The 288,358-nt window shown below is 41.3% G+C and overlaps 1 protein-coding gene, 1 long non-coding RNA gene and 1 pseudogene across 2 annotated transcripts; 1 reads left to right on the top strand and 2 right to left on the bottom strand.

Annotated features, from left to right (window-relative positions):
• Positions 1-59,392: 59,392 nt before the first annotated feature.
• Positions 59,393-246,589, top strand: LOC124776809. Its single transcript, XM_047251958.1, has 5 exons — positions 59,393-59,533; positions 205,848-206,024; positions 209,390-209,463; positions 227,438-227,576; positions 246,433-246,589. Exons 1-5 carry the CDS (start codon positions 59,470-59,472, stop codon positions 246,462-246,464), a joined length of 486 nt encoding a protein of 161 aa, XP_047107914.1. The 5' UTR covers positions 59,393-59,469; the 3' UTR covers positions 246,465-246,589.
• Positions 166,462-166,580, bottom strand: LOC124778318 (annotated as a pseudogene).
• LOC124776810 lies at positions 211,579-227,175 on the bottom strand. Its single transcript, XR_007015654.1, has 2 exons — positions 227,082-227,175; positions 211,579-213,339 (listed from the first exon to the last, which is right to left on the bottom strand). It is a non-coding gene; the product is annotated as an uncharacterized LOC124776810 (long non-coding RNA).
• Positions 246,590-288,358: the final 41,769 nt, after the last annotated feature.

Here is a 288,358-nt window from a genome sequence, read left to right as displayed (position 1 = left end):
AGCAGTCACATCATTATTCTCTGTTTTCTTGGTGGGACTCTAAATAGCCACAAGTATCCACAGTTCCTAACAGATATACTACCACGTTTATTGAAAGACATCTCCATCTCACTAGACATATGGCAAGTGATGTGATACCAACATGACTGACGTCCCACTCAATCCACAAGTGTAATTGCAGATATTATTAAAGGAATGTCTGGAGACCGCTGGACTGGTCGTTCTGGGAACACTTAACACATTTGAGCATTTATCACTAGCGAAAATTCAAACAAGAGGCCTGCAAGGAAACACAGATGACAAGAATTTGAATTCTGTACCCGTGTTAATTATTTATTTGATGTCACATTGAGCCAGAGGCATCCACAAAGGGGAGAGGGTGTGGTAAACAGGCGGCAGCTACCCTCTAGAATCTGGGGTTATCAAATTTTTTATTGTTTACAGAATTCTCACTCGTTTCTCGATATGCTTGTCTTTGACTGTACTACAATGTAGATGTAGTGTTGCTGAGTGTGGCGGGAAATATTTTGTCTTTAGCAATGACTATACAACTTGTGTTTCTTCGATTGTTAGCCGGCCGATGGTGGCCGAGCGGTTCTAGGCGCTTCAGTCTGGAACCGCGCGACCGCTACGGTCGCAGGTTCGAATCCTGCCTTGGGCATGGATGTGTGTGATGCCCTTAGGTTAGTTAGGTTTAAGTAGTTCTAAGTTCTAGGGGACTGATGACCACAGATGTTAAGTCCCATAGTGCTCAGAGCCTTTTCCCACATTATTCGATTGTAAGACTTGTCAAGGGAAATACGGCTTTTCCTTTGCACGACGCCGGTTTCAGCGCAGTCCTGGAATCCCGGCTAATGTGAAAATTTACAGAATATTGCCAAAATTGTCCCAAACAAATTCTCTACCACATCCTTATAAGCCCTTATCCAGCTGAAGAAAGGGACCGTTCCAACATACTTCCTGCTCCTCTTTTCAGCACAAAATAAACATGGGTGCGGGATGCCTAGACCAGTAGAGCCTGTCTGCCCAACATTCATCCCGAATTTCCCCAAGGATACCCCTTCCCGCTGCTGCACAACTCGGTCGCAACAGTGGTTCACCGTTCGTCTGGGGTCAAAGAAGACCTATAGATATGAGTGGTGTCTGTTCGCTCGGACAAGTCCGACAAAACAGGAAGCACTCTTGTCCATAATTCTGCAGCACGACAGCTGATTGGTAAAAAAGTTTCAGTACGGTTGCACAGCTAATGTCCGAACTCCTATGGAAATCAAAAATCTGCATGTAGGGGGTTAATGGGCAGAGGTGGTTGCGGTGCGGCGAGCGGGCAGTCGGTAATTTAGGGCTGATAGGCAGTGTGTTCGGATGACCGAGGTGGACAGTCTGCTATCGCCAGGTAAGCAGTGAGGACGTCTTGTCTACGTCCCGTCCGCAGAGTAGCGAGCGCGAGTAGTTTGTTTACTTCCACGCCGCAGCCAGTACTCGCGTCCGTTCACATTGAGTCGCTATGGCTCACTCCTACAGAAAAGCTACCATCAAGATCAGCTTCCAGCCCAACCATGCGAGACCAAAAGCCTTTGAAATCGATCGATTCATTCGTGACGAAGTTCAAATATCGCCACAGCAATATTCACATATCTCATACTAGAACAATGTTATTGGTACTATAGGAGGTACCCTCTGCCATGCCCTTCACAGTGGTTTGCAGTTAGTTACATGTTTCATAGATCATTTGAATGATTCTTATAACAAAATTATGTGAAAAGACTCAGTTCATAGGATGTGTATACATGATTTTTGTTAATGTTAGTTTATGGATGTAAATATCGATGTACATTCTTCTGCATTAAATAAAGATCTCTCTTCCTGAAAAATATTCTTTGATTCCAAATGTAAGTTACTTTCTATTATATTCTACTGTGATTGTCCCTCATCCATTATAAAGAAAAACTTGGTCCACAGTGTTGTAAAGATATTTTCAGGAAATAAATTTGTTTTCTACTGCGTATCCTTGCTAAACTTTTTTCTGATTGCTCATTGAGTAAATTCTATCTGCAAATAGTGTCACTGAGTCAGCATTTATGATTGTGTAAAACTATTATTTTCCCTTCGTAGGTAAAAATGATTGGACAATATGACTGGATAAACTGTTTGTTATGTAGTGTCTATTTATTTCACAAATGGCAGTTAGATTTAGAAATAACTTATCAATTGTTGGTGAAATACTCTTGTTTGGAAAGTTACTTTGTAGAACAAAGCAAAGCTGAACATTAGTAAACTCAGTCAGAACTATCTGAGATGAAATCAGCAGTGACATCTCCACTTACAATCATTTCCCAGTTATTTCTACCAATGAGTCAGTCCTAGTATCCTTCAAATTGCTTAATGAAGTTAAAAATCTTCGGCAGGATGGCAGCCACAAGACAAGCATGATTACAGTGAAACTTCCTGGCAGATTAAAACTGTGTGCCGGACCGAGACTCGAACTCAGGACCTTGACTTTGCCTGCGAAAGGCAAAGGTCCCGAGTTCGAGTCTCAGTTCGGCACACAGTTTTAATCTGCCAGGAAGTTTCATATCAGCACACACTCTGCTGTAGAGTGAAAATTTCATTCATGATTACAGTACTTGTCAAGACATAGGTTTTCATTAAACAATGGAAACTCCAGGTAGGAATATCAACAATGTAGGAAAAGATGGACTGCTACTTATCATAAAGGAGACACATTAATTTGCAGACAGGCACAATTAAAAGACACTTACATAAAGCTTTCGGCCACAGTCTTTATCAGCAAAAGAGAAACTCACATCATTCACACACACAAGCAAGCACACATCATTAACACATGACCACCAACTCCAGCATCACAGGCTGGAATGCATGTGTCATGTAGGGTGCAAGCAACAATCTGAGGGGACAGGGAACGGGAGGGCATAGCAGTGTAAGGGTGACAAGAGAGATGAACACTGTCTGACAGAGTGTGCAGGGACTAGAATGCCAACAGGCGCATTGTCAGGAGGTTATGAGGCAGGGAAAGGGGGGGGGGGGGGGGAAGGAGCAAAAAAAGAAGAAAGTGGGGAAAAGATAGGTGGGTGTGCTGGCAGAGGGCAGCAAACAAAGAAGGTGGAGACAAGAATGGGGAGGGGATGATAGGACAGAGGGGGTAGAAACTGCTGGGTGGATGGTGTGGAAACAGTATGTTACTGTAGGTTGAGGCTGGGATAATTACGGGAGTTGTGAACGTGTTGTAAGGAGAACTTCCATCCCTGCATTTCAGAAAATCTGGTGGTGGAAGGGAGGATCCATATGGGTTGGGTAGTGAAGCAGCCATTGAAATCAAGCATGTTACATTCAGCTGCATGTTGTGCCACAGGGTGGTCTACTTTGCTCTTGGCCACAGTTTGACAGCAGCCATCCATCCTGGTGGACTGCTGGTTGGTAGTCATACCAATGATAAAAGCTATGTAGTGATTGCAGCAGTGCTGTTAAATGACATGGCTGCCTTCACAGGTTGCCTGGCACCTGATGGATTACAATAAATCAGTGACAGGATTTGAATAGGAAGTGCTGGGTGGGTGGATTGGGCAGGTTTTGCACCTGGGTCTTCCAGAGCAATACGATCCTTGTGGTAAGGGGTTGGGATTGGGAGTGCATAGGGATAGTTTAGGATGTTGTGGAGATTGGGTGGATGACAGAACAACACTTTAGGAGAAGTGGGAAGTATTTTGGGTATGATGTCCCTCATTTCAGGGCATGATGATAGGTAATCAAAGACCTGACAAAGGATGTGGTTCAATTGCTCCAGTCCAGGGTGATACTGGGTGATGAAGGGGACACTCCTTTCTGGCTGGTTCTTGGGAATGGTTTTGGGGGTGTGAGGGGAAATGGTAACGGAGATCTGTTTGTGGACTAGGTCTAACGGATAATGCCTGTCTGTGAATGCCTTTATGAAATCCTCAGCATATTGAACAAGGGAGTTCTTGTCACTGCAGATACACTGTCCCGGGTGGCCAGGCTGTATGGTAGGGTTTTTTGGTGTGAAAGTGATGACAGCTGTCGAAATAAAGGTACTGTCAGTGGTTGGTGGGTTTAATGTGGACAGAGGTGCATATGGAACCATCAGAGAGGAAGAGGTTAACATCTATGAAGGTGGCTTGCTATGTTGAGGAGGATCATGTGAAGTAGATAAGAGAAGAGGTGTTAAGGTTGTGAAGGAATGAAGATAGGGTCTTTTGGCCCTGATTCCAGATCATGAAAATATCATCACTGAACCTGGACCAGACTAGTGGTGTGACATTTTGGGAGGCTAAGAAATTTGATAGTATTTTTATTGTATTTTTGTTCTTTTATGTCTGTTCTCACATTTTCCATACCTTTTGCAGTATATTTTGTGTATCATATTGTGCGCCTGCCTGTGTAATGAATTTCCAATAGTCATTTTATAGGACTGACTTTTATTTACATACCAAACTCAGTGCTTGTAATGAACTGCATGCATTCATGTGTATATTTATAAATGCCTCTTGCTGTGAATAGTTGCACTAGTGTCTTTTTTTCCTGTAACACAAGGGAAGTTTTGGCATCTCTGTGTTGGGTTTCAGAAATCTCAAGTTGGTTTATAGTGCTATTAGGTTTGACTTCTGAGAAATGCTTTTTTTTTTACATTTGCCTGATCTTTTAGAATAGCCTTGCATCTTACATTACTGAACTTACAGTAGTCATGAACTTAACACATTAGCGGAGGTTGGATTCTTTTTATAGTGAAATAAACATAATGCTATTCATAATATTCCTTTAGTGTTTCATATTAAACTTTGTCTTTTGTTGCTATAGATATTATTTGACCATGAGTGGAAACTATGGGAACTGTCATAGGAGAGCTGGTAGTAGGATGCATTATGGGACCTCTGGTAAATGGTTTCACTGGGGTAACGTACTGGGGAGGACTCTAGGGAGATTTCTGAGACTGTCTCCTGGAACTGCAGAATATGCAACAGGAAAAGATTAGTACAGGACTAGGAAGGGAAGATCTGTGCCCTTCAGGCATGGTTGGATCAAGCTAGGATAAAGCTGGTGAGGATTAGGGAAGGTAGTGGTGAGGGGGAGGATGATTGGGAACTGGCTGTTGGTAGGAGGGCTAGCAGGAAGAGGATGCAGTCTGACAGTTTTGTTGAGGCTACCAGCAACAGGTTTCAGCTGCCAGAGATGAAGGAAGAGAGGCCTCAATATGGTGCAGGAGTAGGATATGTGCAGCAGACTCTGCTTGTGACTATGAAGGTTAGGAGTAACACTAAAGCTAGGAAGAAGCTGTCAAGGCAGAGAGGTAGGCCCTTAGTTAGGGGAAGAGCGTCAGGTTACCAGCATTTTCATTTTAAGTAACGGGATGGATCATGTGATTGAGTGTTTAGGGACATCATGTAACAATTTCACAAAAGATGATCAGGAAGTGATAGTGGAGGGGGAGGGGGGGGGGGGGGTAGTAAATAGTTTGAATAGGGACAGAGCATACAACATAGGTTGCTCAAGTGTGTGGGATCCGTACCAAATAGGAGTAACAGGAGATATTGAATAAATACAGAGAAGGGCAGCAAGAATGGTCACAGGTTTGTTCGATCCATGGGAGCGTATCACACAGATATTGAAGAAAATGAACTGGAAGATGCAGTTGCCACTGTAGGTAATAGCATCCTGCAGCTAGAGAGAGGAACTTAAAGGCACATTTCACAGTAAACCCATGCTTTCCCACTAGCTGTGCACTAGGTCAAGAATGGGTAGACTGAAAATTTTTATTGACTTGACGCTCGTCATGGATCATAAGGATGAAACGATTGAGAGAGTTGTAAAATGATGTGGACACCTCTTGTACTAGCTGTGTGCCTAATTCAATATCTGGTTGAAGACTGTAAGATTCAGCATGATGATGTGACAATTCAATGATATCTCACAAATGGAAAGCTGTTGCCTGGACATAAACTATCCCAGGAAAGGCTATTAACAAGGTTTCAAAAACCAGCTTTAAACGATAATGACTCTAGGAATATACTACAACCCCCTACTTATTGCTCACATATGGATTGTGAAGATAAGATTAGAATAATTACTGGATGCACAGAGGCATTCAATCATTCTTCCCGCAGCCCATAGAAGAATGGAACAGGAAAAAACCCTAATAACTCATACAATGGGAGGTACCCTCTGCCATGCACTTTATGGTGGTTTGCAGGATATAGATGCAGATGTAATGATGATGAATTGCAGCATACAGTGCTATCATATGAATGTGTAAGTTGCTACTGTAGGTCTATCTTAAAGGATGGGTGATCTAGTATCTATATCAGGCGTGTGACACTTTTCAAGGCCAGAAAAGGTTTAACCACAATTAGTGTATATAAACATTTTGAATTGTTAGCTGTCGAAGTAACAAAGCTAGATGCCTAAAAGGAGTGAATCATTCTGTGTGTTTATCACTCACCTAGTAGTCATGTGGACACTTTCTTCAACAATTTAAATGAATCCCTGGAAAGAGTCTCATTACCCAAAACTAATATGTACAGACATGAATATTAACATATGTGATGAGGGTGAAATTAGTAATAACTTCCAAAACACTTTGAGCACTACTGGTGTGGTACAAATGATAAACAATGCTGCAATGGTTTCAGAAAGTTCTGCTTCAATTTTATACCATATACTTGGTTATTGACAGGGAAAATTGTAAAGTATTTGTAAGATAGCTTGGCATTTTGGATCATTACTGTCAGATAATAAAGCTAAAGACAGGCTCAGTGAAACTTGCAAAATTGCAAGCACCCAAAATGATTTTCTCAGATCATAAGACGCCTAATTTTTATATAGGGCATTGGAAAATTAAAACTGGGGTGAAGTGTATATGGAAATCAATGTTAATGCTAAGTTCCCTAAATTTAGTACATTGTTTAAATTAGTTTTTGAGGTGACATTTCCAAAAGTAAGCCATTTCTACTGCAACAGCTAATGATAGTAGATGAATAACTGCTGCTATTAAAAAGTCCTCATAGAAACCTAAATTTCTCAGTTCATTGCAAAAGCACTGCATTTATCCTCTAGTTGCTTGAGTACTATCACAGGTAAAGAAAGAAAAAAAAACAGGAAGGTACTGCTTGTGACAAAAAGAAATTGATAACATACAAATCAAAGATAGGGACAGAATAATTAATTGAAAGTCTTCAGGAACTAGCAAATTCTGTAAATGATCATTTCTCTTGCATTCCAAAGAACCTGCAGCAAAGTCTTTCTAAAACACATGCAGCACCCACACATGTGAGTTACACAGCAAGCACAATAACGTTGTTTCTGCAACAGAGCTTGAAGTCAGGAAGACAGTGCAACAATTAAAAAGTAAGAAGTCAGCAGGCATAGATGAGGTTCCTGTCTCTGTTCTGAAGGAATGCACAGGTACCAGTAGCATACAAGCCCCATTAACAAACATAACAAATGGATCCTTTAGTTCAGATGTAGTCCCATAGTACCTAAAGCCTGCACAGTGGTGCCATTACTAAAGACAGATAAAGTCGAGATCATGGAAAACTGCAGGCTAATTTTACTGCTGTCTTCATTTTCAAGAACAATTGGAGCAATCATGAAAGAGATAAGCTACATCAGTAAATACCACCTCTTTAATGAAAAACTAGAAGAAGTACAATATCGGTCATTGCAGAATTCACAAAAGTGGTACTTGAAGTGCATGATAGGGGTGATTATGTTACAGGTATTTTTGTTGACTTGTCCAAGGCTACTGACACAGCTGATCATAAAATACTATTGAGAGAAGGGCTATGTATAAGAGGAACAGTGAATGAGTGGCTTCAGTCTTACTTGCAAAACAGGGTGCAAAAGGTGGAGACTGTTCACACATTTTCTGAAGATAAAATTTTAAGTAAAGCATTTGTCAGACAAGAAATGTGTAAACAAAGATGTTCTTCATAGTATTGTATTTGGACCCAATTCTGTTCTTACTATATATGAATGACTTTCCAGACAGTGTAAGACTTGAAGAAAAAGTACTATTTGCTGATGACAGCAGCATCATAGTTATTGAGAAAACATCAGAACTTCTATTACAGAAAGCAAAAGAAACCATCAAGGGTGTTTACAACTGGGCAGTATGTAATAAATTAAAGCCGCACATAAATAAAATTATCCGTATACGCTTCAGTGTAAAGTGGGGAAGCAACTCTGACACTTTAAGCATAAATATCCATAGAATGTGAAGCAAACATGAAGTTTTTTGGAACGAACATTGATTGTCAACTTAAGATACTGGCAAGAACAAAGTCATTAACATTCTATGCTTTCAGGTTTTTAGCAAAAGTTTGTAACAGCCAGTGTCTTGTGGTGGCATACTATACCTACAAACACTCAATTCTTACTTATGGGATTCTTTTCTGACGACTGAATGCACAAAACATTGACATGATTTTTAAACTGCAGAAGAGAGGCATAAGAATAACAATTGGAAGTAGTAATTGGGGTCATTGTAAAGAGCCATTTAAAAAAAAATTGAGCATCCTTTCTGTACCAAGTGGTCCACTAACAATTTTATACATAATCATGGGACAAGAGCCAGTTTGAAGCTACGTTTTTGCAGAAACTCAAACAACATTTTATATCAGGGGATAAAATTGTTAATAGATTGCCAAAGGAAATGAAAAAGATTACTAAAATACATTTGTTTAAAAATGCAGCAGAAAAATTCTTCACAAGTAGTGCATATTGCACAATAAAAGATCACTTATAAGACTCAGAGTAGTGGATATTAATGAAAGTGGATAACTACAGTCCCTTGTCATATTTAAATACTTGATTATGGTTTACTACTTTCACAATGATCATGTATGAAGATGTATAATGCATCCTAGTAATGTTTGTTGGCTTAACTTTCCATGGGGAGAGTGGCACATAGTTGAAAATGGAGTCTGGAACTGAGGCAGCTTCTCAGTCCAGGAGTCATTGGTGGGTGTCCTAGTGTGTGTGTGTGGCAGTGTGGAGTGGAACTACATTTTACATTGCAAGTAAATGTAAACAGTCCAGGGGTCATCATCACGTGTCCTCAGTGTGTGTGCAGCAATGAAGTATGAAATTACATTGTGTGTGTGTCTGTGTGTGGTTTGGGGATCTTATGGGCACCCAATGGTGAGGTTATCAGTGCCCTAACAATGATTAAAATAAACAAATGTGGATAAGAACGAAAACTGTCATACACGCATACACACGAAATGACCACACAATTACTCTATCACACAGGCACTCCCAGATGCACTAAAACCAATGAGGAGGCAAGAAAGCTAATCAAGAAATTAAAACAGAGGGAAAACAAAACACAGAAGAGCTAAAAGAACAGCACAGGGAAATGTGACTGGCTGACCACTTACAAAAAACTTGGGTGAGTCAGCCACCCTGCTGACACTGAAAACATCTCCCCAAAATCTTGTTAAAAACATGGGACAATTCACAAAACCACATTCATTTGAGCATTGCATAAAATAGACTGCAGATCTGCCGGCAAATCAGCTGCAGTCCGCTGTTCAGCAAATAAAATGCAGTCCAATAAAATGTGGTGCACTGTGATCTGCACGCCATGAGCACCACACATTGGAGGGTCATCTCGCTGGAGTAAAAATCCATGTGTCATACGGAAGTGGCTGATTCGAAGACGAGTAAGGAGTACCTCGTCCTGTTGATGTGGCTGGAAAGAAGTACGCCACAGACAAGTTGTGGGCATCATGGCACGGAGCTTGTTGTCAGTCATTAATAGCCACACATGTTCCCAGTGACACAGGACTTTATACAGCAAGAGTGAGGTGAGGGCATAAGACCTGATGGTCACAACACACCTCCTTGGCTGCTCGATCAGCCCTTTCATTCCCCAGAATTCTCATGTGCCCTGGTACCCAGTAGAAAGACACCTCCTTCCCCAGTCACTGTAGCTGGAAGCAGATGTCCTGGATAGTCTGGGTTACTTTATCTGCTGGGTAAAACCGCTGTAGAGAGTAAAGGGTGCTCAAAGAATCTGAACACACGAGAAATCCTACCACTGGTAGAATGTCTCATCTGCTCCAGTGCCCACAAGAATGCACGTAATTCTGCATCAAAGGTGGTAAATTCGGGAGGCAGTCTGACCTTGAGAACACAATCCGGGAAGACGACAGTGCAACCAACGGAGTCACCCTGCTTAGACCCATCCATAAAAACAGCTTCAGATAAAATGACATAAAAGACCACATTAAAAACAGAAACAGGAGTGCTATCTCTCCTGTACTGCACCAAATCTAAAACCACTCTGGGCCACTCCAGTAACCAGGGTGGCAGACTGTTAAAACCCTGGACTTGGGGTCATACTACCACCACACCGAGTGACTCCAGCACATGCTGCACACAGATCCAAAATGGCATCGTGGCTTGTGGACGGTTGGAAGAAAGGCGCTCCAGATGTGAACAAACAACAGTATGGTGTGCAGGTGAAGTTGGAGCTGCGAGGAACTTACATGCTTGGCTCAGGCGCCAGATGGTAAGTGGTGGCTCCTCCACCTCAGAACAGAGGCTGGGTATGGGACTGGTCTGATAAGCGCTCATGGCCAGCCGAATTCCCTCATGGTGGGCATTATCAATGATCCGCAACGAAGAGGGCCTCACTGACCCATACACCGTGCACCTGTAGTCCAGCTGCGAGTGCACAAAAGCCTGATAAAACTGGAGGAGACGCGTCCTGTCTGCTCCCCAAGATCTGTAGCTAAGGCACTTGGGGATGTTCAGCACCTTCAGGGTTCGGGCTTTTAAGTCTTGCAGATGTGGGAACCACGACAATCTGGAGTCAAAAATGGGGCCCCAAAAGTACACTGTGTCTCTAAAATGTAGAATTGTGTCCCCCATCTTCAAGGCAGGCAAATTAAAAAGATGGAAAGAATGATTAAAATGAAGACACACATACTTATCAACAGAAAACCAAAAACTCATCTTTGCAGCCCACTCCTCTATCTGCTGCACTGTAAGTTGCAACTAACAACTCGCCATTGCAACACTGGAGAAGGAGCTGAAAACAGCAAAATCATCCACAAATAAGGAGCACTGTACAGGACTCCTTACTGTAGATGTAATACTGTTGATGGCCATGCCAAAGAGGGTAACGCTTAAAACACTGCTCTGAGGGACATCATTCTCCTGCTCAAATTGATCTGTGTGTGTGGCACCAACTCGGGTCCAAAAAAAACGCTGAAACAAGAAAGACTGAATGCAAATGGGGAGGTGCCCACAAAAGTCCCACTCATGCAATTGCACGAGTGTACAGTGTCTCCAGGTAGTATTGTATGCCTTACTTATATCAGAGAAAATGCCAATACAGTGATGCTTATGGAGGAAAGCCTGCTGAATAGCCGCCTCTAGGAGGGTCAGGTTGTCAATTGTGGACCAATATCAGCAGAATCCACACTGAGAGTGGCTAAGAAGTTGCCTGGTCTCCAAAAGCTAGACCAAATGACAGTTAACCATTTGCTCCATGGTCTTTCCTATACAGCTCATTAGAGTGATGCTCCGATAACTACCTGTACATGTGTGGTCCTTTCCTTGTCTGAGCAGAGGGATCGGAATTGCCTCCCTCCACAAGTTGGGGAAGTTGCCTGTCTGCCATATTAGATTAAAACAGTTGAGGAGGATTTCCTGGGACACCTCGGGCAAATTTTGAAGCATGCAATACCGGATGTGGTCGTGACTGGGTGAAGTGTCAGCAGTCTCAGCCAGTGCCGATTCGAGCTCCCACATAGAGAAAGGGGATTTGTATGCTTCAGAACCGTTGGACTTGAAGTCCAACTTTTCCCTCTCTACATTTGCATGGTAGTGACGAAACGCACGATCCTGGCTTGCATTGGCAGTAGTTTGCACAAAATTCTCAGCCTGCATCTGAGCAATGTCTCTGGGCATCATTTGGAGGCACCCCTGTTTCAGCACTGCTACTGCTGCTATCAGTAAATTGCTGCATGTACCGGAAATCCTCCAGATGGCTTCACATACTTTTGTGGAACAAGTGGAATGGCTGATGGAATCCAGGAACTCCTGCCATTACTGTTTTTTGCTCTCTTTAATGACACAGTGTGCCCTGGCTCTCGCAATTTGAAAAAAGGTGGTAAGATTGTCCGCTGTTGGGCAGCAATTAAATCGTTGAAAAGCTGCACGCCTGTCCCAGATGGCTGAAATTATGTTAAACTGCAAGTTAGCTGAAACAAACTGTATGTAAATCAAGGAATATCATACACCAGGAAATTACTGGATGAAGCCATGCAGCTTTTAAGAAACTGACCTGATATTCAGGAGGCTGTAGCTGCTCTGTCCAGCTATCCTGATATAGATTTTCCATGGTTTTCTTCAGTCACTAAGGCCAATGCTGGGATGGTGCCATAATTGAGGCCATGACTGACAACTTGTCCTATCCTTGTGGGCTACCTGCTCTATCCTCATAAAACGTTATGTATGCTGTGTGTTGCACATTTTTGCCTCTTGATTTGCACTGTATTACTTTGACAAATCCTATATCATTGAAGATGGTCCTTGGGTGAATAGAGAGGAATAAATCAATTTCTCATATGTGGACTCATCAGTACACTGTCAGAACTTCTGTGCCCATTAATGAAGTATAGGACTTATGAAGCTGTTCATTGCATTTAATTAGTTCTATGGCCTGGGACTTTATTCAGCTTTTCTCAACTTTCCCTATATTTTATGACAGTGATACTCTTCAAACTACTCTGAAGTGAAGTTTCCCAATGTACCAAGTATTAGTGTTTCTCCCTGTTCTATTTGTGTACGGAGCAAGGAAGAATAAGTTCTTTTACACCGCTTGAAATGCATCTACTGCTGTCCAGGACTACTAAATATATATTCAAACTTCATTTATAATGCAACATACAGCTATACTGCAATATTTTAAAAGATATTTTAGTAGAGGAAGCATAACACATTTTTACTTATTTTTTGGATTGTTAACCTCAATGAATATTCATTGAAGACATGACATTTTTGTCTTAGATACATTTCAATTTTTGTATGTTGGAAGAGTAACTAATGATTCTGGTATTCTTGGAAGTCAATTTCTTCAGACTTTTCATTATTGACATTAGTTTATTTAATATGAGTTACAAAAGTATTGCAACTGAATACAGTATTGAACTTTTCAATTACATTCTTACAATTCCATACAAGATCTTGCACACAACAAAAACTCTCAACTCAGTTTGCTTATAAGACATAACTAACACTCAGCAGCAGTAAATAACAGAGATATATGTGAATCAATGCAAAACACTGATTTTTATGGTTTATTATATTTGTCCACGCAAATCTTTTTTTTTCCCCTTATGTCCTATGTGTATCATGTACAAGATACTGGACTTTACCTGTTGTTTTACAACTTGCAAATATATTCCGTTTAAATTTTTATAACAAATTGGATCTATATAATGAATAGCTACATATTTGTGAATATTATGTTCATTTACAACTTATTTCTATAATTAAAAATATGAATTACTTGTTTGGCAGTCTCCCTCAGTCACCAGAGATAGTGTGTGTGTGTGTGTGTGTGTGTGTGTGTGTGTGTGTGTGTGTTGGGGGGGGAGGGGGGGGGGTGTTGTCCACTTCAGAAGGCCTTTCTGCCCAAAGCTTGCTTCATTGGCAGTCTCTTTGTTTTGCCTATCTGCAACTCAACATCTCCACTACATGGTGAGTAGCAATCTTTTCACAATATTGTCAATTACTTGTTTTCAAGCATGTGTACAGTATGGGTAGTGAGTTGGGAATATGTTAGGGAATTGGTTAAAATTTTATTTGAAGGTTATCAGCTTTATCTTCCAAACACTTTAACATCATGTGCTCTTATTGTGGCACATATGCTTGGTGGAACCTGTAATCATCAGGATCACATCACTTTTCTTGTTGTCACTGAGCGAGCTAACATAACTCCCCTTCTGCTGACAAAAGTAGCTACACACATAGGAGAAGTTATAGCGTGGTTACTGGCTTGGAAGGCTGAGTGCAGCATAGATGATCTCTTGCAGTTCAACTTTCAGCCAGATCAGATGGCTCCCACTGTCTGTTGCTAGCCCTGTTCACCAGACCAGCCACCAGCCATGCAAACATGAACCACATCCTCCCACAGTCACTCTTCCTTTATGTTATTCAGCCAAGTAGACTAGCAGTTGACCTTTACCTCCACAGCAGGTGAGCCCATCTGTATCCTGATTACCTAGAATATATTGCAGTTCAGTGATTTCATATTTTTATTTTGAAAGCCTCCCTTTCAACATCCCTTCCCCCCCCCCCCCCCCCCCCCCAGTTCCTTCCTTTCCCATTCTGACCAGGCTCCTCTTCTTGTATACCTCCAAACTTGAGGTACTGACAGGTTGAATGAAAGTAGTTTTTATAGTAGGTGGGATGTCACAGTTTTTTAATGTATTTATTTCAGATAGAGATCTTGTATATCTTGGTGTTATGTTTTATAGTTTTGTTCCTGCAAGATCTAAGCCTTGTTGGTACAATAAGGTCACTATTTGACCTGGTGCTGTAGTCATCAACAATTTTGTTTTGAATAAAACAGTTTTCTTTCTTCATTACACTTTTCGTGACATGCATAACTACTTCAAATATATAAATGCAGGGAATGCATAAGTTTCTTAGATCTTTCAAAAAAGTTTTCCATGGTTTTCTGCTGCCTGCTTGCTTCATTATTCTTATAACTGCCCTTTGTTTCCTGAAACTGCTTTGGTCTGGTGTACATTTTCCCAGAACATAATACTATAATGAACATGGCCCTAACTGTTTCAATACTACTGTTATTGGAATTTATTCTTACTACATAGTTAATTTTTACTAGTTATGAATTTAGTGATGTGATATAAGAACTCTATATAAGATTTTCTTGAATGTGAATTCCAAGAAATATAGTTTAAGTAAAAGTCTTAATATTTTGGTTATTGACTTATTACCTTGTTTTGCACAGTTCTTGACATGTATCTTCAACATCTGCCAGTTCACATTTTTCAATATGCCCTGTTAGTTCTATTATTCTATTATGCATAGCACATCTGTTGAAATACTTCACAATTTTCAGTATCTTGTTATGATATCTCAAGCTCATCTCAGCCTGTAAAACAAACATTTAACTCCCAAGTGCACCTAATTATTAATTCAAATGAATTAATATTAGCTAGATGGTCTATGTAGCCAAAATCCTGTTCGTGACCAAATAAATATAATGTTTCCTGAATGAGATTTTCACTCAGCAGCAGAGTGTGCGCTGATATGAAATTCCTGGCAGATTAAAACTGTGCGCCGGACTGAGACTCAAACTCAGGACCTTTGCATTTCACGGGCAAGTTCTCTATCATCTGAGCTACCCAAGCATGACTCACGAACCATCCTCACAGCTTCAATTCAGCCAGTACCTCGTCTCCTACCTTCCAAACTTCACAGAAGCTCTTCTGTGAACCTTGCAGAACTAGCATTCCTGGAAGAAAGGATATCACAGAGACAGGCTTAGCTATAGTCTGGGGGGATATTTCCAGAATGAGATTTTCACTTCCTTGCCAGGAAGTCTCATATCAGTGCACACTCCATGTCTCTGCAATATCCTTTCTTCCAGGAGTGTCAGTTCTGCAAGATTCACAGAAGAGGTTCTGTGAAGTATGGAAGGTAGGAGATGATGCACTGGCAGAACTGAAGCTATGAGGACAGGTCGTGAGTTGTGCTTGGGTAGCTCAGATGGTAGAGCACTTGCCCATGAAAGGCAAAGGTACCGAGTTCGAGTCTCAGTCCGGCACAAAGTTTTAATTTGCCAGGAAGTTTTAAATATAATGTTGCTCAACATTAGGAAGTGTTTCCTGCTTAGTATTATTATCATGTTCTGTCAACTGCTGATGGAACATTCAGTTAATGTTACAAATGAATTACTTTAAAATCAACAATGATATTATTCTGCTACAATTGACAGTTTACCATTGAATTCTTCATTTTTAGCATCCCAGCTAACAAACTCATGGACGAGCCTTTTTCAGACTGATACATCATAGTGTTGTATATAGACCCTACATGTCATATTAGATGTGACAGATGGACATTGGATCGAAATATACGAGTTATATGAGCAATTAATTACAAGGCAGTAAAACGATAAAAGCATGAACAGAAATTTCTTGATATAATTGTAGACAACGCAGTTACCACCAGTGCTCTGATATCTACAGGAAAAAGGACACTACAGAAAGTAGACCTCCCAGTAATGCACAAGAAACACTGCTCTATCCTGTGCAAGCCTCTTCATCTCTGATTATCTACTGCAGCCTACATCCTTTTGAAGCTGCTTACTGTTTTCATCTCTTTGTCTCCCTCTACAATTTTTACCCCCCACACTTCCCTCCAATACTAAATTTGTGATTCCCAGTTCTATTCAATACATCCTTATGGGTTACATGATCTATCATCTAATCTTCAGCATTTTTCTGTAGCAGCACATTTCAAATGCTTCTATTCCATTTTTGTGTCAACTGTTTATCATCCACATTTCACTTCCATACAAGGCTATACTCCAGACAAATACCTTCAGAAAAGTCTTCCTAACACTTAAATCTATATAGTTGATGTTAACACATTTTCTACTCATAGCTCTCTCTCTCTCTCTCTCTCTCTCTCTCTCTCTCTCTCTCTCTCTCTCTCTCTCTCTCCCTCCCTCTCCCTCTCTCCCTACTTTTTTTCCAATCTACATTTTGAATCCTCTCTGCTTTGGCCATCGTTAGTTGCTTTCCTTCCCAAATAGCATTACTCATTTACTAATTTTAATTTCTCGTTTCCTAACCTAATACCCACAGCACCACCTACCTGACTTCAGTTGACTACATTACTCTACCTTGTTTTGTTTTTGTTGATGTCCATCTTATATCCTCCTTTCAAGATGCTATCCTCTCCATTCAATTGGTCTTTCAAGCCCTTTGTTGCCTCTGACAGAATTACAATATCATTGGAAAAGTTTTTATTTCTTATCCCTAAACTTTAGTTCCTTCTCCAAATTTTTCTTTTGTTTCCTTCACTGTTTTTTCAGTGTACAAACTGAATAGCATCAGGTATGAGCTACAACCCTGCCTCACTCCCTTCCCAACCATTGTTTCCCTTTCATTCCCCCCAACTCTCGTAACTGACGTCTGGTTTCTGTGCAAGTTGTATATAGCCTTTTGCCACCTGCTTTTTACACCTGCTACCTTCAGAATTTCAAAGCGTGTATTCCAGTTGACATTGTCAAAAGCTATAAACATAGGTTTGCCTTTCCTTAACCTATCTTCTAAGAGGAGTTAAAAGGTCAGTATTGCCTTGCATGTTCCTATGTTTTCTGAACTCCAAACTGACCTTCCCTGAGGTCAGCTTCTGCCAGTTTTTCCATTCTTCTGTAAATAATTTGTGTTAGTATTTTGAAATTCTCCCTTAACTATCTGAATAATTTCTTTTACATCAATCAATGTTGAAGACGAGCACAGTTAACATTGTCTGTATTGGGTTCCATGAAGCTTGTTACCTTTGAAAACAGTCATCTGCTATTTACAAGAACAGTATATATGTTTATTCCCTGTACAGATGATAAACCTGTCTTACTGGCTACAGTGTTTTCATGGATGTACAAAACTGGTTCAATTGTAAGAAAGTACGTATAGTTTCAAGGTCATTCACAAAAATCGCAAGAACAACTTTAAATTGCAATAATCAGCAAATATACCAAGTAAATTAACAGAAATTAAAGGGTGCACTCAGTGACAACAGACTAAACTAGTTCTGCAATATTCTGTACCTGTTGAATAGGCTTACCTCAGGAGCCTTTCTGTTTCTGCCTTATGCAAACTTCACCTTCTGCAGGTAAAAATGCTAAGAAAACTGCATACCTCAGATACTATTATTCATTTTTGTACACGAATTTCTTCCAAATAACTGTAGAGGCATACAATGATGTCACAGTACATCTCCTACTGCATGTGCTTTGTTGGTGAGAACTGCTCCCTCTGCAAAACAAACAGTGACTATTATGACCAAAATACAGTATCAACAAATGATCTGCACAACAATTTTAAAAAATTCAGTTTTCCTAAGAAATATGTTTAATGCACTCCCATAGACATCATAAACCTCCAAACTAAAGAAACTTCAAATTAATACCTGACTGAAGGAATATCTTATGAAGAAATCTTTCTACTGACTTGAAGATTTTCATCTCTAACCAAAACATTCTCCTCCCCCTACACCTTTCTCCCCCAAGATAAACAAAAGTGCAATGAGAATGGATAGTTAAAAGCATAGAGGATGTCTCAAAGCCTTATTGTCAAAAGCAGACAGATGGTTGAAGGCTGTCTTCATACTTATATATAACTTTTAGGGCTTCTTCCCACTTCATTCTCACCTGTAGCATGGTAAGAATGATTTCTTGAATGGAAATAACTGCTTAAAAGCCTCAGTGTGCACAGTAATCTCTATATAAAAGAAGAAACCTCCTGACTAACTAACTCACCATTGCCCATCTCAAACCGCTAAGGAAAGTAACTTGAAATTTGGAGAACGTCATCTACATCATCTACATGGTTACTCTGCAATTCACACTTAAGTGCCTGGCAGAGGGTTCATCGAATGTGTGGATCTTATACTGCAGGTATTTTTCGCAATTCCAAGTCTAAGGGGGTGAAATGGGGGACAAGGCAAATCCTGTATGGACTTTATTATTGACCACAATGGGATGGTAGTAAAAGATCAATTTGAAATTGCTAATATATTCAATGAATATTTTTTCTTTAGTAGGGAAAGCTATCAATGACAAACATAACAACCTGCAGTATCTTCCAGTTCCACAGGGCATGATTGTCTCAGTATTAATATATTATAAGGGTGCAGAAAAAATGTATCTGTGCCTGCAGCAGTAAGTAATATAACAGAATCAGGCACCTTCCCAGACACTAATAATAGCTCAGGTAACACCAATTTTCAAAAAAAGGTGACAAACTCAAAATCCAAAACCACAGCCCAACCTCAATACTTCCTTTCTTTTCCAAAATAGTTGAAAAAGTCACACACAACAGAATTATAAACTTCCTCCAGATGCACAACCTAATGTTTGAAAATCAAAATGGATTCTTAAAATGTAAATCAACTAGCACAGCAGTTGCTCTGTTAATTGAGGAGACAGTAAGTGGCATTAAGAACAAGCAACATGTTGCAGGTATATACCTTGACCTTAAGACAACTTTTGACTGTGTGAACGCCACTATCCTGTTAGGTAAGCTATGGAACGTTGGCATCAGGGGCACTGCTTTTGACCTACTAAAATTTTACATCAGTAACCAAAATCAGTTTAAATGCTTAAAACTGAAATTGGTGTTCACAAACGCAAAATCACTAATATAAAATATGGAGTGCCCCAGAGCTCAGCACCGGTTCTGCTCTGTTTTTGATTTATGTAAATGATATAAGACATTGCACTCAAATTTCCACAATAGTTCTGTATGCAGATGATACATCCATCTTGCGTAAAAAGGAATCATTTAACGAACTAGAGACCCATTGTAACAATGTGACAAATGAAATCATTCAGTACAAAAATGAAAGCCACTTAAATGTAAGCAATAGTAAAACATGTCTCATGGAGTTTAACAACAGTAGTTTTAATTATGAAATTAAACTATATATAGGTAATGAATTAGTAAAAAACGAGTTTAGTGTAAAATTCCTCAGTTTAACAATTCAAATCAACCTAAAATGGGACATACATTTTGACACTCTAGTATGTAAGTTGTCTAAGAACATATTTGCAATTAATATGATTAGCGAGACAGTATACCATGCTCTAGTTTCCTCTCACCTGAATTATTATTGTTTCTGTCCAGTCCAGAGACTGGTTTGATGCGGCTCTCCATGCTACTCTATCCTGTGCAAGCTTCTTCATCTCCAAGTAACTACTGCAACCTACATCCTTCTCAGTCTGCTTAGTGTATTCATCTCTTGGTCTCCCTCTATGATTTTTACCCTCCATGTTGCCCTCCAATACTACTCCTACCAACCGATCCCTTCTTCTAGTCAAATTGTGCCACAAATTCCTCTTCTCCACAATTCTGATCAGTGCCTCCTCATTAGTTATGTGATCTACCCATCTAATCTTCAGCATTCTTCTGTAGCACCACATTTCGAAAGCTTCTATTCTCTTCTTGTCTAAACTATTTATCGTCTATGTTTCACTTCCATACATGGCTACACTCCATACAAACACTTTCAGAAAAGACTTACTGACACTTAAATCTATACTCAGTGTTAGCAAATTTCTCTTCTTCAAAAACACTTTTCTTGCCATTGAAAATCTACATTTTATATCCTCTCTACTTTGACCATCACCAGTTATTTTGCTTCCCAAATAGCAAAACTCATTTACTACTTTAAGTATCTCATTTCCTAATCTAATTCCCTCTGCATTGCCTGATTTAATTTTACTACATTCCATAATCCTCATTTTACTTTTCTTGATGTTCATCTTATATCCTCCTTTCAAGACATGGTCCATTCCATTCAACTGTTCTTCCAGGTACTTTGCTGTCTCCAACAGAATTACAAAGTCATTGGCAAACCTCAAAGTTTTTATTTCTTATCCATGGATTTTAATTCCTGCTCCAAATTTTTCTTTTGTTTCCGTTACTGCTTGCTCAATATAAAGACTGAATAACATCAGGGATAGGCTACATCTCTGTCTCACTCTCTTCCCAACCACTGCTTTCCTTTCATGCCCCTTGACTTTTAGAACAGCCACCTGGTTTCTGTAAAAATTATAAATACCCTTTCATTCCCTGTATTTTACCCCTGCCACCTTCAGAATTTGAAAGAAAGTATTCCAGTCAATATTGTCAAAAGCTTTCTCTAAGTCTACAAATGCTAGAAATGTAGGTTTGCCTTTCCTTAATGAAACTTTGGAGATAATTCATAGGGTCAACATTGCCTCCTCACACATTCCAACATTCCTGTGGAATCAAAAATGATCTTCCCCAAGGTTGATTTCTACCAGTGTTGCAGCCGTGACTCATTAAACTGATAGTTTGGTAATTTTCACTTCTGTCAACACCTGATGACTTTGGGATTGGAATTATGATATTCTTCTTGAAGTCTGAGGGTATTGCACCTGCCTCGTACATCTTGCTCACCAGATGGTAGAGTTTGCTCAGGGCTGGCTCTCCCAAGGCTATCACTAGTTCTTGTTTCGACTTAGGTCTTTCAGTGCTCTGTCAAATTCTTCACGCAGTATCATATCTCCCATTTCATCTTCATCTACATGCTCTTCCATTTCCGTAATATTGCCCTCAAATACATCACCCATGTATAGACCCTGTATATACTTTATCAACGTTTCTGCTTTCCCTTCTTTGCTTAGAACTGGTTTTCCATCTGAGCTCTCAATGTTCAAATAAGTGGTTCTCTTTTCTCAAAAGGTCTCTGATTTTCCTGTAGGCAGTATCTATCTTACACCTAGTGATATATGCATCTACTTCCTTACATTTGTCCTCTAGCCATCCCTGCTTAGCCATTTTGCACTTCATGTTTATTTCATTTTGTAACAACTGTAGTTCCTTTTGCCTGCTTTATTTACTGCATTTTTATGTTTCTCCTTTCATCAATTAAATTCAATATATCTTGTGTTACCCAAGCATTTCTACTAGCCCTCCTCTTTTTACATACTTGATCCTCTGCTGCCTTCACTATTTCATCTCTCAAAGCTACCCATTCTTTCCCCCATTTTTATCAGTTGTTCCCTAATACTCTCTCTGAAACTCTCTGCAGCCTCTAGTTCTTTCAGTTTATCCAGGTCCCATCTGCTTAAATTCCAACATTTTTGCAGTTTCTTCAGTTTTAATCTACAGTTCATGACAAACAGATTGCGGTCAGAGTCCACATCTGTCCCTGGAAATGTCTTACAGTTTTAAAAACTGGCTCCTAAATCTCTCTTACCATTATATAATCTATTTTAAACCTTCTAGTGTCTATAGGCCTCTTTCATGTATACAGCCTACTTTCATGATTCTGAAACCAAGTGTTACCTATGATTAAGTTATTCTCTGTGCAAAATTCTACTGGATGGCTTCCTCTTTCATTCTTTACCCCCATTCCACATTCACCTACTACTTTTCCTTCTCTTCCTTTTCCTACTATCAAATTCCAGTCCCGAAGACTATTACTTTTTCGTCTCCCTTCACTATCTGAATACTTTCTTTTATCACATCATACATTTCTTGAATCTCTTTGTCATCTTCGGAATTAGTTGGCATATAAACTTGTACTGCTGTGATAGGCATGGACTTTGTGTCTATCTTGGCTACAATAATGCATTCACTATGCTGTTCGTAGTAGCTTACATGCACTCCCATTTTTTTATTCATTATTAAACCTTCTCCTGCATTACTCTTATTTCATTTTGTGTTTATAACCCTGTATTCACCTGACCAGAAGTCTTGTTCCTCCTGCCACTAAACTTCACTAATTCCCACTATATCTAACTCTCTGCACGCCATATAGCCTACACAAGGGAAGCAGCAGGTGCTAAGCTAGTTAGTTTAATACTGTCCTCATGGTCCCTATGGGAGTGATATGTAGAGGATGATAGAGTATTCCCACGTTTCTCACTTAATGCTGGTTCTTAAAACTCATAAGGTGGCTCCCTTAGTATATTTGTGGCTATCTTCAAGTATCTGAAAGTTCAGGTTTTTCAGCATATCTGCGATACTCTCCCATGAATCAAAAAACCTACGACTATATATGCTGTTCTCCTTTGTACGTGTTCAATATCTCCAGTTGCTCCTATCTGGTATGAGTCCCACACACTTGAGCAATATTCTCAGATAGGTAGCATGAGTGTTGTGTAACCACTCTCATTTGTAGACTGATAGCATTTCCCTAGTACTCTACCAATAAATGAAAGTCTGCCACCTGATTTACCTACGACTGAGGCGAAGTGACAATTGCATTCCATATCTTACACGTTGTTACATACTGGTAGTTGTATCAGCTGACTGATTCTAATTGTGACTCATTAATATCATAGTCATAGAATACTATGCTTTTCTGTTTTGTTAAGTGCACAATTTTGCATTTTTTAATATTTAAAGTAAGCTGACCAATGGAAACACCAGACTGGAATATCAACGATGCAGCTTGGACCAGAAGCTATCTAGATCTAGATTCTGGGCCAAGCTGCAGGAGTTGGCAGTCATGTGTGCATGAGGTTGCTTCCGTGTGTGAATGAATGGTGTGAGTTTCTCTTTCTTTCTTTCTTTTTTTTCCATTAAGACTGTGGCCCAAAGCTTATATGTAAGTGTCTTTTAATTGTGACTATCTGCAACTTAAGTGTCATCTTTATGGAAGGTAGAAATCTAGCTCTTCCTAGATTGTTGTTGTTTAAAGTAATCTTATTGAGATCTGACTGGATGTCTGTGCAGCTTTTTTCATGTAGTACTTCACTACGGATAACTGAATCATCTAAAAAAGTCTGAGCTGATATTAATTCTGTCTCGCAGGGCATTAATACACAAAATGAATAGTAAGGATCACTGCACTCTTCCCAGGAGTACACCTGAAGTTACTTCTATGTCTGTCGGTGTTATTCCAAGATGACATGCTGCATCCTGCCTACCACGAAATTCTCAATTAGGTCACTGATTTTGTTTGATAATCCAGCCAGTGGCCAAACTGCCACAACAGACCAGATCATGCCAGTTCATTTTAGAAGAGAAAAAAAAAAAGTGTTTTACTCCATCATTATTTATAAATTCCCTTATATGTCAAAAGCTTTGGAAACAATCTAGAACCCCTGCAGCTACATCATGTTTCCATGTAATACGTGGACTCAGTGTGCCACAATGATGCTGCTTGCTGCACGTTAGTTATCTCACAATGAGAATTGAAAACGTAAATTAATTGTGAACAATAAGTAAACTATAAACAACAATAAAATAAAATGAACATGTGTGCAATATACAGTTTACTGAGTAGGTGAGAAGAACTGAGGATGCAGGTATATAGCAATCAGTTTGTCTGTGAATAACATGGTTGGCAGAGCCATTCGTTGCAAGTTTAACAAAATGTGACTACTGCTTCACTCATTTTAGAGCTTCATACCTTCCATGAGGTCCAGACATCTTCAATTACCACTCCTGGCATCTATTTCACACTTTTCTATTTCTGTTACCTTCTTTTCTTGTGTAAGTCCAAGAAGCCACAACTGTGACCAAGGCTAACCTGGTAATTTGTAACCAAATCAAGGTCTCATTTACAGGCCATGTCCATCCAAATTATAAGTTACATCAACAAACTGCATTTTGCCCTCAGTGTATTAAAAACATACCATCCAAAAACATACAGTATTAAACAAAAGGAAGCAAGTGGGCACCAAAGAGCACACGGCATAAGACCTGAAGCTCTGCTGTGTCCACCAGCAGCTATGTGGCCATCAGTATGTTAACATGTATTGGTGTTGTACAAAGTTAAATGCTTTTTGGAAATTAAGAAATGATGCCTCAACCTGACTGGCTTCAACTATGACTTTTACAGTGCCATGTGAGAAAGGTATGAATTCGGTTTTGCACGGCTGACGTTTCTGGAATCTGTGCTGACTGGCTTGGAGGAAGTCACTATGTTCAATATACTTCATCACATTTGAGCTCACAATATGTTCTAAGATTCTGCAGCAGACGGATGTAGTTTTGTGGATTGCTTCTGCCGCCCTTCTTGTCAACAAATGTGTCCTGTGCTTTTTTTCTAACTACAGAGCACAATATTTGTTCAAAGATTTAAGGTATATTATGGTTAAAAAAAGGGTGTAATTCAGATGCAGTTTCTGTATAGAATGTGACAGAGATTGCAATTTTGGCCCTGAAAGTTTGGAATACCATATCTCATAGTCATAGTTTTGGATTCAAGGACACTACTCATTGGAAAGCAGAAGTGTTAAGTTGTCGATTGGCATACACAAAAGAAAGAAAACTTTCTAGTTTCCAAAACTATCCTTTCACAAGATATAGTAAAATACACTCCTGGAAATGGAAAAAAGAACACATTGACACCGGTGTGTCAGACCCACCATACTTGCTCCGGACACTGCGAGAGGGCTGTACAAGCAATGATCACACGCACGCCACAGCGGACACACCAGGTACCGCGGTGTTGGCCGTCGAATGGCGCTAGCTGCGCAGCATTTGTGCACCGCCGCCGTCAGTGTCAGCCAGTTTGCCGTGGCATACGGAGCTCCATCGCAGTCTTTAACACTGGTAGCATGCCGCGACAGCGTGGACGTGAACCGTATGTGCAGTTGACGGACTTTGAGCGAGGGCGTATAGTGGGCATGCGGGAGGCCGGGTGGACGTACCGCCGAATTGCTCAACACGTGGGGCGTGAGGTCTCCACAGTACATCGATGTTGTCGCCAGTGGTCGGCGGAAGGTGCACGTGCCCGTCGACCTGGGACCGGACCGCAGCGATGCACGGATGCACGCCAAGACCGTAGGATCCTACGCAGTGCCGTAGGGGACCGCACCGCCACTTCCCTGCAAATTAGGGACACTGTTGCTCTTGGGGTATCGGCGAGGACCATTCGCAACCGTCTCCATGAAGCTGGGCTACGGTCCCGCACACCGTTAGGCCGTCTTCCGCTCACGCCCCAACATCGTGCAGCCCGCCTCCAGTGGTGTCGCGACAGGCGTGAATGGAGGGACGAATGGAGACGTGTCGTCTTCAGCGATGAGAGTCGCTTCTGCCTTGGTACCAATGATGGTCGTATGCGTGTTTGGCGCCGTGCAGGTGAGCGCCACAATCAGGACTGCATACGACCGAGGCACACAGGGCCAACACCCGGCATCATGGTGTGGGGAGCGATCTCCTACACTGGCCGTACACCACTGGTGATCATCGAGGGGACACTGAATAGTGCACGGTACATCCAAACCGTCATCGAACCCATCGTTCTACCATTCCTAGACCGGCAAGGGAACTTGCTGTTCCAACAGGACAATGCACGTCCGCATGTATCCCGTGCCACCCAACGTGCTCTAGAAGGTGTAAGTCAACTACCCTGGCCAGCAAGATCTCCGGATCTGTCCCCCATTGAGCATGTTTGGGACTGGATGAAGCGTCGTCTCACGCGGTCTGCACGTTCAGCACGAACGCTGGTCCAACTGAGGCGCCAGGTGGAAATGGCATGGCAAGCCGTTCCACAGGACTACATCCAGCATCTCTACGATCGTCTCCATGGGAGAATAGCAGCCTGCATTGCTGCGAAAGGTGGATATACACTGTACTAGTGCCGACATTGTGCATGCTCTGTTGCTTGTGTCTATGTGCCTGTGGTTCTGTCAGTGTGATCATGTGATGTATCTGATCCCAGGAATGTGTCAATAAAGTGTCCCCTTCCTGGGACAATGAATTCACGGTGTTCTTATTTCAATTTCCAGGAGTGTATATATATGCACAGAGGCATGCATGCTTATGCCCCATTATGATGTCAGCTGGACTAACATTGCCAGTGCTGATTTTTACAGTGCCCTGGTTTTGTTGGGGGTTGTGTCATATGGGGAGGATAAGGAAGAGGAAGGTGGGAGTTAGGGGGAAGGAATGGGGGTGGGTGGCTAGTGGCTCTGTGAGAAGCAATTGGTTTGCTGGCTAGGAATGTGGAAGGGAGGGGTGCCAGGTATATGGGCTGGACATGTAATACATAATTGGAGGGGCTAGTGGAGAGTGGCAGCTGCTGAAAGTGATAGTGGGATGTGAATTGGGAGGGGATGACAGGCCAGAGGAAGGGGAAACTGCTGTGGAACGGTTTGGAGACAGAAGGTTAACTGAGATAAAGATCTACATCTACACTCTGCAAACCACCATGTGGTGCATGGCAGAGGATACATCCCATTGTACCAGTTATTAGGGTTTCTTCCTGTTCCATTCACCTATGGGCTGTGGGAAGCATGATTGTTTGAATGCCTCTGTGCGCGCAGTAATTATTCTAATCTTATCTTCACAATCCCTATGTGAGCAATACATAGGGGGTTGTAGTATATTCCTACAGTCATCACCATTTAAAGCCAGTCCTTGAAACTTTGTTATTAGAGTTTCTCGGGGTAGTTTACATCTATCTTCAAGAGTCCCCTAGTTCAGTTCCTTCACTCTCTCTGTGACTACTGGTATGTGTCTACAAAAAACATTCTGAAATCAGGAAGCCATTAGAACAGGAGAGGTCTCTTTCTCTAAATGCAATTAAATGATGTATTCCTATCGTCCTACAGGAATCATCGCCAAAGTCGAAAAACCATGCCATGTGTATTATCCGCTGTTCTGCCATATTTCCCCGTATGAGCATACAAAGGCAAATATCATGAGCCATCTCAGATCTGCGGCCTTCAATTAAAGAATAATAGAAAAAGTGCCAGGGATGTCCACCTACCTCTTGTCTGCTCTTTAACGCGGGAAGACTGCTGTTTGCTTTTCTTAGGAAGCACACATCTTTTACAACTGTTTCTCGACAAAAATGGTAGGCTACTTCAAATAAATGCTAGGCAACGTGCAGTCCATTGTTGAACATTACGTCACAGTGAAAGTTGTTAGTTGCGTGACATGTGGCGTCTACATGCATTACAGCGCACATAGCGATCACGCCACAGCCTTAAGTCTAGTCGACCACGCATGGGCAACCTTTGGTGATCCACTTGCCTGGTTCACATATTTTCTTAAGATCGCAGGCCGCCAAGTCACATGTGACAGCAACTCTCTTAGCGCATAAAAGTCGAAACTATAGCGTCTGTGACGTTCATGTTTTGGGGTATTAAGCACTGATATGATTGGACGCCCTTTCCCGACACGTCACGTACACAAATAATGCTTCAAACAAGCGTTCTTGTGACTACAATTATTTTATGTTCATCCGATCTTCAAATGTTTGTAGTTTTTTACATGTCGTGAACGTTGTACCCTACGTTTACTCACGGCGTTCTACAAAGGCTGTCTTAAAACTTCTGTTGCAAAATTCTGCAACCCCATTAATATAGAAACAATGTTCGCGGCATGTAACTGAAGTAAACATCTGAAGAAAGGTTGCCAGGTATCTTTAAATGTCACGGAAAATAAACACCCGTAAAAGCAACTCATTATAAAGTTTCAGTGCTCTAAGACGTGAAGTACGTAGCCAAGGAGGGGTGGTGGAATCTCGGGAGTCCAGACCCCCTCCCCCCCCCCCCCCCTAAATCACGTAGATCGAAAAGTTTCAGTTTGAGAGCGATGCTGCGCTGTATGCGCAACGTAGTGCGACTCCGATGTGAGTTGTACCGTGTCCTCCTTCTTATATGGCGCAGTGGTAGAACGGTGGTGAAATTTTATGTATGAAGTTGCTTTCTTGCTTAAGATGACGAATTAGCTATCGTAAATGTGGGCACTCTGGTCTCCGCGTAGTTGGTGGAGAACCGCGACACAAATAGTTACAGCCTACTTATCGCCACTTTTTGGTTTGGGTGTAGCGAAAAAAAAAAAAAATTTGCTTCAAAATGCGAGCGAATCGTACAAAAACTCGGATGCATGGCACTGCACAAAAAGTTGTATCAACAGTTATCCAAGCCTACGCTAAAATGGAGCACTTTATTTACCTCCAGTCGGATTAATAAGATTCTGAACTGAATTACCTCCCTTGCATATCTAGTAAGGTAAATTCAAGATCGTATTAAATGTAAAGTTGTTTGTCCAAGCTACCTACCCTGATTTGTGGAAAAACCAGAGATACCAACTATTATTCCCTTCGAAAATCACTCAAACAGTTGACTACTGAATAGCATAATGTTCGCTATGTTCAAATTTCAGAAAGGAAATATCAAGTATTATCACTTTAATGCTGCACACTGCCCATATTCTTCATCTACCTAGCTGCAAAAATAAGAATTTCTAGTTCTTTAACTGATTTATCACACTTGGGAAGAAAATGGTGGTCTTTGGAAACAATGTCGACCATACGTCGATTCACTTTTTGGAATAAATCGGGTAAAATAAAACTTTAGTAATACTGATGTATTGTTTCAACTTCCAATTCACATTTACGCATCATATCGAAGCGACTAGTGCTAATGGACAAGCTTCTTGCACAACGAATCTGAACACACCAAGAGCATACCTAAAATGAAAGTTTCGGGCTTCTGTAACATAAAATTAGCTACGGCGTTCAGCTTTAAATTCTTGTAGTACCTTTATTCGTAGTTACTGTCCTCCTCCCTTTAAATACCTTTTATTGAAGTATTATTCAAATATACTTTTTACTGAAACATTATGCAAATACCTTTCCGAAACGTTTTGTTAAAAGGAGAAATGAATTCAAAGTATCTGTTAATTACTCACCGAAATGGGGGAGTGGTTACAGAATACATAAGCTACGGCTGCTACGACATGTGGGTATGGGATTAGTGTGGCATTCCTGTTATTAATGACTTGCGTATGTAAATGTGGAAAAACAAACAACGGCGATGTTATTAATGTTATTACTTTATGCGTCCAAACGAGACCATCGGAGAACGAAGAATGCGTATGGGGCAGTCTATCAAAAACCACCGTTGTGGAATGGTGCGACGGGAGCGCTGCTGCTTCAAGATAACGCACGTCCCCGTGTCGCAAATGTCGTAACGCAATAGGTACACCAACTCAAGTGGCACACACTCGAACACCCGCACTATAGTCCTCATCTCTGCCCATGCGATTATTAAGCCTTCGGACCTAGAAAGGTCGACGACTACTATCGTTGATGATGTGCAGCAGGTAGTTATGGACTTCTTCACACACCACGACAAGGTGCTTTATCAAACGGAAATCTTTAACGTGGTGCGTCGGTGGGATGATTGCCTCAAAGCCCACGACGATTTTGCCTGAGTGGCGTAACAGTTCTGGAGTGTACGCTCTTCAAGCGGAAACTTTTTAATCGCCCATTGTATTTTGATGTTCAGTCATACGACGTGAAAGTGATATGCACTATCGTAAGTCAGCGTGACCATCGATAGGTTTTGATCTGTCGATATATCGATATCACTATCAGTTATCGCCTATCTCTACTTTATTAAAGACAAACTATTACACATTGTTGGTCTTACTTAAGTTCAGCTGTTTTGTTAATCAGTTCAGTTCTTACTTGTAGTTGATGTAAGTGCTGCGTTTATTGTTTTTGGTCTGTGTGATGATCAGTTTCTAATTATGGATAAGTTTGTAACAAGAAAGAAGAGGAAAACCGATTTTGATTCGTCCACTAGCATTATGATGCGCTGAAAACATGTAGGCACTACTACAACACCCTAAATACCTATCTACGGCAGTTTAATGTTAACACTGAAGCCGTTATTTTCAGACGGGTAGGACTTTGGGGTTGCAATATTTCAGTTTTTCAAACGGCAGCGGAGCGTTAAACATCATTATAAATAACATTAAATTAAAATCAATGCGTAAAAATACACTTGTATTTGCGTGTGTCGTCCAGAACTCGCGTTGATGAGCAAAAATATCGCCCAAACAGCAGTGGTTGTATTTCTTCAAAAAAATTGGCTCAAAATTCTATCAGTATTAGCCCAAATGGCAAAATATCGCACAGTCTGGTCAACCGGGCGGTATTCACTTACGAAAACAATGAGGAGAGGTTTGTGAAGTACGGAAGGGGTATGTTATGACAGCACATACTATAGTTCGTTCGTTTCTATAAGATTCTTTTTCAGCGGGCTGTTAGCCCTTTCGACCAAAATCTATTTACGCTCTTGCAGTACTATAATAACTGAAGCCACGAATTCCCTGCACAAATAAATCTTAAAATATTTATGCATTCATGCACTATTAAATAACGAAACATGTATAATTAAAGGAAAAACGTGCAGTATAAGAATCCCATCTTTTTTGTGATTCATTTCATTTTATTTGAAGACAATGTACAACAACCACTTTTTCCAAATTCTCCATCGAGCGGAATAGCTCTGCGCCTTGAGGCGCTCTGGATTCAGGAATCGAGGTGGTCTGAAACTATCCGACGGCAACCTTGAAAATGGTTTTCTGTGGTTTCCTATTTTCAGTTTATGCAAATGCAGGGGCTGGTCTACTACTGTAGGCCACAGCCAATTTCTTTTATTTACTGACAGATCCGAGTTCACTCTCTGCTTAAATGAAAAGAGCCGCATGAAGGCGAGCCGAACATCTCTTTGGAGACTCTCGGCACTAAAAGCAATACTTACATCGGATCGTCATTTTGAACTATGTATCTGTGCATCACTTGCAGAACGGCGGTGTGTCATGTCTTCAAGTTTTATACAAGATCGATGTTCTACTGTGAAATGTCTTAGACGTAATACCCTTGGAACAGTAAGTCCAACCGCCACAACTCTTAACGTCATACAAACGCAACATATGCTCATTAGTCCTCTGACTGGATTGATACGTCCTCAGTTGTTTGCTGGATAGATTCCAATGTCTGTCTCCCTTACAGTTTTTACCTTCTTCAGCTCCATTTCGTACCATGGAAGTTATTCCCCAAAGTATTAACAGATGTCCTACTATCCTGCCCCTTCTTGTTGTCAGTATTTACCATATATTCCTTTCCTCGCTGAATCAGCGGAGGACCTCCTCATTCCTTATCTCATCAGTCCATCTACTTTTCAACATTCTTCTGTAGCACTACATCTCAAACGCTTCGATTGTCCTCTGCTCCGGTTTTTCCATAGTCAGTGTCACAGCCATAGAATGCTGTGCGCCAAATGTACATTCTCAGGAGTTTCTTCTTCAAATTAAAGCCTATGTTTGATATTAGTATACTTCTCTTGGTCAGGAATGACCTCTTTGACAGGGCTAACCCGCTTTCGACGTTCTTGCTCCATCCATCATTGGCTATTTTGCTGCCTAGGTAGCAGAATTCCTACATTGTGAACACAAATTCTAATGTTAGGTTCCTCGCTGTTCTCATTTCTCCTGGTTCTCATGATTTTCGTTTTTTTCGATTTACTCTCAGTCCATATTCTTTATACATTAGACTGTTCATTCCGTTCAAAACATCCTGTAATTCTTCCTCACTTTCACTGAGGATAACTATGTCAGCAGCGAATCTTATCATCGCTATCCTTTCACCTTGAATTTTAATCCCACTCTTGAACACTTCGTTTATTTCCGTCATTGCTTCTTCGATGTATAGACTGAACAGAAGGGGGGCAAAAGACTGCATCCCTGTCTTATACTTTTTAATCCGAGCACTTCGTTTTGGTCTGCCGCTCTCATTGTTGCCTCTTGATTCTTGTGCATATTGTGCCTGGCGAGTCTTGCTCTGTAGCTAACTCATGTTTTTTTCTCAGAATTTCGAACACCTTGCAACAATATTCATTGTCGAAAGGTTTTTCCAGCTCGACAAATCCTACGAACGAGTCTTCATTTTTCTTTAATCTTGCTTCCATCACCAGCGCAACGTCAGAACTACCTCTCTGTTGCCTTTAGCTTTCTTAAAGCCAAGCTGATTGTCATCCAACAGATCCTCAATTATCTGTTCTATTCTTCGGTCGATCAACTGGAGTATTTCTTTTGTTACATATGGTTTCTTCGCAGCTACCTTCCGTGTACGTATGCTTTTCTTTCCAGCTGCTGTGATACCATTTTTAGATTTGTCCATTCCTTTTAAAATGAACTGCTGACTGCGTTATACATTGTGGCAGAATCTATAGCGTCAGAGAACTTCAAGCGTCTCTCTTCATTCTTTAGTACTTCTGTATCCCACTTCTTTGCCCATTAATTCTTCCTTATTAGTCTCATTAACTTCAGCCTATTCTTTATCACTATTAAATTAGGATCTGGATCTATATCTGCTCCTGGGTACCCCATGCAATCCAATATCTAATTTCGGTATCTGTGCCTAACTGTGGTGTAATCTAACTCGAATCTTTCCGTATCTCCCTCCAAGAATGCCTCCTCCTCCTGTGATTCTTGAACAGAGTATTCGCTATTACCAGCTGAAATCTATGTCAGAACACAGTTAGTCTTCCTCCTCTCTTATTCCTACTACCAAGCATATATCCTTCCGTAGCCGCCAGTCGCTGTGAACGAGCGGTTCTAGGCGCTTCAGTCCGGAACCGCGCTGCTGCTACGGTCGCAGGTTCGAATCCTGCCTCGGGCATGGATGTGTGTGATGTCCTCAGGTTAGTTAGGTTTACTTAGTTCTAAGCCTATGGGACTGATGACCTCAGATATAAAGTCCTATAGTACTTAGAGCCATTTGAACCTTCCGTAGCCCTTTCTTCTACTCCTTCCCCCGCAACAGCATTCCAACCTCCCATGACTATCAAATTTTCATCTCCCTTCGTACTGAAGTACCCGTTCGATATCCTCATATACTTTCTCTATCTCTTCATCTTCTGACTGCGGAGTTGGTATGTACACTTGAACTATTGTTGTCGACTCTAATGAGAATAATCCTGTCACTGTACTATTCACAGTAACTCACTTACCTTCCTATTCATAACGAATTCTACTCCCATTAAACCATTTTCTGCTTACGTTGATATTATCCTATACTCTTCCGATCAGAAAGCCTTACCTTCTTTCGATTTCACGTCACTGATCCCCAATATATCTAGATTGAGCCTTAGCATTTCCCTTTTCAGTTTTTCGACCTTCCCTACCAAGTTCGCACTTCGGACATTCCACAGCCTGACTTGTAGAACCTTATCCTTTCGTTGGTTATGAATATCTCGTGGTCACTTTCGCAGTGATCCGAATTGGGACTAGTCTCGAATCTTTTGCCAATGGAGAGATCATCATGACACTTTTCCAATAACAGGCTATATGTCCTGTGGAGACACATTAATGTGTCATTAATGCAGTGGTTTTCGTTGCCTACTGCATGCTCATGCCATTCATCATTGCTGATTATTCTGCCCTTTAGGTGCAATTTCCTACTCCAGAGGCAATAGAATACCCTCTGTCCGTTCCTCTGACCTCTTTGACAGAATGAGGGTGACTTCTTACGCCAGAAGTTTTCGTCCGCCATTGCTGATGTTTTTAATTCAAAACTGAAGCAGTGGCGAGGTTCCCAACCAGGACCCACCACGTTTTGATTGGGAGCCAAAGACGTTTCCCCCTTTTTTATCTTATTTTTTTCTTAGTTTGATGTGGCAACTACTTTTTTTGTTTCCATTTAAATTAAGTTTGTTCTTTACTGATACGAAAAGTTTTTCATTAAAAAGAAAAGTAATAATGCAGTAAAGTGCCTTTTGATGGTTGTATGTTTCTTCATCCCTAAACTGTACAGCAATTTTTTCTTCTTCTGAAATCCTTCAGGTCTCTTTTCCTTCTAAAAATGAAATGTATGCTTCTTTATAATTGCAAAGAAATTTTATATTTTACCTAAATCCAGTCGCTTGTCATCTATAGAAACTGAGGTCTTTGTTTCTTTACCAGGAAAATTAGAGACATAAATAAAACAAATTTCTTTTGGTTACCGTTATCCTATTTCGAGATCGCGAGGTGCATTTAAAATACAAGTAACATAATGAATAAAAGTATTAATCTTAATTACAAATTACAAGGAGGATATTCAGCAATCTGTACACTGGTCTTAATAGCTGAATTGCAGGGATACCATGATCTTAAATATTCTGTAAAATTGTTTTGATAATTTCGTTTATTCTGCAGTTCATGGTGTAATGTTATCAATTTGAAAGTAAATTCCGTTAAACTCGGTGTTTCTGACGTTATTACATAGTTTACTAACTGAACTTAGCCAGATAACTATATCGCTTTTCTGGTCATGGTATCGCTTTTGGTCTGGTGTGACTGCTTCTTGTGTCTTGATATATTGCTGTGCTACCCGTAGTAGTGATGCAAGTTTTCTTTGAGCCCATTCCCAGATTTCGCGTGCATGGTGACATGTCAACTGGTGTATAAGTGTATCCTCTTCGTGAATCGTCAAGATGGATATATTACAATTTTGAGTGCAATGGAATCGTTCCGTTGACGACTTTGTACCTTTCTGTCCAAACATCTAACATAAGCTGTTTTTTGTGTACGTTCTTCCACACCCCAGGTCTACTGACATGAGGCTATTTAGTTTCGATTCTGTTAGGAACTGAACTTTTCTTCATATGATGGTAACATTTCCTTCCATTGCACGTTTTGTCTTCGTGGGTTACGTAGCTGTTCTCGACTGTGGTGGTTCCGAGCAAGCTGAGCTTTGAATGTATTTTGCATGCATTGACGGATGCTACTAGCGTTTTTGCTTGATTTGCTTTCAAATGTATACTTTTAAGGCCGGTAGGGCTCAATTTTGATTTTTAAGGACAGTGTGTACATGTAATCCTTTGCATTTTGCGTCAGTATGCATTATTCGTTCCATTCGTCTTCCCCCCCCCCCCCTTTTCCTCAGAGGACTCACAACTCTTTTGTGATTACGTGCTTTGTTACCACAGGGCCCCAGACTTTGCAACATTACTTCCTTTCTGTGCTGCATGCTTATACTTCCACTATCCCTTTCCCCCTCTGACTCTCCATCGGATGGTTTTATTCGTGCCGATCCTGCTTGAATCTGATTTATGACAGTGCATTGAGTTTCCACTTCCAGCCTATTCCACAATTTTTCATTAAATAAACACTTGGTCCCTGTAGATGGGTTTTACCTGCCACTAATTTTCAAAAGTCCCCAGAAGTGCAGATCGTACAGGGAAGGTCGCCAAGTGCTGTATTGTGCTCCACATTTGTGCCTTTCCATCTGTGCATCCTTCCCTTTAATACGGTAATACAGCCAAAACCCGGTACAGTTGCCTTCCCCGCACTGTTGGTGCATGACCTGGGAACTCCCCATGTATGCCAAGAGTGTGTGCCCATCGTGACTCAGGCACAGGGACTCCAAGCAATGCATTACTGGCCAGGTAGCCATTGCTGAGGCTGGGTGGCGCCCAAATGAGGGCCTCTGATGGGAGTGGGTGGCACCATGGCGGATCAGTGGCAAATGAAGTGTTTGAAGTTATCTCCCACTGGTGGCCAAACGATTCCAGTAGTCTCTATGAAAAGGCAATCCTCTTTCAGTGCAAAGAAGTATGGCCCTAAAATGTTCCCTTCGCTAGTTACACCACAGGAGGAACGTCTAAGTGGCAAGCAGAGCAATACCCCACCACAATACTTTGTTTGTACAAGAACTGTTGGTGACTCCTTCTTGGCCACAAAGCCATTGTTCTTTGAAGATAACTTGGGAGACAAGATTGGGGAAGTGGCTTCCATCCCTAACATGAAAAATGGGACAATTTTGATCAAAACAGCATCCCCTGCCCTGTCATGGGCACTGCTCACTTGTAATAAGCTGGGTGACATACCGCTGTCATCCCCCATAACAGTCTAAATTAAATTCAGGACATCATTTTCCACAGAGACTTGCTCCTACAATCTAATGATGAGCTACACGCCAACTTGGAGTGAAGGGGTGCACACTCTGTCTGCCATGTATACTGGGGGACAAAGGAGTATCGGGTTGCTACCATTGCCTTCATCTTGGCCTTTGAGGGCGATTCATTGCCTGAAAATGTCAAGGTAATGGTATACTGATGCAACATGAAACCATTTGTTCCTTCCCCTCCCCCCCCCCCCCTCCCATGTGGTGCTTCAAGTGCTTGAAATTTGGGCACACATCTTCTCATTGCAACACTAGCCCCATCTGTAGACATTGTGGATGAGCACTGCATGCAAATGCTCCCCCATGCACCTCCCCCCATCTTTGTTAACTGTGGGAAACACCATTCCCCCTGCTCATCAGACTGCACTGTTTTCCAGGGAGAAAAGAATATACAAGAATACAAGATTCTGGACAAACTCAGTCACCAAGAGGCCAAGAAGAAATATGAGCATTTGCACCCAGAATGTCAAACAGTGTCATATGCTATAGCTACAATAACATTGCCCTCTTTGGCAATGGTACTACAATCCTTACACCTCCTACAGTGGGCCCTCAGAGCCACTCAGCCATGCCTACCCCTGATGGTTGGGTCTCCCCTCTCCCCACACATACTTTGGGATCAATGGCTTCCCACCCACCAAGGACATTGGTCCCCACCTCCCAACTGGAGACAAATCATCTTCCACTGGCTTCTTTCCCCTGAAAGGGGTCCTTCAGGACACTTTCTTCCAAAGTTTCTGCCGGTCTAAAACCAGATACTAGCCAGTGCCTGAAGGAGAAACGTCCTGCATGTGGAAGGGCACTCAGAACCCGCCATTACTCGTCAGCCAGTGGCAGCAGGTGACCCTAAGGCATAACCAGCCCCCTTGGTCCCTTCATGGCCTCACTGTACATCGACAAAATTATTCTCCAGGGTAACTGCAGCGATTTTTCTCACCATCTGGCTGAGCTACAACACCGTTTAAGCACTTCACCTGTCTTCTGCATTGCTCTTCAGGAGACTTGGTTTCCAGCAGCACAGACCCCAAATCTTTGTGGACACTGAGATATTATAAGAATCATGCTGCCTATGAAAGCTGTCAGGTGAAGTTTGCACATTTGTTCTAGACACTCTGTATAGCAAATTCGTGCCTCTTAATACACCCTTGAAGGCTGTGGGTGCTCCAGTAAAGGCATTTCAGGATATTACCATCTGCAATGTTTACCTCCCTCCCAATGGTGAAATGTCTCAGAACATGCTGTTTGCATTGGTTTCTCAGCTCCCCCACCTTTCCTAATCTTCGTTGATTCAACACCCATAACCCTTTGTGGAGTGGAACCATGGTCACTGGTCATGGTAAAGACCTAGAAAATACTGTCACAACTTGACCTTTGCTTCTTGAATACTGTTACTCCCACACACTTCAGTGTGGTGCACAGAACATTCTCAATCATTGAACCTTTCCAATTGCAACCCTTGTCATCTCCCATCCATCCACAGGAGAGTACACGATAACCTGTGTGATAGTGACCACTTTACAGACTTCCTGTCCCTCCCTCAGTGTCACTCCCCTGGATCCATGGCCAGATGGGCTCCCAGCATTGCTGACTGTGATGCTTTCGCCTCTGCTTTCGACCTTGACTCCCCACCACATGGAGATATCGATGAGGCAGTCCAGAATACAACTATAGTCATGGTTTCAGCAGCTGATTTAGTGATCCCCTGTTCCTGACCCAATGGAAGACAGTAGCTTGGTGGTCCTTGGAAACCACAGAGGGCATTCAAGATCGTTGGCAGGCTCTCCAATACCCCAAGCGGAACCAATTGATATAGCACCTCATCGCTTTGCTTCATTCTTGGGTCTGCCACCTAATAAAATGCCGGAAACGAGTAAGTTGGGAATGGTACATTTCAACCACCAGAATTCATAGCTTTTTGCTAAGATCAGACAACTCTATGGATACCAGACACCTGCAGGTATATTGAATGGCACTCCCTACATTGATCCAGACGACATCATCGAACATTTTGTTCTGCACTATTCTCAAACCTCAGTGTCTGAGAATTACCAATCTGCCCTTCATGTCCTAAAGCTGTGATTGGTACGAAATCTTTTACTACACGCCACCTGGAGTCATATGATGCTCCATTCAGTGAATGGGAATTCGTCAGTGTCCTAGATCACTACCCTGATACAGCCCCAAGGCGAAACCATATCCACAACCAAATGATCAAGCAAGCATCTACTGGTGGACTGTCAGCGTCATATCCTTGCCATCTTTAGCCGCCTCTGGAGTGAGGGCGAGTTTCCATCGCCATGGCGAGAAAGCATTATTGCCCCAGTACTGAAACTGGGTAAGTATTTTCAAGAGATGAACAGTTATTGCCCAATAAGTCTCACTAGTGTTCTTTGTAAGTTGCTTGAAGGCACAGTGAGCTGTTGGCTGTGATGGCTCCTTGATTCTCTGGGTCTTCTGGCTCTGTCTCAGGGTGGTTTTTGGCAAGGCCATTCCAGTATTGATAATCTGGTTTACCTGGAGTCTGCCATCCAAACAGCTTTTGCCCAACATCAACACCTTATAGCTATCTTCTTTGTCCTGCAAAAGGCTTATAACACCACATGACGACACTATATCCTTGCTACCTTACACGAGTGGGATCTCCAGGATCTGCTCCAAATTTTCATCCAGGACTTCCTGTAGCATCGTAAGTTCTGGGTTGGTGCTTCCAATAGTACCCCCCATATCCAAGAGAATAGTTTCCCAGGTGGCTCTGGTTTCAGTGTCCCTCTCTTTGTATGAGTAGTAACCATCAATGCTCTAGCAGTCTCTGTAGGGTCCTCAGTGTCACCCTCCTTGTGTGATGACCATATTTGCCTCTGCTATTGTTCCTCTAGTGTGAGTGTCGCTGAACGTGGACTGCAAGGAACCATACAAAAGGCACAGGTGTTAGCCCTACCAGTTGCTTTCGATTTTCCGCCACCAAGACTCACGTCATGTATTTTTGTCGACATCGACCCACAACCAGAACTTTACCTTGACGTCTAGCTACTCAGTGTGGTGGAGACATCATTTTAGGACTATTCTTCAATTCTCGATGTACATGAATTCCCTATCTTCGCTAGCTGAAGCGAAAATGCTGGCTGCAACTTAATACGTTTCACTACCTGAGTAACACCAGCTGGGGTGCACTACCCTTCTGCAGCTTTGCAAAGCCTTGATACAATCCGGCCTCTATTATGGACGTCTGGCAAACGGTTTGGCATCGTCCCCGTCATTGCAGATACTGGATCATGTACACCACTGCGGCCAAGCAGCCTACTGAGACATCACCCTGGTTTTTGATACCAGCCTTGGCATTTAAGTCCCCAATTACCAGTTTAAAGTGGCGGTCTCGTCCTTTGTTACGTGCATTTTTCACTTCTTCATAAAATGCTTCTGCTTCATCATCCGATAGCTTGCTGCCGGAGCGTATACTTGGACTATTTGTAGTTTGTATCTTTTTGATATTTTAATAACAATCCTTGCTACTCTACTTGATGTTCCTTCTATTATTGATACTTTTACATCTTTATTTATCAGGAAACCCACACCCTTTGTTCTACCATCTTCTTCTCCGAAGTGATACAGAACATTTCCTGACTTCAGAGTTACACACTGTTCCCCTTTACGACGTACTTCACTCAGACCAACTACAGTCCATTTTATTTTCTTCAACTCTTCTTCAATTTCGCTTAGTCTGTATTCACCCACAAGTGACCTGCAGTTATAAGTGCAGATGTACAGAAATCTGCTGTTTTCCTCTTTTATGGTTTTATGTATGAATGACGCTAAAGCAGACCCCTCCCGGATATGCGATAGTTGGAGGACTAATCCGGAATCTTTTGCACCAGCGGTACTCATCATAATAATAAGTCTTAAAGATTTGAAGCATAATCGCCACGCCTGCTTCAGAATGAATTGACGATAATATTTTGAGGCCGCCCCTAACCTGGGGTACAGACGCTCTTGGCTGGCCGCCCCTCTGCACTACAGATAATACTAAAACAATCGTGTTGCATAAAAGTTCCATAACTACTCTAAATGGAATTTTCATTAATTTCAGATGCCGAAAAAGCACTATGATTACAAGAACACTTGAAGGCTGCAATGACTTCAGTAAACGAAGGAATGAGTGTGAAAAGAGCTTCAGAAGTACATAGAATTCCTAGGAGGACTCAACGCAATCATATCCAGACTCGATCAAGTTCCAGGAAAGTTGGCCATTATCCTTACCTTAGTAAGGAAATGGAACAAGAACTACGTTCTTATATTTTTCGATTGAGTGAGAGGGGTATGCCAATACCTACGAAAGTTTTGGTGTCTCTGAGTTCAACATCTGCCTACTTAACAGTTTACCACACCCTTTTGATTTGTCAAAATGGTCTGCTGAAAGGAAGTGGTTTAGAGTGTTTCTACAACGGTACCTGGAGGTAGCTGCAAGTAAAACACAAGTAATGAACCCATGTCGTGCAATGAAATTAAATAAATGTATCGTGAAATATCATTTTTCAAAGTTGTGAAGTATTTTGATCGAAAAAGACCTAATGATGAAGCTGGAGTGGATATTTAATATCGACGAGAAAGGGTGCTGGTTCACTGCACATCATCTCCAAACGGTTTTGGCAAAGAGAGGTGCCAAAAGAGTGCATATAGTTGCACCAGGGCATGCTGAAAACGTTATAGTTGTTGCATGCGCCAGTGCTCTTGGTACATTAATACCACGGACGGTAATTATCAAAGGCCAACGTTTGAAACCTGGGTGGAAAAAAGACATGTCTCCTGGAACAGTGACTGTCGTGAGTGGAAAGGGTTCAATGACAACTGTTTCATTCATCAGGTGGTTGGACCACTTTGCCCTGTATAAGGCACCTGGAGAAGTGGTGCTGATATCTGTTGAAGTGTAATGCCATTTGGATGCAAACATCGTAGCCGCTGCAGATTAACATGACGTCATACTCTATTGCTTTACTAGAAATACAATACACGAACTGCCGCCAATGCATAAAGCAGTTTTAAAACCTCTCGAGACCTTCTGGGACGAAGAAGTTATGTTATTCCTCGACAGGAATAAGTCCAGTGACTTCAATGACTTCAGCAAAAGTGACATCAGATCAATTTTCAACACAGCATGGACAAGAACTTGACACCGAGCACCATAATGAGTGGCTTTAGGGTCATTGGGATTCATCCGTCCAATCCTAACGTCATTCCTGACAGGCATTTGCTCTGTCAGTTGCATCTGAAGCAGCAGAACCAGCAACTGGGAATCAAACTACGACTACAACAGAAGGTTCACATCTCAGCAGTACTCAAGACGCCCTACCAAGAGTGTCTCCCTCACAGGAAATAGATTCACAAATTTCTAGAAAACTATAAAACCCTAAATTTAGTCGTTCCATCGACAATGGTAACGAAAAAGTGGTAGAAACATCAAGGAAAACTACACTTTCAATTCAATTATTAACTATTCTCTTCGCACCAAAACGAAAACGCCCTGACAGGGTCACAAGTAAATCGTTCAACTACAATGGAACTGTAATTAAGGTCTAACTGTTTAATGATGTGAAAAAGAATAGTAAGAAGACCAGCTCTAAACAAGGTCCTGCCACATGTGATCCCCAACGCTGCACAAGCTCAGGCACAGGCTGGATGTGTTTCCCATGTCATAAAGATAGTGTGGAGAACATGTCACTATGTAAATTTTATGTCAGGTATTTGCATGACAAATGTGGGTGCATTAGAAAAAACACAAAATTTGTAACGTGCAAGTGCCCAGAATGTGCAGAGTGATGACTTTGATATGTGAATATTCATACGCTATAAAAGCTCAAAATAGGTTGAGAATGTGACATTTCAGTTAATTAACAATAATTACAAGTTAAAATAACTACTCATTTTGTGTCTAAATTATGTGGCATTAATTGGACCATGTGTTTGTAATAATGCCAGCATCTAACATTTTTCTAATTCGGAGTTTCTGAACGTCCGGAAATAAGAATCAACGATATCTTTATGTTTTTACGTTCAAAAGAGTTAAAGAATCATTTTCATAAATTTTGTTGCTCAGTATGACTTACTTACGAAACTACAACATATCAACATATTGTGTACTAAGGCGGCATTATTTGGTCCCCATAGCATATATAAACCTCCTGAAAGAAAATAATGTACATAAAATTAGTAAATAAACATACATATTTTCAGCATAAAATGAAAATCAAATCAGACCCTCCTCCCCCCTTTGATAAAATCCTGGCTACATGCTTGGTACGAACAGGAATGATTATGTTAATATACGAAAGAATGGAAAACCAAAATACAACAGTGCGGCAGACACTCTCTGTCTGTCGATAATTCGGAGTAACTGTCCGAATTTCTACCGTGGACCGGATTGAAATCAATTGCGACCATATCCGGCCCGTGGGCCGCCCGTTGCCCACCCGTGGCCTAGACTATAGAGAAAGTTTACGAGGGTAATAGTTGATAGCATTTTTAAGGAATTCTGCTACTGATCGCTAGTAGTTGGTCAGGAAGGTGATTAGTATCTCGATGGATTTTAAATTTAATGTTATACAGACTAATGTATCTCCCAGCTACAAAAAAATCTGAAATTCGTCCTTAGTATTTACGAACGGCAGAAACGCAAAGGCAACGCCTGCAGTGAAACGTTTTTCACAGAAACTGTATCATACCTGATGTATCAAACAGTTCACCAGAAAACGAAACATTCATTAAGTGGCGATTTTGTTGCGCAAATTAAGCAAAACTCAAGAACCAAAACAAAAGCCGGCCGAAGTGGCCGTGCGGTTAAAGGCGCTGCAGTCTGGAACCGCAAGACAGCTACGGTCGCAGGTTCGAATCCTGCCTCGGGCATGGTTGTTTGTGATGTCCTTAGGTTAGTTAAGTTTAACTAGTTCTAAGTTCTAGGGGACTAATGACCTCAGCAGTTGAGTGCCATAGTGCTCAGAGCCATTTGAGCCAAAACAAAAACCAGAAGAGTTGATGTATTATAACGACTTAGTTATCATTTAAAATATAAACGGAATGGTGCCACACACCTACCGTTAGTAAAGTTTTAAATTAATTTATAATTTTCATTACTTTCCATTGCAGATTGCCGTCACTCTGAAAGAAGTTTTCTACCCATTTACGATTACGGCAACTGAAAAAATTCGTTTTGTGTATATTTTATGGGCGGTGACATAAACACGGGAAATGTCCTTAAAGATCGGCCATTAACGGCAACGTCCGCTTTGGACGGGCATTAACGTGTATTCAAGAAAGTTAACATTTCGGTGGTTGTGGCGAGGCATGAGCGTAAGAGCATAACTCAAGATGCTGCGAGTGATTTAAGCTTTGCTCTTAGGATCATGCCTCACAGAAATCTCGGAAATTCACGTTATTGCCTTTAACGAGCTTTCATATATTTATTTCATTGTCGTTAAGTTAAACAAACTACACATTCTGCCGATTACGTTCGATAAAAGTTATTTCTGTTGTAAAACGTTTTGTTGTTAGCGCCTATATTGGAATGTTCCAGTGAATTCAAAGGCAAAAACTGAATTACAATGTAATTCTTTTATTACACGTGTCAGCATCTACACGTACATCTGCATCTATGCACTGCAAACGACTGTGAAGTGCACGACAGAGAGTGCTACCCCTTGTGCCACTTAGCAGGTCTTCTTTTCGTTCTATTCGCAAATGGAGCGCGGAAAGAACTGACGCTTAAATTCCTCTGTCTGCGTTACAGGGTTAGTCCGATCATGTGTGGGCTGTACTATATTCACAAGTTGCTCAGTTAATATTGGTTCTTGAAAGTTGGTAAGTAGGCATTCTCTTGACAGTTGCACTTATTTCAAGCGTCTGCCATATTAAGTTTTTCAGCATCTCCGTGACTTTACATAGGGAGTTAAAAGCAATGGGGTACAATGTTCTAGCAATTCCTCATAAACCACACAATTCTGTAGTCACTGCTAAGCGGCGTTTTGTGTGGTAGAAAGTGCAACACCGATGGACAGTGGATAAATGGATACTAGTGATTTGGAGCTATTACTTACGCTATACTCTGTGGTAATCTGATGGATAGGTATGGGTTTGGCTAATGCCTGGAGAACGTTGCCTGCCATCAAGCGTAGTGCCTACGGCGGAGAAAGGAGTAGGTAGTGTTACGAAATTGGGATGTCTGTTGTTGTTGGGGTGTTATCTCCTTATTGCGATTAAGAAAACGCTAAATGCAGACGGACTTGAACACATTTTATAGCTTTGCGTTGTGCGTACAGTACAGGAACAGTTCGTAGATCATTGTTTGTGTCAGCACGACAGTGCAAAATGGTTCAAATGGGTCTGAGCACTATGGGACTTAACGTCTGAGGTCATCAGTTCCCTAGAACTTCGAACTACTTAAACTTAACTAACCTAAGAACGTCACACACATCCATGCCCGAGGCAGGATTCGAACCTGCGACCGTAGCAGTTGCGTGGTTCCGGACTGAAGCGCCCAGAACCGCTTGGCCACAGCGGCCGGCTCACGAAAGTGCACTCTGTGATAAAGCAGCATCTTTGAGGCAATGGTTTCCTGACAATAACATTCCTTAAACGGTCCTGAACAGAACCTTATAGAATGCATTTTAGGATGAGTCAGAAAGCCTACTTTGCTCCAGATGCCATTTTCCAGCATAACTTTCTCTGGTTTTGGTTCTTGGCGAAGAATACCGTTTCTCCAAGGACATTCGGACACCTCACTAAAAGCGTCCCCAGCAGAGTTCAAGTCATCACAAAGGCGAAGGCTAGACACACCCCACATTAATGTCCACTAATAGGCGTGCGAGTACTTTTGATCAGATAATGTGCTCAATGTGGTCGCATTGCACTGCATTGTGCTAATTTTCCTTCCGAGAAATCTTCCCATTAAGGACGATATACTAAATTCATCTTTCTATAATGTCTCTAATACAGCTGTTGATCTCATCAGATATTCCGTATCCGCCTATTTTATTTACGAGACGGTGGTTTGGAAATGTGCCAAATGCTTTCTGGCAATCAAGGAGCGAGTAATCGACCTTCACTCCGCTATCTGGAATCTTCTGAATGTCGTGAATGCACAGGAAAGTTAGGTTTCACACGACAGATGTTAGCAGGATTACTCACTACGGAACAGTTGTTTGGTCTCCAAATCAGTCATCACGCGACCGCAAGAAATGTTTCATAATTCTGGGACATATTGAAGTCAGTTTGCATTTCTGAGTATCTGACCTGTTAATTTTCTTGTTGACCAGAATGGTCTGTGGCTTTTTTTCGGTCACGAGACAGGCTTCATTATAGCAGCGAACTACGGTATCCTATTATTAGTAGATTTTTTTTTTTTTTTTTTGTTTTTCGTCGATTAGGTGAAGAATCTAACGGACACTCAATCACATCCAGTGCTTTTCCTGCATTGACCGATTTGAGCTGATTTCTTTTATGATGCAATTCTGGATTTCAAGAATTTAGTGTTTCAGTAATCATTCTATCACCTTTCGTCTTGGTACCATCAGGAGAACAAGTACTGTGTTTGCGCTGTTGACTTTTATCCACTGAGCGATTTAAATGGCCGCAGTGGAGGGGATCTTGTATGACAATTTTTAAAAGTCTGATAATCTTTATGAGGTACCCTCCGGTTTGGTTCCATTCAACGTAGTATTTGATGTGTTGGCAGAAGAGCCAACACCGTGTTGCTAGAGGAGGCCGAAATGCATGCGTTTAAGCTCACGCAGACTGGCGTGAGGTCTGGAACAGTTAAAGGAGTTGAGTCTAATAAAGAAAGTATGAAGCTCTTGGAATACTTAACTTTAATCCACAATTGGAGAACATCGCTCTTGTTGATACATGAATTATAATCTCAATATAAACTGGTAATGGCGCCTTGCTAGGTCGTAGCAAATGACGTAGCTGAAGGCTATGCTAACTATCGTCTCGGCAAATGACAGCGTAATTTGTCATTGTAGCATCGCTAGCAAAGTCTGCTGTACAACTGGGGCGAGTGCTAGGACGTCTCTCTAGACCTGCCGTGTGGCGGCGCTCGGTCTGCAATCACTGACAGTGGCGACACGCGGGTCCGGTGTATACTAACGGACCGCGGCCGATTTAAAAGCTACCACCTAGCAAGTGTGGTGTCTGGCGGTGACACCACAGTATTTAACTATACGATATTTTGGCGCATTAGAATACGGATGTCCCTGAACCTTCAAAATAGGGAAAACAGGAAAAAAACATTACGTTCGCAAAACAGCCGTTTGACTTGATCCATCCATCCAGTCGTGTGACTAGGGCCTCCCATCGGGTAGACCGCTTGCTTGGTACAGGTCTTTCGATTTGACGCCACTTCGGCGACTTGCGCGTCGATGGGGATGAAATGATGATGATTAGGACAACACAACACCCAGTCCCTGAGCGGAGAAAATCTCCGACCTAGCCGGGAATCGAACCCGGGCCCTTAGGATTGACATTCTGTCACGCTGACCACTCAGCTACCGGGGGGCAGACCTTTTACTTGATAAACGCACCCATTAATAATGTAGGTTAGTTGTTAAATTCATTTTCCTTAAGTGTATAGTTACCGGTACAATTTTGTGTCAGGTGACACCAAGACAGTTATAGAGACGGAAGAGCGAATCGTGGTTTTCTTCTTATGACTCAACGTTGTCAGCTCTACGTATCTTCACTTTTGAAGAAAGCTAGCAATTACAGGGTGCACAATGTATTCGTCTACAGTTAGTTAACAGGAGACAATATATTTGGTCGGGCATCGCTCCTTTCGCAGTTCAAATGGCTCTGAGCACTATGGGACTTAACATCTGAGGTCATCAGTCCCCTAGAACTTAGAACTACTTAAACCTAACGAACCTAAGGACACCACATACATCCATGCCCGAGGCAAGATTCGAAACTGCGACCGTAGCAGTCGCGCAATTCCGGAGTGAAGCGCGTAGAACAGCTCGGCCACCACTGCCGGCCCTTTCGCAGTTCACGAGTGTGAAAATGAACTGTGCAGTGATGTGCCAAACTAACAGTGCCAGTCGTGATTTATTAGGAAAAAGCACAAATCCCTAGAGAGAAGGTGATGACTCTTGAATACCGTAATTATTAGACTGGAGCATACGTTCGTAGCGATTTTGTTCTGCATGTCGATATTCCACTTGTTATGGGTTTATTTATAGATAGTCATTTTTTATATGCAGTTCATAGTTCACTGTTGCTCTTTGAGCTTACATATTGTCATTTTGTCACTTGGAGATAATGAGTGGAACTGTGGACGCTAAAAAATGGAGTGCCAAATGGAGAATTCTGAACATTTTCGATATACTCTTCTGTTTGAGTTGAGTAGAGAGGTGTCAGCAGCGGAGGCACCTGGGAACATTTGTGCCGTTTATAGGGATAAAGCTACTGGGCAGAGAACGGCGAGAAAATAGTTTTCTTGTTTTAAGCAGGATCGTTTTGACATTAATGACTCCCCACATTCAGGAAGAACTTCAGGATTTGATGAAGATCGTTCAAATTAATCCACAATGATCCGCGTCAGTGTAGTCGGAAACTGGCAGATGTGATGAACTGTGATCATTCCACCATTCTGTGTATTCGGGTGTATGGGTACCGTATGCTCTAAGACGAAATCCCAAAACTCAGTGATTGCCATATGTGTATTTCTGCTTGCGCGTCATCGACTGATTCCTGAAAACCACCGACCATTGCCGCCCTGTGCAATTACTTGTGACGAAATATGGTGTCTTCATGGTAAGATAAGAAAAAGAAAGAAATGGTGGAGCCCAAACAAAGCAGTAACTCTCGGTATAAAGGCCTGCGCACATCCGCAAAAGATAATGTTATGCATCTTGTGGAACAGCGACTATGTGGTGAACTACGAGTTGCTTCCACGACCTATAACCGTCACTGCTGACATATTTGTCGACAACTGAGACGTCTTGCAGACGCAGTAGGAGAACAACAACCAGATGAAGTGACGCTATTCCACGAAAACGTCCGCCTGCATTCTGCTAGACTGACAACAAACACTGTACAGGAGTTGGTTTGGGAAATAATTCCACATCCGCCTTGTTCATCTGATCTTGAGTCCTCAGATTCACCTTTTCCGCTCTGTATCGAACATCCTTCAAGCAAGTTGCTTTCCCGCTCTAAACATGATCTCAGTACAGCCCTGTGCCAGGCAAATAAAAACTGAACGAAATCAAAATTAGAACCCTAAGAAAATTTGGAAATTTGCGGTAAGTTCCTATGGGACCAAACTGCTGAGGTCATCGGTCCCTAGGCTTATACACTACTTAATCTAACTTAAACTAACTTACACTAAGTACAACACACACACCCATGCCCGAAGAAGGACTCTAACCTCCGACGGGAGGGGCCGCGCAATCCGTGTCATGGCGCCATAAACCCCGCGGCCACTCCACGTGGCATTTCAGTTGTTTATTACATACAAACTATAAGAGATATAAACACATTATGCATGTCATTGGATAGAGAACGGTTCAAATTTTTGTCAGAGCTTCGCTGTTGTTTGCTTGTAGCAACATGGTGACTACACCACAAGAGAAATAACTTTGTGTGTTGGAATTTGCATTGTTATTGTTGTTGTCTTCAGTCCAGAGACTTGTTTGATGCAGCCCTCCATGCTACTCTATCCTGTTCAAGCGTCTTCATCTCCCAGTACTTACTGCAACCTGCATCCTTCTGAATCTGCTTAGTGTATTCATGTCTTGGTCTCCCTCTACGATTTTTACCCTCCACGCTACCCTCCAATGCTAAATTTGTGATCCCTCGATGCCTCAGAACATGTTCTACCAACCGGTCCCTTCTTCTTGTCAAGTTGTGCCACAAACTCCTCTTCTCCCCTAATCTATTCAATACCTCCTCATTAGTTACGTAATTTACCCATCTAATCTTCAGCATTCTTCTGTAGTACCACATTTCGAAAGCTTCTATTCTCTTCCTGTCCAAACCATTTATCGTCCATGTTTCACTTCCATACATGGCTACACTCCACACAAATACTTTCAGAAACGACTTCCTGACACTTAAATCTATACTCGATGTTAACAAATTTCTCTTCTTCAGAAACGCTTGCCTTGCCATTGCCAGTCTACATTTTATATCCTCTCTACTTCGGCCATCATCAGTTATTTTGCTCCCCAAATAGCAAAACTCCTTTACCACTTTAAGTGTCTCATTTCCTTATCTAATTCCCTCAGCATCACCCGACTTAATTCGACTACATTCCATTATCCTTATTTTGCTTTTGTTGATGTTCATCTTATACCCTTCTTTCAAGACACTGTCCATTCCGATCAACTGCTCTTCCAAGTCCTTTGCTGTCTCTGACGGAATTACAATGTCATCGGCGAACCTCAACGTTTTTATTTCTTCTCCATGGATTTTAATACCTACTCCGAATTTTTCTTTTGTTTCCTTTACTGCTTGCTCAATATACAGATTGAATAACATCGGGGAGAGGCTACAGCCCTGTCTCACTCCCTTCCCAACCACTGCTTCCCTTTCATGCCCCTCGACTCTTATAACAGCCATCTCGTTTCTGTACAAATTGTAAATAGCCTTTCGCTCCGTGTATTTTACCCCTGCCACCTTTAGAATTTGAAAGAGAGTATTCCAGTCAACATTGTCGAAAGCTTTCTCTAAGTCTACAAATGCTAGAAACGTAGGTTTGCCTTTCCTTAATCTTTCTTCTAAGATAAGTCGTAGGTTCAGTATTGCCTCACGTGTTCCATTTCTGCGAAATCCGAACTGAACTTCGCCGAGGTCGGCTTCTACCAGTTTTTCCATTCGTCTGTAAAGAATTCGCTTTAGTATTTTGCAGCTGTGACTTATTAAGCTGATAGTTCGGTAATATTCACATCTGTCAACACCTGCTCTCTTTGGGATTGGAATTATTATATTCTTCTTGAAGTCTGAGGGTATTTCGCCTGTCTCATACATCTTGCTCGCCAGATGGTAGAGTTTTGTCAAGACTGACTCTCCCAAGGCCGTCAGGAGTTCTAATAGAATGTTGTCTACTCCCGGGGCCTTGTTTCGACTCAGGTCTTTCAGTGCTCTGTCAAACTCTTCACGCAGTATCGTATCTCCCATTTCATCTTCATCTAGAATTTGCATTAAGTCAATCCATTGTTCAAGTGCAACTTGCAAGAAGCGGCCTCTGCATAAGCAGCTTTAAGGTTGACGTACAAAATTCTTGGAAGTTGATTGCGATATGCAAAAGGAAGAGCAGTGGTCGACCACGCACGCCCGACGAAAATGTCGAGCGTGTCCGAGATGTGTTCAACGGAGCCCTCAGAAATCCGCAAGACTGGCTACTGTTATCTATATTTCTCGAGCAATGTATGGTGCTCGTGTTGAATGTATGGTATAATGTCTGTGCGAGCATAAGACGTCGAATCCTCCTCTACCCTGTGGCCTGCGTAATGTGTTTCTACCTTTCATAGTTTGCTTGTAATAAAAACAAAAAAAAAAGAAATCTGTTCTTTCTTTTTGAATCGCGCTGTATAGGAATAAGTTAAAAATGGTTCTGAGCACTATGCGACTTAACTTCTGAGGTCATCAGTCGCCTAGAACTTAGAACTAATTAAACCTAACTAACCTAAGAACATCACACACATCCATGCCCGAGGCAGGATTCGAACCTGCGACCGTAGCGGTCACGCGGTTCCACACTGAAGCGCCTTTAACCGCACGGCCACACCGGCCGGCTAGGAATAAGTGACCGAGGGACTGAAAGTCAACTAAATTCTATAAACAGAGGAAAGAAGAATGGGCCAAGTGGGATATCTTATGAGTTTGCCTGCTCGAGCTTGTACGTAACTTACGCTGGATCCCGTGATGCAGGGACTACTACGAACTTAAGCACTTACTAAAAGTCTATGCCCATTAGGGAAATGCCACTTAGAAGTTAATTAGAATTTAATGAGCAATTAATAGTGGCTGTAACGCTAAACTATGGCTACAGGATCATACAGATGTCAATAATTTCGATGATATATAGCTGAATATTAAATGAAAGATGTGGTACAGTCATTTAATTTTTTTAACCATACAGATTAAAAAATGGATGTATGTGTACAGGATGTCCCGTAAATGTTGCGACAAACTTTGAAGGGTTGTGGAGATTATCTTGAAGAACAAATGGAACAGATCGAGAATAGGAACCCGTGCCCGCGTCGAAATTATAGGAGCCGACGCCTATCACTGGGCCACCCCTTTCAGAAGCAGCCGTGACTTCTTTCGCTGACGGATCATAGGCGGAACGTCTCGCAACGTTGTTTATTATTCATTGATCGCGTTTGATTGCCACGATTGCTAGCGGAGAAAATGGGGCTATCCGCTGTGAATATGATGCTCTGTCGCCTTCATGGATGATGCTTTCAGACACAGGTTTCCATAGGCAGTTTATTTTTCGCCTGTACACAAAAGAACAGTGGAGATTTTAGAGGGTTTCAGGAGAAAAATAAACTGCAGAGGGGAATCCGTGTCCGAAACTGCCGTCTCCCAAGGCAACAGAGCATCGCACTCATAGGAGACAAGACCTTTCTTCGCAGCACCTATCTCCATTTTTTCCAGTGGTGATCGTGGCAATCGATCACGATCACTGAATATCAAACAACATTGCGGGACGTTCCACCTACGATCCGTCAGCGTAAGAAGTCACGTTTGCTGCCATAGGGGTGGCCTAGTGGCAGGCGCCTCCACATCTACCTCCAGTGCCTTCAATGCCCTACAGCGTAGATTTCCAAACACGGATTCCTAGCCCCGATATGTTCCTCACGAGGCCCTCTACACCCTCTCGAAATTTGTTGCAACGTTTCTTGGCCCCCCTGTATATTGCTTCATTTTTAGTACAGCTCACAAAAAGACCATGTACAGTTTGTTCATAGTGTCCTGAAGGGCTCCCTAGCTCTAAATACAATACTGCCAGTAGAATCCGTTCACCTCTGGGCTACGATTGTTTTGTTTGCGTCACTGCCAACATTCGCGATTTAACAATACAGTAACTGTCTAAGGTGCTACAGTCACGGACTGTGCGGCTGGTCCCGGCGGAGGTTCGAGACCTCCCTCAGGCATGGGTGTGTGTATTTGTCCTTGGGATTATTTAGGTTAAGTAGTATGTAAGCTTAGCAGTTAAGTCCCATAAGATTTCACACACATTTGGACAACACATTAACTGTGTGTACCGTGGCCGTTACAAAGAGGTGATAGTGCCGTGCCAAACCAATAAGCATATATGTAGCGCCAGCGCTGCATGAGGAAAATGCAGCTTATTCTTTCCCCCTCTGCAACTCCACGCCCCCCACCATTATTTTATTGTCCGGCTGCTTAGCTGAGTGGTAACGTCTTTGCCTACCATGCAATGGGCCCGGATTGGAGATTTTCTCCGCTTGTGGACTGTGTGTTGTGTTGTCCTCACCATCCTTTCATCATCACCGACAGCAAGTGGCCCAATGTGGCGTCACCTGAAATAAGACTTGCACCTGGCGGCCAAACTTCCCCAGATGGGGCCTCCTGGCCAACAATGCCGCACGATCATTTCATTTTTTTTATTTTATGTTGGGCTCAGGTGTGAGGAGCTTGCTTCCTCCGTTCGCCATACCGCCTCGCAAACTCGGTCAGGACATCGTGAACAAACTATATGTGAATTTAGAGAAATTCGAGTTCGCACAGAGGTTTAAAAACTATTGTTATTTCCGCGTGTCATTCGTGACTGAAACAGGAAAGGGAGGAGAGACACTGGTATTCAAATTACTATGCTCCACACATCATAAGGTACCGTGTGGCGTATACGGTCTAACCAGGAAACAATATTATGAAGTAATCAGTGCCAGGACTGATGCTCATCCTGATACACTGGTCGAGCAGAGAACACGTTTTTAGAAGAAAACTGGTAAATGATCATCCTTTTTTCCACTTGGATCATCATCATCTTCAGTCAATTTGATCACTTGGTGATGTGGCCACGATGAGTCGACGAGCAACATAGGATCCTGCAGATTCTTCCATTTCTGCTGATCTTGAGATACCTGTTGCCGGCTCAGTCCACCTGTCTTTTTTAAGGCTCTGTCCCATATGTACTGTGGTCTTCCTCTTGGTCTTTTTTGTAAAATTGGGCTCCAATCTAGGACTTGTTTTGACCACCTGCCATTTTTTCTTCGAGCAACGTGACCAGCCAACTGGCATTTCAAGGTATTCACTCTTTCCATTATGTCTTTGACCTTTGTTGTCAGTCTGATATCAACTACTTTCTTTATGTCATTATTTGGGTAGCCCAACATTTATCTTTGCGTTCCTCTTTGTACTATTATTAGTTTTCTGACAATGAATTCATTTAATGTCCTAGTCTCACAGCTGTAAGTTATTACTGGCAGTATACATGGGTCAAAAACGTTTTCCTTCAGCTCAGCCGTCATCACGGACTTCAAAACCGAGGGGTTTGCCATCCTAATTAAATACGTCGAGATATTTCTGTTTTTAGTTCTCCTTACCTATTTAGCAGTTGACCCAGACAGATATATTCTGTGACCCTCTGAAGTTGCGTACTCCCAACAGATATTTTCCCTCCAGTGTCCATTTATTCATCATGATGTTAGTCTTATCATAGTTCATTTCCAGGCCGACTTTAGAGAAAACTGACGAAAGTTAACTATCCAATATTCGAACTTGTTCTATACTATTAGTAAATAGTACAATATCATCAGCGAGCCTCAGGCTACTTAGTCTCTTTCCCATAATTTCGATTCCCTCTGTTTTCCAATGTAATTTAGACATCGCTTTTTCGAGAACTGCTGAAAATAGTTTTGGAGATATAGAGTCACCTTATTTTACGCCCTTTTCCGTGGGAAATTTATTGTTTTCTTCAACTTCATTCACAAATGCTGTGGAGCTTTAGTATATGTCGTATAAAACTTTAATGTAGGCCTGTTCTATTCCTTGCTCTGTTAGAGTCTCAAACACAAATGGATGACTGATCGAGTCGAATGCCTTTTCAAAATTTATGAAGCCAAGGCAAAGAGGCAGATGGTACTCATTTGTACTACTAATTGTTTCACTTAGAGTGAGGATATGATCGATTGTACTAAACCCTGCACGGAACTCAGATTGCTAGATGGGGTGCGCCAGTTCAAGAGTAGTGTTCAATCTGGTAGTAAAAATTCTAGTAAAAACAGTAGGACAGGAGGCCTATAGGACCACTCTTCTTATTTCTTTAGTACCACCTTTCTTATGTATTAGGATTATTTTGGTTTTATTCCAATCTCCTGGTAATTTTCCGCTGTACGAACAATTTGAAAATATTTTACCAGATGCTTTACAGATTTGTCATCTATGAGCCCTAAAATATCGACTGAGAGATCATCAGTACCTGGAGTGGTTCCTTTTTTCATTTTCTCTACAGCTTGTTTGACTTCTGAGTGGAGTATTTCTGGGATTAGGGGAACAGAGACATCCAAGTCGTCCAGGATTAAGACTTTATTGTGCAGGTCACTATAAAAATTCTCAGTGTATTCGAGTATTTCTTTCTTATCCGTAATTCGGCCTTGGTCTGTGCCTAATGCTATTAGCTGATTCTTTCCAATACGTTTTCACCTGTCTATCCACAGATTTATTTTCAAGACTGGCATTTAGCTTATCTCCTTCATGCTTATTGATGCCAATCTTTCATACTGTTTCTCAGACCCTTGAACAGTTCTGTATATTCTATCTTATCTTTTTCTGTTTCTGCTTTCATTTTTCCTCTCCTGTCCAACAAACTTATCGTTTCATTTGTCAGCGTATTTCGTTCATTTTTGAAATTTACACAAGCCATCCGTTCTTTGGCTGCTGTAATCAGTGTCTTTGTTACTGTTTCTGCTTCACATTCTTTTAATTTTCTCTTAATTCTTTCTTGACGTTCCTCTTTCCGTTCTTCGAGATATTTGAAATTAAAAATTTTTCTTTTTCATTTAATTTGTTTCAGTTTTTCATCTTTTGTATTCAGTTCAAGTCTTGCTCTTATTAATCGATGATCACCGTTTGCATTGAACCTGTTCAGCACAGAGACATCTTTAACATTTTGACGCCTATTGGTAAGAATGAAGTCTATCTAATTTTTAATTTTAAAGTTATAACCCCTCCAAGTGCATTCGTGACTAGGATGCTTCTTGAAGAACGTATTCATAATAGGTGTTTCCATGCATTCAGAAAATTAAACCAGTCTCTCACTTTTGTCATTTCTTGAATCTATTCCATGTTTGCTGATAGCTGAATAACCTTCCTTGCACGTTCCAAATTTGACACTAAAGTCGCCAATCCTACAGTCGAGTGACTAGAAATAAATGCATGTGCCTGAACTATTTGAATTTTATACCCTTCTGATATTATGAAGTCCAATGTACACTTCTGTTTAAAGTTCCTTCTAATACTGCTGTCTTGTCTACTATGGCTTTTTTTAAAATAAAAACCGACTCCTTTTAGTTTTCCATCTGGTTCACCACAGTAATAGGAGAAATTTTCCGAATTCAGAAGAAGTCAGTTTTCACCTTTACGACGTACTTCACTAATTTAATAATGCTACAGTTATTTTTTTCTAATTCTTCCTCTGTTCCTATCAATATATCGTCTCCTACTAGTGAACGATAATTATATGTGCATATGTGAAAGCATTGCTTCTCTGTCTTTGCTGACTTGGGATTTTGTGACACTCTAAAGCAGCTCCCACCCGGAAGTCCGAATGCGGGTTTAATTTAACTCCGGAACATTTTACATTACTGTCACATATCATGATTCAATTCACTCAAAGGTGAGATGCATAATCGCCCACGCTTACTTCAGAACGGATTAGCGATCTGATTTTCAAGGCCACCCCTAACGTGGATAAAAGACGCATCTGGTTGACCGCTCCTTGGAGAACAGACGCCACTTGGATACGGATCCTCAAACAGAGTTTTTCAGCTTTCACAGTACCACTGTCTTGCGCAAGTCTAGTTTCACAGAAAATTCCAGAAAATTCGGCATGACATCAGTCCCTGAAATCGTTTTTCCAAATTGTTTATATTAGAAATAATAGATAAATATTGTTAATTACTACATCAAAATTAAAGATTCACTGTCGATCTTATAATTAAAAATGAAGTGAATGTCTTTTGAAACGAATAGTTAACTCTTTGTAACATAAAAACAGTTTCCATTTATTGTACAACATTTCTCAATACTTGAACATATGTAAGTGTATGATTTTATTTGTAAGTTTAATCATGTTTAAGAACTAACAGTGCGTGAAAAACATGTACAACATAAATAAGCCAGGAGCCTCGCTTGTCATGGCTCGCTCTAACATTTTAGTCTGACTGTAAGCCATGCGAGTCAATTTCATTTACGTACCAATCTCAGTCGAACCGTAATTAGAGTGTAAATAGCGTCAAGTGAGTTGTTCTTGGAAGAGTATAAATGTGCTGTACTCATCTTTTTTCATGAGAGAGAAGCAATAAACAGAAGAACATGGACGGAAAAAGTTGTCGGGTTAAAATCTGCAAAAACAGAGGCAAACGTTTAGTTACACGAAAGCTAAATACACTTTCATAATCTCTGTTACCATTCGATTACATTCTGTGTAAAATGTTCACTGAGAACTAGGACAGGAAGTAATGTGAAAAAAAATTGAACATATAATAAAATATTTTAACTATCCTGGAAAATTAATAGAACTTTAGAGCATAAAACACATAAATAAACACGACTGAAATTTTATACAACAGTCGCATTACCGATCCTCTTACATGGGAGTGCACGGTGATTATTGAATAACAGACAAAAAAGACAAATACCAGGAGTAGAAATGAGATTTCTTAGAGCAGTGACCGGATGGAACAGAATACATAATATACGAAATGCGGATATTCGAAAGGAGTAGAAAATAATATGTGTGAAAGAAGATATGAAGGAAAACAAAAAGAAATGGAATGAGTATGTACAAAGAATGGATCCAGAGAGACTACCACATCATCAGATGAACAACTTTAAACCAAAAGGGAAAAGAGATCCTCCAGACCGAGAAAAAGAAGGGGACAGCAACAGACCATAATTGGCCTAATACGGAAAGAACAGAAAAGGAAGAAAAAAATGAAAATTTATGTTCGTAATTATGCGGTTTTTCCCCGAACGGTAGTGTGACAATACGCACATGGTCCGGACACATTAATTGACCACCACCTATAATCGACGTCAGTGCGCAATAGCCACTCAAAAAAAATGGTTCAAATGACTGTGAGCACTAATGGACTTAACTGCTGAGGTCATCAGTCCCCTAGAACTTAGAACTACTTCAACCTAACTAACCTAAGGACATCACACACATCCACGCTCGAGGCAGGATTCGAACCTGCGACCGTAGCGGTCGCGCGGTTCTAGACTGTAGCGCCTAGAACCGCTCGCCACTCCGGCCGGCAATAGCCACTTACAGACAGCAAGTGGTAGCACTAGCAGTGAAGGGGATATAAGGTGCGTTGGGGGGGGGGGGAGGGGGGGAGAGGGGCGGAGTCACCAAAAACAGTGCAGTCGTTGTCGCAATACTGAAATGAGCTATTTTTTTTGACGTCCAGAAGGGCTTAATCATTGGCTTTCGGGTCAAGAGTGGAATCATTTCTAAAACGACTGAGCTTTTAAACTATTCCAGTCCCGTGATGGTTAAAGTACACCAAGCATGGCAAATTGGCCATATCCAAAACATCACCGAGCAACTGTGTTGCACAACGAGACATAGCTGTCTCTGGAGATGTGTACTAGAGAACAGACGTGCAACTGCCGACAGCCTATATGAACCAAGAGACTGCTTACAGTGTCTCCCGAACTACCGTTCAGCACACGTTGGTGGGCCGCTGCACCAGGTGCCTGGTTCATGCACCACGCTGACTTCTGTTCATTGGGAACAAACGTTGGAATTTGTGGGCTAATACTGCGACTGAATGTTGACTGAGAGGCAACATGTAGGCTTTTCAGTTGAATCACGTTATATGCTCCATTGGACAGATGACCGTTTGCATGTATGGCGTCAAACTCCTTGAAGTGAACACCCTGTAATAATCGTAGGAGGGGTCCAGGTCAGAGGATGAAGCGTTATGGTCTGAGGAATGTTTTCGTGACATTCACTGTGCCATTTCATCATTCTGGAAGGCAAATCCTTCGGGATCATAAGCACCCCTACATGAAGTTTGTTTCTCCTCAGCACGATGCCATCTATCAGCAGGACAATGCAACGTGTCACACAGCTCGCAGTGTACGTGCGTGGTTTGGAGAGCACCAGGGTGAGTTTACTACATTCACCTGGCTGCCAAACTCTCTGGATTTAAACTCAATCGAGAATCTGTGAGACCACCTCGGTCGGGCTGTTTGCACCACCGATCCTCAACCGAGGAACCTGGCACAACTGGTCACAGTAAGTCGGCATGGCTCGACATCCCCTTCCAGAACCTCGTTGACTCTAACCCTGTGTCCTGATTATTCAGGCTTTTGAATAGTGGTCACATTAAGGTGACTGAACAGTAGATGTACTAGGGTTGGCCTGATGGTACCCGTTGGTATATGTAACCCCACACCATGTAGCGCCATTGGATGACTTTTCCGAACATGGCTTCCCTTCTCCACTTTGTTCCTCAAGACGTCCTCTACAAATCCTCGAAATTTGTCGTCGTCGATTTGTTACGCACCCTGTAGCTACAGAAGAACAGCGATGCTTACTGCCGACGACCTCCGCACTTGTCTGCAGGTTGGCACTCGTTTACTTCCAGGAGCTGCAACCTCGCCCAATGTGCAGGCGGCGGGGTCCGAGAGAGCGGAACCTGTTCTGGCTCCCCGTCCCACGCAACAGGTTGGCAGCTGCGCGGCCGTGGCCGGTCGCGGTCAGTGCAGCGCGGTCCGCCGAGCAGAGAGCTTCCACACGCATCAATGTTGGCGCCGACGCTGCTGCTGCTGCTGCTCCTCGCGCTGCTCACCGCAGCTGCCTCCGGAGGTCAGTTGCTGGCTCGTGAGAGCTACTGTACCGGTAGTTCTATTGAAACGTATTAATGCGAATTCCTCCTAGTAATGTAGATTCCAAAACCCAGAATTCCCTCGGCTATACTTACCTTATGGTCGTTTATTGCTCACATTTTAAGGCCCATAGCTTCATAGTAGACTGGGGTGTTTATTTAATAACTCTATAAATATCTAAAAAAAAGCGCAGTCTTTAGGCAAAGGTCCCGAGTTCGAGTCTCGGTCCGGCACTCAGTTTTAATCTGCCAGGAAGTTTCATATCAGCGCACACTCCGCTGCAGAGTGAAAATCTCATTCTGGAAACATCCCCCAGGCTGTGGCTAAGCCATGTCTCCGCAATATCCTTTCTTTCAGGAGTGCTAGTTCTGCAAGGTTCGCAGGAGAGCTTCTGTGAAGTTTGGAAAGTAGGAGACGAGGTACTGGCAGAAGTAAAGCTGTGAGGAGGGGACGTGAGTCGCGCTTGGGTGCCTCAGTTGGTGGAGCACTTGCCCGCGTAAGGCAAAGGTCCCGAGTTCGAGTCTCGGTCCGGCACACAGTTTTAATCTGCCAGGAAGTTTCAAGCGCAGTCTTTGTTTATGTGGCTTCTGAAGAAAGAACTACGTTTGCGAGATGCACTCCATTTCTCACTGCTTTGGTGTTTCCACCTTCACGCTAGGCAGAAACAATACAGCGACAGCATGATAAGATACGCACATCTATAGCTATCAAAACGTCTGCTTGCAACAGCCGTCGGTAGCGTGCCAAGACTGTCACCACAACCACCTTCAGCTGAGGCCACTTCTTGTATTCTATTGGCTTGTGACGTCATTGTAATGGCGTCAAACAAGTCCTACGTCACAATTACGAGGAATCTTACGATTCAAATCAAGTTTCACGTAATTTTAAGCTATGCTGACGGACAGTGATACCGATAATTCAGAGCATTCAAATGGCATTAGAGTCCCTCACAAATTTCCGGTTTCGTTCGCGTGCAAACCGTGTTTATAATAAACTGACTGAATCAAGGGTGGAGTGGTAAGGCTGAAACAATACACACACAAAAATCACTAGAAAAATTCCAAAATAAAAGTCCAACAGAACATATATGAAATATATTCGCAGTTGCTAATGTGGTCAGACATCAGCTGTGTAATGGAACGACGAAAATGAAAATTTGTTCCAGACCGGGACTCGAACCCGGACTTCCCGCTTATTGCGAGGGGTCACCTTATCATTTTTTAAAAATTGTAATCTCATTTTGTTCGTTATAGTTCGTTGAAATTGTTCATGGCGGACTTCCACTGATGCCCGTTGAAGTTCATTATTGATCCATTCACTCGGTTTTTTTTTTTTTTTTTTTTTTTTTTTTTTTTTTTTTTTTTTTTTTTTTTTTTACAGAGGGCAGCTAACCCTCTGACCGAACACGCTGAGCAACCGTGCCGGCTCCCGTTAGGCCATCCGAGCACGCTTTACGGCTAGACTCAAACTTCCACACGTACCCAACCTGCACTCGTACATTCATAATGTGTATTCTCGAACAGGGGAGACATTTTAATTGAAAGTCCCGTTGGGGCACAAAATTTTCAGTGTCGTCATTACATTATGCAGCTTATGATCGTCCATATTCGCAAATGCGAATACATCTCATGTACTACATAGCGGCTGTAGTCCCCACAGTGCTTGTCCGAAGAACAATAGTACTTCTGTACAACACCGGCGCTGCAACAGAATATTATTGTGATGTATACTGAAAGAATTACGAAACTTAACTAGATTATGTCTAGAGAAAGTATTACAAGGGTGAAATTACTCATAATTAGAGATGGAAAGCAGCGACCTGTATTTGCTGTGAAGTAACTTTTAATGGCCAAGAGAGCATTAAATACTATTTATGTGTGATGATCTATTTCTGATATTCAAAAAATTTTTTGTTGTTTACGTTCTGTTCCATCATGACTGTATAAAACCTAGCATGTCGACATTATATGGATAGTATTTAGCACATTCCACACGGGTTTGTCAGAAATAGAAACAGGTTTGTCAGGAACAAAAACAAACAGTTAAAGAGCACATCGTCTAACTAGGTATGTCCACACACATAGCATTCCACTGATGCTTGTTAGATGTTTAATTACGCGACAGTGCACATTCGTACATCTTTAAATTTACATAACGAGTTAAACGCGTCACGGATGCACCCTCTTTGAAGTACATAGTTCAGCTGTTGAATTGAACTGTATTGAGTTGAACTGTATACTTCAAAGAATGTGGACCCATGATGTATTTCAAACCCGTCATATAAATGTAAATAAAATATTTGCATAAATGTGCACTGTTATGTAATTTAACATCTAGCAAGCGTAAATGGAATGTTATGTGTGTGACCATCCCTAGTTACACGGTGTGCTTTTTAACTGTATTGCCTTTATTTGTGACAAACATGTTTTTATTTCCAGCAAACCTCTGTGGAATGTGCTACATACTAGCCACTATAGTGTCGACACGACAAGTGAGATACAGTCATAATGGAACAGGACATATAACAACAGATTTGTTTGAAGATCAGGAAACGACAGTCTTAACTGGTCAAACCAGCCGTCAGGAATAACCAGTACTGAATACGATATCAGCCATGAAAACTTTATTACAAGATTTATCGATGTAGCTTTATCGATGTTTCAGTTCATTAATGGTCATTAAAACTTATTTTAACCAAATAACAAGTAATTCTTAAGTAATTAAAACTTTTTTTCACAAAACGAGTTATCAGAGTCGAGATACTCTGATCTGTCGCTTCGACTGAAATATCTTGATTGCTCTTCTAATCAAATGTGACAATCTAGATCAGCCTTTGCAGGATCAGTTTGTGGAAGCTAAACCTCACAATACCTATCTCGTCACTTTTATGAAGAGGTTGTTCTGACTTCCAATACATGTTAGTAAAGCTGGGAATAATTTCTAAATGAGAAACCAAATATGAAAACTTGAATTACACGAAGACAGCTGATAAATAAATACAAGTAAAGGAATCTATACGGAAAGGGTCGGATAATTTCAAGCAGTTTTACGTAATGGTCGAAAGCGTCCGTTATATCACATCAGGACCAACGTGTATGGTGTAGAATTTCAGGATATAAGCAGTTTTCATCCGAAGCAATCGATCTGGAATAGATAGAGTGGTCACAACCAATCTTTGATTTGTGGAAAGAGCGGAGAGTTTAATAGAATTATGTCACATCCACCGCTCCACACCTTGGCATCATCTTTATCTCCACAGTGCTATGCCATTTACGATTTCTGGATATGCAGTAGTCTTCAAAAGCGTTTTGTAGAAAGTATTAGTTACATAAGAATGTGTGTAATAGAAGAAATTGCCAATGGATAGTTGAAAAGTATGTAATTATAATTACATCTAGTTTAAACAAAGATATGTCACATTCAAACAAAAATAACAATTCCTCGGGCTCAAAACTAATTTAAGGATAAGCATGTAAGATTAAAACAGAAATATTTTGGAATCTGAAGAACAAACCAGTAATTCGTTACATACTCACTGGCTTTAATTACAGCTGCACATCAATTTGGCATTGAATCCACAAACTTCTGTAATATGTCAAGTAGGAGTTTTGACTAATCATCCAAAAGGGCTTCAGCAAATTCGTCCTTGTCTGAGTAATTTCTACCATGAACACGTCGGTCTAATACATCCCAGAGATGTTCGAGTGGGTTTAAATCCGGGCTCTGGCTTGATCAGTCCAAAAGTTTCGTTTTCTTCTCTGAACAGGAAAAGCCGGAGGTGTGTTTTGAATCACTACAATGCTGCAATATCGAATTACGCGGCATATTCTTTCTCCTATGTGGAACCATATTCTTTTCTAAAATATCATTGTACAGGAAAAGATCCATTGTGCCTTCTGTTTGGGCTAGAGAACTAGGCTCACGTCGAGAAAAACGTCCTCACATTATGACGCAGCCATAACCGTGCTTTATGGACGGTACCTGACACTCTTTGTTGTCCTTTCGTCGGCGTATAAATTCCACACCGTCAGAAGAAAACTCATTAAATTTATCTTCAACACTCCATAAAACCTTGGACTAATCTGTAGCATTCCAAGTTTGTTGTTTGTTTGAAAACTCTAACCTGGCCTTCTCGTTCTTTTTGTTTTTTTTTTTTTAATTTATGAGTGGTTTACGTGATTGTAGTCTAGCAATTCAACCAGCTACTAGTAGGCGACGTTTTACGTTGGAGACATGCGGGTTCAGTCCATGACGCTGCTCCAGATCATCCCTCATTTGTCGAGCCCATTTCCTTGCATCGGCAGCTGACTGCTTTCAAATCATTCTGTCCTTTCTCCCTGTTGTTTTTCGCGTAGGATCTGACCTTGTCTAATTGGCCACTATTCCTTCCTGTTTTTGCCGACGACTCTGTCATAGTCTCTAGCAACGCTAGACCGTGACTTTCCCTTCTTCAAAGCGCTCAAAGCAGCTTGTCTCACACCAGTAGCACGTTCTTTGTGTAACGGTATGCTTCTAGTTGTCTCTAGAAATAAACAAACACATTCTGAATGCCTAAGTAACAATAGTTACTGCAGGGTCCTGCCCACTCGTGTCTTACAGGATGCAGCTCTCTCGGATAGCTAAACAACAATTCAAACAAATCACTTTAGTGGTTTTTATTACAATAAAGTAGAGTGACAATAGATAACTTTCGTTTACAAGAACATGTCGCAAGCGAATGGCGACATGCAAACAGTCAGTGCCCTTCACTATATACAATGTCCATGCAAGTAACGGACATGGATCACAAATAACAGTTCTTCTGGTGCTCTCTTCTAGTCTGGGTCTACTTGTGTCCGTCTTCTACCGTCCGGTCGAGGCTGGCAGGAGGGGCGCTTATATACTCTTCGGCTAGAAGTCGCTCGTGTCGTGGTGCGGTCCTAGTCAGAGAACTATTGGCTGTAGTCGTCTCACAGCCTTCTCTGCTCTTGCGTTCTTCATCTTCGTGCCGGCGCTTGTGGCTACGCCAGCACAAATACCGTATCACCAAAGCAAATAAAAAAGTACTTTTGAACTAAGGGAATATACACTCCTGGAAATTGAAATAAGAACACCGTGAATTCATTGTCCCAGGAAGGGGAAACTTTATTGACACATTCCTGGGGTCAGATACATCACATGATCACACTGACAGAACCACAGGCACATAGACACAGGCAACAGAGCATGCACAATGTCGGCACTAGTACAGTGTATATCCACCTTTCGCAGCAATGCAGGCTGCTATTCTCCCATGGAGACGATCGTAGAGATGCTGGATGTAGTCCTGTGGAACGGCTTGCCATGCCATTTCCACCTGACGCCTCAGTTGACCAGCGTTCGTGCTGGACGTGCAGACCGCGTGAGACGACGCTTCATCCAGTCCCAAACATGCTCAATGGGGGACAGATCCGGAGATCTTGCTGGCCAGGGTAGTTGACTTACACCTTCTAGAGCACGTTGGGTGGCACGGGATACATGCGGACGTGCATTGTCCTGTTGGAACAGCAAGTTCCCTTGCCGGTCTAGGAATGGTAGAACGATGGGTTCGATGACGGTTTGGATGTACCGTGCACTATTCAGTGTCCCCTCGACGATCACCAGTGGTGTACGGCCAGTGTAGGAGATCGCTCCCCACACCATGATGCCGGGTGTTGGCCCTGTGTGCCTCGGTCGTATGCAGTCCTGATTGTGGCGCTCACCTGCACGGCGCCAAACACGCATACGACCATCATTGGCACCAAGGCAGAAGCGACTCTCATCGCTGAAGACGACACGTCTCCATTCGTCCCTCCATTCACGCCTGTCGCGACACCACTGGAGGCGGGCTGCACGATGTTGGGGCGTGAGCGGAAGACGGCCTAACGGTGTGCGGGACCGTAGCCCAGCTTCATGGAGACGGTTGCGAATGGTCCTCGCCGATACCCCAGGAGCAACAGTGTCCCTAATTTGCTGGGAAGTGGCGGTGCGGTCCCCTACGGCACTGCGTAGGATCCTACGGTCTTGGCGTGCATCCGTGCGTCGCTGCGGTCCGGTCCCAGGTCGACGGGCACGTGCACCTTCCGCCGACCACTGGCGACAACATCGATGTACTGTGGAGACCTCACGCCCCACGTGTTGAGCAATTCGGCGGTACGTCCACCCGGCCTCCCGCATGCCCACTATACGCCCTCGCTCAAAGTCCGTCAACTGCACATACGGTTCACGTCCACGCTGTCGCGGCATGCTACCAGTGTTAAAGACTGCGATGGAGCTCCGTATGCCACGGCAAACTGGCTGACACTGACGGCGGCGGTGCACAAATGCTGCGCAGCTAGCGCCATTCGACGGCCAACACCGTGGTTCCTGGTGTGTCCACTGTGCCGTGCGTGTGATCATTGCTTGTACAGCCCTCTCGCAGTGTCCGGAGCAAGTATGGTGGGTCTGACACACCGGTGTCAATGTGTTCTTTTTTCCATTTCCAGGAGTGTATATTTACATTGTTACTGTATGATCTTCCTTGTGTACTAGTTATATAACCACAGCGCCGTGAAGCTCCTGATGGAGTGACACAGTTATGTGCTGTACTATTGTGGCACTATGCAAATAGGCATACTGACAACATAACATCGTATAGTCCGTCAACAAAGGAGGTGGCTTACAAAACACTCGTTCGACCTATACTTGAGTATTGCTCACCAGTGTGGGATCCGTACCAGGTAGGGTTGACAGAGGAGGTAGAGAAGATCCAAAGAAGAGCGGCGCGTTTCGTCACAGCGTTATTTGGTAAGCGTGATAGCGTTACCGAGATGTTTAGCAAACTCAAGTGGCAGATTCTGCAAGAGAGGCGCGTTGCATCGCGGTGTAGCTTGCTATCCAGGTTTCGAGAGGGTGCATTTCTGGATGAGGTATCGAATATAATGCTTCCCCCCACTTATACCTCCCGAGGAGTTCACGAATGTAAAATTAGAGAGCTTCGAACGCGCACGGAGGCTTTCTGGCAGTCGTTCTTCCCGCGAACCATAGCGACTGAAACAGGAAAGGGAGGTAATGACAGTGGCACATAGAGTGCCCTCCGCCACACACCGTTGGGTGGCTTGCGAAGTATAAATGTAGATGTAGATGACCTACAATGTATCGTACTTTTGACCGCTAATGTGCGAGGACGTGCTGAAAAGTAATATCTCCGAATGTTTTTGTGAAAACTCTTAGAGCTTTCTAAATAAAACAATTGTTATTAACATTTTACATCTTTAGTCTTCATATCTACATATTTATATCTTAACACAGCCGCCCTGGAGACGAACACCTTTCTCCCAACGAGAGACCAGTTTGTAGATACCGTCACTGTACAATGTTTCATGTTGTTGACGGACGCCCAACCTCACCTCTGATAGCACTGCTTCATCACATCGAAAGTGTTCTTCGGGTGCTGGAAACTGATGAAAATCAGATGGCACCATGTCGGGACCGTCTCAAGGATGATCGATGACAGTAAACTCAAGAAGTCAGACTATTGCAGGTTACGCAGCGCTCGTGTTAGTCTGGCATCGTCATGCTGAAGAGAGAGTGCTCTATGTGTGGATGAACTCCTCAAATTCGAAACTCTATTACAGAACGCTGTTTCTCACGCATCAATATGCACTGAAGAGCCAAAGAAACTGGTACACCTGCCTAATATCGTGTAGGGCCCCCGCGATCACGTAGAAGTGTCGCAACACGACGTGGCATGGACTCGACTAATGTCTGAAGTAGTGCTGGGAGGAACTGCCACCATGAATCTTACAGGGTTGTCCACAAATCTGTAAGAGACCGAAGGGTGGAGATCTCTTCTGAACAGCATCCCAGATATGCTTAGTAATCATCAGTAAACACTTCCGGGCTAAGTTGCCGTGGTCGATCTGTAGAACTTCTTCTCCCTGACGTTTCGTTCTCAACTACGGAGAACATCTTCCGAGGTGAGTCGACGACTGGCTGCTAGGAGCTGGGGCCGCCGCTTATATGAAGATCGTACAGGGTGCCACCGCACTTTTTGGATGTATCAGTTATCAAACGGGTGGATGGGACCTTAGGCCATAAGGTCTACAGGAAAGGTACACATACTGATCGCTACCTCCATAAGAACTCAAACCACCACCCTAGGCAAAAGAGGGGGGTCATAAAAACACTAGTGGATAGGGCCAATAATATTTGTGAACCAGGCTACTTACAAGAAGAACTAAATCATTTACGAATGGCTTTTGCGAAAAATGGTTATACGAAAAACGAGATTAACCGAGCACTTCACCCAAGTAGAAAAATGCCTAAAAATAGGAGACAGCAACAACCATCACCTGGAAAAGTAATTCTTCCGTTCATCCATAACATCACGGATCGCATTGGGAAATTATTAGCCAAGTTTCAGGAAGAGACCATTTTTAGACCTACTAAGAAAATTAGTGAATGCCTAAGATCAATAAAAGATGCTCGTCACCCCCTAGCCACCCCAGGGGTATATAAAATTCCGTGTAGTTGTGGCAGGCTTTACATAGGAACTACAAAAAGAAGCATCAATACACGGTTGACGGAGCACAAAAGAAACTGTCGCTTGGAACATATCGACAAATCGGCAGTAGCGGAACATGTTTTTAAGGATGGAGATCACGAAATACAATTTCGTGAGACAAGCGTGCTAGCGAGGACGTCGCATTATTATACACGTATGTATAGAGAGGCAATTGAAATCCACAAACATCAATACAATTTTAATCGTAAAGAAGAAGGATTAAAATTGGACAAGATATGGCGGTCGACGTTGCATCAATCACGTGACAATCGATTGCCTGCAATCGAGAGAACAGACGATAGCCAGAGATACACATCGACGCCACGTGACGTACGGTGGCGCCCTCTACGATCTTCATACAAGCGGCGGCCCCAGCTCCTAGCAGCCAGTCGTCGACTCACCTCGGAAGATGTTCTCCGTAGTTGAGAACGAAACGTCAGGGAGAAGAAGTTCTACAGATCGACCACGGCAACTTATCCCGGAAGTGTTTACTGATGAAGACGCCGGCCGTAAAAGCCTACATGGGATGATGCTTAGTAATGTTCATGTCTGGGGAGTTTAGTGGCCAGCGGAACTATTTAAACTCAGAAGAGTGTTTCTAGAGCCACTATGTAGCAAGTCTGGACGTATGGGGTGTCACGTTGCCCTGCTGTAATTGCACAAGTCAGTCAGAAAGCAAATGAATGGATGTAGGTGATCAGACAGGATGCTTACGAACGTGTCACCTATCAGAGTCGTATGTAGACGTATCAAGGGTCCCCTACCACTCCAACTGCAGGCGCTCCACACCATTACAGAGCCTCCGCCAGCTTGAACAGTCCCCTGCTGAAATGCAGGGTCCATGGATCCGTGAGGTTATCTCCATACCCGTACACGTCCATCCGCTCGATAGAATTTCCAACCAGGCAACATGTTTCCAGTCATCAACAGTCCAATGTCGGTGTTGACGGGCCTGTTGTTGTTGTTGTGGTCTTCAGTCCTGAGACTGGTTTGATGCAGCTCTCCATGCTACTCTATCCTGTGCAAGCTTCTTCATCTCCCAGTACCTACTGCAATCTACATCCTTCTGAATCTGCTTAGTGTATTCATCTCTTGGTCTCCCTCTACGAGTTTTACCCTCCACGCTGCCCTCCAATACTAAATTGGTGATCCCTTGATGCCTCAGAACACGTCCTACCAACCGATCCCGTCTTCTGGTCAGGTTGTGCCACAAACTTCTCTTCTCCCCAATCCTGTTCAATACTTCCCCATTAGTTATGTGATCTACCCATCTAATCTTCAGCATTCTTCTGTAGCACCACATTTCGAATGCTTCTATTCTCTTCTTGTCCAAACTATTTATCGTCCATGTTTCACTTCCATACATGGCCACACTCCATACAAATACTTTCAGAAATGATTTCCTGACACTTAAATCTATACTCGATGTTAACAAATTTCTCTTCTTCAGAAAAGCTTTCCTTGCCATTGCCAGTCTACATTTTATATCCTCTCTACTTCGACCATCATCAGTTATTTTGCTCCCCAAATAGCAAAACTCCTTTACTACTTTAAGTGTCTCGTTTCCTAATCTAATTCCCTCAGCATCACCCGACTTAATTTGACTACATTCCATTGTCCTCGTTTTGCTTCAACTGCTCTTCCAAATCCTTTGCTGTCTCTGACAGAATTACAATGTCATCGGAGAACCTCAAAGTTTTTATTTCTTCTCCATTGATTTTAATACCTACTCCGAATTTTTCTTTTGTTTCCTTTACTGCTTGCTCAATATACAGATTGAACAACATCGGGGAGAGGCTACAACCCTGTCTTACTCCCTTCCCAACCACTGCTTCCCTTTCATGTCCCTCAACTCTTATAACTGCCATCTGGTTTCTGTACAAATTGTAAATAGCCTTTCGCTCCCTGTGTTTTACCCCTGCCACCTTTAGAATTTGAAAGAGAGTATTCCAGTCAACATTGTCAAAAGCTTTCTCTAAGTCTACAAATGCTAGAAACGTAGGTTTGCCTTTCCTTAATCTTTCTTCTAAGATAAGACGTAAGGTCAGTATTGCCTCACGTGTTCCAGTGTTTCTACGGAATCCAAACTGATCTTTCCCGAGGTTGGCTTCTACTAGTTTTTCCATTCGTCTGTAAAGAATTCGTGTTAGTATTATGCAGCTGTGACTTATCAAACTGATAGTTCGGTAATTTTCACATCTGTGAACACCTGCTTTCTTTGGGATTGGAATTATTATATTCTTCTTGAAGTCTGAGGGTATTTCGCCTGTTTCATACATCTTGCTCACCAGATGGTAGAGTTTTGTCAGGACTGGCTATCCCAAGGCCGTCAGTAGTTCCAATGGAATGTTGTCTACTCCGGGGGCCTTGTTTCGACTCAGGTCTTTCAGTGCTCTGTCAAACTCTTCACGCAGTATCGTATCTCCCATTTCATCTTCATCTACATCCTCTTCCATTTCCATAATATTGTCCTCAAGCACATCGCCCTTGTATAGACCCTCTATATACTCCATCCACCTTTCTGCTTTCCCTTCTTTGCTTAGAACTGGGTTTCCATCTGAGCTCTTGATATTCATACAAGTCGTTCTCTTATCTCCAAAGGTCTCTTTAATTTTCCTGTAGGCAGTATCTATCTTACCCCTAGTGAGATAAGCCTCTACATCCTTACATTTGTCCTCTAGCCATCCCTGCTTAGCCATTTTGCACTTCCTGTCGATCTCATTTTTGAGGCGTTTGTATTCCTTTTTGCCTGCTTCATTTACTCCATTTTTATATTTTCTCCTTTCATCAATTAAATTCAATATTTCTTCTGTTACCCAAGGATTTCTACCAGCCCTCGTCTTTTTACCTACTTGATCCTATGCTGCCTTCACTACTTCATCCTTCAAAGCTACCCATTCTTCTTCCACCGTATTTCTTTCCCCCATTCCTGTCAATTGCTCCCTTATGCTCTCCCTGAAACTCTGTACAACCTCTGGTTCTTTCAGTTTATCCAGGTCCCATCTCCTTAAATTCCCACCTTTTTGAAGTTTCTTCAGTTTTAATATACAGGTCATAACCAATAGATTGTGGTCAGAGTCCACATCTGCCCCTGGAAATGTCTTACAATTTAAAACCTGGTTCCTAAATCTCTGTCTTACCATTATATAATCTATCTGATACCTTTTAGTATCTCCAGGGTTCTTCCATGTATACAACCTTCTTTCATGATTCTTAAACCAAGTGTTAGCTATGATTATGTTGTGCTCTGTGCAAAATTCTACCAGGCGGCTTCCTCTTTTCATTTCTTAGCCCCGATCCATATTCACCGACTATGTTTCCTTCTCTCCCTTTTCCTACACTCGAATTCCAGTCACCCATGACTATTAAATTTTCGTCTCCCTTCACAATCTGAATAATTTCTTTTATTTCATCATACATTTCTTCAATTTCTTCGTCATCTGCAGAGCTAGTTGGCATATAAACTTGTACTACTGTAGTAGGTGTGGGCTTCGTATCTATCTTGGCCACAATAATGCGTTCACTATGCTGTTTGTAGTAGCTTACCCGCATTCCAATTTTCCTATTCATTATTAAACCTACTCCTGCATTACCCCTATTTGATTTTGTGTTTATAACCCTGTAGTCACCTGACCAGAAGTCTTGTTCCTCCTGCCACCGAACTTCACTAATTCCCACTATATCTAACTTCAACCTATCTATTTCCCTTTTTAAATTTTCTAACCTATCTACCCGATTAAGGGATCTGACATTCCACGCTCCGATCCGTAGAACGCCAATTTTCTTTCTCCTGATAACGACATCCTCCTGACTAGTCCCCGCCTGGAGATCCGAATGGGGGACTATTTTACCTCCGGAATATTTTACCCAAGAGGACGCTATCATCATTTAATCATACAGTAAAGCTGCATGCCCTCGGGAAAAATTACGGCTGTAGTTTCCCCTTGCTTTCAGCTGTTCGCAGTACCAGCACAGGAAGGCCGTTTTGGTTATTGTTACAAGGCCAGATCAGTCAATCATCCAGACTGTTGCCCTTGCAACTACTGAAAAGGCTGCTGCCCCTCTTCAGGAACCACACGTTTGTCTGGCCTCTCAACAGATACCCCTCCGTTGTGGTTGCACCTACGATACGGCTATCTGTATCGCTGAGGCACACAAGCCTCCCCACCAACGGCAAGGTCCATGGTTCATGGGGGGGTTGACGGGCCTAAGCGAGGCATAAACCTTTGTGTCGTGCAGTCATCAAGGGTACACGAGTGAGCCTTCAGCTCCGGAAGCCAGTATCGATGATGTTTCGTTGAATGGTTCACATGCTGATACTTGTTGATGGCCCAGCACTGAAATCTGCAGCAATTTGCGAAAGCCTCGCACTTCTGTCACGTTGGACGATTCTCTTCAGTCGTCGTTGGTCCCGTTCTTGCGGGATCTTTTCCAGGCCGTAGCGATGTCGGAGATTTGATTTTTTACCGGATTCCTCATATTCACGGTATACTCGCAAAATGGTCATACGGAAAAATCCCCACTTCATCGCTACCTCGGAGATGCTGTGTCCCATCGCTCGCGCGCCGCCTATTAATACCACGTTCAAACTCACTTAAATCTTGATAAACTGCCATTGTAGCACCAGTAAGCGATCTAAAAACTGTGCCAGACACTTATTGTCTTAGATAGTCATTGCTGACCGCAACGCCGCATTATACCTGTTTACATGTCTCTGTATTTGAATACGCACGCCTATACCAGTTTCTTCGGGGCTTCACTGTAGATAAGTTATACATCGGCATGTTACACGCTACATTTCGGAGCCCTCTAGCAGCAGAGGGCTGTAAATATGTAGACACGAAGAACAAAGATGGAGAATGTTAACAACATTTCTTTTATTCAGTAACTTTTAAGACTTTTCACAAGAAAAATTTCGCAGGCATTAGTTTTCGGCACGTCCTCGTACTTCTCGCAATGAAGTTTACGAAGCAGTAGTTTTCTCGTCTATAAATCAATTATCGGTTCGACGTGTGCGCCATTTCTTTGTATCCTACGACATTTTGATTGTGTCTCATTACGTACTACACCCATTGTCGTAAAAAATCCTTACGAAAGACGACTCCCAAGCGATATCGTCTTCTGCTATTTAAAACCATCCGTTTTCAGAGAACGACCTCAGCGTGTTTCTCATCAAACCTGTTTCTCTTTCCGGTAACTTCTTGTGTCTCTTACTCTGTCGAACATCTCTTCACTTTGTTCCTCAAATGTATGATACATTAAATTTTTAAAGATACTTCTGTATCATTTCAAATGCCTGAAGGTTCTGTCCCCGCGTTTCACTTCCATCTGTGACCAAACCAACAATGTCAGAAATATTATTATCATATCCTTGTAGTAAGTTGTCTGAGTTGTTCCTAACGGCGAACAAATCTTCTTTCGCTAACATCAGTTTAATCTTCCTGTCTTCTTGCTTCACCAGTGTTAAGTAATTTGAAGAATTCTTTTGCTCTACGTTACGCAGTCCTCGGCTGTCCTACCTGCTACATACACTGTCCAGACACATAAATGTGACCACCTGTCAAAAGCCTGATAGACACATTTTGCAGCGTCAGACGTGCAGTCTGTGAGGTTCTGGAAGGTACGGACTGGGATACGGAGTCAAGCCGACTGTCACTGCCGTGGGCCAGCTGCGCTATGTTTTTCGGTTGAGGATCCACGACGCGAACAGCCCATTCTAGGTGGGCCAGAGATTCTCGATTGTGTGTAAATCTAGGGATTTTGGTGGCCAGGGGAGTACGGTAAACTCTGGCACTCTTCGACCCACGCACGTACACTGCTAGCCTTGTGACACGTTGCATCGTCCTGCTGGTAGGTGCCGTCGTGCCGAGACAAAACAAACTGCATGTAGGGCCGGGTATGGTCCCCAAAGATAGATGCATATTTTTATTGATCCACAGTGCCTTCCACGATAACCAGATCACCCCGGGCAATGCCACGGAAACATTCCCCAACCCATTACTGTTGTACTGTTGCAGGGTGTTTGCTTTTGATTTCACGCCATAAACGCCAACAGCCACTTGTCCGAGGGAGCACAAAGCGTTGTTTATCTGAAACGGCCACTGTCGCAACTCAATGGACGTATAGTTGAGATACTGGTGTGTAAATCCAGCCTTCGTCGCCCATAAACAGGAGTTAGCATGGGTGCATGAACCAGGCGCCTGCTACGGAGGCCCATACGCAGCAATATTCGCCGAACGGTCGTTGAGAAGACACTGTTGGTAGCTCTTTGGTTCAACTACTCAAGAGTTGCAGGTCTATTTTCCCATACACATCTCCGTAACCATCGTTCACACCTGTCATCTATGGCCAGTGGTGCACCGCAGTTGCTATGCACAGTTTACTTTAACCACGCCGGCAAGCGAGCAGCTTACGAACTTCGACGTTTCGGAAAAGCTTCCATTCTTGGCCTGAATGCCAAGAATCATGTTTCGTTTCGGCATTACGACAACGACTGCACTGTTTTCCGCGTCCCCCCGACACGTTTTATATGCCCTCCACTGACCTGCCATCTGTTCGTGGTTATTGGACGTACATAAGCGGTGGTCACATTAACGTGACTGGACCGTGTATATACTCCACAGTCCACTGTATAGTGAACGTAGGAGGGTACTTTGCATCAGTTATCAGTACTATTCCATTGGCTTTCTGTTGTTGTTGTTGTGGTCTTCAGTCCAGAGACTGGTTTCATGCAGCTCTCCATGATACTGTATCCTGTGCCAGTAGCCGGCCGGTGTGGCCGTCCGGTTCTAGGCGCGTCAGTCTGGAACCGCATGACCGCTACGGTCGCAGGTTCGAATCCTGCCTCAGGCATGGATGTGTGTGATGTCCTTAGGTTAGTTAGGTTTAAGTAGTTCTAAATTCTAGGGGACTGATGACCTCAGATGTTAAGTCACATAGTGCTCAGAGCCATTTGAACCATTTTTTTTGCCAGTATTTTATTGGTCTTTTGGTCTCCCTCTACGATTTTTACCCTCCTTGCTGCCCTCCAATACTAAATTGGTGATTCCTTGATGCCTCAGAACACGTCCTACCAACCAATCCCTTCTTCTAGTCAAGCTGTGCCACAAATTTTTCTTCTCTCCAATTCTATTCAATACCTCCTCATTAGTTATCTAATCTACCCATGCAATCTTCAGCATTTTTCTGTAGCATCACATTTCGAAAGCTTCTATTCTCTTCTTGTCTAAACTGTTTATCGTCCACGCTTCACTTCCATACATGGCTACTCTCCATACAAATACTTTCAGAAACGACTGCCTGACACTTTAATCTATACTCGATGTTAACAAATTTCTCTTCTTCAGAAACGCTTTCCTTGCCATTGCCAGTCTACATTTTATATCCTCTCTATTTCGAGCATCATCAGTTATTTTGCTCCCCAAATAGCAAAAGTCCTCTACTACTTTAAGTGTCTCATTTCCTAATCTAAATCACTCAGCCTCACCCGCCTTAATTCGACTACATGCCATTATCCTCGTTTTGCTTTTGTTGATGTTCATCTTATATCCTCCTTTCAAGACACTGTCCATTCCATTCAACTGCTCTTCCAAGTCCTTTGCTGTCTCTGACAGAATTACAATGTCATCAGCAAACCTCAAAGTTTTTATTTCTTCGCCATGGATTTTAATACCTACTCCGAATTTTTCTTTTCTTTCCTTTACTGCTTGCTCAATATACAGATTGAATAACATCGGGGATAGGCTACAACCCTGTCTCACTCCCTTCCCAACCACTACTTGCCTGTCATGCCCCTCTATTCTTATAACTGCCATCTGGTTTCTGTACAAATTGTAAATAGCCTTTCGCTCCCTGTATTTGACCCCTGCACCTTTAGAATTTTAAATAGAGTATACCAGTCAACATTGTCCAAATCTTTCTCTAAATCTACAATTGCTAGAAACGTAGGTTTGCCTTTCCGTAATCTATCTTCTAAGACAAGTCAGAGGGTCAGTATTGTCTCACGTGTTCCAATAGTTCTACAGAATCCAAACTGATCTTCCGCAACGTCGCCTTCTACTAGTTTTTCCATTCGTCTGTAAAGAATTCGCATTAGTATTTTGCAGTCGTCACTTATTAAACTAATAGTTCGGTAATTTTCACATCGGTCAGCAGCTGCTGTCTTTGGGATTGGAGTTATATTCTTCTTTAAGTCTTTGCGTACTGTATGAAGGAAAAATGGCTGCTTACATATTTTGGTGCACGAACTGACCTTTGCGTCTTATTCTGACGATCCATACTTGGAATATGGTTACAACATGGCGTCCACGAAATAGCGCTAGAACGCGATAGAAAATACTTTCTGATTCTGTGCTCCACGAGGCCATTACGTCTGAAGCTCCAGATTTCTCCATAATATAAAAATGAACGTTTTCAAATACAGTCTGTGACGCTAGTCTGTGTCCAGGCTATTGGCCTGTCTGCAGACAGAGTACAGCCTTTTTTCGATACGGCACTAGGAGGGGGATGGTACTTTTTCAATACCCGGGGCAAAAAACGGGGTGATTTATGCTTTTTGATTTAAAAACTCTTGTGTGACACAGACATTGTAAGACTGATTAGACAATTGCTCTGCTTTAATTCACTCAAGCTCTCCTCATATACTCTTTTGTCGCGCCAAAAGATGCAACAGAAATAGTTAAATGTGTTAGCATATTAGCCAACTCTTGAACTATGTGTAATTCCTAAAATCACGTGTGGTAAGCAGTGTAGACTCCTCTTGAACAAAGTTTACATCGTTTGTTCACACATGCTGCTGCGAATGAACTAAACAAATTCTACTTCCCAATATGAACTGAAATATATTTTTACTTACTTTGCGTGTGAAGGGACGCATTGCCTACAATCATTTATATTGCTACCCAGTGTCGTAGAGATACTTATTGCAAAAATGCAATGGATTTCTCTAAATAGGTCGTCAACAATCGAGTTTTCTGGAAGATTACGTGTACCTTGAGGTACAACGTGTCGTCTGTTTTGACAATAGAAAGGTGCACCTACAATGTGACAGATAATGTACGGTACCTCGGGAATAGCTTGCAATACTCGTCAATTTCCTGCAAGGTATATACAGTAAAAATACAGTGCTCTTACTCTCTCAGGCTTCGTTCGCAGCGGTACCGTCAACAGTCACCACACACCGTCGCCTCAGGTCGACCGGTGAATCGGTCGACAGCTTGGTCACAGTGCGTCCGATCTCCTTCGTCACTTTCTGGCGAGATTAATAAGACCGCGTTGTGTTAGGCTAGATCTGTTCTGTCAAGAAGGTTACCCGGCCGCAGTGGCCGAGCGGTTCTAGGCGCTACAGTCTGGAGCCGCGCGACCGTTACGGTCGCAGGTTCGAATCCTGCCTCGGGCATCGATGTGTTGTGATGTCCTTAGGTTAGTTAGGTTTAAGTAGTTCTAGGTTCTAGGGGATTGATGACCTCAGCAGTTAAGTCCCATAGTGTTCAGAGCCATTTGAACCATTTTTTTGTCAAGGAGGTTAGACGTTAACCTCCGTGGAAGGGGCCGATGCCTCTGCGCTTGGAGGCTATTTAAAAGGCGCCCAATACATGTGAATGAGCTACATCTGTCTCAAAAAGAACGCTGCTAGTACTGTGCCCTCTTTCCTCAGTTACTGTATTAACAAGACAAATTTTACGGATACGTGAATGAAGAGAGAAACTTTATGTTACATACTCGAAATGATTCGCAGTGACATTGATAAGTAAGATTAGCAGTGGTAGTTGTAGTAATGGTAGTGATATTTATCTGTAGATCTCTTTTACAAGGATATTGAACATGTTATGTATTACAATTTAAGAACAACAAAAATAAAGGAATTAACATATACAGACGTTTACAGACTTACAGGTATACTATGAGAAGGATGGGACATGCAGTCGGCCGTGGCCTTATAGTAGGAATCATCCGTCATTTACCTGAAATAATTTAGGGAAAGCACGGAAAACCTAACTCAGAATGAATGTATGAAGACAGGAGCCTATTTAAAACAGTACTACCTCATTCGGTTTAACTCTAGTGTGCAATACCTTTTACACGTAAATTATTTAGCAGTGAAAAAGTCTAAAGCTGCACTGTTCATTCGTTCCTCACTCCGAGTCACTGCAAACACTACACACGCTGTTTTATAACACTAAACACACTACACATATTATCAGCTCATGTCAGGAACCATTTTGTGCACCACAACTCCCCATTTTCCAGCTTGAAAAACTGAGTCAGCATCCCTCTATAAGGAGTGACATGTTGAACTCAGAAAGAGGATAAGATACTGGAATTACAAATTGCTTAGCTTTGGGTGTAAGTTTTTCCAAAAAAGAAAGAAAAAATATAGTGTGAAAGTGTTATGTGTAATGACAAATGTTTTATTATCGTTGTTATTATTTGTGTTACATTCTTTTTGCCAAACCCCGACTTTCTTGTACCTAAGAAATCTTTCAATGTGTAGAATGAATTGGTTAACAGGTACTTCTTAGCTGTCTTTTTAAATAAGTTTGTTTCAGCAATTTCTATAATCTCCTTTGGTAATTTATTGCACAGTTTTATTCCTTGGTAGAAAATACTGTTTTGAGCCTTATGTTTAGTCTTTCTTGATAATTGTGGCTTGTAATTTGAGTCTATATCTTGTTCCATTGTCATGGATACTTGATTGTGCAGAAATTATCGATGTTATTTTTGACGTGTATTCGTATGGTGCAATCAAAATAGTCAGTGTTCGAACAGACTCTTAGAATGAGCTCGATTACTGTTTTTGGTTATTATTCTTACGGCCCTTTTCTGAAGTTTGAAAATTTGAGAGGCACCCACGTGCCTTGCACATACTGTGGCATCAAGCAGTCAGGCCTGCAAGATGAGTGGTCTGCCAAGCGAGTGGATTCATTCTTATTTATATAGCAACATGAACTCTAGTACTCACACTTAAGTTACAAGTTATCCTCCTATATGATTAATACGCAACGGAAACACGCATCTGACTATCAATAATTTACAGAACTCTGATTGTACACTACGCACTGGCAATACCACATTTTCTTTTTGTCTTTTATTTAACGGCTTTTGTCAACACGTGGCCACCGCACTGAATATGAATGGCGCACACATTATAAATTCGGGACACTGTGACAACACACAATTCGAAGGAATAGTCTACCAATCTTTTTCTTTTCACTATCTTATTTATTCCAATAAATTCTCTAACCTAAACACACAAATTCTACAACCTACAACAATAACACATAAGAAATTCCGCCCAGTGGGCATGGGTTTACAATGGTGAATCTCTATATTATGGTCTCGTAATTATTTTTAACGCTACAGTGCACTTTCTGGATAGGATGATGGATCTTTTATTATACCTCACACTTCGACTCTCACAATCATCATCACTAAACTTTCCTCCAGACCGAGCAGTACCGAAGGAACAAGCATAACCCACTAATCTTTTGAAACTACCTCGCTACTCTCCCATGCAAACCACACATACCCAAATTACATGACATACACCACACTACAACATGAAATACTACACAGAGAATAGTCACAATATTATCACTTTCAGCTTTCCCACTTCAATTAATATTTATCCCAGTTTCACATGACACTGCCCCACTTTGTAATTCTACTTTCCTACTATGAACTCTGGAGATAGTTGCACGTCTTCCTGTGCAATGCAAGCCAAGTGGCGTTGCTGGATAGACGGCCGACTCACCTTGCTTCTCTCTCAGAGTTTGAATCAAGCGTCACACGGAATCATATCACGCAAAGCAATATTAAGAACATCACACACGCGGGTCCTCAACTGATACCATGGACGAGTACTTCTCTTTATCCTTTGTCTCATACACAGATTGAGACTCACACAGTACTCACCACGTGGAAGTACTCGTCTCTAATTTCAAGTCCTGCACACGCTATTTCTTAAATATTTCAACTTATTGTACACACGCTAGTAATTCAGCTTAACTTAAGCACACAGAAGTATTTCAACTTAATGCTACACGTGGTTTCATTGTGACCGTTGGTCACTTCAGAAGATTCCTACAATCCCATTAATATTACCTGCCTGACATTTAATTCTCCCCACAAAAGTTCCTGAAATAGAGAAATTAATATTTCAAACTACTCTTAAATATTCCACATGCATACCATGTCTCCACTCTTTCGTCATTACGGAGCACAACTAAAACAGGTCTTAACAGCACAGGGTCCAGCGGCAGAGTGCTGAAACATGGCCGTTCTCGAGGTCCTCTCCCATCTCTGTCGAGGTGGGGGAAGCACCTTGCTATCGTATTGGTCAGCCACATTTCAGGCGCTCAAAGCTCTGGTAAATTTCATCTCTTTGGTCCCACCAAAGGTGGCCAAAGGATCGACTCAAAGATGATCATATATTCACATTCACTATCTGCGGTTAGCAGACGACCATACATTCATTCATTTCACAGATCTCACCAAACTGGATGTAGGGATTTACTTTGTGGGAGTGCACATGTGATCAATTAAATAAATAAATTGTCATTCTTTCCCACACTGGTATCCGGCTTCGCTGTATTAATTGAAATTGAGTTATTTTACAAAAAAAATGTGTTGTTCTGACAAAAATAATGAAGTATGCTGTACCTATTTTCAATGTCGGGCAGTACTGTACCCTTTCAAATTGTGCTCTTATTTTGTGCGTTATTCCACAGAAAATAATGCCATATCTAAGAACTGAGTGTCCATATGTATAATATGAGACTAAAAGACACTGGCTGTTACCCATTGATGACAAGGATCTAAGGGCATAATATGGTGATGACATTCTGTTTGCAAATATCTTTAGGTGTTCAAACCACTGCAACTGAGAATCAATATTCATTCCTAGAAATTTTGCGTTTGTTACACAGTCTATAGCGGTGCCATCTACATTTAATTTAATAGCTTCATTTTCCCTCTTCGGACTGGTATTCATCTAGAAGGCTTCATTTACTTTCTCGGTATTAGTCCTCTGGTTTTCTCAGTGACTGTAATACTACCGTTACCAGCAAAAAGAATTTTTCCCCCACGACTAACACTACTGGAAAAGTCATTGATGTATATCAGGAATATTAACGTATTTTAATATTGCAATCACTCTGCACAACTTCAAATAAATTCAGCATATGTCAACTAAACTTCAGTGAGTGTCATTCAGTATACATGTGAAAGACAAACATAAATTTTAGAACAAGATACTCTGAACTCCTACATTGCTGAAAAGTGGAAAAACATGCACCAGATTTGCAAACCACCCGATATTACAGAATCAACAACCTACTGGCACAAAGACGCCGGTAAGCAGTAGTAATAATTTGTATACGGCTAATGTCCACCTACAACAACCAAAAAAGATCCACTACAGTAACTTTAAGGATAATATATGCTACCCCTCTGACTTGCAAAAATTATTTTTGAGGTTATAAATTACGCCTAAAATTTAGGATTAAAATTTTGTCTACTTATGGTTTCCAATTAAGTTGCAGTTTCAGTCCACAGATACCTGGAAATTTCCCGATTCTGATATTTTACATCCTCAGGATGCCACGAACACCTTCCTTGGACTAAAATTATCTGTTACTTTATTTACAGTCCATATTTCGCTTGTAAAAACATCGACCGATTCAATCGAAGAAAGCAAACTGATTTGAATTTCACCGAATCTCGTCCGAAGTCTTTATGTTCGGGCGATGAAATCGGCCGCATTGTGACCGCGCACGTAATGGTGTAATGATTTGACAAGATCCGCCGTCTGTCCAATGTCGATCGTCAGCGGAATCCACCGATGTCGGTGCTAACGTGACCGCTACCTTACTCTCTTGGCCTCACAAACCGCAGTCAGTTTTTTGACGTCGTCAAATAGCCTTCTTCACTACGTTCTGCCATTTGCATCTTGTTCTCTCGCTTTAAGTATCTAAAAATCCTTGGCCAGCTGGCCTTTCCGTCTTATTTTCGGTCTGTCAAAAGTCTTTGACCTTCGGGTTTTCTCTCTGACATTTCTCTCAGTCTTGATCCCTCCTTTCTTCTATAGACTTGGCTGGCACATCAGTCCCCCCTTATATTGGCTTCCGCAATATCTGAGCTATTATATATATATATATCCGTGAGCTCTTCGTTCCTCCTTCTCCACCATTCTCCTTCTTTACAAAAACTGGTACAAATAACTTCCGCAGCGTTTTATTTTCAGCAGTCCATATCTTTATCCCTATGTGCTTATCTCTTCTTTATATTTTTGCCCCATATAGTAACACCGTTCTGATTATAATTTTATGCACTGAAGAGCCAAACAAACTGGTATACCTGCCTAATACCATGCAGGGACCCAGCGAGAACGCAGAAGTGCCGTAATACGACGTGGCATAGACTAAACTAATGTCTGAAAAAATGGCTCAAATGGCTCTGAACACTATGGGACTTAACATCTGCGGTCATCAGTCCCCAAGAACTTAGAACTATTTAAACCTAACTAACCTAAGGACATTACACACATCCATGCCCGAGCAGGATTCGAACTTGCGACCGTAGCGGTCGCGCGGTTCCAGATTGAAGCGCCTAGAACCGCTCGGCCACAACTAATGTCTGAACTAGTGCTGGTAGGAACTGACACCATGAATCTTACAGGGCTGTCCACAAATCCGTAGGACACCGAGGGGTGGAGATCTTTTCTGAACATCACGTAGCAACACATCCCAAATAAGCTTAGTAATGTTCATGTCTGGGGACTTTGGTAGCCAGCGGAAGTGTTTAAACTCAGGAGAGTGTTTCTGGAGCCACTCTGTAGCAAGTCTGGACGTGTGGGGTATCGCATTGTCCTGCTGGAATTGCCCAAGTCCGTCGGAAAGCACAATGGACATGAATGCATGCAGGTGATCAGAGAGGATGCTTACGTACGTGTCATCTGTCAGGATCGTATCTAGATGTATCAGGGGGTCCCATACCACTCCAACTGCACACGCTCCACATCATTACAGAGCGTCCACCATCTTGAACAGTCCCCTGCTTAAATGCAGGATCCATGGATTCGTGAGGTTATCTCCATACCCGTACATGTCCATCCGCTCGATACAATTTGAAACGAGACCCGTCCGACCAGGCCACATGTTTCCAGTCATCAACAGCCCAACTTCGGTGCTGACGGGCCCAGGCGAGGCGGAAAGCTTTGTGTCGTGCAGTCATCAAGGGAACACGAGTAAGCCATCGGCTCCGAAAGCTCGTATCGATGATGTTTCGTTGAATTGTTGACACGCTGACACTTGTTGATGGCCCAGCATTCAAATCTGCAGCAATTTGCGGAAGACTTGCACTTCTGTCACACTGGACGATTCTCTTCAGTCGTCGTTGGTCCCGTTCTTGCGGGATCTTTTCCAGGCTGTAGCGATGTCGGAAATATGATTTTTTTATTGGATTCCAGGTATTCACGGTACACTCGCGAAATAGTCATACGGAAAAATCCCCACTTCATCGCTACCTCGGAGATGCTGTATCCCATCGGTCGGGCGCCGCCTATTAATACCACGGCAAACTCACTTAAATCCTGATAAACTGCCATTGTAGCACCAGTAAGCGATCTAACAACTGTGCCAGACACTTATTGTCTTACATAGCCGTTGCTGACCGCAACGCCGTATTCTGGCTGTTTACACACCTCTGTATTTGAATACGCATGCCTATACCAGTTTCTTTGGCGCTTCTGTGTATATATCCTTATTTTGCTCCCTCTTGAAAAAATAATTTGTTGAGTGTATATTACACTCTGCATACCGTTTTGATCCTTGCTTCTGTTTTCTTTTCTCGCAATTTCTGCTTTTTACTGCCACCAGATATTTAAACTCCACTGCTACTCCAAAAATGTGGATATCGATCTATAAGGTTTCCCACCTTCTTGTCTTGTAGTCTTGTGATTTCCTTCTGCCTCTATGAATTTTGTTTTCTCGTCTTTTGCCTCTAATGCAACTTTTTTTGCTTTTCTAAGTAGCTTTCTTACCAGTATTTTCAGATATATAGTTTCAGCGATTAATACTACGTCATCTGCAAAGGCCAGTATCTATATTCATTTTTATTCCAATGCTTATTCCCTCTTTTGCTTCGCCTAAAGATTCCAGTGCTTTCTGTATTATTATATTGAACTAGCGTGGTGATATTTCATCTCCTTAACCCAACGTCTGCTTTTATGTTAAAATCCCTGGAACGTTCTCCATCAGTTTCATTTTGCCTTCGAGTGTAGCTTTTACAAGATTTTTAGTCTTCTTTGATGCTAGGAACTTCCGCATTTTTCCGATGACTTTTCTCTGTTTGTGTTATCGTCGGCTGAAATCAACAAACAGGACGACCACTGTTTCGTTCGACTCCCAGTATTCTGATATGGTTTCTTTCAGGACAAATACCTGCCCAGAGTTTGAACGATTCTTCAGAAATCCTGCTTGTTCCTCAACTATTTCCTCTTTAATATGGTTCAAATATTGCCTGTAAAATCTTGGAGAACACTTTGTTGGCCGTGCTAACTAGTGAGATGCCTCTATAATTTTTGCATTCTTGTTAATCTCCCTCTTTATGGACTGCTGATCGCTTCTTTACATTCAGCTAACAATATACAATGCACACGAAATGTCATGGAGCATTAAATATTCTGAATATTCTGTTACCATCTGCAGAAAAAGAACCGCAAGGCAGTTTGTATAATTCATAGCTTACGTGAAGGAAGGAATTATTCTGGTTATGTGGGCGCCTTTAATGCAGTATTGCAGTCTTGTGCTGATCTGATAAGGCCCTGCTCCAGACGCAGTGACAGACAATGGCTTAACTTTTATAACCAGAAATAAGAAAATAATCCTTAATCAGGTACCGTAGAAGAGACAGAAACTTTTAGCCCAGGCACAACACGGTGGACGTTACAGTTCTACTGTGTGCTCAGTGAGTGGAGCTGTGAATCGAGGTGGTGCAGAGTCCGCTGGTTGGCGCCTGTTCAATCTCTGTCGCGTGAAACACAGAGCAACATGCTCTCAAAGACTTACGAAGTATGCAACGCAGTTGGTGTAGTCACGCGTTAGACCATCTTGGTTCATTGCCAGCCTGTTGAGAATTAGTTCTACCGGATTAAAGATAAATTTTTCAGATCTCAGCTGCATAGGGGCTTTGTGTTAAATGCAACGGCGGAATGTGAAAGTTTGTACCGGACCAGGACTCGAACCCGGGTGTTCCGCTTATCTAGAATGGTTGCCTTAACCCCCTCGGCCATACGAGCAAGCCTGGGCAGCCCAAATTCCCAGATGTAATGTCCTCCGTGCACTATCCCCTGTTTGCTCGCAACGGTTCAGCTGAGTCCCGCAAGGCTTCGGAAGAGTGAGTGCATCTGTGACTATATGTACATATTTATTTGCGTGGTGTCCGAAAGAACAGAAACCTCACATATAAATAATTCCACCGGCCAACAAGAGCGAGATTTTAGGAATTTTTTCTCATTCATCTAATCGAATTCTGAGCCTCAGCACACTACACAAAAAAAAACCCAAAACACTTAGCCTGCAAAACATTTGTCCAGTTTTTATTATGAAGAAAGGAAGGTTAGGATTTAACGTCCCGACGACAACGAGATCGTTAGAGACAGAATACATGCTCGGATTGATTCAATGACTGAGTAGAAAATAGAACGTGCCCTTTCGAAGGAAGCATCCCGGCATTTTCCTGAGGCGATTTATGGAAATCACAGAAAATCTTAAATCTGAATGGTCGGACGCGAATTTGATCATCCTCCCTTATGCGAATCCAGTGTGCTCATCACTAGGCCACGTAGCTCGGTAACTTTTATTGCGCCAGTAAATATTAACTGAAATGGAACACAATATCATGCAATATAATGTGATAAGATGGGGTGTGATGTAATGTCATCATAGTTGAATCATCAGTTTGTAAAGTTTCTTTCCTGCATTTCCGTTTTTAGGAGCATTTCTCAGTGCGACCATCACCTTTCAGTGCGTGCAGAACACTGCCGACACGCGGTTTTGTCGCGCGCAAGCGCCACAACACGTAACACCGCGAGATAATGCAATCGGTCGCGGTTTTTCCTCCCCCACGACCAACTAATGACAAGCGAGCGCTGTCCAGTGAACTACACTGTTTCGGGACGGCAAAATAACGCGCAGCGGAACACCGCAGTGCGTGCAGTATCTCTCTGAAAAGTTTACATAGCTGTTAGTGTCGCTTGATATAGTTTTTGTTTTCCTTAAATCTGGTTCTTGGGCTGACTGACAGGATCTGCCGTGACGTTAGTGACCACAACACTACGTCACGGCCTGTCCCAGCCTTCTACCAGAGTTAGCTACCGGCATACAGCGTGTTGCAGAAAAGGTTACTGCATCAGATGGTGGACGACGATGTCTTTAGCGATGGAAGTCGGGGCTGAACTATTACAGCCGTTACTGCCTCTGGAAGAAGGTTAGCCGCGAATAGAGCTATGACTGGAGGTAGATTTTCCGGCTGATCGATCTTAAACACGCGTTGGATTTTGCTATTCAAAATCAAAAGGCGCTGTTGATCGTCACGTCGAGGTATTTACAATAGGGCGTAATCTCTGTTGCACTAAATTCGGAAGGTGATCGACCACAGATGCGAAAGAAGAACCGTCACTTTCAATGATTCGGAAAAAAACACGGAAAACGATCAGGAATGAGAAAATCTGTCCCAAGTGAAAATGGATGAATAATGCCAGTCACATCATTTTGTTGAAAAAACAATCTACTTCCTTGCTATAGTAAGGTAGATCGAATGATCAAGGAAGAATTAATATCGCCTTGCTGCAACATTCGACAACCAATCGTCTCAAATGGTGCAGTTTCGAAGTTTGACACCGAAACAACGCCTTGTTTCGCGAAAATAATGGTCATTTCTTGTTGGCTGATGAACCTGACGTAAAATAACGATTCCTTGACTATAAAATAAAAGCAATATTTATTGTGATTCGAACCAACATATTCCTTAGTCCAATCGTTTTGGCTACTGAGGTGTGATACTATGAATGGAAGAAAACACACTGACCTATCAGCACAGATGTCACTTCCATCAAGACAACTGCAAACATATAGCGCTCTTCCCACTGTTGCAAAGTCCTCTGAAAGTTTGTGGTGCTCTACAGAAACTTTTGATGTGCTGACACCCAGAGACATTTCGGCGAGGGTTGGGAGACTGTGGAGGATGACGATCGCAATCGTTAGTCGGACCGACGAGAACATCGCGGTATAGATAGACTGCTTAAAGAGGATCTAAAGTGTCGTTTCGGATGGCGGAAAAAACCATAAATATCCCTGAAACAATAGTTTTGTGGGTCTTGCTCGAAGATTTCAACAGTTTGAAGCTGTACGTAAGGTGCATTGCATATATTCTGATACGAGAGCAAATGAACGATCCATTTGAGCCTTGCCAAAATTTATTATGCAGCATTGATCTTGACGAGGACGCTTCCGCAGTTCTCCAGCAAGTCTCAATGCACCGCGCTATCAAATAAATAAAACGCATATGCCTTTGATTTTGGTTTCTTATTACCGTATTCCGAATCGCACGATGTAGATGAATGGAATGGCTCTACCTTCACATCTTGGAGGAATTCTAAACATCCATGTACAGCCCATTCTGTACTCTTTACAAACGACGTGTGCATATTAAGAGTAACACAAGAAAAAACCCTATACAGGGATTCCATAATCTTTGGGGTCAAATCCCTGAGACAGATGGAAATAAATGTTTAACTTTTTGTCGACATAAAATACCTAAACACTAAACCAACAGCTGAAGCTAACAAATGTTCAAAGTGGTAACCAACAATCTGAAATTACAGATTACAACAACGCTTGAAATTTTGCCACACTACCTCAACTGCCCCTGCTGTCTGTCTTTCAACGAGACGGGCAGTTAGGATCCTATCGGCCAGTACCACCTCAGACTCTGCTGGGGTTTCTTACAAAACGACATAATGAAAGGTACCAATACCGAACCGAAAATTGGGTAGTGCAATGGTCCCAACCTTCATGCGACCACTACTCCAGCAGAGCGCAATCAGATATTAACTAGTAAGTCCCCACCCACTCGTCAACATTATCGCTTTGTTACACTTCAGCGTGAGAAAGAATGTTCTTTGAACACTTCTAAAATGAAGAAAGGTAAATGATATTTAGTTTTTGTAGGTGTTTTGCTATTTGGGGAGCAAAATAACTGATGATGGTCGAAGTAGAGAGGATATAAAATGTAGACTGGCAATGGCAAGGAAAGCGTTTCTGAAGAAGAGAAATTTGTTAATATCGAGTATAGATCTAAGTGTCAGGAAGTCGTTTCTGAAAGTATTTGTATGGAGTGTAGCCATGTATGGAAGTGAAACATGGGCGATAAATAGTTTGGACAAGAAGAGAATAGAAGCTTTCGAAATGTGGTGCTACAGAAGGATGCTGAATATTAGATGGGTAGATCACATGACTAATGAGGAGGTACTGAATAGGATTGGGGAGAAGAGGAGTTTGTGGCACAACTTGACTAGAAGAAGGGACCGGTTGGTAGGACATGTTCTGAGGCATCAAGGGATCACCAATTTAGTATTGGAGGGCAGCGTGGAGGGTAAAAATCGTAGAGGGAGACCAAGATATGAATACACTAAACACATTCAGAAGGATGTACGTTGCAGTAGGTACTGGGAGATGAAGAAGCTTGCACAGGATAGAGTAGCATGGAGAGCTGCATCAAACCAGTCTCAGGACTGAAGACCACAACAACAACAGGTGTTTTATTAAGGTAAGAACTAGTGACTCGATGAGACAGTTACTACTGCTTATTTTAACTGTCTTTTTATAGAAAGATGAAGCAACTTTCAGTGCACCGCGAGTACTACCTGCAACTGCCTCTCAGAAAAGAAACTTAATACACATTGAGGGTAGACACTTGTAAAACTCGCTTCCTCTGTATCACTCCTTCCTCTAGTAATAGTTACTTCGTCCACACCCTGTGGCCCCATTTAAAATCAATGAAATTAAAATGTGTTCCACTACAAAAGTTTGTAATCATTTGACTGCTGGACTCCTTACTTCTGAACTGGCAGAATTAAAGGACTTCTGACTACCAATGCTCTCTGTTTGGTAATTGACACTAATATTAATAATTATTATTATAATTATACAGCGTAGGAAAATAACACGGACAAAAATTAAGTTAGAACATTGCCTGCAAACATAGTACTACACTGCCTCAGACTCTATAAATTGTGCCTTATAGGTTCAGAATGTGCAGGACAAATGCGTCTTTCATTTTTGGCATACGCTGCGTAATAATCTGAAAAACCAGAAGCTTGTGTGGTGGAACAAATACATTTTGGTGACACCGTCTATTCCACCGTGTGTCTCGAAGTACAGCATTTACGTTGCCTTATCTGAAGTGTTGTTAATTTCTCACGGAAGATGACTGCGCGTACATGCTCCATTACTACTACATTAATTCCACAGAAAATGAATGGAGCAAGTTTTCATGAAACAAGTCTTACGTACTCATACATAGAGATGCAGGACACATGGTGGAATTCATGAATAAAGAAAGAGGTGTAACATAATAAATTTGAGAAGACCAAACGTATGAGAAATGCAACATAATGTTTGCAAAGAAAACATACATAAGGTTACTCGCCACGAGTAAATACTAATGTCAGACTAAACCGTTTGTCTCCACCAGACATCACACAGCAAAGAAATTCAAAAAAGGTTGCAGGCTTCTAAAGCATGGTCTTGTGAGTCAGAGAAACTGTTTGCAGGTCACTTGAATTTACGGATGGTTAACTTAGAAACGTGTTCCGAAGACCACGTGTTCCCATGAGATCATAAGAGATAACAAAGACATAACATTTCCCACACCAAGCTTAGGTGCAAAGTTCCACGCGAAAAGGAAGCTGTTCTATACAGTCTTAAGGCGATCATCCTATCGGAAATTTGCGCCGCCAGCGCTCAGATTGCCTAACACCGGCCAAAGCCTTTGCATGCCCGTAAGAGATACCTGCCTATTCCTGTTGCAAGGACACACCGCTTCTACAGACAGCATCAGCTAGCGTCGGATCGTCTTTGAGTGACACGTGACTTACGCATGATGCACATGTACACGATTTCAAATACATTCACGCTCTCGGTCGTTATTCAACACACAAAAATAAAATCTTAGCAGACGGAACTCGTATCCTTCCTGACAGACAGCCAAAAGTATCATTCTGAAGGAAACCATGAAATGTGATTGATGTTGACTAGCAGCTAGTCACTCAGAATCATTTGTCAATAAGTCTCAAAGCTATTTCGCCGTTCCCCTGCATCATTCAGGATCACATCGTTTCCTGTCTGTTGCGGCTGTGCCCTCTTGCAATGTTTTGTGGTTTCTGGCTGGATCAGGAGAAAGTGATATGGTGTGGTAGATGGGTGGCTGATTTCCTCTCACTACAATACAAAATGCACATGTGGTAAAAATACACTTTATTACAGGAACCAATTTAGTGTTTAATTTAAATTGTGTCCAGTCTGAAGTTATGTGGATAACTGCAATCAAATAACATGTATTAGTTCTCGAATCCTGTCCGTGTCCATATCACAACTATATACAACGACAATCCCTCACAGCTAGCTAAGGTGCGAGGCGACGACTATCGCTGTGGAAGTCTATAGCAAAGTGCGACGTGTTGAGGTGCAATGCGAACTGAGTCCCGATACGACATACTGAGGTACTGAGATTGGGAGATTGAGCCAGCTCGTTCGGCGACCGTGGCCTGTATGCACGCTGCCCGGGTGGCGTTATCGGCACGTAGCCTGGACGCGTGTCTTGGTCTTCCCTTGTCGTAGAAGCGCTTAATTCAGCGCCTGCTATACAAAGTTTCCTGGTGCCGACTGATTTGCTAGCAAAGGCGTACGCCTGTACATTCCTCCCCCACGAAATGCCGCACCGTTGTATACTGCAGATGTAAACGACAACGTGGTGGTGTGTGTGTGTACGGGGGGGGGGGGGGGGGGGAGGGGGGTGAGTTAGGAAGCTGGACGTAGAGATGAGATTGGAGCCGTAGCTGTGGCGTATTCTCAGCATACCCCGCCGTCTGGCTTGAGAGAGCAGAGAAACGTCCTCCCGAAAACACTGCTCAGGATACACGTCCAGTCCTGAGGGCGTCTCCTGATGCGATGACGGCGAAGGCGGATCCAGGTCCATCGGGTCGGAGAATGGCGACGGCGGAGGCGAGGGCGTGACGTCCATTGGCTCGTCCCGGGGTGCCGTGGTGGCACCAGCGGGCGGCTGCGAAGGCCGCGTGGTTCTACATCTACATCTACATTTATACTCCACAAGCCACCCAACGGTGTGTGGCGGAGGGCACTTTACGTGCCACGGTCATTACCTCCCTTTTCTGTTCCAGTCGCGTATGGTTCGCGGGAAGAACGACTGTCTGAAAGCCTCCGTGCGCGCTCGAATCTCTCTAATTTTACATTCGTGATCTCCTCGGGAGGTATAAGTAGGGGGAAGCAATATATTCGATACCTCATCCAGAAACGCACCCTCTCGAAACCTGGCGAGCAAACTACACCACCATGCACAGCGCCTCTCTTGCAGAGTCCGCCACTTGAGTTTGCTAAACATCTCCGTAACGCTATCACGGTTACCAAATAACCCTGTGACGAAACGCGCCGCTCTTCTTTGGATCTTCTCTATCTCCTCCGTCAACCCGATCTGGTACAGATCCCACACTGATGAGCAATACTCAAGCATAGGTCGAACGAGTGTTTTGTAAGCCACCAATGAATCTCAACCTGGTACCCGCCTTACCAACAATTATCTTTATATGGTCATTCCACTTCAAATCCTTCCGCACGCACACTCCCAGATATTTTACAGAAGTAACTGCTACCAGTGTTTGTTCCGCTATCATATAATCATACAATAAAGGATCATTCTTTCTATGTATTCGCAATACATTACATTTGTCTATGTTAAGGGTCAGTTGCCACTCCCTGCATCAAGTGCCTATCCGCTGCAGCTCTTCCTGCATTTCACTACAATTTTCTAATGCTGCAACTTCTCTGTATACTACAGCATCATCCGCGAAAAGCCGCATGGAACTTCCGTCACTATTTACTAGGTCATTTATATATATTGTGAAAAGCAATGGTCCCATAACGCTCCCCTGTGGCACGCCAGAGGTTACTTTAACGTCTGTAGACGTCTCCCCATTGCTAACAGCATGCTGTGTTCTGTTTGCTAAAAACTCTTCAATCCAGCCACACAGCTGGTCTGATATTCCATAAGCTCTTACTTTGTTTATCAGGCGACAGTGCGGAACTGTATCGAACGTCTTCCGGAAGTCAAGGAAAATAGCATCTACCTGTGAACCTGTATCTAATATTTTCTGGGTCTCATGAACAAATAAAGCGAGTTGGGTCCCACACGATCGCTGTTTCCGGAATCCATGTTGATTCCTACAGAGTAGATTCTGGGTTTCCAAAAACGACATGATACTCGAGCAAAAAACATGTTCTAAAATTCTACAACAGATCGACGTCAGAGATATAGGTCTATAGTTTTGCGCATCTGCTCGACGATCCTTCTTGAAGACTGAGACTATCTGTGCTCTTTTCCAATCATTTGGAACCTTCCGTTCCTCTAGAGACTTGCGGTACACGGCTGTTAGAAGGGGGGCAAGTTCTCTCGCGTACTCTGTGTAGAATCGAATTGGTATCCCGTCAGGTCCAGTGGACTTTCCTCTGTTGAGTGATTCCAGTTGCTTTTCTATTCCTTGGACACTTATTTCGATGTCAGCCATCTTTTCGTTTGTGCGAAGATTTAGAGAAGGAACTGCAGTGCGGTCTTCCTCTGTGAAACAGCTTTGGAAAAATGTGTTTAGTATTTCAGCTTTACGCGTGTCATCCTCTGTTTCAATGCCATCATCATTCCGGAGTGTCTGGATATGCTGTTTCGAGCCACTTTCTGATTTAACGTAAGACCAGAACTTCCTAGGATTTTCTGTCAAGTCGTTACATAGAATTTTACTTTCGAATTCACTGAACGCTTCACGCATAGCCCTCCTTACGCTAACTTTGACATCGTTTAGCTTCTGTTTGTCTGAGAGGTTTTGGCTGCGTTTAAGCTTTGAGTGAAGCTCTCTTTGCTTTCGCAGTAGTTTCCTAACTTTGTTGTTGAACCACGGTGGGTTTTTCCCGTCCCTCACACTTTTACGGCACGTACCTGTCTAAAACTCATTTTACGATTGCCTTGAACTTTTTCCATAAACACTCAACATTGTTAGTGTCGGAACAGAAATTTTCGTTTTGATCTGTTAGGTAGTCTGAAATCTGCCTTCTATTACTCTTGCTAAACAGATAAACCTTCCTCCCTTTTTTTTATATTCCTATTAACTTCCATATTCAGGTATGCTGCAACGGCCTTGTGATCACTGATTCCCTGTTCTGCACTTACAGAGTCGAGAAGTTCGGGTCTGTTTGTTATCAGTAGGTCCAAGATGTTATCTCCAAGAGTTCCGTGAGGCCGTGAATCTGTGGAAAGAAAAGCAGCAGAATTACGGGGCAAACGACAAATCCGAATTTGATTCTGGTGACGGCGCTGAAAACCATTGGGACCTGCAATTAGATACATACATGTGCCAGTACGTTTCTGGATCCTGCCTCGCTCCCAGCGCTGACATCGGCCAAAAAAGCCTGTAAAGGACAAGATCACGCGGTGCAAAGCGATACTTGTGGACCATCGGCGGCGCCGGATGCTGCTGTGGGTGGGGCGAGTGTGGCAGTATCCGATGGCGGGGGCCACGCAGAAGTTCTGCCGGTGATGGTCCGTCTCGTGGGAGGGAACAGTAGGAGGAAAGAAAGAGTTACTGCGCCTGCTCCCGTGTGTGGGAGGTGCAAAGCTTGGCCATCTATTTAAAAGTGCGTATGACGCTTTCTGCTTCTCCGTTGGACTGGGGGAGGGGGGGGGGGATGAAATGGAGCACCTGTGAGCATCTGTTAGATGACGAATGCCATTTATTTCACAAAACTGTTCACAATCATGTGACGTGAACTGAGGTCCGTTATCCGTAACAATGACTTCATGCAATCCTTCAGTGCAAAAAATTGAGGACAACGCTTGAATGGTGCTACGTGACGTGATAGAGTTCATAGGCACCGCAAATGCAAACTTGCTAAAAGAGTCGACCACAATAAGCCTACGAGTGTCCCAGAACGGTCCTCCTGCAAAGTCAATGTGCACTCGTTGCCTTGATGATTAATTCTTGGGCCAAGCTGCGAATGTCTGTGGCGGAGCTGATTGGTTTCCAACGCATGCGCGACACCGTGACGTCATCTGTTGAGTGTGGGCCCACAGGCCCTGTCAAGTACAGTGCCGGCGCGCTAACCATTTAGTGCGATCAATTTTACCCAATGTCCTTGGCGAAGCAGTTTTCAAAATGGCTCTTGGCACTATGGGACCTAACATCTGACGTCATCAGTCCCCTAGAACTTAGAACTACTTAAACCTAACTAACCTAAGGACATCACACACATCCATGCCCGAGGCAGGATTCGAACTTGCGACCGTAGCAGTCGCGCGGTTCCGGACTGAAGCGCCTAGAAACGCTCGGCCACCGCGGCCAGCGGTGAGACAATGGATAAGTGTTTATTTTCTGTGGACTGACTGTAGTTTTAAGTCAACACAAATGCGAATGCGACCAGAAGGCTCTGGCACCACAATCAGTGGACTTGCTCACTGACTAGCTTGTAATGGAGCAATCGCACCATTGTCTTTTAATTCTTTTAATTAAATCGCTACTTTGTCTCGTAAAGCAATGGGAAGTGGCCGAGCATGGCAAAACTTAGGCTGTGCATTGTCTTTCAGGGTAATGTGCGCTACAAAACTATTAGCTTTTCAAAGTCGATCAGAAAAGAGATCAGGAAATTCCTTAAGCATATTAGCTACAATGTCTTTTGGATTAAAAGTAGACACTGAAAGCACATTGTCTTGGATGGTAAGGCCAAACAAGTCCAACGAACTGAAGCCAAAAATATTTTCACTGTCTCTTGATTGCAGTACAATGAATTTCACTGTCCTACTGAGAGATTTGCAAGTAGCAGGCACACTATACTGTTCAAGTAATGGGATTTCCTGTCTGTCGTATGCAGTGAGGTGCGTGCTAGGTTTTGACAGGCGTAGTGAGCCTAATTATTCGTACGTGGCACGATTAAGCAAAGTTACAGAAGCACCTGTCTCCAATTGAAAGTCAACACGAAGGCCAGCAGTTTGTAGTGTTGCAAATAGTTCGTTGGAATGGCGTCGCACTGCACTGGAGGCGAGATGAGGGCACAATCTTACTTGAATTACTGCTAGAACCTGTAGTCGGCTTTGAAAACACTGGTCACTGAATGTGCATGAGACGTTGTTGCGAGAGCGGGCAGAATTGGCGTTCTTCTGCTGTTGCAAGCAAACTGCCTGGACATGGTCTTTCTTTCCACATGAGTAACATGTCGCGTTGCGCGACGAGCAATCTTGCCGCTTTTGGCGAGCAAAACAGCGAAAGCAAGACTTCACTAGATTTACAGACCTGGCTACTTGCTTACTAGGCTGTCTGCGCGTCTGTGTGCAGGCTCGTTGTGGCGGCTGAGTCGGACGGTCGCGGGCAAGAGATGACTCGACCCGACAAATCGGGACCTGATCAAATTTATCGGTGGCTATGGCGCCGGAATCGAATTGTTCTAATATTTGCAACACTTGATGGAGAGAAGGATCTGAGTACTTGAGAATCTGTTCTCTAATTCTACTATCAGGGACACTGTATGTGATCGCTTCAGGGATCATCATGTCGCTATAAAAGTTGCCACAACTACACTTGAATTCACACTTCCTAGTGAGACGCTGTAAGAGCCGCCAGGGTAGCCGAGAGCGCTAACGCGCTGCTTCCTGTACTCGGGTAGGTGCGCCGGCACCGGATCGAATCCGCCCGTCGGATTAACGACGAGGGCCAGTGTGCCGGCCATCCTGGATGTGGTTTTCAGGCGGTTTTCCACATCCCGCTTGGTGAATACCGGGCTGGTCTCCACGTTCTGCCTCAGTTACACGCGTCACAGGCATCCGCACTATTTCACGATTTACACTAGACGCAGACAGTTGGGGTACACTGATTCCGTCCTGGGGGGTACGGGGTGGCGGCAGGAAGGGCATCCGGCTATCCCTAAAGCTAACATTACCAAATCCGTTGTAACCACGCCGACCCTGCGATCGCTGCGGGACTATGGCGTAAGCGAAAGAAAGAAAGTGAGACCCTGTAAATCAGTCTACCACTGACGGTATGTCTGTTAATCCTTTTTCTTAAGGCAAAAGAAATGAACTCTGGCTGCCGCGACCTGAAACTGCTGCTCGTAATACTGATTTGATGCACCTGCTACATCATAGGGGAGTGCGTCGGGAGACGACATAGGGAAGAGTTTTTGAACTAAGCGTAACACAGGGGTTCCGCGACAGACAGGAAAAAGGAGATTTCAAAGTACCTTGAATTCGATGGACTTGACAGTGGGCTTGGAACTTGCTGCGATATTCGAGCCATTCCGCTACTTTTTCATCGAAGCGCTGAAATGCTGGAAGCACTTGTTGGATCGGTTGGTTAGTCGGCTGGGCAACCGACGCACTTTGTCCGGCAAATAATTGCTGTACAGTAGACATCAGTGTAACGATTTTCTGGGTCGGAAACCAAAAAATCTGATTTAGTTCAAAGGCAGGAGCAGCCTGTGACTGAGGCGCAGGGGTAGGACGTGGAGGGGATGGGGTAGCCATTCTAACGCTAACAAATTACAGCAACATATGAAAAGACAAATAGAAAAGCAATGTGAAAAGCCTCTGAAAACAGAAATAGATTACTTCTCCAGTTCCCCACGTGTAATACAGACCGCAGCTCGTGGTCTCGCGGTCGCGTTCTCGCATCCCGAGCACAGGGTACCGGGTTCGATTCCCGGCGGATGACTGGGTGTTTGTGTTGTCATCATTTCATCATCATTCATGAAAGCGGCGAGATTGGACTGAGAAAAGGTTGCGAATTTGTACGGACGCTGATAACCGCGCAGTTGTGAGCCCCACAAACCAATCATCATCATCCTTTCCGCCCCTGGTAGCTGCGTGGTCAGCGCGACGGAATGTCATACCTAACGACCCGAGTTCGATGCTCGGCTGGGTCGGAGATTTTCTCCGCTCAGGGACTGGGTGTTGTGTTCTCCTTATCATCCTCATTTCATCCCCATCGTCACGCAAGTTGCCGAAGTGGCGTCAACTCGAAAGACTTACACCAGATGAACGGTCTACCCGACAGGAGGCCCTAGCCACATGGCATCATCATCATCGTGTAATATATGCAACAACAAGAACAAATGAGCAAATACAACCACTGTAACGATAGCTCCCTTGCAGCAACCTAGAACACATGAGAAGCAAGCAAACCTTGTTGACCAGACTCCTCGCCACTTGTTGTGGCGGTACTCTCTTGTAATATTTTGTGATTCCTGGCTGGATGAGGAGAGGGTGGTATGATAGGTGGGTGGCTGGTTTTCTCTCACTACAAAACAAAATGCACACTTGGTTAAAATACAATTTATTATAGGAACCACTTGATTACTTAACTTCAATTTGTCCAATCTGAATTCAGTGGTTAACAGCAATCAGTTAACTTGTACTAATTCTCGAATCTTGTCTGTGTTCACATCACAACTATGTACAATGACTAACGTTCCCTCACAGTTACCTAAGGTGTGAGGCGACGACTATCACTGTGGAAGACTAGAGCACAGTGCTACGTATTGAGGTGCAACGCGAAATGAGTCCCGATGCGACGTACTGAGATTGGGAGATTAAGCCGCACAGGATTAGCCGAGCGGTCGGGGGCACTGCAGTCATGGAGTGTGCGGCTGGTCCCGGCGGAGGTTCGAGTACTCCCTCGGGCATGTCTGTGTGTGTTTGTCCTTAGGGTAATTTAGGTTAAGTAGTGTGTAAGCTTAGGGACTGATGACCTTAGCAGTTAAGTCCCGTAAGATTTCACACACATTTGAACTTTTTTTTATTTTTTTTTTATTTTTTTTTTTTTTAGTGTCTTGGTCTTCTCTTGTCATAGGCGCGCATAGTTCAGCGACTGCTATACGATGTTTCCTAGTGCCAACCGGTGTGCTGGCGAAGGCGTAAGCCAGCACACTGCCCATCTGACTGTTCAAAATCCTTTTTCTCGAGAACAGGGGGACGTACTCAGCTGAAACTTATGTCACACATTAAGGTTCAAATGGCTCTAAGCACTATGAGACTTAACATCTGAGGTCATCAGTCCCCTAGACTTAGAACTACTTAAACCTAACTAGCCTAAGGACATCACACACATCTATGCCCGAGGCAGGGTTCGAGTTTGCGATCGTAGCAGCAGCGCAGTTCCGGACTAAAGCGCCTATAATCACTCGGCCATAGCGGCCGGCACACATTAAGGTCTACTGTCCCTTGGCGAAGCAAAAAAGTCAAACTTCTAAGTCAATGCAATCAAAAGATACAGCCATTTACGTCACGTATTTTGATACTCGCAAACTCACTCATTAAAACGTTCCTCTTGCCCTGAAATTTACCAAAAAACGGAATTTCACATTACAACTAAAGGAAAAAAATCCAAAAATTTTTAATTTATAATTATATCACACGACAAAATGATTTTTTTTCATTTGTTCTTTGACCATCTGTCTGTCCGTCCACATGTTAAGACCCCTCATTCTCAGTAACAAGAAGACATATCAAATTGAAATTCAGGTTACATACGATGGTCTATGGTTCCTTGAACTTTAGCTTCTAGATCAATGCAGTGAAACGATAAGGCCGTTTATGTCGCATATTTCGAGAATCGCAAACTCATGTATCAAAATATGCACGGTACTTTCCATTGACCAAGAATCATTAAATTTGGCGATAAGTAAGGTTTTACTGTACAAGTAAAGAAAAAAATTCAAAAATTGTGAACTTGTAATTATGTCACACGAAAAAGTTGTTTTATCATTTGTCTGTCCGCCTATTAAGTCCACTTTTCATCAGGAACGGGTACAGTTATCAAGCTGAAATTTATGACACATACTAAGATCTGTAGTCACAGGAGGGGTGCGATAAATGTAAACTATTGAGTCAATGCAACCGAAACATACGGCTATTGGTATCACACATTTTGATACTAGCAAACTCTTTCATCAAAACCTGTGTGGTACTTCCGGTTGGCCTGGTATCATAAAATTTAGCAAGAAGTAAGGTTTCAATGTACTAACAAAGGAAAAAAATCCGAAAATTGTGTATTTGTAATTATAAAAGGCAATTTTTTTTTCATTTTGTACAGTGGGTGCCATTACTGAATGGGTTTACTAGTATAAAAATTTGATTTTTATTTTTTGAACTTGACGTTCGTCAATGCCTTCTGCCTGGCGGTAAGTTGCAGCGTGTTGCCCAAAACCGGACAGAACCACCCTGAAACTCACGTGTTGCACCATCAGCATCTAAGCTCACGTATTGCTGACGAGGTAACGCTACCGAACTGCGCGTCTTACGATCTGACCGACCGATAGGGAGGCTTCGAGGTAGTCAAGTGGAGGTGGAACCGCGGCCGGCTGCCGGGAGCGTACACGCCGTTCGCGCTCTTCTACTGGCAGCTTCCAAACCGACCAGACGCTCTCTTGTCCTGCTCTCTTGGGCGGTAGCCCATTCAGTCCCGGGGGCTTCTCCAGCCCTGCCTGGTTATGGCATTAAACTTTCATGCATATAAAAATATGTTTTCTTTACGGGTGCCTACAGCTTTCCCCTCCTGGCCAATCCTGACGCATTAACAATTTATCGTACTGTCTATCTCTCCGTCCGCCTGTTAAGATCCATTTCTCTCAGTAATAAGTAGACGTATCAAGCTGAAATTTATGTCACATACTAAGGTTTACAGCGCTTTGGTTGGGTAAAAATCTTAAGCTCCAAAGTCGTTGTTGCTGTTGTGGTCTTCAGTCCTGAGACTGGTTTGATGCAGCTCTCCATTCTACTCTATCCTGTGCAAGCTTCTTCATCTCCCAGTACCTACTGCAGCCTACATCCTTCTGAATCTGCTTAGTGTATTCATCTCTTGGTCTCACTCTACGATTTTTACCCTTCACGCTGCCTTCCAATACTAAATTGGTGATCCCTCGATGTCTCAGAGCATGTCCTACCAACCGATCCCTTCTTCTAGTCAAGTTGTGCTACAAGCTCCTCTTCTCCCCAATTCTATTAAGTACCTCCTCATTAGTTATGTCATCTACCCATCTAATCTCCAGCATTCCTCTGTAGCACCACATTCCGAAAGCTTCTATTCTCTTCTTGTCTAAACTATTTATCGTCCCCGTTTCACTTCCATACAAATACTTTCAGAAACGACTTCCTGACATTTAAATCTATACTCGATGTTAACAAATTTTTCTTCTTCAGAAACGCTTTCCTTGCCATTGCCATTCTACATTTTATACCCTCTCTACTTCGACCACCATCAGTTACTTTGCTCCCCAAATAGCAAAACTCCTTTACTACTTTAAGTGTCTCATTTCCTAATCTAATTCCCTGAGCATCACCCGACTTAATTCGACTACATTCCATTATCCTCGTTTTGCTTTTGTTGATGTTCATCGTATACCCTCCTTTCAAGACACTGTCCATTCCGTTCAGCTGCTCTTCCAAGTCCTTTGCTGTCTCTGACAGAATTACTTTTCTTTTGTTTCCTTTATTGCTTGCTCAATATACAGATTGAATAACATCGGGGATAGGCTACAACAATGTCTCATTCCCTTCCCAACCACTGCTTCCCTTTCATGTCCCTCGACTCTTATAACTGCCATTTGGTTTCTGGACAAATTGTAAATAGCCTTTCGCTCCTTGTATTTTACCCCTGCCACCTTCAGAATTTGAAAGAGAGTATTCCAATCAACATTGTCAAAAGCTTTCTCTAAGTCTACAAATGCTAGGAACGTAGGTTTGCCTTTCCTTAATCTTTCTTCTAAGATAAGTCGTACGGTCAGTATTGCTTCACGTGTTCCAACATTTCTACTGAATCCAAACTGATATTCTATCGGTTTTTCCATTCGTCTGTAAGGAATTCGCGTTAGTATTTTGCAGCTGTGACTTATTAAACTGATAGTTCGGTAATTTTCACATCTGTCAACACCTGCTTTCTTTGGGATTGGAATTATTATATTCTTCTTGAAGTCTGAGGGTATTTCGCATGTCTCATACATCTTGCTCACCAGATGGTAGAGTTTTGTCACGACTGGCTCTCCCAAGGCTGTCAGTAGTTCTAATCGAATGTTGTCTACTCCGGGGGCCTTGTTTCGACTCAGGTCTTTCAGTCCTCTGTCAAACTCTTCACGCAGTATCATATCTCCCATTTCATCCTCATCTACATCCTCTTCCATTTCCATAATATGCAATGCAATCGAAAGGTACGGCCTATTGTATCACCTATTTTGATACTCGCAAACAGACTCATTAAAACTTATAGCGTACTTCTACGTGACCAGAATCATGAGATTTGGCAAGAAGAAAGGTTCCATAGTACAAGTAAAGGAAAAACTTAGAGAATTGTTGATCTATAATTACATCACACGAAAAAAATATTTATTTTGTCGCCCGAAACAAATATTTCTTCTGTCATTTGTTGTCCGACTTCAGTCTTAAAATTAAGACATTCTCGAAGGTCTTGGAGTCCCTGGAACCGATGTCTTGCCAGCATCAATGTCGATAACAAACAAAAATTATCAAGACCCTCGGATCTTCGATTCGCGGAGTGGTTGAATTGTCTGTATACATACAGGTAATTTTGTACGGAACCCTCGGTGCGCGAATTCTACTCGCACTTGTCCAGTTTTTTTCTTTAAACGACAGTGCAAAACTGTATTAAATGCCTTCCGGAAATCAAGGAACACAGCATCAACGTCGGCGCCGATGTCGACGGCCCTAAGGTGCTGATGGACTAACAGAGCGAGCTGAGTTCCTCAAGATCTCTGTTTGCGGAATCCATGATAATTTTTGCAGAGGAGATTTCCACTCACCAAAAACGTCTTAATAACGAACTAGCTGATGACTGTGAATGCGGTTCCCCGCCACCGATAGAGAAGGGACTGGAACTTCTTGCCTGTTCAGATTTTCCGGTTTATGTTCGCAGCAGTTTGCGCTCGCGGCGCCCGCGGTATTAAGCCGGAGGCACGGCTCCTGTGACGTCATTACCTTCCGCGCCCCTCCAGGAGATACTGCAGCGAAAGAAAAAACGCGCAACTTGTTCCACCGTCTGCCAAGAGTGAGGTTTAGCCTCCATTCTATGACTACTCCCGCCTCTCACTTGCGTAAGTGACAGGGTTGCCAGTCCTCTAAAAACAGATAAAATAAATTACGCGTTCGTCTGAAGATTGCTTCAATCCTGCAATAAGAAATGATATTACTGCTGAAAACATCCTTAGATTAGATACGGAGTTCCAAATACAGTCTTGTGGTTATAAAGACATGACTTACACAACTACGAAATAAGATGCAAACTGGGATGAGTAGCCAGCATAAAAAGGATACCTTGAGATTAAGGTAGTAGCGGATAAAGGGCTCTGGACAGAAATAGGAATAAAAGAAATTGTCTCCTACCCTTTAGTAAAGAGACAGCTCCTGTTGTGGAGTAAAGATCAGCATATTGGCCGAAAATTGATACCTTAGGACCAGTTTGAAAATTAGTTAAATGGTTTCAGTTCGTAAGATGAATGCTTCATTGTCTCTGTGTGATGGTTAATCCTACCCTGTCCTTTGCCACATCTCGCGTAACTATTCCGAATTTTTCCATCGTAGACTTAAGTGGTCTGTCTGAATCACTTTTAGGCTCTTAGATTGCCGTTATTCGTTTTCTGTCGACTCCCACTGCCGGTGGTGGACAGTCCGCCACCAACAATGGAGGGTGAAACTTTGACAATACCAGCCCCTCGTGTTGGCGAAACGTCAGAAAAATCATCAGACGAAAGTTGGCCGAAGAACCGGAGACAGAAGCCAACAGGCAGTTTGTGTGATTTAAGCTGTTCGTAATTGCAATACGTAGGTATTTAGTTGAACCAACACCATTAAATTTAAGCGATTTATCGTTTAACAGAAATTTAAGGATTTTTTTAGCACTCGTGTGGATGACCTAACACTTTTTATGGTTTAGGGTCAAATGCCGCTTTTCATATCAAGCAGATAGCTTGTTTAAACCAGTTTGCAAGAAGTTTTGAACTTCTTACGACTTAACTACACGGTAAACGTCAGCATCATCTGCAAACAGTTTAATAGGTCTACTCAGATTGTCTCCTAAATCTTTTCTGCACATTAAGATCAGAAGAGCTACCGTAACACATCATTGGTGAGAACCAGATATCAGATCTGTTTTACTAGATAACTTTCCGTGATTATTGTGACCTTTTACTTTGAATTTTTTATGCTGTAGATCTGTCCTTCATATGTGGACCAAATGCAATAGTCGAAAAGCGAAACAGCAAAAGAGAGGAACAGTGTGAAACTACAAGGTCAAAAATGATGTCCACTTTTCGAAAACTACGGAACTATACAGCAAAGCATGCACTCATATTGTTACTAATTCTGCAGCACAGTTGGCACTGATGCGCAACAACTTGTCAATCTGTAGCAACAATAACAGTCTTGGTTCAGTCCTTATACTCTGTTGATCTATTGCCCAACGTCAGAGGCGTTCTGGAAGCTTTACCACATTCATCGCTTTACTCAAACAACCGGAAATATTGCCTTCATTATACATTTAGCTCGCGTTTAAGTATACCAGTCATCATTAAAAAACTGAAGTCATTAACATAACCAAATAAACAAATAGAATAATTTTGATGGTATTAAAGTTATACAAGAGATTTTTAAACCTTATATCTTGTTTTCTCACTTTGAAGAGTATAAATGAATGGAATTTCTTGGTGGTAATTTTTCTTGACGTCCAGCTAGATTTCTCCTATCGTTCTGAACCCTTTATTTTTAACTTCAATTTTTAGTGTCAACATGACATCGCTGGTACCCGCATTGATAACTTCTTGTGAATATTTTCTATGCTTTTTGCCATCTCCTTGGATACACATAATTTAACTATTGTAGGATGTAACTTCAGTTCATCAATACAACAAGGTGGCATTTATAACATAAAAAGAAGTACGTCGTAGGTACTAATTAAAAATGCTTACTAATTAAATATGCTTATATTTTAGATATGAAAGTAATTTACCTTCAAAAATACTTTAAGTGGACATCTATAAATCTTTTAAGATCAATGAGTACTAAGTTTAGTGTACTTTTTGTCAATTTTAGTGCTTGGTAAACGATACGTCTACATATTCACCGAATCAGCTGTATCAAAATCTTGCCCATATTTGATAAATTTTTGCTGACACCCATGCTTAACTCGTTTTTCAATATGGGCTTTCGGAATTTCATTAGTAAGATGACCCACGTTTTTCGTGCAGCGTCTCCCACCGCCGTTTTTTCACTCTGTCTCTCAGAGACAGTGTGTCTCTTAGAGACACGAAAGCAAATGAATGCGTTAGATTGGGGGAGTAGTTAGTAGTTATGACTGAAGTGGAGGCAGCTTGGACGTCTAGCCAGGCGAATGGATGTAAGACAGAGCAGTTTTGTACTTTGACGGATTGCTTGAGGCAAGCAAAGACGAAGACGACGGCCGTAACAGGATGTTGTCAGGGCCTTAGAACACATGGAAGAGCAAACTGGATGTGCACAGTTGGAGACCTTAAGGCATGGAGAAGTGTGCAGAAAGCCTTTATCCAGCAGTGGGTGGTAAATGGCTTATGATGACGATGGTGATTGTGACTGTGTCGACGATGACGATGACAACGACGATGAGGAGGACGATAGTAATGGTGATGATATCAACTACAGTATGTAATTTATGCCACTAGCAGATGTCACGGAGTACTCTGATCCGTCCGAACTTTAGCCACCAAATATTTTAGTGTCACTTACGAAAAAGGATAAATGTGTAACGTTTGAGCACTTCTCTGCAGTTTTCTGACTTCGCAGCCAGAAAGACAGTACTTGTAGCCATATTACACCTATATTTATGCTATTCTTTTCAAGCACTTTCACTAGCCTAACAAAATTTCCTGGAAATTCCTGTAAAAACGTCAGTTTTATTTAGATGCTTTACTATAAATATTACCCGCCTCATCTTCCTGCCGTTTACAAACCCACAGTACCACAAAAGCTCTTTACTCGTAACGTACCAGTTTTCTCCGTCGAGGTCATCACAGCTACGTAGCGTGGTGCCGGCGTTCACAAAAACGGCAGGTAATATACCTCGCTCGCCGGTTTTTATTTATTTTCAGAACGCAGGCATCCGGCAAGCTTTTCGCTAGAAGACGAAGCAATTAGTACAGCACACGGAGAGGTGAATACGGAAGACTGTTGCAAGATGAAAGAGCCCGTGTCATTAGTCTCATAGAAAATCCAGGCTGCCTTACAGAACCCTGAATCATCTATTTGAAAAGAATACGTGTAGAAATTACCGGACTGTTTGATTTTAAATTGGACAGATACTGTTAAACGTTAAAATGTGTAAATCGTCAACATCTTCTGTTTTGGAAATTTATGGGCTATATATGGCACAGATAACAACCTCAATTAATTTTTGCTTGTCGATTCTACTTGTTCCAACGGCCTTCCCGCAGTCGTAACACTGTTTCTAGTCAGATAATGGATTAAGCGCTGTCGGGCGGGGTAACCGTCCGGTTCTTCCGAGCCCTGTTGGCAACTGGGTTGAGCTCAGCCCTTGTAAGGCCAATTAAGCAGTTATTTGACTGACAAGTAGCGGCTCCGGTCATGAAAACTGAAAACGGCCGAGAGAGCGGTGTGCTAACGACATGCCCTTCCATATACGCGTCCAGTGAGGCCTGTAGGCCGAGGTGGACACGGTGGTCTCGGTGCCGTTGGGACTTCCAAGGCATGTTCAGACGGAATGTCCTACGAGCCCAGGTTCGATTCCCGGCTGGGTCGGGGATTTTCTATGCTCAGGGACTGGGTGTTGTGCTGTCTTCATCATTTCATCCCCATCCGGCGCGCAGGTCGCCCAATGTGGCGTCGAATCTAATAAGATCTGCATCAAAGCGGCCGGACCTGCCCCGCAAGGGGCCTGCCGGCCAATGACGCCAAACGCTCGTTTCATTTTTTTTCAGACTGAATTATTATAGCTTAAATAGAAATGAGATCATGATTGCAAATTATGAAATAATATAGTTTGGCTAATCACGACAATTTGATGATTGGCATCACATTTCCATCGATGCATGCTGATAGAAAAACCTTCAGTATAAGCATACAAGACCCTTCTGAGTATTAAAAACACCCGTAACGTTAAAAGCAGTTAAAAATTCAGCCTAAATGTTCTCCATCTTAAATGCTCTTTACTAAACATTAAATTCATGGTAGCTTTAGGCCATTACGGTTTCAGATTGTAGTATTTAGACACGTGGAATAAATAGTCTACGTCTTATTCCGACGTTTAACGTTGCAAGTCGTTTTAACAATGCGAAAGCTCTCAGCAAGATCCCCCCTGGGCGTCTCCCTAAGTTCGATCCGCTAGCGAGGTTTCTTCGTCCCACTAGTGGCATTATTTGTTAACAACTTCCGTTGCCCTGGAGTTGCGCCCTTTTTTCCTGAGAAGTGGCCAACACATTTGCCAAAAATGCTCACTCTAAAAGGTTTCCAGCGTAATATTATTCACCAAGTGTCCCTTCCATAATCTGTCAAACTTCCTTAGGATCGTAAATTTTCTGTCCTTAGGCAGAGCTGTAGCTTGTCCATGGTGTACAGTTGTTGACTCTGCAGACCAAACCAGAGAGAGACCAGACCCACAACTAAAATGGCGCACGGAGAGGCGATTGAGGCGTCAACCTCGTGTGAGATGCTTTTTTTTCCTGTCTTTGGACCTGCCTACGTGTAGATCCTCTGAGGTCAACGTAAGAGTATGCTTTGTACCAACTACAGCTTTCAAAATAGACAGATTATAAAACCTGATGTGGCTGAAAATTGATTCGCTGAGAAAGTAACTTGCAGTCTACGCTTAGCGTTTTTATTCGCCATTTCATATAGTGCATTTATGCGTCGTTGTGATATATTGGTCTGAACGATTTACTTGCCCATTCAGTCCTGATATTATGCCTCATGTAGAAGATACGCTGATAAGCCAAAACATTCTAACCACTGCTGACCGCGAAATTAAATGCCTCCTGGTGGCTATACAGGATACGTTACGCAGTACGGAAGGTATACGAGGTGTGGCTATAAAATAATGGGACTGTTGCTGTCATACAGTTAAGTACGCATGCACCAAAGATGAGTGACCAATAGCTATGAAGCCTTCTTCGTTGAATACGGCATCTCAGGTGTCTGTAGGCAAACAATGTGGCCGTGGCCTTCGTTTATGTAAGAGCTGTTATTTCGTTTTGTTAGAATAAAGCAACAAATTATCGCGAAGTTTCACCTGAAACTTGGAAAGATGGCTATTTAAATCTGTCTTTTACTGAAAGAAATGTATAAATATGACGAAGACGTTTTATCACGTACGAGAGTTTCTGAGTGGTTCAAGCATTCCTAAGGTGGCCGAGAAGATGTTGAAGATGACCCACACCCGCGACGCCCTTCCACATAAAAAATGGACAAAAATCTCGAAAAAGTAAGGGATCTGATTCGATCCGATCGTCGATTGATTATTCGACCGATTTCTGAAACTGTAGGAATTGACAAAGAAAGCGTAAGGCAAATTTTACATAACCAGTTTAACATGAGTTAAGTGTGTGCGAAACTCATGCCGAAAATTCTTACGATCGAACAAAAAGAAGCTCTTCAAAATATTTGTAATGACATTTTGAATACAATTGAAAATTATCCTAATTTCAGGGAAAGAGCGAGAACGTGTGACGAATCCTGGTTTATCACATATGATCGAGAAACTAAGAGCCGATCCATGCACTGGCAGGGTCCAACTTCACCGACAACGAAAAAAGCTGGCATGAGCATATCAAGCTTTAAAGCGGCTACACGGGTAGCGGGGGCTGTGTGGAAGGGACTGAGCGGTTTTTTAGGTTAAAGGGTCACAGGAAAACACAGGAAGGGCGTCCGTCTAAAAGGGGCCAGGTAAAACACAGTAAGGTAGTTGTAGAAACGATCGGTATTGTAGTTGTAAATTGTCGTAGCTGTGTTGGGGAAGAACCAGAGCTCCAAGCCCTAATAGAAAGCACTGAATCTCAAATAGTTATAGGTACAGAAAGCTGGCTAAAGCCGGAAATAAGTTCAGCTGAAATTTTCTCACACAATCTAATAGTGGTCAGAAAGGATAGATTAAATACACTTGGAGGTGGAGTATTTATTGCTGTCAGAAGTAGTTTACCTTGTAGTGAAATCGAAGTAGATAGTCCCTGCGAAGTTATATAGTCGGTGCTGACTTCAATCTACAATCGATATCCTGGAAAGATTATACGTTTAAAGCAGACAGCAGGCATAAAATGTCATTCGAAATTGTACTGAATGCTTTCTAAGAAAATTATTTTGAACAGTTAGTTCATGAGCCCACTCAAAGCGTAAATGGTTGCGAAAGCATAGTTGACCTCTTAGCAACAAATAATCCTAGACAAATAGGGAGTATAGTAACGAATACAGGGATTAGCGACCACAAGGCAGTTACTGCTAGGCTCAATACCATAATACCTACAACCATAAAAAAAAACGCAAAGTATATCTATTTAAAAAATCTGATAAAAATGCTCTTAACTCCTTTTTAAGAGACAGTCTTCAATCCTTCCCATCTGATCACGTAAGCGTAGAAAACATGTGGAATGATTTCGAAGTGATAGTATCGACGGCAATTGAGAGATATATACCACATAAATTAATAAGTGACGGTGCTGATCCACCATGGTACACAAAACGGGTCGGATCGCTGTTGCAGATTTAAAAGATTTAAAACAACGCAAAATCCCCAAGATTGGCAAAGTTTTGCAGAAGTTCAAAATATAGCGCGTACTTCAATGCGAGATGCTTTTAATAATTTCCACAACGAGATTCTGTCTCGGAATCTGGCAGAATACCCAGAGATTCCGGTCGTACTTAAAGCACACCAGTGGCAAGACACAATCAATACCTTCACTGCGCGATAACAACGGTGAAGTCACTGATGACAGTGCTACTGAAGCAGAGTTATTAAACACGGTTTTCCGAAACTACTTCACCAAAGAAGACAAAGTAAATATTCCTGAATTCCAATCAAGAACAACTTCCAAGATGAGAAATATAGAAGTAGATATCCTCGGTGTCGCAAAGCAGCTTAAATCACTTAATAAAGGCAAGGCTTCTGGTCCAGACTGTATACCAGTCACGTTCCTCTCAGTGTATGCTGATACAATAGCTCCATATTTAGCGATTATATACAACCGCTCGCTCATAGAAAGATCCGTACCTACAGACTGGAAAATTGCTCAAGTCACACCAATACCCCAAAAGGTAATCCGTTGAATTACAGGCCAATATCACTAACGTCGATTTGAAGTAGGGTTTTGGAACAAATACTGTATTCGAACATTATGAAGTACCTCGAAGAAAATTATTTATTGACGTACAGTCAGCACGGTTTCAGAAAATGTCGTTCTTGCGAAACACTCTTTATACTCATGAGATAATGAGTGCTATCGTCAGGGGATGTCAAATTGAATGCATATATTTAGATTTCCAGAAGGTTGTGGACACCGTTCCTTACAATCAACTGTGTGCCTGTGGAATATCGCCTCATTTGTGCGACTGGATTCGTGATTTCCTGTCAGAAAGGTCACAGTTCGTAGTAACAGACGGGAAGTCATCGAGTAAAACAGAAGTAATATCCGGCGTTCCCCAAGGAAGCATTATAGGGCCTATATTGTTCCTGATCTATATTAACAATATAGGAGATAATCTGAGTAGCCGTCTTAGATTGTTTGCAGATGATGCTGTCATTTACCGTCTTGTAAAGTCATCACATGACCAAAACGAATTGCAAAATGATTTAGATAAGATATCTGTATGGCACGAAAAGCGGCAATTGACCTTGAATAAAGAAAAGTGTGAAGTTATTCACATGAGTACTAAAAGAAATCCGCTAAATTTCGATTACGCGATAAGTCTCACAAATCTGAAGGCTGTAAATTCAACTAAATACTTAGGGATTAGAGTTACAAATAACCTAAATTGGAATGATCACATAGAAAATGTTGTGGTTAGAGCAAACCGAAGACTGCGATTCATTGGCAGAACACTGAGAAGGTGCAACAGGTCTACTAAAGAGACTGCTTACACTACGCTTGCCCGCCCTATTCTGGAGTAATGTTGTGCGGTGTGGGATCCGCATCAGGTGGGAGTTCGACGGATGACATCAAAAAAGTGCTAAGAAGGGAGGCTCCTTTTTTGTATCATGAAATAGGGGAGATAGTGCCACAGACATGATACGTGAATTGGAGTGGCAATCATTAAAATAAAGGCGTTTTTCGTTGCGACGCGATCTTCTCATGAAATTTCAATCACCAGTTTTCTCTTCCGATTGCGAAAACAATATGTTGCCACGCACCTACACAGGGAGAAATGATCGTCAAGATAAAATAAAAGAAATCAGGGTTCGCACAGAAAAATTTAAGTGCTCGTTTTTCCCGCGCGCTGTTCGAGAGTGGAACGGTAGAGAGGCAGCTTGTAGGTGGTTCATTGAACCCTCTGTCAGGCACTTAATTGTGAATAGCAGAGTAATCACGTAGATGTAGATGAAAGCAACGATGACTGTTTTTTCCGATATTAATAGAATTTTGTATCTTCACTGGCTTCCTGAAGGTCAGACTATTAGTCTTGCGCAACTCCGTAAGAAAATAAGAAAAAAAAACTACCCGAAATGTGAAATTACAAGTCGTGGGTTCTGCATCAAAACAACGCACTGGCTCATACCGCATTGTCTGTTGACAGGTTTCTAGAGAAGTACAGCATCCCAGCGTTAGTCCACCGACCTTATTCGCCTCACCTATCACTGTGTGACTTTTATCTGAGCCTCAAGGTCAAATCTGAGTGAAAAAAGTGATGGGATAGCGATAATATCGTGTACACAAGGTATAAAAGGGCAGTGTATTTGGGGTGCTGTCATTTGTACTCAGGTGGTTCATGTGAAATTATATCCGACTACATCATGGCCGCATGACGGGAATTAACAGACTTTGCACGCGGAATGGTACTTGGAGCTAGACCCATGGGACATTCCATTTCGGAAATAGAGACCGAATTCAATATTCCGAGATCCGGTGGTAGCTGCTTTTGCATGCAATAGACTGAGTCCTCCGGACCAACAGAAGCGATCTTTGACTGGAAATGATTACGTTCGGCTACTTACCCTCAGACTTCAAGAAGAATATAATAATTGCAATCCCCAAGAAAGCAGGTGTTGATAGGTGTGAAAATTAGAGAACTGTCAGTTTAATAAGTCACGGCTGCAAAATACTAACACAAATTCTTTACAGACGAATGGAAAAACTGGTAGAAGCCGACCTCGGGGAAGATCAGTTTGGATTCCGTAGAAATGTTGGAACACGTGAGGCAATACTGACCCTACGACTTATCTTAGAAGCTGGATTAAGGAAAGGCAAACCTACCATTCTGGCATTTGTAGACTTAGAGAAAGCTTTTCACAATGTTGACTGGAATACTCTCTTTCAAATTCTGAAGATGGCAGGAGTCAAGTACAGGGAACGAAAGGCTATTTACAATTTGTACAGAAACCAGATGGCGGTTATAAGAGTCGAGGAGCATGAAAGGGAAGCAGTGGTTGGGAAGGGAGTGAGACAGGGTTGTTGCCTATCCCAAATGTTATTCAATATACACTCCTGGAAATGGAAAAAAGAACACATTGACACCGGTGTGTCAGACCCACCATACTTGCTCCGGACACTGCGAGAGGGCTGTACAAGCAATGATCACACGCGCGGCACAGCGGACACACCAGGAACCGCGGTATTGGCCGTCGAATGGCGCTAGCTGCGCAGCATTTGTGCACCGCCGCCGTCAGTGTCAGCCAGTTTGCCGTGGCATACGGAGCTCCATCGCAGTCTTTAACACTGGTAGCATGCCGCGACAGCGTGGACGTGAACCGTATGTGCAGTTGACGGACTTTGAGCGAGGGCGTATAGTGGGCATGCGGGACGCCGGGTGGACGTACCGCCGAATTGCTCAACACGTGGGGCGTGAGGTCTCCACAGTACATCGCTGTTGTCGCCAGTGGTCGGCGGAAGGTGCACGTGCCCGTCGACCTGGCACCGGACCGCAGCGACGCACGGATGCACGCCAAGACCGTAGGATCCTACGCAGTGCCGTAGGGGACCGCACCGCCACTTCCCAGCAAATTAGGGACACTGTTGCTCCTGGGGTATCGGCGAGGACCATTCGCAACCGTCTCCATGAAGCAGGGCTACGGTCCCGCACACCGTTAGGCCGTCTTCCGCTCACGCCCCAACATCGTGCAGCCCGCCTCCAGTGGTGTCGCGACAGGCGTGAATGGAGGGACGAATGGAGGCGTGTCGTCTTCAGCGATGAGAGTCGCTTCTGCCTTGGTGCCAATGATGGTCGTATGCGTGTTTGGCGCCGTGCAGGTGAGCGCCACAATCAGGACTGCATACGACCGAGGCACACAGGGCCAACACACGGCATCATGGTGTGGGGAGCGATCTCCTACACTGGCCGTACACCACTGGTGATCGTCGAGGGGACACTGAATAGTGCACGGTACATCCAAACCGTCATCGAACCCATCGTTCTCCCATTCCTAGACCGGCAAGGTAACTTGCTGTTCCAACAGGACAATGCACGTCCGCATGTATCCCGTGCCACCCAACGTGCTCTAGAAGGTGTAAGTCAACTACCCTGGCCAGCAAGATCTCCGGATCTGTCCCCCATTGAGCACGTTTGGGATTGGATGAAGCGTCGTCTCACGCGGTCTGCACGTCCAGCACGAACGCTGGTCCAACTGAGGCGCCAGGTGGAAATGGCATGGCAAGCCGTTCCACAGGACTACATCCAGCATCTCTACGATCGTCTCCATGGGAGAATAGCAGCCTGCATTGCTGCGAAAGGTGGATATACACTGTACTAGTGCCGACATTGTGCATGCTCTGTTGCCTGTGTCTATGTGCCTGTGGTTCTCTCAGTGTGATCATGTGATGTATCTGACCCCAGAAATGTGTCAATAAAGTTTCCCCTTCCTGGGACAATGAATTCACGGTGTTCTTATTTCAATTTCCAGGAGTGTACTTATTGGGCAAGCAGTAACGGAAAAAAAGAAACATTTGGAGTATGAATTAAAATCGATGGAGAAGAAATAAAAACTTTGAAGTTTGCCTATGACGTTGTAATCCTGTCAGAGACAGCAGAGGACCTGGAAGAGCAGCTGAACGGAATTGACAGTGTCTTGAAAGGAGAATATAAGATGAAAATCAACAAAAGCAAAACGAGGATAATTAATGTAGTCGAATTAAGTCGGGTGATGTTGAGGGAATTAGGTTAGGAAATGAGACACTTAAAGTAGTAAATGAGTTTTGTTATTTGGGGAGCAAAAGAACTCATGATGGTCGAAGTAGAGAGGATATAAAATGTAAACTGACAATGGCAAGGAAAGCGTTTCTGAAGAAGAGAAATTTGTTAACATCGAGTATAGATTTAAGTGTCAGGAAATCTTTCTGAAAGTATTTGTAGGGACTGTAGCCATGTATGGAAGTGAGACATGGACGATAAATAGAAAATAGAAATTTTCGAAATGTGGTGCTACAGAAGAATGCTGGGGGTTAGATGGGTAAATCAGGTAACTAATGAGGAGGTACTGAATAGAATTGGGGAGAAGAGGAATTTATGGCACAACTTAATAGAAAAAGGGATCGGTTGGTAGGACACATTCTGAGGCGTCAAGGGATCACCAATTTAGTACTGGAGGGCAGCGTGGAGGGTAAAAATCGTAGAGGAAGAGCAAGAGATAAATATTCCAAGCAGATTCAGAAAGATGTAGGTTGCAGCAGGTACTGTGAGATGAAGGAACTTGCACAGGATAGAGTAGCATGGAAGCATGGAGAGCTGCATCAAACCAGTCTCTGGACTGAAGACCACAACAACACTTGGAGACGATATGCAGCCATTCATGAACTCCATGTTCCGAAACAACGATGTTATGTCACCAGGCCACAATTGCTCGCGATTGGTTTTGAAAATGTTCTGGACAGTTTGCGCGGATGATTTGGCCGCCCAGATCGCCCTACATGAATCCCATCGAACATGTATGGAAGATAATCGAGTGGTTATTTCCTGCAGAACATCTTGCACTGGCAACACTTTCGCAATTATGAATGGCTATAGAGGCAGCATGTCTCACTGTTTCTGAGGGGGACTTCCAACGACTTGTTGAGTCCATGCCACGTCGAGCTGCTGCACTACACCGGACAAAAGAATGTCCCACGCGATATTAGGATGCATCCCATGACTTTTGTCACCTCAGTGTAAAAGGAACAATTTTTCAGTCCCTTGGAGCAGTGAAAGAAAAATGGGTACACGTAATCAAGGAGCTCATGTTGTTGGGATAGAGGAGGGGAGTATATTGAGGGCGGCAATAACTAAATATGTATGTTTTTGAAATAAAATGTTTTACAGCAATAGTGCCGTTATTTTATAGCCACACCTAGTATAAGCGAAGCAGATACGAACGAGGAATCATTCTAGCAGCTACACGGGTCTCAAATATCGAAATTCTCTGACAATGGGAACCTGGGAACGAGCGTCTCGAAATCGACAAATTTGGTCGACCACGTGCTGCTGTCATGAGCATCTGTGGAAAGTGGTTGAGGACGGGGAAACTACGACTAGGCGACAAAGTGTTGGACGTCCACGCCTCGTCACAGAACGAAGGTTAGAGGCATCCTCACTTTGCGAAATAGGACACAGGTTGGTGGGGGCGGTACTATGCTGCGGGGGACATTCAGTGCTTCTTACATGGGACTTGTAGTAATCGAAGGCAACATGACCGCTGTGTACTATGTGAACATTATGGCGGACCACCTGCATTCTTCATGCTTGGTGTCTTTTCCAGTGCTGATGGCATCTTTCAGCTGGATAAGTATCAGTGTTATAAGGCCAGTATCGTGCTACAGTGATCTGAATAGCCTGTCACTGAACTCTTTCTGATTTACTGGCTACCAATTTCTCCTGATGTGATACACATGTGAGGTGATATCGGGTGCAGATGGTATCGGACGGCAGCTCCGTGCCAACAAACCACCGGTCTGTAATTTACGGGAAACTGTGTGACCTCTCGAGAAATCTATAAAGGATTTGCCGAATCCCTGAATCGTTGCTGTATTACACTTCAATTCCGACCAACAAGCTATTAAGCTGGTTGTCACAATGTTTTGGCTCACAAGCTTAGAGCATTGCGGTACACTAATGTGAATTTACAGCGTGATTCAGGTATCCCTACCGAATCGTTTTATGCAACCCGCACTGAGTGTGTAGCAGGAACGGTATCCAGACAGACGATAGCCACGTAATGGGTATAAATTCCCTTTGAGAACTGTGGTAGACTGTTAGCAAACGGAATCATACTGTAAAAAATGCAAAGGAGGACTGGATATGAGTTATACAGTATTTTTGGACCAAGGCGTACCTTACTTCTGCCATACTCATCCAAGTGACTCCGATCATTCGTTGTGTAGTTAGCGTCATAGTCATACAGGTTTTGGATATCTCCGTAAGTTTTTTTTTTCGTTTGTGGTCCTTAATATTTGGTAAATAGTACAGAAAAGTTGCCTTATAAACTGAGTTTGACCATCGAAAACAACGGAATTGACAGGCGATATCAAAATAGGAAGTGTGGATGTAACAACCTTCCGGTATATAACCTCTAACCCATTTACAAAAGATTAAAAACTATAAACGGAATATAAACTCACCGAGACATCCAAAACCTGTATGACTACACTGATAGTTACACAAAGGAAGATTGGAGACACTTGGATTAGAATGCCAGAAGTAAGGTATATCTTGGTCCAAAAATACTGTATAACTCATGTCCAATTCTCAATTGCATTTTTACAGTATGATTCCCTTTGCTAACAGTAGCCTAATCTCTGAGAGGGAACGTATACCGATTACGTGGCTATCGCCTGTTCGGATACTTTTCCTGATACAGAAGTAGTGCAGGTAGCATAAAACGAATCGGTAGAGGCAACGGAATCACCTTGCATATATTTTGATAGGCAGGCGACAATAGAGGCACGGTAAGTGATTGTAGAACATACTGGCAAATACTGAATGTACACATTTATTATTGTTACTCTAAGTTATGTGAGTGCATAAAACTCACAAGAATGCAACAGAAGAAAAAAGAACGCCTGAAAATATACGATGAAAATATCCGTGTCACAGTATTAAAATACCTGAGCACGGTATCACATACAAATTTTTCAGGGAAAGATAGGGACAGAGGTTAACCCAGCCCATAAATATGGAGGTCAAGTTACTTGTTCTGTCAGTCTACAGAAATGAAGTGCCAATAAAAAATTTAAACTTTACAGAAGCGTCGTGAGGCCGCTATGTTGCTATGACCATGAATCATTTCATTTCAGCAGAAGAGACAGCTTTCTGCCTGATACTAGCGACTCCGTAGCAGTCAGCTTTTGTGCATGGTGTGAGATGGGTACACAGCAAGACCTCAGACATTAATTGTCCAAGCGCTCTTTCCATTTAGAGCTTACAGCGTAAATGAACGGCACAGATAACGTAACGTTCGTCTCAAAGAACTTAGTGCACCTGCGTTACAACAATCAAGCTGCCACTAACTCAGAGAAGAAGAAACTCATTGTGCCTCACTTTATGCATGATCGTGGGGGGGGGGGGGGGGGGGGAGGCGTGTTAGAAAGAAGGAAAGTTAAAATAAACTCTATTCAACTGTCCATACATTCGATGACTACAGCCTTATACACTGAAGCGCCAAAGAAACTGGTATAGGCATGTGTATTCAAATACAGAGACACGTAAAAAGGCAGAACACAGCCCTGCGGTCGACAACGCCACTATATGACAAGTGGCTGGCGCAGTTGTTGGAGCGGTTGCGGCTGCTACAATGGCAGGTTACCAATATTTAAGTTAGTCTGAACGTGGTACTATAGTCGGCGCACGATCAATGGGACACAGCATCTTCGAGGTAGCGATGAAGTGGGGATTTTCCCGTACGACCATTTCACGAGTGTACCGCGAATATCAGGAATCCAGTAAAACATCAAATCTCCAATATCGCAGCACCCTTAAATAGATCCTACAAGAACGGGACCAACAACGACTGAAGAGAATCATTCAACGCGACTGAAGTGCAACTCTTCCACAAATTGCTGCAGATTTCAATGCTGGTATTGGGCGTTACGTACTTTGGTGATGTAAGGGTTAACGTAATAAGCATTGAATATTTGTAAGTTACAGACTACCATATGCACTGGTTTATTAAGTTTATTCATTCGTTGGTAAAATTTATCGACGCCAGGGGCAAACAACTCCAAGTGATTAGCAAAGCAAAGTTAGCTGAGATATGTCGCATGAACACATGCTCCTTCTTCGAACAGTGATCAATTGTCAGAACCGACAGCAATGAAACTCTCCATCTATTTATTCCGCGATTTTTTTTTTTTTGTGGCCCTTGAACTTCTGAAATTACTCTTGCATGATGTGGACCGTTCTTGGCGTTGGCGTGACGAATGCAGAAGACCTTGGCCGCCGGTGTTGCGTGTGGACCAGTGGTCAGCGGCTACCAGCGGTGCAGGCAGCAACTGTGCGGAGCCGCCAGGGACCTGGATGTACCGCCACGCCTGGGTGCACACACGCCCCCACCCTCCCTCCCTCCCGCCTACACTACCCGCTGTTTACTGCTTTATGTAACGTGCAGGCTGCGCTGGAATTAGCAGCTGCGCGGCTACAAACAGCCGCTCATTTCCTGCTTCATCACTACTTCTGTGCCAACACCAGCTAAAAACACCTGCTGTGAGGCCAATTTTTAGAGTGCACCTTTTCTCTTCAAATGAAAGATTTTCTCTTCGTTTAAGAAATAAGTTTGTTTTTCTATGGTACTTAAAAATTAAGGGCTATAAAGTAGAACACGTACGTTTCGATTCTATTTTTTTTTTTTTTTTTCAAGAAAATCATTTAGTGTTCCACAGTCACAAGGGATAGCCACGACGTTCGGATCATGGATTTGGTTCAAACGTCGCACACTTTTAATAGTCCATTAGGACAACATAATGCGAAAGCAGTAAGGCTTACAATTTGGATTAGCCGAGCGGTCTAATGCGCTGCAGTCATGGCCTGTGCAGCTGATCCCGGCGGAGGTTCGAGTCCTCCCTCGGGCATGAGTGTGTGTGTTTGTTCTTAGGACAATTTAGGTTAAGTAGTGTGTAAGCTTAGGGACTGATGACCTTAGCAGTTAAATCCCATAAGATTTCACACACATTTGAACATTTTTTCCTTACAATGTAGGCAGTTTCGAGAAAATCGCAAGAGAAGATTCATGTTCAGTGACGTACTGGTGCGTTGCGACCATGAGCACGAATGCGGCTGATCATGTGGTTAGCGTTCAGCATCCGAAATCGCTGCATCAAGTCTCGCTTATTCTTTTTAATTTATATTTTTTAATCTACATCAGTCATAGTATTTCATGCACCGAAGAGCCAAAGGAACTGGTACACCTACCTCATATTGTGTAGGGCACCCGCGAGCACGCAAAAGTGCCGCAGCACGGCGTGGCATGGACTCGACGAATATCTGAAGTAGTGCTGGAGGGAAGTGACTCCATGGCTCCTGCATGGTTGTCCATAAGTCCGTAAGGTACGATGTGGTGGAGATCTCTTCTGAACAGCACGTTGCAAGGCATCCAGATATGCTCAATAATGTTCATGTCTTGGGAGTTTTGTGGCCAGCAGGAGTGTTTAAACTCAGAGGGTGTTCCTATAGCCCCTCTGTAGCAATTTTGGACGTGTGGGGTGTCGCATAGTCCTACTGGAATTGCCCAAGTCCGTCGGAATGCACAATGGACATGAATGGATGCAGGTGATCGGACAGGGTGCTTACGTACGTGTCACCTGTGAGAGTCGTATGTAGAAGTATCAGGGGTCCCGTATCATTCCAACTATAAACGCCCCACACCATTACAGAGTCTCATTCCAACTATAAACGCCCCACACCATTACAGAGTCTCCACCACCTTGAACAGTTCCCTGCTGACATCTAAGGTCCATGAATTCATGAACTTGTCTCCATACCCGTACACGTCCATCCGGTCGATACAATTCGAAACGAGACTCGTCTGACCAGGCAACATGTTTCCAGTCATCAACAGCCCAATGTCGACGTTGACGGGCCAGGCGAGGCATAAAGCTTTGCGTCGTGCAGTCATCAAGGTACACAAACGGACCTTCGCATTCGAAAGCGTGTATCGATGACGTTTCGTTGAATGGTTCGCACGCTGACACGCCGCTGCGGCGTCGACATGCGGATCTTGTCAGTCGTACCTAGCCACCAGCGAGGTTCAACCACCTGATGATGTCGGGCAGTTGCTCCGAGGAAATATTGTGGGATTTGCACAACGTCATCCGGCGGCACACCCGTGAAGACTACTTACAACTATATTTATGATTGTTTTCTTCTTAGCGTCAGTACGTGAACCAATTGCAGCGCCATAATATTAAGTCAACAGCAACAGGTTTTTTCCGGTTTTTTTTTCCGGGAGATATAAGAAATAATTGTGATCGGGATATTTCCAGTATTAGAATCACTGAAAGTAAATTTGGTGGAATATAATTCTTTTTTTCTGAGATGTCTTTCAGTTCTTGAAGTAAATGCTTCCTATTAGCTTGTAATGTTCCCACAAGAGATAGCTTGTGATTCCTCCACAAATGTTCGACCAAATCAACCTAAGTGTAATATCTGTCTGTGGTGACATTGCGCCCTGAATTATGTATAGGAATTATGTATATTACGTACAGTTGCAGCTGAATTTGATTGTTGTGACCATAATTTTTCTTCCCTCATATGGCATCCTGTTGAGAACATATCTAGTTTTAGAGTCTGTGAGCATTCGAATAAATATACCGTACCTTCATGTTTTTCCTTCTTGAAGATCTTGATGGTGTTCCTGCCACGGAACAATGACAACACTTCATCACATCATCCCACCAGAATAATATTTTGTTCGTAATTCATTCACTTTATCAAATAATTCTCGTATTGCAGCAAACTTGTCATGTTCCCTGAGCTCATTTTGCGTCTCTCTCTCATCAGATCTTACTATTTTAGTAAGCTGATGGAATTTATTTCTACTCACAGTAGCGCTACAAACAAACCTTCCTGATGTGTTGGACCATAAATCGGGAATATATGAGTTACTATCGCCCTCCTTGCCAATAGTAATATTAACCCTATATATGCCATGAATTCTGTCTCAATGCTTCTTTACTGGTATGCTTTGTTACGGTGTTATATGTTTGGTGCTACTCGCTCTGTGATATGAGGAGGTCTGAACGTAAAAACTTTTCCAGAGGTCGTAAAATACTTGTTATTGACCTCACCAGTTGCGTCATTATCTGCTACAGGTGCCCACAGTTCATCTTCAGAGTCTATTTGTACACCATCACTGTCCACATCCTCGCACACAACACATTCCTCTCCAGTTTCACTCGCCATTTCATTGCTGTAATCAATTCAGTTTCAGAGTCTGCACATTCTTCTAAAATGTCTAATACCTCTCTCTCAGTAAGAGAGCGACGGTACATTTTCAATCACACTTGTTTCTAATACTGGATAGAACGGCTCTCAATAAGAAGGAACAAGAAACAATCAGAAACCAAAGGGAAAGGAATCATTGTTGCTAACCACACAGAGAAATTCAATGCCCAGAGGATCCACACTGCCGAATTGTTATAATTTATGGAATAAGACATTCGTTGGCATGTCACTACTACTACCAACGAGATAGACTTTGTAACGATGTCGTTAGACATAAATCAACAGATTAAGTTTAGCTGAAAAAATTTATATATTTATAAAATCAGGTAGAGGAAATAATAAAAAAACAACAAATATTTTTATCAGAATTTTAAAATTTGAGATACCAATCTAAATGACAATGTTTACAAAAGGTAAGCACAAAGTACCCCTCCCCTGCTTGCTACTGTAAGGGTTAATGTGCAGGGTGAACCAAAATTCGTCCACTCTGAGGCCTCAGCATGATTCCTTGCATACTAAAAGCACAAAAGTGTCTGTAGCAGAATTTCATCCCGTGCGTGTTTTCGACAGAAAAACGGACGTCGAAGCAAGGCAAGCTGGCAACACATTTCCGATAAATCTCTTCATTTAATACTGCGTAGCAGCACTACCCAATTATTGCAGCGGGTAGAGGTTTTCGTTAGAATACTCTAGTTCGACAGCTCAATCCCGGCTCTATGTGCAACTTCCTTTTTATTTTCTAATTTTGCAGTGTCTGATAAGTTATTGGGCTTCTTATTCGTCATATACTACAACTACAGCAGGTCTTGTACAAAATACATGCAGTTATTTAATTCTACCACAGAACTACGAGTACAATGTAAGACTTGCTGTCACCGACAGTATTTTTAAAATATTATAACAGGTCTCTCCTTCTAAATGTGATTTGCGCAAGGCGTAGCTATAAAATACCAGGAATCATGCTGTCACAGGGTAAGCACACATGCGCCAAAGATGAATGACCAATGGCTGTGATATGTGAAACCATAGACCGTATGTAATACACACCGCGCACGCGCCAATCTCTGCCGTGTTGACGTTTGAAACTAACATCTAAATCACATGACTCGGGACACCACGCTAAACTCGTTGCATCAAGTTGGAACTCTGTCATCGCGAACTGGGGCTGACATTTTTTCTCATTTATACTTGAAATGAAGCATACATTTTGACCATAAAATGACTGGTCGTATTGCTACTATACGCCATGTACTGGTACAGTTAATTTATTTTTTATTTTTCAGAATTCCTAATATTAATGCGTTGGTTATTGTTATTGCAAGTGACCATTTGAAAAGTACTGACAGTTCTTTTCACAAGCGACAGAATTACAGGAATTGGGTGAATGCCTGTTTTCGTTACACTGTCAGTCTTAATTCACTGCTTCCGCATGATTAGAAGACGAACTATTCGTTTGGTAGGTAGCTTTAATTTTCTGACGATTCCTCAACAATACATATGAAAGTTTTTATTACGGTTCTATAAGAAATCAAATCCGCTTATGTCTATAACGTCCGTGTTTTCCCATAACAAGCGTTTGTGACTTCTGCTTAATGCAGTACACATACTAAAACAATGGACATAATATATTAGAAAATATTGTGGAGAACTCCTGTAGTGAATTAGATATTAACGTTCTGTCATTTTAAAACATTAGTCTTTCATCGAGTTTTACATCTAAGGATCAACATACATTCTAACTTTCAATTCATGGAAATACCTCTGCAAGTATTTTAAACTAGTTCAGTTTCACAACTGAGATTTTCGTCAGTTTACCAAATCAGCAGGATACAAAACAAGACTTATCTGAACATATGTGAAGGTCATTGCTTCTGCGTAACATTTGATCTGTAACAAAAAGGTCATAAACAGTGAACTATAAATGCGTAATGACAAACTCGGCTTCGTGCCCCAAGTCACGTGAATTAAATGTTGCGCGGACTGGCCGCGTGGTTTGAGGCGCCATGCCACGGATTGCGTGGCCCCTCCCGTCGGAGGTTCCAGTCCTCCTTCGGACATGGGTGTGTGTGTTGTTCTTAGCATAAGTTAGTTAAGGTTAGTTTAAGTAGTGTGTAAGTCTAGGGATCGATGACTTCCGCAGTTTCGTCCCTTAGGAATTCACACACATTTGAAAATTTTTGTGTTATATACGTGAAGCCTTCTCAGTCGAACGCAGTATCTCTGGTGTCTATAAATAAATTAAAGTGACCGTAGGCTCCGTTTGTGTAAGACCTGTTACCTTGTCTGCAGGAAAAAATGAAAAGTGTAATTACAGAGCAATGAATTGTCGTGAAGTTTCACATAAACTTCGAAAAACTGCAACTGGAACCTATCGTTTACTAAAAGAAGAGTGTGGAGAAGAGTTATTAACACAAAAGCGAGTTTTTGAGTAATTCAAGCGTTTTTAAGATGGCCGAGAAGACGAAGATAATTCATGCACCACACGCCCTTCAACATCAAAAACTGATGAAAACATCGAAAAAATAGGTAATCTGATTTGATCTGACTTTCGGTTGAGTATTCGATCGATTGCCTAAACTGTAAGAATTGACAAAGAATGCGTAAGGCAAATTTTACATGACCAATTTTACACAAGAAAAGTGTTTGCGACACTGATGCCGAAAATTCTCCGGTCGAACAAAAAGAAGCTTGTCAAAATGACTGACATTTTGAAAACCTTTGAAAATGATCCTAACGTTTTGGAAAAAGTGATAAATGTGACAAATGTGTGCACTGAAAGGACCCAACTTCACTGAGAGCGAAAAAAGCTCGAGTAAGCAAATCAAAATTCAAAGTGGTGATGATTTTTTTTTCGATATTTCGAGTTGTGTATCTTCATTGAGTTCTTCAAGGTCAAACTATTAATCGACATTACTACCTTGAGTTTCTTGCTCAACTCCATGAGAAAATGAGAGAAAAACGACCCGAATTGTGAAAGAACAAGTCACTGGTCCTGCATCAAGATAACGCACGACTTATACCGCATTGTCTTTTAAAAGGTTTCTAATGACGTAGAGCTTCACAGTGTTAGAACACCCACTGTATTCGCCTGACCTAGCACCATATGACTTTTATCTATTCCCCAAGATCAAATCCGCATTAAAAAGAACAAAATTTCAGTCCACTGAGGCAGTGAAAGAAAAAGCGTCTCACGTTATCAAGGAGTTCACGGAGGAAGATTTCCATCTCTGTCTCCATCAATTGAAAATTCGCTTGGATCACTGTAGGGATAGAGGAGGGAAGTGTATTGAGTGTAACAATAAAAAATTTATATGTTTTTAAAATAAAATGTTTTACACCATTAGTTCCGTCATTTTATAGCCTCTCCTCGTATGTTAATCATCTCCCGATTGATAAGTTTCGTAATTGTTTCTGTCCTATGACAGGTAATTTATTTTTAAGCGATTATTACTCTTCACAAATATTTTCGACCTGCCTGACCAATAACTGTTATTTTCAACGCTTTAAAAACTGTTGTTCTAGGACACGATCATTTAACAAACAAGATGCACTAATGTGACTGCTATCTTTTCACAGTCGTATTCTTACTTGTCTTATATGTAATGTTGTTTTATCACGAATCGAAGACATTTGCTGATAACATTCACATAATTGTTCAACCCGGCCGGCCTGCGGAGCGCATTAACACGCCCCCCCCCCCCCTCCCCCCTCACCCGGTTGAAGGTTCGAGTCCACCCTCGGGCATGGGCGTGTGTGTTATCCTTAACGTAAGTTAGTTTAAGTTAGATTAAGTAGTGTGTAGGTCTAGGGACCGATGATCTCAGCAGTTTGGTCCCATAGCAACTTACCACAAAATAATTAATACGCCGCTTGCGGATCTTGGGGAAGCGTGCCGATGAATTAGCTACAAGGCCGATGTGCTCGCCAGCCTGGATGAAGGTTTCCCACATCCCACTAAATGAATAACAGGCTGCTGCCCGCTTCCCGCCTCAGATAAACGATTCGCAAACAATCAGAAAATGTTCTCACTCTTTCACATGGCCGGCCGGGGTGGCCGAGGGTTCTAGGCGCTACAGTCTGGAACCGCGCGACCGCTACGGTCGCAGGTTCGAATCCTGCCTCGGGCATGGATGTGTGTGATGTCCTTAGGTTAGTTAGGTTTAAGTCGTTCTAATTCTAGGAGACTGATGACCTTAGAAGTTAAGTCCCATAGTGCTCAGAGCCATTTTCTTTCACATGGTATAACACTAGATGCAGACCGAAAGGGTACACAGAGTCCGTCCTGGGGAGGGGAAAGGGGCGCAGAAGAGGTTGGTGAGAAGGGGGGGGTACTGCGACAGGAAGAAGAGTAATGCAATTCTTCAGTTGTATGGCTGTGGTAATCAGAGTATGATTTTTTTCAAACAATTGGCAACGGCGACGTGTTTTACACCTATAAATTATCAATCGCTTATTAAAATCATACGTTACATAATGACGCTTCTAATTTGTTTTATTTTCGTTACTGCAATACTTACAGCAAACAAATGTACTTGAGACTTTCTACCATCGATGCCAAGTGATAAGTCTTGTGTGCTTCCGCACGTTGTAAATACAAAGCATAACCATTTAAAAGTGAACCATGTCAGTAATGCTTCAGTAAATTTCGTGTGTGTGCGAACAGTGGTTCGTTTTCCAGCTATAAAGGCACTTACGAGCTTATCACGGTCTCATAAGTATAAAATAAAAATTAATTGTGCTCCTGAATTAGATGGCTAAGTCCCCAGCCTACATGCATATTTCTAAGCGCTTCGCATATATTGCTGGCTAGTCTTACGAGCCCCGGCATTGCTTCGCTTGCAACTACTAACAACGCTGTTTATTGTAGGTAATGAAATGAGAAAGTAAGGAAGATATTTTCAATGTCCTATCGTTCTTCGTTGGCAGTGGTCAGAGATTCTTTTTTTTCATTATCATTTCTCACCATATTGACGGGAATCGCTACACTGCCTCTGTTTCCAGTTGTCGTGAGCAGAGCGAAAGCCAGTAATTTGCAAGTTGTATTCTTTTCTATTACATTAGTGTTCGTCCTTGGAGACAATTGTCTTCTACCTCTAAGGCCATTCTTTTCTTCACTGTCGTCTTTTCTACCCTTAGTACGTTCACACATAGGTCACAGACCATCACAGAGGCATTCCTCAACTTCTGATGACAGAAACGTCGCTACATTGCCCACACATTCTTCATTAGTAACCGATCGCTACGTGTAAGATCAGTTACTCAGGAAGTATCTGTCTTACAATGAGGTGCCTTGTCGATTCCTGTTTTCCCGGCCACCGTTTGGCTCCCAAGAAGTCAGCAGGTTGCACACAAGTGTGCAAAACTTAAGAACGAAAGTAACATTCGCATTGTGTGTCACTGCCAAGTAACATACGTCGATGAAACTTGGACCGTACACAGAAAAAACTACGCTATTGGCCATCAAAATTGCTACACCAAGAAGAAATGCAGATGATAAACGGGTATTCATTGCACAAATATATATTACTAGAACTGACATGTGATTACATTTTCACGAAATTTGGGTGCATAGATCCTGAGAAATGAGTACCCAGAAGAACCACCTCTGGCCGTAACAACGGCCTTGATACTCCCGGGCATTGAGCAAACAGAGCTTGGATAGCGTGTAGAGGTACAGCTGCCCATGCAGCTTCAACACGATACCACAGTTCATCAAGGGTAGTGACTGGCGTATTGTGATGAGCCAGTTGCTCGGCCACCATTGACCAGACGTTTTCAATTGGGGACAGATCTGGAGAATGTGCTGGCCAGGGCAGCAGTCGAACATTTTCTGTATCCAGAAAGGCCCATACTGGACCTGCAACATGCGGTCGTGCATTATCCTGCTGAAATGTAGGGTTTCGCAGGGATCGAATGAAGGGTAGCGCCACGGGTATTAACACATCTGAAATGTAACGTCCACTGTCCAAAGCGCCGTCAATGCGAACAAGAGATGACGGAGACGTGTAACCGATGGCACCCCATACCATCACGTCGGGTGATACGCCAGTATGGCGATGACGAATACACGCTTCCATTGTGCGTTCACCGCGATGACGCCAAACACGGACGCGACCATCACGATGCTGTAAACAGAACCTAGATTCATCCGAAAAAATGACGTTTTGCTATTCGTGCACCCAGGTCCGTCGTTGAGTACACCATCGCAGGCGCTCCTGTCTGTGATGCAGTGTCACGGGTAACTGCAGCCATGATCTCCGAGCTGATAGTCCATGCTGCTGCAAACGTCGTCGAACTGTTGGTGCAGATGGTTGTTGTCTTGCAAAAGTCCCCAGCTGTTGACTCAGGGATCGAGACGTGGCTGCACGAGCCGTTACAGCCATGCGGATAAGATGCCTGTCATCTCGACTGCTAGTGATACGATGCCGTTGCGATCCAGCACGGCGTTCCGTATTACCCTCCTGAACCCATCGATTCCGTATTCTGCTAACAGTCATTGGATCTCGACCAACGCGAGCAGCAATGTCGCGATACGATAAACCGTAATCGCGATAGGCTACAATCCGACCTTTATCAAAGTCGGAAACTTGATGTCAACTTCTGTTTGTGTATGAGAAATCGGTTGGAAACTTTCTTCATGTCAGCACGTTGTAGGTGTCGCCAGCGGCGCCAACCTTGTGTGAAAGCTCTGAAAAGCTAATCATTTGCATGTCACAGCCTCTTCTTCCTGTCGGTTAAATTTCGCGTCTGTAGCACGTCATCTTCGTGGTGTAGCAATTTTAATGGCCAGTAGTGTACTATAGCGTAATACAGAAGGTAACTAAAAGAAATACGCAACAAGACGAACTGAGATGACTCTTTCGTTCAAAGACAATAATTACACTAAAGCCAGCGCTATTTGTAATAGTCTCTTGAACATTATAAAAGGCGGTACATGGTTCTTAATAGTGTGTGATCCCCACGAATGGCAGTGCATGCTCTGTGATGCGCTCCCATGGTGGCCACAAGGTTGGTAAGGAGTTGTGGTGGTAGGGCGTTCCATTCCCCCAGCGCGGTTGACAACTGTTCCTTGGTGCATGTGGACCTGCTTCAGCACGTCTCTCCAAGGCAGCCAACAAGAGCTTGACGAGATTTAAGTCGGAGGAACGGGCAGGCCAGTCCATTCTTAGAAAATCCTCTCGTTCCAAGAGCTCCTCCACCTGCACTGTTCAGTGCGGTCGCGCGTTTTCGTCCATAAAAATGAAGTCAGGGCCGAATGAATCCCTAAAAAGGCACGCATGGGGAAGAAATACTGTGTCAGAATAACGTTGATCGGTGAGTGTAAAGTGTTCAAAGGTTTGGAGGTCAGTTCGCCCATGCAACATTATGCCTCCGCACACCATAACAACTGGACCACCAAAACGATGATGTTCGACAAAGTACGTGGATGCATTAGTGCGCTCAAATGGCTCTGAGCACTATGGGACTTAACATCTGAGGTCATCAGTCCCCTAGAACTTAGAAATACTTAAACCTAACTAAGGACATCACACACATCCATGCCAGAGGCAGGATTCGAACCTGCGACCGTAGCGGTCGCGCGGTCCCAGACTGAAGCGCCTAGACCCGCTCGCCATTGCGGCCGGTTACGTATACTCACCTCCCACCTTATGAGGGAGGTAACGGACCCAAGAAAGAAATCGAACATGATCGTTTTCTGGTCCCAATGTTATGGTGTGCGAAAGCGTAATGTTGCTTAGCCATATTGAAAAGTCTTTCAACACTATACACTCACCGGTCACTTTTATTGTAACACTGTATGCCTTCCTCATGTGCATGTTTTTAAGGAGTTCGTTGTGCCCTGATTTCAGTCTTATGCTTCCACATCTCAACTGGTAAGAATTGAAGCCTTTTATGACCACTTTGCTGTCCGTCTACCTGCCTGCCTGTCTGTCTGTCAGACTGTTAAGATCCGTTTTTCTCAAGAATAGGTTGAGGTATCAAGTTGAAATTTATGTCACACACTAACATATACGGTCCCTTACCGATGTAAAGAATTTCAGGTTCTAACTCAATGTTATCAAAAGATGTGTCCATTTTTTATACCCGCAAACTCACTCATCAAAACCTATACCGCACTTCCTGTTGACCTAGAATCATGAAATTTTGCAAAAAGGGAGGTTTCACGGGACAAATAAAGAAAAGAATACTAAAATTGTTACTTTGTAACATATATTTTTCTGTCATTAAGAACTTAAACTGCATTCGTAAACCGTCAAAAAATTTCAGGAAACTTATATAGGGATTTCGATCTGGTTTTCATTAATATGCAGAATGCTGTGAAAACGATGCCTTTGCAGTCTAGCGGTGGTAGGCGGTTCTAGGTGCTTCAGTACGGAACCGCGCTGCTGCCACGGTCGCAGGTTCGAATCCTGCCTCGGGCATGGATGAGTGTGATGTCCTCGGTTAGTTAGGTTTAAGTACTTCTAAGTTCTAGGGGACTGATGACCTCAGATGTTAAGTCCCATAGCGCTCAGAGCCATTTGAACCATTTGGTGGTAGGCGTAAGGCCATCCGGCGACTGCCCCATACTGGTGCCAGCATCGTAGGTCCTTTGCGAACTGCCCGTTCTAGACTCAAACATTCCCACACAGTCTATACCTACGACACGTACAGAATCTGTAATGTTTCAGAGTGATACTGGTAAATGATTCAGGATTGCTCTTCCATTGTTGGAGATGAGGTACCGATATCCCATTATAAAGATGAGGGATAAAAATGTGTAAGTAATATTTTCTTCCACAGATCACCTTCAAATTTCATTGAATGGTTTTGAACGGTCGCTACTGGCTCCAATCTGTACACCAGAGGAAGAATTGCGGTCGATCGCGCTGCCGTCCAAAGGTCAGATCGCGTTTAATGGGGATGCCTATCGCAATGCGAATTATCGTTTTCGATCGTGAAATGTTTGGGAATCAACGTCCTAGGGAAAGGGGTGATTTCATTGGCGTATTGTATGCCACCCTCTGAGGCCTTTTCGTGCCAAGTCTGAGCGTTGATGTGTCTGGAATTATTTCCTCGATCACTCACACGAAAAACGCGTCGTTTCAACGCTGGGCATCGCGGTTCTAACATCCATCGCAGAAGCGTCAAAAGAAAGGGCTAAATACTGATAAGACGGGCTGTGACGACCTTTCCATCCTGTAATACGTCCACGATGGCGCTGGGCAGAATCGTGGTGAGGTTTGGCGCCAGTGTAACATCATTAACCTACCTTACACTTCACGTGAACTTCTGAGCTGTGGTATTTTCTTTCGCGTGTGTCGACATCTTGTCGTTTGAAGCGTTGTCGAGCCCGAGGGTGACGTCCCAGGGCGCTACGCTTTTGCACTACTAGAGAGGAAGGTTGTATGCACCTTTGAGCCAGATGTTAGACATGAATCGCAGTTGGTGGAAATTACGGGGTTTCGAAAAAGTCATCCTTTAATTCGGCTGCGGAGTGCAGTTTTAAAACTATAAAACTCTGTAACTGAAGAATTAACAATACCCTCCAATATATTACACTGCAATTAAATTTATATAACTCGTAATAGTTACAAACGAAGCCAAAAACACGACCTCATGTCTCACAACAAAAACAATAGACAATGCCGTATACTGATTATGGCTGTTTCTAGTGCGCTTTCCTTCTTGTGATTATAAAATCAGTCGCTAGTTTGAAACACCGCCCAGGAAACATCAAGTATTCCTAGGTACAGTTTTCTCCAGATATAACACTCCCTTACCGAATGTAGCGACCAGACCACACAGGAAATTCACACGGCATGCATCCTCTATCCCTGGACTGGTGGAGGTTAAATAGAGGTGTTGTCCCTCCTGTGGCCGAGCGGTTCTAGGCGCTTCAGTCCGGAACCACGCTGCTGCTACGGTCGCAGGCTCGAATCCCGCCTCGGACATGGATCTGTGTGATATTCTTAGGTTAGTTAGGTTTAATTACACTCCTGGCCATTAAAATTGCTACACCAAGAAGAAATTAAGATGATAAGTGGGTATTCATTGTACAAATGTATTATACTAGAACTGTCATGTGATTAGATTTTCACACAATTTGGGTGCATAGATCCTGAAAAATCGGTACCCAGAACAACTACCTCTGGCTCTAATAACGGCCTTGATACGCCTGGGCATTGAGTCAAACAGAGCTTGGATGGTGTGTACAGGTACAGCTGCCCATGCAGCTTCAACACGATACCACAATTCATCAAGAGTAGTGAGTGGCGTATTGTGACGAGCCAGTTGCTCGGCCACCATTGACCAGACGTTTTCAATTGGTGAGAGATCTGGAGAATGTGCTGGCCAGGGCAGCAGTCGAACATTTTCTGTATCCAGAAATGCCCGTACAGGACCTGCAACATGCGGTCGTGCATTATCCTGCTGAAATGTAGGGTTTTGCAGGGATCGAATGAAGAGTAGAGCCATGGGTCGTAACGCATCTGAAATGTAACGTCCACTACTCAAAGTGCCGTTAATGCGAACAAGAGGTGATGGAGACGTGTAACCAATGGCACCCCATACCATCACGCCGGGTGATACGTCAGTATGGCGATGACGAATACACGCATCCAATGTGCGTTCACCGCGATGACGCCAAACACGGACGCGACCATCACGATGCTGTAAACAGAACCTGGATTCATCCGAAAAAATGACGTTTTGCTATTCGTGCACCCAGGTTCGTCGTTGAGTACACCATCGTAGGTGCTCCTGTCTGTGATGCAGCGTCAAGGGTAACCGCAGCCACGGTCTCCGTGCTGATAGTCCATGTTGCTGCAAACGTCGTCGAACTGTTGGTGCAGATGGTTGTTCTCTTGCAAACGTCCCCATCTGTTGACTCAGGGATCGAGACGTGACTGCACGATCCGTTCCAGCCATGCGGATAAGATGCCTGTCATCTCGACTGTTAGTGAGACGAGGCCGTTGGGATCCAGCACGGCGTTCCGTATTACCCTCCTGAACCCACCGATTCCATATGCTGCTAACAGTCATTGGATCTCGACCAACGCGAGCAGCAATGTCGCGATACGATAAACCGTAATCGCGATAGGGTACAATCCGACCTTTATCAAAGTTGGAAACGTGATGGTACGCATTTCTCCTCCTTACACGAAGCATTACAAGAACGTTTCACCGGGCAACGCCGGTCAACTGCTGTTTGTGTATGAGAAATCGGTTGGAAACTTTCCACATGTCAGCACGTTGTAGGTGTCGCCACCGAAACCAACATTGTGTGAATGCTCTGAAAAGCTAAGCATTTGCATATCACAGTATCTTCTTCCTGTCGGTTAAATTTTGCGTCTGCGGTACGTCATCTGCTTGGTGTAGCAATTCTAATGGCCAGTAGTGTAGTTCTAAGTCTAGGGGACTGATGACCTCAGACGTTAAGTCCCATAGTACTTAGAGCCATTTGAACCATTTAATCCTCCAAAATTCTGAAACATATGCCGAACGTCTTGGTTTTTGGTGGGTGTGTCTTCATAACGGCGGAAGCGAGTCGCGGCCAGTCAATAGGCAAGATGGGGGGAGAAGTTAAAACACTATTTAAGAATTATGTGCCTGCGTGGTGTTTGTTCTTTTGGACATGTTCGAAAGAACAGACACCACGCATTCATATAATTAATTCACCTCGATGGACTACGAACCCACCATCTTCACTGGAGATGCACAATTCCGTTCGACCTCCTGCGGGAATCTCAAAGTATCGATCATGGAGGACATAGACGGGGGCTGCAGATGGGTGGTGCTCAGTGGGAGTGTGAAATAGCTGGGGGACGTACCGAGATGGTGCGCATAATTACGATAAACACTGTGTATGGATGGCGCAGTGGTTAACATAACTCCCTAGTAAGCGAGAGCTCTCGGGTTTGGGTCCCAGTCAAGCATATATTTTCACTAGTCGTCGCTGATTCAGCATGAAGTCCCGATGCAGCTGATGTCAATAATTCCTTCCCTTTCCTGTCATCCCCCCTCCCCCTCCCCCCTCCCCCAACCTTCAATTTACATACTAATTAAGAAGCTGAGTGTTTTCGAAACGTATAATTCGGGCTTGCGATGAGGTGTCCCTTTCGTTCCTCGTCTGATGCCGACCTCTTCGCTTACCGTATCCAAACTTTGATTACCTTCAGCAGTGAGCTCAGAAAGTCGTTTCGGAGCTTTCAAGTACTCGATCATTTCTGAAGTGAATACATACTTTTATTTGGAATTGCTAGCAGAGCCCAAAAGTCGGGACATTTGGCGTCACTCGTAAGCCTTACGCGGGATTGGTCATGACACAAAACTCAGGACAATCCTCGAAAATGGGGACATCCTATAACACAAGGCGAGAGGGTGAGCGGAGATGTCGCCGTTGATAGCACATCCTCGCCTGTTAACAATCGCACATCGGCTGAGCCTGAATGGAAGAATATAGCGCCTTATAGAGACTGAGCCTGCTACGTACCCTCTGTCCACATTTTCTCTTATTTTTCGCAATTCCAGTGTCTGACCCGCCGGCCTAATTACCAGTCAAATAATGTCTCAGTAATGGCGAATACCGAAGAGTCAACGCAAGTCAGATGCTTAAATCGCATGGGACAGAAACCCTGATTTCAAGCGTTCCCAAATGACCTTGCGGACTCTAAGACCTCCACGTCGTGATTCAGCAAGCGTGCATCTCACTTTTCACACAGCAATCAAGTTCCTCGTCGACCTCTTCTAGTTAGCATAACGGTAATTCTACGTTTATCGCATTGGGAAGGACGACGGTTCAGTCCCGCGTCCGGCTATCCTGATTTAAGTTTTCCGTGAGTTCCCTAAATCGCTTCGTGAAAATGCCGCGATGGTTCCTTTGACAGGGCACGGCCGACTTCCTTCCCCTTCCTTCCCTAATCCGATGAGACCGATGACCTCGGTGTCTGGTCTGTTACCCCAAATCAACCCAACCCCAATTTTTCCTACATGGATAAGACGATTGTACAGCAAAAATACTAATACAATATTTACATCGTCGAGTGTGTTATTTGTGGATTTCGTAAACACAAACAGCAAAATCAGACACTGCAGTGGTGAGTATCGTTGGGGTAAAAAGGCGCAAGTCTGAAAAGCCATTCGCGTGTGAGGCACGTCCAGCCACTCATAGCTAAAACAATTTTCTTGCTCTGTTAGTTTAGTCAATACGGAGTCCACGCGTTACAGCATGCACTATTTATGACACTTCAACGATTTTTTTCGCATGAGTCAGTAATTTCGGCATTATTGATCATTTGATTATGACTACCTCAGAATCTCTTAGAAATTACGTGATGTGTCAAGTCCCAACCGTAGGTAATAAACTTACCTCGGATAATTCCAGCTGTTGTTCAGAAAAATAGGAACTATTGGTCGGATGAATAGTATCCTGGAAAACTCCCAAATTATTCTCCAAGCTATAAGTTAATTCTAGAAAATTCCTAAAAACTATTAAAATGTAAGTAGCCATGCGTAAAAAATTACTTTGGGTTATCAATAGCAAGTAATGGAACACAGACAATTATATACAGTATCAAATTTGGGAACTTGGGTTCGAAACAAAAGTGAACAGTTAAAATTCAATCATATCCGTTGAAAATCAGATTAGTTATTATTACAAAGACAACAAAAATTATATAGATTCAGCTTTATTCTGGAAATAATGTGAGGAAATTGTTTACTAAACATTACTAAAAACCTTACGATCTTTTTGGGATCATACCGCTTTTAAGTACAAACATAGCATCTGTTTCTCATTCAACATTGTGTCCAAGTCTTAATAGTTAGTACCAACTTTCAGTCAAATTACGATTTAAAAAACTACAGGAGAATCTACAGAAAAGTATTGTTAGCTGGTGCAAAAATTACAAACTGTCAGATAATGTTGCACGCAGAAAACAAAAGCAAAGCAGCCTGGAATGTTATCAAACGGTAGACAGAAAACTTTGACCAGAATCATTTGAATTCACAAATTAGAAACGAAGACTGTCAAATAAGCCACCCGAAAGAAGCGTTAAAATTTGTGATTGTTTACTTCAACAACATTCTAAGAAATTATAACACAAATTTCCAGACATTTATGCCTTACCCACTCAGAACCAGTCACCAAACAGAGAGAGGGGTGGCGCAACTCCAATAAAAAAATAAAAAATCCTAGCTTGTGTTCTTAAAGATTGTGCAGGTACCACAAGAGCTACATTAACAAAAACGATCAATAAATCATTCAAATCTCGCTTTTTTCCGAGTACCTAAAGCAAACAAACGTAATATTCTTACTTAAAAACGATGGTGCGGAAAACGTAGAAAGCTGCAGACCAACCTCTTCAATGTCCATCATTTCCAATATTATTGAAAAACTAATGAAAAATAGATTAATGAATGAATTAAATTAATTTAAACTTTTTTGCAATAAACAACATGGTTTCAGTCTTAGAAGAGGTACGGAATCAGTTATTGCACAGTTCAAAAAAATCATTTTTGAGGCACTGGAAAAAGGTGTTCACATGAATGGAATTTTCCTGGACTTGTCAGAGGCGTTCGACGCTGCTGACCATGGAATTTTATTAGATAAATTAGAGCTACTAGGAATGAGAAGTGTGGCTAAACAGTGGTTTCAGCCGTACTTAGAAAACCCAGTGCAACGAACTTAGGCTTCAAAAATATTTCTAGTAAAATACCTATCATATCTAAAATATATCAATATACGTGTCCCACAGGGGAGTGTATTAGGCCTAATCTTTTTTCTCATTTCTGTTAATGATTTTTCCCACAAAGTGTCGGATGTGGAGTAAAAATACTGTTCTCTGATGACAGCAATATAGTGATCACAGCTAAAAGTAGAACACAGTTGACAGAAAAGGCTAATGCAAATAAAGTAACTCTAAACGTAAAGAAAACTAACTCTATGTACTTGGTTTGAATAAAAGACACAATGATACTAGATTAAAAATAAATGATGACCTATTAGAAAGTGTAAAGGACACCAAATTCTTGGGTGGAATGCAGACTGTCAGTCTGGAATATGTAAAAGCTTTGGCAAAGTGACTATTCACAGCATGTTATGCTTTGCGAATACTTGCACCATTCTGCAGTATTTCATGCCTCAGAGTGAGTTATTTTGGATATATACATTTAATCCTAAGTTATGGAATCATGTTTTAGGGAACAGAACTATCTTCAAATCACTGGAAAGGGCTGGGCATATAATAGCAAGTAGTAGCAATATGGCCCATTGTACGGGTTTATTCAAGAAGCTACAAATTCCAACTGTCCCGTGTGAATTCATATTCCAGACTATAATGTACATAAGAAAGAACATTCATCTGTATCATAGAAACAGCTCAATTCATAAACATGAAACTAGATCTAGTGACTACTTACACCTAAACAGGAAAGAAAGTCAAAAACGAAGAACAGTACAATATATAATGGCCTAAAAGTGTATCACAGGCTGCTACAGGAAATTAAAAGTGTAAATGAACTTCATACCTTTAGTCAAAAGCTAAAAATATATTTATTATGCAAAAGCTGTTACGCTGTAGATGAATATTTAAAATAATTTATAGATCGGTACTTAATAGTCATGTTTACTCCATACAGTAAGCAACACTATGTCGCATAATTATAAATGTTGTAAGTGAATTATAAGAACCGTAAAAATTGTAAGAATCCATGTACGTTTTATTCAATAAGAAACATTGCACCAACAGTCGACGACACCCATACAATTTGCGTTATTCTACAGATGAATAAATATGTCTGTCTGTCTACTTATCTTTAAGATGAATGCATCGTCAGATTATACATTTTGACATTTAGAAATGGAATGCCTCATTAGGCTTTTAAATAGGAGCCATGCTGCAAACTTCACTGTCCATGTTCTTTGCAAAAGGCGGGAATCAATCATAAATTAGCAAAGATGCCAGATCTTCCCTCATACATCAGTGATTCATTTTTAATCTAAATTCAGAGGAGTTAGTTACAGTAGGACAAAAAAAATAAACAACTTTAGTTTTCAGCTGCCATCCACTGCCGTTTACTGAAATCGTTCTTGTAGCCATGTTCGAATTCTTCCCGAACGATGTCCATCTCAGATCACCTTACATCGTGGAAAAATGTCCCAGCGTGTTTACATGGAAGATATTCATTGAGCAAATGCAAAGAAATATGCTAACAAGCTTAAAATTAGAGAATCACGATAGAAAAGTTTGCAGATGTACTTGCTAACAAAGGGAAGACAAGTTTTTGATACTCTCTCACAACTGTATTTCATCCCAGACACCTTCAGAATTTCTGAGTGCGTAATCCCGTCAACATTATCAAAACCTTCTTCTAAATCAACAAATGCTATAAATGTGACTTTTCCTTTCTTCACCTTATCTTCTAAGATAAGTCATACAGTTAGTACCGCTTCAAGCGTTCCCATATTTCTACGGCACTTGTTACGTTACAGTTTTATTTCGTTCCCTAGTTTTTCAACCACGTTGCACGTAATATGTTCTTCTTTAAAATGAAATGAATTTACATAAATTTAATGCAGTTAGAAGACCAATGAAAAATAAACATTCCATATAACTCAGTATTACAAAATAATTGTGAACTGCCCGTTCTTCTGGAATTCTTGCCGCGAACTGGATTCACACTTAAGGTTCAGAAAGTGAGTAATGTAAAATAAGCGACAGATACGCCTACATACTTCTCATTGACGATTTATTACACACATTAACCTAGGTGGTGCATCACAAGAACTCTGACGAACAACGCCATCCACAAGCCGGCTACCGTTCTTTTATAATATCCCAAAAAACGTTTTCATTATTGCTGTCACAGATTTTCGACGTTACAATTAAAAATAATTACATCAAACTGAATTCACTCGCGTTCATTACAGTTCCAAATTCAATAGTTTCAGACATGCAGTTCATCTAGATTATAATGCTATCACACATGTAAATCAAACAATTAGTTCCCTAGTTTTCTTAATTACATTAAGAGGAAAATACACTCAATGTATCTAAATATGTACAGCTTATATTCATAAGACTCTCTTATTAATATGTGCAGCAGTTCTGTTATTTTCCACAGAAGTTCCGTTTATCAATTTCTTTACATCTTTCAGGCTACATTGTTATGGGAATGACTTAATTACATTGAGAGTTAAAGATTTACATTCTGTGCATTTGTTTTACGCACTGACAGTAGCAAAACACATGTTATTTCAGGGGTTTACATCAACGGACGAAAATTAAGAAACACTGCGTTATACGAGTTTATTATTCAATAATCAGACCAGAATATCTTAATTTCAGGCTTTCCAACCAGTTGGCATGTTCCAAAGATTTGGTGCATTGCTGTTTCAAGATTATATACATCTTATATCATTCACAGGGTATAGATTGATGGTACAAATATTGTATTTACATTATAATTATACTGTTAAACGGAATCTGGGTGACTGCATGCCCCAAATGAATTAAAAGTTGTAGTATCGATCGGTGCAGTAAACCTCCTAAAATGGTCTGTTATGTATCAAACTCAAACTGACAAAACTCCTCCACTAGGAATACTGAGTGGCATCTCCTTTAAATGTGGATGAATGTAATCTTATGCCTTTAACAAAGAGAGGGAACCAGATAATATCCGATTACATTATCGCTGGTGAAATTCTGGATCCGATCACATCGTTAAAATTTACAGTAAATAATTAGATGTGATACACAAATTGACGAATTTATAAAATGAGTGGTATAGAAGGCGAATGAAAAATTGATGTCTTGCAAGGCTTCTACAACAGTTCGGTTCATCTGAAAGGGAAACTGCATATCTGTGACTCTAGAATGTTGTTCTAGCGTCTGGAGCGCATATCGAATGAATTCAGAGACGCGCTGCTATGAGCGTAACAGCCCATACGAATGTTGGACAGAAATGCGCGGGGAACATACTCGTAAATTGCAGTCTCTGGAAAAAGACGATACAGTCCTCCTAAAAGCCAGTTTGGAAAATTTAGAGAAATGGAATGAAAGAACATATTATTCTTCCTCTTTCACACAACTTGCGTTCACGATGAGAGAATAGAGAGATGAGGGTGAGTACTGAGACTTATACATGTTCTTCCACCGCTCCATACGCCAAGTGATATACTATATAAAATACGTAATCAAATGAAACACCTACATCCGTCGTTTTGGTGTTTTTTGTTATATTGCAATGTAATAAAATAACATCAGAACGACAGCTATGGGTGCTTCATTTTACGAAGGTAATCCCAAAAGTAAGGTCTCCTGTTTTTTTTATAAGTATAGAACTCTGTATGTGGGGTAGTTGGTCACACTGTTATTAAGAGTGCTTCACGCGCTGTGGGTAAACATGCGCACGCCACGCTGAGGCGCTCAATCTTGGCTTGGCAGCCATTGAGAATGGAGCTCCTGTTGGATGTTACCGCCAAGTGCGAAGTTAGTCGGTTTTTGAACGCAAAGGGCACTGCGCCGATTGAAATCCATCGCCAATTGACGGAACTGTATGGTGAGTCGCGCATGGATGTCAAAAATGTTCGAAGTGTTGTAGAGAGTTTGCAAGTGGTCGGACCGAAATTCACGACGAACAAAGGAGCGGGAGACCTTCAATTTCTGGGGAGACAGTGTTGAAGGTTGAGCAAAGCATGCATGAAGATCGGCGGATCACCCTGGATGATCTCTGCATGTTGGTTCCTGAGGTTTCCCGAACCACCGCCCACAGAATTTTAACGGAAACATTGAACTACCGGAAGGTCTGCGCAAGATGGGTGTCACGCATGCTGACTGAGGACCACATGTAGCAACGAGTTGATGCTTCCCGCGGATTTCTTCACCGCATTGCAGCCGAACAGGAAAACTTTCTGGACTCAGTTGTCACGGATGACGAAACCCGGGCATACTGCTTTACACCTGAGACCAAGCAACAATTACGCCAATTCATAACTTTCTAAACAGCATGGCGGCGAGCCGGTATGACATGGCCATACAAAAACTGCCACAGCGTCTAAAAAATGCATCGACAGAAATGGTGATTATGTCGAAAAACAGCTAAATGTTCAAGCTGTAAACTTATGTAAACCATTGTGGAAACAAACAGGTCTATGTACTTATAAAAAAAATGGGAGACCTTACTTTTGGGATTACCCTCATATTACGTAAGTGAACGAAGTCCCCCAGACTATCAATCACAAGTATGTATATACAAAAACGATCCAAAACGGCTAATATTAGTACAAAATACTCTCTGCTATGTATCGAAGAGTAGCTGCTGGACTGTGTGTGCAAATGTAGATGTGATCAGTTTCTATAAAATTCTAATTTTTATAATCCTAGATTACGCAGTGAAGATGCTATGGGTCAAGGGCATACAGGTACTGTTACAGACAAAACAGGAGCCGAACCGTCAAATCTTGCAGACCGGGACAGAACCGCGCCTAGAGAGACGTTTCGGGAGGGCAAATGAGACACCATAAGTGTCAGTAGGCATTTAGATAGGATCGGAATTAGAGCCGACAGAGAAGGGAGACCTCCAACGCGAGGAACTAGAAAAGAAAGAAAGGGACAAGACACTGCGTCTGAAGAAAAGAAGGAACAAAGGTGAGCAAGAGGAGCAAAAGAAATAATATGTCCACGAGCAGAAAAGGCGTAAGGATTAAAGTGCAGGTACAGATCTGGCTGAACGAGTAGTGGAGAATCAGCTGCAGGAAACGGCCGTGTACTGTATATCTCTGCAGCCCTGGTGACGGTGCGGAGAGACACTTGCGTCACTAGTATTCTGAATATCACAGAAGAAGAAGGCATACTGGAATGTCCCAATTCAAGGATAGAAGCAATACCTGACATAGGAGAAGGCGAGGAACGCCACATACATAGATAATGAAATTAAGCTCCGCCAACAGAGCTTCACTTCAAACGGGCATAATTACACCAAAACAGAACATTTTGAAGAGTTTAAAAAAACATAGCTTTCTGACGCAATGAAAGCAACGAAATCTCGTTGGATCAAAAGTACAGTCGTCGAATAAGATTCTCGAGAAACAAAACATTTTAAGGCAAACTCGTTAATGATTTCCTCACAAGACGTATTAATTTTTAAGTATTTATTTCACTCATCTAGTTCCGTAGGACCAAATTGAGGAGCAAATCTCCAAGGACATGGAACGTGACACAACATGAAATGGCAATATAAAAGTAATAACAGATAAAATAAAATGTTTATCAACCCAAGAAAAGACAAGCCATAAGTTTATGTAAACGTTATAAACAACATAACACAGGAATCAGCTTAATTTTACAACGAACTCCTCGACAGAATAGAAAGAATAACCCATGAGAAAATCTTCAGTTTCGATTTGAAAGCGCTTGGATTATTGCTAAGAATTTTGAAGTGTTGTAGTAGCTTATTAAAAATGGATATAGCAGTATACTGCAGACCTTTCTGCACAAGAGTCAAGCAAGTGCGATCCAAATGCTGATTGGATTTCTGCCTAGTATTAACGGAGTGAAAGCTGCTAATTCTTGGGAATAAGCTGATATTGTTAACAAGAAACGACAGCAAGGAATATATAAAACTTCCTGGCAGATTAAAACTGTGTGCCGGACCGAGACTCGAACTCGGGACCTATGCCTTTCGCGGGCAAGTGCTCTACCGCCTGAGCTACCCAAGCACGACTCAGCCCGCGTCCTCACAGCTTTAATTCCGCCAGTATCTCGTCTGCTACCTTCCAAAGCTATCCTGCGGTCCGGCACACAGTTTTAATCTGCCAGGAAGTTCATATCAGCGCACACTCCGCTGTAGAGTGAAAATTTCATTCAAGGAATATATATATTGAGAGGCCAATGTCAGAATACCCAGACTAATGACCAGGAGTCCACAAGAGGTTCGCGATCCTACACCACTTATAACCCAAACTTCCCGTTTCTGAGCCAAAAATATCCTTTGACAATGGGAAGGGTTGCCCGAAAATAAAACACCATATGTCATAAGCGAATGAAAATAAGCAAAGTAGACTACTCTTCCTGTCAAATTATCACTTACTTCAGATACCGTTCGAATAGTAAAAATGGCAGCATTAAATCTCTGAACAAGATGTTGAACAAATAAGTTTTCCACGACAGTTCACTATATATCTGAACACCTAGAAATTTGAATTGTTCTGTTTCACTAATCATATTCCCATTCTGTGAAATAGAACGCTGGATTTTTTTGAATTGTGAGTTACAGACTGTAAGAACTGAGTCCTACTGTGATCATCGTTATTTTGTTTTCTACAAGCTATGAACTTGTGTCATGAACTGCACTATTTGAAACAGTGCCAGTGTTGCACACAACATTATTTACTACCAAGCTAGTGTCATCAAACAGAAATATTTTAGAATCACCGGCAATACTAGACGGCGTATCATGTATATAAATAAGGAACAGGAAAGGCCCCAACACTGATCCGTGGGGAATCCCCCATTTGATCGAGCCTCACTCAGACCCCACGTCATAGCTATTCTCAACACTGTGGATAATGTCCTTTTGCTGTCTGTTGTGAAAGTAAGAGGTGAACCAATTGTGAGTTACTCCCCGTATTCCGTAATGGTCAAACTTTTGGAGCAATATTTTGTGATCAACACAATCAAACGCCTTAGTTAAAACAAAAAAGATGCCTCGTGTTCGAAACCTTTTGTTTAATCCATCCAGTACGTCACGGAGAAAAGAGAATATAGCATTTTCAGTTGTTAAACCACTTCTAAAACTGAACTTTGCATTTGATAGCAAATCATATGAAATTATCAATTAGCCTTACATACATGGTCTTTTCAGTAACTTTAGCAAACACTGTTGGCATATAAATAGGTCTAAATTGTCTACATTATCCCCTTCTCCCTTTTTATAAAAAGTTTTTCCTACTGAGCACTTTCATCGTTCAGGAACTTGACCGTTCTTAAAGAAAAAATTACAAATATGCCTAAGTACAGGGCTAACATGTGCAGCACAGTACGTTAATATTCTGCTAAGCACTCCATCATACCCATGAGAATCCTTAGTCATCAGTGATGTAATTATTGATTCAATCTCCGCCTTGTAGTATCACACAGGAGTGTTTCAGACATCAGTCTCGGAAAGGCTTTTTCCGAGAGAAGTTATATGATTCCCTATAGAATTATTTAATTCGCCATCAATGTTCAGAAAGTGATTGTTAAATACTATACATTTCTATGACTTACCAACAACAGAAATATTTTTACTACGAACTGACTTTATATCGTCGACCTTGTGCTACTGGCCAGACACTTCCTTCAAGGCAGACCATATGCTATTAATTTTATCCTGTGAATTCTATTTGCGTACCACATACTGTTTGCTTTCCTAGTAACATTTTAAGCACCTTACAATACTTTTTGTAATTGGCTACTGTAGCTTGATTGTGACTACTTCTAACATTTTGATATAATTCCCTCTTTGTTTCCATGATATTCTTATCCCATTAGTCAGCTACCAAGACTGTCTTTTACTGCTAGTACCCTCTTCAGAACGTTCTAATGAAAAGCAGCTTTGAAAGACCATGAGAAATGTGTCATATTTGCAATCTATAATATCGGAACTATGAATATCCTGCCACTCTTTTTCCTTAAAAGACTCTCTATTGCCGTTTGATTAGCTTTTCTACATAGTTTGTAATTATATGTGACATTTGTTCGAGTATAGAAACCTTTTAGTGTTTCAATTTGTGCATCATAGTCTGAATGCCCACCTAGTAACGAAGAATGAATAAAAATTTTGTCTATGACTGTGCTACTGTTCCCCTGCACTCTGACTGAAGAAAATAGTCTGCATCAGACCATATGTATTTAGGGGATCTTCCAACATCCTTTTTCTTGGCCGCCCAGTGTGGCGGAGCGGAGTGGGCACCCGGTGTGGCCAGAACAGAAAGACTTCGATGTCAGTCTTAAGGAGTTAGATATGGTGAAGACAGTGAAATGAGACTCTGGATAGGCTTACTGGTCTACTTTTTATTGCTTCCTCTCTTGTTAGCAATGAACATGCAGAAAAGCTCAGACAATGGTTTATAAAAACACAAATCAGCTTACTAGATTCTGCAACCAGTTTCGAGAACACGTGGCCACCACGGCCTATAACTTTGTTACGATTCGGGTATACACTGTAATGTATGATACTACAGACCATGAACCATGAAAGTGCCAGTTTCTATTGATTTAACCCTTTCAGACGTGAATTTTTCCTGGAGTAGTGAAAATTTTTCTTTGTGTGGTAATGCCCTAAATTGATGTTTTAATGTTTTTAGACGCAAGATTTATACAAAAATATGTACCCGTTTTCGAAACATACTTTTTACATTTAGCTTCATTTTATGGAATAAGATAACTAATTATGAAGTATTCTCTATTGTAGTAAATAGTAAAATGATCATTCAATAATTACGACGCAAAATAACAATATTCAGATATACAGTGGAATATAGTGAACCAACCACATTGGTGTATTCTGGTAGTCACGAGCTGCTACGCTCGGTTACATTGACCTACTGATAGTTTCATAGTGATGCCCCAACAGCTGACAGCACTTGAGCATGATGAAAAGAATGAATATTCACAAATGTGTACCTCAGGTTACCATTGGGAAAAATACTTCTATTGCAGCTAAGACACAGTAAAAGTTAATGTACACAACTGTAGCCAGAGAGTCTGAAAGGGTTATCGAACTTTTAGGTGCAAGTACTCTCATAGTGTTAGTGACATGCAGACATAGGTACATGTTGACAAATGTACGATGGAAACCAATATCCCTAGCCCAGAGGTACGTACAGGAAACCTACAGTTTTTTTCCATTGATACAATTAAAACATTACTGTAAGACAAATATGTACTAAAAGTAATCACAGGCTGAAAGCCAAATAAATTTTAAAAAAGTAATCATATCTTCTTCCATCTTCTCCAGTCGTCTTCTTGTGTATCCGGCGACGGAGCACTAGAGTTAGGAATAATTTCATTAAGGGGGTGCCCTTCTTGTAAGATCTTTCTAGTCCCTTGCACTGACACCCTTTGTTTCCTGTTAGCGAGGTATGACTCGAACCATTTTGCAGCACTACCCGTGACACCATAGAATTCTAATTTATTTAAAAGGATGTTGTGGTTCACACAATCGAATGCCTTTGACAAATCACAGAAAATACCTGCTGCTTATAACTTGTTATTTAATGAATTAAGTACATATTGACTGTAGGTGTAAATAGCATTCTCGATAGCAGAACCCTTCGGAAATCCAAACTGTGTTCTTGATAATATGTTATTTGTTGTCAGATGGTTGAGAAGCTGCCTGTACATTACTTTTTCTAAAATTTTTGAGAATGCTGGCAAAAGTTAAATCGGTCTGTAGTTTGATGGTATCTCTTTATCTCCTTTCTTGAATAGAGGCTTAACATCTGCATATTTTAGCCAGTCAGGAAATGTCCCAGTTATAATTGACTGGTTACACAAGTAACTTAGAACTGTACTAAACTCACAAGAACATGCCTTAATTAACTTTGCTGATATTTCATCATAACCACTAGAATTCTTTGTTTTTAAAGATTTTATTATGGAAGTTATTTCTTTTGGTGAAGTGAGTGACATATTCATGTAACTGAAGCTATTTGTAAGGCTAGTTTCAGATATTCAAGGGCATTATTTACTGATCCTGACAATCCCATTCTATCAATAACGGATGTAAAGTACTTGTTAAATAGATTTGCCACACTATGCCCATCGGTTACTAATGTGTCATCTACCCTTAGTGCTATTTGCTCCTGTTCCTTTCTGGTTCTACCTGTCTCCTCTTTCACTATATCCCATATTGTTTTTATTTTGTTCCCTGACATTGCTATCTTCTTCTCGTAGTGCATTTGTTTAGATGTCTGAACTACTTTTTTTAATATTTTACAGTATTCCTTGTATTTAGCTAAATCAACAGCATTGGAGCTATTCTTGGTCGACAGATACATTTTCCTTTTTGTCTTACAGGAAATCTTTATTCCTTGTGTAATCCATGGCTTTATTATAGATTTCTGTTTAATTTGAGCAACTTTTAGAGGAAAACAGTTTTCAAACATGGTACTGACATTGTTCATGAATGTGTTACATTTTTCATCCATGTCGTGAGCACTATAAACATCTTTCCATATCATATCTTTGAGCAGTTTTCTAAAACATTTAGTTTTTGGTTCATTGACTACTCTCCTGTACTCAGATTTAGCAGTCTTGATAATCTGCTCAGAATTTACACCTAAAACAAGGAGCTGCATGTCATGATCTGATAGTCCATTTATAACAGGTTTTACGATATGATTTTGTTCCTTTGATTTGTCTATAAAAATGTTATCAATGGCTGTCCTTGAGGATTTAGTGATCCTAGTTACTAAAGAAGTCGGTTCCTTGGCCACTCAGTAACACTGACAGTATTCCATAACAGCAAATTATTCTTTGTACGAAGCCTCACGCTACTGTGTCAGCACCATGTGCTACAGGCTCTGGTAAAACGAATTTCGCGAGGGCATCCTGAAACGTTGGGCTGTATCTGTTCCCTTTCTCTTCTATCTGAAGCAGTCACAACGAGCGAATACATGGTTAGATATTTCGATCAGCGTTAATGGCATCTTCACCTTATTCTGATTAATATTATTCTTCTGAGAACTCTCGCAATTTCTAATGTACTCTCCTATGTCTTTCTTCTGCCTCTCTATAATATATACCCTTTAATACTACATATGTGTGCCGGCCGGTGTGGCCGTGCGGTTAAAGGCGCTTCAGTCTGGAACCGCGTGACCGCTGCGGTCGCAGGTTCGAATCCTGCCTCGGGCATGGATGTGTGTGATGTCCTTAGGTTAGTTAGGTTTCAGTAGTTCTAAGTTCTAGGCGACTGATGACCTCAGAAGTTAAGTCGCATAGTGCTCAGAGCCAGCCACTACATATGTGCGAATGATTTCTTGGTGTCCACCTAATGGTAAATCGTGAAATCGCTTCACAATAGCTCGCTTCTCCTTTTCACTAATCACTGGTTGCCAGGCGTCTTGTACTTCCTCGCCAATTTCTACCACACTACTCATGACTGAATCTGGGTCTTCCGGTATCTGAGCCAATCAGTATGCGTTTTGCGATCCCTTCTTGTGTATTATTTTGACTATGGATATGCGCCAACCATTCCGAGGGTTTGTGTTCAGTACATACAATGAATTTTCTTCAGTACACCTAAGGTCAGTAGTGCTTTACTGCCCACACTGTGGCTAAGAGCTCTCGATCGATCGTACTATACCACCTCTTGAGCCGATCAGTGTTCTGGATAGGAAGGCTACTAACAAATCTAGTCCTGCTTCTCCTTGACTCAGTAAGGTACCGATCGACAGCTTGCTAGCGATTGTTGTAATTATGAACTGCTCCATAAAATCAGGATACTGTAAGATCGGTGAGCTAAGTATTTTCTCTTTTAATACCTTGAAAGTTGATCACTAATAGTTTGCTCCTTTCTACCGCAAGTCGCATAGAGGTTTCGCTATTCGACTCCCACTGAAGTCTTTGATAAAACGACACGATCCGTAGAGAGCTCTTCGACTGCTTTGTGGTACTGAGTCTTCGACACTTTTTTTTTTATCACGCTCACCTTCTGTTTTAATCCTTCTGTCATAATTATGTGCCCCAAGTAAGTTACCTTATCAATCTGCAGTTTTAAATTGAGTAATCAGAATCTGTCAAACGCTTCTCTAAGTCTGGAACTAAGCTCTTCGAACGTAGCTCCGAACACGATACATCATCTAATTATACAAACATCTTGTGACCCTAAAGTTCGATTAGTACTGCATTCATTAGTCTTTGAAAAGTGGCTCTACTATCTATTATTCCCATCGATATTCTTTCTATTCGTAATGCCCTTTGAAGTAGAGAAAGCTTTTGCTCTCTACCATCCTTGCCGGCCGGAGTAGCCGTGCAGTTCTAGGCGCTACAGTCTGGAGCCGAGCGAACGCCACGGTCGCAGGTTCGAGTCTTGCTTCAGGCATGGATGTTTGTGATGTCCTTAGCTTAGTTAGGCTTAATTAGTTCTAAGTTCTAGGCGACTGATGACCTCAGAAGTTAAGTCGCATAGTGCTCAGAGCCATTTTAATCATTTTCTACCATCCTTATTCAGCAGTACCTGATAGTAACTGTATGAACAGTCTAAAGAGGTGAAGTACTTGGCTTTTCCTAAGTCATCTAAAGTCTCATAAATACTAGGTAGCGGAAATACAGAGCTAATGTAGACGTCATGTAATGTCCGCAGTCCACAAATGATCTCCACTTTCTATTTCCGGAATCGTCCACTTTCTTTTAAATAATCAATAACGGAAAATCCCACCCACTTGTGCTCGGCGTATTGATATCCTTTCTTAACATCGCTCGTATCACATTTCGGAGGGCCTCCTTTTGCGCTTCTGATAGTCAATATAGACGGTTATTTGTACTGTATCTTGCGCCTCTGTTTTCAACTTAATTTTATGCTTCACCATCTTAGTATACGCTAACCTATCTCCGGGCAGGTGAAATACATCATGATATCAATACACAATTCAATAACTCAAGTCTTTTCTTCTCTCTTTAAGTGATCCACTCGCAATATTTCCTTTAGTCTACTAATTCAATACCTCGTCTCTTGGTCCACTGAAGCAATATTACATAAGTGGCGTTCCTCGCCTTCTCCTGTGTCCGGTAATGCTTTTGTCTGCACTTTGGGGCATACCAGTATGACATCTTCTTCTGAGGTATCCAAAATACTCGTGACACAAATGCCTCTCTGCGCGGTGACCAAGGCTGCAGGCAAATACACATCCATCTGCAGCTGCTACGTCTCCATTATTTCTTCAGCCAGATCTGTGTTCCTTACTTTAGTCCATAAAATTTTTTTCTTCTCGCGGAGCTATCCGTATAACGTCACGCGTACTATTTTTCCCTTCGTCTGTTGCTCATCTTCCTTGTTCCCCTTAGGTGCGGATTCTTATCGCTTTTTGTCTGTCCTGGTTTCTCGTTTTGGAGGTCTCTCTACTTTCTCGGCTCTAAGTACGATCCTACCTGAATCCCTACTGGTACCTCTGGTGTCGCATTTGCCCTCTCAAAACGTTTGTCTCGGTGCCGTTCTCTACCGGTCTACAAGATTCGATGGTTCGCCTCCTGTTCCATCTGTAACCGTACTAGTCGGCTCTTGACCCATAGCGTCTTCGTTGCGTAATCTATGATTACACTTAGACTCTCGCGGAATTCTCTGCCTAAAATTCCTTCGTGCTGGCCATCTAACTCGTCCTTCACTATATGAAACACGTGTTCCACACACACATCTTCATTTATCCTCAGTGTTAACATCGCGGCCTCGCGCGTCTCTTTCACTTCTTTAGTGATCCCTTTAAGTTATCCGTCGAAGTTACTACCCACCGTACTCTTCAATGCACAAGATTTAGTATGTAGGACATCCGCAACTGAGAGGTATGATAATAATGTTCAGATTTTCTATATCGTCGCTGATAACGTCAGTTTGCTTGGTTTCCAGACCTCCGGCATGGCCCTCTGCACAGTTGTGGTTGACGTTCCTACTGTACGACTGCCCGACCACATGTTATTTATGTATTACCAAATGGTTCAAATGGCTCTGAGCACTATGGGACTATCTGAGGTCATCAGTCTCCTAGAACGTAGAACTACTTAAACCTAACTAACCTAGGGACATCACACACATCCATACCCGAGGCAGGATCCGAGCCTGCGACCGTAGCAGTCGCGCAGTTCCGGACTGAAGCGCCTAGAACCGGGCGGTCACAGCGGCCGGCTTTATGTATTACCAAATAATATAATTTCATACATATGAAACGGGATTTTAAAATCGTGTTTTAAATAAATCTTAGTACAACTGAAGCGAATCTCTCTAAGTTAATTATCGTACTCTTCGGTGCTGATTCCTTTATTAAGCTCGCCTGAGCGACACTATCTACAGGGCGTTCCCGTTACAAACTTCTGGCACTTGTAAAGAGTGAGTGCACAATATTTTGAATAGGAACCCACATCCTGGAACGTTCAAGTGGTTCAAATGGCTCTGAGCACTATGGGACTTAACATCTGAGGTCATCAGTCCCCTAGAACTTAGAACTACTTAAACCTAACTAACCTAAGGACATCACACACATCCATGCCTGAGGCAGGATTCGAACCTGCGACCGTAGCAGTTGCGCGGTTCCGGACTGAAGCGTCTAGAATCGCTCGGTCACAATGGCCTGCCCCTGGAACGTCAACCGACAATGCTACAGAGCATCGAAGTTACAGGCGCCGGCGCCTGTAAATGTATGTGTATAGAGGATGATTCCGTGATGATGTTACAGTCTTTATACGACGATGGAGAAGGGTAAATGTGTCAATTTGAGATGAGGGTCCCTGGTTCGGAACCGAACGAGTCCAGAGTTACAAGCGAAAATCGTTCTGATACTTCTGACAGTGGAATACTGTACCGCTACTGTTATTGCTAAGAATGTAGGGTATGCAGCTTTCAGAGGCAGTCGTATGGACCAAAGCAAGAAAATAATGTCTAGCAAACATGGCCTTAAAAAGCAGACATAAGGAGCTACGATCACTTGTCCATCTACGCTACTGTGAAAAACATCTCCTCTATTGAACAAGTGCTCACAACTTTAGAGGTATGCATTTTAGAGCCCATGTTTACTCGACATTTTTTCTTGTTTTGGTCCATACTACCACCTCTGAGAGGTCCCTACTCTAAAATCTTAGCAACAACAGTACCAGTACAAATATTCCGCTGTCAGAGGTAGCAGAACGGTTCTCGCTTATAACTTCGTTTCCGGTACAGGGACACTTACGTCAGATTGATACATTTATCCTTCTCTGTCATCCTAGAAATTTTGTAACATCATCACGCAATCACTCTGAATACACATACATTTGCAGACACCAGAGACTATAGCTTCGATGCTCTGTAGAGTCGTTGGATGACATTTCCCGACATGTGTTCCTTTTCAAAATATTATGAACTCAAGCCCTCTAGAAGTCCCAGAAGTTTGTAACTGGAGCCGGCCGTAGTGGCTGAGCGGTTCTAGGCGCTACAGTCCGGAACCGCGCGACCGCTACGGTCGCAGGTTCGAATCCTGCCTCGGTCATGGATGTGTCTGATGTCGTAAGGTTAGTTAGGCTTAAGTAGTTCTAAGTTCTAGGGGACTGATGACCTCAGAAGTTAAGTCCCATAGTGCTCAGAGCCATTTGAACCATTTTTTTGTAACGGGAATTTCCGAACAACCTACATATTGGAACTTGTAGTTCCGGTGCTTCCCTGCGCGCATTTTTTATTTGCAGCATCATTTCTGCCCTTGCTGTCTTCTGAGTACAGCTTTGCAGCAAAGGTCGTTTGCATACCCATGATGTTCTTTCGTTTTCCGGTTTCTGAGTCTTCATACTCGCTAGCCTAGCATCGGCATTACACTGAAATGTAACATTTTATGTGTCTCACCTGATCAAACGGCTCTGGGCGCCCTTGATAGTCGCATCGGCGACACATAGTCGGTCACTTGCTTCCAATTTCCCTCTGTGATGAATTCTGCATAGTGTTTCCTCTATCCTTCCCGGCCGCTGTGGAGGATGGGGCGCCCGTTTCTCTGCTTCGTAACAACTCGGCTGCAAGACGTCTATTTCCCTGAAGTGTTTCTCCTTAGTGCTGTTCCTTGCGCGATGGCCTCCTCTCTGACACCTAAAACAGTAATCCCTCGGGCGCCTCGGGCGATTGGATTCACCGAAATTTCCTTTACAGGAGGAGATGGATTTTTCATCTCTTAGTGCTAGAAGCACTGCTCATTCTAATGTTAAATCCTCTTCTCTTGCTCTCACCAATGTTTTAATCCTCTCATCTTCGGTTCCCTGTATGGTAACTGCTCGCACCAGCTTCACAATTGGGGCATGGCTACCCAGAACATGTGATGCCTTCCTTACTCCCTGGATGGCTTCTCAAAATTGGTGTTGTTCTATGTCAACGTGTCTCACCCCTTCGGTCATAGCTTCGGCCCTCTTCTGTCTATTAGAGAATAATAAGTTTGGATGGTAACCCAAAGTTCTTTTTGACTCATACTTCTCTAATGAAATTTCCTTCACATTTGCCCAAGTTGCTATCAAATCGAGTACAAGTAGTTTGCTTCGAGCTGCACTCACAATCCTACTTTTGACATAGCATGCTATGACTATGGTTGGCGTTAGTTCAAATGCCAGGCCACAGTCGTCCACTAATTCCCTAAGTTCATCTTTGTTTACTGCAAAAACCCTCTGGATGAACTTAAATGCGTCAGACAGGAGTTTATGTTGAGCGGGGACCTCACTACCTTCAAGATTCATATTAAGTATTTTTTCTTTTTTTTTTCGCAGTTGTAGACCTCGTTTCCATACTAAGTTGTGATTCAGTCACAGTGTTTCTCGGTCAGGTGGCGGTACTGTTTTGACGTCTCGTGCAGGTGAAAGGTCGGAATTCTGTGTGGTCAGCACACATGTGCCGCAGTTTCAAATGTCGGTGTCCCCGACCTCGGTTGTCGTAACTGCTGCGAGCGCGTCCTGACTTGTTTACCGCTGCTGGCTGCTCTGCGTAGCATCGTAATTATTCGACGCGGGACGATGACTTCTTCTTTCTTGCTTATCTCGTGCTGTACATTAAAAAGGACTGCTCTGCCTGTGTACCATATCTGATCTACCTCGAAAACTAAAGCCGGTTCGTTCTAAGACAGGGCTTGCTGGTTCTCTAAAGAGAAAATCCTACCTCCCGTACTCCAAGGCACCCAACTTCTTAGTACAGGTACTCAGCCAGAAATAGAAGCCAATACCCACACCTGGTAATGCACGTGATGCTCCGTACAGGAGTGGAACGGCGACGGAATAAACATGAGATTTTTCAGAGCTCTGTGGTTGGAGACAGGAAAGAAAGACTTCGACGTAGCTTAAAGGAGTTAGATATGGTGATGACAGTGAAATGAGACTCTGGGTTGGTTGACTTGTCTGCTTCTTATTGCTTCTACACGTGTTAGCAATGAACATGCAGAAGAGCATACATGCTTGTTTATAAGGACATAGATTATGCTTTCTAGATTCTCCAATCAGTTATCAGGACGAATGGCATCCTCGACCCATAACTTTGTTAAGATTCGGATACACGTTGTAATGCATGGTACTGCAGATCACGTTCCATGAATATGCCAGTTTCTGTTGCTTAAATCGAACCTTTAGGTTCGCAGGCCGCTGTGGCCGAGCGGTTCTAGGCGTCTCAGTCCAGAACCACGCGGCTGCTACGGTCACAGATTCGAATCCTGCCTCGGGCATGGATGTGTGTGATGTCCTCAGGTTAGTTAGGTTTAAGTAGTTCTGGGACTGATGACCTCAGATGTTGAGTCCCACAGTGCTTACAGCCATTTGAACCATTTGAACCTTTAGCTTCAAATACTTGTCACAGTGTATGTGACATGTAGTCAAAGATACAAGTAGACAAGTGTACGACATAAATCAATATCCCTAGCCGAGATGTACGTACAGGCATGCTTTGCAAGTTCTTCTTGGTACACAAAGTTAACTGGGTTTAATACTCGTTCACACAGTATCTGCTGTAGGTTCGTTCATCCCAGGCTGCTGTCTTCGCTGTATCTCTCGAATTCCGCCGATCTCTCACTTGCTTGGCGTTCGAGGGCCTCTGCATATAGCGTTTGAGGCTTTTACAAATACAACGTTTGGAACTTAAATAGTGGCAAATTTATATGTACAACTTATACAAAATAGATAAATGTTTCAAAGTTTTACTGTCCTTCAGAATAGTCACCAGAATTGTGTATAACCAGTTTTCAGTGATGTGGAACTCGTAGGATATCTTTAGCAGCGCCAGTTGTGTTAATAGTTCGAGACGAGCGGTCTGTTTCCCGAATCTCTGTAACAGTTCTGAAACGAATGCCAAGAAGTGTTTCCTTCATCTTAGGAATCAAATTGAAATCACAAAGGCTTAAGTCCTGGGACTGTGGTGGATTGCAAGCTGTGTTCCAAAAATGAACAGCTTAGAGAAAGAAGCGGTGACACTTTCTTCAGGATCCGCCCATCATTTTGTAGGACAATGCCCGGTCTCGTGTGGCACTAACTTGCGACTGATTTTTTCGATCGATGGGGCTTGATTCCTGAGGTGAAGGAACCACTTTATGGCATTCATTTCAGAACTGTTACAGAGATTCGTGAGGCAGTAGACCACTCCACTCGATGTATCAACACATCTGGCGCTGCTAAATGTGTCCTACGACTTCCACATTGCTAGCAAGGGGTTATACACTATGCTGGTGACTATTCTCAAGGACAGGAAAACTTTGAAACATGTGTCTGCTTTGTGTGGGTTGTAAATAAATATTTGCCACTATTAAAATTCCAACCCTCGTATACGATATAAGTCTGCTTCGCTTTGCTTTTTATCTCCAATTCTCAATCAGTGAGCGTAAAATCAGTGGCTTCTCAATGCGTATGTTCTCTTAATGAGCTGACAAAAGCGACTTGCACTGTACTCCTCTACCTACGTTACAAGGCTTACAAATAATACTCAGACGATTTTCCTCTTTTTTTTAGTAATCATTCATGATTCGGTCATTACACAATGTCACTGACCTTTTTTACGGTTAACATTCACATTTTTTAAATCCAATTTTCAGCGATTTTAGTTGCGTAATTTCACTTACAATTTCAGTTAGTAATAATATGAAGTTGAAATTTCCATGGCAGTGTTTGCGGTGGTTGCTACACCGGATGAATCAGCTAAAACATTCACTGCAAATATTGCAGAAATGGAAAGTCCTATTGATGTGCAGTTTTCGCAGAATGGATTGGTAACCAGGGGCTCGTATTATTAGCCAATAAACAGACTGTAATAATACTTTGAAAGTGCGTTCATTGACAACCATACACTTTTTAAATGGAGCAATGGCTATTGAGGTTAACAAACTAAAAGTGAGGTAAATTAGAATGTCAGTGGTGTTTGTTGCACGAGTCTACTGCGAGTCGTTTAACTGATACTGCATTTTGAAAAAGTTTCCACACCGTCAACTTGTTTGCGCCATTCAATCTGCATAGTTGCCAGGTACGATGTCGTTGTTTGCTTTACAGAGTGCTTGTAGTTTCCCTTGAGTGCACTGCGACTTGCAAGTCAGTTAATGTGCGACAGTCTAAGCAGTAGGTCGTGAGTGGACGATGAGATATACCAATCCAGAAAAAGCCGACATCCTCATGGTGTATGGAGAGCGTACGAAGAATGCAGTTCGTTCCTGTACGGTGTATGCGGCAAGATGTCCCAATAGACGTCAACCATCTCGGCAGTTATTTATCAACCTTTTCAACCACTAACTTGAAGGTAGTACTGGAAAAAAATCAAGAAGATTGACGAGCCTCAAACCTCACTCTTTGAACAGCCACTTTCATTTGAAAATTCTGGTCGTGTCATTGAGAAACAAGTGGAACGTTTTTATCAAGATATCAGTTCGCTGGTATACCAACATAATGGTATAGTACTGTTGGTGACATAACCGAAACGCACAGCAGACATGTCATCGGAGAAAAAACTAGATTAATTCTTTAAGGAGAAGAGAGAAAGTAAATGCATGCAATGAACACGTATTTCCTATGTAACAATGAGGCTCTTTCATGTTTGTATTTCAATAAAATCTCTATTAATATCGGAAAATTGAATTATTTTTCATTCCAGTTAGATATCTTTGCGAATTTTCTAGTTTATAACGATGCCACATTGTCACAAAACTGTTGTTGTTGTTGTTGTTGTGGTCTTCAGTCTTGAGACTGGTTTGATGCAGCTCTCCATGCTACTCTATCCTTCCCAGTACTTACTGAAACCTACATCCTTCTGAATCTGCTTAATGTATTCATCTCTTGGTCTCCCTCTAGGATTTTTAACCTCCACGCTGCCCTCCAATGCTAAATTTGTGATCCATGGACACCTCAGAACATGTCCTACCAACCGGTCCCTTCTTCTTGTCAAGTTGAGCCACAAACTCCTCTTCTCCCCAATTCTATTCAGTACCTCCTCATTAGTTACATGATCTACCCATCTAATCTTCAGCATTCTTCTGTAGCACCACATTTCGAAGTCTTCTATTCTCTTCTTGTCCAAACTGTTTATCGTCCATGTTTCACTTCCATACATGGCTACACTCCATACAAATACTTTCAGAAACGACTTCCTGACACTTAAATCTATACTCGATGTTAACAAATTTCTCTTCTTCAGAAACGCTTTCCTTGCCATTGCCAGTCTACATTTTATATCCTCTCTACTTCGACCATCATCAGTTATTTTGCTCCCCAAGTAGCAAAACTCCTTTACTACTTTAAGTGTCTCATTTTCTAATCTAATTCCTTCAGCATCACCCGTTTTAATTCTACTACATTCCATTATCCTCGCTTTGCTTTTGTTGATGTTCATCTTATATCCGCCTTTAAAGACACTGTCCATTCTGTTCAGCTGCTCTTCCAGGCCCTTTGCTGTCTCTGACAGAATTACAATGTGATTGGCGAACCTCAAAGTTTTTATTTCTTCTCCATGGATTTTAATACCTACTCCGAATTTTTCTTTTGTTTCCTTTACTGCTTGCTCAATATACAGATTGAGTAACATCTGGGAGAGGCTACAACCCTGTCTCACTCCCTTCCCAACCACTGCTTCCCTTTCATGCCCCTCGACTCTTATAACTGCCATCTGGTTTCTGTACAAATTGTAAATAGCCTTTCGCTCCCTGTGTTTTACCCCTGCCACCTTTAGAATTTGAATGAGAGTTTTCCAGGAATAATTGTCAATAGCTTTCTCTAAGTCTACAAATGCTAGAAACGTAGGTTTGCCTTTCCTTAATCTTTCTTCTAAGATAAGTCGTAGAGTCAGCATTGCCTCACGTGTTCCAATATTTCTACGGAATCCAAACTGATCTTCCTCGAAGTCGGCATCTACCAGTTTTTCCATTCGTCTGTAAATAATTCGCGTTAGTATTTTGCAGCTGTGATTTATTAAACTGATAGTTCGGTAATTTTCACATTTGTCAACACCTGCTTTCTTTGGGATTGGAATTATTATATTCTTCTTGAAACCTGAGGGTATTTCGCTTGTCTCATACATCTTGATCACCAGATGGTAGAGTTTTGTCAGGGCTGGCTCTCCCAAGGCTATCAGTAGTTCTAATGGAATGTTGTCTACTCCCAGGGCCTTGTTTCGACTCAGGTCTTTCAGTGCTCTGTCAAGCTCTTCACGCAGTATCATATCTCCCATTTCATCTTCATCTACATCCTCTTCCATTTCCATAATATTGTCCTCAAGTACATCACTCTTGTACAGACCCTCTATATACCGCTTCCACCTTTCTGCTTTCCCTTCTTTGCTAAGAACTGGGTTTCCATCTGAGCTCTTGATATTCATACAAGTGGTCCTATTTTCTCCAAAGGTCTCTGTACGGGACAGATAAAAACTGGGATCAGATATGGATTGAGTGCCTAAAAACCCATGCGGCTATTGCTTAACACAGATTAATGAAAAACGTTTTCGTCGTTGTCGTGAAGTAACGCGACGCGGCACTGGCGGACGTACCAGACGGGCAGGTGGCTACGCGTGGGCAAGGCTGTCCCGCTGGACCTCGTGGGGCACCCTTGACCTTAGCAGCTGGGTCTGGCCGAGTATCGTCGGCGGCCGGGCCGGTCGCTCTACCGCGAAGCCGGTGCGCCTGCGTCATAAACTAACACTGCATGCACGGCAGCCAGAAATCCCCACAATTAAACGCGCACGCTGTCTAAATTACGTCACTGGCTATAGGTTTCCCCAACAGCTAGTAGGGAAAGTTCAATCCTTACTGATGAATTTTCCACGCGTATGACAAAGATCATAAAAATTTAATAACCACTCTCAAAAATCAAGCTGTGACCGTGATTATTGGTTGTGATCTTAATCCTTGTCTACACATTCACGCGTCAGTGCGACACATTTTTCCCAACGATGGATGGCGTGATGTAGATAAATTACTAAATCTACTAATTAAAATAACTGAAGATAATAAAAGCAAACCCAATATAACTTCATATGAAATAGTTTGAACAACAAAACGTAAAGAACCTAATAAAGAATAACATCAGTTTGATGATCAAACAGCAATTCTTACAGTACAGACTTCCAATCTACTGCAACGTAATAAAACTGCATAATAAAGATAACACGTATAAGTTAAACAATGAAAAATAATTCTGATATCTAAAGAATCATTAAGTTAAAATTATAGAGTGAATAATTTGGTAAAACAGGAATGGATCATACTTTGCAAACTAATTTAATTGCATCTCTTAGATAAAAGTGACGTGGCTCACGTCAGTCTGTACTCAAATCCTGTAGGAATTTAAAGGTCGAACAGACGTAATTACTGGGCTCCTGCTCCCAAAATTTTTCTAAATCCATCGTCGAGGTAGCAGCCTGATTTGTGGATATGAGCTCTCAAAAGCAACTACGCTGTTATTTTTAAGTTAACTTAATCTCATGATAACAAGTTATGGATTGTCAGAAATATAAATTAATGATTTAAATATGAAGAGTTTATTTATTCTTTATGTCAGCCCCTTAAAACATAATCATTCTTTATGTCAGCCCCTTAAAACATAATCATTAAATATAGAAAGATCAGCAAAAGGCTACATAAAAATATAATCTCAAGTTCTACAGTGTCTCCTCGTCATAAAGACAAATTTATGCCTTTTGAATATGCACTGCAGCAGTGCAAGAAATGTTCCATCTCGAAAATCGCCTCTTCGTCATTCCACATGTACACTTATATTCCGCAAGCCACCTTACGGTGTGTGGTGGTGGGTATTTTGTGAACCACTGTCGCCGTTTGCGTGAACAACAATTGCTGGTGATCCTCCATGTGGGCTCAAAGATCTCTGTGTCTTGATGGTCTTCTCATGAGATATACGTAATAGGAAGCAATATACTGGTTGACTCTTCTTCTAGGAACACACGCTCTCGGAAATTTAACAGTAAACCACAAAGTGATGCAGAGCGTCTCACTGGTAGTGTCTCCAGATGGGTTTACTGAGCGTTTTCATGACGCTTTCATGCTTATTAAATGAACCTGTAACAAAATACCCTGCTCTTCTTTGGATCTTCTCAATTTCCTCTATCAGCCCTATCTGGTTCAGATCCCATACTATTAAGGAATATTAAACTATGGGAAACGAGTATTTTGTAAGCTAGTTCCTTTGTTCAGGGACTACATTTCCTGAGGATTTTTCCGATGAATCTCAGTCTGGCGTCTGCCTTACTCGGGATGAATTTTTTGTAGCCATTATATTTCATATCGCTCTGCACTCATACTCCTAGATATTTTACAGAAATAAATTCTGCCATTAATTGTTCTGCATTTGTGTAATCTGTTATATACATAAACCATAACGTATGTGTGTATGTCTGGGATCTCCTCCCCTTTATTGATTTCTGCCAAAATGAGATTTTCACTCTGCAGCGGAGTGTGCGCTGATATGAAACTTCCTGGCAGATTAAAACTGTGTGCCCGACCGAGACTCGAACTCGGGACCTTTGCCTTTCGCGGGCAAGTGCTCTACCAACTGAGCTACCGAAGCACGACTCACGACCGGTACTCACAGCTTCACTTCTGCCAGTACCTCGTCTCCTACCTTCCAAACTTTACAGAAGCTCTCCTGCGAACCTTGCAGAACTAGCACTCCTGAAAGAAAGGATATTGCGGAGACATGGCTTAGCCACAGCCTGGGGGATGTTTCCAGAATGAGATTTTCACTCTGCAGCGGAGTGTGCGCTGATATGAAACTTCCTGGCAGATTAAAACTGTGTGCCCGACCGAGACTCGAACTCGGGACCTTTGCCTTTTGATTTCTGCCAAATCTGGCACAGATAGAGCATACCTCATGAGTATCAGTATTGAGGGATTTATAACCTCCTAGCTCTAACTGAAGTGGAGACACGGGCAACAACGTGTTTTTTGAGCTTCAGACATACATGCTGTCCTGCAAAGACGGGTGTGTTGTGTGGGAACAGTGTCAGCCTGCCAGATCACCTACTTTGCAGGGCAGCCTACATCTCAAGGGCAAGAAATGGTTTATCAGGTCCTGACATGTATGTTACCCTGTATGACAGGTGTGTTGCACTAGAGTAGTATAGGCCTGCTTTACTGTGCTATATTGTAGGGTTATATGTGCTGATGAGTATGACTCGAGGAGGTTGAGATGGATAGAGGAGGGGATGGACAGAGCTAGGGGAATGACGAAATGGACAGAGAGAGGTGGAAGTTGTAGAGGGGTAACGGACAGATGGAAAAGAGGAGGTGGAGATGGGAAGGGCGAGGGGGGTTGGAGGGTATGGTCAGAGGCAGGGAAGTAATATATGGTCAGAGAAAGAGGGGATGGAGGAAGTGGACGAAGAGAGAGTGAAGGGGATAAAATAGGGGTGGGAGGATGGGGTGGACAGACAGAGGGAGGAAGATGTGAATACTGAGAGGGGAGGAAGACGTGTGTTCCGTATTTGTGTCGAATGTGCATGTGGGTGAACCCAAGGAGAAAAGGCTAGTAATACAGTAAAAAGTCTTGCTTACTGTGTATTCGCAATACGTTACTACGTTTATGTCGAGGGTAAGTTGGCATTCCCTGCACCAAGTGTCGATCCTCCGCAGATCTACCTGCAGTCCGCTACAATTTTCTAGTGCCGTGACATCCCTGTATACAACAGTATCATCCGCGAAAAAGATCATGGAACTTCTGACTTTAGCTACCTATATCTGCGTAAAGTCAACAGAAATTGCGTCTGACGACACGTAACTGTTTCTTCATCCGAAGAAAGAGTAACAAGTCACTGGGAGCCATGTTAGAAGAATACAGGTTGTTGGGCAAATTTCTATTGCCCAAAGAAGCAGCATTTGTAACTGTGACTTCCTCAGAATGAGCTGTGGCGGTAGAGTGGGCCAAATACCCCCTCGGACAGCTTCTCGTGGTGCTCTGTAACCTCAACAAGAGATTTCGGTAATATGTTGCTGTGACTATTCACAAAACACATTTAGCTTGCTTTGTTCGACTATAGCTGGGCTTCACCCTCTTCCGGCAGTAGTGAATCCGTATGTTTCCATTGCTTTCTTTGCTCCTTTGTCTCGTAGTCATAGTGATACACCCACAACTCGCCCATGGAGGCTAGGCGGCTAAAGCAGCAATCTGATTTGATTTGACACAGCTGTAACATTTGCGCTGATGCCTCGGTTCGGCAGGCTTTTGTAATGAGCGCGAGCAGTCGCTGAAGGGTAACACCTGAGGCAAACGTCGCTGCATTTTGATGTACATGTTATACGGGAGACCGCAGGACCTACTATGGACTTTCATGTTTTGATACCGTCTCCACACATTGGACTTCATAGTCTACTTTATAACAGGAGGCACTCGCTCATGTTCGGTTTCACGGGAATACAGCACATCGAACATTTTGGTTAGAGGGATGAATGTAAGACTTCGAGCTCCACTTGATTCCTTCCTCACCTGTAAAGGGCTCCTAGTCCTACTATAGACACGCCACCTGCGTTCAAGTGGATGAGCAGTGATAAATCATGTACATCTTCCAGAGCAGACAGCATGCACTGGAAAGGCATTTCCCCCACACACTCATTCAAAGTAGATCCTAATTTCTTGACAGCAGTCAGAGTGATTTCTGTCTGCTTGCGAACAGCAACTAACTCATCCCGTGTCTGAGAACAGCATTCACAGTGCTGCTTTATTTCGACTGGTAAAATGTTCATCTGAATACTGGATAATTAACTTTAAGCTAACGTCGCTGATACTGAGTTAATTATATATATTCACTTTAAGATTTGGAGCTAAAACGCCCAAGGAAAGGATCTGCCTAAATAACGAGATACAAATCCACAGTACAGATTTCTCGAAGATCACTTTGTTTCTGGAACTTTTGTCAAGAATGTGGGTCTCACGGGGTGTTCCGGCGATAAATCCCTGCAGACGCAATATCCTCTGTGCCCTCGGTGGCGCAGATGGATAGAGCGTCTGCCATGTAAGCAGGAGATCCCGGGTTCGAGTCCTGGTCGGGGCACACATTTTCAACTATCCCCGTTGATGTATATCAACTCCCGTCAGCAGCTAATGGTATTGATTTAATTGCAATTTCGTGCAACAATGTCTAAAAGCGTGTTAATATACGACAAATGTCGATAACATTCATTGCTGCCGTTGTGGGAAATTAAATTGAGCTCGATATGGCAGCTAAAACATGCGCAAAGCGTAATATTGGAACCTAAAAGTAAACTCCGTTCTCATGCCGGTAGCGACGGATCGCCGTGTCATCCTCTACCAACGGCGTAATAGGATGCTGTATGGAGAGACGTGGAGTCAGCATACTGCATACGAGCATTTATAAACTCAGTCTATTACTATCTCGTATTTAATTTCAGATATCAGATTTAATAAAGCAAATGACACAAATCCGGGAGATAAAATAAGGAAATTACTTGATGAGCTGGAGCAAGGGGAGAATGTCAGTAACATTTATGACTCGACAAGTTAAGATGAACCCGTTAACGTTGAAGAGGATGATATTGACCCTACAGATGGCGACAGTGAAGAACGCCAAATTACAATTGTTGGTGCAGACCCTCCATATTCTGGCGAAAAGGGAGCGATCTTCCGTTGCGATCAAGAAAGCGATCCAGGATTGTTTCTTTATCTTCCTCGTCTTCACTGTCACCCGTCATTTCAAACTCAGCTAAATGTGTTTCTTCATCTTTCGATGGTTAGTACTACATCATTCGACCTCGAAAGATCTCTCTGCAGGGTAAGGATGGACGTCCCTGGTCATCTGTAGCTCCTAAAAAAAAAGACAGCGCGTACACCTCAAAGAAATATTATTCATCATCTTCAGTCCCCTAACAATGGCGCTAGAAATGCCACTACGTCGTTAGAAATATTTTCTTTATTTTTCACAGATGACATGTTACAATTAATAGTAAATCACAAGAACGAGGAGGTAATGAGAAAAGATCAAAATATCAAAATCCAACGATCACTCAGAATTAAAAGCTTTAATTGGTACCCTGATCTTTGCAGCAACTTTGAAGAATAACCATTTATCAACTCGTGAATTATTTGACAGTAATTTATGTAGCCCTAGATATAAAGCAGCCATGAGTTCCGAGCGATTTGAGTTTTTAATTTCTTGTCTGAGGTTTGATGATAAGTTGACTCGTGAGGAACGAAAGCAGTCCGATCCATTTGCAGTTATCAGGGAATTATGGGATGAATTTGTTATCAATGTCGTAACTATTAAAATGGACGAACTACTCCTTGCTTTTCGTGGTGGATGTCCGTTTCGTATGTTCATAGCTACCAAGGCCGCTAAATATGGGATTAAAATTGTCACGGCGTGTGGCTCAGGAACAAAATATATGGTTGATGCTTCCCCTTATCTCGGCAAAGGCACAGATACTAACGGTCTACCACTTGGAGAATACCACGTGAAGGAGCTCTCAAAAACAATGAGAGGATCTAACCGAAATGTTACAGTTGGTAACCGGTTCACATCTGTTAAGTTAGCCGACGATCTGCTACAGGAGAAACTCACTCTCGTTGGTACTTTGAGACACAATAAGCAAGAAATACCTCCAGAACTACTTATAACCAAGAAGAGAGAGATTGGAACATCCATGTTCATCTTTGACAAGGAAATGACTCTTGTCTCATATAAACCTAAGGCAAATGAAATAGTCCTTCCGTTATCTACGATGCACGACCAAGCTGAAATAGATGAAGTAACTAAGAAACCTAAAATGATTCATTGGTACGACGACACAAAAGGTGGCGTTGATTCATTAGACCATATGTCTCGCGACATTTCTTGCAGCCGGAAGATTAAACGCTGGCCTTTGTGTGTCTTTTACGAAATTCTGAACATTATGTATGTTAATATGTGGGTAATCCACGTTCACAACAGCACCTGTGAAAAGGAGAACGTCCTGAAGAGGAAACATTTCCTAATACGACTAAGTGAAGAGCTACTCTCACCATGGATGCAACGCAGGTTACACGTACCAAGAATGTCAAATGTCCTGCACCTCACTATACAGTCTGTCCTTGGAATCGAACTTCATCGTAAGAACATTGGTGGAAATGCTGAAATATCACCTGCCCCGAGGAAGACTATCTGTCACATCTGTCCGTCAAATAAGAGAAGAACGACAACAATGTTTTGTGCTGTTTTTTGTAAGGCATTTTGCAGAGTATTGAGCGCAATTATGCATTAATTGTTCGAAATAAATGTTCTCATTGTTGTCAAAAACTGTTGTGTCTGTGATAATAGACTGTGGTCTATACTGTTTATTAGTGATAATTAATAAATAATAAAATGTGTTACCAAATTTTGCTTACTTTTTTTATGTCGTAAAAATTACGAACGTTTGTAACATTAGATAACTGAAGAACGTTTGTGTTCTAGGGTTTGGTACTGTAAGACGTGACGGTAAATTTCATTGTTCGTTTGCGGCACCTCTCTAGCGCAAGTGGTGTATATTTTGAAAAGATTATGATAGGACTGTAAACACTGTTTGCAGAGGATGAGACAATTCATGTACGCTGATAGGAGCTTTTTCACCACTATTTCGAAGCGCATGTATAAAATTGTTACAGCTTTAACAATAAACATAATGTTTCTGGCGTTTATCTGTCGATTGTTTCAAGCTGTTTGATTTTAAAAGCAGGAATTCCTCTGTTGGGCACACTGTATCTATTGATGAGTCCTCCAGATTAATCTTTTATATAGTCCTCTCTGCTTGCGCGTATCAAATATGTTTTAGTGATAATCAGTTTTGCAAACAATCGATTTCGTGAATAACGAAGTCACTTACACGGAGGGATAAGTGTCTTTATTGTTTATTTTAGAGCTTATAGTAAGACTGCTCTGACACATTTTTTCTATTTCACTCTCAGTAAGACAATTTCTCTGACGCAACTATGTCATGGGTCTGATAACATACCATGGAGTGGCAGTGCATTTAAAATTGAGATTCTCTGTTATTGTATTTGGTTAGATAACACACTACCTGGAAGTTCATGCCTCTCTCGACGCTGAAATGCTTCGGTAAGGAAGCTGTTTAATCATTTCTGCGTTACACCTCGGTGCGTTTAGACGAAGTACAGTGGTATCCACCTCTACGTAAATCAGGCTTACTTTTGTCACATACCTTAACATAGATTCACAGAATATTGATGTCGATGTGGATGTGCTGGTGATGATGTTCCGTCGCTTTCTTGCATCCAGCGTAAGGAAGAGAGAGTCAGCTAGCCTTGGAGATCTTAAAAGGTCAGCAGGTTTAACGTCCTCAGCGGACGGGAAACCCATCTTCAAACTAGCCGTTTTCTCACGTCATTTCGCGGCAACCAACCCGAAAAGTATCACTACATGGCAGCTACGGATCTCACTGCTTCCACAATCGGAATGTACATCCCTGTGCCTTCTATGCAGGCCACATCAAGAAAATGCCTCTGTTTGATTTACTTATTTACTTGGTTTTAGACTGTGCCTCATCCGTTTTTGTATCATTGTTTTAAGGAAGATTGCGTATTTAAACATCAGAAACAGAGCTTTACGTTACACGCTATAAACTAAGTCTGCTGAGTCCTGCACTGCTTTTAATGATTAAATTACGGCGGTAGTCACTCGTTTGTAGAACAGACTAGCGAAAAATCTTTCAGTGGCAAGTCACCATCCAAGTGTATCTTCGTTCACTGGTGGCCGGTGAAATTACTGCATCAGGAAGAGTAGCAATTAACTCAATTTCACGTAGTATGTGTTTAAAGTATAGCAGGAAGAATACATGATTAAATTTGTAACTGATTTGGAAGTACGCAGAGTGGGAAATTTAATACACAGAGCGGCCACCTCTGGCAGCAGTAGTACATCCAACCCAGCTGGGAGTCAACTTGAACGAAGATTGGATAACAGGTAAGGTTACGTTATTTCACGCTGCTTCATCTCTATTGGCCGAATGCACCAACCTCAGTCAAAAAGGAAGATAACTGAGGTCCCTTGATCAAGGTTAAAAGCAATGTCTCTGGGGTACACCAACGTTAATTTAAACTCCGCCCGAGCAGGCAATGAAGGCCGAACGGTACCGACCGGCCGTCGTGTCATCCTTAGCCCACAGGCGTCACTGGATGCAGATATGGAGGGGCATGTGGTCAGCACACCGCTCTCCCGGCCGTATGTCACTTTTCGAGACCGGAACCGTTACTTCTCAATCAAGTATCTCCTCAGTTTGCCACACAAGGGCCGAGTGCTCCCACCCCCCCCCCCCCCCCTCCTCTTGCCAACAGCGCTCGGGAGGCTGGACGGTCACCCATCCAAGTGCTAGCCGAGCCCGACAGCGCTTAACTTCGGTGATCTGGCGGGGAACCGGTGTTATCACTGCGGCAAGGCTGTTGACGCCAAGATAGATTGCCAGTCAGCAAATTGTCGTCGACCAATCATGCATTTGACGGCGATTAACTCCGCGTATTGCAATGAAAGGCGCCAAGAAGATGCAAAGACATTAATAGAGAAACTAATTTGCACCCGGCCGCCTATATACACGAGTTTCCTAAACAATCGCTGATGGGTGACGTCACTGGCACGTGTTCTCACTTTCGTTAACAAGCAGAAGTGTGTTTATATTTCTCTACTAGTCTGTTCGTTTATGTTTGGGGAAATGGAAAAGAAAAGAAGGACATCAAATTTTCGAAGTATGGGATAGATATACTTCTCTAATTGGCCTGCGCAGTTGCATCAGTTTTTGAAAATCAAAGAACTGACACTTGCAGTATAAAAGGAGAAATGTTCAATGTCTCGTTTTGACCATCATTTGTTTCGTTTTTTTCCGTTCAGTTCGAATACCTACGTCATTTGAATGTAAACTTCATCAAATATATGCTAATTAACACATCTAATATTCATTTTTATGAAAAATAGACATATTTTTATTTCTGACTATATACTGCACACAAAAACACAGTTTTTATTGCAAACAAAAACTCTTAATTTCCAGTCATTTATAAAAGACTGTCAATCAACATTGTATGATTACAAAACTAAAAATTAAATTTTCCTGTCTTTTTGTATTTTACACGTCACATAAATCCTCATAGAACACTTACCTTTGTTTAAAAGCTTTAATCTACGTGAAATCGAACCCATGCCCCAAGCAGACAGCAAGCATGCTACTACATCTACATCTACATCTACATCTACATCCATACTCCGCAAGCCACCTGACGGTGTGTGGCGGAGGGCACTTTGAGTACCTCTATCGGTTCTCCCTTCTATTCCAGTCTCGTATTGTTCGTGGAAAGAAAGATTGTCGGTATGCCTGTGTGTGGGCTCTAATCTCTCTGATTTTATCCTCATGGTCTCTTCGCGAGATATACGTAGGAGGGAGTACTGCTTGACTCCTCGGTGAAGTTCTCGAAACTTCAACAAAAGCCCGTACCTGCAGAGCCTTCCACTGGAGTTTATCTATCATCTCCGTAACGCTTTCGCGATTACTAAATGATCCTGTAACGAAGCGCGCTGCTCTCCGTTGGATCCTCTCTATCTCTTCTATCAACCCTATCTGGTACGGATCCCACACTGGTGAGCAATATTCAAGCAGTGGGCGAACAAGTGTGTTGTGACCTACTTCCTTTGTTTTCGGATTGCATTTCCTTCGCATTCTTCCAATGAATCTCAGTCTGGCATCTGCTTTACCGACGATCAACTTTATATGATCATTTCGTTTTAAATCACTCCTAATGCCTACTCCCAGATAATTTATGGAATTAACTACTTCCAGTTGCTAACCTGCTATATTGTAGCTAAATGACAAAGGATCTTTCTTTCTATGTATTCGCAGCACATTACACTTGTCTACATTGAGATTCAATTGCCATTCCCTGCACCATGCGTCAATTCGTTGCAGATTCTCCTTCATTTCAGTACAATTTTCCATTGTCACAACCTCTCGGTGTACTACAGCATCATCCGCAAAAAGCCTCAGTGAACTTCCGATATTATCCACAAGGTCATTTATGTTTATTGTTAGTAGCAACGGTCCTACGACACTCCCCTGCGGCACACCTGAAATCACTCTTACTTCGGAAGACTTCTCTCCATTGAGAATGACATGCGGCGTTCTGTTGTCTAGGAACTCTTCAATCCAATCACACAATTGGTCTGATAGTCCATATACACTTACTTTGTTCATTAAACGACTTTGGGGAACTGTATCGAACGCCTTGCGAAAGTCAAGAAAGACGGCATCTACCTGGGAACCCGTGTCTATGGCCCTCTGAGTCTCGAGGACGAATAGCGCGAGCTGGGTTTCACGCGATCGTCTTTTTCGAAACCCATGCTGATTCCTACAGAGTAGATTTCTAGTCTCATGAAAAGTCATTATACTCGAACATAATACTTGTTCCAAAATTCTACGACTGATCGACGTTAGAGATATACGTCTATAGTTGTGCACATCAGTTCGACGTCCCTTCTTGAAAAATGGGATGGCCTGTGCCCTTTTCCAATCCTTTGGAACGCTACACTCTTCTAGAGACCTACGGTACACCGCTGCAAGAAGGTGGGCAAGTTCCTTCGCGTACTCTGTGTATAATCGAACTGGTATCCCATCAGGTCCAGCGCCCTTTCCTCTTTTGAGCGATTTTAATTGTTTTTCTATCCCTCTGTCATCTATTTTGATATCTACCATTTTGTCATCTGTGCGACAGTCTAGAGAAGGGACTACAGTGCAGTCTTCCTCTGTGAAACAGCTTTGGAAAAAGACATTTAGTATTTCGGCCTTTAGTCTGTCATCCTCTGTTTCAGTATCATTTTGGTCACAGAGTGTCTGGACATTTTGTTTTGATCCACCTACCGCTTTGACATAAGACCAAAATTTCTTAGGATTTTCAGCCAAGTCAGTACATAGAACTTTACTTTCGAATTCACTGAACGCCTTTCGCAGCCTAGCCCTCCTCGCACTACACTTCGCTTCCCGTAATTTTTGTTTGTCTGCAAGGCTTTGGCTATTTTTATGTTTGCTGTGAAATACTACAGAGCCAAACTGCAAGCCGAAAACAATCTTCCATGTTTTAATGTATTCCACGTGACTGGAGAACTTAGATTCGATTTTCTCTAGAATTTTTAATAGTTGTAGCGAACTGGTTTTGAAGAGATATATTGGAGTTGTCAGCTCCACATACCATAAATATAAAATATTATAAAAATCCGATTGTCATGCGAGCCCTCTGTTAGGCAAAACAAGCAATGTGGTCACGTGTGGAGGCACTATTAAATTCTACTCCCGGTAAATCTGATTCAAAATTAATAAACTTTCTGGGTTCATCTTACAAATAGTGTATGGTATACGATGCCTCCAGTCTGTCTCAATACACCAAAAAGCACCACTATCTTAATACGGTATGCTTATGAGACTCTGGTCATATCGAGAAAATGGGTGAGCCACGATCAAACGTTGTTGTTTTTGTTGTGGTCTTCAGTCCTGGGACTGGTTTGATGCAGCTCTCCATGCTACTCTATCCTGTGCAAGCTTCTTCATCTCCCAGTACCTACTGCAACCTACATCCTTCTGAATCTGCTTAGTGTATTCATCTCTTGGTCTCACTCTACGATTTTTACCCTCCACGCTGCCCTCCAATACTAAATTGGTGATCCCTTGACGCCTCAGAACATGTCCTACCAACCGATCCCTTCTTCTAGTCAAGATGTGCCACAAACTTCTCCCCAATCCTATTCAGTACCTCCTCATTAGTTGTGTGATCTACCCATCTAATCTTCAGCATTCTTCTGTAGCACCACATTTCGAAAGTTTCTATTCTCTTCTTGGTTCAAAATGGTTCAAATGGCTCTGAGCACTATGGGACTTAACATCTGTGGTCGTCAGTCCCCTAGAACTTAGAACTACTTAAACCTAACTAACCTATGGACATCACACACATCCATGCCCGAGGCAGGATTCGAACCTGCGACCGTAGCAATTCTCTTCTTGTCCAAACTATTTATCGTCCATGTTTCACTTCCATACATGGCTACACTCCATACAATTACTTTCAGAAATGACTTCCTGACACGTAAATCTATACTCGATGTTAACAAATTCTCTTCTTCAGAAAGGCTTGCCTTGCCATTGCCAGTCTAAGTTTTATACCCTCTCTACTTCGACCATCATCAGTTATTTTGCTCCCCAAATAGCAAAACTCCTTTACTACTTTAAGTGTCTCATTTCCTAATCTAATTCCCTCAGCATCACCCGACTTAATTCGATCAAACGTAACCACACTCAATTCCCTCGTTTAATTTTGATCAAGGTCAGTACGCCAGAGTTTTGCGGTGAACAGGGTTCAATGCCGACTTCATGGTAGTTAACTTTTAATCGAGATTGCTGCACTCAGCAGTATGCCACCTTCATCAGTCACACTGACTGAAAAATGTTACGACAGGACAACAGATGAACACTCCCTGTATCTAGGGAGGTCAGGACTGTGCAGGCATCATCTTCTTGAAGGCTTATGTCATGGAGACCTCGAAACTGGAGCACAGTCACCTGCATTAACACATCAGAAATGTGAGAAATGATGTCTAAATTATCGGCTATGCAGCCCCTGGTGAACATGTTGTGTCTCTGATGGCACCCATGCTAGTATGTTACGTGCAGGGCCCGTATCATCATGAAGAAGGCGACCTGGCAATCTTTGTTTCCCCAGGAGCCTCCACCAAAGGTGGGCTCGTCCGCCCTGGTGCTGTACATAGAAATGGAATTAGTCTGAAAAGCTGATGTGGTGTCACGCTGGTGTCCATTGTTGTGGGTGCACCACTGTTAGCGCTTCTGCTGACGGTATGTGAGCTCCAGATGTCGTCACACCTTCCGGGTTTGGAAACTTGTCTTGTTGCAAACAAGTCCATTTCCTGACCGCAGGCACGTAACATGGCTCTACAATCCTGCATAACAGAGTGAACAATATGTCTGTCCTCTCAGGCGCTAGTCATGTGGGGCTAATAACGCAAAGCCTTGAGTACAGTGTTGTGTACAACTTCATACGCAATGGTAAGGAGAGGTGAGCTACAAAGCGTTGCAACAGCTGTTATCATAGGAAAGTTGGATGGCAGTAGAAATGATTAGTGAACAAGTTAAAAAAGCAAACAGAAGATTTACTTAACTTCTATTCACTGTAAGGAAGATGAAGAAGTGCTAACAGCTCTTCAGGTACAGATTTTAGAGCCCATGGTTACTAGACTTTTTAGCTCCAAATGATCGTTCCTGTCATGTCCCTGAAAACTGACCAATCCTCCAGGAACATCCTGTATTTCTGTTTATCCACCTATTTGATTTTAGAAGAGTGATTCCAGACCTATGGACTACCCTGTTAAAATAGTCTATTCAGTTACTGAAAAAAGGACTAGCGACAATACAGTCTTCCGCACACGTTCTTGATGTTATGTACATTTTCTTGTTGTTCCTTGTAGGTAATATGGACAAAACAAGAAAGAACTATTTAGTGAACATGGGCTTAAAATGCGTACCTTAAAAGCTGTTAGCACTTATTCAGTACAAGAGATCTGTTTCACAGTAGCGAAAATCAACACATACTCTTAGCTCTTAAGGTACGCATTTTAGAGCCCATTTTTACTTTTTTCTTGTTTTGTTCCATACCACTACATCTCAAAATATGGAAAGCAAGGAGTTTGCAGTAGAGGAGATTTTTTTCACAGTATCGAAGATGAGGAAGTGCTCATAGCTCTTACGCTATGCATTTTTGAGCTTATGCTTACCAGACTTTTTTGCTTCGAATCATGGTTCCTGTCACATCCCTGAATATTGACCACTCCTCCTTGGACATCATGTATAAGGCCAAAAAATACGACATTGGAGAGAGGGAAACTTTGTGAGGCTATGTTACCAACATAGCGGCCGTTTTGGAGACCGCCGTCTTGTCGATGCAACTCGTAACATTCAAATGGAAAAAGGTTCATGTCACATGTACTGTGAACGGATTTGCCGAGTATTAGAAGACGGTGATGATGTTGGGAAAGGGGACACCCGAATAAAGAACAATGTTTAGTAGGCAAAATTTATATGTATTCCAGAGTACGGAGCATAGGGATCGCGTCAAGGGGTGCCGTACATGCCACCAACCCTCTGGAGGAGTCATCGTGGCTGAGTTAAGTGGACCAAAATCCAAAAAACAGGATACGAGCGTGGAGGATAGGTGCGTACTGTCGGTCCGAGGGTTGAGAGCAGAGAGCAAGCAACTTCTTCAAACTCTTGTCGCTTTCCCTGTAACCACAAATGACATCTTTCCCACACTTCCTATTGGACGCGGCAGGCACCACTCGGAAAGTGTGCCACTCCCTGCACCAAGTGCCTATCCGCTGCAGATCTTCCTGCATTTCGCTACAATTTTCTAATGCTGCAACTTCTCTTTATACTACAGTACCATCCGCGAAAAGCCGCATGGAACTTCCGACACTATCTACTAGGTCATTTATATATATTGTGAAAAGCAATGGTCCCATAACACTCCCCTGTGGCACGCCAGAGGTTACTTTAACGTCTGTAGACGTCTCTCCATTGATAACAACATGCTGTGTTCTGTTTGCTAAAAACTCTTCAATCCAGCCACACAGCTGGTCTGATATTCCGTAGGCTCTTACTTTGTTTATCAGGCAACAGTGCGGAACTGTATCGAACGCCTTCCGGAAGTCAAGGAAAATAGCATCTACCTGGGAGCCTGTATCTAATATTTTCTGGGTCTCATGAACAAATAAAGCGAGTTGGGTTCCATACTGTAGCGCCTAGAACCGCTCGGCCACTCCAGCCGGCTGCTGCGGATAACACACTTCGTCTACAGGATGTGCTCGACATCCTCTAAGCATATTGTAATTTTTTTAATTTATTTTTTTAATTTATTGGGTAGATAGCGAAATGTCAGCTATGATGATACACACTTGAGGACAACAAGTCACCCATTTTCGGAGCCGAGAAAATCTCCGACTCGGCCTGGAATCGAACCCGGCCCTCTTCGATTAGCAATCCGCCGCTCTGATCGATCAGCTATTGAGGCGGACATTGTAAGGGTTTCATTATCTTCTGCGCCTATTCCTCATAAAGTTTAACCTACAGATGTACCAAAATTCTCATTATTGATGTACGTCTCACCCCTGTTTCCTGCAAAATGCGGCGCGTACTGTGTGATCTGTGCTCTCACTAAACAATGCCTGAACAGCGGTTGACGTTGCTTCATCCGTAGCCATTCTGGATTGTGCAGCTTTCGGTTTGTCTGCGACAGATGTGCCACCACCACATTCAGGTAATGGGTGGTGTGAGGTAAAGGGCCAATTGTGGCGCCCGGAGAATATTCAAAGTTTGCGTGGCCGCACGGGCCGCTCGGCCAGCCGGGGCCCGGCAGCAAACTCGTGGTGGCGAACGTTAGCCGGACGAGAGGGGTAGCCCCAGCGCATGGTCCAGCCGCGTGGCTGGGAATTCCGCTGTGACGAGGACTGTGCTTTGTGTCGATGAAAGAGACTTGTATGCCGAGAGTGCCAAAGATGGCGGACTTTGTGAAACCATCATGGCAGACATTTCACAGCTCGTATAGAAATTAATAGTAGCCAGATGAACCACGATACATCAAAAAGAAACATGTACATTACTATTATTTGCACGACGATTCTGATGGTGTAATCATATTTCCAATATCTTTATTAGTTATAGTTTAGTATCTGACGGTAAATTATACAAGTAACATACAGCAACGAATTTCCAGAATATAAAAGCTTCATCCGATTTTGTCGATCGCGTGTCATTAGAAAGCTATTAGTGTAAACCTAAATTGGTATGAATTACAGGCATGTAACTTGAATAGTACATGAGTTATTGGACGTCAAAGTGGCCGATTACTCTCGATCGTGTCAAGTCATAAATACCCCACAGTTACACGAAAACGCGGTAGCAGCATGCTTATAAATATATTTATCCATCTATGTCTTTGTTTATATCCGATATATACACTATTCACGAAGAAATTGGTTAAATATTTACTGTGTTTTAGAAAGCACAGAGGCATTAGGTTACTGGCCTACCTTTTGCTGCTATTCCTTTGAAATATGTCTATTTAACTTGTTTATTTATTTAATAATATGTGTTAGAGCGTGTTTATGGTCCGTCCGAAGGAATATTTATTTAATTTCAAGTTATTTAAATGTAAATCCAGTATTTTGAATCTGTTTCATTATGATTGTGACTGTGCGTTGGCTTGAAGACAGGGCGGGAGCGCTCTAGCTAATCACAACGATCGTCGCATAAAGGATACGTGGAGAGACTATATGGAAGTGGGGAGGAGCATCGTTTCCGGAAAGGACAAGAGGCAGGCCTGGGGCAGTGTTGGACAGTACGGCACAGGACACCAAGTGCTGGACGCGACGGCGCGACGGACGCACAGTCGCGAGAGGGACTTGGAGAGTGTGGAGCGGTTTACGCGTGGTCGTGGTAGATAGAAACACTTCGGAGTGCCGACTTGTGCATTTGTGAGATTTCCGTGGCTTCTACAGTGAAGACGTAGAGTGCGTTTAGAAGTGAATTTTTGGCGAGCTGTGTTGTTGCTCACAACTAATAACGTGCTGTAGGAATCTATTGTTTCCCTGTTATTCAACTTATATTTTATTTAATTGCTGGACCATCGACACCAATAAGTGTTTGGCAGAAATATACCTCATTCTCAAAAGTACCTCTACTATCGTACTCATCATTTAAAGTAGTTAAGACAGTACCTGCAGATTTCATTTAAGTGCAGTCTTTCACTTATAAATTTGTATGTTACTATCATAATTCGCAATTCCCGAGTGATAGAAACCTTCGACCATTCGACTCATGTGTGTATTCTTATCGTACACTGTAGACTCAGCAGTATTTGGCCTGTAATGCGGCAACTACGTATCCAGCCCCTAGACAACGAAACCAGCCAAAACTTTTAATATTGCAACTTTGAGTCTGTGAGTGCGTAGCTAAGGGCCATCGCACCAACATCCTCATTTCATTTTACTGTTTTGGAAATCACGCAGTGGTGTGTCTGGGTGGCACTGGTTGAATACCTCTGCAATCAGGCAGTTGCTACTCTCTCCTGGCATCAGGACGATCTCAGTTCGTTCGGTTTGTGTTAACACCATCAGCTTTCACGTAGCCTGTAAGGAGGAAATATCACGCGCAGATCGAGAATGAATAAAGCTATGCTCAAATGAAAGGCACTATTATAAGCCACTATTGTTTTTCTCGAGTAATTCTCTATATGTTTTGTATGTCACATCACCCCCTTCCCATTTGAAAATGACGGCTTGCGTCCAGGATGGCGGCTTACAGAATGGGCACTATGTTGATAACATAGCCTCACATGTTTTCCCGCCTTTATCATCTCATACCACTTGACTTTAAATTTCTGTTTATTGATTTATTCTCGTTTTAAAAGGATGGCTCCATAGTTATTGACCACTGTATACTCAGTTTTTAGTGTCTTTTGAGATTTTTTATGAGGATTTTTACTTCACGGATAATAGAATTTTTACAGTAATCATTTGACCTATTAATACGTCGGTAGGCACAAAAAGGCAAAGTATTTAAAAGGAACACAGCCGTATGATAAAAGCTAGTAAAGATTTGGAAGGAAAACATGCGCTAAAACTAGTCGACAAAATTATAAACACTAGGGTGTTGAGGATTGTACAATGATTATTTGATGGGCTACTGTACACTCCTCACAGTATAATTTGGTTATGATTTGCCGTGTTTCATGTTATAGTAGGGGAAAATTATTAACTAAAAATATGCAAAACGTGCTCGTGGCACAAAAATGAGATATTTTAATAAAGGGATTAAGATGAGATTTCCAGCCAGCACTTGATCTAATTGCCTTTAAGAACGGTATAGGGCCTGATCCGATAAATGATGGTGAACGCTGTGGACGGTGAACACTGTGAGGATCCACGGAGAACGCTGCTTGCTGGTATGAGACAATATTATCAGCACTCGTCGCGGTTTGAAATGGGCGTCATTGTGAACCTGCCTGTGGCCGGATAGTCGAGTTCTACAAATATCTAGGCACCCGTAACGTTCGGATTGGACTGTTCTCCCATGCTGGACTAAATGTGAACATGAGGGAAACCACGCGCATCTTCAAGGATCTGGTCGAGCAAGTTCGTCCATACCAAGAGAAGGACACTGTTTTGTGAGGCGAGCATATTGTTGTATTATCCTCATATCTGCACCTTTCATTTGGACACAATTAATGGGCTCTCTGTAACACTGTCATTGTGACAGTGAAGGGAGAGGTCATACTCTACCATTGCTATGTGCCCTCTTGTTATGATGTGGGGAGTCATTCGTGGTAGCTTCAAGTCACACATGGCATTGATCGAGCGAATTCCTACTACAAAACAGTACATCACAGACATCCCGAATATTTATCTGATATCTGGTAATGTCTTCGAACGGAGCACGGCAGTAGAGGCTTAAATACACTTTTTCGATCGATTCTTGAGTATTTATCATGTTGGTACACTATAAGAGATAGAGAAGGTGGAATGAAGTTAGGCTCGTTTCGTCACGGGAGCGTTTAGTAGGCGCGATGGCGTTACGAAGGTGCTCAACAGACTCCAGTGGTAAACATTACAAGAAAAGTATAGTGCACCACGGAGAGGTGTACTGTTGAAATTCTAAGAGAGTGCGTTCCCTGATGAGTCGCGCAACATACTACTTCCTCCCACATGCTTCTCAGGAAATGACTACAACGGGAAAATCAGAGAAACTAGAGGTTTATTGAGAATCATTCTTCCCCCACGTCATTAGTCAATGGAACAGGAAATGTAGAGTAGGTTCAAACGGCTCAAAGCACCATGAGACTTAACATCTGAGGTCATCAGTCCCCTAGACTTAGAACTACTTAAACCTAACTAACCTAAGGACATCACACGCATCCATGCCCGAGGCAGGATTCGAACCTGCGACCGTAGCAGCAGTGCGGATCCAGACTGAAGCGCCTAGAACCGCTCGGCCACAAACGGCCGGCCGTAGAGTAGGAAAAAGGTTTTATGGCAGGAGGGGGGGGGGGGGGGCGGAGGAATTGATACCTGAATATTACAAGTATTCTCCAACACATACACATACAATAAGATGAATTGTGGAGAATAGTGTACATACAGAACATTAGTCCACCATGGCCCGTGTCTCTATGAAATACCTAAGTGATGGTGCCAGGTACACCCTCGGCCAGCAAGGTACCTCCTTACGTCCCCAAAACATATGTGGGACAGTCTCTGACTTCATTCCAACTCGATGTTAATATGGCAATATCAAGCATGTTGAGGGCCATTGACACTGTGATATAACCGCAGATATCAACGTGGAACGTACGACGATCGTATCCGTTAGGACATTGGGGTGACGTTTGCCGTTAATGGGCTATGACAGCTGACGACCGACGCGAATGCCTTTGGTAATAGTAGGACATCGGCTGCGTCGCCTCTCCTGGGCTGGACCATGTTGGTTGGACCAGAGACGACCCTAGACGTGGTCAGATGAGTCTCGATTTAAGTTGGTAAGAGTCGATGGTAGGGTTCGAATGTGGTTCAGATCCCACGAAGCAATGGCCCCAAGTTGTCAACAAGGCACTGTGCAAGCTGATAGTGGCCCCAAAATGGTGTGATCTGTCTTTCTATAAAATGGACTAGGTCCTCTGGTCCAACTGAAGCGATCATTGACTGAAAATGGTTATGTTCGGCTACTTGGAGGTCATTTGTAGCTATTCATGAACTTCATGTTCGCAAACAACGATGGAATTTTTATGGATGACAATGCGCCATGTCACCGGTCACAGTTTTTCGCAATCGATTTCAAAAACATTTTTGATAATTCGACTGAATGATTGTCCACCCAGATTGCCCGACAAGAATTCCATATAATATTTATGGGACGTAATCGAAAGGTCAGTTCGTGCACAAAATCTTGCAGGCAAACACTTACTCAATTATGGACTGCTGTAGAGAGCATAGCTCAATAACTATGCAGAGCACTTCCAACGACTTGTTGAGTCCATGCCACGTCGGGTTGCTGCACTACTCCGGACAAAAGGACGTCCGACACGATCCAATGACTTTGGTTACCTCTTTGTATAACAGCGATGGGCCAGTTTCCCTCGGGAGACAATCCATCGTCCGCCCATATGACGCTCTTCTCAACACAGTCAGAACACGCATCTAGCCTCAAAGCAGTGCAACACATCGTCCGTATGACACTCTTCCCAGCATAATCCAAACACACATCTAGGCTCGGGCTCGAGCGGTGTAACATCCTGCTGACCAGAAATCAACAGTGCAGACGCGGACAAAGGATTCGATTCTGGGTTGAGGAGGCGGGGGGGGGGGGGAGAAGGGGAATCATAGTTTCTTCCCCTCCCCCCTCCCTCAAATATAACTTCCCTTTACTCCCAATAATAACGTGGCACAGATGCTTGGAATTTCAGTAACGATAACTATAAATTGTATTAAATGTTTTGGCATAACAGTAATTAGTTTACATCAGTCCTTAGTACACTGCTTTGCCATAACTTACAAACCACTGGAATTCGGAGAAATAGGGCATTTGAAAAGCAATCGTCCGAAAATTTGCGAAGTTGTTGTGACAACCATTTCATTTAGAAACTTTGGAAACGTGATTTACTCCTCAATCAAGGTGTGCACTCAGCATTATCAGTATCTCTTAGGACTGTGATTGTGAAGACATGTCTGCAGACAATGGTTATGCGGGCATGTAAATGACAGGTATGCTGTTTCGCTCAAACCGTTTCCACCAACACTCGGGAAGTCAATCTCTTATGTTTATTTTTTTCTTAGTTGGTAGTCACCGAGCGAGGTGGTTCAGCGGTTAGCACACTGGACTCACATTCGTGAGGGTGACAGTGCAAATCCAAGTCAGGCCATTCTGATTTAGGTTTTCCGTGATTGCCCTAAATCGCTTCAGGCAAATGCCGGGATGGTTCCTTTAAAAGGGCACGGTCGACTTCCTCCGCATTCTTTCCTAACCCGATGGGGCCGATGACCTCGCTGTTTGGTCACCCCACCCCCACATCAACCAACTAACCATTAGCTGGTAGTCTTTCGTATTATGTCTTTCCTTAATCAACATCCTGTGGTTTGAGGGTCCTACCTTTGGACTCACGGGCTGTGTCTGAATTTTAATCGGGGCAGGTAGTATGGGCAGCCTGTGAATGGACGACTTTTCTTGGCTGGGATGTTGTCTACAGGTGGTTGGGCCGCAAGCCCATCCACATGGGCAAGCCCTTACGCAAACAGCTGAAAAGTATCCTCTGTTAAATACAGCTTGAAATGTCTAGAGTTTCTTGACATTTTCGACACAGTTAGTTTTCACGCTACTTGATTCTCCGAAAGTTACCTGACAAACTTGAAAATCGATATAAGTAAAAATACACTGCCTGACAAAAAATGTGAAGCATTCAGAAGGGGAGGAGGAAACTAAATAAAACTGCACGGGTTGAGAGGGTATGCGATGTTATTTCGCTGGTTATAATATGGGGTCAGGTGGCAGTATGAGTTTCTCATCAATATGATGTTCTAACACATCCGGCCCCCGTTCATGTACTTAAACGGTTGAATATGGCGTCATAAAGGCGTTGTATCCCCTCCTGAGGCAAACTGGCTGACAACTGTTGTAAGTGGTCCTCGAAATCCCGGATTCTGACACTGGGGCAGAACTGACTTCAGAGCTGGTCCCACACATGTTCTAGAAGGGACGGCTCTGGGGATCTTGCTGGCCATGGAAGTACCTCAACATCATACACACATTTCATGGAGGCTCCACGATTCTATGAGAGCGGAGGATGTCCATGACGTATCATTTGTGCCATCTTGTTTTCTTCAATTACTACAATGGTAACCTGAAATAATACATGACGGCTCCCCACTCCATGACGCCAAAAGTAACCCCACGGGATCTCTCGAAAATATTAGATAATAAGACGTTTCCCCAGGTCGCTGCCACACGCGCCAACGATGGTCATCTGGTCGCTGAACACAATGCGACGCCATTCATCAGCAGTCCATTCTTCCTTTTCCTGGTGACACCACCACTCCTAACGTAATGATTTGTGTACTGGTGTTAACGATAGCGTACACGTGGGACTCTAATTCCCTAGTCCCACAGGTGCTAGTCCCCGACCATTAGGTGCATGATGACACATAACGGTGCAGGGAGTCTATTACATGTTCTCGGATGACAGGCGCAGGTACGAAGGAGTTACGACGCGACTGGTACATAGTACGGCGATCCTCCCTTGTGGGAGGATATGCCAGAACCTTGATGAACAGTGAGCCTGTCCTCACATTCCCATGCAGGCCAATATCGGACCACTGTCACATCCAAAATTCTGGATATTGCACGATTCGACCAGCCAGTCAGGTGGAGGGTTACAATGAGACCCATTTAAAATTCTGTCAGGCGCTGATAACTCAGTCTCTCAAGAGTACGCGACATCTGCATGTTATTCACCCAGCAAGTCAAATGGAGAGTCACAATGATACCCATTGAAAACACTGTCAGGCGCTGATAATTCAGTCTCTCACGAGTACACGACATCTCCATGTTAGTCACCCAGCTAGTCAAATGGAGAGTTACAATGGTACCCATTTAAAACTCTGTCAGGCGCTGATAACTCAGTCTCTCACGAGTACGCGACATCTCTATGTTATTCACAGTGATCACTCAAAACCTGATGCTGTTCACTCCCCCTATATATACCCTTGTATCAACAGTAATGCACTCTGGTGCCCAATCTACCTGCCACAGAGAATTATAAGTCTAAATATTTACGTATCAACCGATAATGCGTGCGTGTATGAAGTTACATTGACATCTGACCATGTCTCCGGGTGCCTCACATTTTTTATCAGGCAGTGTATAAATGCTATCACTAAAATATTCTCTGAGGAGGAGGATATGACCCCCATGTCCACCCTGCCCTCCCCCCTTGGAACCGCGCCTGCAACAGCGTAGTGTCACTGCCAACTTCGTTGTTCATTTAATTTGACTTTGGAATCTGTGTAATGAAACCACATCAGCTCTCAGTGGATGAAACTTCATTTCACTTGCTTCACTCTTTCTGGGTGATTAGTGTTTTTTCAGTGAATGTTATCGTGAGGAACGCTAGTGTACATCGGTAGCAACTGAGAAACTGTGTGGGCTGCTGAGTGAGCGTGCCCTGCGGTCGGCACAGCATGCATTACGCAGGGCCGGCTCCAGCGGCCTCAGTGACCTCGACTCCTCCAGGAAGCGCCGGTTGTCCTTGGCTGCGGACCGTTGTGCAAGGAAGCGGCGCCGAACGACCACCACCCGCAATTCTGCGGTTGCGCTACACGCGCGCCCTGCCCATGTACGTTATTATCAGCCTCACTACCACCCTTCTCTTTCGTTGTTTCAAACCGACGAAAGGGAAGAGGGAAGATTACTGCTTACCGTCCTGTTGACGACTACATCATAGGAGACGGAGCACAAAACTCGAATTGGGGAGAAACAGGGAGTCGGTAGAGTCCACTCCAAACGATCCATCCCGGCATTTGCCTTACACTATTTACGGAAAACTTAAATCTATATATTTTACAAGCTGCGACGGACTCACAAATAAAAACAGTCAACCATGAAGTATAGATTTTATTTATTTAATTCTAGTTACTTCGTATGGAGAGCATTAGATATATACTTACTTTTGTTGTGCTACTTCTGTCAACCTCCCTTTTGATTATCTCTTCTTTGTTTCATAATGTTCTTGCTGAGTACCCGGCATTGTACAGGTGTGTATTTACTCCATTCTTCTATTAGAACATCTCCTTAGTCCCCCCTCTCTCCCCATCTCCCATTTTATCTCCTCTCTGTCCATATCCTCCACTCTCTCCTCTCTGTCCATCTCCTCCTACACTCCATCTCTACGAAGCTGCTCCTCGTCCCTCTGACCATCTGTTTCTTCCCCATGTGTCTATCTCCTCCTCCCTCCTCTAAATCCATCTCCTTCTGCCCCTCTCTCTGTCAATCTCCTGCTCGCTGCTCTCTTTGTCCAACTCCTCCACCCTTTCTCTGTCCATTTCCTCCTCCCCCTCTATCTGTTCATCTCCACCTCACTTCTCTCTCTGCCTCTCTCTTCCTTCCCCTGTCTCTGTCAATCTCGTTCTCATCCTGCCTCTTTTCATCTCCTCCTTTCCTCTTTCTCCTCCGTTTCCCCTTCCCTATCTCTGTCCATCTCCTCCTCTTCCTCCTATCTGTGCCTATCTCCTCCTTCTCCTTCTGTCCGTCAGTCTCCTTCTCCCTATCCTCCCCTCCCTCGTCACTCCATGTCATCACGCTCACCCCAATAGAAGACTGGTGGTTCTTACCCCTACAATATTCCTTTCCAGATTATGATTAATATGTGTACCAAACATGATTGAAATCGTTCCAGAGATTTATGGTGAGCTTTTTAACCGTGGTTTTACCATCATACGCACGTATCATACATACACAACTGGCCATTAAAATTGCTACACCAAGAAGAAATGCAGATGATGAACGGGTATTCATTGGACAAATATATTATACTAGAATTGACATGTGATTACATTTTCACGCAATTTGGGTGCATAGATCCTGAGAAATCTACCACCTCTGGCCGTAATAACAGCCTTGATACGCCTGAGCATTGAGTCAAACAGAGCTTGCATGGCGTGTACAGGTACAGCTGCCCATGCAGCTTCAGCACGATACCACAGTTCATCAAGAGTAGTGACTGGCGTATTGTGACTAGCCAGTTGCTCGACCACCATTGACCAGACATTTTCAAATGGTGAGAGATCTGGAGAATGTGCTGGCCAGGGCAGCAGTCGAACATTTTCTGTATCCAGAAAGGCCCGTACAGGACCTGCAACATGCGGTCGTGCATTATCCTGCTGAAATTTACGGTTTCGCAGGGATCGAATGAAGGGCAGAGCCACGGCTCGTAACACATTTGAAGTGTAACATCTACTGCTCAAAGTGCCGTCAATGCGAACAAGAGGAGACCGAGACGTGTAACCAATGGCACCCCATACCATCACGCCGGCTGATACGCCAGTATGGCGATGACGAATACACACTTCCAATGTGCGTTCACCGCGATGTCGCCAAACACGGATGCGACCATCATGATGCTGTAAACAGAACCTGGATTCATCCGAAAAAAATGACATTTTGCCATTCGCGCACCCAGGTTCGCCGTTGAGTACACCATCGCAGGCGCTGCTGTCTGTGATGCAGCGTCAAGGGTAACCGCAGCCATAGTCTCCGAGCCGATATTCCATGCTGCTGCAAACGTCGTCGAACTGTTCGTGCAGGTGGTTGTTATCTTGTAAACGTCCCCATCTGTTGACTCGGGGATCGAGATGTGGCTGCACGATCCGTTACAGCCATGCGTACAAGATGCCTGTCATCTCGACTGCTAGTGATATGACGCCGTTGGGATCCAGCACGGCGTTCCGTATTACCCTTCTGAACCCACCGATTCCATATTCTGCTAACAGTCATTGTATCTCGACCAACGCGAGCAGCAATGTCGCGATACGATAAGCCGCAATCGCGATAGGCTACAATCCGACCTTTATCAAAGTCAGAAACGTGATGGCACGCTCTGAAAAGCTAATCATTCGCATATCACAGCATCTTCTTCCTGTCGGTTAAATTTCGCGTCTGTAGCACGTCATCTCCGTGGTGTAGCAATTTTAATGGCCAGTAGTATATTTCATATATACACTCCTGGAAATTGAAATAAGAACACCGTGAATTCATTGTCCCAGGAAGGGGAAACTTTATTGACACATTCCTGGGGTCAGATACATCACATGATCACACTGACAGAACCACAGGCACATAGACACAGGCAACAGAGCATGCACAATGTCGGCACTAGTACAGTGTATATCCACCTTTCGCAGCAATGCAGCCTGCTATTCTCCCATGGAGACGATCGTAGAGATGCTGGATGTAGTCCTGTGGAACGGCTTCCCATGCCATTTCCACCTGGCGCCTCAGTTGGACCAGCGTTCGTGCTGGACGTGCAGACCGCGTGAGACGACGCTTCATCCAGTCCCAAACATGCTCAATGGGGGACAGATCCGGAGATTTTGCTGGCCAGGGTAGTTGACTTACACCTTCTAGAGCACGTTGGGTGGCACGGGATACATGCGGATGTGCATTGTCCTGTTGGAACAGCAAGTTCCCTTGCCGGTCTAGGAATGGTAGAACGATGCGTTCGATGACGGTTTGGATGTACCGTGCACTATTCAGTGTCCCCTCGACGATCACCAGTGGTGTACGGCCAGTGTAGGAGATCGCTCCCCACACCATGATGCCGGGTGTTGGCCCTGTGTGCCTCGGTCGTATGCAGTCCTGATTGTGGCGCTCACCTGCACGGCGCCAAACACACATACGACCATCATTGGCACCAAGGCAGAAGCGACTCTCATCGCTGAAGACAACATGTCTCCATTCGTCCCTCCATTCACGCCTGTCGCGACACCACTGGAGGCGGGCTGCACGATGTTGGGGCGTGAGCGGAAGACGGCCTAACGGTGTGCGGGACCGTAGCCCAGCTTCATGGAGACGGTTGCGAATGGTTCTCGCCGATACCCCAGGAGCAACAGTGTCCCTAATTTGCTGGGAAGTGGCGGTGCGGTCCCCTACGGCACTGCGTAGGATCCTACGGTCTTGGCGTGCATCCGTGCGTCGCTGCGGTCCGGTCCCAGGTCGACGGGCACGTGCACCTTCCGCCGACCACTGGCGACAACATCGATGTACTGTGGAGACCTCACGCCCCACGTGTTGAGCAATTCGGCGGTACGTCCACCCGGCGTCCCGCATGCCCACTATACGCCCTCGCTCAAAGTCCGTCAACTGCACATACGGTTCATGTCCACGCTGTCGCGGCATGCTACCAGTGTTAAAGACTGCGATGGAGCTCCGTATACCACGGCAAACTGGCTGACACTGACGGCGGCGGTGCACAAATGCTGCGCAGCTAGCGCCATTCGACGGCCAACACCGCGGTTCCTGGTGTGTCCGCTGTGCCGTGCGTGTGATCATTGCTTGTACAGCCCTCTCGCAGTGTCCGGAGCAAGTATGGTGGGTCTGACACACCGGTGTCAATGTGTTCTTTTTTCCATTTCCAGGAGTGTATTTAACATGTTTCAGACTTATTTGCAGCCGGCCGCGGTGGTCTAGTGGTTCAGGCGCTCAGTCCGGAACCGCGGGACTGATACGGTCGCAGGTTCGAATCCTGCCTCGGGCATGGATGTGTGTGATGTCCTTAGGTTAGTTAGGTTTAAGTAGTTCTAAGTTCTAGGGGACTGATGACCACAGATGTTAAGTCCCATAGTGCTCAGAGCCATTTGAACTTATTTGTACACATACTGTATTTCCCTTATGTATCTACGGAATTCCGCCCAGCAGTTTCATTTTCACACAGCTGAATGTTTATAGCGTCGTATCTCCTGAACTATGTGCTATACAAAGATATAATCTGGCAGGTACATCCAGTGTTATATTTGGCTACTGCCTGCGAAATGTGTTTCCGAATAGAGCTGGTAGTAAAGGAAGAATAAATGAAAACGTCATGCATGACGCGGCAGGTTTTCACGCATCCCTGTATTCGAAATCGTATCTCCTGAACTATGACTTGTACAGGTATATTTTTTTGTAGATACATTCAATGGTAGACGTGAATAGTGTGTGCGAAAATTGTTGCCAATAGATTTCGTAGCACTGAAGTGATAAATTTAAACGTCTTCCATGATGCGGTAGTTTTTCACGTATCTCCGTATTTATGACGTCATATCTCCCGAACTAAGTGTCGTACAATGATGTAATTTTTGTGGTACATTCATTGATATATGCGAATACTGTCTGCCAAATGTGTCACGAATACAGTCATTAGAAAAGATTTGATGAATTAAAACGTCATGCCTAATGCGACAGTCTAACTGCGTGAACAGCAAAAGTGTAGTAAGCTATAAACTTCTTTCCTCCCATCATTTTCTGGGGCCGTTAGCGGGAAGCAGTTTCACAAATGCTTGTTGCAAGTTTCTAAGTGTTCTCATTCTCAAATACTGTGCAACTAAACTATGGGTATTCGCGCATCGTGAAATACGCTGCTGTTTTACGCAAATCCCTCCCCCCCCCTTCCCCCCCCCTTTAACTGGTGAGTGGTTCTTACCCCACAGTGATTCCTTCCAGACATTTCTATCAAGTTTGGTTGAATTCGGTCCAGTGGCTGAGGAGGAGATGTGGAACATGCGTACAAATATACACGTACATCCATTTTTATAATTTGTATGGATTACGTTTGCTGTGGGATCTTATTGAGTGATGACGACAATTGTTTTTCATCTTTTTCTCGGCGCGACGTATCACGAGATAACAACGGCCCCTCTGGCGGTTGCGTTCCTCCGGTCACTACTTGCCTACACTAGTAGGAAGTCTGAAAGGTGAAGCAGTATATAAGAGTATATATGAGGGAAACAAACTGAAGGACCATGTTATAGAAAGAGAGGAAGAAGTAGATGAAGATGAAATGGAACATGTGATACTGTTCGAAGAAATTGACAGAATATTGAGGGACGTTAGTGGAAACAAGGTCGCTTGAATAGATGACATCTCTCAGATTTATTGAGGTCCTTGGGAGAACCAGCCCTGACAGAATTATTCCTATCTGCAAGATTGGTGAGACAGGCAAATTACATACAGTCTCCAGAAAATGTAATAATTTCAGTTGCAAAAAAAAGGCAGGTACTGACAGGTGTGAATGCTACCAAACCATGAGTTACGTTGCAAAATTTTGACACAAATTATTTACAGAAAAATGGAAAAAATTATAGAAACCGGCCTCGGGGAAGTTGAGTTTGGGTTTCAGAAAATGCAGGGACATGCGGGGCAATACTGACCCTACGGCATATACACACATCAAAAAAAGTTTTGCATCACCCCAGTTCCGGGAACTCCTGAAGATAGACGTTGACTGTGGATATTGTATCACAGACACAGTCCCTTTGACTGTTCAGAGATGTCACTAAACCCACCCAACGATGTAAACAACCATGTATGAGCAGCGCCTAACAGAAGGATGGGGTCCGACAGCCGATCAGTTCCCGTCATTCCAGCGGGAAGGAGGTACACTGCTCTCGTTGTCTGTAATTTAGCCTTACCTAGGCAGTCAATACCGCGGTTCGATGGCGGCCGCATTGTTACTTTGTGCCAGGAAGGGCTCTCAACAAGGGTAGTGTCCAGGCGTCTCGGAGTGAACCAAAGCGATTTGTTCGGACATGGAGGAGATACAGAGGGACAGGAACTGTCCATGACATGCCTCGCTCAGGCCGCCCAAGGGCTACTACTGCAGTGGATGACCGCCACCTACGGATTATGGTTCGGAGGAACCCTGACAGCAACGCCACCATGTTGAATAATGCTTTTCGTGCAGCCACAGGACGTCGTGTTACGACTCAAACTGTGCGCAATAGGCTGCATGATGCGCTTCACTCCCGACGTCCATGGCGAGGTCCATCCACGACACCATGCAGAACGGTACAGATGGGCCCAACAACATGCCGAATGGACCACTCAGGATTGACATCACGTTCCCTTCACCGATGAGTGTAGCATATGCCTTCAACCAGACAATCGTCGGAGACGTGTTTGGAGGCAACCCAGTTAGTCTAAAGGCCTTAGACACACTGGCCATGATAATGCACCCTGGCTTAAACTAGCATATGTGAGACATATGTACGTGGATGATAAAATTCATTAAATAGATTGGCCCACCCAGAATCTGGACTTGATCCCTGTGTAATACCTTTGGGATGAGTCACAATGTCTACTTTGACCCCGGTATCCCATATCACTAGTTTCTCTGGTTTCGGCTCTCGAAGAAGAATGGGCTGATATTTCCCACTGAAAGTGTCGCCAGCAGGATCCAAACCGTCATAAAGATCAAGGGTGGACACAACCAATATTAATGTCCACTAATACTTTTAATCAGATAGTGTACCCTAGAAGGTAGTTTGAAGGAACGCAAACCCTTGAAAGCAGCAAGGATAAAATACAAGAAGCGGCAATTTACTTTCAACTCATACAGAAACTAGATATAAGAGTCGAAGGACGTGTAAGGGAAGCTATAGTTAAGAAGCGAGTGAGGCAGGATTTTAGCCTATTCCCGATGTTATTCAGTCTGTACATTGAGCAAGTTGTGAAGGCCTCCAGAGAAAAAATATGAACTTTCACGCGACATTGCCTATTGTCATCCATAAAAAATCCATCGTTGTTTGGGAACATGAAGTCCATGAGTGGTTGCAAATGGCCTCCAAGTAGCCGAACATAAACATTTCCAGTCAATGATCGGTCCAGTTGGACCAGAGGACCTAGTCCATACAATGTAAACACAGCCTACACCATTATGGAGCCACCACCAGTTTGCACAGTCTACTTGGGGCCATCGCTTCGTGGGGTCTGCGCAACATTCAGCTCTTACCAACTGAAAATGGGACTCATCTGAGCAGTAAGTGGGTACATTGAGCGCACTTGGCATATCTTATTGCATATTTTTTTACTAATCAAATAAATTAATTATATAAACTTTTTATAAGACAAAAAACCTTCGATTTTTATAAAAATGTGGTGCTATTGAGGGACGCTGAAGATTAGGTGGGTAGATCGAATAACAAATGATAAAGTACCGGACTCAATTGGGGAAAAAAGAAATTTATTGTAGAGCTCGACTAGAAGATGGGATCGCTTGAATGGACACATCTTGAGGCGTCAGTAAATCGTCAGTTTAGTACCGGAAGGAGGTGTGGCGGGTCCACCAGACTTGAAGATTAAAGCAGTTTCAAATGGATACAAGTTGTGATAGTTATGCACAGATGAAGAGGTTTGCACAGGATATACTAGCGTGGAGAGCTCCATCAAACCAGTGCTCCGACTGAAGACCACAACAACAACAAACAGAGGGTGCTTATTACTCACTCCAGTCTTAATTTTTGTTCGTTTGGCTTCGTAATATTATTTATGTTATTAATGTCTTGTAACTTTGTTAGCTCCTTAAACTTGATTCATGGGTGTATTATTACTGTTATCCTAAGTTATGACCATGGTTTTCCGGTAATATGTATTGCCACTTACCCATTTCCTTTTTAATATTAAAAAATAGTTGTATTTGTTTCTGATGTATTTTATTACTGTAACAACTTGCAACACATTTAGGTTCCAGAATAGTTTTTTGCCTAATTGTGCGTTTTTATTTGATTGTCCGTACATATTTGTCAAGTATGTGTATGGAAACTTCTTGCAACAACGGAACGAAGCGTCGCAGTTACAGGGGTTTGGCTGCATACGAACCTAATGTTTCCAGAACTGATGCATAATGACATACCTTGAGGATGTGGAAAAGGCATTTCCTGTTGTAGATGGTTCATGGAGTTTGGTACATTATATCATGTTTGTGCGTTCATTCCCAAAACGGTTCTTTGGCCAAACCGATACCCACAGTTATCTCTCCTGAATACTTAATTTTTTTAAGTCGTTCATGTCTCCGTATTATGTCTGGAGTTTTGGCGAAGGATCTTTGATGTCACTGTATCCGTTTTCTTAAAAAATGTCTGGGTTTCGCCTATTTCATGCTCAACACAATAATTCCAGGACAGCGACCAATAGAATTAACACACCATTGAAATCGGCCAATTGCACGGAAAATAAAAATACAGCTTACTTGGACCATGTTTGCACTCTCAAAATAGAATTAAGGTCACTGATAGCGAGGAGATACAGCAGGAGTTTTTATATTTTCAAGCTGCCTGTCTTGTGTAATGTATTGTTTAGCGTTATTTTGTGATCTTCGAGTAGAATGTCCTCATTTCCAGTTTGTTTTGTTTGCTCCTATTGGATTTCAGTCGATTCTTTGGACTTTAATTCCAGGATTCTGTGGCTGCTGAGTCTTCCCCTGGGGCCTTGTAGCAGTTAAGTCAGAGAATTTAATGTCTGACTTCTATTTGGTCAGACAGCCTAGATTTTCGGAACTCTTGTACCGTTTCCTACTCGATGTCATGGGACTGCTGGGTTTCTCACAGTTTAGTAGGTTCTTAAGATGGTTCTCAAAGATCTTTTTTTCATTTGACGCCACCAGAGAACCTTCCTTTCGTTGAAAGCACAAAGACAATGGCTTGTAGCCCCGTGAGCTACCTGTTGCAAGTGATGTTTTATTCTCTGATTTTATTTTTCAGAGTTTTGGTTTATCTTCTCTGTGCGCGATTTTTTTGTATCTGTAAGCCTATTTCTCGGTTTGGATCACTCTAAAGAGTTAGGGTCTTTTGATTTTAGAGACTTCCCAGTCAGTTTCCCACTTAACTGCAGATATATTGTTTCCAGATGTGAAATGTTCCCTTGACGACTCCTTCATGGGCATTGTTCCATCAGGATTGTTTTCTGTGTCCTGACTGTATCATGATTTGATCTATTCGGAATTTCCAATGGTTTAGACAGGCCACCTCCATGTGGTCTGCTTCCTGATTTTCGTGCAGTGGTCTGGTAAGGTTTTCAGCTTGTCAGTTTGTATAAAGGAATTTATGTTCAATGTTGGCAGAACGCTTTGGATTTGTTTTTGACTTTGTGACCATTTGGGACATTCCAATGCTCTCTGATTGATCTTGTACATGTCAAGTCTCCCCTGAATCTAAATGAGCCATGTGTCACTTCTATGAAAAGAGATATATCTGGAGACTTACTGTAACCTTGAGGTGATGTTCTCACCAGGTTTTGCCATCATACATGTTTGCCTTGAGTTTGATTTAGATTCTTACCAATCTGTTACCACTACATTTTTTTGCCCTAGAAGTGGCCTGAAGATTTTATCTACTCTTGTTCAAGGCTTCACTTCATGTCAACACTCATTCTTTATCTGGGCTTTGGACTGGCAACAGCAATTACTGAGCTACCCTATCCAAACAGCAGCCACTGCTGGCAAAATTCACAGTGTTGTGTGTGTGTGTGTGTGTGTGTGTGTGTGTGTGTGTGTGTGTGTGGTTTGAGGTTTTCGGGCGCTAAACAGCGTTGTCATCAGTATCATTGTTGTTGTTCCTTAACTTTTCATACTTTTGACATATTGTTAAGTTGTTTTTGTTCTTCTAACCCTTTTGTTTATAATTAAATACTGAAATTTTTTACTGAATGCATTGTAATTGTTCAATTAACCATCTAAACAACAAAATACTAATATTTACAACTTTTTAGGGGTGGGACAGGGGAGTAGTGAGTAAGACTGAGTGGAGAGTGGGACTAGAAAAATACGTGGAACACAACCTGCAGAATACGATGAATGAATGAATTACTGATTATACATGATGATTAGTCCATGTAAAATCAACCAGTGGTCTGGCTGATGTATCAGAGTTTGATAGTTTTTGTACATTATAGTAGTAGCTGTCTACATGAAAATCGCACATTAAAATTTTTTTGGACTTTTCGTTTTGAGTTATTAATTTTTAAATGCTTTTTGCCACATTTTGAAGCCTTAAAATCACCACATGTCAAATACTAATTTGATTTACAGATCTAAAATTTGTACAGTGTTATTAAGTTTCTTTTAAGCTTTTAAAGTGTGTGCTAAATGATGATATTCATACCAATGTTAAATTTTCACAAACCAATTTCTTTCTTAATTTTTGGAAACTTCAATTTTTTTGTTTTCTGTTTTGAAAAAAGTATGTTGGTAGTACACTGTTTGTTAGTGTGTGTGCTCAATTTCATGGTGGCATTCCATTGAGGACGTATTAAAATAAATTTTATTTTACTGGTAAGCATACCAAATAGAATGTAGCTTGTAGCACTTTACTCTTACTACTAAGTTGTAGTACAAACATTAAATGTCAAAAACCAAACAGTGCTGTCAAGTCAGTATTATTTTTTAATGATAATCAATTAATTATATTATCAGTATTATAATTATGCACTGAAATTCAGATTTGGCTTTTTTATGTTAACTGTGAAAATATTTCAAAATACACAATAACAACAAATGCTCAGAAAAGACTGCCAATAATTGACTTAATTATACATTCATTTTAAAAATGTGTTAATGTTAATCAGAATTACTAATTAAACAATAGTGTAGCTGTTATTATTTAACAATATGTTATTTGAGTATCTTGCAATGAGAAACTTTTTGCTCATCTTTAGATGTTATACAGAGTGATTATAATTAAAGTTAAACCTTCAAATCGCTGTAGAAATAACACCACTGGCCAGAATGACGTCAAATTGTAATGGGATACTATCGGAGAAAGGGGAAAATGTATGTTAGAAGAAAAATAAATAGTTACAAAATGTAGCAGTAGATGGCGCTTTAAACATCATAATTTAATAATGGTCGACTGAATATCACAAATGAATCATACAACAATGGCTAAGGTATACATTTGATGTTAAACAAACTGTACTACTCAGTGAGCATGGGTGTATAGGTGTGATGCTGATATTTCGTAAGCCTATCCGCCACATCACATCAGATGGGTAAAATCGGTTTTTAACTGTCCTGAGGCCAAAAACTGCATAAAAAGCATAAATCACGCTAGTTTTTCATTCTTCTGAGGCCAAAAGCCGCGTAAAAAGCATCAATCAAAATCAAATCAGATTATTAATTTCCACGTGACTGGTGCAAAACATGTTCAATATGCTGCCCACCATTTTCTGCAATAAGTCGAAATCGAGAAACAGCATTTTCCATAACTGATTGAAGTGTTTCTGGGGTCACATTCAGAATGTGTTGCGCAATGCGTGCCTTCAATGCAGCTAAGTCTGCAATCAGAACACTGAACGCAACATCTTTCAGACAGCCATACAGCCAGAAGTCACACGGATTAAGATCATTAAGATCAGGTGATGGGGACGGCCAAGCTGTAGGAAAATTCTTTTACTTGTGCCTTGACGCGCAGTTTTCGCGGGGTCGGAATTGTTACAATCGGATTTTGCATGGTTAACTGAAAGGGGTGGCGGGATACCCTTCCTGCCGCCACCCCATACCCCCCCAGGACGGAATCAGTGTACCCCAGCTGTCTGTGTCTAGTGTAAAACATGAAAGAATGCGAACGCATTTCAAATGTCTGCAAGTCGTGTAACTGAGGCAGGCTGTGGGGACCAGTCCAGTATTCACCTATTGGTATGTGGAAAACTGCCTATAAACCACATCCAGGCTGGCCAGCACACTGGCCCATGTCGTTAATCCACCGGGTGTATTCGATCAGGGGCCGGCGCACCTACCTGAGTCCAGGAAGCAGTGCATTAGTTCTCTCGGCTAACCTGGTTGGTCCAAGCTATAGGGAAATGGTGACTGATAATTCTAGCATTTCAAAGGCACTACAGCAGCTCCTTAACAGGATTTGCAATGTGCAGAGGTGCACCATCTTGCATAAAAATGATCCCATCCACATATCCACACTGTTAGAGGACTGAAATGATGTGGTTGTGCATAAGACACTCATAGTGCTCACCAGTGACGGTAGATGCCGTAAACCCACGCCATACAGTGACCTTACCAGAATGAAGTGGTACTGGTTGATTTGCTTGTGGATTTTCTGTCTCCCATATTCGACAATTCTGTGTATTGACATATCCTGTCAGATGGAAGTGGGTGTCATCCGTCCACAAAATCTTCCGTAGCCAATCATTGTCCACTTCTATGCAAGCAAGAAATTCTAAAGCAAAGGTCTCTCTTGCTAATAGGTCAGAAGTAAGTACCTCGTGGACATGGTTAATTTTGAATAGATAGCAAAGACGGATGTTTCGTAGGTTTTTACGATCATGCTCATGGGTATGTCCAATGTTAGGGCAATTCTCTGTGCACTCCATGTTTGCATGCTCCCACTTGTCTCCTCCTGCATTGCTGTGGCCACTGCTTCTACTGACGTCAAATCAATTCGTTTCCTCCATTTACCAGGTTGCACACTAAAAGAACCATTCTTTTCGAATTTCCGAATCATTTGCTCCAGACCCACGGGACTCATCAGACCAATGTCTTTTTTCAAACCCTTTAGTGTCTGAAACTCCTGCAGAGCGACATGTGCATAGTCATTATTCTTGTAAGACAGCTTTACAAGCAGAGTGCGATACTGCACTGAGACAGTCATGGCGAACATCGCAGACACAAAAGGAGAAAAAGCTGTGTACCCTGCATAACAACTTCAGTGGGTCGTGTACATGACAGTGCTTTTATTTATGTATTCTGACACATACAGCGCCATCTATTGATCAATGTTTACACTATTTTTTTTCTTCTGCCATATTTTTTCCCCTTCTCTGATAATATTCCATTGCAATTGGACATCATTCTGACCAGTGGTGTTATTTCTACAGCATTTTGAAAGTTTAACTTTAATTATAATCACCCCGTATATTGCTGTTTTCATTTAAACGATGTAACCTAGTTCTGCAAATCAATAATGACAGAGTATTGATATAATAACGCATTTCTTTCCAATATAATCTATGAGGCTTTTTGCAGTTCTTCATCTGATAATCTATATGGTCTTCTGGTGGCAGTTATGTGATTTAGTTTACAAAGTATGAAGGATTTTTTATTATTTTTTTAGTAAAGTCAATTTATGTGATCTTCCTTGTTATGAAAATGAGCTAGTCCACAAGTTTGCATAAATTACAGATTCATGTCTCCTTTTTCATCTCTTTGTAGCAGACAAGCCATCCACTATTTGTTTTCAGAGGCACAAGCAACAAGTCCTGTAATCTGTTCAAGAGAATGCCGTATGCATCTGAACCCACTTGAATTTGGTGGAAACCAAAATCTTAAAATCAGAAACAATGTTTGTTTTACATTTAGCTTTGTTCATAAGAATAAATGCAGATACTTCTGAGCTCCAGTGACAGCTTTAGCTTCATAAAATCTTTTTTTTTCAAGCTCTTTTCTTATAATGTATGCTCACTGGAATGGTGGTACTTAATAATGCTCCTTTTTTATTATGTATACTCACTGGAATGGTGGTACTTAACCCCAGAGCAGGTTAGCATGGGTGCAGGGATTCTTGAGCAGTAAGCCACTGAGCCAGCCTTTTATTGAACATTTTATTTTGCAAATAACCAATATTAAAATTTTGCATAAATTCATATTTTAACAAACAATTCCATTGGATTGTCAATATTTTCAAATAAATCCAGCATCAGGGCATTGGGCTTTGACCCTCAGACAATTAACAATGTAAACAAACACAAAAATTTTCAAACAAGTCTTAAGAAGGAACAACGGGCTTTGGCCTTAAAACTGATAAGAATTTAAACAATCACTAAAACATTTGCTTTTGTAAAAGAACTTTACATATCTATTTCAGGCCTCCAGAAAGAAAACTCTTTGAGGCATTAAGTCAAAATTCAGTTATCTAAGTAGAACAGCATGTCACTGTGTTAGAAACTCAGAACTATAATGCATTGCTAATAGCCACAATTTATTTTACAGTATTTGATCATGTTTTATCAGCTTTAATAAAATGTAAATCCAAACTCTTTGTAATTAACAATAGTGGATAAAATACAAATACACAGGGAAACAGCAATATTAATAAATATAATGGCTCATTGAATTTACACTGATGCTGCTTTTTACTCATCTGCACAGACATTGGTTCCGTAGCATGCATTCAGGAAAATGACATCTACTCTGGCACTCCCAGCTGAAGAAAACATTCTCAGACAGCCCCATGCACAATCAGTTAGTGTGATCACACCCTGTGCCAAATTGCCTTAACACATATGATTACAAAAGGCTTCTAAAACAGAGAGAGAGCATGCACATGGCTGAAACTGGCAGTGATAAGAATTACTTCTTATGCAGCTCACCATTGTATTAGTTACCACCCCATTAATAAAGAGAGGGAATGAGTGTTTATACAGTAGTTTAGAGCTCACAGAGCACATGCAAGTATCAATATATTCAATTAGCACAATATGCAGTCCAATGCTCAAAATAACAGCATATAGATAATCATTGGCACTTGACACCCTAACTGCAAAGTGGATGTAAGAGTTCAGTTAATCTGAAGAAATATTATTCAAAATGGAGTACCAGTAAATTCTCACCAATAACCAGATTGCAAAGACCAGAGCAACACCACTGCTTTCAGTACTGTGTGGCTTATACACAAAGCTCTGTGACTCGTTGGGCCAACGACAGTATGCTTCACTATTGAGGAACTGCTCCAGTCAGCAGCAGTTACAAGTCCGCCAGCCCCACTGCCTATCTGTCTTGGGATTGGAAACAAGCATGTGACCCCAACAAGCACAGGCTTCCTCCTACACTGATCGGCATACACTCTGCTTTCTTCTCAAAAGTAAAAATAAGACCCGCATTCCATTCTTGCTTGCCACTCAAAACAATCCCAGACTGCAGTGCGTGCACTTCCACACTACAAGCAGGATGTGTAACTCCTTGTACTAGTGTAGCTGACCTGGGAGAGAAACCAATATGTTTGTATCAATCTCCTCCCCCTCCCCATAGGTGAAGACTAGGGTTGGGGGGACACATCCTCCCACCAGCTTCACACAACATTACACATGGACCCCCTTCTCTGTACTTCCTAACTTAAGTGGTTCAAACCTTCCTGTGTGTTTGCATGTCCTGGGTCAAGAAGCTCACCGGGGAGGGGACCATATCAATCTCGCATGTGGAAGCATCTTCCGAGTCATGTCTTGTGTGCTCTTGTTCTGACACCACATGATTTTTCTGTAAACCATTTCTGCCATTGTCACTGATGCTGTCTGCCATCCCCTATTATAATTCTGTGCTTATCTCTTGTGTGTGAAGATAATATTTCTCTCTTTCGGATCAACATGCTCTGGTAGTATATCACTACTTAATGGAGAGTTAATTTCAAATGAAAACATCAGCTTGGCTGGGGTTATCTTGTCTGTTTTGTGGCAATTGGTGTTGAATGGCAGACCAAGCCAGTTCATGAAGCTATCCAACCTCTTTTGCAACAAAGAATGATTCATACATTCAGCAAAGGGGGGTGGGGGTAATAAGGCATGATTGTTATGTGTGATTAGACCATTGTTACAGCAGAACACCCAGAACTCCCACGAGGAGAGCACAGCTGTGTTATTGCTAGCCCAAAACTCACAAATCTTGCTGACAAATGTTAATGCTCAACATACTTGTGATCCCCTTGCTTGGAGTCAGCCACATGAAATTTGTGAATAGATCCACAATTACCAATGCAAATCAGTTGCTGTCTTTAGTGGATGGAAGAGGACCTAAATAGTTAATGAACAACATGTCCAGAGGTCAAAACTCCCTGGTGAAATGGAAGAGACCCTTCTGTTGTTAATATCTGGTTTCCTCTGCTTGCATTCCCAGCAGCAGTTTCTGTATTTCAGCACTCATACCATGTTAGGTGCCATCTGATTTTCATTATTGTTTTCTGGCACGCTAAATGCCCACCACACAGTGATTGATGGAAGTAACTAAAGATGCATGCTACCAAACTCTTGGGGAGGCAGATCTTTGGTTTTCCATCATACCTAGTTTAGTAACATAACATGCTCTTTTCCAGCAAATAACCACTCACTGGGCATCATTTCTCCAACTCCCTTCGAATACTAACTGATTCAATCATCTTTTTGTTGCTCCTTATTAAGATCATAAAACAAGGATGGAATCTTGGTCAGGACAGTGGTGGCCACTTGGGAATCCAGCACCTTACTCCATTCACAGATGTCAATGCCTCCTGCCCACTTCCCGCAATCTCTTTCCCTTACTGACTGAATATCTGGCAAAGCATATCATCCACTTGATTTTGATACCCTTTTACTTATACCACATCAAACTGGGAAGCCGAAATACATACTGCCAAATGTACCTGTCTTATATCGCCAGGCTAAGACCCAAATTGAAGCCTGATTATCTGTTTCTAGCTTAAACTTCTTGTGCTCTTGAACCTCTCTAGCATAAGTAACACTGCCAGAGCTTCCAGCTTGTACAGAGAATAGTGAACTTTGGGTCCAAACAGGGCCAGCACTCACCTTCTTGCTCTTTGAGTAAAACACTGATACCTAAATTGGGGCCATCCATTTGGACCACAAAAGCTAGATTGAAATTGCAGGTTCCAAACACTGGGGCATTACTGAGTTCGCATTTCAGGGAATCAAAAGCAGCTTATTGGGAATCACCCCACCTGAACTTTTCACCTTTCTGCTACCTCTGGTTGAGTGGAGCTGCTAACTGAGCAAAGTTGGCCACAAATTACCTAAAGAAGTTCATTTTCCTGATAAACTGTTCTATTTCCTTTTTGTTCTGGGGTTCTGTGAATTTATAAATAGTGGCAGTCCTAGACTGATGGGTTCTGACCCCTCTTACAGACACAACATGTCCCAAGAACGAAATTTCGCTCTTGAGTCAGTGTCATCTTGATTGGCTTGACTGTCAAGACTGCCTCTCTCATGTGGCCCAACACTTGCCTCAAGTGTTTAAGATGTTCCTTAAAATTAGCACTGTGGATGACCCTGTCATCAAGATAATTATCCAAGCATTTTAATTTCATGTCTTCTAGCATCTCCCAATAATATCACTCACCATTTGTCACATAGAAAAATTGGCTAATGGCATTTACGCTTTACTGCACTCAGAGAATTGGAATTATCACAACCAATTAATATCTGTGTTAAGAAAACCACACATTAATTTTTATTTTAGGTTCATTTATTAAGCCACTAGATTCATTCTAATGAATATCTTCAGGTGACAAAGTGTAAAATGTACCATTGGTATGATGAAAAATACTTAATTGCCCAATAAAGCACTGAAAGGCACATGTTGGAATATGGTAAGTACAATATTCCACTTTGATTGCTGTGCTTGATACCTGACATATTCCAACATGTGCCTTTCAACATTTTATTGGGTGATTAATCATTTTAAATCATGATACTGGCACTTTTCTGCCACTTTATTCCCTGACCATATGTGCTTAATACGTGATACCTGCATGGGCCAACTTGCTCCTCTTTCCCTTACCAGTGCTTTACTGATATTATCTCAGCAATTCATCTCTTCTGAAGTGAATTACAGTCAATAGAAATGAATGTTTTTGTCTTATTATATATTGGTAATATACTTTATCTGTTGTTGTATAATACGAGGGTTACTCAGAAAGTAAGAAATCCGATGAACTTTCACACAGGTCTGTTGGGAAGTGTCTCAAGTATGCCTGTTGATCATGTTATGTTGTGCTTTTTAGTTCTGAACACACAGGGAACACATTAAGATACCTAGAACAATAGTGTCTACCACCAAGTACGAGGGCCTGGTGAGAAATTTTGCCTGAAGCTATGCAGCCAACATTACATAACAATTGTGTGTTTTCTTCTTAAAGACAATTCTAAGTTGCTTTCTGCAGGGTCAATGAAGATGCTCCTGCATCATTTTCAATTGGAAATGTTTGAGTACCCACAATACAGCCTGTAATTGTCTCCCTCTGAGTTTCATCTCTGCTTGCATGAACTGCTGGCTATGAAGACAACATTTTTGCACAGACAATGAGCTGTAGGCCTGTGTACAGAATTGGCAGAAAGCACTGGCGGGTGCCTTTTACAATCAGGTAATTGGAAAGTTGGTACAACACTATGACAAACATCTAAGTCGGATCGGCGACTATGGAGATAAGTAGCTGGAAGTTGCAGCTAACTGTTGCAAATAAAACAGTTTTTATTTTCACTGTGGTTTCTATTTCTCGACCTATCATTCCTTACTTTCCGAATAGCCTTTGTAATATGAACTACAAGTAAATTAAAAGCTATGTAAAAGGCATACTATCCTTTCCATAATTTATGTTAACTGTTATATGGCATAGTTTAGTACAATTTTAAAATGATAAACTGCTTAATTAGCACTCACTAATTTCCTTTTAGTTTTATAAAGCAGCTTGCAAACCATGAGCAGTTGAGGTACAACTGTCAACTGGCATTGCAGTAAAATAAAAATATTTTCATATGTTCCCTTTGGAATACCATCTTGGAATTTGGCACACACACTAACAAATAGTGGATGATTAATATTTTCAAAACAAAAAATCTGATTTAGAAATTTTCAGAATTTAAAAAATTTGACCATGTACCGGCGGCACATATTTTAAAGCTTATAGTAATCTGAATGAAACACTGTAAATTTAAGTTCTGTACATCAGATACTTTTTTATACATGGGCATTTTAAGGGTTGAAAATGTGGCAAAAGATGCACAATTTCGTAAATTTTAAAAATTAATAACTCAAAAACCAAATGTCCAAAAAAATTTTAATTTTTTATAATACTGTATTTTTAAGGATAGAATAAAATGACAAAAAATTACAAAATTCTAAATCATCAATGTTGAAATTTATTTTTAATGACTGATTTCACATGGATTGACTCATGAGTAAAAAACAATTTTTTTAATACTATTGTTGTTGTGGTCTTCATTTCAAAGACTGGTTTTATGCAGCTCTCCATACTACTCTATCCCATGCAAGCCTCTTCATCTCCAAGCAAATACTGCAACCTACAGCCTGCTGAATCTGCTTAGTGTATTCATCTCTTGGTCTCATTCGACAATTTTTACCCTGCACGCTTCCCTCCAGTACTAAATTGATGATGCCTTGATGCCTCAGAATGTATGCTACCAACTGATCCCTTCTTCTAGTCAAGTTGTGCCACAAATTCCTCTTCTACCCAATTCTATTCATTACCTCCTCATTAGTTACATGATCTACCCATCTAATCTTCAGCATTCTTCTGCAGCGCCACATTTCCAAAGCTTCTATTCTCTTCCTGTCTAAACTGTTTATCATCTATGTTTCACTTCCGTACCTGGCTAGACTCCATACAAATACTTTCAGAAAAGACTTCCTAACAGTTAAATCTATACTCAGTGGTACCAAATTTCTCTTCTTCAGAAACACTTTGCTTGCCATTGCCAGGCTACATTTTATATCCTCTCTTCTTCAATTATCATCAGTTATTTTGCTGCCCAAATATCAAAACTCATCTACTGCTTTAAGTGTCTCATTTCCTAATTTAATTCCCTCAGCATCACCTGGTTTAATTTGATTGCATTCCATTACCTTCATTTTGCTTTTTTGAAGTTGATCTTGCATCCTCCTTTCAAGACATTGTCGATTCTGTTCAACTGCTCTTCCAAGTTCTTTGCCATCTCTGACGGAAATACAATGTCATAAGCAAACCTAAAGGTTTTTATTTCTTCTCCCTGTATTTTAATTCCTACTCGAAAATTTTCTTTTAGTTCCTTTAGTGCTTGCTCAGTATACAGCCTGAATAACATCAGAGATAGGCACTCCCTTCTCAACCACTGCCTTTCTTCCATGCTCCTCGGCTCTTATAACTGCCATCTGGTTTCTGAACAAATTGTGAATAGCCATTCACGCCCTGCGTTTTACTCCTGCCACCTTAAACCTTCTCCTGCTTCACAATGTCAACAAACTTGATAAACATGTCAAGTCAGGTGGCATGAGAATTCAAACACCTACGTAAGTCTGAAGATGACTAGATTGTTAGCTGAAATTAGTAATGTCCAAATAGAGAAGATTTCATGTGCAACCTTGACTTCATGGGCTTTTAATCCCTAACATAATAAAACAAATTTGCAAGAGATCACATATCTCCTGGCTGAAAAGTCTACAAACTTGATAAATGTGTCAACTCAGGCAGCAGGAGAATTTAAACAACTATGTTAGGTCTAAAGATGGCTAAATTGTTAGCAGAAACTCGTAATCAATCCAAATAATGAATATTTCAGATGTAGTCTTAATGGGTTTTTAATCCTTAACGTAAAAAATAAATTACAACAGCTTGTGTATCTCCTGGTTGACAATGTCAAAATACTTCAAAAACAAACGTTGTGAAGATCTTTGTCATCATCACACTGTATGAAGCTTTATCTGCACTGCAGCTCATACAGGAATATGAAACACATATCATTTCCATGTTTACCAAAAACACCTGTCTCATATTTTATCTCTGTCCCTAACTTAGTTGACGTTTCCCAAACACAACTAATTCATTCAATAGTTCTGTCAACTATTGGCACACTTACAGTACCAACAAACTGATGGCATCAGCTTCTCCACAGTTTTCACATACCTCACTCAGTCTCTCCCTCATCAATCACTGAGTGATGTGGTGCTTTGGTGAAACACATTTGGGAGGGACAAGGGTCAAATCCCCATCAGTTGTCCACCTTGAACGTTTCCTACCCCTTTGTCATTTAATCTGAGCATGTGTTGTTGCTGTTGTTGTGGTCTTCAGTCCTGAGACTGGTTTGATGCAGCTCTCCATGCTACTCTATCCTGTGCAAGCTTCTTCATCTCCCAGTACCTACTGCAACCTACATCCTTCTGAATCTGCTTAGTGTATTCATCTCTTGGTCTCCCTCTACGATTTTTACCCTCCATGCTGCCCTCCAATGCTAAATTTGTGATACCTTGATGCCTCAAAACATGCCCTACCAACCGATCCCTTCTTCTAGTCAAGTTGTGCCACAAACTTCTCTTCTCCCCAGTCCTATTCAATACCTCCTCATTAGTTACGTGATCTACCCACCTTATCTTCAGCATTCTTCTGTAGCACCAGATTGAATAACATCGGGGAGAGACTACAACCCTGTCTCATTCCCTTCCCAACCACTGTTTCCCTTTCATGTCCCTCAACTCTTATAACTGCCATCTGGTTTCTGTACAAATTGTAAATAGCCTTTTGCTCCCTGTATTTTACCCCTGCCACTTTAGAATTTGAAAGAGAGTATTCCAGTCAAAATTGTCAAAAGCTTTCTCTAAGTCTACAAATGCTAGAAACGTAGGTTTGCCTTTCCTTAATCTTTCTTGTAAGATAAGTCGTAAGGTCAGTATTGCTTCACATGTTCCAATATTTCTACGGAATCTAAACTGATCTTCCCCTAGGTTGGCTTCTACTAGTTTTTCCTTCGTCTGTAAAGAATTCGCGTTAGTATTTTGCAGCTGTGGCTTATTAAACTGATTGTTCGGTAATTTTCACATCTGTCAACACCTGCTTTCTTTGGGATTGCAATTATTATATTCTTTTTGAAGTCTGAGGGTATTTTGCCTGTCTCATACTTCTTGATCACCAGATGGTAGAGTTTTGTCAGGACTGGCTCTCCCAAGGCCGTCAGTAGTTCCAATGGAATGTTGTCTACTCCCGGGGCCTTGTTTCGACTCAGGTCTTTCAGTGCTCTGTCAAACTCTTCACACATTGTTGTATCTCCCATTTCATCTTCATCTACTTTCTCTTCCATTTCCAGAATATTGTCCTCGAGTACATCGCCCTTGTATAGAACCTCTATATACTCCTTCCACCTTTCTGCTTTCCCTTCTTTGCTTAGAACTGGGTTTCCATCTGAGCTTTTGATGTTCATACAAGTGGTTCTCTTTTCTCCAAAGGTCTCTTTAATTTTCCTGTAGGCAGTATCTATCTTACCCCTAGTGAGATAAGCCTCTACATCCTTACATATGTCCTCTAGCAATCCCTGCTTAGCCATTTTGCACTTCCTGTCGATCTCATTTTTGAGATGTTTGTATTCCTTTTTTGCCTGCTTCATTTACTGCATTTTTATATTTTCTCCTTTCATCAGTTAAATTCAATATTTCTTCCATTACCCAAGGATTTCTACTAGCCCTCGTCTTTTTACCTACTTGATCCTCTGCTGCCTTCACTACTTCATCCCTCAGAGCTACCCATTCTTCTTCTACTGTATTTCTTTCCCCCATTCTTGTCAATTGTTCCCTTATTCTCTCCCTGAAACTCTGTCCAACCTCTGGTTTAATCAGTTTGTCCAGATCCCATCTCCTTAAAGTCCCACCTTTTTTAAGTTTCTTCAGTTTTAATCTACAGCTCATAACCAATAGATTGTGGTCAGAGTCCACATCTGCCCCTGGAAATGGCTTACAATTTAATACCTGGTTCCTAAATCTCTGTCTTACCATTATATAATCTATCTGATACCTTCTAGTATTTCCAGGATTCTTCCATGTGTACAACCTTCTTTTATGATTCTTGAACCAAGTGTTAGCTATGATTAAGTTATGCTCTGTGCAAAATTCTACGAGACGGCTTCCTCTTTCATTTCTTTCCCCCAATCCATATTCACCTACTATGTTTCCTTCTCTCCCTTTTCCTACTACTGAATTCCAGTCACCCATGGCTATTAAATTTTCATCTCTCTTCCCTACCTGAATAATTTCTTTTATCTCATCATACATTTCATCAATTTCTTCATCATCTGCAGAGGTAGTTGGCATATAAACTTGTACTACTGTAGTAGGCGTGGGCTTCGCGTCTATCTTGGCCACAATAATGCGTTCACTATGCTGTTTGTAGTAGCTTACCTGCAATCCTATTTTTTTATTTATTATTAAACCTACTCCTGCATTACCCCTATTTGGTTTTGTATTTATAACCCTGTATTCACCTGACCAAAAGTCTTGTTCCTCCTGCCACCGAACTTCACTAATTCCCACTATATCTAACTTTAATCTATCCATATCCCTTTTTAAATTTTCTAACCTACCTGCCCGATTAAGCGATCTGACATTCCACGCTCCAATCCGCAGAACGCCAGTTTTCTTTCTCCTGATAACGACGTCCTCTTGAGTAGTCCCTACCCAGAGATCTGAATGGGGGACTATTTTACCTCCAGAATATTTTACCCAAGAGGATGCCATCATCCTTTAGCCATACAGTAAAGCTGCATGTCCTCGGGAAAAATTACGGCTATAGTTTCTCCTTGCTTTCAGCCGTTCGCAGTACCAGCACAGCAAGGCCGTTTTGGTTAGGGTTACAAGGCCAGATCAGTCAATAATTCAAACTGTTACCCCTGCAACTACTGAAAAGGCTGCTGCCCCTCTTCAGGAACCACACGTTTGTCTGGCCTCTCAACAGATACCCCTCCGTTGTGATTGCACCCACGGTACGGCCATCTGTATCGCTGAGGCACGGGAGCCTCCCCACCAACAGCAAGGTCCATGGTTCATGGGGGGCAGGGGGGGGGAGGAAAAATCACTTAATAAATCATATTCCTCCCAAACAAAAATGATATATATTTTTGGTAGTTTCAAACATTTGCTTTACAGGTTTGTACACAATAGAGGGAATGGATTATGAAACTGCTATCCAGTTTTTTTGTATAAATTTCCATTTGAATGAGTAGAACAAGACAGAAGCAATATTTTGTCTGTGATTTGATGGTTTGGAGTGGTTAGATTTTGGAGCTAAAGATATAAATCACCATCTTACCATATTTCATTCTCTGATGTTGATCAGGTATGAATTACAAACAAATTATTGTGTCAACTGCACCCCTCACTGTTTTTAAGAATCAAGTCTCATTTGTCTGAAAATGTAGAGAAAGCCACAGCTTTCAAAATCTTCATAGATTCAAGTTTGCAATCATCACCTTTGAATTAAAAATAAGTTTCAGAAAGTTTCACAAATTAATAACGTACATGTGTTTTTATCTTGTGTATCAAAGACATAACAAAAGAGACTCAGAATTTCATTCTGCTCATTTCAGTTTTTGTGTCAAACCTGGATGCAATCTGCTCAAGATGCCTATGCCATGCAGCAACCAGCTGTGACACATCTGCTGGATGCTCACGTGGCTACTGTGGACCCTTCTACATATCACGAGTATACTGGGCAGCAGCTGGAAAAATAGTACTACCAGAGGATGAACCAGAACGTGATGGAGGTAATGTTCAACACCAATGGACCATAACTGAATGCAGGCCACAACTATAAGAGTTTTCAGCTTTTATGCATCTGTTCACAACTAACTTTGGAATACCAAATGTATTCTAATGCAACAGCAGATAATCTACGGTAACGGACATCAATTCTGCCCATAAATATTATTATTTGGTTTATTATACTGTATAAGCTTTTAAACTTTAGAAAGTGTCCTCACATGTGATATTCTGAAAAAGTGATTAAAATTTCCAATATGTTGCATGAATCCCACAAAATATTTTTTATTCTGAGAAATGTATGTTAACAACATATTAATATAAATGAGCTATAGGCAATATACATAATAAACATTAAATACAAATGCATGGTACAGAGCACATCCATTGAGAAATGAAAGGTGCTGTACAGAGTAGACCATAAATACATTACTATAACACATCAGTAAAATTAACTATTGAACTTATGCAACTTTAATAGTTAAGTTCACCTTTGTCACATGTTTCAGATTCTTTGATAGCAGATAAAATGCTTTTTCTTCAAGCCGTCTTTGTATGGAGTTTGTGAAATGATTTGGTGACACACTGTGTTCTTGTTTTGGCAGCATGATAAAAATTTTATTCGTGTGTACTGATACTTAGAAAAGTTATGAGTCTTTTTAGATGTTGCAGCTGATCATCTGCCTGTGACATGTGTATTGCTTACATATAGACTGTTGTTGTTTATGCTCCTGCAGCTTCTCCTTGGTATGCAACAACCAAGTATATAAAGAGATGTAGCAGTCAGTGCTTCCTGTTCTTTTATTTATTTTTTTTAATGTGCCCTGAAAATTCATGGTTTCTCATTGCAGAGAAGCATGTGACTGCCTTTTCTTGCCAAATAAAATTATTTTTGATTCCAGGGAAATATCCCACAACCCTACTCTATATTTAGAGACTGCAGAAGAGGTTGTATAAAGAGTTATTCAATAAATTGTTACTTACACAAGTCCTAAGTTCAGCTGGAAAATAACTAATTTTGTACATATGTAGTCTGTGTTACTTTTCCATATTAGTTTCAAATCTAGGTAAATACCAAGAGGTGTAGCTAAGGTATCACTGGAAACACTGCACAGACTAAAAAAATATTTGCTTTTTCAGATCGCAGTTCTTTTACTCTGAACCATACATTAGATATCAGAGGAGTGGAGTTAATTGTATCAAAAGGGAACTGCACTTGAGATAACTACAAGAATGTTTACAGACTGCTAGACAGTAAGTATTGGCCAGCAATCTGTAAACATTCAGGTACTAAATTTCAGTATTGTCAACAGACACATATAAAAGTACATACACTATTTTAGCTTTCAGAGCTATTGGCTGATGAAGGTCAACAATTAAGGCTAGGCCACTCAGATCCCAAGATGAAAAGGGCCCACCAGTTGTGGAGACAAGACGATGAGAAGCGGTGGAGGAAGGGGTGCATCAGAGAGATTAGTTCATTTATAGTACATTGATAAATACTGTGCCTTCTTCAGTGCAGATACAGTGAGAAGTAAAAATGTGGGTTAAGAGGAAGAGAAATGATTAGTGCAATTAAGAACAGGATGAAAAGAGAGAGGGAGTGATAACAAAAATGTAAAAGTAAAAATTAAATACATAAAATAAATTTTTAAATATGAAAGCTGATAATGGAAAAAGAGAGGGGGAAATATGTTGAAAGATGTCAATTCCTGGAAGATGATGGGTGCAGGAAAACTAGTATTAAATGGAACAATCCAAATGGTCTGTGTGGTATAGCCGACACTGAGGTCCTTTGAGTCATACTGAAGAACGTATTAAGCAGTTTGGTACTCCATGGCCCAAAAGTGAACAGTTCTTGTTGAGTTTGTCAATGGGCATAAAGAACTGTCCACCTTGGAGACACACAGAAGCCAGTTTCTGAAAACGTGATATATTAGGTGCATTATTCTGTGCTTGAGCTCGGGGTCAAAATGTATGTCAGAAATAGAGCATCCAATTTTCTGCATTCGAAATGAAACAAATGTGTAATTTTCATCAAGTGTGTGTTGTGTTTTTCCTCTTACCTTATTTTTATTGAAAATGACCACAACAAAATCAGCTAAAGGAATCCTATGAAACATTTGAGTTCATAATCATCAGATGACTGATGGAGAGAGAGAGAGAGAGAGAGAGAGAGAGAGAGAGAGACAGTGTTTGGATCATATTAATGCTTAATGCCGAGGCTATGAGAATTTCCATCAAGTATGGGAATGTGTAATATCTAGGAGTTAGCACATCCTCGATTTCTAGAAGCTCACAGCACCATTATGAATATAGATGAAGAATTTGTGTGAAGTTAATTATCAAAGATGGACCAAACATGGCACTCGGATGCTTTTATGGACTGCCTGTGTCACAAGCTGTAGTGGCAGAGTAGTTCAGAGAGAACTTACAGTTCATTTTGCTAATAATACAAGCATGGTAATCACAACTAACAAAAAAGAATCAGCTGAGGAAACTATAAATAATTCCTTTCAGAAAGTTATTAAGTAGTTCTCTGCAAATGGACTCTCACTAAATTTTGAGAAAACACAGAATATACAAATCTGATCAGTAAATGTCATAACGCCATTGATAATTATAGGCTTTGAACAGAAGTCTGTTGCTAGTTCATTCACAGTAACGTTGCAATACATTCATTTCACATACAAAACAAAAAAAGCAAGTACACCACATGACCACCAACTCCAGCCGAGATGCTGTATATTGTGTGTGTGTGTGTGTGTGTGTGTGTGTGTGTGTGTGTGTGTGTGTGTGTGTGTGTGTCGTGTGTCTTATGAAATGTTGTATTCATGATCTATGGAACAAGTATTAATGTAATGTAATGTACTACAAGGTTTCAATAGGCACAAGACTATTTTACATGATACAGTTCCGTTGCATGTGGCACATCCACAACTTCTTACAAGCTATTAGTCAGGAAATATAAGACCCAAACCTATACATACATAATGGGAAGACCAATTATTTAACATGGAATCTGAACATCAAATTGTTTGCATTTTTCACATAATCTATAATTTTTCAGATGTGGAAAATACATTAGGTAATAATAAAATCGTAGTTCTGATTAATAACAAAGCTGCAGAACTTTCCAATATTAATCCAGAATCAAATCAATTAACTTCCAAGAAGAATTTGAGTGTTATAAATAATATTCTACAAAAGATACTATAAGGCATTTTTAAAGACTCAGCAACAATTTGTGCAGTTCACTAATATGAAGTTCGTGACCTGTAGTTGTACAAAGTACTAAATTTCTCAAGTTAATTTTTGTACACTGTTTCTTACCTCTGTCATATATAGTATATTTTCATCTTCTTTGCAGCTTACCAGGACTGCACACTTGACTATAACTGTGCCAAAAGTGTTGTTGAAAATTACATGGCCAGATATGGCAAGGTAAGTTAACTTCCCACATTTACTGTTTATTGAATGCCGTAGTTTGAAAAATAATATAATCCACAAATTTCTCAGCTCCTAGGTAATGACACTACAGTACAGGCTGACATCTGCAAGAGACTCAGTAGCTCTTCTGAGTTGTGTATGGCCTCTATTTTGGTTGTTGTTAGTCCCAATTACAACAGATCATTTCTGCAGTACGATCTGCATTGCACAGTCCCTCATAATTATACTAAGCTATTGCTGTAGATTGTTAATAGCTACTGTAAGAATGTCTTTATGCACTCAACTTCAGCTGATATAGCTTTTCTTTCATTTTGAAATAGAAAAGTGCAATGGATGAAAGTAACTTTATAGGGCCTTCTTATTTATTGTGAAACATATTCCATAGGTCCATTATTGCCTGATAGCATGTCAATGTCGAAATATTAAATTCATTATTATATTCATGTCATTGACATTCACATGAAAAGGTTAAAATACAAATTAATAATCAAAAATACAATCAATAAATGTTAATTAACAATCACATACAGAGATAAAAAATACAAACTTCACATATTATCTAAACATAGAATCTGAGCTATAGAATATAAATACTGACTGTATAAAGGTCATTAGAAATACCTATGAACAAAGCACATACAATCAGCGCTACTCAGCAAATTGCTCATCGCCCATAAATATATGTGTAGTGTGTGAAGCACTGCTTTATGAGTGTTATTTAATTTGTGTTCATTTTTCCTATTAATATTATTATTTCAGCTTATACTTTACTAAGGGGCAATAAATTCAATAGAAATATTAAGTATGCCTAGAAATAAGGAATTATCAGTTAGATGCAAATGATTCAATTTGTGGAAAATATTTTACAGAAAATTGGGTAGGATGATAAGGTGTATATTAAAGCACCCAAGATAGACAATTGGATGCATGAGTAGAGGATACAATATTTGAAGGATACATAACATGCAATGTGTAGCACAAATCCATGACAGTGTTGAATGTGGCAAGTGTATAATAATGAAGAGACGAGCACATAGATAGTATCCACAGTTAGAACAACTGCAGTATATGAAGATAAATAACTACTCAGAGGATGGGAGGAACACTGACAGAAAAAAAAAAAGATTACGACCTGAGGTTTTGGACCAATTCCTTCTTCATCATCAAAGAGTTAACCCACATATGCACATGCATTTCCACATGTGGAGAGGGAGAGGGGGAGAGAGACAGAGAGAGAGAGAGAGAGAGAGAGAGAGAGAGAGAGAGAAGTAATTCTGTCGTGTTACATTTTCATGGCTGAACCACTGAACCAAATTCGATGACATGAATGTGGCAAGCGTATAATAACGAAGAGACGAGCACATAGATAGTATCCACAGTTAGAACAACTGCAGTATATGAAGATAAATAACTACTCAGAGGATGGGAGGAACACTGACAGAAAAAAAAAATTATGACTTGAGGTTTTGGACCAATTCCTTCTTCATCATCAAAGAGTTAACCCACATATAGATATGGATTTCCACATGTGGAGAAGGAGAGGGAGGGAGGGAGGGGGAGAGAGAGAGAGAGAGAGAGAGAGAGAGAGAGAGAGAGAGAGAGAGAGAAGTAATTCTGTCTTGTTACATTTTCATGGCTGAACCACTGAACCAAATTCGATGACATGAAGTTAAGCTTGAACCCTGTGGGAAAAGATAAGCTATATACCTCAGAAAACGTGTAGTACAAGATATTTATTGATTTGAATAATATTATGTGAATTACAAAAAAGTATTTGCTCTTTGACTTTTGAACTTTATCATATTCTGTCAGCTTGGATTACTTTGCTCAACTTTTTACAGATATTTAAAGAAATTAAGTTCAAAACAGTGATTCTTTAATGCTTTTATTTTTCAGAATTATTTGATTAGTAATTATACCTTTGCAAAGTAATCTGTATTTATTTATCTTAAGACAACCTTTTATTTCTATTTTTAACTTACTTTTTAAGTGGAGAAAAGTTTCCCCTGCCCTGGTAATACTTTGCACCAGATATCTAAATTTAAAAAAAGGATTACAGAGGTTTAGAGCAATGTTTGACTGGAGGAATGAAGGAAATCAGCACTCATGTATGCACAAACAAATTTTATTATCAAAATAGTCTACAGTTTAAAGATTTAACACAAAATATACTCTATGTTGTGAGTTATTACCACTAACATCGAAGCTCTAGTGCAACTGTAGCACATTGGCTTATCTGTATTGGAGGCTGAATGGTGCCAATCATTTCATCAACATCATACACCATTTCATCTTCGACACTGGCCACTTCCATGATTTCTTAGGCTTCTGCCTTGAATTTACTGTAGCTCCATCATCACCTAAATCAGTAATTCATCCATCTCCCTTCATATGTTGCACAGTGCACACAACTTCATTAAATTCTGGACCACTCTTCTTTGACTATTTACTAACTGGGCATCATCTGCTTCACATGTTACAGGTGATGCTGCTCTGATCATCTTCAAAAGAATCTCTTAGAGGGATAGCTTCAGAATCTTCTTCTGGGCTACTTGCTTCATTTTTGTGACTTCTTCTCTGTTTCCTTTGTAACCTTTTTCAGCATCTCTGTCACACTTTTACTGGGAGTCACTCTAATTTTCCTTCTCACTCTCTTATTGGCAACACCAGTAGTCCATTCAGATCTCTTATTGTGGAGGGCTTCAATGAAAGTGTCCTTTACTGCATCCTTGTCACATGTCCTTGAATGAAGATGGAGAATTTCAACAACATTGATTGGATGTATGCTGCACTTTCTGAAACCTGCCAATATAAACATTAGTCTTCTTAACAGAAATGGTAAATGCTGTTTCTGGAAGAAAGTCTTTGAAGCCTAACTTGCTGCTTTTCCAGTCTGTAAGAATCTGGCTCCAGGTTGCTTTTATGGGCTCAATGACAGAAACATCCAATGGCTGTGTAATGTGTAATGTGGGTACTGTTCACTGGCAAACAGATGAATGAAACATAATTCTCACGGTAGAGCCCTACGACATAGTCTGTCAAATGTGAGAATAAATCATCACAGATTACTACTTTCTTCCCTTCCAAGTTTTCCAATTTCAGTAGCATCAGCCTAGTGAACAACTGTCAAACCATCCACTAGAGCAAATTGGCTAAAAATAGCCACTGGGCCCATTTTCTATCCATGTAGATCACAAACAAATGGAGGCAAGATTTCTCCCTTGTCACTGCCAGCAAACATTACTGATAAGTTGCTCTTGGAGGAATTACAAATGTTTATTGACTATTTTGAATTTATTTTTGCAAAAGCTTTCTTTTTCCTAGGATTATCAGTGAGATTGGTTTCATCAAAGTACCATACAGTGCTTGCTGGCATATCTTTCAGTTCAACATGCTAATGTTCAGTATTTTCTCTACTCATCAACAGTAGCTCTACTCACTTTAATGTCGGTTGCAAAGCGTACACGAAGTTCAGGGTCGTGTTGGGTGACACCCAAGAGCCATTTTGGCCTGGACAATCATATTTGAATGTATGACTTCACTATCATTTGAAGTTCAATGGGAGTGACAGGAACCAAGATTCACTCAGTTGTGAAACATCTATAACAGGCTGTGATTCTTCTTCATTAGTAAAAATCTGTGGTAACCCTGACAATGAATTAACTTCTTTCTTTAACTTTAGTTTATTAATTAAGGTTCTTAGGGTATTAAAAAGTGTTTCAAGTTTCCTCTGTGATACCTCCTTCCTCCTAATGGTTTGTAAGCATTTCTTCAGAGTTTTGGGCTGTAATTGCCTACTTCAAACAGTTCTCTTGTACTTCCGTATCTTTTCACCTATCTTCTCTTGTACTTCTGTATCTTTTCACCAATCTGAAACAGATAGCAAACATTGTTCACTGCCAAGAGCACATTATGGTGGTAAACTAACTTCAAAGTATTTGTAGTAGTGTAAGAAATGCACACTTTGGATATTTTCTCCATTTTTGTTGTGGTACAAAGTTTTCCTGAACTAAGAAATTTTATAACCTACACAAGTAAACATACAGTGACAGAAACAGTATTCCATTAAATAAAAATGTACAATATCTTCAGCAGGTACACATTCTGAGTAATTAAATATACCAGCTTAATTTTTTACAAGGTTCATGATGTCTTTACTTAGGTGTCTGTGAAAAATTCAAAATTGTCGACAATCAAGCAGGCAAGCAAGGCTGCAACCTAAAAGTGATACATTTCATAGATAATCTAATTCACATATACACAACATGGAGTATAGCATCTGTTAACCAACAAATCTCTCTCTCCTCTTTTTTATCAACATGGAGTACCTCAAGTGTCAGTAATGGGACTTTTTTTATTCCTGGTTTATGCAAATGACCTGAATATACTTGATGATTGACATAAAACAGTTTGCTGATCACACAACATTATTAGTAAAGGCACCTAAAAATGATAATGTCCAACATGTAGTAAACTGTTTCAAGCCACCTCAGTAAATGGTTTAAATGAACCTGTTCACAATACAAAACAGGAAAACAGTATCAATAAATTTCCATACCTTTCAAAATAACTTATTGTGTCAAAAATCAAATTCTCTCAAGAAAACTATAAAATTATGAGACAGAATTTATGGCCACTGTCTATTTTCAGGAGAAATAAAAGTATTACCCATAGACACATATAAAAATACATACATGCATAACTAATTGTTCCTTCCTGAGGAAGGATGGAGGGATGGCTTTGGAACGGTTAAAAAGGAAGGTCAGGTCACTCAGACCCCAGGATGGGAGGGACCCACCTGTTAAAATTCATCTTGCATTACACTGATGTCACCATTAAATCAACCATTGTGAATAAAGAGAGAAGAAAATATCTTAACATTTGGATACAAACTAACCTACATTGGGACAACATACAGACTACACCAGTTCCAAGCTGAGCCTTGCCTTCCGAAGACCCTAGAAAAATGTACAAACAGTCAGTCACTAATGAGTGCTTACTATGCATATTTTAATGTGCATCTGAAATATGGTCTTGTATTCTGGGGAAATTCTTCAGCAGCTCTGTTTGATGATGGGCAATCCAAAAACTGCTAAGTCTTCTACCAATGAATTCTCATTGTACTCAAGAACTAAGCATAGTTCCTGGTTTCCTGTTCTTGCTTCTCATTGTCAGTAATGGTTCCTCAGTTCTCGTTTCTTAGTTCTCACTTCTTGGTCCTCAGTTCTAAGTTCTTCTTATTTGGTTTTTATTTCTTAGTTCTCACTTCTCATTTTTCAGTTCTTGATCATGTATTCATTTGTCTTGACAAAAACAAGACCAGAGTTCTTAGATTTGTATTTGCATTTATTTTGTACTCGCTGCTTTTTACTACATCATTGCTCTTTTGGTTAATCAAATTAGAAATTTAAACTGAAATATATATCAAAAGTGTATAATGTATTTTTAACAGCAATAACATAGACTTATGAAACAAAATATTCCATTAACTTTGAAAAAGATTGTGGAAATACAAGTGGGTAAAATATTTTGCAAGCACATTGTGATGAAAATAAAGAAGTAGTTTAAGAACTATATGGGAAAGAGAATAATTTGAACACTGAACCTAGAAGGTATAGCATACATCCTCCTTTTAACTGTACAATGGGCACTGATGGGGGGGGGGGGGAGTAAAGTTTAGAGTGGATTACTTTAAGGAAAAAGAGGTAGTGGTCTGACATACTTGTCAAAGTTCTCAATTCTAGAACATGTATTTGATTCCTTTTTGTTCTTAAGAACACAGTTCTCAATTCCTTGATGTTATCAATACTGCCTTTCAAAATCCAAAAGAGAGCCATTAGGTTTAGACAGTTATGTAAATCATTGTTTAAAACATTGAAAGTGCTTTCATTACCATGTGTACATGGGCACACTAATGTAGGTTTTAAAAAATTAACTGGCAATGATAGTAACATCAGATAAAATTGTGACACACATAATCATAACACCAGATTAAAAGGAAATTATTTGTAATTTCAATTAATAAAAGTTTGTGATAGATTGGTACATGCTATATGGGTATAAAACTGAGCAGCATGTTGGCAGAGGATTGAAAATGTATACTAAATACAAATATATTTGAAAGATATAGTAGAGCATATCTACACTACTATTGCTGCAATTCAGGGAGTGAGGACATGAACTTCAATACACGTAATTTTTAACACAGAGGCCTACATATAAACATGATTATTTTTCTTTGTAAACACTAAATTGAAGTCAAATCTGACATCATCTTGAACATTGTATGGTATATGATCAAAGAGATAAATAAATAAATAAGTAATGATAACTGCTACTGATCTGACTCTGAACATAATAAGAAACATCGTTGTAAGGAAACAACAACTATTTACGTGATCATGGCATGACAGCATAACATAGACAGTTCAGCACAATTTCTTGATATATACAAGACTTGTTGATGTGTACAGGCTGACAGGCACAGACTTGTTGATGGGAACAAACTGGTGAGAAGTACAGACTGGTGGTCAGAGCTGGTGCACACACATATTAAGAGCATTTTGCCCACTGTAGGCGACTCATGCGATGGTCCATGAGCGGCAACCTCTGATGGAGGCCTAGAGTTCCTGAACAGTGTGCTGCTTGAACTTCATGATGTGTGCTGCAGTAAAGGCAGCTAACTAACATGTAGTAACTTACAGGTTTCTACACTCCTCCTTCCCTGGGGGAAGAGCGACCTGCTGCCCAATTTCCCACAACATACTGCTGGGTGACACCTCCATAGGAGGAGTTGCCACTAGGTGCCATAAACTGGGGAGTCACAGTGTCTGTTGGGAGTGTAAGAAGTGCCAGCAGGAGGTAGCAACGCCAATGACCATAAAGGAGCTGCCCATGTCAATGTTTGTGAGATTCCTATATTGGTGCAGGAGGCACCAGCATAGGGTAAGAGGCACATGTGAAGGTGCAGGAGGCACCTGTGCCTGGTAGAAGGCACACACATAGGTGCAGGAGGCATCCACAACAGAGTAAGACGCCCACATAGGTGCAAGACGCACCTAGAGGTGCTTGTGTTGGTACAGAAGCTGTCGAGAGTCCAAACTGAACTGCTTTCCAAAAATTCACTGTACAAGGGAGGCCTTCGACAGGAAAAGCATGTGACAGCACTGTACGGGTCGCGTCAACTGCAGTATATGGACAACAAATAACAAAAGGAAAAAAGGCAGACAGCATCAAACGACCAACAACCAAAAGGGTATACGAAAGGTTCAACAAAGACAATAAGGATTCTGTCCAGAGGTAGTACTGATGCTGGCTGAGGGAGAAAAAACATTGTTGAGTACTGAAGGGAGACTGTGTCAGACCATGACCCAGAACAGGAAATTGCTCCGAAAGTTGAGGAGTGAAAACCGCTACTCTGGTGCCAATACGCAACTCTCTCATGTTGCAGGAAGCAAGAAGAGCAAGGCAGAAGTGCCTCCAGGCTTGTTGTTGTCGATGGAATTGTCCATTGCGGCCAGGTTTCCTGACTGGGATTGCAGTGGCTTCTCCTTCACCTAGGGGGCTTGTTGCTACACGCCAATGCATTCAACGAACAGCAACAGTACGCCCCCCCCCCCTCCCACTGACTGGAAAGAGCAGAAAACAGTGATCAAAGATGGATCCCAACAGAAAAGGGTGCACTGATGAACAATGTTGTCAGGTGCTAGGCCAAGGATGGCATCCTGAACCAATGACACAGAGACTGATGTGATGGATTGCTACACAAGGAAAAAGGTGACACAAGACATGGGTGCACAAATGATGTGAAGAAAACAACAGACAACACATGATGGCGTAGGAGTGTGAAGCCGGGCCCAAAAAAGGGGGCTTATTGACACAAGGAGGAGGTAGGTCCAGAAATGGTGGTCAACGAACAGAACAGGGAAGCCATTCCTGGAAAGGAGGCCAACAAACAGAACAACAGAACAAAGGGTCAAAGTAGGCTGTATCCGAAAAGGAGGCCAGCTAACAGAACGACTAAAATAAGGAAAAAGAAGGCATGACAAAAACAAAGTGTTACAAGTGTCCACGTCCATCATCCAAAAAGAAGGCAGGGCTGTCAGAAGTTTGCCAACCCCAAAAAGCAGTGAAGTGGATTGCAGAGCCATGGCCAGAGGTTTGCCAAGCTGCAGCAGAATCATTGGGTGGCGGAACACTGTGACAGTACACTGTGATATAGCAGAGCTTGGTCTGTCAATGTGGCCAAGAAGTGGTTGCAGGTTACTAGAAGAAGTTGCCATAGCTGCAGTAGTGATGAAAACAGTCATAAACATGACACATGAACCTCCCATAGCAAAGCATATGAAAGTTTGACTTATCTCCACTTGCACTATACAGAAGACACGGAGAGAGAGAACAAGTGCAAGAATGAACACACGTGAGAAACAGACTCATTGCCACTTGTGTTCTGCCTCCAAACACAATAAGAAACACGGCGATGAGAAACCAACAAACTACTTATTTCGCCATGGTGTGGCAGCATAACGTAGATAGTTCAATGCAGTTTCTTGAAACGTATGCGACTTATTGACATGCACATACTGACAGGTACAGATGAAACACGGATACAGACTTGTTGACTGACACAGACTGGTAACACGCACAGATTACAGGCTGGATCATGGACATACACTCCTGGAAATGGAAAAAAGAACACATTGACACCGGTGTGTCAGACCCACCATACTTGCTCCGGACACTGCGAGAGGGCTGTACAAGCAATGATCACACGCACGGCACAGCGGACACACCAGGAACCGCAGTGTTGGCCGTCGAATGGCGATAGCTGCGCAGCATTTGTGCACCGCCGCCGTCAGTGTCAGCCAGTTTGCCGTGGCATACGGAGCTCCATCGCAGTCTTTAACACTGGTAGCATGCCGCGACAGCGTGGACGTGAACCGTATGTGCAGTTGACGGACTTTGAGCGAGGGCGTATAGTGGGCATGCGGGAGGCCGGGTGGACGTACCGCCGAATTGCTCAACACGTGGGGCGTGAGGTCTCCACAGTACATCGATGTTGTCACCAGTGGTCGGCGGAAGGTGCACGTGCCCGTCGACCTGGGACCGGACCGCAGCGACGCACGGATGCACGCCAAGACCGTAGGATCCTACGCAGTGCCGTAGGGGACCGCACCGCCACTTCCCAGCAAATTAGGGACACTGTTGCTCCTGGGGTATCGGCGAGGACCATTCGCAACTGTCTCCATGAAGCTGGGCTACGGTCCCGCACACCATTAGGCCGTCTTCCGCTCACGCCCCAACATCGTGCAGCCCGCCTCCAGTGGTGTCGCGACAGGCGTGAATGGAGGGATGAATGGAGACGTGTCGTCTTCAGCGATGAGAGTCGCTTCTGCCTTGGTGCCAATGATGGTTGTATGCGTGTTTGGCGCCGTGCAGGTGAGCGCCACAATCAGGACTGCATATGACTGAGGCACACAGGGCCAACACCCGGCATCATGGTGTGGGGAGCGATCTCCTACACTGGCCGTACACCACTGGTGATCGTCGAGGGGACACTGAATAGTGCACGGTACATCCAAACCGTCATTGAACCCATCGTTCTACCATTCCTAGACCGGCAAGGGAACTTGCTGTTCCAACAGGACAATGCACGTCCGCATGTATCCCGTGCCACCCAACGTGCTCTAGAAGGTGTAAGTCAACTACCCTGGCCACCAAGATCTCCGGATCTGTTCCCCATTGAGCATGTTTGGGACTGGATGAAGTGTCGTCTCACGCAGTCGGCATTTCCAGCACGAACGCTGGTCCAACTGAGGCGCCAGGTGGAAATGGCATGGGGGGAAGCCGTTCCACAGGACTACATCCAGCATCTCTACGATCGTCTCCAAGGGAGAATAGCAGCCTGCATTGCTTTGAAAGGTGGATATACACTGTACTAGTGCCGATATTGTGCATGCTCTGTTGCCTGTGTCTATGTGCCTGTGGTTCTGTCAGTGTGATCATGTGATGTATCTGACCCCAGGAATGTGTCAATAAAGTTTCCCCTTCCTGGGACAATGAATTCACGGTGTTCTTATTTCAATTTCCAGGAGTGTATAAAGAGAATTTTGACCACTGATGGCAGCCGGCTCTTAGCTGCAGGTGACTGAAGTGTCTAGAACCGTCGTCAACCTATTGGAGACCCTGGGCACATTAGGATAATGAGGCCCCTATGACCTTGACAGAGTACTATTTTGTTAGAATAGACAAAGAAAGTAGGTAAGCGAGGTTCTAGACAATATAACCCACAAAAGTAACTCTTTTAACATTCACAGGTTAGTGCTTAAAAATCTATGTTGATTGAAGAGGTACCTTCTAGATTTGAGATGGTTGAAATCGTTAATCACTTCTTCAGAATCTATATTTTTGAGCATATCACATTCTATGGACATCAACGATAAACTGGTTAAGCTCTCTGGAAGCAACGTACTTCTTAATTCATTTTTTATTCTTTTCAATTTGAAGAAGGAGCTTTCCGCACTGAACTTGGTTAACATCATGTTTAAAAAGATTCTCAATGTGATTTCTACATTTGGAAATGTGTCTTTAATTTTGTTTTCTTTCAAAAGGTGATATATTTCCAATGTGCTAATACTTCCCTATTTTTACTATGAATAATTTTCAAGTATTCTGTTAAAAGCAGACACTCCGTTTCCAATTCTTGTTCGTTAACGTCTTCATAATAAATTTCAGCAAATTCTTTGCAACTTGGTCCCAGCTCTTCGGAATTCGTAGTTTTCGGGCGAAAAAATAAACTTTAACGTTGACTAATGTTCTCTTACGAACTTAATCTGTATTTTAGATGAACCCTCAGGGTATCAGTTATGGGAAGAAAGGTTTCTTCTTTAAATTTCTCTTTTCCATTCAGTTGGACTGCCAGTGCAGAGCCATCAAAAAAACTCTGGCGTGAGCTTCTACATTTCTTGTTTGAGATAGGTCCTTGTAATCAGATTCTGGGTTTCTTTCTTTGGCGGACGATTCGAAGCCATCAAATTTATCCCTGTGGTTAATCATAAAATCATCAAGTGAAGCAAACAAATTAGTTGCAATGTGCAGTATTAATGTTTCTTTCTGAAGAAAATTACTTGTTTTGTCTATTTTTCAAATATAGAGCTCTAAATTTCCGTTATTATAATAAATTCTAGCTTTCCCATTTTTCTGGACAGACTAAGGGCTTCGTCTGTATTTTCTCTTGCCTGTTCTGTACCTTCTGCGATGGACATCAAAGTTTCTATAATTTTTAATGACCTAAATGCAAGGCGCTTACTGCATCAGCTCGGGCTGACTATCTGATTTGTGGAAGACTTCTAACAACTTTTTTTGAACCTAAATGTTCTGTCGATACATTCCGTTGGAGAGTAGAGCTCGACGAAACGTTGATACTGTCTGAACCATTACAGAAAACTTTGTTGCCTCTGATACACACCCAACATCTTGGACACCCACCAAGTTTAATACATGGTACAAAGGTGACAAATTCACATTTCTCCTTGATTCTTGCTAATAGACCAGTAGAGTTAAATGGGCTCTGAGCACTATGGGACTCAACTGCTGAGGTCATAAGTCCCCTAGAACTTAGAACTACTTAAACCTAACTAACCTAAGGACAACACACACATCCATGCCCGAGGCAGGATTCGAACCTGCGACCGTAGCGGTCGCGCGGTTCCAGACTGTAGCGCCAGAACCGCTCGGCCACCAGCGGCCGGCAGACCAGTAGAGTTTCCTGACATATTTGTGACAAATTCACATTTCTCCTTGATTCTTGCTAATAGACCAGTAGAGTTTCCTGACATATTTGAAGTACTGTTGTAACTTTGTCCTCTGCAATTTTTTATTGGAATATCATGATTCTCTAAAAAAATTCAAGATGGTTTCTGCTAAATACTCACATTTATAGTTTTTAATAGATATAAATTTCAGGAACCTTCCAACAGGAACGTGGTCTTTTACATATCGAATTATACGTGAGACACATCGAACACACTGTCAAAGCTAATGGAAAAATAGTTTGCTAATTTAACTTCATTTATAACTTTTTAGGACACGTTTTCCCATTACATCAATAAACTCATTACAGATATTCGCTGATAAATAAGAAGCGTTACGTTTTCCAGGATTCTTAAATTTTTATAAGAGATCTTCAAGAAATGGATCGAATTCACTCAATAATTCCACACACCCAAATAATTTCCATTGTTGAGAGATCATAGGACTTCATTTTTAGCATAGAATGGAAGCCATTTCGATGCCAAAACTTTTACAACAGCTACAATCATTTTAAGTACATTTTTCCAGTAATTCACTTCTTTTTTGTGCTGAGATAATAAGCTTATATCTATTCTACCAATTGCTTTACTTCGTTCCAGATAAGTCATCACAGACTGCTTATGTGCTGGGCTGTTTTCATGTGTTAAAATTACGTGATTAATGTGCTTCCAATCATTACATCTACTCGAAGGGCATAGATCTACATCGGAAGGGATAAATAATCAGTATCAAAATGGCTGGCTCTGAGCACCATGGGACTTAACATCTGTGGTCATCAGTCCCCTAGAACTTAGAACTACTTAAACCTAACTAACCTAAGGACATCACACACATCCATGCCCGAGGCAGGATTCGAACCTGCGACTGTAGCAGTCGCGCGGTTCCGGACTGAGCGCCTAGAACCGCTAGACCACCGCGGCCGGCAGTATCAAAAAAATATAGAATTTTTGGAAGGCGAGTACAACAATAATGTTCTTTCGACGCTTTCATTGTTCTTTAATTTCCGAATAAATAATGCTTGGTTGAAATACCTAGTTACTGATCTTTGTAGATTCTGGATGCCTCAGAAAAGTCAGAATCTTTATTTTGAAAATATACACATCCCTTACGAATCAAAATTTCGCGATTATTTTCTGTAAAATTTTCATGAAAATAATCAGGGGAATCGTGTGATATTTATTCTGGGTTGGAAAACTGTTATTCAACTGACGCAGTTGTCGGTGTTGGTGAAGTCACCGAAGTTGTTGCACTTTCATCATAGAAGCAGTCGCTTTCTCATCAATCTCTTTTCCTAAATTGGTAGAACTCTGAAACTGGTGTAGAACATGAACATCCAGAAATTCTCGCAATTTGTAATTGACACGACTCGTCATGTGATTACTACTTACAGAAGTTGCTGCAGTAGCAGTAGTACAATAAGCTCTTAATTTTGGTTACTTTTCAGTTACTTCCTTCTGACGTACAGCTCTTTTCCTTTTTGCAGATCCACTAGGATACGACCGTTTCGACATTTTATATTACAAAGCACAATTAATTTCACACCGAAAATAGTCGCTAACACGAAACAAAACAGGCGATCGACGATTTAATCAAAGAATACCTTAGAGCACAGTCAGTAACAACTACAATCAAAACAAAGTCACTACAATGCAGACAAATAAAGGGGAATTCCCAGTCATCGAGTCAGTTTATTTTAGTCGATCGGTCAAGTTTACTTTTACGCCGCTATTCGCTCGGTGCAGAACTGTGCACTGTGCTAAGCTACTAAGCAAATAGGTATTGTAATCAGCCATCATCTGTCGATTTTTTCGAAGTAAATTTGTTTTTCAGTAATATCGGTTATCGTTCGGTAATCTGACATGAACAAGGGGGCTCCTATCGATCGCATGTGCCCAGAGTGTCCAATCGGAAAGAGGGGCCTGGAGGTGTCACACCATGATTGGTGACCTCTGGTGTGGGTCTGGAGCAGCCAAATGCTGTGCTAACCCAAACTGCGTAGTGTGCACCACAGTCATAGCAGTTAAGAAGTAGTAATATATGGATTACTACAGCTACACTATATCCTAATTTTACTTTAGGCTACTTCTGTAAAGTATGCTAACAAATCATGACCTGTGCTAATATACTTACACTGATAATCACACGAATCATTTCTAGAGTATGGCACTAAAAATCTGAAATGGGGTTTCAAGTTCTTATATAAATACAGGAATATCATTGTAACCAATTAATTTCTTTTGCTGTTCAGAGTTATTTAGGGTTGGTTTATTCCAAATGGCATTTCCAGTTTTTGTCTTTGTACTGTTTCGTTTGATTTAATTTGCCTGCTGTGGTAAATCTAATCGCCTTTTGTTACTTTGTGAGTCTGGGCTGGAACAAGATTGAGTATTCTTGCATAGCTGTATATACTTTCTGCAGACTGACTGCTAGCTTGTTACTATGTCTGTGAACTGGCTGCTGGATCACTTACTTCTGAAACTTTGGATCCAATAAGTTCATCTGATAAATTTCTACAAACATTTCAGTGTAGTTATTTTCACTAAAACTGTTCTGAACATAAGATTCTTCTTCAGCTAAAGCAGTGTCCGACAGAGATGAAGTGAGCTGCGATTCACTGAGATGTACGGCATATCACAGTTGTGTGGATGATTTCTGCCCATTTTTTTTCACTATCCCTGTCACTTGGGATAATGATCAGTAAGACAGAGATGCCATTAGGGTCCAGTTTTCACCCAACTCATTTCTCCTCTATACAGGGTGAAGAGAAATTCGCGCACTCGGGCTCCAAAGCGCGACTACTTACATGCCAGCGATAAAAAAAATGTCTCTTACAAAATTTCGTCTGCTGAGTACATCCAGCAGAAAAAGGACGTTAAAGGGTGGCAATCTGGCAACACTGTAACCTCATGTATGGTAACTACCTCTGTCAGTACATGTTACTTGGGTTGTACAGTTGGTGCAGTCGATAGAGTTTTGGCTTACGGTGCTGGAGGTCAATGGTTCAATCCAGGTTTGAGGCATGAGTTTTTAAATTGGTAAATGTAGTCCAGGTGGTACGGTACCTGGTATCTTAATCGTCAACAACGACTGCAGCAGGCCCCCTAGAAAACATTTGCACTTACATACTACAAACGTAGAAATAGAAGATTGGTCAGCTTTTAAAGCAGCCCTTTCCACGTTGTGGATATGAATTTATTCGCACCACTTCAGTTACTAGATACGAAACCTGTTTTATTTGTATCCTTCTCCAATGGTACCATAAATTAGTACCAAGTATTGTTCTTGCATTGTTCACGTGCGTTACACTTCGTTAGGGCTTCACATTACCAGTAGGACTAACAATGTGCTTTGCAAATACTGTGAATGGTCCCAGCAAGAACAGAAGGCCCATGGCGACTTCGTGAACACCATACGACAGTTGTTTGGGCCCCTACGTATTGCCTGACTGGCTGACTGCACGAAGGTATCATGAATTCCTCTCAAACTATCTGCCTGATGCACTGGAAGATGTCCCACTACATGTTTGGCAGAGGATATGGTTCCAACATCATGGTAAGCTGCCACACTCTTGAATTAATGTGCGGCAATATTTGGATAGAAAATTTCCAGGGAAATGGATTGGACGTGGAGGTCTAGTTGTATGGCCACCACGTTCACCTGACCTAAATCCCCTGGATTTCTTCCTGTGGGGACACCTGAAGGAGCACGTGTACTCTACTCCACCAACGAATATGGAAGAATTGCTAGTAATTTATGAGTTCGTGCTGCTCTTTTTACTGTGGGTGCAGATTTTCTGTGAAGGGTCCAGAGCTGTATGGTCCAGCGTGTTTCACAGCGTTTGGACGTACAGGGAGGTCGCTTTGAGCATCTGTTGTTCTGAGAACAAAGTATTCTGTTGTGAAGGTCAGGCAGTCATTAATTTGAACATTTTTACTGTCACTGGTTACTAATGTGCGACATCTGAGCGTTCATATTACATGTAGTATAAAAGATAAGTAGATGTTGTGCTATTGTACTGTGCTACCATCTTTAGCATCGCGAAACTGATATTGTTTTTGTAGTTATTCTGTCCTATGACAGGTCAGTTCTTTCAACTGTCTATTTCTTATTTGTCTAACTACATATTTGTTATGTCCGGCATTACAAAATGTTGTAAATTTAGGATACATGTGACCTAAGATTCGGTGTATATTACAGTGTGAAATGTTGCAATAAAATTAGCAAACAAAAACCAGGGTCGAACCCTCGACCTCCTGCTGACAGAGGTCGTTACCATACATGTGGTTACAGTGTTGCCAGATTGCCGCTCTTTAACGCCCATTTTCTGCCGGATGTATTCGCCAGATGAAATTTTGTGAAATACATTTTTTTATCGCTGGCATGTAAGGAGTCGCGCAGCGAAGCCCGAGTGCGCGAATTTCGCTTCACCCTGTATAATGAACCGACATCTATAAGCAAGATGATAAAATCATTGTAGGATGTTCGATATTATTATTTATTGACTTTCTCTGACTATACTAAAGGAAATTGTATAAAATAATCGCCAGAATCATACATAAAACATACTGTCATAAAAAAATAAAAAGGAAATAATTAGCTACATGCAACATAAATGCACAGCCATTGTCAGTTACTATATCTTCACACATGATGAGTCATTTACAAGCACATGAGTATTCATAAATTAATCACTTATATTAGTCCATAATTTCATAAATAAATCTCAAAGTACACAAACGCACAAATAAATACATGACAAAAAATTCGACTACTGGTTATATCCAATACATTGCCATAAAAGATAACAAAAATGGTCGAAACAAAATAATTAATGTTATGTTTCACCCCTTTTCGTTTTCGAATACCCGCTCGGGAAGAGATAAAAAAAGCATCATAAAGAGATCAATTGTGGCCAGATCGTGCATGATTCGCAAGAGGACTATCAGCTCCCAGTTATCGTTGCTAACTTTCCTTCCGTCCGGGTTAAAGTTTAACCCGATGATCCATACACGAATCATTCATATTGTAGTCAACATCTATAAATAAGCTGTTTAATGTAACGAGATGTAAGCCTTTTCCATTACCCTCCTGTTTTTCGGGTATAATAGTTGATGTTTACAAATCGCTTGTGAGTCCCAGATTCGAATATTTTCGCATGTGTGGGACCCAAGGTTCTTCCGTAAGGTAGACCCCATAACAGATGGGCCTACAGGGATATCTAACGTATACAAAGGAGGGCGGCACGAATGGTCACAGTAGAGCGTCAGGAAAGTGAAAGATTGCATTAGTAGACGCTTGGAGCGAAATAATTATCGCGCGAAAGGCTATTCACAGAGTTTGAAGAACCAGGATTCAGTGTAAAATTTAGGAATTTACTTCACCCCCTACGTATTGCCACAATAACAAGCCTGAAGACAATATCAGACTAACTACAGCACACGCAGAGGTATTTCAGTACCCATTCTTCCAGCACTCTGTACGCGACTTATACTGGAAGAAAGGGTAAAGTACCCTTTACCACGTACAGCTACTAGCATAGCCAACATCACAGTGGGCTAGTAGTGTAAGTGCAGCGAACGACACCTGAAAACCCACGCCAAATAAGCATCTGCTCTTGGTCTCCTTCGACAGCCGCATAAACAGCGAATTTCAATGTTTTTAATTTCGTTCTACGTCTTACATCGTGCCACCAAAGAATAACAATTCATATTTTAATGAAGTACACACCAAAGCAAAAGAATTAATTTTTAGCTATGAGATCATCAAATACGCATATTTAAATATCATATATAGGTACCCACATTTTCCCCTAAGTTTTATAATTTTTTTCGCAAAACTGGTAGACCGCTACCAACTGTCGAAATATACAAGATGTGCATAAAAGCCAATATTCACGTGACGTATTTGAGTATTCACTTATCCGTGTTTCGTTGTTATGAGCGAAAATAGCATTTATGAAGCCTTGATATCACAACAGTTAAATTAATATAGGTACACATGCTGATAATTTGTGACTGTCGCTTGTCTAATTGCTTGGATTTATTTTTAGCACACCAAAGATAGTATGTTGTGAAGATCGAAGGAGTGACGTATTGTTGTGTATGTGTAAAGTGTAAGGATACGTATAGTGTAAGGTGTTTGTTTATAAATATTACAGGACTGCAACGGTGACGGAGTAACGAACTGTGATGATTATGCGATGATTCACTACAACGGTGCAGCAAATTGTGAGCGGCCGGTGGAGGGCAGTAAATTCTATGACCGATACCTCACATGTCGGCCTCCAGCAGCAGATGGTAAAATTAAAACGTTATAGTGATTTGAAACAGTTTGCAACTGCTTCTTCTGCTGTGTATATTTTATGTTCTGTGCTTCGCATTTAATGATTTCGGAGCTGAAGAATTTGGACTAACCACGTCTGTTTCTGAGTAGAGGGGGGCGGGGCTCAATAAGATGTGATATAGTAATAGCTACAGTAGTTTTACAGTTTCGAAGTTGTTTACAGAAATAGAGAAACTTGGTGGGAGTGCTTACTTGGGAAGAAGGTTGAGAACACTTAAACTGCTAGTATTCCTAAATTTGTGGGTGCCACTCATTTCCATGGAAAACTACTAAAGTGAAGGTTCCAAAACTTTTTCTCTCAATTATCAAGAAACAGTTTTGATGCAAAGGAAAAGTGATAACTCCATTGTTTCACATGAGGCAGCATCGTAAACATGATTTTCTCTTGTTTTGACTGTTCATTCTATAGCTTGACAACCTAATAGTAGTGTTGCATTTAAGCGTATCTTTACAGTTCGTCCATATAGTGGCTGCTGTACTTGCTGAACAAAAATTTGAGGTTTGGTGTCCAATCTAACATCCCATAATTTCATTGAAAACAACTTTCTCGTGTGATACAAGTTATTAAAGCTACTATCCTTAATTTATTAATTCAGTAGTTCATCCATGTCTGACAAATAGGTAACAACACCTAAATTGCCCATGCTGAATGTTTGCATATCTGGATCAGAATAACAAAGTAGCTGACAACTATTAATGCACAGGTCACCTGCCATAGCAACAACTAGTCAGATCTTGAGTTTGGTTTAACATTCTGCCCTGAGCACAGTTTTCATATTGTTTTGCTATCCTGGCTGCCAGTCACCAGTCAGCTGGACATAACAGTTGTGGTCTGTAGCATAATTATTGTGTTGTGATTTGCTATCATTTTCTTTGTTTCTCTGTTCAGTTAGTTTCTTTTATGAAATGCAAGAAGCTAACTGAGAAATTGCTTAGGAAAGAGGTAAGCCTATTAAAGACGCTGCAAAATGAATTATCTGGTGAGCATTACGGAACTGCACAGCTGTTGCTTGTGTGAAAATGCCAAACTGACATCCTCCTTATCATACTCGGCTGGGTCATTCCATGTCAAGGGAACCAGGGGTCCCCACTCGACCATCTCCAAATCTAATGAAATTTGGCTTGGAGTTTCTCCAAATCTAATGAAATTTGACGTGGAGTTTCTATACGGTCTTTGGTGGCTACATACCAAATTTCAGTTCAGTATCTTCAGTGGTTGAATTCTTAGGGGATTTTAAAGGGAGGCTACTCACCTCCGCATCTTGTACGAGGGTGCAAATGTGCCAACTTTGCTAGGTTTTTTTTAAAAGTTCTAGCAAACATCTGGTCATTTGCTGTAATATACACAGACAGCTTTTTATACTGAATGACACCATGGCAAAAATTAGGAATGTTGCTGTACCTAAATATAGATACAAGCCTCTGAAATGGCTAAAAAATCTGTCAAACCATTCTGAGAGCCATGGTCTGACCGACCACTGCTACTTTTCATGTAACCAATCACACCAAAACTTCAGAGGGTTATTCATATCTATTATGTCCATATATCAGCCAAATTTAACTAACATTGGATGCCCAGACGGAAAGATATGCACCTGCAAAGTTGGCCAAAATTTTCTACTTGCAAATTTTTGAGTGTTTTTTTTGTGGGGGGGGGGGGGGGGCGGGTATATCTCAATTGTGTCTTCTTCAATCCCTTTTTTCTTTCTACAGCTGGAAAAAGCATGCTTTAAGCTTTCAAAGAAATATTGCTTAATTCCTGGATCTTTCAGTTTGACAAGTAAGAAAACGTTTCAAAAGTTATTATTTTAGCACTTTGAGAAGCTTGAAAAGTCAAATATTTTGCTTATTAAGTCCCATATTTAATTATTTTTATTCAGGTGTATAAGTCAGTTTCAAATATTAATTTAGCACATGAAGTAAAAACAAGTATAGTACAAAACACAGCAATTTGCAGAACAAAAATACTGGAGAGTCAGTTCCATTTTTGTTTAAGCCCTTCTACAATTTTGTCAATGACAGATTGTGGATAACTGAATTGTCTTCTTGGTTATGCTGCTGCTGCTGCTGATGCTGATGATGATGATGATGATGGGGCTTCTGAAGTCATGAAGATATGTTGCTCAGGAATTCAGCAGGTATCTTTAGTAGACAGCTAGTGGAAGGAACGTGCATGACCGTGTGGGTGCATAAAGCTGATAAGGATGTCTTGCTGTTCATGTGAAACTTCACACGTGTCCAATCCACCAAAAATTGCCATACATACAAGTAACATACTGTCCTGGTTATAAACTTGGAATTGAGACTGCTGGAATTTCTTCATCTGCTTTGAAGGCATCAACTATGAATGCTGTAGCATCATTGGAAATTCTGCTTACTCTGAGCTGATTACAATTAATTGTTTTTCTCTTGTTCCAGATACTGTTTGTCCCATGGTAAAACTTGTTTCTTGATCTGGGTGGAATTTTTTAATTTCTTCTTTTTGTACATAAAAAGCTTTACACCTGGAATACTATTGTCACAGAATTTGAATAAATCATATGGAGTCAATATTCTGTTATCTGAGGCCCTCTGTAGACTAGCACAGGCCGCAAGTCCTTTTGCTGTTCCCCCAGTGTCATCACAAGGCAATTTACCGTGGCTTGTTCCAAAAAAATTCCATTTGGCAGTGATGCCAAGATCCTTTTCATGCAGGCATAAATTGATGAAACTTTTGAAGTTCTTATATTGAGCAGCTGAATCAACACTAAAGTAATAAATATTCTTAATGTTTTCAGTCTTTGTCTTTTTAATATGCTATGAACTTTATTTGAAAGTCATGGACAGCGATTTGGTATTATGACAGAACAGTCGCTGATCATATGAATGCTTATACTCTGACATTCTTTGCCATTGAAATACACATGATGTGGATGAAATGTGGCCTGACTATTCTCCTAATGGAATCCTTGCACAGTATCCTGAATGGCAAATGAATAATTCTCAGGAAACTCTGTTAATATAATTAATTCATTTTCTTCTAGATTTCTTTTTAGCTGCATAAGATATAAATTTTGGTGTTCTGACACAAAGTGATGCCTTCGTAAACTGGTAATTTTAAAAATCAATGCCTCCATGAAATCTTCAACAGTTCTCTGGCAAGTCTTCAATGTATCTCTGCCAGCATGGACCCATTGCTTGTATTCCATTGTTTCTTCATGGTCATAGTCTCTCCAAGAAAAGCCTCTAGTCACATTTTTCCTGGACATTCCTCACAATGTTGGAGCATACAATTTTTTGATTCCAAATTGCATACAGTTTTTTTCATTAATTCCTTATAGTTATCTTGAGTGGATGTTGCTGAAACCAACATTAATTTGACACTTTGGTGAATTGCACATATACATACTGAATGTGATCCAGAAGCACCAGCTGTAATACACCATTTCGGCCTGAGATCACAAAATTTTGAGAAGCTTAGTTCATTTCCATATTGCTTACAATAAGCAATGAACATTTCTTTAAGGCTACAAAGCAGTAGGTGTTTATCCTTGTGAATCTTTCTCTATTTATTCTTGCTGCAACAGAATCCATAAATGAGAAAACTCATCATCTTCAAAGAAAGTGAGGAAATTTTGTTTTATTTCATGTATGAGTTTTTTCCCCTTATTGGTGTGCAGATGTTGCCAAAATCCCATCTTGCATCTTTAGATTCCTAGCCTTTTTCACCATCTTAGTTGAAACAGCAAATTCTTTAGCCATTTTTTCAGTAGTGCAGGTATTTGGGACCAGGGTCAAAATTTGAACTTTACTGCTACTGCTTGAAGTCAGAAGTTTAATCTTAAGTTGTTCAGTTAAGATATCCATACCTTTACATTTATGGCACTCTTCCACCTTTATCTGAGCAATAACTACTTGGCTCACACCAGCAACTGTGGCAATTACCGTAGTAATCCTGCCTTGGGCTTTCAGACATTTGCACTTTATGTATCCCATTGAATCCCTTTCACTGATCTGTTGAAGCTTTGGTAGTGATCCTCCAAGTGATGATAATGAAGTGTTAGCAGTAAAGCAAGCACCAACAACATCCATGTCTTCAGTGGATGGTGATTCTTGCTTATCCTGGCGGGATGATTCTTTTTGGGCATTTCATGTCTGCGGTTGTTGGTACAAATTTTCTGACCAGGTTTAAAAACTTCATTAGTCAGTAACTTCAACCTATCAGACATTGCAATGTTAACTGGTGTTCAAGCCTTCTTGGTTATATGTTTTTCTTTACCAAATGGGCTGCAGAAATTCTACAGAAATTGAAATTTTTGTTGTCAACAAGGCATTCTGGATTGAACAAGTTTGGGCATCTTCAGTAAAACCAAGCTCAGACCTACACTGAAGAAGCTGCTTGTCAATTGGTGACATTTCCTTAATTGATTGTAGTTCCCTTCTGCCATGATAGAATGGTGATGACTTCAGACAATATTCAGTGTTGTTTTACATAAAATGTACAAATTGGACCATCAAAACATATTGAAAGTGATGATTCAGCAATGTATATCACTGCTGTGAGGATAGAGCTGTAAAAAACTATTGCTGCTTTAAAATACCAATGGAAACCGGGTGACAATGCATTGTAAGGTTAAACCCTTCTAAAGCAACATAGCATTCCATTATGGTCTCCTAGATTTTATATTCTACAGGGCACTTTCTGAGGTTTTATAATATTTATATTCTACACTGTAAAATAATGTAAAAATACTTCTTATTAGCATAGTTACTTTCCCTAAACCACAGGAAAATCTTATTCTGTTAAAAGACACTACAATTACACATTTTTTGGTTTACAACTTCAGATAGTATTAATTTTTGCATTAATCAGTAATCCATTTTTCCTACTTTTGATAGGTATTCTTACTCACCAATATGCAAGATCGAGAAATTAAACAATATAGTTTTGAAAGCTTGAAGGATGCTCTATCCAGCTGTAGCAAGAAAAAAAAAAAAAAAGGATTGAAGAAGTCACAGTTGAGACATTGCCCCCCAAAAATACCCTAAAATTTGCAAGTAGAAGATTTTGGCCAACTTTGCAGATGCATATCTTTTTATCTGGGCATCCAGTGCTGATTAAATTTGATTGATATGTAGACATCATAGGTAGGAATAGCCCTCTGAAGTTTTGGCGTGATTGGCTCATATGAAAAGTAGCAGTGGTCGGCCAGAATAGTGCGACAAATTTTTTAGCAACTTTAGAGGCTTGTACCTATATTTAGGTACGGCTAAATCCCTAATTTTTGCCATGGTGTGATTCAGCATAAAAAGTTGTCTATGTATACTAAAGCAAATTACCAAATGTTTGCTAGAACTTTTAAAAAAGCCTAACAAAGTTGGCACATTTGCACCTTTGTACATGGTGCGGAGGTGAGTAACCTCTCTTTAAAATCCTCTAAGAATTCAATCACTCAAGATACTGGTCTGAAATTTGGTATATCACCATTGAAGACCATATAGAACCTTCAGACCAAATTTAATTAGATTTGGAGATGGTCAAGTGGGGACACTTTCTAATATTGGTCCCTTTGACGTGGAATGATCCAGCTGTCAATCACCGTCATCATCATCATTTATTGGTCCAGTCTGATCCATTACATACTTAAATAGTGTATTGAATATATAACAAGTTGAAATTGAGAGAAAGAGAGAACAAAGACAAATTTCAGTTTACAAATTACAGTCATAAATTACAAGTAGCACACAGCACAATTTAAATGGTAGAAATTATACAGATTCAGTTCACAAAAGCTGTCATGATTTTTTTCCCCAAGAATTCTTTTATTGAGTAAAACTAATGTAATGTCACGTTTAAAGGTATTTTTATAACACTGCCCTTTAAATCACAAGGTAGGCTGTTGAATAATTTAACTCTTTATCTTTGTTTCTGATGTAATATTGTTCTAGGCTGAGACTCATGGATATTACTGATATTTTTATTTTGTAACTATGGATATGTTGTTATGATCCAGTTGTAAAATTTGCATAGCTTTTCCCTCATTTAAAAATGTAAAAACGCATCTGATCAAAGGCTTGGAGCAACTTTCGTCTCATTGTCCTCCTGCATGTATCACCTTGTCCTTTTTCTTAATGTCTATATTTCTTCAGGGAATCAAGAATTTCCAAAATAGAAAGAAAAGAAAAAGGGAAACCAAGTAGTCTGAAAGCCAAAGATTCAATAATTTATTTTTCTATTTGTGTCTGTGGCAGCATAGCTCCAGCTATCCTAGTTGCAGCAGCTGGTAAGTAAATGCTCCTCTCCCACCAGAAATACCATTAACATTTGTAATTTTTTTTTTCCATCACAGTAAGGTAAACAAGCGCTTTCACTGTTATTTTCTTGCCAACTCCAGTAATACAGTGGAAAAACTATAGACATAATTCTTAAGAAATTCTGAATTTTAGCTCAGTGTACACATTTGTCAGTATACTTTCAAAACGTTTGCAATTGACTTTGCAGTTATGGTGAACAAGTTATTACCCCAGTTTCCTTCGTAAATAATATAGGAAAGGCAAACCTACATTTCTAGCATTTGTAGACTTAGAGAAAGCTTCTGACAATGCTGACTGGAATACTCTCTTTCAAATTCTGAAGGTGGCAGGGGTCAAATACAGGGAGTGAAAGGCTATTTACAATTTGTACAGAAAGCAGATGGCAGTTATAAGAGTTGAGTGACATGAAAGGGAAGCACTGGTTGGGAAGGGAGTGAGACAGGGTTGTAGCCTGTCCCTGACGTTATTCAATCTGTATATTGAGCAAGCAGTAAAGGAAACAAAAGAAAAATTCAGAGTAGGTATTAAAATCCATGGAGAAGAAATAAAAACTTTGAGGTTCACCGATGACATTGTAATTCTGTCAGAGACAGCAAAGGACTTGGAAGAGCAGTTGAACGGAATGGACAGTGTCTTGAAAGGAGGGTATAAAATGTACATCAACAAAAGCAAAACGAGGAAAATGGAATGTAGTCGAATTAAGTCGGGTGATGCTGAGGGAATTAGATTAGAAAATGAGACACTTAAAGTAGTAAAGGAGTTTTGCTACTTGGGGAGCAAAATAGCTGATGATGGTCGAAGTAGATAGGATATAAAGTGTAGACTGGCAATGGCAAGGAAAGCGTTTCTGAAGAAGAGAAATTTGTTAACATCGAGTATTGATTTAAGTGTCAGGAAGTCGTTTCTGAAAGTATTTGTATGGAGTGTAGCCATGTATGGAAGTGAAACATGGACGATAAATAGTTTAGACAAGAAGAGAATAGAAGCTTTCAAAATGTGATGCTACAGAAGAATGCTGAAGATTTGATGGGTAGGTCACATAGCTAATGAGGAGGTATTGAATAGAATTGGGGAGAAGAGGAGTTTGTGGCACAACTTGACTAGAAGAAGGGATCGGTTGGTAGGACATGTTCTGAGGCATCAATGGATCACCAATTTAGTACTGGAGGGCAGGGTGGAGGGTAAAAATCGTAGGGGGAGACCAAGAGATGAATACACTAAGCAGATTCAGAAGGATGTAGGCTGCAGTAGGTACTGGGAGATGAAGAAGCTTGCACAGGATAGAGTAGCATGGAGAGCTGCATCAAACCAGTCTCAGGACTGAAGACCACAACAACAACATAACAAATTAATGATGTTTCAATTTTTTGTTGTGCAATGATAACTATCACTATAACAACACAACAACATCAGAAAGTGAGTTGTGTGGCTAAACTACTTATTAGCTTATTATGACTGTTTCTGGGTAACAGAAAATTGGTTTTCTGCTATAACCAAGTTAAATTCCAATTCAGTTAAACAGAACAGAAAGTGATTTTAGCTCGCATGTCTCCTCTGCAATATTGTGATGATTATCAGGTTAATCTTTGTTTTTCACACAAAATTTATAGTGAAAGAACATCATTCAGCTGAGTACTTTTAACTCTTGTGAGCAACTGTCTGAGTAAAACTTTGCAAGAACCCCCTGTGGTTCCAAACCTCTGTAAAAGTTTCTCTGCTTAGCTACAAGTCTGTAGAAAGTGCTGTAGTTGATCCACAATATAACTGGTCATACCTTCCCAGTGGAGGCTGAGCAAGTTAAATCTTTCCATTATTACCTCAGTGAATTGGTGTGTGTTGGATTTCTTTCTACTTGTTTTCTGTAATTCTCTTGTTTATGTTATCCCTCGAAGCACTTCTTGTAGCACATTGGATTCCTTAGAAGATGTAACCAGGCAACCTATCACTATAAGTGAAATGCTGTTAGCTAATCCACTTGCAGTATGTCCCTGGATCCAGTTAGAGTGCATTTATTAGTGAACACTGTAAAACAGTCACAATTAAATAGTCTGAAACTTTTCATCTCAAAAAAATTAATTAAACTCAAGAGCATGATAAAACGGACTCTCACAGAAGGGCAGACCCTGACTCATTCCAGTCGCTGACTGATGTGCTCGATGCGCAGATGAAACCACTTACATGCTTCATAAAACTTCATAGCTATTCATATGTTGTTGGCAGTATAACAATATACATTTGTTTACTGTTTTAACTGGTTTACTGCAGTTTTAGTAGTTTAGTAGTAGTGCTGTATTAAAGCTATGATGACATGTAAGTGTCCACAAGTATTTGTTATGCCCAAAGTGGACATTGGTAGCTAATATTTAACAAATTCTGAATTTCACACATGAATGTATGTGGTTCCCCTGCATATTGACCACCAAGGAAGATTCATTCTCATGGCTCAAGTACATCTTCTCAATCTAGTGATTCACTATTGCACCATATGTTTCACCCGTTACCTACCCAGTATGGGAAACAGTGTCTCACTTGCTGCTGTTGCATTTTCCAATGCTGCCTAAGAGAGCGAATTACTTCTACTAGCTGCAAAATCCCAAATAAATAAATAAATAAAGTAAAATTTAGAAAATAAAATGCTATCCAAAATAAGGTTTAACTCACAACACCCTTGAAAAACTTGTAGAGAAAATTCAGATAATTGAAATTTAATGATGTATAAATTAATTATGTTCTATTTGAATAATTTTAATGGTTTCATGTGACTAAAGAGGTTGTGAATTCATGGTAGCATCCATAGCTGAGAGGTGTGCTTAGATGGCTGCCATGTGCAGGACCCTGGTACTGCCAAAAAGTTTCCTTATTGGGATGGCTGATATGGTGTGCATTCTGCCTATTGATGCCAATTGAGGAGCTACTTGACTGAATAGTAGTGGTTCTATGATCTGGAAAATCAGGAAAATGGCCAGGAGTGCACTGTGCTGACCACATACCCCTCCATATTGCACCTGCATCACACTGTGAGGCAGAGGATGATGCATTGGACAGTTGATATCCCATAAGCGTTCAAGCCCTGGATGAGGAGCTCGTTTCTTGGTTATAATTGTGATACACAATTGAGCATGATATTTCTGTTTGCTTTACAGAATGTCTAATACCACATTAATACGAAACAATGTATTTTAAAAATAAGCACATCTAGACTTCAGTTTCTCTGTCATGTGTAGGTTTATATCTTGTGCCAACAAGTCTTCTATTACATTTCTGATTCTTTCTCATGAATATGCCTAATTTTGAGCAAGCAATAAAGGAAACAAAAGAAAAATTTGGCATAGTTATTAAAGTCCAGGGAGAAGAAATGAAAACTTTGAGGTTTGCCGATGACATTGTAATTCTGTCAGAGACAGCAAAGGACTCGGAAGAGCGGTTGAACGGAATGGACAGTGTCTTGAAAGCAGGATATAAGATGAAAAATAACAAAAGCAAAATGATGTTAGTGAAATGTAATTAATTAAATCGGATGATGCTGAAGGAATTAGATTAGGAAATGAGACACTTAAAGTAGTAGACGAGTTTTGCTATTTGCGTAGCAAAATAATTGATTATGGTCGAAGTAGAGGAGATATAAAGTGTAGAATGGCGGTGGAAACAAAAAGCGTTTCTGAAGAAGAGAAATTTGTTAACATCGAGAACAGATGTAAGTGTCAGGAAGTCTTTTCTGAAAGTATTTGTATGGAATGCAGCCATGTATGGAAGTGGCACATGGACGAAAAACAGTTTAGACAAGAAGAAATGAAAGCTTTTGAAATGTGGTGCTACAGAATAATGATGGAAGTTTAAACGGGTAGATCATGTAACTAATGAGGAGATACTGAATATAATTGGGGAGAAGATAAATTTGTGGCACATCTTGACTAGGAGAAGGATCCATTGGTAGGACACGTTCTGAGGCATCAAGGGATCATCAGTTTAGTATTGGAGGAAAGTGCGGAGGGTAAAAATCATAGAGGGAGACCAAGACTTGAATACACTAAACAGATTCAGAAGGATGTAGGTTGCAGTAGTTATTGGAGATAAAGAGACTTGCACAGGATAGAGAAGCATGAAGAGTTGCATCAAAGCAGTCTTTGGACTGAAGACCTCAACAACAACAACAACAAGCCTAATTTGACATGGGTGTGTGTGATGGTGTGAGACATATATTTAACAGAGGCTGAAAGACAATGAAGGTAAAGAATGAAACAGACATCCATATACCTCAATTGTTTGATAATTAAGTATCAGTACAAAGGCTATCTTACTCATTTCCATGATCCACATTGTTTTGGGAATTGGTGCATTAATATTCTTCACATTTTATTCACTAGTCTATGTTATGTTGGGTATGTGACTCAAATCTGAAGTAATCTAACGTGACATTCTTCTAGATGTGTTTCATCTTCTAGAATGAAAACTTCATTCACATTTCAGCTAGCAGTTGCAAAGAATGCAGTCTGCTTTATATCACATAACATATCACATTACTTATTGAAAGTTTCATCATTGACTTCTGTGAATGGTCTGACAGGCTATGGTCCTGCTGGTCTGTATGTTCCATAGGATATTTTTCCTGAACCTACTTAGACGTCTTCAGATGTCTGGCATCCCTCCAAAGACTTATGTTTGTAAAAGACACTGTCTAAGAAACATGGAACATCTAAAGGTGCATAGTGATACTGCTGGTGTAACTTCTTTTGCTTTTTCATCAGTCTTTTGACTGGTTTGATGCAATTCTCCACAGATTTCTCTCTTTTTGCCATGCCCTTCATTTTAACATAGCACCAGTGTCCATAGTTATTTGTTGCGCATGTTCCAGTCACTCTTCCACTTCAGTATTTGCTCTTTATGGCTCCTTCTGGTACCATAGAAGCTACTCACATGACCTATCTTGCCCACTTAATATTCAGCATAATTCTGTAACACAGCATCTGAAACTCTACAGTTCCTTCTTTCAATGTTATGCTCTAGATGTTTAAACATATAAATTTTTCCTCAAATTAAAGCTTGTGTTTGATACTAGCACACTTCTTTTGGTGAGGCATGCTCTCTTTGCTTGTGTTTGTGTCATTTTTTTGTATTCTCCAAACGTGATGCATAGTATGTAAACCTGTTAGACTGCAGACTGTATGTTTGTTATGGCTTTTATATAAAGTGAAATATTCCTTCATTGCCATTTGCTAGCCACTAAGTAACTCTTGTTTGTTTATTTATTTATATATTTATTTGAATCCCCCCCCCCATGAACTACAGACCTTGACACTTGTGGGGAGACTTACTTGCCTCAGCGATACAGGTAGCCATACCGTAGGTGCAACCACAATGGAGGGGTATCTGTTGGTTCCTGAAGAGGGGCAACAGCCTTTTCAGTAGTTGCAGGGACAACAGTCTGGCCTTATAACGTTAACTAAAACGGCCTTCCTGTGCTGGTACTGCGAACAGCTGAAAGCAAGGGGGTAAAATATCCCGAAGGTAAAATAGTCCCCCATTCGGATCTCCGGGCAGGGACTACTCAGGAGGACGTTGTTATTGGGAGAAAGAAAACTGGTGTTCTACAGATCAGAGCATGGAATGTCAGATCCGTTAATTGAGTATGTAGGCTAGAAAATTTAAAAAGGGAAATGGATAGGTTGAAGTTAGATATAAAGGGAATTCATGAATTTTGGTAGCAGGAGGAACAAGACTTATTGTCGGGTGAATACAGGGTTATAAATACAAAATCAAATATGGGTAATGCAGGAGTAGATTTAATAGTGAATAAAAAAATAGGAATGCGGGTAAGCTACTAAAAACAGCTTAGTGAATGCATTGTTGTGGCCAAGATAGATACGAAGCCCACACCTACCACAGTAGCACAAGTTTATATGCCAATTAGCTCCACAGATGAAGAGATTGATGAAATGTATGATGAGATAAAAGAAATTATTCAGATAGTGAAGGGAGATGAAAATTTAATAGTCATGGGTGACTGGTATTTGGTGGTAGGAAAAGGAAGATAAGGAAACGTAGTAGGTGAATACGGAATGGGGGTAAGGAATGAAAGAGGAAGCTGCCTGGTAGAATTTTGCACAGAGCATAACTTAATCGTAGCTAACACTTGGTTCAAGAATCATGAAAGAAGGTTATATACATGGAAGAAGCCTGGAGATACTGGAAGGTATAAGATAGGTTATATAATGGTAAGACAGAGATTTAGGAACCAGATTTTAAATTGAAAGACATTTCCAGGGGAATATGTGTACTCTTTTCAAAATATGTTGGTTATGAACTCTAGATTAAAACTGAAGAAACTGCGAAAAGGTGGGAATTTAATTAGACTTGATCTGGATAAACTGACAGAACCAGAGATTGTAGATAGTTTCAGGGAGAGCATTAGGGAGTGATTGACAAGAACGGGGGAAATAAATACAGTAGAAGAAGAATGGGTAGCTTTGAAAGATGAAATAGTAAAGGCAGCAGAGGATCATGTAGGTAAAAAGACGAGGGCTAATAGAAATCCTTGGGTAACAGAGGAGATAATGAATTTAATTGATGAAGGAGAAAATACAAAAATTCAGTAAATAAAGCAGGCAAAAAGGAATACAAATGTCTCAAAAATGAGATTAACTGGAAGTGCAAAATGGCTAAGCGGGGATGGCTAGAGGACAAATGTAAGAATGTAGAGGCGTATATCACTAGGGGTAAGACAGATACTGTTTGCAGGAAAATTAAAAAGACCTTTAGAGAAAAGAGAACCACTTGTATGAATATCAAGAACTCAGATGGAGAACCAGTTCTAAGCAAAGAAGGGAAGGAGTATATAGAGGGCCTATAGAAGGGTGATGTACTTGAGGGCGATATTATGGAAGTGGAAGAGAATTTAGTTGAAGATAAAATGGGAGATATGATACTGCGTGAAGAAATTGACAGAGGACCTAAGTCAAAACAAGGCTCCAGGAGTAGGCAACATTCCATTAGAACTACTAATAGCCTTGGGAGAGCCTGCCCTGACAAAACTCTACCATCTGGTGAGCAAGATGTATGAGACAGGTGTAATATCCTCAGATTTCAAGAAGAATATAATAATTCCAATCCCAAAGAAATCAGGTGTTGACAGGTGTGAAAATTACTGAACTATTAGTTTAATAAGTCACGGCTGCAAAATACTAATATGAATTCTCTACAGTCGAATGGAAAAACTGGTAGAAGCCGACCTTGGTCAAGATCAGTTTGGATTCTGTAGAAATGTTGGAACATGTGACAACTTATCTTAGAAGATAGACTAAGGAATGGCAAACCACGTTTCTAGCATTTGTAGGCTTAGAGAAGGCTTTTGACAACATTGAGTGGAATACTCTCTTTCAAATTCTGAAGGTGGCAGGGGTCAAATACAGGGAGCGAATGGCTATTTACAATTTGTACATAGCCAGATGGCAGTTGTAAGTTGAGGGGCATGAAAGGGAAGCAGTGGTTGGGAAGGGACTAGAACAGGGTTGTATTGGGAAGGGACTAGAACAGGGTTGTAGCTTGTCCCCGATGTTATTCAATCTTTATATTGGGCAAGCAGTAAAGGAAACAAAAGAAAAATTTGTAGTAGGAATTAAAATCCATGGAGAGGAGATAAAAACTTTGAGGTTTGCCGATGACGTAATTGTGTCAGAGACAGCAAAGGACCTGGAAAAGCAGTTGAACGGAATGGACATTGTCTTCAAGGGAGACTATAAGATGAACATCAAAAAAAGCCAAATGAGAATTACGGAATGTAGTCAAATTAAATGTGGTTATGCTGAGGGAATTAGGTTAGGAAGTGGGACACTTAAAGTGGTGAATGAGTTTTGCTAATTGGGGGGCAAAATAACTGATGATGGTCGAAGTAGATGGGATATAAAATGTAGACTGGCAATGGCAAGGAAAGTGGTTTGAAGAAGAGAAATTTGTTAACATTAAGTATAGATTTAAGTATCAGGAAGTCATTTCTCAAAGTATTCGTATGGAGTGTAGCCATGTATGAAAGTGAAACAAGGACAATAACTAGTTTAGACAAGAAGAGAATAGAAGCTTCTGAAAAGTGGTGCTACAGAAGAATGCTGAAGATTAGATGGGTAGATCATGTAATATCAGTGAGTCGCTATTGGACTCAGCCAACTTATATAAATAACTGGGTATAACAGTTTGTTGTGTTATCAAATGAAATGATCACATTGGCTCAGTTGTTGGTAAAGCAGATGGTAGATCTTGGTTTATTGGCAGAATACTGGGGAAGTACAATCAGTCTACAAAGGAGATCACTTAGAAATCATTTATGCGACCAGTTCTAGAATATTGCTCAAGTGTGTGGGAACCCTACCAAATAGGATTAATGGAGTATATCGAATGTCAGCAGAGTAGGGCAGCACGAATGGTCACAGATTTATTTGAATTGTGAGGAAGTGTCACAGAAATACTGAAAAACTGAACTGGCAGACCCTTGAAGATAGACGCACACTATCCCGAGAAAATGTACTAACAGAGTTTCAAGAACCAGCTTTAAAGGATGACTGTAGGGATATACTATAAACTCCTATGTGTCACACACATAGTTATCAGATAATAATATTAAAATAATTACAGCACACACAGAGGAATTCAAACAATAATTCTTCTCGCACTCCGTATGTGAATGGAATGGGAAGAAACCCTAATAATTGGTACAGTGGGACATACCCTCTGCCATGCACTTCACAGTGGTTTGCAGAGTACAGATGTAGATGTAGAAATATGGTTTTTCAAATGATTTTTTAGCCCTGTTTTGTCTCCTTATTTCTGTAGTTCTGTGATTGTTTGTTTGGCACTATCCAGTGAGTCTGGAATTAATACCAAGTCATCTGCAAAAGCTAGATGATCTCTGGTGATCTTATTTCAGTTTCTTTGTAGCTGAACATCCTTGGCACAGATGGATTTTTGCCATTCTCTCACTTCCTTCTCAAATGCGCAGTTTAAAAATGTTGTTGATAAACCATCTCCCAGTTTTATCCCTGATTCTGCTTCAAAAGGTTTTGACAGTTCTCCCTTAATTGGTAATTCTTTGAAATAGTCCGCAAGTATTCTGCAGTTGTTGATACTATTATGAACAGTTTCTATGTTTTTGGGCCCATAAACTGTAAATTAGATGGTGTGTAGTACTTTAAACTATTTTTGAATGTTTTATAAAAGTTTCTTGTGTTCTTCTGCCTAAAATGTGATTCAGTTAATGTTAGTTGATCTTTTGTGTGTTGTAGTCTGATGTTCTGAGATGTTTCAATGCATATTTCCTTGCTTCTGGTAAATTTTTCATCATCTTATTATTTTTATTTGCATTCCATATACTCCAAGCTCATTGTCTCTTTATAATTAACTCATCACAGTCATGCCCTGCACTTGGGGCTGGCAGAGTAGGCTTACTCTCGTTATTAATTCACACTTCTTATGTGTGACTTAACTTAAGAATCTTGCCTTCTTTCATTGCAATGAAGTAATGGCCATTTCTTTCACATACATATGAAATTAAATTGGCATAACTAATATGTACATGTGAATATCTCTTTTAAAATAATGTTGATAAACCATCTCCCAGTCTTATTCCTGATTTTGTTTCAAAAGGTTTTGACAGTTCCCCCTCAGTTGTGTAGTTCTTTGAAATAGTCCACAAGCATTCTGCAGTTCCTGATGCTGTTATATACAGTTTCTATATTTTTGGATCCATAAAATGTAAATTAGATGGTGTGTACTTCTTTAAACTATTTTTGATTGTTTTATAACAGTTTCTTTTGTTGTTCTCTTTAAAGTGTGATTCAATTGGTGTTAGTTGATTTTTTGTATGTTGTAGTCTGATCTTTTGAGACATTTCAATACATATTTCCTTGCTTCTGGTAAGTGTTTTTTTGTGAATTAACCATTTAGGATCACACTACAATTTCATTTCTTCTTTGTTTGAAGTTTCCTCTTTCTCCAGCACTCCTTCATATGGACGCTGTGCTGTTGCTTCTGTTCATCCCTCCAGGCTCTTCCAGTCTTCTTATTTGTTTCAACTTGAAATCCTTCCAAATTTTGAATCATGGCCCGAAATGTACCCCAATTTAACATCTGAACTTCCTGAATGTTGAACCTTTACAGATCTTTATGAGCTTCCTTAATCCGTATTGTTGTTGTCTTCTTTTTCCACGGGTAGTCAAATATCCTTTTGGTTAGTCTGGTTTTGTCCATTCTGTACAGGTGTCCTAGAAATGATAACCTCCATTTTTTCGTGGTCTCCTAGATTTTCTCCACTTTTTTGTAGATTTCATTGTTGCTCCTAAGTTTCCAGGCAGTTTCAACCTGGGTTGGACCCACAATTTTCAGTAATATTCTTCTTTCTAGTATCTCCAGCTTTTCCAACTTGTAATTCATTGAGAGGCATTTGCTGGCGTACAGGCATTCTGTTTCTACCACTGCATTGTAGTTCTTTATTTTGCTATTCAAGAGATGCACTTCTTGTTATAAATGTTTTTAGTTAATCCATCAGCTCTCTCCATTTTCGAGATCTGGTCCTCCACAGCAGCTTTCCTCAGTCCTTTCTCTTGTATGGCTTCACTGAGGTATTTGAATTTTTTTACCCTCTCAATCCGTCCAATCTCTGTTTCAAGGAATTGTGGTCCATGTTTGTCACTGTTCATGAATTTGGTCCTCTTTTTTGAGATCCTAAGTCCTGCTTTGACAGCGATTCTTTCTAGTAGGTTGACCTGTATGGCCACTACTTCTAACTTCCCTGAAAGTATTGCAAATCATAAATAAAAGCCAAGCAGTTGACATTGATTCCTCCAAATTTTCTTCCTAGACAGATTGGGCTAATCCTTTGATTTTAAAGTTCGAAATCCCAAATTCTCACAATCTTCACCAGGACACAGTTAAATAGTATTGGTGATAATCCATCGCCCTCGCACACCCTGTCTTGATTTCAAATAGTTGGGACAGTTCTCCCATAGACTTCAATTTGGAATTTGTGCCTTTTATGGTTTCTCTGATAGTGTTTGCCTGTTTGTTTTTGTCCCCCAGTTCTCTGATGGGCCTATCAAGTGTCTCTCTATCCACCGAGTCAAAGGCTTTTTTGAAGTCAGTGAAAAAAACCACTATATTTATGCCATTCAGCATTCTGTGTCGGATTATTGATTTCAGCACAGGATGACCCTTCCGAAACCCACCCTGGTAGTCTCCAAGTTGTTTACCTAGGATTCCTTCTGTTCTGTTCAGCAGTATCTCTTAGATGATTTTGTAAGTGACTGGAGCTAGTAATACGCCTCTGTAGATGTTTACAGATGTTTACATCTTGTTTGTCACCTTTCTTATGAAGGGGGTGGATCAGTGTCATTTCCAGTCATGTGGCAGTTTTTCTGTCTCCCATATTTGTTGGAAGATTCGGTGTAGACCTTGTACAATTTCCGATTCTTCCCATTTCTGCTTATATTGAGTCTTTGTTGGTGGCATATGATCTTCTAGGTTCTCAGGAGGAGCCAGAAGTTCCAGTTTGGTGGATAGAGGTGGCCAGTTGAGCAGCTTCTCGAAATATCTGGCCAATACATTGCAATTTTCTTGATCGTTCAATCCAATTTTGCCCCGTTTATTTTTTAAGCGCACGCTTGGGAGCTGCTATCCTTTGAGCTTGTCTTCGAAAGTTTGAAAGAAATCTCTGCTATTATTTTTTGTGAAACTATCCTGGAGATTTTGTAATTCTGCATTCTCAAATGATCGTTTGACTTTGCAGAATATCCTTGATGTTTCTGTTCTTTGTTTGCTGAATTGTTCCCAGTGTTCCGTATTTCTTGATCTTTCCCATCTGTCTTATTATTTTTATTTGCGCTCCATATACTCCAAGCTCATTGCCTCTGTATAATTAACTCATCACAATCATGCCCTGCACTCAGGACTGGCATAGAAGGCTTACTCTCTTTATTAATTCAGATTTCTTATGTGTGACAGAACTCAAGAATCCTTCCTTCTTTCATTCTGTGAAACAAATGAAGTAATGGTGATTTCTATCACATACATGTGAAATTAAATTGGCATAACTAATAAGTACATGTAGCCATCCCTTATTTTGCAGTGACATTTTAGTTTTGGGCCAGTTAGTCAGTTGCAGTTTTTGTAACTATCCGTCACAGATCAGCTTTTTCTCATATCGCAGAGTTCTCCTTCTGTTCTCTTTCTAAACAATTCTCATAGCTATGTACTAGATTTATTTTTGTCTCAGTATTCCTATAATTCCTTCACATTGTTCCCATACTAATTTGTCATTCACTGTATTTGTCCTGTGTGTTTTTTTTTTTATTTTTTTTTTAATGAGGTGTGTAAACAGTCCCTCATAGGGTGCATGTACTTTCTTTCAGAATACATTCATTTATTTTTTAAATCACACAAGATTGTTATTCCGTGAGTACTAACAGGAAGAGTTATTTGTCACCGCTATGTTGTGTATTAAATGAAACATAATGTTGTTTTCATTTTATGTTTCAGATACCTTAGATGTGGTACCTCCAATCAGGTAATACATCACTGAAATTTCTATGACAAAGCAGTCACCTGAATCATCTGTTGTTTCTGTTCGTATTTAGTATTTTTGTTCACACTTAATTTATTAAATTAATTTCAATAAATAATTTTGGTTTTGTTATTGACTCTTTTTCCATTCACACATGAAAACCTAATTTCCATTCAAGCTGTGATGGGTAAGTTCATCAGAATCCTTTTCTTCAGTGAAGTTGTTTCATCAGTGCAGTACAAGGTAATGTTTGGTTAGTAATTAAAGATCTGTAAGTATTTGAGTACCTATTGAGTTCATTGTTTCTGAGAGAGATTATTTTATTTTATGTTATGATTCAGAATGAATTCTGTAGTCACTGTATATTTGAACTGGCCATCTTATTATGCAGAAGTAACTGGAAAACCAAGTTCACAGTAGTACTTCATGTCAACTTGTTTAGTATTAAATCTGAAGGAAGCAGTGACAATTCCCAATTGTTTAAAAATACAGGTATATTTTTGGAATGAGTGTGCAAAAACATTAAAAAAAAATTGACAACACATAGTACTTCATGTTCATCTTTTTAGTATCTATTTAGTTATTTTTTGGGAAATTAGCATTAATGTAAAACAATTATAGCATCCTCATGTGATCTTTTCCCCACATTGCATCAATTTTCTACACACACATATCGTATAAAACACAGCTGTGTGCTTGCAGATCCAGTGCAGAAAGAGCTGCCTAATAGAAATTTCCACCAGTGAAGAACTGTTTGAGTTGATGACTATCAGCACTTGTAAGCAATAGAAAGCAGCATGAGGTTTTGACCACAAAGGAAAATATAGTAACTCTCACATGCAAGAGAAGGCACTGCGCTAGATGAGAAGAGACTGTGCAGAATTTGTTGAAACTGTTGTTAGTATTAAAGTATATAGATTATATATGTTCTGCAGTGGGGAAACTTTAGGTGATACCAGGGACCCAAAATTTCAGTAGTATAACTAGAAATTTATGTGCAGTAAAGTAACATATGCTATGTAGTTTGGGCCACAAAGCCATGGTATATATAAAGACTCTAACATACAGGAAAAAATCAGTTGATTGAGTGCCTTTCCTCAGGATGAATAGGCATTGTTCAGCAGACGCTATGGATGTTCACCTGTGAATGCTAATTATATTGTTTAATTGATTGTTATGAACACATTTATAATTAGATAGGGTTTTTATAGGCACATTGGACTTCATTATGATTGATTGGTCAGTGTTCACAAACACCATGTTAAGTTATGCTGCCTACAGCTCTGATAATGCCTTCACCAAAACAGTAGCACAAAAGGTACATGCCTTGTGTAATCCGAGCACTGCTTGTTTTCAAATTAATGTTCTCACTGCAATATTATACCACAAGTTAATTATCATCACACTGCACTTGTGTTAATTCACTGTCTGTTAAACCCCCAGTAAAGGGAAAAAATTGAAAAAAAAAAAAAGGTTTATGATGGCTAGCTCTCTTTTCATCCACTAATCAGAAGGTGATGAACAAATTCATCCACTTACATGAAGCATAATTGTAAAAAGGTACCAATTAATCATGGATATTGAAAACTTGTTGAGAATTATTAGACTACAGACACATTTTTGTGAAACTGAATTACAGATAGCTTTGTTGTTGAAGAGAGAGCACAACTCTTTGTGGAAAATGGAATAGTTTGGTATTTCAGGTGACTGGAATGTTGTCAGACATCATAAGGTCCTTTGGTGTGACAGACCAGCCCAGGACTGGCAAGATACACAGATTTGATCAAAACCAAACCTTGGGTGCCTGCTGCGTGTGATGGTCCATCTAAAAGGCCGTGCAGGCATTGGGATTGATACAGGCTGTTGAGTAAACAGTGTACTGATGTTACAGTACATATGCATACTATGAGTATGCTCTAGTCTTTTATTATTCTTGATGTCATCTCTACAAACTTAAAATTCTTTTTGCCATTAAACAAATATTTTCTCTAGATAAAAGCTTTATACCATATGTTTCAGATCATTTCTTAAAAATTATGTATCTATTTTGCCCCTTTTAAAACATTTTCTTGTGTTTCTTTGTTTTACATGCAATTTCATTAGAACCATGAATGACAGATGACAAGCAAGTTGAGACTTTCTGGCAGGCAGATTAAAACTCTGTGTCAGACTAGGGCTTGAACCTGGAAGCATTGCCTATTGTAGGCAAGTGCTCTACCAATTGAACTATCAAGCATGACCCATGACCTGCCCTCATAGCTTAACTTCCACCAGAAAACCTGTCTCATCTCCCACCTTCCAAACTCCACAGAACTTTTGCTACATACATTGTGGGACTAACATTCTTGGAAGAAAGTCCTAGATTTGAGTCCAGGTCCAGCACATAGTTTTAACCTGCCAGGAAATTTCACATCAGCATACACTCTACTGTTGAGTCAAAATTCATTCCATAAACAATATCCAAGGCTGTGACAGAACCTTGTCTTTGCTATATCCTTTCTCCCAGGAGTGCTAGTCCCACAGTTTATACAGGAGAACTATTGTGAAGTTTGGAAGTAGAGGAGATGCGGTACTGGCAGAAATAGAGCTGTGAGGGCAGGTTGTGAATATGTCAGTCGATACTGCACTTTCTCACAAAGGACAGAAATCCTTCAAGTACTGGTCCGGCACACTGTCTTGCCAGGAAGTTTCAAATCAGCTCACATGCCGCTGCACAGTGAGAATTTATAATGGATGTGCAGGACGTTATGGCTTTGTGCAAACTCAGCAGAAATTCATGCACTGTGCATTTTCAGAAAACTCTGGATTACGAAGTTTCACATGTTACACATAAATCACATACCATACTTTTGTTATTGAACCAAACCCAAAAATAATTATCCATGAGAGCAGTATTTACAACCAATACTTAAAGAAAGCTGCTGACATATTATATCATTTCTGCAAATTGGAAAATTCTAAATGCACATCTCTGGAAGATTCCTGGTATATCCATTTTTATAATAGTTCTTCATCAAGAACAACTACAATTTTTCCAGGGCTTAAGCTTGTTGCCACAGAGGCACAAATCTCAGCTTCAATTATGCAGTAGATTGGTGAGTTTGTTCATTCCTAGACACACCCAGCTGATGAGATTACCACATACTGTATATCCTGTTGTACATTTTGATAGACAGTTCTGTGCCAAGAATTGGTATTATGCCTACAGTGTCACTAGGTTTTTATTTAGGAATATTATGTCAGACTTTAACTCACATTATACCACACAAGTTGAAACGTTCCATGTTTTTTGTATTGCTATTACTTTGTGGTATATGTTGATTCACTCGTAGCTTTTGTCATGATTAGTTCTGGGCTATCTTAGACACTTGTATACAGTTTTATGTAAGACTAACACACAAGTGAAACACTAAGCAGAAGTGTCAGACATATTTAGGGACAACTACTTGGAAAAAAAAAAAAAAAAAAAAAAGGCTACAGCTCTTTCTCTTCTGTTACTCAACTGCTGTTTTTATGTAATACTTCATTTATGTACATTTTCACAGACCACTACCAGCTGCCTAAGCATTGACGAAAGTCAAGACAAGTTTAATATAAATGACAGAGTTATTTGGAATTTACGTCCCTTGATTGAATTATTCCAATATATCATGGGAGAGGTTCATGGGATTTTTAATTTCCATAGGTCATTGTGCTGCTTGGCTTTTTAATTCTGTTGACTCTAAAGCTGTTTAATGCTGTTGACTCCACAAATGCACCTGAATAGCATACTTTCTAAGCCAACTTTAGTTCTATCAGTCCATCTCAGTTCACTGGGTCAGTAACGCTTTTTTGTAACACTATGTGTGCTTATTCTTCCATTAAGTTGTGTAACTGCCTGACTGTGGCTTTGAAACTATAATTTAGACATTGGTGGACTTAATCTCGAGTCAGTACCAGTGTACTAAACTAATAAAATTTTATCTGCATACAGTTTCAAATTTGACTTGTCTCTTCGTCTTTTTCCACTGTATTCCTAATTATCAGCATAAAAAATAATTTTTATTGTGTCTCTAATAACTTTATTCTCAGTGGTTTGTAATTGATAATGGAAAGAAGAAATCACATTGTTATTTTTATGTTGCAGAATATATTTTGCAATGGTTATATTTTTAATACTGACATGATTGCTCAAGTACCAAATGTCAAATAATGTTATGTACCGTACCCCAAGATGGATAACATGCATGGGAATATTGAATTATATTGGGAGCTTGATGAGTTTCACACCAATACAAGAGACTGATAGAAGCTTGTAAACCTCCCTATCCCTCGACACACACACACACACACACACACACACACACACACACACACACACACACACACACACTTACTCTTTTCTTTCACTATTTGTCTGAGGTGAATACTCTTTTCTGCTATTGTTCCCCCTTCATTGGCTCATATATAGTGTAAAATAGTTTAGGGTTTGTGACATAATATTCTCTTAATCATCCATTGCTGTCTTGTTTCACATTATTCCTTCTGGCCATTGCTATTTTTCTAGGATGTAGACAGATTTAACAGTAAACACATACGCTTGTTTCATAGGGCACTGCTCCATCGTCTCCTTTTGAAACTGATCATACAGTGCACACACTTTTTGTCAGCAAATTTTGTAAGGAAGTACAATATTATTAAAAGAAGGAAGCCCAACTTTTCACATAAGCTACTGTCAGGAGAGTAGCAATGTGGAGTTAGCAAACTATGATTCTGCCACACACTGCAGTCGCTATACCTATGTGCTGTACTTGGAATCATTGATTCACACTGTAGATGGTGAGGCTCCTTTTCAGATGAGGAAGAGTAGTAGGAGCACCCTGTGACAAGCCAGGAACTGCAACATGGGAATAAACTTTGGCTACTATGGCATCTTGTATAAGCTATTGTTTGAAAGCTTGAATTGGCAGTAACTCGACACAAAAGACTAGGGACCCAAAATGTTCCATTTGTACTGATTCTAAACTAGGAAACCAAGAAACCAAAATAAAGTCCTTGTGCTGTAGAGTTAAATGTAACATATACTGCAAGACAGCAGTTGTCACTTAACTGCTTGTCCATGTGACAAACTTCTGTCTACCCCTGCCTCATGTTTCTCAATTTTTTCGATGCACAGAAATTGTTTTCTCAAATGCCAGAATTTGACTATGTAACCATGCAGCTATTTGCATCTGTTATGTAGCAGTAGTCTAAAGTGTTTCTCTTATCTTACATTGCATTTTGTGTACATTTTTTCATTTTATTGGTTACACACTGCAATTTAAATCAGAACTATTAAATAAAACCACTCTAACTCACATGCATCTCTGGTATAACACTTGAAGCCAATCCATCCTTGTTCCACCATTCACCATTCTCTCTCGTGAGTTCTGTAAAGAAATACGTGATTGCAGAATACTGAGCATTGTTTTCAAGTTTTTTTAAGAAGTGTCTGTTTTGTCACAAGAGCCGATTTCTTTAATTGGTAAGTATTAATGTTGTTTATTTTTATATTGTATTTTCAATTCTGAAATGTTTGTCACATATTTGAATGCCACATTACCACAAAAAAATCATTCAAAAATACGTAAATACATGTCTTACACTATGAGGCATTCAGCATACTACAAGTGTTCTTATAAATACAGTGAACGAACACTGTTGCTAGTGTCATATTAAAATGTATTAACATATTTAAAAGTCTAAACCGGTAAAGAAACGGTTGGGACATCTTTTAAGCACAAAAACATTTACTCTGTCTTGGGCAATAGTTCATTTGGTAAAGATTATTATATAGCCTCAAAATTAAAGAAATCTCAGAAAATATATCTCACATATTAGTTGTTATCATTTGGTGGCAACAGTTTATAATTATTCACATTATTTTGCCTGTGTGTGAGGAAGAATAAAAAATTATCTGTGCTTACATCATAACACAAAATTAAAATTTAGTTGTGTACAGGCTATTCGACCCCAACTACTTCTGATGCATTCTGTCAGTGACAGTATAAACATGTCCATTCCACTAGTAGTTTGTTCCAAGAAGGAAGCGCAAACAGTGACTTGATTTCTTTGACTTGAAAGGATGAAAATTGCTGAAATTCATTACAGACTTTCAGCACAACACAGGAATAGTGCACTGTCAAGTAAAAGTGTCTACTTGTGGTCTAGACCACCAAAGACAAATAATAATAATAATAATAATAATAGCAATAATAATAATGTTCAAAGTTCTGCTATCAGCAGGAAAGATTATCCTAACCATTTTCTGGGTTGCAGATGTGCCTATACTGGATAAGTACATTACAAAGGGAACAACTATCAACAAAGAATCTTACAGTGAATTTTTGTGAAACTAATTTCAAGCTAAAAATTCACAGCCAAGTCACTTGCATGGCAATGCCCATCTCACGCATCTCACTACAGCGTTGAAACCGCAAAGCAGTAGAGTTTCGAGCTGCTGGGACACCCTCCCTACAGCCCAGATCTTGCTCCTCCAACTTTCATTTGTTTGAGCCACTGAAGGATGCTTCACGAAATTGTCCATTTTCCTCAGATGTGGAGGTGTCAAAGGTGGTACAAAAGCAGTTTCACAACCCATTGCCAATCTTCTTGACAGGAATTTGCAAACTTTTGCACTACTGGACCAAGAGCAGTGAAAAGGAAGGACAATATGTTTAAAAATATTGTACATGTGAACCATTATTTTTCCAAATACATCGTAGAATGGAAAGTAGACATAATTTTTGAGTCTCCCTTCTAAAAAAATCCTTGGCTTGCTGACATACCATTTCTGATTTTCTTTTTCTTCTTTGATCATTCTTTGTCACTCGCCATGGAGATACTAATGTTGTTATAATAGATGCAGAGATGGCCCTAGAGGCTGCAAATGTAATTAAATATCATTTAATAAGCTTGTAACAATAGAAAGTACCCTCTTGACCTAGGTTTTAAGTGACCTGTCCTTCCTTTTTAACATTATCAATCTTATCCCTCACTCTTCCCTAAGGAAAGAACTCTTAGTTCTGTTTACTATTTTATGTAGATCTAGTGCCAGTAATGAAATTTCTGTCCCTTAAGGTATGTACAGCCAGCAGTTCTGTCTTATAAGTTTATAGCTGCATCAAGTGAATTTTCCTTTTTATACACAAAAAAACGTGAACCAACAAGGGATTGAACCACAAGCATTTAGATTTGTAGCTGGATCTGAGGCACACCTATATCCAATATAATACTCTCAATAGCAAACAGACAAATGGAAATCACTGTACTGTCATTTACTGTGTGCTCTCATTGTTTTGTCATCTAAACACACCACATCTGTGGAATTCAATAAGCCAGAATGATTTGCCCTGCATTGTGCCAAATGGTGAGCACCTCTGGGAACTTAGCAGTCCTGACTGGCTTCCACTTTTGGTGAACCCTGGTATCCTGAGCTGGGGCTGATCAAAAATCGTAACAGAAGTGCGGATTGAGAGAATTAAAATCTTGTGTTTAAGTGCCCAGATCCCTAAGGTGATACAACAATAAAAAAAACCTAACCCTCAGGTTGTGCTAAATGTAAGGGAAGTGCACTGTTGAAGAAAAGCAGCCTCCCCCCCCCTTCCTCCTCCCCCCCCCCCCCTGAACTCTACCATTCCACAGCTGAAATTGGCTTGTCTAAATAAAGCAGGACTCAATTTGAATCCATCTTTAATTCCCTTTGCTGCTTGTGGAAAGCTCGTAGTTTCAAATTATTCACATAAAATTGCTTGTAGTGTGATAGCTGTACCATGTAAGAACTATAAAATGCGACTAAGAGGCTTTGGACAGTCCACCGAGAGCTTCAGCTCGGAAATTTATCCTGAACTATAACTGAATACCTAGTGTGTTTGAGAATATTTCTTTGATTGTTAATTAAAGAGAAGGGGTACTTAAAGAGCTGTCTCCCTTCTATATACAGAAACATCTCTGTTCCGAGATAACAGAATGCAGCATGTCATTCTCAATGGAGAGAAGTCTTTCGAAGTAAGAGTGATTTCAGGTGTGCCGCAGGGGAGTGTCGTAGGACCGTTGCTATTCACAATATACATAAATGACCTTGTGGATGACATCGGAAGTTCACTGAGGCTTTTTGCCGATGATGCTGTGGTATATCGAGAGGTTGTAACAATGGAAAATTGTACTGAAATGCAGGAGGATCTGCAGAAAATTGAGGCATGGTGCAGCGAATGGAAATTGAATCTCAATGTAGACAAGTGTAATGTGCTGCGAATACATAGAAAGAAAGATTCCTTACCTTTTAGCTACAATATAGCAGGTCAGCAACTGGAAGCAGTTAATTCCATAAATTATCTGGGAGTACACATTAGGAGTGATCATATAAAGTTGATCATCGGTAAAGCAGATGCCAGACTGAGATTCATTGGAAGAATCCTAAGGAAATGCAATCCGAAAACAAAGGAAGTAGGTTACAGTACGCTTGTTCACCCACTGCTTGAATACTGCTCAGCAGTGTGGGATCTGTACCAGATAAGGTTGATAGAAGAGAGAGAGAAGATCCAACAGAGAGCAGCGCGCTTCATTACAGGATCATTTAGTAATTGCGAAAGCATTACGGAGATGATAGATAAACTCCAGTAGAAGACTCTGCAGGAGAGACGCTCAGTAGCTCGGTACGGGCTTTTGTTGAAGTTTCGAGAACATACCTTCACTGAGGAGTCAAGCAGTATATTGCTCCCTCCTACGTACATCTCGCGAAGAGACCATGAGGATAAAATCAGAGAGATTAGAGCCCACACAGAGGCATACTGATAATCCTTCTTTCCACGAACAATACGAGACTGGACTAGAAGGGAGACCCGATAGAGGTACTCAAGGTACCCCCTCCGCCACACACCGTCAGGTGGCTTGCGTAGTATGGATGTAGATGTAGATGTAGATGCATAGTAGGTTGGTGGAGCATCTAAGAAACTGAGCAGAATTAGTGGAGACAACTACTTTCCATCATGTTACACAAAACCTGATCACAAGCATATATGAGGGTGGTCCTGTAAGTACCCGGCCTGATTGAAAGAGGGCAGTCATTGAAAAATATCTCTGGATTAGAAAGTGTATGATCTATGACGCATATGTTTCAAGTTTGAAGACACCACATTGTTTAGTATTTGTTTAGTGGCCATCAGTAGTGAACATTGTGAGTGAACATGTGAAAATGGAGAGAATTGGTCATTATTATGTGATATAATACTTTTTTTTGAAAGGCCTCAGTGCAACCAATATTAAACTTGAGCTAGATTCTACTTTGGGAGAGTCTGCTCCTTTGTTGACAACGGTAAAATATTGGGTAGGTGAGTTTAAACAAGGCCATACGAGCTGCCAAGATGAGCATCGCAGTGGTCGACCAAATGAGGTGACGACTCCAGAAATGGTGAAGAAAATACACAAAGCGGTACTGGATGACCATAAACTGGAAGTGCATGAACTAGCAGACATAGTAGGAATTTCAAAAAGTGTGGTTCGCCACATTTTAGCTGAAAATTTGTACATGAGAAAACTGTGTACAATGTTTGTGTTGTGTTTGCTCACACTCGAGCAAAAACAGTGTTGTGAAGATGTTTCAGTTGAGTGTTTAGCAAAGTTTCACACAACAGAGCAGATTTTTTTCATAACCATGGATGAAACATGGGTCCACCACTTCACTCTCAAGACAAAATAACAACTTCCGCAGCACGTGGTCGCGTTCTCGCTTCCCAAGCACGTGGTTCCGGGTTCGATTCCCAGCAGGGTCAGGATTTTCACCTGCTGCGAGATGACTGGGTGTCTGTGTTGTCCTCCTCATTTTATCATCATTCATGATAGCAGTAAGTCTGGACTGAGAAAAGGTTGGGAATTTAAACAGATGCTGATAACCGCACAGTTGAGCGCCCCACAAACCAAACATATCATCATTGCTAAAGAACAATCAAAACAATGGGCACTGATTGGAGAACTGACTCCAAAGAAGGCGAAGAGCATTTCATCTGCAGACAAGGTCATGGTGTCGGTTTTTTGGGATGCACGTGGGATAATTTTCATTGACTACCTTTAAAAAGGAAAAATTATCAACGCGAGTATTATGCAAACATATTACAATGTTGGAGTGAAGAAATCGAGCAAAAATGGCTGCATTTGGCCAAGAAGAAAGTGTTGTTTCTTCAGGATAATGCACCAGCTCACAAGTCCATTATTGCAGTGGCCAAAATTAATGAATTAAAGTTTGAATTGCTATCTCATGCACCGTATTCACCAGATGTAGCCCCCTCGGATTATTTGCTGTTCCCAAACTTGAAAAAATGGCTCGGTGGTCAAAGATTTTCAACAAATGAAAACATGCTGTTGGCAGTTAAAAGATATTTTGAGGAGTTAGACAGTCTTCATTATAAAAAGTGTATCGAACTTATTGAACATCTCTGGGAAAAGTGTATAGAGCTGAAAGGAGATTATGTTGATGAAAAGTAAATACATTTTTTTTCCTAAATTTTGTTTGCTTTGTTGGGTTGGGTGCTTATGGGACCACCCTCGTAGAGAAAGTATCCAACAATCACGCAACTTCACCAAACCCTCAGTTTCAGCAAAGGCGATGTAGCATTCAAAGTATGGGTGGCAGGGGGAAGGCACTAGTGGTGTGAGAAATATAATGAAGAATATCATTGGCAAGCTTCATAAAACAGCCACCCTTGTGTTGACATTTAATTCATGGATTATGTTTCAACACACAATGGCTGGTTTCGTATGACATAAGATGAAGCCTTACCTCCCAAATCTGATACCCTGTCACAAGTGTCTGCATTATGGACATACAACCATTACATGCAAAGAACATGACCTGTGAGGGAAAATCAGACATGCCACACATGCGGCAAGAGCCTCCTGTACTGCATCAAGCAACTGTAATCTTAATTTGAACAGCTGTAAATACTACCATATCCACGGAAAGGAACCAATCAGTGCTCCATGTTTGTTGACAATTTGCCAGACAGTTTGCCAGTTGCCAGCAGGCTCTCATTTCACTCATTGTGTCAAAGAGCAATGCAGCTGTGGATTGAGAAATGGCTAACAGTGAGGGACATCAAGCTATCAGTAAAACCACCTGTTGCCTTGTGGTACCTCACATATTTCACTCTGATTTGGTTAATATGTCCTCATGCATAATCTGATGGGGACACTGCCTATTAATACAGGGCTGCACAAATCCCTATGACCATATTTTAATGGAATTCAGTGAGGGATAACATCTAATGTGAACCTACTCTCTATCATAGTTGTGGACAAGACAAATATTAAAACCTCCCCAAATTTGATGTTTTGCTTTTAGTTTAAAGGTTTTTAATATTTTTCAGGTGTCTGGCTAATCTTTTTTTAGTGTACTAATTAGCTAGACATTTTACCTTGCATTATTTTATATTTACATCTACAGACACACTCTGCAAACTCCTGTGAAATGAATAGCAGAAGATATTTAGAATGGTACCACATGTTAGTGCTTGACGTTCGATGTGAAATTTCCCAGAAAACATCAAATGTTGCTATTTTGTACATCAGTACCCTGTTTAATTGCTCCTGCAGCGGGAAAAATGACTATTCAGTGTAAGAAAAATCCTTGATTATTCATAACTCTCTTTCTGAAATAATGTAATCAATATTTGTAAATAGATAGTGCCAGACATGAACAGTTTATCGGTGCTGTCAATGGCATCCCTGTAGCAGTTTTACATTCTCATCATGATGCGTGATAAGAGATTGTGTTTTGCATTATTTCTGCAGATATCTGTCATTATATAGTGTTATCGCATTCTGTGGTCCACTGTTAGTACTTGATTTGGTTAGCTAATCTCATTTCTCAGTATACTTTTAGCAGTTGCCGTGTGGCATGTCAGACATTGAGTAAAGTTGCAATACAGAAGTTATTGTTTACACTGGTTTAGTTATTTATTGTTATTCAAACTATGTAGATTATGCATACAGCATTGTTGAATATTATATGGAGCAATGATTCCTGTCAAGCAGTTATCGAATTATTGAGATTATCGTTGATTGTCAACAGTTCTCATACGTCTCGCACTACCATTCATCGAAGTTCAGGTAAGTCATTCATTCTACATTTCTTGTGGTTAGCATGTCCTGATTTTCAGTTCCATTACATTTCATTATGTTTCATTTTATTTACTGTCATCCCTGCAGTATTTGTTGTGTGTTTTTGTGTTAAGTGGTTTCATTTTGTATTTTCTGTTAGCAGTAAATAATAAAGTTAGTGTCAAACATGGGTAACATATGTTGACTGTTGTGATGCATCAACTACAGCCATCAAAAACAAGATATTAATATTCAACATGGTATACATATGTATCATTGTATACACAGAAAAGTGGGGGAGGAGGGCAGGTGAAGATAGGGATTATTATTTTTACTGAAAATGTCATTCTTCTACTTAACTGGCCCTGTTAATCTAAACTGGTGTGAAAAATTTAAGAATGAATGTAACTTTCATGTGATGTGTCACTGTCATGTACAACCACTTGATGAAATCTTTGACCACACATAGAAAGTAACTGTCACATAATAGTACAGAGAGTAACTGTAAGAAATGTGCCATGAGGCAAACAGAAATGACACTTTTACTCACAGACAATAATTACATTAAAGGCAGTGTGATTCGTGATCATCCTCCGGGCATAAAAAAAAGGTAGGACATGGGTCTTATTGGGTGTGTAATCACCACAGACGAGAAGGCATGCTTATCACATTCTCCTATACTGGCCACGAGGTTGTTAAGGAGTTCTTGTGATAGGTTATTCCATTCCTCTTCCATCCACAGTTCTGAACATATCCTTATATTGTGAGAATTGGGAACCAACCACACTGGTGGAGGAATACAACACCCTTCCACAAGAACTACTTACCAAACCTTGTGGCTGGTAAAGGGAGAATGTTGCAGACTATGCACTGCCATCTGTGGTGATCACACACCCTATTAAGAAACTGTCTAAGCATTTGTAATGTCCAGGGGACCAGTATGAATCGTGCTGACTTCAGTGTAATTATTGTCTTTGAATGAAATTAGCATTTCTGCTCATATCATTGTATATTTCTCCCAGTTACCTTCTGTATTATACTGCAGCAGTTCTTTCTATGTCTGGTTCAAGTTTCACTGAGCAACGTCACTTGGCAGAGACACGTCATGCAAAAGTTACTTTCATTCAGTATATATTTACTGCTCAAAAACAAAAAACCATCTTTGAGGAATCCTTTTTTCATCTGATCATACAGAGAAACCTGTTAACTTAGAATGGTTCCAGGGTGGGGTCCAGCTTTATTGCGAAGTGTGGGATTTATATGTGCTGTCAAATATGATTCTTTAGGGATAACTTTCAAGTTGAGAAAGGTGATCCATAACCAGAAACTAAAGACTGTTTTATTGGAATTCCCCATTTCTGCATTTATCATATATTTCTTCTCGTGCCAGTACCAGTATGGAATATTTTATGAGTCATGTTTCACCACTGTAAATTCTCATTCATGTAAGCGGAAACACTTTATGTGCACAGAAAAAAAATGCAGAAACCATTATATCTGTCCATGATCAGCTAAGTATGATATGAGAAGGCTTTCTCTTGCAATTTTGTGATCATTAGAAAATAACAAAAACAAATTAAGCACTTTGATATATCAATGAGTTATTTCTTATGCATGATTCGCATTCTGCATCACGCAATCTTCATGGAAATTTCGGAGGCTGTTTCTTGAAATTACTTTGTTGAGTTGTTGCTCGTGATCTTAAAGTCATTTCAGTTGCCCAAGGACTTATTCATAAGCGAGTTTTCACTGTCAAAGACTTAAAAACTTGATAGGTTTAACTAATAAAATTAGCATAGGTTACTATTATTAATTATTATTATTATTATTATTATTATTATTTACATTGGTAGATTTTTTCAGAGCCAAGTGTTTAGAGGATAGATAATGTAACAAAGTAGTTTTAAAGGTTCACCGTGCATAATCATTCGACGGTCATAATAAAGATGCAACATGTTAATTAACAGCAAAATGCGGCAGATGAGATCTCTTACACTGAAACTTTCCCACATTAGGTACTTGTCACTTTCTCCAGCCCAATGTTAAGCATTTTATGTTTCATTATTTTTTACTTTCTATAAGGAAAAGTTACTCCAAAATGGAGTTATGGTCACAAATAAACAGTAAAATGTATGCTCCACTATCAATTTTAAACACCAAGGTGAATAAAAGGTGAAATTATTGTGCTGAAACCACTCACGACATCCGTGTGTTGTAAAGATATGGCTGCACAGTAACCCAAATAATATGTTTTATAAATGCTAGCTACAGTTGACATTGGTGCACATTTGTGGATGAAGAGACTACTACATTACAAAGTATGATCTAAGAAATCATTTTGACACAACGTCAGTTGGAACCAAGCAATTGATATTGCACTGTAAATAAAACAAAAGTATGATATGGACTTTTGTTTTCTTTTTAATATGATTCTTTAATTGATTCACCATATGCCACTGAGCCCATCAAGAATGAGAACCTTCAGGAGTTCAAAATGAGTCAAAGAAAACCATAGAAACTTTATCAGCTTATCATGTTAACAGTAAATTTATCACTATGCTGCTTAGTTCTGTTTGTGCTTACATCAGCTAATGCAGCCTACTAAAGTAGTAGGAAAGCCACTGCAGTCAAGAAAGCTGCTGATTCCTCAGTTGCATTAAGTAGATGCTGCTTATCCTGTACTGGTAGTTTAATATTTGTGATTGCTATGTTACTATACTCTTAAGATGTGGTTAAAGTTAAAATGTATTCATGTGTAAAAACTGTACTTCCCTGGGAAATGCCTGTATCTCAGTACTGTACACAACTTACAAAAGTGCTGAATGATAATGCTCAGCCATATTGTATTGGTGCTTTTAAATGTGGATGTTTAGAAGATTTATTCTGTCACATGGTGGATATACGTGCACTCTTACATGAAGATCTCATCAGTCACTATGAACTTCCATCACAGAGGACAAACACAGAACTGCGCAGGAGCTACCTGCGGATTCAGGCATTTGTCAACAGTGTATGGAATTTTATGAGAGAACTTGTAGAAATACAAGGTTTGAGTAAAGTATATATATTGTGGTAGAAGTGAACTGATAAGATCTACTATGCCACCTAAAGTGATTTAATTGTGAAGAAAATGCCACAATAAATTGAACTACTTCAACTGAAGTAAGCTCAAAAGTATAAAAACTGAACAAAAGTTTAAAGCAAATAAAATGCATTATTTCTTGGTTTCCAAAAAGAATTTGACTCAGTACCACACCTACACTTATTATCAAAAGTACGATCATGTAGTATATCAAGTGAAATTTGTGACTGGATTGAGGACATTTTGGCAGGGCGGGCACAGCATCTTATCTTGGATGGAAAGTCATCATCAGATGTGGAAATAACTGTGAGTGTGCCCCAGGGAAGTGTGTTGGGACCCTTGTTGTACATGTTGTATATTAATGACCTTGCAGACAATATTAACAGTAAAATCAGGCTTTTTGCAGATGATGCAGTTACCTATAATGAAGTACTATATAAGAGAAGCTGCATAAATAATTAATCAGATCTTGATAAGATCTCAACATGGTGCAGAGATCGGCAACTTGGTCTAAATGTTCAGAAATGTAAAATTTTGCACTTCACAAAACGAAAAAATGTGGTATACTATGACTATAAATCAGTGCGTCACTATTGGACTTTATCAACTCATGCCAGTACCTGTGTGTGACCCTTTTTAGGTATATGAATTAGAAGGATCATAGAGGTTCAGTTGTAGATAAAGTAGGTTTATTGGTAGAATACTGGGGAAGTACAATCAGTCTATAAAAGAGATTGCATACAAATCACTCGTGTGACCAGTTCTAGACTACTGGGATCCATGCCAGATAGGACTAACAAGGGATATTGGGCATGTAAGAGTAAGGCAGCATGAATGGTAACAGGTTTGTTTAATTCATTGGATAGTGCCACAGAGACACTAAAGGAACTGAACTGGCAGACACGAAAACAGATGTAAACTACCCCAAGAAAGTCTGTTAACAAAGTTTCAAGAACTGGCTTTGAATGATTACACTAGGGATATAGTACAACCTCCTACACACTGCTCACATAAGGATTGTGAGGATAAGATTAGAATAATTATTGCATGCACAGAGGCATTCAAACAATCATTCTATATGTGAATGGAACAGGAAGAAAGCGCAATAACTGATACAATGGGATGTACCCTCTGCTATGCACCTCACAGTGGTTTGCAGTGTATAGATGTAGATGTAGGTATCAGAAATACGTGAGCTTTGAAAGAATCCATTGACCAAAAATTTTATGAGCATTGTGACTGCTGGTGTGTGAGACTTTTTGGAGTATCACAATGTGTGTGAATGAACAATGTCAGTACTTACTATTGCAGGTTATCTCTGCCCTACAGTTCAGGAGAAGAATTTCAGCATTGTTGGATTGCAACACAGTTTTCCCTGATATTATATAACAGAGTCCAATAGTGCAGATCTTTCTTACATCAATAGGACAGAATTCCTAAAACACCCTCTCCTTTTGTGTGATATTAGTCCATGTAACTCCCATGAAGCAATAGTGTTACAAGTAGCTATGATCTGTTAATTGCATAAAAAGCTAGTGACTGTACATTAACGGATCACACACAAATGATCATCCTCAATAGTTCTTATTGTTCAAGTCAGTATGTGGAAGACATGAGGGGTTACTTGTAGGGTATTACACACGTAAACTACAATGTGTTTATATTTTGCTCATCATGTAACAATGAATTTGGTTTCCATGTATTTGGGCCTTCTCTACACAGTATGACTCAAACATTTGGGTCAGATTGAAACAGATGAAAATGAATCCACAACCAGTTATATTGAGGTAGGGAACCAATGTTCAGAAATGCACTCTGTTTTGTGATGGACATATATTGTGTAACAACAACATAGCTTATAGTAATTATTCAAAGCGACAACTGCCAGTCTCAATGGATGTTTTGCAACAGAGCCTGCAGTTCTGCTGTACTCTCACAAAGATCCCTGGTATCTATTGTACACTGGAGCAGGCAGTAGATGATAAAAAATATACAACCATGCCACCAAACAGACATACTGAACACAATTTAGCTCATAGCACACGTGTCGTGATGAACACATGCATCACACCAGTGCATTAACCTGTGCCATGTGGTTGGTGCGCATATTTCTAAAAATATCTTCTTCAGAAGTAGTAGGCCTTCTTACATCATAAGGCCTTGTTGCATCAAAAAGCCCACTTCTCCTGAAGAAAATATTTTTAGAAATATCGAAACCTAGGTCAAGGGCTAGTAAACCTTTATTCTGCAACTGGTTGGCTGATTTTTTCAACTTCTTCAGATTTATACAGTTGCTGATTTGCAACCATGTTTAAGAGCTTGTGATGTGTCCATGGTATTGTGTGTTACTGTGTACAATGCATGACACATTGTCAAAGATGGAACAATACTCATCATGAAAGTTGGCAGACATGCACTTAATTTATGGTATGGCAGGATGCAGTGCCCACAAAGCAGCACAAATGTGCAGAGTACTATTTCCCAATAGGTATCATCCTAATTGGAAGAACTTTATCTCCATGGATACCAACTTTAAGAAATGGGGTCATTCACATCACAGAGAGCCAGCCAAGGTTTTCACCAAAGACATGTCTCAGCACTAGAGTTGGAGGAGGTGGTGTTGGATTGTGTGGCCAATCATGCAGCAATAAGTACTTGTCAAGTTGCCTGTGAAATGCACATTTCGAAGCATACATTGTCGAGAGTGACTTCTTCAACAACTACTTCTGGAGTGAGGACAGTCTCCACCCCACCCACTTTGGTGGCAACCAGCAACAATTCTCTCTCCACATATGGGGGGAGCTGGGGCATTGCCCAAGATCACGTAATAGGTCCTTATTTGCTGCCTCCCCATTTGACTGGTCCATGTTCCTGGTGCTCCCATGAGATGTGCTACCACAGTTTTAGGAAGCTGGACCCATTGTTATCCGGGATGTGGTTTCAATGCACCAGCACACTTTGATGCTAATGTTGGCAAGCACCTGAACAACATATACCCTCACCATTAGACTGTAAGGGGAGGTCTTGTCCCCTGGACAGTGTAATAATCTCTGGACTTTTTCCTATTGGATTACGTCAAGATGTTGGTGTATGAAACACCCATAGAAAAGCATGAAGACTTGCTTGCTAGGGTCCAAGGTGCTTGTCTCCTTGTATAGCAGACACCAGGGATCTTTGAGAGTGTGCCATTGCCATGAATGCCTTGAGACTGCCAGATGTCACTTTGAACAATCACTGTGATCTGATTCAAATCAAGAACTGCTGTGACATAAGTAATGTAAAATTAGATATCCTGAGTGTAGCAAAGTGGCTTAAACCACTTAATAAAGGCAAATTGTCAGGTCCAGATTGCATACCAAGTAGATTCCTTTCAGTGTGTGCTGACACAATAGCTCCATACATAACAATCATACACGACTGCTCACTTAATAAAAGATCCATACCTAAAGGCTGGAAAGTTGCATTGGTCACACCACTACTCAAGAAAGGAAGTAGGAGTAATCTGACGAATTGCAGACCCATGTCACTAACATCGATTTGCAATAGGATTCTGGAACATATACTTTGTTTGAACATTAGGTATTCCTTGACAAAAATGATTTATTGACAAATAGCATGGGTTCAGGAAATATCATTCTCGTGAAACAACTAACTCTTAATTCTAACAAAGTAACGAGTGCTTTCAACATGGGATCTCAAATTCATTCCATATTTCTAGATTTCCAAAATGCTGTTGATACCATTCCTCACAAGCATCTTCTAATTAAATTATGTGCCTATGGTGTATTGTCTCAGTTGTGCTACTCAATTCATAATTTCCTGTCAGGAATGTCACAGTTTGTAGTAACTGACAGTGTCATCAAGTAAAACATAAGTGATGTCTGGCATTCCCCAAGGAAGTCATAAAGGCACTCTGCAGTTTCTAATGTATGTAAATGATTTAGGAGATAACCTTTGCACCCATATCAGATTGTTTACAGATGATGCCATCATTTTTCATCTAGTAAAGTCATCAGAAGATCAAAGCAATTGCAAAATAATTTAGACACGATATCTGTATGGTGCAAAAATGGCAATTGATACTAAATAGTGGAAAGGAATTCATAAAATTTTAATTACATGATAAATTACACAATTCTGAAGGTTTTCAATTCAACTAAGTAACCAGGAATTACAATTACAAAAAACTTAAATTGGAATGATCGCAAGGGTAATGTGAGAACTTCAAAACAAAGACTATATGTTATTGGCAGATCACTTCGAAGATGCAAGAGATCAATTAAAGAGACTGCCTACACCACACTCGTTCATCCTCTGCTAGAGTATTGCTGTATGGTATGGAATCCTTACCAGGTAGGATTGACAGAAGATATAAAAAAAGTTGAAAGGAAGTCTGCTACTTTTGTATTATCATGAAATTGGGGAGAGCGTGTCCTGGATATGATGAGTGAATTGGAGAAGCAATCATTAAAACGAAGACTTTTTTGTTGCGGTGAAATTTTTTCATGAAATTTCAGTTTTAAATGTTCCTCTCTGAACGTGAAAATATTTTGTTGACACTCACCTACATAGGGAGAAAATGAGCATGGTAATGAAACAAGAGTAAATGCAGATCGCACAGAAAGATATAAGTGTTTGTTTTTTCCACATCCTGTTCGAGAGTGGAATGGTAGAGAAATAAGAGTGAAAACAGTTTGATGAACCCCCTGCCAGGCACTTAAGAGTGAATTGCAGAGCAGTTATGCAGGTGTAGATAGTTAGTGTGAGCTCAACCCAATCGTCTGCAGGAAAACTGATGCTTACGGTTTTTTGGGACACACAAGTTCCAGTACTGGAACATTACGGGGAAAGGGGCACAACAATAAACAGTGTACGTTACAGTGAGATGCTTACTGCCAGGCTTAACCCTGCAATTGCTGTCAAAAGATGTTGTGTTGTTGCACAACAATGCCCGTCTGAATACTGCTGCCCATACTGCTGAAATGCTCCAGAAACAAATTTGAAGTACTGGATCATTCTCCATGTAGTCCCGATCTATCACTTCTTTGGTCCACTCAAACAAGCATTAAGGGGCTGTCAATTTGCCTTGGATGAAGCAGTGAAAGAAGCGGTGCTTTCCTGTCTCGCAGCTCAGCCGAGAACCTTCTTTTATGAGAGCATCAGGAAGCTTGTACAATGATGGACCACACGCACTGAAATGCAAGGAGACTATGTCAAAAAATGACATTCTTGTAAGTTTCCTATTTGATGACAATGAAATTTTATAACTACTTTGCTGATAATAATTGACTTACCCTCGTAGTTCTTTAGTCTCATGAAGTGAATGAGTGCTATCATCAGGGGCTATCAAACTGATTCCATATTTTTAGATTTCCAGAACGTTTTTGACCCATTCCTCATATGTGCCTTCCAAGAAAATTGCGTGCATATGAAGCATCACTTCAGTTGTGTGACTGGATTCATGAGTTCCTGTCAGAAAGGTTACAGTTCATAGTAATTGACAGCAAATCATAAAGTAAAACAGAAATAATATCTGGCATTCCCCAAGGAAGTGTTGTAGGCCCACTGTTTTTCCTGATCTACATAAATGATTCAGGAGACAATCTGAGCAGCTTAGATCATTTGCAGATCCTGCTGCCATTAATTGTGTTGTAAAGTCATCAATGAGCAAAACCAGTTGCAACATGATTTAGATAAGATATCCATATAATGCAAAAAGTGGCAATTGACTGTAATTAATCAATAGTGTGCAGTTATTGATATGAGTACTGAAAGAAAGCCACTAAATTTTGGTTCTGTGATAAATCATAGAAATCTAAAGGCTGTAAATTCAATTAAACACTTAGTAACATAAATGGATAGATAAAAAATCTACTCACTAAGCAGCAGCAGGAGAACACATACACACAAAGCAGTTTAACTATTACAAGCTTTTGGCGTCAGTGGCTCCTTCTCCTGGCAGAAGAGTTGAAGATGAAGGAAGAGGGGTGAAGGAAAATGACTGGTTTTCGGGGAAGGGGTACAATTTAGAAAAGTCACCCAGAATGTAACAGGTGTGAGGAAGGACAATGAAAAATAGACACGTCAGAAAATGAAAGATATAGAAAACTAAAATGGAGAGAAGAAGGGTGCAGTTAATGTGAAGGTATGCTGAGATGAAAGGAATTAATGTAAATTAATGTCAGGTAGGTGGAAAGAACCAAGGACATGTTGTAGCGCTAGTTCCCACCTGCAGAGTTCTGAGAAACTGGCATCTAGGAGAAGAGTCGAGATGGCGCATGGGGTGAAACAGGCACTGAAGTCATGACTGCCATGTTGTAGAACGTGCTCTGCAACAGGATATTGTGTGTTGCCAGTATACACCCTCTGCCTATGCATGACGTGTCGCTTCACAGGTGGCTCTCCCTTTAATAGTATATGTTTTTCCAGTTATGCGGCTGGAATAGGTGGCGGCAGGTGGTTGCATAGCCATGTCTTGAAATGGGGACGTGAGCCATAGGATAGGGAGATAGGTGTAGGAGCATAGGGTCTGGGAGGACAATGAAAAGGTATTCTAGGTATGGTGGATTAAATCTCAGACAGAATGAATCTCATTTCAGGGCATGATTTTAGGTAGTCAGTACCTTTTCAAAGTAGCTGATTAATGCATTCAATACCAGGATAATACTGAGTGACAAGTGGTGTGCTCTGAAGTTATTTTTGGAGGGATCAGCAGCAGAGCCAGGATTGTATGTGATTGTCTGGGAAATCTGCTTTTGAACTAGACTGTTGGGATGATTACATCTAGTGAATGCTGAGGTGAGAGTGGTGGAGTGTTTCTGTAAAGTGACTGCATCTGAACAAATATACTTCCTTTGAATGCCAAGGTTGTATGGAAGTGAATTTTTGACATGGAAAGGATGGGAGCTGTCAGAATGTAAGCACTATTGTTTGTTAGTAGGTTTAATGTGGACAGAAGTGTGTAGCTGATAGTTGGTGAGGATGAAATCAACCTCAAGTAAAGTGGCATGGGATTTGGAATAGGACCATGTTAAATTAAATGGGAAAATGTACTTAGAGGTTCTAGGAATTTTAACAGGCCAGACTCACCATGAATCCATATGGCAAAGATGTCATCAATGCATCTAAACCAGACCAGGAGCTGAAGGCTTAATGGATCCCAAGAAAGTCTCTTCCAAGTGACCCATGAAAAGATCGGCATAGGAAGGCGCCATACTGGTTCCCATGACTGTACCCCTGATCTGTTTATATGTCTGCCCCTCAAGTATAGTATTTGGTAAGTATAAAGCTGATTAAGGTGAGTGAGAAGGACATCATAGGTTTGAATCAGGTGGGTGTTGACTGAAAAAATGGTCTGTGGCAGATAGACCAAGTACATGGGCATGGCGTCAATGGTCACAAGCAAGGATGGTGGTGGGAGTGGGATGGGGATGGATTTCAGGTGATCTAGGAAATGGTTGGTATCTTTAATATAGGAGGGAAATCTTTGTTCTGTGGATTGCAGGTGTTGATCAACTAAGGCAGATATACGTTCAGTGGGTGCTTTGAAGGCAGTAACAGTAGGGTGTCCAGAATGATTGGGTTTGTGCATTTAGGAAGACGGTAAAATGTGGGATTGCATGGTTTGGGTGAGGTAAGAAGTTCTATGCATTGAGGTGTAAGTCCTTGTGAGGGACCTGAGGTTTTTAGTTTTTAGGAAGGACTGCATGTCAGTTTGAATCACAGGGATGGGATCTTGATGGCAGATGCTGTATGTAGAGATCAGACAGATGGCATAGACCTTCACTAACATAGTCCTGTCAGTCAAGTACCACAGTGATAGACCCTTTGTCTGCTGGGAGGATAATGATTGAGTCATCAGCTTTTAGGGAATGTAGTGCCTGGAGTTCTGCAAAGGATAGGTTAGGGTCATGTTGTAGGGCCCTGAGAAAGGGTTGTGAAGCAATGCTGGAAGTGAGGAATTCTTGGAAGGCTTGTAAGGCATGATTTCAAGTTATTGGTGGCTGATCAAGTTGGGATCGTGGTCAGAACTGTTCAAAGCAGACTTCAAGGTCAGGATTGCTGATGGAAAGGTTTTGGTATTGGGTTGCAAAGTGATGTTTCCAGTTGACGTTGTGTGTAAAGGAAAGCTGATGGAAAGGTTTTGGGATTGGGTTGCAAAGTGATATTTCCAGTTGACATTGTGTGTAAAGGAAATTTGGTCCCTCACCAAAGCAGCGTGATTAAATGCAGGTTTAGGCCAGAAATTGAGACCCATGGTTAATACAGATAAGTCAGAAGGAAAGAGCACTTTAGACAAGATGTTGAGAACACTGTACTGTTGTGACCGGTTCTTATGATTGTGAGTTATTAATGGTCTTGGGAGGCAGTGGTGAAGGCTGTGAGACATTGAGGAGGTTGGCCGAGCTCAGTTTGTAGGAGGGGCTGTTTGAGGAGCTGCAGAGGGACAAGAAGGGAAATACCACTGTTGAATTAGTTTAGGAGAAGGTGACATAGCTTTTTGAAATGAACTCTGGCATGTTGTTGCTGTTTGAAGTTGGTTTGGTGGATGATACCATCCAAGGAAACATGAGGGGCAGATAACTAGGTTTTTGTAGAAGGAGAGAAGTCTTGTGGAGTGGAAACTGGCAAATAGGTCATAGATCAGTCAGGTAAGCTTAAGAGATTGCTGTATTTGAAACTGTAAAAGAGCCTGGTGTAGAGTAGGATTATGTCCGGAAACAGGGACTTTCAGTGTTAGGCCTTTGGGAGTAACTCCAAGGAACAAGTAGGTTTCAAGAAAAAGAATGGTTTTGAAAGAGCAAAAGCACATTTTCCAAAAGAATGGATGTAATATGTGGTGGGATTCATCATGGCAAGAGAGGACAGTTTGGAGTGTTAGAAATGGTGGGAGTGGCAGAAATGAAAGGCAGAGAGTGGAAAAAGATAGAAAAATGGAAGAAAAGCAGGGAAAAAATTTGGAAAAATCAGAAAAACTTTCACAAAAATAGTGAGAACAGACAATGGTTAACAAAAGGCAATAAGTGGTTGAGAATTTCTCGTCAGAAGAGTTGTCTATATGAGCAGAAAAACGATTGTAAAAGAAAAAAGACCGATTAGGGAAAGTCATGAAAGGACATAAAATTTTAAAAACTGGGCAGATGGAAAGAGAAAGTCACAGCAGATCACGTAAACTACTTTGCTTACAAATAAAGTAATGTAAGAGACAGCAGTAAATGTCGATCAGACTGGTATAGCGAAAAACAAACACACAAAAACATGAAAGAATTGCCTATAAACAGGGTAACTGGAAGGTAGGAAAGAAAACATATGTCAAATTTGCAAATAAATTGGTGAAAGATGATTGGGAGAAGACTATGCAGTGTAGTGAACTGTAGGTAAATTCATAAGTAACAGTGGAATTGTTACTAGTACACGTGAATTCGAAAAGAGCAATGGGCCTCTCTACATGTACGGAAACCGGTACTAGAAAAGATGTAGGGGCAAAGTGTTGATTAATCTGGGTGGTAAGATAAATAAACGATCAGACTACTATCATGAAAGATAGAAAACCGATGCTAGTTTGAACAAGACAGATGACAAACAGGGTTACATAAGAGGGGATGATGGCCACATGGGATAATATAACAACAAAAGTAATCAACTATTGACAATATAATGTAAGTGGATAGATAAAAAAAATCTAATTACCAAGTAGCTGCAGGAGAACACACACACAAAAAGGTTTAACTTTTACAAGCTTTCGGAGCCACTGCCTCCTACTTCTGGCAGAAGAGTTGAAGGAGAAGGAAGAGGGGCAAAGGAAAAGAACTGGAGAGGTTTAGGGAAAAGGGTACAGTTCAAAAAGTCACCCAGAACACCAGGTCAGGGACACTTATGGGATGGGATGAGAAGGAAAGACTGATTGTTGGGGACTGCACCGGACAAGAGTTGAAAATCTGAAAGCTTAAAGGTGGAAGACAGGGTAATACACAATAGAGAGATTACTACTAATACATCGTGTATGGGTTAATAAGAGTGAAAAGCTAAGTGCATTGTATGTAACAGAGGTGAGAGGAGGAACAGTGAAAAACAGACAGGTCAGAAAATGAAATATGTAGAAAACTAAAATGGAGTGAAGAAAGGAGTAGTTACTGCGAAGATATTTTGAGACGGAAGGAATCAATGTAAATTAAGGCCAGGTGGGTGACAAGAACCAAGGTCATGTTGTTGTGCTAGTTCCCACCTGCAGAGTTCTGAGAAACAGGTGTCTGGGGGAAGGATCCAGATGGTGCGTGTGGTGAAACAGGCACCGAGGTCATGAGTATCATATTGTAGAGCATGCTCTGCAACAGAGTGTTGTGTTTTGCCTGTATACACCCTCTGCCTATGTCCATTCATCCTGACTGATAACTGGGTGGTAGTCATATCAATGTAAAAGCCTGAACAATCTTTACATAACAGTTAGTATATGACGTGTCATTTCATTTCACAGGTGTATCTCCCTTTGATAGTACATGATTTTCCAGTTACAGAGCTGGAGTCGATGATAGCAGGCAGGTGCATAGGGCAAGTCTTCCAGTGGGGATGGTCACAGGGGTAGGAGCCATAGGTTAATTCCTTCCGTCTCAGCATATCTTCACAGTAACTACTCCTTTCTTCACTCCATTTTTTGGTTTTCTACATCTTTCATTTTCTGACCTTTCTATTTTTCACCATCCCACCTCTGTTACATACATGCACTTAGCTTCTCACTCTTATTAACTCGTGCACAATATTTTAGTACTAATCTCTGTCTTGCATATTACCCCGTCTTCCACCTTTAAGCTCTCAGGTTTTCAAATCTCGTCCGGTGCGGTCCCCAACAATCAGACTTCCCTTCTCATCCCATCCAGTAGGTCTCCCCTGACCTGGGGTTCTGGGTGACTTTTTTTAACTGTACCCCTTTCCCTAAACATCTCCAGTTCTTTTCCTTCACCCCTCTTCCTTCCCCTTCAACTCTTCTGCCAGAAGAAGGAGCCATTGGCCCCGAAAGCTTGTAAAAGTTAAACCTTTTTGTGTGTGTATTTCCCACCTCAGCTTGGTGAGTAGATTTTCTTATTTATCCATTTACATTATATTGTCAATAATTGACTATTTTCATTGTTATACAACTAAATACTTGGGGATTATAATTACGAATAATTTAACTTGGAATGATCACATAGATAATGCTATAGGGAAAACAAACCAAAGACTATGACTTATTGGAAGAATGCTTGGAGATTACAACAGGCCAACTGAAGAGACTCCACACACCACACTTGTCTGCTGTCTTGTGGAGTGCTGCTGCATGGTGTGGGATCTGCACCAGATGGACTGACAGAGGAAACAGAAAAGTGCAAAGAAGGATAGCTTGTTTTGCATTATCACGAACTAGGGGAGAAAGTGCCACAGGCATGATAGATGAATTGTAATGGCAATCATAAAAAAAGAGGAATTTTTCTTTGTGGCAAGATCTTCTCATGAAATTTCTATCACCGACTGTCTCCTCTGACTGCGAAAATAGTTTGCCTTCGCCCACCTACATAGAGAGAAATAATCATCAGAATAAAATAAGAAAAACCAGAGTTAACACAGAGTGATTTAATAGCTTGAAGGTGGTTCAATGAACCCTCTGCCAAGCGTTTAATTGTGAATTGCAGAGAAATTGTGTAGATGTGGATACTTGCAACACAACCATTTCTCCCATAATCCTCCTGGAGTCAATCTCTGATAACTCAATGTTGCCACACCCTCCAAATAATAGCTGTTAGCTTCCCATTCCTCTCTCCTGTCATTGTAGTTGCAATGATGCAAGGCAACAAAATTTTAAATTCTGGGGATAATAGAATCCTTAAAACACACAAAGCAGAGAATAAAATTTAGAAGTGATTAAAGTATCCAGGAACAGAGCATAATCAGTCAAGGCTAAATAAAACAGGTCTGATGGCTGAAACAACATATAGCAATAGAGGTGTTAAAGGTTTCATGGTATAATTACACTGAGGTGACAAAAGGCATGGGACTTGCACATATACAGAAGGCAGTAGTATTGCATACACAAGAGGGTACACAGGGTATAAAAGGGTAGTGCATCAGAGGAGCTGTCATTTGTACTCAGGTGATTCTCGTTAAAAGGATTCTGACGTGATTATGGCCTGGCCACACCACAAGAATTAATAGACATTGGATGGGGTAGTTGGAGCTAGACATATGGGACATTCCATTTCAGAAGCCAATAAGGAATAAAATATTCTGAGATTCACAGTGTCAAGAGAGTGACAAGAATACCAAATTTCAGGCTTTACCTCTCACCACGGAAAACACAGCGGCTTATGATCTTCACATAACGACCAAGAGCAGCAGTGTCTGTGTAGAGTTATCAGTGCTAACAGACAAGCAACACTGTATGGAATAACTGCAGAAATCAATGTGGGATATATGACAATTGTATTGTTATTACTGTGCAGCAAAATTTGGCATTAATGTACTATGGCAGCAGATGATTGACACGGGTACCTTTGCTAACAGAATGACATGACTTGCAGCACATCTCCTTGGATCACATCCATATCAGTTGGACCCTAGAAAACCGTAAAACTGTGGCCTAATCAGATGAGTCCCTATTTCAGTTGGTAAGAGCTGATGGTAGGGTTTGAGTGTGGCACAGACCTCACAAAGCCATGGAGCCAAATTTTAACAAGGCACTGTATACGCTGGTGGTAACTCCATAGAAGTTTAGATTGTGTTTTTTTCGAATGGACTGGGTCCTCTGGTCCAACTGGACCTATCATTGACTAGAAATGGTTATGTTCAGCTACTTGGAGACCATATGCAGCCATTCATGGACTTCATGTTTGGGACAATGATGGAATTTTTATGGATGACAATGCTCCGTGTCACAGGGCCCACAATTGTTCACAATTGGTTTGAAGAACATTCTGGACAATTTGAATGAATTATTTCGCCACCCTGTTCGCCCAACATGAATCCTATTGAACATATATGGGGCAATATTGAGAGGGCAGTTCACACACAATATCCTGCACTGCACACTTTCCCAATTATGGACAGCTATAGGGGCAGCATGACTCAGTATTTCTGCTGGGGACTTCCTACAGTTTATTGAGTTCATGCCACATTGAGTTGTTGCACTATGCCAGAAAAAAAGAAGTCTGCCACAACATTCAGATGTTTCCCACAATCTTTGTCATCTCAGTGTATATACAGATGTATTCTTTATTCCATAATTGTATCAGAAGGAAATGTTGCCTGAGAAAACTGTAACTTACAAAGAAACAAAATGGCTACCCAATACTTATCTTGAGCAACAGAAATTTCTGTGCTGCCAATGACACATTAAAACATTCTCAGACTTCTTGCTGCATCAAGAATGCTGACTTAGTGTCATGTGACCCATACCCATTCTTTCAGAACACATATTTAAGATGGTTAAGTTCCTCATCGTAAACAGTGTTTGTACTGTGTACCAGTGTATTTAAAGCTGTTTACTTCTGTACAGGATGGTGAAAACACTGGTAAGCAGAACAAAACCTGTTTCTGACTAGGAACACTTGGATTCTGAAATTAATCATCTGAAATATGTGTTCTGAAAGATAGTCTGTAAATCATTTGATATGAAGTCTGCATTCTCCAAGAAAATGAAACAAATGAAACATGAAAATGTTGAACATCTATGTGATGAGCCATCAGTTGCATTCCTTCCCTTCTGCGGTGCTACATCCAGCAAAATAGGCAGAGCCCTGGGAAGATGAGGTATCAGATCTATTTTCTGACCTTCAAAGAAGATAAAGAAGATGCTACACTCTGTTATGGACAGTCTCAGGATTCTGAGATTTACAACATCTCCTGTGAGTGCACAAGCAATTACAGTGATCTGTCCATCTGCACCATTTCCGACCATTGTGCAGAACATCAACGGCATATTAAAAATCAAGAACTGGAGAAACCTGCAGTTACTGACAGGATGACATAGTTACTAACCAATCAAAACCCATCTTTGGGCTATATAAGGTCATCACAGCAGCAGTTCTGACAGTCCGTTGCTCCTGACAAAGACAGTGGAGGAAATCATTGACAGCTTGAGGTCTGACCCTGAATTAATGCAGCAAGAAGTCCAACAATGTTTTATGCAACAGTATTTTCATGAAAGACTTCATTCTCGACACATTAAAAGTTAAAACTCTATTCCTAATCTTATTAGTTCCTCCCTCAGAGAGGAAAGAAAGAGAGATAGTTTGAGAAAGGGCTGGCAGGTCATTCAGATCCCAGACAGAAGAACCCACCTGTTGTGGGAATGGAAGGAAACAAATGTGAAGGGGTCAGTGAAGAGGAAGTAGGGCAATAAACACATTATATTGGTAAACACAGTGCCAGACTCAGTCCAAAGATGATGTGCAACAGCATGAGGAACAAAATGTGGATACCCAAAGAGATATGAGAAATCAAAGTAATATCACAATAACAACTAAAAAGAGAGGGGATGAAACAGAATGAGAAGAGGTGGAGGTAATTGAAAAAAGTTAATAAAGGAAATAAAAAACGCAAGGGGGGATTTTATGTTAATGGAGGACAAGTCCAAGTGGGCATCAGGATGCAAGGAAATGTTGGAATGCAAGGTCCAACCACAGAATTCATTGAAGCCAGTATCTGGTGGGGTGATCCAAATAGCCCATGTGGTCCCTTGAGTCTTACTCTCTGCTCTGCTCTACTCTAACTCTACTCTACTCTAACAAACAGTTCTTTGTCCATTTGTGCTCTCATCGAATATGATTGTGGTTATTCCTACATAAAATGTCATCCAGCAATCACATGTAAGCTGGAAAACAACATATGTGGTTTCACATGTTGCTCTGACTTTTATGTTTTAGGATTTACCTGTAGTTGGAATGAAATAAGTGGTAGTGGAAGGGTTTATGGGGTAAGTTTCATAGTGGTAAAATTGCTTGAGTAGAAATTTTGGGGTAGTAATAATGGTCTGAGAATGTCATCTTGTGTTGACAAATATGTTATGGAAGTTTGGATGATGATAAAAGGCTACAGAGGATGCTCTGGAGAGAGAGTCAGGGAAAGAGAAAATGTGATGAGGATAGGATAGCAGGCTGATAGATGCAGCATAGGGAGGATGTGCTGTGGGAGCAAAGGGAGGAGAGGAGAGAAGCAGAGACAGAGAAGGCATGTGCTGATGGGAAAGGAGGGATAGCAGCCATGGGCCATGGGTGAGGCCGGTAAGAGAGTAGGGAAGGGGATAGTGACAGGTAGAGATCAGAGACTAGTGAAGGATGAGGCCAGTGGGGGAGAGAGGGAATTTATGACAACAAAAGAATATGTTGCAGGGAGAGTCCCACTTGCACAATTCAGAAAAGGTGGTGTTGATGGGAAGACTCCAGATGGCACAGTCTGTGAAGCATTCTTTAACTAGCACATCATGTTGGGCAGCATGCCTGGCAATTAGGTGGTCCACATGTGTCTTGACCACAGTTTGGTAGTAGGTGGTAGTCCAACTGTCACAAGGCAGGGCCACCTGTGAAAGTCATGTGGTCTACCAACTTAACTTCAACCACTGTGTGGCACTGTATATGGGCAAGACCATGAACAAGCACTCTCTCTCTCTCCCTCTCTCTCTCTCTCTCTCTCTCTCTCTCTCTCTCTCTCTCTCTGTATAAATGGCTGCTAGCAAACTGTGACCAAGAGGTACATGTACTACCCAGTTACCATTACCAAGCATGCCACCCAAGGCGATGTACTTGGGTTCAACAACTGCTTCACAATCCTTACCTCTACATGCTCTTTCTTGCTCCCTCATACATCCCTTCTTACCCCTCAGTCCTTTACCCTTCTCTGTTTCTCTTCGCCCCCCTCCCCCCCCCCCCCCAACCTGATGCTGCACCTGGCAGCTCATCATCCTGTTTCCACCACATCCCTGCACACTTCCACATGCAATACTACAGCATCTCCCTTTAGTCCTACCCTGCTATCCCTTTCCCTGCCTCCCCCACACCTTTTCTGGACCACCAATACCCATCCCAGCCAAAATTGCTAAACTCTGTAGCCGGGCCTCAGTGTCTGGAGATGGTAGTGGTCATGTGTGTTTTAGTTGTGAGTGTACTTTTAAATGTGCCTCTCTGCCACCCAATGCTTCCTCTACATATTCTGTAGCAATCTATCCTAATTCATAATTTTACTAAATACATCAACCATGAACAATAAAAGGCTGAATTATCAATCAGTTTATAAATCAGAGATCATAGATGATTTTAAGTTGGAGATAAAGGCAAGAGAGGTGTAAAGGAAACCTAAATTTAACATTAAACAAAAATCTACAAAAAAAAGTATAGTTACTATTGTTAAGATAGAGAGAAGTTGACAAGATAAGTTGAGCTGAGCCATCAGTTATGTCATGAGGTAATTTTTTTTCCTGAAAGCTGAATAAGAGACTATTAAGTTCAATTTCCTATCATATAGTATGAGATAAGCCTGAGTTACTGCACTCCACAGAAACATGAGCTCCAATCACAGACCTGCCCAGCACATTGAAAGCAGAGAGCAGTGGGAAGAGGAGGAAAAGGTAGGTTGCAGTCAGGCACTATTAGTGCATTATAGTCAGTGTGTCAGACTTCCAAGTAGACTTCCTGTATTGCCGCATATTCACCAGTTTGCTCACAATATGAGCTACGTTTACATAAGATTTACATTCTACATATATTAGGCACACTATGCCGTACACGCACTGGGCAAAAAATAGAAAAGCCAGATTGCTCAATGCAGGCTGGGATTTTATTTACTTTTACATATCAATGCTGTACAAAGTGTTTAACATGTTATTGTACTATTATGTGCTGGAAAAATAAGAAGAAGAAAGGTCTGTTCTATAACACCCAGCTCAAGAACTTATTCCTCAAATCTCAGAATTTAGAAGACCTTCTATTTTTAATAAAAAACATTGTATCAAGAACAAAATCCTCAATTGCACAGATGTGGTGCTGAAGTGCTTTCAGTATTTTGTGCAGCATGTCTGTTCAAACTAGGTGCTACAGTCTGGAGCCGAGTGACCGCTACAGTCGCAGGTTCGAATCCTGCCTCGGGCATGGATGTGTGTGATGTCCTTAGGTTAGTTAGGTTTAATTAGTTCTAAAGTTCTAGGTGACTGATGACCTCAGAAGTTAAGGCGCATAGTGCTCAGAGCCATTTGAACCATATGAGCCATCTGTTCAAACTATTTTTTTCTGTGATGAAAGTTACCAGGCCCCGTCATATGTTACAGATTTTAACTAGTGTATCTCTAGCATCAGGAGTCACAACAACATGAAACATTGTTTCATATATCTAAAACATTATACAGTCTAAATATGCTTCACTTACAAACAACCTTTAACATTGTTAAATGCTTGTGTGTTAAGTGTAGCAAATAACATTTTTATTTCTCACCACATAGCGGAGATGCTGAGTCACAGGTAGGCACAACAAAAAGAATGTCACAAAATAAGCTTTCGGCCAACAAGGCCTTTGTCGGAAATAGACAAAACACACACACACACACACACACACACACACAGTGTAGTGTGGCTTCAGCTGCCACAGACTGTGATCGTGTGTGTGTGTGTATGTGTATGTGTGTGTGTGTGTGTGTGTGTGTGTGTGTGTGTGTGTGTGTGTGTGTGTGTGTTGTCTATTTTTGACAAAGGCCTTGTTGGCTGAAGCTTGTTTTGTGATAGTCTTTTTGTTGTGGCTATCTGCAACTCAGCATCTTCCCTATATGGTGAGCAGCAGCTATCCTTTTCATAATATTGTTATATTCCATCCTGGATTTTCCATTGTTTGATTTTACATTTTTATTGCTGATAATCATATTATCATTAAGCAAAGGACTTATTCTGTTAAGAGATATATCTATTTTATTGGCAAAAGAATAAAAAGTTGAGAGTAAATTCATTGATAAAAACCTTGTTACAAAAATGGCTACAATACTCACTTCCCAGAAGTTGTCGAATTGTATTTTGGAAACATCTTTCCTGGTTTCTCAAATGCCTTGACACTGTTGATATAACCATTGCAGTCACATCCATTTCCAATAGTGCAGTGTTGGGGAAAGCTGGTGCATTGGATAGGCATGGCTGTGGTCCTATGGTGCAAACTCATGTAAGAAGTACATTTCTTGGCCGGGCCTGGTGTAGGAGACCAATTTCGAAAGATGCCTGATTCAGACTTTTGAAATACAGAAGCGTAGATGATATGGATAGTATAATTGATAACATATTATGTACTGGTAGTAGGGAGAGTTATCGTGCCTGAAGAGATTACGCATATGGCAGAAATAGTGGGAAAGTACATTTTGAGTACAGGCTTTGCTCATACTCATATCAGAGTCCATATTTTAAAAAAATGTGGATAGCATCCAGAAAAATCTTCATTGGATTTAATTTAGAATGAAAGGTTGCATTACTCTAGGGAATTTGGACTATCACCTGCCTATATTCTGAAGTGTTAGTCAGCAGATGAATGCACAAACTAGTAACAGTGAAGTCCCAGTTGGCTACTATTTAAAAAAAAAATGCTTGTAGGTTGCACAGTGTTCTTTATTAATTCAAGAATTCTGTTTTAGGTTGCACATTGTGCAGCCTATTAATGTTTTTTAAGTAGTAGTGATAGAAGGTGCTGTACCACCGTGCTAAGATGGAATGGGATAATTTTAAAGTCCCAATTGAATTTTATTCACTGAAATTAAGTGAGTGAATTGAAGGGAAAGAAATCAGTGAAGATGCAGTGACATTAAATGATATCATATCCAGAAGGGCTCAGCCTTAGTCAGGCTATCTGAGCAAGCCTCAAGGCCTAACTCACACTTTAACTGTCACTGATTTCTGAATACTAACTGTAGAAATTCTTTCATAGCATATGTAGGATTTGGAGGATTGTAGCTTACCCTGTCATAAGCTTTTTTTTTTTCTTTTCTTTTTTTTTATTGGGGGGGGGGGGGGGGGGGAGAGGGAGGTAATGATCAACAGTCTTCTAACTGACTCGGTGCAGCCCACCACACAGATTCCTCTCCTGTGGTAAGGTCTTCATCTCAGTGAGAACTTGCACCTAACATCCTCAGTTAATTGATATATTTCAGTCTCTGCCTGCCCCTACAGTTTTTACTCTCTACAGCTCCTTCAAGTACCATGGGAAGGAATTATTATTTGATGTTTTAACACATATCCTGCCATCCTGTCCCTCATACCATGCACATTATTATTTGATGTCTTAAGACATGCCCCACCATCATATCCCTTCTTCTTTTAATGTTTTTGACATGTTTCACTCATGGCTTATTCTGCTGAGGACCACCTCGTTTCCTATAAGTTCACCTAATTTTCAACATCTTTTTACATCATCACGTCTCGTACACTCCAATTCTCTTGTTTTTTGGTTTTCACTTCCATTCAATGATATGCTTCAAAAGTACATTATCAGAAATTTCTTCTTCAAACTAAGACTGAAGTCTGATACTGGTAGACTTCTTTTGGCCAGAAATGCCCTGTTAGGCTGTGCTGATCTAGTTTTCATGGCTTCTGTGTTGTGTACAGCATGTGTTATTTTGCAACAATAGAATTCCAGTGCATTATATTCCTCAGTTGCAATATTAAGTTTATTGCTAATCTCATTTCTGCTAATTCGCAATACTTTCATCTTTCTTCAGTTTACCCTCCATCCGTAGTGTGTTTTTATTAGACTGTCCATACCATTCAACAACATTCAACATCCCTCACTGATATCCTTTCACCCTGAATTTTAATACCATCCCTAAACTTTTCTTTTCATTTGTTTCTGTCATTGCTTCTTCAACGTATAGATTGAACAGTAGAAGGAAAAGATGACATCACTGTCTCATACTCTTTCTAATTCAAACACTTCTTGCTTGGTCTTCCATAAACCAGCTGAAATAGATTCACCAACATGAAATTAATGGATTTATGGATTTTGTATTTCTTGCTGTTCTCATAGGAGTAAACTCAGTTCATTACTGAAAGCAATTAGAGCTCATTGCAGTTGCAACACACATTTATTCTCAAATAAAATGGGCAGTTCAACACACACAATCAGACATTTAGATCCCTCAAAAGGAGGTGATAGAGAACTATATGCACAACTGTCAGCAGCAGTCATTCCCCATGACTCACTATCCCCAAGTTTCAGTCTCACCTGCTTCCAGGCAGGTGAACACTTGCTGAGCATGGCCTAACTGGCAAGTGGCCCATTCAAAGCAGTTAAGGAAACAGGACAATTAGCTACAACACAGTCTAATGCAAGGCCTACAGGAGAGCTTCAAGCCTGGGCAAAGTGCAATTTCACAGTATTTGTGCACCAGTGTGCCATCCATGTCGGCATTTCACACAAATGGCTGTGTCATTCTGCAAGACAGAGTTGGTTATCTTCAGAAAAGCTGTGCAAAGTTTATTCACCTTCTCTGTCACACACCACACATGAGTGAACAGCATGAAGATTGAGGGCCTGCTCTTGGAGTGCTCTACCATTCATCTCATCTTCTCTTACAGGACTGAAGATCAGATACTAAATAATAGAGTGACTTCAAAAATAAGTTCATTTGGCACATAATGTTGAAGTGGATGATTTTATTGCTTGTTGTAAGGCTTAAGGTGGCTGGATTTGATGTGGCAGTGATGCTGATAGTGAATGTGTTGCTTGCTACCTTTCCACTGGTGCTGAAGGTTGACAAGACGTTATCGGTGATTCCAGAGGCACAGATGAATCTTTAAGTCGCAGGGAACCCTGAAGGTGAATAATTGTATCTGCAACTCTACAAAATCAGTATACAATTGTTGCAATAGAAAAAAAATTAACAGATTTCAGTCAGTGGCCTCTTAGTCTCATTGTGGAGATTACTCAATCTTGTGGCAACTCTGCCTCTAATCCATGCCTTTAATCCATGTAGATTGTCCAACAGAGAATGAACTACTCCTTTAGGTGAAATTTCTCAGAATAATTCAATGAATGTGGTCTGCTATTTTTCCATCATCTTCCTATGTATGTCAGTAGGTCAGACTATACTCTGTACATTGCGTCCAAGGTAGGTGATTGTTCCATTGTGGTGTATGGGACTTCTCGGTATTTTCTTGTAATTATTCTGACTTTGCAGACATGACACAATCTTTTGTTATCTGTACATTATATTCTGCTTAACCATTTGTCACTAGATGACAGGGTGCAGTGCGTTTGTGAAATTTTATATCACTTGACTTTAGAAATGTTTTAAATCATGAGGCTTTAACTGCAATACATGTGTTAGGAACCCCATATGAAGCAAAGATGTTGTCCAGTACTGAAATAGTAGAATTTATTGTGGTGAAGTAACTTGCTCTCATCACCAGCTATTTGCTATGGGATTCAATGATGATGATTAACATCATAACTGAAACTAGTCATTCATAATCGGTATGTATCCACTTCTGTGATCCTTTGGGATAGTGGTCTCAATATTTTGGAGGATAATGTACATGTCCTGTGCCCTTGCTCCAAGATTTGGGAACTTGTTCAATAGCAGTGTCAGTACCACAACGGTAATCAAGAAAACAAACAATGTCCATCATTTCAGTGATTCCTACATGAGCTGCCTGTATATCATTCAGAATAGCTTTCCACCTGGAGTGCAATGGAATGATGAAAAGAAGCTTAAACAGTAAGCAGTCAGCTACTAATGTATACGTGCCTTCTGGTGGCATGTATCTAATGTATGCCAAGTTCTTTCCTGCCTCTAGCAGTGGTGTAGTCTCTTCAAAACCAGCTATTTCCATGTCTCTGAAGTTACATATTCTGCTCCTACTGGCAGTTGTCCAGTTTGACACAAGTTGACCAAATATATCATGAGCTGTTTCTTCTTTAGGTATGTGTGAATAGCTTTTGTTGTTTTTCATAATGGCACACAAGAGCAATAGTTTTCATTTGTGCTGCACTTTGAATTTGGCATCTAAGTAAAATTAAGAAAGCTAATCAGCAGAGTTACCCTGCAACTAATGCATAATACAGATAATAATTTCTCTGGCTGTAGAATTTTTGTAATGAAATTATGGTCAATCATATTTTTTATTTGTGTCTTGCTTCTTTATTAAAAAACTAAAGTGTGTCATAAATTCAGTAAGAACAACAGTAGAATGTTACACAGTTATAGAATTTTACCTAGCTTGTATTATCCCACCAACAATGTGTGTCCTAATCTGTTTGCTGCATCTTCTGTCATTGTGTGTGAAGATCAGGTAGTACACAAATTCTGCATTCTAATAAAAATAATGCACACAATTCTTCCAATTTTGATTATGATTTAATGAGGTCCAAATGCTTTTTCACAAAACTTTTATAGTCAAACAACTGAGATGAACTTCTGGCCTGCAGCTTAAACATTTACACTCTGACTAATTGGAACTAATGTTGCCCCAGTGTGAATGCTGCCCTCCAAACATATGCGTGAATGAAGCAATCGAAATTTTATAAGGCATTATTGAAATGATAACATGACCGAATGTGTAATTAAAAAAATTTTCCAGGTATGGGTAGGACTGCACTCTGGGGGTTTTCTAACAGTTTGGGTGACTTAAAGTGTTGAAGTATGTATGTATGCAAACTTTCACGTCTTTAACGAGACACCTTATTTGAGATGTTTGGCCAAACTTTCCTGTGGGCTGGCCTGCTGGTGCAAACTCTCTTTCACTTCTTCTCCAAAGTATGCTGCTAGGTACAGGAATTTCTTAAGACTCTTTCTACTTATAATAATAATAATAATAATAATAAATAAGTAGCTATAACAATTTTCATTTGCTTCAATAAACAATGTATATTTTAACTTCTGACATTTTACAAATTCCACACTTCACATAAATAAATACTGTTTCATAAACCTCTCATGTCTTCAAGCATTAGGAAGAAAATAAGTTACATATGAGAGAAAGTTGGCTTAAAAACCATGTCCATTGTCAAGATGAAACGGAATACATGTCTTCTCTTCACCAAGGCTAAGACAAAAGTTTTAATGGTTCTTTTCCAACTATTCACATTTCTATAACAATGGCCAAAACACAACTGGAACAGAGTAGCATAAATACTCCATGGTTGTCCTGTCCACTTTTACTAAACATCCATGGATTGACCGATAAGTACTTGTCGGTGCAGTTCAACCGCCGCGTCTACATTCTGCTTGCGACTCATTTCCAACCTGCGCACACAAACATGTGACACACAGTAGGTAGGATTCCACTTTCTCGCAGTCATATCTAAAATATTGTGAGTTTGAGACAGTAGAACGCCGAGAGGTTCTAGAATTTACGCAGAAATTCTCAAATCACTACAGTTTCATATGAACTTAATTATGTATATAGACAATTCATCAACTCCAGGAATAAAGAATCTTGACAGTTTTTGTCTGTTATTAACATTGATACTGGGCAGATTTTGGTCCTAGGAATTCCAGGACTTTCAAAAACGTTTCAATTTTATAAGAGGCAATCAAAAAGTTTCTGTTTGAGGATGTTGTTGCAGTATATAGACAATGCAGCACAGCGTCAATGTGGGTATACAAGCACCAACATGTAGGGAAGGGATTAGTGTGGCGTTCATGCCTTTCTGATGTGCGTGTTGTAACAAACTACAGTGACATTATTACCAGATGTGTCCAAACAGGATCAATGTGCTATTATTCTTTTCTTGGCCACCAAAAGAGAAACACCAGAAGACATCCATTGGAGAATTAAGAATGTGCAGTTAAGACAAAAAATCCAGGAAAATTGTGACAAGGGGTGCTGCTGCTTCATGATAGCATATATACCCATAAAGCAAATGTCACAATGCAGACATTATGCCAACTCAAGTGGCAGACACTCAAGCACCCACCCTATTGTCCTGGTCTGTCCCCACATGATACATGATTATCATGACTTTGTTACCTATAAGAGGCCTGGAATGGTTGACAGTTCCTGCTGGATAAGGATGTGCAGCAGGCAGTTGTGGACTTCTTCATGCAACAGAACACAATGTTTTATTAAACCCATATCTTCAACCCAGTGTTCAATGGGATGATTGCCTCAATGCCCATAGTGGTTTTGCCTGATTGGCATACCAATTCTGGATTGTACGGCCTTTGGATGGAAATATTTTGATCACCCCTTATAAGTTTGAAGGTGAAAAACAAATGACAAAAGAAAGATTTTTTGTGTTATATAACTACAAATTAACAATCTGCTGGTTTTTTTTCTTTACTGGTACTGTGAAACCTTGCTTCTCACTAAATTTCATGATTCCAAGTGAATGAGAAGTACCCTATAGGTTTCAATGAGTGATTTTGTGAGTATCAAAATATATGACATAGCAGTTGTCTTAGAAACTTAAATTTTTTTACATCACCAAGTAACACTAGACCTTACTATGTGATACAAATTTCAACTTTTCCTGAGAAAAATAGTTTTTAAAGTCAGACAGACGGACAACAAAGTAATCATATAAGGGTTCCATTTTTACCAACTGAGGTATGGAACCCTAAAAATTATGAATTCACAAAAAGTTTGATATGGCATTATACTTTACAAGACAATGGAAAATGTCTGACAGGATTACAATTTTCAAACAATGGAAAATCCAGGATGGAATGTAACAGTAACAGAGAAGGAAAGTTGCTACTCACCATATAGCGGAGATGCTGAGTCGCGATAGGCACAACACAAGCAGTAGACACACACACACACACACACACACACACACACACACACACGCACACACACACACACACAAACGCAACTTGCACACACATCTGCAGTCTCAGAGAGCTGAAACCACACGGCGAACAGCAGCACCAGTGCATGTTGGGAGTGGCGACTGGGTGGGGGTAAGGAGGAGGCTGTGGCGGGGAGGGGAAGGAATAGTATGGTGGGAGTGGCGGACAGTGAAGTGTTACAGTTTAGACAGAGGGCAGGAGAGAAGATGCGGGGGAGGGGAGGGGGTAAGTAGTGAAAAGGAGAGAAATAAAAAGAAATTAAAAGACCGGGTGTGGTGGTGAAATGCCGGCTGTGTAGTGCTGGAATGGGGACAGGGAGGAGGCTGGATGGGTGAGGACAGTGACTAACGAAGGTTGAGGCCAGGAGGGTTACGGGAACGTAGGATGTATTGCAGGGAAAGTTGCCACCTGCGCAATTCAGAAAAGCTGGTGTTGGTGGGAAGGATCCATATGGCACAGGCTGTGAAGGTTGTGAAGCAGTCATTGAGATGAGGGATATCATGTTTGGCCAAACATGATATCTCTCATCTCAGTGACTGCTTCACAGCAACATTGCTTGCACTTGAGAATAACACAATTGTCAGCAGTTATTAACATTAATGAATAAATAGAGTAATGAGTCTGAGTATTTATGACTGTAACAAAACATGGATCAATAAGTATATTTGACTTGGAAGTCACAAACTTCAGCATATGCTTCTTGATCCAGTACATTACAATATATGGAACAGAAGAATTTGTATAGGCCAAACAACTATTGATGTCTGCTCCTCAGTCTACATCTACACCAATACTCCTCAAGCCACCTGATAGTGTGTGGTGGAGGATACTTCTAATACCTCTAACTGAGCCCCCCCCTTTCCTTTTCCACTTACAAATGGTGCACGGGAAGAATGATTGTCAGTAAGCCTCAGTATTAGCTCTAATTTCTCAAATTTCCTTGTCAAGGTCATTTTGCAAAATGTATGTGGGAGGAAGTAATATGTTGTCTAACTCTTCCTGTGCTTCCTGAGTGGGAAGGCATGCCAGTCCCCAGTACAAATCCACCCAGTGAATTAGTGTTGAGGCCCGGTGTACCAGCCAGCCTGTGGATGGTTTTTAAGGTGGTTTTCCATCTGCCTCAGTGAATGCGGGCTGGTTCCCCTTATTCCACCTCAGTTACACTATGTCGGCAATTCCTGTACAAACATTGTCTCCACATCCGCGCACACCATAATTACTCTGCCACGCAAACATTTGGGATCACACTTGTCTGGTAGGAGACGTTCCCGGGGGTGTCCATGGCCGAACTGCATAATAACTCTGGGTTTGGTGTGGGGTGGGTGGACTGCTGTGACCTGTTTTGGGGTTGTGAACCACTGAGGGTTACGGTGGGACAAAGCCTCTCTGCCATTTCTAGGTCCATGGTTCAGTACACAATACACACAATACCCTCTAAAAACTTCAATAGTATACTTCTCCGTGATGCACAACATCTCTCTTGTAGCCTTTGCTAGTGGAATTTGTTGAGCATCTCTGTAACATTGTCACACCAACTAAACAATCCCATAATGAAACATACCATTTTTCACTGGATCCTCTCTATCTCTTCTTCTATCAGTCTACCTGGTAAGGATCTCAGATTCATGAAAAATACTCAAGAATCAGTTAAACAAGCACCTTGTAAGCCACTTCATTTGTGAATGAATTACATTTCCTTAAGATTCTTCTTATGAATCTCAGTCTGTCATCCACTTTTCCTTCTGTTTGTTTTATATAGTCATTTCACTTAAAGTCGATGTGGATCTCAGTCTGAGAATATCATTGTTCAGCAATGGTTAATATATAATTGATTAAGACTATTGGGTGTTCTATGTCATCCTAAAGTTGATGTACTAAAACATTACACACTCCTATCTTTCTTACATCTGTTGAAAGTGCGGCACCATAA

This window comes from Schistocerca piceifrons, chromosome 2, assembly GCF_021461385.2.
Source record: "Schistocerca piceifrons isolate TAMUIC-IGC-003096 chromosome 2, iqSchPice1.1, whole genome shotgun sequence".
Taxonomy (NCBI): domain Eukaryota; kingdom Metazoa; phylum Arthropoda; class Insecta; order Orthoptera; family Acrididae; genus Schistocerca; species Schistocerca piceifrons.
This window is presented reverse-complemented; position numbering and strand designations above follow the sequence as displayed.

Coding starts and splice junctions, on each gene's coding strand:
- LOC124776809 (XM_047251958.1), top strand. CDS start 59,470: ATGTTGGCGCCGACGCTGCTGCTGCTGCTGCTCCTCGCGCTGCTCACC. Junction 59,534..205,847: donor CACCGCAGCTGCCTCCGGAG/GTCAGTTGCTGG, acceptor TGCTCATTTCAG/TTTTTGTGTCAAACCTGGAT. Junction 227,577..246,432: donor TCGGCCTCCAGCAGCAGATG/GTAAAATTAAAA, acceptor TTTATGTTTCAG/ATACCTTAGATGTGGTACCT.